This window comes from Pleurodeles waltl, chromosome 9 (genome assembly GCF_031143425.1).
Source record: "Pleurodeles waltl isolate 20211129_DDA chromosome 9, aPleWal1.hap1.20221129, whole genome shotgun sequence".
Lineage (NCBI taxonomy): Eukaryota > Metazoa > Chordata > Amphibia > Caudata > Salamandridae > Pleurodeles > Pleurodeles waltl.
In genome coordinates, this window is record NC_090448.1 from 731,040,349 (window position 1) to 731,328,706 (window position 288,358).

A 288,358-nucleotide genomic window follows, 5' to 3' on the forward strand; every position below is an offset into this window, starting at 1 on the left:
ACACTACTGGGATCCACACCTGTTCATTTCATATGAACGCCATTAGGCCTAACTGGGGCGATATTGTCTGCACATACAGATTATTTGGCAGTTTTAACACAGAAAGCATTGGCAAGACTAGTGGGTTATGATCATTCATTGAAGTCAGAATAACAAAAGGGGTACACCAAATCACTTATGGAAGAGGAGATCAGGACATGGTGAATAATAGTTCAGACATCTCTGCCAATCAAATAAGGAATCTGCTCACTATTATCTGTACATCTACTTTCTAACAAAAGAAGGCCATATTTAAAAATTAGGAAATTCAATGCATTCCCATAATCATTATGTGGAAACTGTGGTATACCTATCCCCTCTACACTGGAGATCCTGCATTTCTGCTTTTCCAGGAGGGGACATTCCTCCAACTCAACACCAAGGGCATAAACTAACATACTGCGGGAGGAATTAAATACATTATTATAAAAGTTGACTACCACTAGATCAGGGCTACCTTTAAATGACAACCAAAGAAACTGGGAAAGAGGTGAAGCAGATGCACATTTTTGGGTGATAACAGGTAACTTGATCGATATTACAATTTGTAAACCCCTTCGGACCACCCTGCTGGAGATAGCATGGTACCCAGGATATGGAAAGAGAAACCCTCAAAATGAATTGGGTCCACACACCAAGGCCCATATTTATACTTTTTGACGTAAAACTGCACCGACTCAGTTTTTCGTCAAAAATTTTACCGCCGGCTAACGCCATTTCTGTGCGCCGTGCGGGCGTCAAATTTATACTTTGATGCACGGCAGCGCAAACCACAGGTGTGAGTCATTTTCTTTGACGCACACCACAGCGTCATGTCATAAAGGGAAACAATGTTAACACGGCGGAAATGACTGTGAGCCGATTTACACCGCAAACCGGATATGCAGCGTTTTTTGACGCAATAGCGTCACAACCCGCCGCAAACACAGCCATTTGTGCAGAGGAGAGCCAAAATGGATCCCAGATGCTTGTACAGACCCCAGGAAGATGACAATAGTACAGGAACCAGCCAGGAGGACCAACGCAAGACCCAGGAAAGGGAGAAGAAGAAAATAAAGTGTTGCTTCAGTGCAGAGGAGCAGGAAATCCTGGCTAAAGAGGTGACAGAACACCAGCACCAACTGTTTGTCACCTCAAAGTTGCCAATCAGTAGGAGAGAGGCAATATGGCAACAAATTGTTGACAAGATTAACAGTGTGGCAGAAGTACGCAGAACAGTCATCGAGTGCAAGAAACGCTGGCATGACTGCAAGCGCAGGACCAAGGAAAAGATGGCCAGGAACAGGAAGGCAGCACTGCAGACTGGAGGTGGGAGTCCAGCGCCGCAGGAGGCCCTGGACCACATGGAGGAGATGGTTGCAGCCGTCATCCCTGAGGAGATCATCACAGGGATCCAAGGCCTGACAGCGCAGACTACCAGGAGACAACGCACATGCAGGGTAAGTCGCATGGGGAATTAAAATGCACTAATGTTAACTGCCAGCGGGGGGGAATACCTACTACACAATGTATGTAAGTCATCATTTACATGGAGTGGAATGGGTAAAGGGGCAGGGCACGGGGCATGGCCCGTTCAGAGGAAACCTGGGGCACACCACTACACAACACCAACAACCGTTCCATGGGGGTATGCTGCCATGCCAACGATGTTTCAAAGGTAAAGCCACGCCAGGAGGGAAAGGCACAACGTCAAACTGACATCCCGTCACACGTCAGCCACTATACTCCCTACATTAAGTAGGGCCCAATTAACAACCTCTAGCCATACCGACAACTGGAATGTAACATTGACAACAGTTGCCACTACCACCTCTGCTGTGTGTGCTGGTCAAGTAGCCAATGGCAGTAATGTCCCCATGGATCATACATACCCAAATTAGAGAGTTTAGGATGACAACATTAACAATGCCCTGAAACAAGACAAATATTCCAGTCCTGTCAAATGTGAATGTCCATAGTTGCAGCAAACATCAGCCAATGTCATCCACATTAGGAGGTACACAGCAGTAATGTCACACCCATGCTGCACATGTCAGGGTCCATCCTGTGTGCTGGGTCACAATGCAACATCCCAAATGTCACACTGCTCAGACAACAGCATTGAGGGGGAGGACACATGTAACTGGTCACTGAAATACACCTGCACAGTCAGAGGAGGAAATAGGACACTGCTACGACTGTCAGGGCAATCCAATGTACCACACATTCCCCAACATCAGCAGTACACATTACCAATGCTGACATCCATATTGTGCCATAACAATGCTATACATAGTATACGCTACATTTCAACTACATATAGGTGGATGTTACAGATCAGAGACTGGGGCAGGTCCAGATTGTTAAGTGTGCTGCTAGTGCCATCAGAGCACCCACAGCCAGTGAAAGGCCTTACCATAAGAATGGAAGTAGGGGAGGGATGAGTAGGACAAGAAGGTGGCAATTCACTATTTGGCCAGAACCAGCACCTAGAGGAGATGATGCTGACAAGTCCACAAACTGACCACAATACATGTGACATGCAGGTGGGGCATAGGCCTGGGAGAATGCCCATCTAGAAGACTGGAGCAATACACAGGAACCAAGATCACAATGTGAAAATCATCACAAGGCAGGCATGTCACATCACCAATGCCACAACACAGACACACTAATTGTACCCTATTTCATTGCAGAGGTTGATGGATCTCCTGCGGATATGCCTGTCCAGGACTACCCAGATGACATGGATGACGAGCTGACAAACATCAGCCACCAGACCCTCCAAAAGGTCCTTGGAACCCTCCAGACCCCACCTTCAGTCACAAGGAGGAGCACAGATACAGCAGCCATTGCAGAGGATCCACCCACCACCCCAATTGTACGACCTGCCAGCTCCAATACAGCTGAGGACTCTGACGACACTGGCACCAACTTTAAGAGAACTGTAGTTGGAGTACAGCGAAAACTGGCCACGGAGGTGGGGATGGGGATGCAAACTATGGCAGTCAGCCTAGAGGGGGTGCGTTCGTGCATGATGTCAACTGAAGAACAGGCAGCAGCTATGCAAGGGCAAACAACTATCTTGCAGGAAGTAGAAAAAAGGCTGAAGGAAATCAGCACAGCTGTAATACAGTTGACCCAACACCTACAACAGCAATCCTGTCAACGCGTGCACAAATGCAACACTGAACCCCTCAGGGCCGACCTGGCTGCCTACCATCGTGATGTGGCTACTATACTTAAGAACCAGCAGATACTCCTTGCAGCAGTACTGCCCTTAAGACCCCCACAGGTAGCAGCTACCGGGATGTCTGACTCCACATTTACGCACACTGAGGTACGTGTTGCCCCTTCACAACCACCACCAACAAGGGCAGAGGAGGCAACACACACATCAGAAATGAAGACCAGGAACAGATCACCTTCACACATAAAAGTACCCGGTAGCACTAGTCCCTGCCACATGGCCACCTATTACCAAGGTCCTGCGCTTTGTAACATGCCAGTCTTGCAACAACTGTACTCAAGCACTGTTCTGCAAACCACTGTTTATCTTGTCAGCCTGCCCAGTGATTGTCTCTCACTAACTCATTGGCAAGTCCTGTCCCTCTGCACTGTCTGACACTTCACCCCAGCATGTCCAATGACATGTCCTTTTGCACTTGTGTAGGATCACAATGGAAGATGTCACTATAATGGACTCACAATCATGGACAATGTACATATAGCACTACAGCACTTTTCAATAAATAGCACTTATACCAGCACTTTGTCTCTGTATAATGTGGCACATCAACTGTGCAGTAGATCAGTGAATTTTGCCTCCTGTCAATTATCATAGATTGGCAATACAACTGTCCTGAAATAATGTGGGCTGATAACTATGCACAGTGGCCTGGATTCTACCATACTCTGCCCTTCCTGAGGGTAATTTCTGAGGAAAAGAGAAACTATACACCATAATGTTGTGTTGGACAGATTAACGCTTCCTCAAGGGATGTCAAAACCAGAAAATGGTGCCTTCCAAATGTTGCTTCAATGCAAAACTAATGTATGTAACATTGCCCACAAATATAAGCTAACATACACAAAACTGCATGAATGGAGGTGTATGAGTTTACATCCAAATAAGTAATCATGCTGAACAGTGTAACAAAATATCTATGTGAGTTATGTACACTATACTACAAGAGAGCTTACTACCACTCACCTTATAAGGGTTTCCTTGGACATGAGACTGCAGTCAGACATAACACAGTGTCCCCAGTACTAAACCTGGAAGCACAGTATGTGACATTGAAAACATACATCACAAACAAAACACACTTTGGGATCCATAGTAACTGTGATTGGTGGTTGCAATGAGTGGCCGAATCTTAGCTAAGTAGCTTTGGGGTAGCTGCCAATGTTACAGCTCAGTTGGGATTTGTTTGCAGCATGGGACACAAAATTTAATACAAAAGAGACACTGTACACTCATTCCAAGGCCCTGATCTACAAGCATGTGACACATACTGTAAAGGGTTACCTATATATTTATTAAACAGTAAAAACAGAAGTGAAAACTCAGGGAAAAGCCTTATCTACCCTAATCTACTCTAACTACTCATTACCCACAACTGTCCCTAACTAACCTAAGCTAAACTTACTTGTCACATTTAACTAAACGATCTAAACATCAACCCCCACCCCCTTTATGAGACAGGACACATAGAGGATGACAGATACTAACCTAAACACATACTATCCTATCCTAAACAAATATATATATTTTTGTTTTTTTTGTTTTATTTTTTAATTTTTTGTTTTTTTTGTAAAAACACAAGAACCCCAACATTGCCCCCCACCCACACACATAAAAATAAACAGTAGAAATATTCAGGAACCCCACCCACTGACACTAACTAAACTAACAGCCTATACTAACCTCATACTAAGCCCCCTAAACCCACAAAGTATAAGAACCAGGAAAGATGAGGGAGGGGAGGGAATCATGTCCGTCTCATTGTCTACAGGTTGGCCCTCCGGAGGGTCCTGTTGATGGAACGCACCCGCCGGTTGACCTGTCGCACCTCCTGCCGCAGTCCGCTCATCTTCCTAAGGACACGGTCCAATTTCCGTTGCATTTGTGCATAAGCAGCAGGGTCAATGGCTGCAGCAGGGATGTTCTGGGTGCCAGCCGAGGAAGTATGGGCCCGTGTTGTGTCCATGGCTGTGGGCTGCCCTGCAGGTGGTGCTGTGCTTGGGCCAGGAGCAGTTGCTGTGGATAGTCTTGCAACGGTCCCAGCTGCTGGTGGTGCCACCTGGGTGGTAGTGGTGGTGGTGCTGGTGCTGGTTGTGGTAGGCAAAGAAGGCCCGCCTTGTGCAAGTGCCCTCCAGGCTCCGGAGACTCGTTCATGGCGATATCTGCGGGCCATTTTTTTGGTACCCAGACTCGACATCAAGGATGTGGCGGTATCTCATTGCCCGCCATTGAAACTCCCTGACCTGGATGGGAATCATATTAGCAGTTGTTAAGACAAATAGAAAATCTATCATTAGGTACTGCATTTTGTGAAATGGCACAAGAAGTAAATCAGACAATACATCTATTGTACTTGTAACAGCTCATGTCATCGTACAGATCATTGATTGTCCCTAAGGAAGTACATGGCAAGCCAACCTACAAAGGTCCTATCACACATAGCACATCCAAACCCTACAAGATGGGTAACAACAGGCATGATTTTGGCATCATAGTTCTGCCAGTTGTCAGCTAACAATCATGCTGCACATCCTCCACCACTGCCAGGGCTACAAATGTCATTGTACGGGATGGAAATCTAAATGGACTTGCCAGTATAGTAAGCATGTGCTAAACATGAGTGTGTATACTAGGTTCAGACAAGTTATTCACTGATTTACATGTCTGTGTACCAAACTTGTATCATCAGTCCTAGGTACACTATTCACAAACCTATGCATGTGTCTGTGGTGGGGGTGGACTATCAACTAATAATTTCTAACAACAAGGACACCCAGGAAGCTTAGGAAAGCTGTACATGGGTTTGTCCCAGCCCAAGCACCACAGGTAAAGAGGATCTCCAAATAGGAGACAGCCAACCCTTGACCAATCCCATTGACACTCATGTTTGGAAATGCAGACCTTTATCCACATCATTTACTACCAGTAAGCCATGACTTACAACAAACATAGAGATGCAAGAACAACTATGGCCATGAGTTGCATGCACACCTAGGCCATTGCACTCAAGTGCCACATACTTGTAGCATTACATGTGGAGCTACATGCTGCTAGGAAGTTTAACCTACAGTTCAATAAGTACATTAGTGAATAGGGAAGCAGAAGTCTGTGGGTAAGCATTTGGCATCCCCATTCTGGGAGAATTCTGGTCTGACTGGCTGACTATTTCACTAATATGGTCCAGTGCAAATTTTTCTGAATCAAGTTTTATCCACATGACTCATCCCTATTCACATTGTCGTGCCTACAGGACTGACCTAGGATGCCAAAATATGACAATAGGATAAGGATTGGCCAACTCAAAGATGGTGATAAAATGATATTCCACTCATGGAACAAAACAAATGATTGGCCAGCGCATCACACCTTGCTATGTGTCCAACACACTGGAGTCCATCACACATCACCAGCAAACACAACACATAACAGACATGTCAAAACTTACTGGAGTTGTCTGGGTCCTCGAATCGAGCCACCTCGCCAACAGTGCAGGGTGCCGGTCCACCTGTAAGGAATGGAAGGGAGAAATGTGCTCAGTGTCTGTGCACTGTACAACAATTCCAAAGACAAATACTATGTGTAAGATTACACCAGAAAGTAAATCCTCTCAGACATGATGATACTGCATCCTACATAGCACGGCTAACATGTACATACCCTGGGTCTCCAGTGAGTGATACACACATATCTGCACACATGCAGTGGCTCTAACTATCATGTGGTGGCAAACATGCTCCTTCATTAGTGAGCAAACATAATCATGGAGTGTATTCGTCTCATGATGTGTATCTATGAGAGACATCCAAAGCCACTTTCCGTGAGGACTGCATTACCAGTCAACCAGCCATTGTGACCATGTCAAATTTATGACACACAGGTACAATGTACAGAGGGCCAGGGACAGTTGTTAGCCCTCAATTTGTTACAGTTTCTTCATTTGATGTGGCACAGATATGATGAGTTGCACCAAACATAGAGATATGAACCCATGTGCATACCTTTGGCCAGCCATCCCTAATCGAAATGTGGCACTACGAACTCCAAATACCAGTCTAAGATGTTAGCTGAGCCCAGCTAGAACTTGTTACCTATGTGTCCAAATCCAGTTCAGACATGTATCCGAAATGAAGGAGGGGCACAATAATCCCTAAGATTTTTGGAATTTCCATGATCGGTTTCCTTACACACTCACCAGACACACATGAGACATATGTTTGGGCCACATTGCTATCATCAATTGACGTGAAGCCTGCACTCATTTTTAGCCTGATGTTGTGTTTAGAAAGTCAGTCTAGCTATTGCGTCAACAAATGAAGGTAATTAGTTGGACATTTCTATACCTCACAGGCAACTGTGGCCTATATCTGTGCATAATTGGCTCCTGATTTGTGTTGCTGTTTGACACAAAGGCGGCACTATCATACATAATGCAAATGTATTCAGTAAGTTTGCGGAGCTCTTGCTTCCTAACAGCTAGCAATTGTGGTCTTTAACAAAGTAGAAATATGACCCTGTATGTTTCAGTAGCATTCCACACACTCAACAACATTGCCGGCAGGTATTGTAAAAATCAGCTGATGTCACTACAGAGCAATTAAGCGTGCACATTCACATGATTTGTACTCACCAACAGGGCCACCAATCACAATCCCCAGGTGGTCCAGCAGATCTTGCTCCCTGGAGACAAGGTCAGCCCAGCGGTGCTTCAGCTGGTGCTCGTTTCTGGGTGTCTTATAAGTCTTTTGCAGATGATGCAACACCTTTGCCCACTGGAGCCTTCGTGCCTCAGTGTGATACCCCTGTATCACATGCCACCTGCCTCAATCATTAGGGGTAGGAAATGGCACACCAGCCAAATGAATCCACCCAGCTCCTCCTCTCCCATCCTGACAAGGCGAGGCCTACCCAACATATTTGTACCAAAAGAGAAATAGGGGATAAAGGGGAACAAAGGAGAATAGGGGGAAAGTAGGACAGGAAAAATAAAAATAAAACTACTAACACAGCCCAACTATACCCAAACTAGCACTACCCACAACAGACTCCCAACAAAACAAAGAAAATACTTTACAACACAAATGAGCACAAAAAAACACTCAGACAAGATACTACAACTAGTTTTTAATCACAAAAAGACAATAAAAAGACCACACAGGAGACAAATTCACTAAATATACAGAGACAAATTGAGGCACAGCCACAGTCAGGAAATACCACAGACTGCAAAGTGAAAGTGAAAGTACACCCACTGTACCTATTCTGTAAACAGGATATCCTATTACATCACTTCCTGCCTAAAATGGCGGGCGTTTTTATCGTCATGCGTCAAAATATTTTGACGCATACAGTCTTTGTGTCATTTTTTTCGACGCACAGGAGTAGATTTGAGCCCGCATCCATATGTTTCAAAATAGTTTTGAACTTAACCAATTTTCAGAGGTACAGTGTGGAAGATACCGCTCAGGGCCAATGATTCTTTCAGGGCATTATGCATTGTTTTTCAGCCATAAGCATCATTTTTTGACGCATGTGCGTCATTTTTTGATGCATATGTGTCAAAATATCAGGCATTGACTGGGTTTGGGTCATTTTACCATTTTAATGGAATATTACAGTTGTGACAATACTGAGATAGGCTGATTGCACCCACTTTGGGCATGACGGTGTATGGGCACATGTGACACATCGTACTACTGCGGACCGTGATCCACTACTTCATGTACAGGATTTTCACTCTTGACTGACGCAATAGCTGGCCAAACGTGTGGCCTACATATATGTATTGCACAAATTGGGCATGTTTGGCGTCAGGAGAAGATAGCAAGGTGATGCACATAAGTATAATACCTTAATGCCTATGGCTCAATGTGTGTGCATTGGCTACTAATATTGTTGTTGACCCACTGTGTGAGCATCACAAGATTCATTATTGCAAATATGCTTGTATGCATGTGGAGTCAATGTGTCCAACCCTCAGATGCAAGTCAGTGTGGAAATGAAAGAGGACATGTGTTAGTCATACATGTAGCAACAACTGCTGTGTGCACTTTCTAGTTTTTGGGTAACATAAACACCATAAATGACAAAGCATGCACCGGATAGATAGCAGACGGCTGCTCATGTCAATGGTCCAAAACTTGGCCATCACATGTCCTGGAATTTTGGATACTGTTTCCTAGGCACTTGTTGGTGAACCCACCATGAGTCAGGCACATGTACATACTAAGTGGGTACTGTGTTATTGACACGGAGAGCAAAAGATGAACCACATTTGTAATGTCACGCCACAGTTGAGGTCATTTGACAGGGCCACAACTCTCCTGTGGCAGTGGCAGACCAGCAGACCAAGCAGCACGTGGGCACATACTTCCAATGATCAATTGCCCAGAGGTGTTTGGTTCATGTGTGTGGGCTAAAGTTAATCCTGTATATTTTTAGGGGTGTATGTTGTCACAGTTACGTCCAGTTCTAGTCATGAGTCAGTGGCGGCTATTCTTGTATCTACTGAGTATCCTTCAGAGATCAATGGAAGTAAAGCCAATGAGGATTTGAGAACCCACATGGGGATGGTCCTACCCTGTCACTGCAGACGTGTTATGAGACTGTTAACAGGGCAACCTTGGTGTGCTGAGTAATATCATATCTCAGGATTCTTGTACCGGCAGTTGTCATCACAACATTTGTACACAGGTTGGCCTCTAAAGTTCCCACTGCATCTGGGAACATCATAGCCTCTGTGCTGATTAATCTCACAGCTATTCACCACGCACGGCCCATCAATATGTTGTGAGCAATGTGAATCAGCGTGTGAACTGTCAGGGTCCTAACATGTATGGACTTTTCATGCACATTATCTGACGTTGCTGGTTCTGCTGGAGGCACCATACCCAATCCCTGCATACGGCCATGGTACACTGTCACACTTTGTAGCTCATGCATACATGAGACCCAGACAAGGGATAGGCCATGATTTGGGTATTTGGAGACAAGTTCCCAATTATGGTACGATAAATAAGCAGATTATGCTATACAGTGTATTTGAGTATGCATTGAAGAACCACCTGACAAAATACCCCCAGAGGAATGTGAGGGTTGGGAAAGCAACTAGGATACATATGTAACCACAAGGAACCTTTAGGGTAACGCACAGAGAGGTGCCAGTCAGGCTAACAGGATGCAGGGTCAATCAGTATCCAGCAATTTCACAAGGTACATACTCAGTGGTCTGACTGAGACTGGTCAGAGGAAGAACAAGACAGTTGACATGGTAAACTGTGTTTGTCCTGTGTTTTGGAAGATGACACATAAACCCAAGGGTTGTGTTACACAGCTTATTTTTCTGACAATGCATAACAGTGTAATCGATAAAATGGCAGTTTCTATGCTGTTCCAAGCATCTGCAAGGGCAGTGCATGTTCAAATGGCTGGTCTGCATGGAGGTGCTCACAGGTGTGTGCTGCATCAGTTTCTCACAAGTCCTGTAGATGAGATTCGAGTTCAAATGGCCAACAGTACCTTTCACATGGGAAGCAATCTACAGGTGATAACAGGGCTTAGAGACTACAAGCCAGTGCATTATTTATCCTGACGTCCATACAGACAGATGTACAATTACTATGCCATACCATACTAAAGGGTGAAGCACACTGGATTAATATTGTTAGTCTGTGTGTGTGTAGAGGAGGGAATATCTGGGTACACATATTATCATTCCAGGGACCTCTTAAAACGGTTGGGGTGAGACCGGGAACATGGGTGTGTCAGGACTTAGGACATGGGCTGACATGTACATGGAATGTCATGTGCGCAATGCTTGCCATAGGTGTGGCACTTGTGCTCTCTATGTTCTGCTTATATGGAATTCTAGTCACACATGGTCCTTGCAAAGATAGGTGATGTAACAGTTACTGCTGTCAAGGGTGTGGCCATTCATTAATGTTACTATTGCAATTGCACATCCACTGCCTCATGTATGATGCATTTTGTTCCATCATTGACTGATGGTGTCTTAGTTGTGTGCCATATGCTGCAAAGAATCATGTTGCCAACATGTATGTGTGAAATAGGTGTGGTCCTCTGCTATTGCCCTTCAAAGGTGAAATGTACAGGATATATGTCATTTACAGTGTGTGTGTGAATGTGACTGTTGAATAATACGCATCACAATTGCTTTGGAACTTTCTGTGTCCTAATCGGTATATCAGCAATGCTCCATGAGGCTACACTCTTATAATGATAGTTAGAGATAAAGGTGAGCAAAAATGATGACCCAGACCATGATATGGTGATTATTATAGGTGTTTATTTACATATATTAATACAGTGGTGATTGTGAGTTGATTCAAAAGAAATTGTTGACAATATGTTGGTGCCTACGCAATCCTGCAGCTGTGTTTGGTTGGTCCCCCTCATGTTGGTGGCCAGCATCCTCCTCTTCCTCCTCTTCAGACATTTGTGGCTCTGGTTCTAATAGGGGAATGTTCCTTCGTACACAAATATTGTGCAGGATGGCACAGGTTAAAATGATCTTGCAGACTGTTTCTGGTGAGTATAGGAGGCTGCCACCAGTGATGTCGAGGCACCTGAATCTCGACTTCAGGATGCCAAGGGTCCTCTCGACTATGGTGCGTGACCTCCTATGTGCCTCATTGTAGGCACGCTCTGCTGCAGTGCTTGGGTTGCTAAATGGGGTCATAATCCATGGCTGGATCCCATACCACTGATCAGCTGAAAGAGAAAATGATTGAGATCATGTTGATGTAGCTTGCCCCATTAATATAACCTTGCATGGCAGTAACTCTCTTGTGTTGCCTGTGACTCATTTGTGTTTGTGTTATTGTGTTGATTCCTAGGCTTCTAGGATGTACCATCAGCATTGGGTTGTTTCCTTGGCTGAACGAGTGCTTGGCTGCTGACCGGTTGTCAGCAGTATATTTTGGAGTTGCAGTACAGTGTGTACTCCCTAGCATTGTGATTTGTGATACAGTTGTCCCTGTGTCTTAACTGGGGGTGAGATGATAGTTCCATACACAGAATCAATTCGACAGTGGTGGTAACACGTTTGCATCTATGTACCATGGACATCCCATACCTTTTGACATATGCAATGGATTAATTTAAACATCAGTGAGACGCTTACATTTTGCAAAGTGACTATTAGCCAAACTTCTCCATACATTGTGATCATTGACGTCTTAAAATTTGACTGTACACTAATTACACATGTGTGACAAGTTCACTGCAGACCTATTTCTCTGCCCTTGGCAAGTTGACTCAGGTTGTAACGTCTACCTAGACTACTGCACATGGTCTAGTTCAGCTGGCTAACTTGGTTGTGAGGTTGTGAGGTTGTCGTTTTGAGTTTCAGAAGGTCCGTATGGCAGTACATCTGTTGTGTGTGTGTTAATTTGTCACAATACGTATGTGTAGGAATGTGCACCTTCCATATAGCACCATCAAGATGTGTTCTTTGCACAGTCCACTTGCCTCTTGATAGTGGGCAATGTGAGAGCAAGAGTGATGTGAGATATTGGAAGGGCCTCAATGATTGCATGTGACCTTTATTGTAGTCATCATAATGCTATGTGAGTCACGGTGTTTGACCTGCAGCAAATTACATTCCACACCCCTTACACAGTACGTATTGGCTGGATGGGTGTTTGTTTGGGTGTTATTGATGTGTTATTTGAGTTTTATCTTCACAGATGTCATGCCAGTTGGCACCATGTGTTTGTCATTGTGTTGTTTTACATTTTCCCCTTGTGTCTGTGGAGAGGCATCAGTTTTTAACTGGAACAGTATTTTGTCCCTAGGTGTGTCTCCCATTGGGTGAGGATATCAAACATGCCTAGCGGTGTCACAACCTCAGTGTGTTCCTGTTCACATGTCACTGTCGTGGTGTATGTGTTGTTTGTCCTAGAGGGTTGCTGTGCTGTGTGTATATAAGTAGGTTTCTGTATTTACCAACAACCAACAAGTAGTCCATTTCCATATCGTCCATCCTGGAAGTGTTGATTGATGGTCCAGTGACGGAAGACGAATGAATCATGTACACTCCCAGGATACTTTGCCACAATGTTGGTGATCAATCCCTGGTGATCCACAATGGCCTGCACATTGATGGAGTGTGTGAGCTTCCTGTTGCGGTATAGATGTTCAGTTGCAGCAGGTTGCACAAGGCATACATGTGTGCAGTCAATGGCACCAAGGACGTGTGGAAATCCAAGAATGAGGTAAAACCCCTGTTTGGTCTCCTGCTGCTTCTGCTGTGTGTTGGGGAAGCAGATGTGACAGGGTGTGAGTGTGATGATGGCATCCAGTACCTTGGGCAGGAAGGCGGAGAATGATGGCTGCAAGATCCCAGCAACCAGGGCACCAGTGGTTTGAAAGGAGCCACTTGCCAACATGTGTAGTACAGCTAGCAGCTTGGTTTCTGGTGGGATGGTGCGGGGTGTCTGCAAGCTGGGTGCCAACTGTGGCTCAATGTTGCGCAGCAACTGCTGAATGGCTTGCCAGTTCAACCTGTACCTCTGGATGATGTCATGTTCCCTGAGGCCATGAAGGGTTGTCCTGGTGCGGAATATCCTCTCCTGCCTTCTGCATTGCCTTTGGGGTCCCTGCTGGTGTTGTGGAAGCTGCTGTTGTTGTTCCTGTGCTCTGCGTCTGCGTGCACGCTGGATGAGAAGCACCTCCATGTCTTCCTTTTGAAGCTCTGCTGTTGCTTCTGTGTGGTTTCATTAAATACAGGTGTGTTTGCCCCATTTTAACGCCTGCCCTGACCCAGGCATTAATTTTTGACGCAAATCTGGTTGTGTGTCATTTTCCGACTCCACCTCCCGGCCGTGCGGGATTTTTGCGTGGTATCATAAATAAGGCGCACAGGTGTTTGTGTCATTTTTTGGACGGAAGCGCCTCCCTTGCATATCATTAACGCAAGGCGGTTCCCCGCATCCCGAAAATTACTCACACAGTGGGATTTTGATGTCCGTGGGCGTCAAAGTTTAAATATGATGCACGGTTTGCGCCGAATGTGCATCAAAATTTTTGACGCACATTCGGCGCAGACGGAGTATAAATATGCCCCCAAGTTTTCTGAATGCAAATAACATCAGAGACAGAAGTAATTTGGAGCCAATGTGGGGAGTCCAACTTATTTTGAAGCCCACACACATTCCAAGTAGCAAACTGGCACTCACCTTCATAAACCTGTCAAATAGCTCTAGAAGATGACGCCGTGGGGCCACAAGTGACTGAGTTTACATACGTATTTGGCTGATGTACATTAACAAAGGCAGGACCCACAGGTTCAGTTGAACATAATGGAACAGAATGTGTTAGTCCTTTTTCCTGGTTCATCAGATTGTCCGGACAACTATCTATAGTGATGGAAAGTAAAAGTTCCTTCCTAGAGTAGAGTCAGTCATTGTCCTGTAGGGAACTCAGCACTTAAAACCTGTCGGACAACACAATCATATGGGTCTGGGGTGAATTATAAGCAGTTAATGGCTGATTGTAAGATTTGCAGAGAGGTGGCAATGGGCCACGAGGGAAATGTTGTTAAAAAAAGCCCAGTGGGAAAAGTGCAATGTGTCTGGTAAGTGGAATGTTTAACGCTGACCTTGACAGAGACTCCCTGCAAATCTCGGTTGTTTAAATTAGTGATGCCAGAACCCCCCTTGAAAACTTTCCCTAACGGTCCTATCCATCCCACCCTCCTAGTCATCAGAATTTGATCAGCCCTGTCGACGGGGATATATCTTTAGTATGAAGCCAAAGTATAACTTTATTCTCTAACTGATCTGGAGTTTCATTTGTGCCAGATGTCAAAGAGGGAACGTTGACCATTACTGTCAGATAGGGACAGCAAGATGGTGGCAGATTGATGGTCACTGGATTGGTGGAATCCTCAGTACCATTCCCATTCCCCACAAAGCTGCCAAGAGGAAGTACAGGTGGCGGGTTTGTAGAAAAAGGTAGCTGGGGCTGATGCTTATTGGCCAAAGACAGTGTCTTCCAATGGGGGAAGTAGACCTTCCACAGTACTCTGATCAGGAACATGACAGATGTGAAAAGAGTGAAGTAGCACTGAGGCACTGCTAATGATATTGCTATTGGTGGGAGGCTTAGGCTACTAATAGGAATAGTGGAAGTCAATTGCATAAACCCTGACATAGCCCCAGGGAGGTATAACTGTGCCCCCGGGCTGTCAGAGTGCAAGTCTCTTAAGCTACACAAAAGATCTTCAATCACTCCCAGATGCTTGGTAACAGGTAGGAGTAAACGTTCCATCAATTCCCTTTTGTTATTGAAGAGCCTTCCCTGGAAAGTGTTGAGATCCTCTGGTAGAAACATGTTATTGGGAACTGAGCTGGTAACAATATTCATAACAGGCTGAGAATCTGGGGGTAATAACCCTTTTCTTGCCCCTGACATATTTTCTGCTTGGCTGGTGGAGCTTTGTTATGGGGAGATGTTGATAGTAGACTACTATCTTGACTATAATCAGAAGCCATAGGAATTGAATGGGATACTACTTGAGAAAGCTTGCGGGAGGTCAATAGTAGAAGAAGTAACCACAGTTGCAATCTTTGTTGGCAGCTCCAGAGGTAGTGAAGAGTCAGGGGTTGAGAAAATGGTGGCAGATAGGTGTTGTTCTGCATTTTCTATTTCTTTGTTTAAGGTGCCTACTGCCTTCCAAATATAGCTATCCAAAGTAGTAGCACCAGTCTTTGCGGGGGCTTACATTTTACCATTGTATAATGCAAGGATCACTCAAAATGGCAAGTTAATATCTACACAGTACCAGAGTGAGGGCCTCGTGGTTTAGGACCAAGGGGGTGGATCAGCCCAGCTTCGACTGGCTAAGTACGGGCACAGACTGGCCTAATCTTGGCCTGGGCTTTGCCAAAGCATGGCCCACCACAGCAAGAGTGTCAGCACTGTAGCGTCTCTGGTGACTCCTACTCCTGCAGCAGCTGTGGCACCTTGGAGTATGTTGATCCCTGGGACAGTGAGACCCACCAGGGAGATGCCGATGCTGATACCAGTAACAACAGAGAGTAAAATACAACAAATAATTGACATATCAAATATTAAGTTGCATAATTTACAAAAAACGATTACCAATAAAATATTACAAAAACAAAATGTATAAATTTAAAAATCTCTTCACGCTGCCCCCTGCAAAACACAACACACTACTAATTATAAATCAGTAATTATGCTATAAATATAGTTTAGAAAATACAAATGATACATTCAAAATCACAAAACACACATAAATAATTTGTACATAATTAATAGCAAACTAAATATTCAGTGAACACTAAAGGTTCCAGTGGTGATGGGAAACTGAACTGTGACATACCCTCTTGGAAAACAAATTGATGTACATCTGTTGCAGAACTCGTACTTCCATGTTCAACACGGCAGGTAAAGAAGTGCCTCTAAAAACCACACTATGGACCTGATTTAGAGTTTGGTAGAGGGGTTACTCCGTCATAAACATCACGGATTTCCCATCTGCTGTATTACAATTTCCATAGGCTATAATGGAATTGTAATATGGGGGATGGGATATCTGTTTGTGACGGAGTAACCCCCTCTTCCAAACTCGAAATCAGGCCCTATATTGGTATTACACTCCTGATAGAGTGGAAGACCTCCACCTCTGGAGACTTGTCTTGACTGTGGGGTTCCTGGCACACTAACACCCCTTCTGTGGAGATGCCCCACACTCAAGAAATGATGACAAGAGGTGCTATCTGACTTAAACCAAATCTTCAACACAGACACTAACATACCACTATTTCCCCAGTTACATGCTCCTCTGACTCCCAACCAACCTATTCTACCCTACATCCACAGAGAGGCAGGGCTACTAGCATTGTCCTCTGTCCAGCCAGACAAGTCATCAAGGCCAAATGGGGGATACATACAATCCTTGCTCAAACGGCTGGGTTGCACAAAATTTGGGACCTCCTCAGCATGGAGAAGGTTACAAAGTCAGTTTGGCAAAAAGTGGAGCCCGTGCATTGACATCATTTAGTGGTCACCAGAGGTCGCAGCTGCGACCCCTGGTTTGCCCTTTGCAACCCCTGGCAATGCCTTTGTGACCCCTGGCTTCAGAGGTGGCAAATTCAGAGCCAGAAACATAGTGGCAGCTCGTCCTTATGGACGTCATTTGGTACTCCACTCTTTTTGTTTTCTGTCAATTTGTATTACACTAATAGTGAATAATATTATAGTATTCACTATTACTGTAATAAACATGGACTACAGTTAGCTGGGAATATGTCCTTCTATGGCAGCTGAGCTAAGTAAAAATGGTTTTAAATGTATGTTGTGTGCATGCCTACGGGTGAGAGTGTGTTCTTGTGAGGGAGAGTGTGTGTCAGTGTGAATCTGTGTGTATGTGAGTGAAAGTGGAAGTCCGAAGGCGTGTGATGTCACTTCTCCTAGCCCTGGCATTTTGATGAATTTATGTCCATGAGCCCATGATTAACGCGCCTGTCCCAAGATTTTATAGAACTTACATGTCATTTATGCCTGTGTGTTTTAAGTCAATGCCTCAGAACAAACTAAGGCTCTCTGATTCCCTCTGATTCCATAAATCGAATACAGGCCTGTGATTGAGTTTCTGTGTTCTTGACTGAATGGAACACTCCTATAATCTACTAAACTGAAGCCCTGGATGGTAAAGTTTTTGCTTTCTCTGTTTATCTCTCCTCTCCTTTTTTTTTCATACCACAGCATGCTTCCACATTTTGACATTTTTTCCCTTAGTACCTTTCTCCACCTCGATGAGTTTGTGCTGCACTCAGCACATTCTCTACGAGATTACAGACTGCGCATGTGCGCTTTTCGGCAGCACACCATGCGTGTACAATCAGCGCACTTGACAAGAAAGATTGAAATGGTGCTCGAAACGACACGTCGCCAAACACGATGACTTGTGTCAACGACTGTGATAAATGGTGGCATCACCTTGCTGCTAAACGTTTTGCCTGTCTTACTTTTCTTCCACTTCCCTTTCGTGAGCGTAAATGCTTTCATTGTCATGTGTGTAAAAGTTAAACCTATGGAAGGAGAGTGTATAAAAAGGTCATCTCAGTGTTCTTGCCAAGAGGCAGAATCATCGCATTATGAGGAGGATGTGGGGAGACCAGCGGGAAGACTTAGCAGTGCCTTCTACAGATGGCACAAACGCACCAGTATGTATATCAAACAATTAAGCAGAAGCCTGAGCTGTAGAGGTCATTCTGTGCACTGAAACATTGCCTGTAATTGGTTACTAGTGATGTTGTTTGCTAATGATGCATCTGCAATCTGTACTTTCAGTAAAGAGGGAATGCAATTAGTGCTTGTTATTTGGCTTTTGTTACCGATGGTTTTTAGAGACCAAGACTTATTTTTGGGGGGCAGGGCTGATTTTCCTTCATCATGGTTTGACACAGGGCAATAGAGAGAACAGCAAAAAGGAAGTATAAGGAAGTAGATGAAGGAAAACAGAGAAAAAGGTATGAAAAACATGCCACACAGCTGAGATAAGGGGGGGGGGGCTGTAGGATAAGGAAAGAACAGGCATGAGGTGGAATCAGGACTAAGCAGCCTTTGTATATGGCTAACCGGGCACGTGGCAGTGCCACAGTAGATTCATCAGAAAAACTTTGGGGGTCATTCCAACCCTGGCGGTCGGTGTTAAAGCGGCGGCCAACCCGCCAACAGGCAGGCGGTAAAAATAATGGAATTCTGACCCTGGCGGGAACCACCAACAGAGACCGCCACTTTAACACTCCGACCGCCACAGCGGGACAAACAAACAGCGCGGCGGTCACCTTCAACAGACAGGCGGGAGACAATGTACCGCCCACCCTATCACAACCCACCAATCCGCCACCTTTTCCGGGGCGGTAGCCCCGCCGATAAAAACACGGCGGAAACAGACATTACGAACGGAAAACGCTCACCTCTACACACTCCACGAGGAATCTGGACAGCATGGAACCCGAACTACACATCCTACCAGCTATTGTCTTCCTGCTCCTCTACCAGGAGCACGAACGCCGGCGCAGAGGACAACGGTGAGTACTGCACCTACGACACAGGGGAGGGGGAGGCAAAAAATTACGGGCACACACATACGCGACACACCCACCCTCACCCACAACTACATACACATCAATGCAGAGCAACAACTCAGAGTGACACCCCCCGAACCCCCCGGAAGAATGCAAAGACAAAATAAAATGTTCATGAATTTTGAAGTATATTGAACGGCGAAGTAAAAAAATATATCCAACATCTATAACTATATATACAAATGTAAATTGTCCTGTGCAAATTGGGTATCAGCCATTGTTCGTGGGCCAATGGGCCTAAACACATGGGCAAAGCCCACACACGATACCCGAATCCATTGGAGAGAACACTGCAGGGGCATCAGATAGCAAAACTACAGGCACCTCAGGGGGAAGGGAAGGGGTGGCACCTCAGCCAGATGAGTCCACGACGCCAGATCCATGAGGGGCCTCCGTACCCACTGTTCAACCCTGGGGAGTGCAAAGCCACAGTCTCACAAGTCTCTACAGTGGGTGGATTGCCCACTGTGCCATCCTGTGGAGTGCGAAGCCACAGTCTCACAAGTCTCTACAGTGGGTGGATTGCCCACTGTGCCATCCTGGGGAGTGCAAAGCCACAGTCAATCAAGTGGATTACAGACTCCACTGGTTCTGGAGGAGGCATGGTGCCCAGAGTGCTTCGTGCAGCCCTGCCCGACACAGATCCGGCCCTGCCCCTTCTGCCAATGGGCCAGTGGTGCATGAGACTGCGGTGCCCTGTCCAGCGGTGCTTGACTTGAAGGGCCCAGCGGAGCGGTGCAGAGACGGCGGTGCCCAGCGGAGTGGTGCCCAGCGGAGCAGTGCTTGACTTGAAGGGCCCAGCGGAGCGGTGCTTGACTTGAAGGGCCTAGCGGAGCGGTGCAGAGACGGCGGTGCCCAGCGGAGCGGTGCTTGACTTGAAGGGCCCAGCGGAGCGGTGCTTGACTTGAAGGGCCCAGCGGAGCGCTGCTTGACTTGACGGGCCCAGCGGAGCGGTGCAGAGACGGCGGTGCCCAGCGGAGTGGTGCTTGACTTGAAGGGCCCAGCGGAGCGGTGCAGAGACGGCGGTGCCCAGCGGAGCGCTGCTTGACTTGAAGGGCCCAGCGGAGCGCTGCTTGACTTGAAGGGCCCAGCGGAGCGGTGCAGAGACGGCGGTGCCCAGCAGAGGGGTGCTTGACTTGAAGGGCCCAGCGGAGCAGTGCTTGACTTGAAGGACCCAGCGGAGCGCTGCTTGACTTGAAGGGCCCAGCGGAGCGGTGCAGAGACGGCGGTGCCCAGCGGAGCGGTGCTTGACTTGAAGGGCCCAGCGGAGCGGTGCTTGACTTGAAAGGCCCAGCGGAGCGGTGCAGAGACGGCGGTGCCCAGCGGAGCGGTGCTTGACTTGAAGGGCCCAGCGGAGCGGTGCTTGACTTGAAGGGCCCAGCGGAGCGGTGCAGAGACGGCGGTGCCCAGCGGAGCGGTGCTTGACTTGAAGGGCCCAGTTCAGCAGTTCTTGAGACGGTGGTGCCCTGTTCAGCGGTGCTTGACTTGAAGGGCCCTGTTCAGCGGTTCCTGAGACGGCGGTGCCCTGTTCAGCGGCGCTTGACTTGAAGGGCCCTGTTCAGGGGTTCTTGAGACGGCGGTGCCCTTTTCAGCGGTGCTTGTCTTGAAGGGCCCTGTTCAGCGGTTCTTGAGGCGGCGGTGCCCTGTTCAGCGGTTCCTGAGACGGCGGTGCCCTGTTCAGCGGTGCTTGTCTTGAAGGGCCCTGTTCAGCGGTTCTTGAGACGGCAGTGCCCTGTTCAGCGGTTCCTGAGACGGCGGTGCCCTGTTCAGCGGTGCTTGTCTTGAAGGGCCCTGTTCAGCGGTTCTTGAGACGGCGGTGCCCTGGTCAGCGGTGCTTGACTTGAAGGGCCCTGTTCAGCGGTGCTTGACATATGTCTCCAGGGCATCAGATCCGGCCATGACATGGATCTCACTCGCCACCCGACATGTGGCTGCCGTGCCCTTCGTGCACATCTGTCTTCTCGCTTGCGGGGCCCTCCTGTGCTGCCGTCCCGGGCCCGTGGGTGTCCTCCTTCACCCCTGGAATGGGGCTGGTGGGGCCCTCCTGGGCAGCTCGCCTGCTGCCGGACTTGTCGTGCGTGCTGCCCTTGCCACCCTTCCCTGCTCCTCTGTGGCCCTTTCCTCCCTTTGTTGGTGTGCCAGGTGGCACCCTACTTCCTGACGGTGCCAGGGTAGTGCCCTTGGAGCCTGCTGCCTCTGGCCTCTCGCGCCGGGCACTGGCTTTTTTGCCTTTCTTTCCAGGGGGTGGGCTGGCTGTATCTTTACTGCTAGCCGAAGTAGCTGGCCTTGAAGGTGGTGGACTCCAAAATCCTTGGACTATTGTCCTTGTAGGTCCAGGTTTTGTGGTGGCTGAGGTGCTGGTTGGAGTCTTATGAGATGGAGGGGGTGGGTCAGGTGATGGAAAGAGGTTAATTTTGGACAGGAAAAACATTTTGGGAGCAGTGGGAAAGGTAGGTATGGGAGTGGAGGAAGAGGATGTGGTTGTAGGTGAGTAAAGTCTGGTGTCTTTGGGTGCAGGTGCTTGTGCTGGAGGCTGTCGTGAGGTGGATGGCTGTTGGGTGGGTGGCTGCCTGCGTTTGTGTGGTTTGGAAGAGGGGGTGACAGACACACTGGGAGAGGACACAGGGGACGTGTAAATGGTAGTGGGGGTGGTGACTGCACGTGTGCGGAGTGTTCTGGTGGGTGTGCTGGTGATGGACTTAGTGGCTGATGATGTTGTGCATGCAAGTGTGAGTGCAGACGTCACAAGGAGGGAGGAGGGAGACGAGGAGGAGGGGGACACAGAGGAGGCAGTGGCTGTTGGCATGTCTGCATGTGGCTGTTGCTTGGGTGAATGCTTGTGTGATGTGTGGTGCTTATGTCTGGATGAGCTTCCCTTGGGTGTTGAGGTGTGTGCAGGTTGGTCTGTAGGTGTGTCTGGGATAGGCAGAGGTACAGAGGAGTGGGACTGGGTTGAGGAAGTTGGAGGAGGGAGGCAGGAGACAGGGACAATGGCTGCCGTCAGTGCTGAGGCCAGAGCGTTGAACGCTCGCTGATGGGCAGCCTGACCCGAATGAATGCCCTCCAGGTATGCATTACTCCGGTGCACCTCCCTTTCTACACCCTGGATGGCATTCAAAAGGGTAGACTGCCCAACAATGAGCGTCCTCAGGAGGTCAATGACCTCTTCACTGAGGGCAGCAGGGGTAACTGGGGCAGGGCCTGAGGTGCCTGGGGCGAAGGAGATGCCCACCTTCCTGGGTGAGTGGGCACGGGGCGAAGGCTGAGGGGCTGCTGGGAGGGCGGAGCAGGTGCGCTGGGTGGCGGCTGTACCTGTTGTTGCGGTGGGCACGGATGTTGCCGCCACCACAAGGGAGCTCCCTTCCGAGGACGTGTCTGTGTCGCTGTTGTCACCACGTGTCCCCGCTGTGGAGCTCCCCTCGCCCTCCGTCTCACTGGTGAACTCCGAGTCGGTTGCATGGCCCTCCATGGCCACGTGAGATGCAGCTCCCTCATGCTCCGATGCCACTTCTCCTCCGCCTGATGATGCTAATGCACACATGAACAGGAAGACCACCAAAAAAAGGGGGGGGGAGAAATAAAGACATGTTGAGTGCATGCATTGGCGACACAGTTGGCGGAGAGGACAGACACAGAAGCCCCCTGCACTACGCCGTGCACTTGGGGTACACTACTCAATCCGTGGGACATGGCCTACAAGCCTATGGACGACAAATCCACACATAGGTGACACAGGGCCATGATTAGCTGTACTAGGCAACCTACAGAGGTGGGGGGCGGGGGCACAGGGCCATGCCTAACGGAGGGGCCTAGCCTACGGAAATCACCCCGGCCTAGGGTTAGCCCAGCCCTCCTCCCCCACCCAGACACCTCCACTGCGCGCAAAGTCAGCAGAATGTATTTGTACTCACCCCCTTGTGTCTGCTGTGATGTCCTCACGCGCCCATCCAAATCGGGGTAGGCCACCGCCAGGATCCGGAACATCAGGGGGGTCAATTGATGAGTGCCACCCCTCCTACGTTGGGAGGCCATCTCCAGCAGAGCCTCCGCTGTCTTCCTGCTCCCGCGGCGGATGTCCTCCCACCTCTTGCGGCAGTGGGTGCCCCGTCTGTTGTGTATCCCCAGGGTCCGGACGTCCTTGGCGATGGCACGCCAAATGTCGATTTTCTGATGGGCGCTGACCTATGTGACATGTACAGGGGGAGAAAAATAAACAATCATTTTCTGCATGCTCGATGTGAGTGGCCCCCCATCCCCACCCTTGCCATGTGGCACATGCTCTCATCTGTCGTTTGATGCATGCCTCATTCGCTCCCCTCCCCACCATCGTTCATTCACCCGACTCAACCCAGGCATTGGCCACAAAGCATGGTCCCAGTGTACTTACCTGTTGGTCTGGAGGACCGTAGAGTAGCACATACTGGGGGAGGACCCCATCCACGAGGTTCTCCAATTCTTCAGAAGTGAAGGCAGGGGCCCTTTCCCCAGTCGCAGCAGCCATTGTCTCTTCCAGACCGAGGTCACAGCAGCACTTGCAGTATAGGTCCTCTCCTGTGGATGATCAGGTATCGAGTGATTAAGCAGATAGAAAATGGCGGTCACGCCCGCGGCGGTGCGTACCGCAGCGGTGCGTACCGCGACCGCCGGCGCACATCGTCATTGGCTCCTGAGACCCATAGGGTTCAATGTTAACCAATGCGGCTTTGCGCCGCGGTCTTCGACCGCCTTCCGCCACGGTGTGCCACGCCAGCGCATTGACCTCACATCCCACTGTCGCACTTCACAGGTCAGGCAGCCACCATTTCAAGGGCCCACATGGCTTAAAATCTACTGCGTCACACATACCTAGGCCTTGCATCAACACTCATACAAGCCATTCAATGCATTGAGAATCGTGTACTGTGCAAGCTGTGGGAACGTACCTGTGGGTTGATTGACTCTGTGCTCCATGTTGTCCTTCCTAGGCACCGTCTGCTGGGACTTGCGAGGAGATGGAGGAATCTTCCCGTGTACAGACCGCTGGTGGACCTGTCGACAATGGAAGAAAGACATGTCATACTGACATACAGGCTTGACAGAGCCACTATACAGGAACTGTGTTCCCAACTGGAGCCAGACCTGATGTCACTTTCCGCCAACCCACAGGGATTCCCCCTCTAGTGCAGGTTCTGTCAGTACTCCATTTCTTGGCAAGTGGGTCATTCCAAACTACAGTGGCCATTTCATCAGGGATGTCACAGCCTATGTTTTCCAAGGTGTTGTCCAGAGTGTTGTCTGCCCTGTTGAAATACATGCGGAGCAACATTGTTTTCCCTGAGGTGGGCGATTTGGCTACGGTGAAGAGTGATTTCTATGCGCTTGGACATATTCCCAACATCATTGGTGCCATTGATGAGACACATGTTGCTTTGGTCCCCCCCAGCACGAGTGAACAGGTGTACAGGAACAGAAAAAGTTATCATTCCATGAATGTCCAGGTGGTCTGTTTGGCTGACCAGTACATCTCCCATGTAAATGCCAAGTTCCCTGGGTCAGTTCATGACGCATACATCATGCGAAATAGCAGCATCCCTTACGTGATGGAACTACTTCAGAGACACCGTGTGTGGCTAATTGGTGACTCTGGTTACCCTAACCTGTCATGGCTACTGACCCCAGTGAGGAATCCCAGGACAAGGGCAGAGGAACGGTTCAATGAGGCCCATGGGCGTACTAGGAGGGTGATTGAGCGGACCTTCGGCCTCCTGAAGGCCAGGTTTAGGTGCCTCCATATGACAGGTGGATCCCTAATGTACTCACCAAAGAAGGTGTGCCATATCATCGTGGCCTGCTGTATGCTTCACAACCTGGCTTTGCGCCGCCAGGTGCCTTTCCTGCAGGAGGATGGTCCAGATGGTGGTGTTGTGGCAGCTGTGGAGCCTGCGGAGAGTGAAGAGGAGAAAGACGAAGAGGACGACACAGACAACAGGGACAGAGTTATACAGCAGTATTTTCAATAACATACAGGTAAGAATCAACACCGGAATTTACATTTACTTAAAGTCTCCTGCCTCTCTACTGTCAGAGATTCCACCCAGTGTATGTTCACTGAGTTGTGTCTTTCCCTTCCAATTTCAGAGATGTGGGCCCCACTCCGTGACCTCTGCTTTGTTTCCCCATGGACTACAGCTGTGTGACAGTGGTATGTTGTCATCACAATGTAACTGGACATTTTTGGCACGGTTCTGTGTAATACATTTGTTCAAAAATACAGGCAGACTCCAGATTATTTTTGTGCAATAAGTGTGTTTATTTAAGTGCTCAATTTTGGGTAATGGTTGCAATTCGGTGATGGGTGATGGTGGAGGAATGTCCATGGCAGAGTCAAGATTTTGAGTCTCACAGGTGCATTGTCCATATGCCTGTGGAAGGTGGAGCAGGGGCAGTTTAAGGTTGGACAGGGTGACAATGTGGGACAGTGGGATGACAATCAGGGGGTATCCTTTCCTGGCGGGGGTCTTGGCATCCTTCTCTGTCTTCTTCCTAGATCTCAGGCACGGCTTGTGGGGTGGTTCTCCTTCTGCAGGGGGTGGGGTTCTGGTGGCCTGTTGTTCTTGTGTCGGGGCCTCCTGTCCACTAGCGCCGGCGGAGGTGGTAGCCTGTTCTTGGTCCATGCTAGTGACAGGGGCACTTTGTGGTGCCACATTGTCCCGCAATGTGCTGACAATCTGATTGAGAGCCACAACGATGGTGCCCATTGCGGAACTGATATTTCTGAGTTCTTCCCTGAACCCCATAAACTGTTCCTCCTGCAGTACTTGGATCTCCTGGAACCTGGCCAGGACCGTCGCCATCGTCTCCTGGGAGCAGTGGTATGCTCCCATGATGGAGGATAGGGCCTCATGGAGAGTGGGTTCCCTTGGCCTGTCCTCCCCCTGTCGCACAGTAGCCCTCCCAGTTGCCCTATTTCCCTGGGCCTCTGTCCCCTGGACCGTGTGCCCACTACCACTGCCCCCAGGTCCCTGTTGTTGTTGGGGTGGTGGGTTAACCTGGGTGCCCTGTAGTGGTGGACACACCGCTGATTGACGTGTCCTGGAGACAGAGGCATGGGCCCGCTGGGTGGGTGCTGTGCTGGTGTTCCCAGAGGGGGGTAGGTCTGCTGTGGCCTGTGGCTGTCTGAGGGGAACCGACTGTCCCGAGGTCCCTGATGGGCCGGGCTGGTCATCTGGGTCCAGGGAGACAGAGCTGCTGTCATCACTGTGGGCCTCTTCTGGGGGTGGAATGGACATTTCTGGACCCTCCTGGGCGGTGTCGTGGCTTTCGGGTCCTGCAGGGGTATAAGAGTATGGTTATTGCTTCTGTGTGTGCCATAGCGTGCAATGGGTGGGTGCCCGTGTACCCCAGTGCTAGCATTCCCTTGTGGGGGCTGTTGTGACGGTGGTTTTGGGGGGGGATGGGTATGTGCAGTGGGCATGCTTAGGTGAGGGGTGTCCATGGTTTGTGGTCGCATGCAGGGCTTGGTGTTGGGATGGGTGGGTTGTGATGGTGAGACATTAGCAAGGAGGATGTGTGATGGGGGTGGGGGGGGAGGGTGGGGGTATGATTTGGCATGCCGGTGGGTGGGGGGGATGAAGTAGTTGAGATTAAACTTACCAGAGTCCATTCCTCCTCATACTCCAGCGAGGCCCTCAGGATGCAGGATCGCCAAGACCTGTTCCTCCCATGTTGTGAATTCTGGGGGTTGAGGTGGGGGTCCGCCGCCAGTCTTCTGCACTGCGATGTTGTGTCTGGATACCATGGAACGCACCTTCCCCCGTAGGTCGTTCCACCGCTTCCTGATGTCGTCCTGATTTCGTGGATGCTGTCCCACAGCGTTGACCCTGTCCACTATTCTTTGCCATAGCTCCATCTTCCTGGCAATGGTGGTGTGCTGCACCTGTGCCCCGAAGAGCTGGGGCTCTACCTGAACTATTTCCTCCACCATGACCCTGAGTTCAGCGTCTGAAAACCTGGGGTGTCTTTGGGGTGCCATGGGGTGGTGTGGATGAGGTGTGGGGTGGCGTTTGTGGTGATGAGTGTGGTGAGTGTGGTGGTGTGTGGTGTTTTGTGCGTGGATGTTGTGTGAGTGATGGTGTTATGTGCCTGTGAATGCTCTGTACTAGCTGGTGGTGTCTCTCTCTGGCCTTAGTCAATAAATCGTGGTCGTAGGGGTTTGTGGGTGATGTGGGTGTGTGTTTTATATTGTGTTGGGTGTGTGGGAGTGGTGTTTGTATGTGTTTCAGGTGTGTGTGTTTCAAAATGACCAATGTGGCAGTGTTTTGGAGCTGTGTGTGTATTTTGACCGCAGCGGTGTGTACCGCCAATGGAATACCGCGGTTGAAAGACCGCCGCGTGGATTCGTGGGTCGGAATGGAATGGGCCTATTTCTGTTGGCGTGACGGTGGAGGTTTGGTCATCGCCAGTTTCTCACTGGCCGTTGGTGTGGCGGACTTTTGTGGATGTCAGGTTTTTGGCGGTTTGCCTGTTGCGGGTCAGAATGACCGTGGCGGTTTCCTGCGGCCGCGGCGGTGTAATGGCGGTCTTCTGACCGGCGGTAAGCGCCTTTTACCGCTGAGGTCAGAATGACCCCCTTTGCCTCCTTCACTTGGCCCCTTCAGGTGTAGGTACGGAATATCGAGTGCTAAATCTCAAGTTACCAGAATATCGAAACCAAAATAACAAGGCCCAAAATATCGACAGGTAAGAATGTGCTATGCTTAACTCCATGTGTATGTACCTTAACAATATAAATATATCTTTAAATTCAAATTCTATATCTTCAGCCCAGGAAGGCAGAAGGCTGTCCAGTGGCCAGCAACTGTAAACGACCACTGCAAAACTTTAGGCAACAGAGTGGTCATTTGGGAAAAACTAAAATTAAACTTGACTTGAGAAATTATTTTTTATAACTCACAGTATCATATTCAGAAGTTAGTACTCTGAGTTGTCAGCAGTCAACCATGTACTTGCTAATGGGGCTACTAGCCTTACCATGGTAAAAATAACAATGCAGTGTTTTCTGTCAGTAGGTGTAAAATTAGAAAACACGTCTAGCTTTTTAATATAATAGACCATGCTTTTGGGGCTTGGTAGGCCTGTCTTATAAAGATTAAAAAAAAGTTTTAGAGTTTGCCATTAATTTAAATGGCAGTGTTGAGTTAGCAGTTTAAAAACTATTCTGCCAGCCAGCAATGACAGACAGGGAGCCATGCTTTGTTTGTCACACTTGTGGTGGTACAAGAAGTGCTGCGGCCCACAAAGTAAACCTTAACATACCGGCCTTGGGAACCCCTGGCCCAAGGAACTAATAAGTTAACTTATGCCAATTGTGGGTTAACCTATCTGACATATGCCTTTTAGAGGATCAGAGCACTGGCACTAGGGCCTGTTGAGCAAGACAGTGCACTTACAGAGGTGAAAAACCAGCAGCATCAGTACAAAACTTGGGGGTGATCAAGTCCAATCAGGCATTTTCGTACAGGATGAATCTCATCCAATCAGAATTAGAACAATGAGACCAAACTGCTCTTGGGTGGCACAGACACAAGAATAGGAAGAAAAGCCACTGAACCAGGAATAGGAGTAGCAGACAAAAAAAAGGCATCCAGTCATCAGCAAGGAGCTAACCCAAGCCCACTCTATGTGCATTTGAAATAAGAGTTCTGTCCAACATTCACCCAAATCTATGTGAAGCAGAGACCTAAAAATTGATGTCACACATCAGGGATGTAACAAGAAGAGTGCAGCATGACTTTGTCTGATTTATTATTAGTACATTTTATCGTGGCAGAGTGACCATGTCAGAATTCCTCAACAACTTCCTTTGGCAAAAGATTAGCGTAGTCGCAACAAAGAGGTATGTAAGCACTGGAATCCAAAGGCAAGAAAATACACATATTTTTTGGTGGCCCACCAGGCATACTCATGTATTCATTACTTCATGGTACCTACCATAGATTCTGCCTGACTAAAGGGGTTACAAATCCTTCATAGGGGCTTACCAGATTATACCCTCATAAAATTACGCACCTGGTGTGTGCATGGCAAATGGATATTGAATGCCTGATGGCATGATAAGGTTGGACACTCAACTGGCTAGATTAAAAAGAAAAAATCGTGCAACACACTCAAACTCTTCTAAGGCATTAAGGGTCGTATGCACTAAGCATTGGTCTAAAAATACTGGTTGCAATTTGCAACCAGTTTTTTAATGTCCAGTGCATACGTGCATACTGAGTTATGTACTAATAGGTCCAGTCGCAAAATACCAAATTGCAATTGGTCGCAGTTTAACCAACCTTATTATTATTAATTAATCACAAATTGTAACACCACAATGCACATCCTTTACAGGGCTAGTGTCCTGCTAAGGTTAGCAGACTACCAGGTCTGTGATTTGTTTTAAATTAAGCAATCGTTTTTTTAAACCCATTCCATTTTCCTTAAAGGAAAACGGGATGCATTTAACAAAAAAATAAAAGGTTTACCAAATATTTTTGAAGGCTGCCTTCTCTAAAAAGTGTTTCGTCAACATTCACAAAAGGGTCTCTTGGAGACCCTTTCCAGTTTGTGAATGGTTTGCATTATCTTTGTACAGTCTGTAATATTTTAATATTTTATGACTGCATTTCAGTCGCAAAACATGAATACATTCCATTCCAGATCGGTATTTGGAAGAGACCCCCTAAACATGCCCCTTCCAAATAGGAATTCAGTGTAGTCGCAAACCAAAATTGTGTTACTGAATCATAATTTGTGTTTGCTACATCTAAAATGTCCTTTTTGCGATTGCAAGATGCCTTAACACAGTGAGATATTAGACTATATGACGGTTCCATATTTGTTGAATGAAGATCATCCACACATGGATTAGCCCGTGTCAGTAGAGAAATTATCGGATGCCCTGACAAGCATGAATAATAGGAAAACATCAGGACCCAGTGGTTAACTAGCTGAATGTTTAACACGCTTTCCACATTGATAATACTAACAGAAAGCAGTGGAAGAGGCAGATCGGTTACAATGCCTATCTGTGGACTTGCTGATGGCAAGAACAATAACTATACAAAAAGGTGACCATCTACCAGAGAGTGGTGACACGTATTGACCATTCTCCCTTATAACTACCGAAACAGTCACTAACTCCATAGCAAGCTTGCTAATTGAAGTCATCCATTCCCTGATATACCTTGACTAAAATGGCTTTAAGCCAAAAATAATATAAGACTTAATAGGAGTAATAGGAAAGACAATACCTGGGTATGTCAAAGGTATTTGCTTTGTTGGGTCAGCAGCAATTATGTCAATTGCCTTTGAAAAAGCTTTTGACACCCAATGTTGGAAATATCTATTTAAGATATTACAATGAGCCAGCCTAGGTCCGACTTTCCTAAAATATTTCTGACTATTTTGCATCAACCCAATGGTGAAGTTTTAGACAAAAGAGGTGGGGTACCCTCCTTTCCACATAGAAAAGGGAACTAGACAAGATTGTTTACTCTCGTAATTGATGTTTGCCTTGGCAATTGAAGCCCTTACAGCCTAGGTCCACATGGACAAGTGTTTGATTAGGCTTATGGATGTGATGATCATGTCTCATTATACAGGTACGCGCTATTGTTAAATTTGAGATATCCAAGGCAGGTCGCTCCCCCCATCTGCCACGGAGCCGCCTGTGGGTTGAACCTCCGTTGCCGCTTTTGCCGCCTGACTACTCGCTCCCTTTTTTCTGTACCCCTGCGCTTGGCTTCTGTGCCACTTCGTTTTTGAATTCTGTGCCCCTGTGTTTTGCTTTCTGTACCCCTGTGCTCTGTTGTCCCTCTCCCGCTGTCTTTTCCCGCCGTTTTTTCCCCGGGTTTTCCCCCGGGTTTTTCCCCAGGTTTTTCCCTTGCTGCTGAGCCCCTGCTGCCCTGCCCCCTTCACTCCCATTGGCCGCCCCACTCCCACCTCCCAGCTGCTCCTCCCTCCCTCTGCCCTAATATGGAGGCCGCGAAGCGGTGTTAGAGAGCGACCTTTGACCCTGTCACCAGGCAGGTCGCTCCCCCCATCTGCCACGCAGCCCCCTGTGGGTTGAACCTCCGTTGCCGCTTTTGCCGCCTGATTATTCGCTCCCTTTTTTCTGTACCCCTGCGCTTGGCTTCTGTGCCACTTCGTTTTTTCATTCTGTGCCCCTGTGTTTTGCTTTCTGTACCCCTGTGCTCTGTTGTCCCTCTCCCGCCGTCTTTTCCCACCGTTTTCCCCAGGTTTTCCCACGGGTTTTCCCCCGGGTTTTTCCCTGGGTTTTTCCCTTGCTGCTGAGCCCCTGCTGCCCCGCCCCCTTCACTCACTTTGGCCGCCCCGCTCCAACCTCCCAGCTGCTCCTCCCTCCCTCTGCCCTCATATGGAGGCCACGAAGCGGGCGCGCCGCCGGCGCGCCTAAGGCAAGCCCGTCTGCGCCCGTCCGCGCCTGGACCGCACCCAGCACCAGAACCCCTGGAACCCGCACCCCCGCAATGCCAGACTGCACTACGACGCAAGCACCCTCCACGCACTCAACACCAGACGAGACCACCCCTGCTACCGGGCCACCCCGAAACGCACCCAGGGGCCTTTCACCTGCCGGAACTGCAGATTCACCAGCATCCAACCCTCCACACCACCAGCCAGAGAACCCAACCACCTCGGCTGCATCCTCCTCAACACCCGCTCCGCTCGCAAGCACGCCATCGAACTTTGGGACCTCCTAGACTCCACCGCCCCCGACGTCGCCTTCCTGATGGAGACCTGTCTGAACGCCACCTCAGCACCAGACATCGCCATAGCCATCCCACAGGGCTACAAGATCTCCCGCAGAGACCGCACCAACGGAGTGGGAGGAGGAATCGCCATCATCCACAAAGACTCCATCAAAATCTCAACGAACACCGATGACACCCTCACCACCGCCAAGCACATGCACTTCCAGATCCACACCGACCCCAACACCACCCTTAGAGGAACTCTGATCTACAGACCTACCGGACCCCGCCCACAGTTCAGTGACACCATCGCCGACCTCATCAGCACCCACGCCCTCGCTTCCACGGACTACATCCTCCTCGGGGACCTGAACTTCCACCTCAAGAACAACAACGACGCCAACTCCACCGCCCTGATCGCCAACCTCGCCAACCTCGGACTCAAACAGCTCGTAACGACACCCACTCACGCCGCTGGACACACGCTCGACCCCATCTTCTCCGCAAGCCCCTACGTCTCCTTCAACCACACCACCGAACCACACTGGACCGACCACAGATGCGTCCACTTCACCTTCAGAAAACCCACCACACACCACCGCACCCAACAGCTACCACGCCGCTGCTGGGGCAAGGTCACTGAGGACCAACTGACTACCTCCCTCGCCCTGAGACCACCCACAGACCCCACCGACCCAGACACCGCCGCGACCAACCTCACACAGTGGATCAACGACTGCGCCAACACCCTCGCCCCTCTCAAGACCTTTACAACCAACCACACCAACAAGAAAGCTGCCTGGTTCACCGAGGACCTCCGGATCTCCAAGCACACCTGTCGGAAGCTGGAGAAGAAATGGCTCCACGACCGAACACCAGACAACCACACAGCCCTCAAGAGTGCCACCCGCAGACATCACCAACTCATCAGGACCGCCAAGAAGACCGCCTTCAAGGACCGCCTAGACAACAACGCACACCACACCAAAGAGCTCTTCAGCATCGTGAAAGAACTCTCCATCCCCAGCTCCATCACCAACGACATCCCGCCATCTCAAGACCTGTGCGACTCCCTGGCCAACTTCTTCCACCGCAAGATTACCGACATCCACGACAGCTTCAAGCCCGACCCCCCCGCACCCACCACCGAGTCCACCACCTCTGCGACTATCACTCGCACCAGTCGCCTGACCGTCTGGTCCAGCGTCAGCGACGAAGACACCATCAAAACCATGAACTCCATCCACTCCGGATCTCCATCAGACCCCTGCCCTCACCACGTCTTCAACAAAGCCAGCGCAGCCATCGCACCCCACCTCGGGAAAACTATCAACTGTTCCTTCGAGACAGCAACCTTCCCAGAAAGCTGGAAGCACGCCGAGATCAACGCCCTTCTGAAGAAGCCCAAGGCGGACCCCAATGACCTCAAGAACTTCTGGCCCATCTCCCTGCTCCCTTTCCCGGCAAAAGTGACCGAGAAGATTGTCAACAAACAGCTGACCCGCTACCTCGAAGTCAACAACATCCTGGACCCTTCCCAATCGGGTTTTCACAGTAACCACAGCACCAAGACCGCCCTCATCGCCGCCACTGACGACATCCGGACCCTGATGGACAAAGGAGAAACAGCCGCCCTCATCCTCCTGGACCTATCAGCAGCCTTTGACACGGTCTGCCACCGCACCCTATCAGCACGCCTCCATGACGCCGGTATCCAAGAGAAGGCCCTGGCCTGGACCACATCCTTCCTCTCCGGCAGAACCCAGAGCGTCCGCCTCCCACCCTTCCGCTCCAAAACCACCGAGATCATCTGCGGCGTCCCACAGGGATCCTCCCTCAGCCCGACACTGTTCAATATCTACATGGCCCCCCTCGCTTACGTCGCACGACACCACACCAAAGAGCTCTTCAGCATCGTGAAAGAACTCTCCATCCCCAGCTCCATCACCAACGACATCCCGCCATCTCAAGACCTGTGCGACTCCCTGGCCAACTTCTTCCACCGCAAGATTACCGACATCCACGACAGCTTCAAGCCCGACCCCCCCGCACCCACCACCGAGTCCACCACCTCTGCGACTATCACTCGCACCAGTCGCCTGACCGTCTGGTCCAGCGTCAGCGACGAAGACACCATCAAAACCATGAACTCCATCCACTCCGGATCTCCATCAGACCCCTGCCCTCACCACGTCTTCAACAAAGCCAGCGCAGCCATCGCACCCCACCTCGGGAAAACTATCAACTGTTCCTTCGAGACAGCAACCTTCCCAGAAAGCTGGAAGCACGCCGAGATCAACGCCCTTCTGAAGAAGCCCAAGGCGGACCCCAATGACCTCAAGAACTTCTGGCCCATCTCCCTGCTCCCTTTCCCGGCAAAAGTGACCGAGAAGATTGTCAACAAACAGCTGACCCGCTACCTCGAAGTCAACAACATCCTGGACCCTTCCCAATCGGGTTTTCACAGTAACCACAGCACCAAGACCGCCCTCATCGCCGCCACTGACGACATCCGGACCCTGATGGACAAAGGAGAAACAGCCGCCCTCATCCTCCTGGACCTATCAGCAGCCTTTGACACGGTCTGCCACCGCACCCTATCAGCACGCCTCCATGACGCCGGTATCCAAGAGAAGGCCCTGGCCTGGACCACATCCTTCCTCTCCGGCAGAACCCAGAGCGTCCGCCTCCCACCCTTCCGCTCCAAAACCACCGAGATCATCTGCGGCGTCCCACAGGGATCCTCCCTCAGCCCGACACTGTTCAATATCTACATGGCCCCCCTCGCTTACGTCGCACGACAACACAACCTCAACATCATCTCCTACGCCGACGACACCCAGCTGATCATATCCCTCACCGAAGATCCCCACACCGCCAAAGCTAACCTCCACCGAGGAATGAAGGCCGTAGCCGACTGGATGAAGGACAGCAGACTGAAGCTGAATTCAGACAAGATGGAGGTCCTCATTCTCGGACCCACCCCATCAGCCTGGGATGACTCTTGGTGGCCCACGTCACTAGGCACAGCCCCGGAACCCACGGACCACGCACGCCACCTGGGGGTCATCCTCAACTCCACTCTCTCCATGACCAGGCAAGTCAACGCCGTCTCCGCGTCCTGCTTCAACACCCTCCGTATGCTCCGCAGGATCTTCAAATGGATCCCCCTCGACACGAGAAAAACCGTTACCCAGGCCCTCATCACCAACAAACTCAACTACGGGAACGCCCTCTACTCAGGAATTACAAACAAGCTCCTGAGAGGACTCCAACGCATCCAGAATGCCTAGGCCCGACTCATCCTTGATGTCCCCCGCCGCAGCCACATCACACTCCACCTGAGAGGCCTGCACTGGCTCGCCATCAACAAAAGGATCACCTTCAAGCTCCTGATCCACGCACACAAAGCACTGCACAACACCGGACCCACCTACCTCAACAACCGACTCAGCTTCTACACCCCCACCCGAAGCCTCCGCTCAGCCAACCTCGCCCTCGCCACAGTCCCCCACATCCGAAAAACCACCGCCGGCGGCAGATCCTTCTCCTACCTAGCCGCCAAGACCTGGAACACTCTCCCCACCATCCTACGACAGACCCAGGACCTGCTGGCCTTCAGAAGACTCCTCAAGACCTGGCTCTTCGACCAGTAGCACCCCCCCTCCCCAGCGCCTTGAGACCCTCGCAGGTATGTAGCGAGTTTTACAAATGCAGTGATTGATTGATTGATTGAAGATGGTCAGCCTGAAACTTTTTTTAAGATTCTAGAAAATTTTGGGGAGGTGTCTGGACTATTACGTAATTGGGATAAATTGATTATCTACCGAGAGCCGGACACACCCTCAACACCATCTTCTCCTTCAGCGACAGAGTCAAATTCGCCCACACCACAGAACTCTCCTGGACCAACCACACAATTGTCTGTTTCACCATCTCTGAGACCAAGCACACCATCACTGAAGCGCCACCCACCGCAGCTGGGGAAAAGTAACTGAGAGACAATTTACACAGGCTCTAAGCACCAAATCACCCAACACATCAACCAACTTAGACCAGGCCATCCACAACTTCTCTGCCTGGATCAGCAAATGTGCAGACAAAGATGCACCTCTAAAACTGGCAAAAGCCAACAGAACATCAAGACAAGGCAGAGTTCAAAACCTCCAAGCATAACTGTCTTTGTCTCAAGAAACATTGTCACATCTCCAAGGACCCCTCATACAGAGCTGCACACAAAACAGCACTCAATGACTAACACCTGCGCACCAATGAGGCCAAAAAAACAACCATTACCAACATCATCAATGTCACAACCACCAACACCAAGGAACTATTCAAGATCATCAAGGAATTGTCCAACCCAACTGCCACAGAAAACACAATACACCCCTCCCAACAACTCTGCGACTCACTATCCAACAACTTCCACAGCGAGATCACTAATATCTACAACAACTTTAACCCTCGACCCACTTTGCCAAGACCCGACTGTAGAAAAGTACCATCTTGCCTGGCATGTTACCCCCATTTTTCACTGTATATATGTTGTTTTAGTTGTATGTGTAACTGGGACCCTGCTAGTCAGGGCCCCAGTGCTCATAAGTGTGCCTGAATGTGTTACCTGTGTTATGACTAACTGTCTCACTGAGGCTCTGCTAACCAGAACCTCAGTGGTTATGCTCTCTCATTACTTTCAAATTGTCACTAACAGGCTAGTGACCAATTTTACCAATTTACATTGGCTTACTGGAACACCCTTATAATTCCCTAGTATATGGTACTAAGGTACCCAGGGTATTGGGGTTCCAGGAGATCCCTATGGGCTGCAGCATTTCTTTTGCCACCCATAGGGAGCTCTGACAATTCTTACACAGGCCTGCCACTGCAGCCTGAGTGAAATAACGTCCATGTTATTTCACAGCCATTTTACACTGCACTTAAGTAACTTATAAGTCACCTATATGTCTAACCTTTACCTGGTAAAGGTTTGGTGCTAAGTTACTTGGTGTGAGGGCACCCTGGCACTAGCCAAGGTGCCCCCACATTGTTCAGGGCCAATTCCCCGGACTTTGTGAGTGCGGGGACACCATTACACGCGTGCACTACATATAGGTCACTACCTATATGTAGCTTCACAATGGTAACTCCGAATATGGCCATGTCATATGTCTATGATCATGGAATTGCCCCCTCTATACCATCCTGGCATAGTTGGCACAATCCCATGATCCCAGTGGTCTGTAGCACAGACCCGGGTACTGCCAAACTGCCTTTCCCGGGGTTTCACTGCAGCTGCTGCTGCTGCCAACCCCTCAGACAGGCATCTGCCCTCCTGGGGTCCAGCCAGGCCTGGCCCAGGATGGCAGAGCAAAGGACTTCCTCTGAGAGAGGGTGTTACACCCTCTCCCTTTGGAAAATGGTGTGAAGGCAGGGGAGGAGTAGCCTCCCCCAGCCTCTGGAAATGCTTTCATGGGCACATTTGGTGCCCATTTCTGCATAAGCCAGTCTACACCGGTTCAGGGACCCCTTAGCCCTGCTCTGGCGCGAAACTGGACAAAGGAAAGGGGAGTGACCACTCCCCTGACCTGTACCTCCCCTGGGAGGTGCCCAGAGCTCCTCCAGTGTGCTCCAGACCTCTGCCATCTTGGAAACAGAGGTGCTGCTGGCACACTGGACTGCTCTGAGTGGCCAGTGCCATCAGGTGACGTCAGAGACTCCTCCTGATAGGCTCCTTCAGGTGTTGCTAGCCTATCCTCTCTCCTAGGTAGCCAAACCCTCTTTTCTGGCTATTTAGGGTCTCTGTCTCTTGGGATTCCTTAGATAACGAATGCAAGAGCTCATCCGAGTTCCTCTGCATCTCTCTCTTCACCTTCTGCCAAGGAATCGACTGCTGACCGCGCTGGAAGCCTGCAAAACTGCAACATAGTAGCGAAGACGACTACTGCAACTCTGTAACGCTGATCCTGCCGCCTTCTCGACTGTTTTCCTGGTGGTGCATGCTGTGGGGGTAGTCTGCCTCCTCTCTGCACTAGAAGCTCCGAAGAAATCTCCCGTGGGTCGACGGAATCGTCCCCCTGCAACCGCAGCCACCAAAGAACTGCATCACCGGTACCTTGGGTCTCCTCTCAGCACGACGAGCGAGGTCCCTTGAATCCAGCAACTCTGTCCAAGTGACTCTTCAGTCCAAGTTTGGTGGAGGTAAGTCCTTGCCTCCCCACGCCAGACTGCATTGTTGGAAACCGCGAATTTTGCAGCTACTCCGGCCTCCGTGCACTTCCGGCAGAAATCCTTTGTGCACAGTCCAGCCTGGGTCCACGGCACTCTAACCTGCATTGCACGACCTCCTAAGTTGTTCTCCGGCGACGTGGGACTCCTTTGTGCGACTTCGGGTGAGCACCGTTTCACGCATCCTCGTAGTGCCTGTTTCTGGCAATTCTCCGGGTGCTGCCTGCTGCTGAGAGGGCTCCTTGTCTTGCTCGACGTCCCCTCTGTCCCCTGACGCAATTTGTGACATCCTGGTCCCTCCTGGGCCACAGCAGCATCCAAAAACCCTTACTGCACGATTTGCAGCTAGCAAGGCTTGTTGGCGGTCTTTTGGCGGGAAAACACTTCTTCACGACTCTCCACGGCGTGTGGGATCCGTCCTCCAAAGGAGAAGTCTCTAGCCCTTGTCGTTCTTGCAGAAACCTACGCTTCTATTGTCCAGTAGCAGCATCTTTGCACCCACAGCTGGCATTTCCTGGGCATCTGCCCATCTCCGACTTGCTTGTGACTTTTGGACTTGGTCCCCTTGTTCCACAGGTACCCTCGACTGGAAATCCATCGTTGTTGCATTGTTGGTTTGTGTCTTTCCTGCAGAATTCCCCTATCACGACTTCTATGTCCTTTGGGGTACTTTAGTGCACTTTGCACTCACTTTTCAGGGTCTTGGGGTGGGCTATTTTTCTAACCCTTACTATTTTCTAATAGTCCCAGCGACCCTCTACAAGGTCACATAGGTTTGGGGTCCATTCGTGGTTTGCATTCCACTTTTGGAGTATATGGTTTGTGTTGCCCCTATCCCTCTGTGTCTCCATTGCATCCTATTGTAAATATATATTTTTTGCACTGTTTTCTAATACTATTACTGCATATTTTGGTATTGTGTACATATATCTTGTGTATATTTGCTATCCTCATACTGAGGGTACTCACTGAGATACTTTTGGCATATTGTCATAAAAATAAAGTACCTTTATTTTTAGTATATCTGTGTATTGTGTTTTCTTATGATATTGTGCATATGACACTAAGTGGTACTGTAGGAGCTTCACTCGTCTCCTAGTTCAGCCTAGCTGCTCTGCTAAGCTACCATTATCTATCAGCCTATGCTGCTAGACACCCTATACACTAATAAGGGATAACTGGGCCTGGTGCAAGGTGCAAGTACCCCTAGGTACTCACTACAAGCCATTCCAGCCTCCTACACCGACAACCTCACCCAGCCAGCGCACCCCAGCGCAGCCTTAACCACCTGGTCTCTGTTTAGACCACCGTCACCATCATGTCCCCATCCACTGCGGGGCACCCACCGACTACTGCCCCACCATCTCTTCAGCCTTGGATCCAACATAATCAGCACTGAACTCACCAACACCCTCAACGCTTCCTACTCTGCAGCATCCTTCCCAGATGGATGGAAGCATGCAGAGATCAGACCCCTCCTAAAGAAGCCCTCAGCCAACCCCAGCAACCTCAAGAACTACTGGCCAATCTCCCTGCTCGTGTACCCAGCCAAAGTACTTGAGAAGGCCATCAACCAACAGCTCTCCAACTAGCTATAACGGTTCCACCTACTCAATGCATCACAGTCAGGTTTCCAGACCAAACATAGCACTGAGACCACGCTCATCACCTCAACAGACAACCTCTGAACCCTCCTTGATGAAAGAGCAAACATTTGCTCTGATTCTCTTCGACCTGTTGGTAGCATTCAACACCATTGCCCACCACATCCTCATCGACAGACTCCAAAACATCAGTATTCAACAAAATGCCCTCAAGTAGCTCATCTCTTTCCCTCATTAAGCACCCAGAGCTTCCATCTACCTCCGTTCACCTCCGCTCCTAACCATATCATATGCAGCTTGCCCTAAGGATCATCGCTCAGCCCCACACTGTTCAACGTCTACATGACCCCCCTCATGGACATCATCAGAGCCCATGGACTCAACATCATTTCCTACACCAAAGACACCCAGCTCGTCCTGTCGCTCACCAAAGACTTCTCTAACATCAAAACTAGCTTCTGCAATGCCTTGACGAACATAGCAGACTGAATGAGAGACAGCTGCCTCAAATTGAACTCTGACAAAACCGAGATACTGATATCTGCAAAGAACACCTCTGCTTGGAACCACAGCTGGTGGCCGGAATAACTTGGACCCACTCCCACACAGACAGACCATGCCCACAACCTCAGCATAATCCTGCACAGCCAACTGAACATGAAACAACAAGTCAATGCAGTTGCCTCCCCCTGTTTCCACACCCTCCGCATGCTCCACAAGATCTTCAAATGGATCCCAGTAAACACTAGAAAGATCGTCGCACAAGCCCTTGTCACCAGCCACCTCGACTACGGCAACGCGCTCTGCACCGGTATCCCCTCCCAGCACCTCAGAAGACTCCAGACACTACAGTACACTGCAGCCAGACTCACTCTGGACCTCCCCAGGGGCACCCATATCAACCCGCACCTCAGAAAACTCCTCTGGCTCCCTGTCCAGAAAAGATGCCAGTTCAAGACACTCACACGCCTACAAAGCCCTCCACAAACAGGGCCCCTCCTACATCAACCACTGGCTGAACTTTTATCTTCCCTCAAGACACCTGCGCTCTTCTTCACTCACCTTCGCACCAGTCCCCTGCATCCATCGCACCCGCAGCAGGGCTACACTTAGTACTTAATTGCAGCTAAAGCCTGGAATGACCTCCCCTCCCTGACAGTATTCAGAAAGCAACTCAAGACCTGGCTTTTCGACACGGAGGCAGGACCCTCAGCGTCCTGATACCCGTAGGGTTGATAGTTTGCGCTTTACAAATTATTGATTGATTGATTGACTAATTGCAAAAAGGCAAGTAGTGAACTGCAAAACCGGTTACCTGTTCAAAACAGTTAACACTTAACTAGGAAAGGCAATTGGAGATGCTTTGCTATATTACTGGGCTGCTCAGTCATTGGTTTTGAATGATTGACTTAGGAGTTAGAGGTTAGAAGGTTAGAGGTTAGAAATGATGGAGCTGTTGGACTCAGTCATGATGGGTGCGCAGTATGGAAGAGAGGTGTGCACTTGCCTGTCACCAGTCACCTGGGTAGTATTTAACTGTGGGAGCAAAACAGTTTATAATTTTACAAATGCAGCTGGTATGCAGCATCCTGCCACATAATACAAGTTGGAAGCCAAGATTACTATGCGCTACATTGAAAACGAGAAATATATTTGGCAGATACCTGACTGGAAACTAAAGTGGCATACAGAAAATTTCCAATTTCAGTGAAACTCAGACTCATCCAATTCAAATATATGCATAGGCTAGTCTCACACCAGTGAGTCTATGGAAGAGTGGCATATGCCTCTCCTCATTATGCCCAAGACATGAAACAGAAAAGGGGAATTTCTTTCATGAGACCTGATCATGCCAGTTATTACAAATATAATGGACTTCCGTCTCACAAAGTCTGTCAGACTTTGCACAGCTACTAGTGACCATATCGCTGAAAATAATGCTACTGGGAATAATAGCAGATGAAAGATGCCCCAGCTGGGGTGGCTCCTTTGCAATGGCGAAGGAGTGTAGCCTCCCTGACTAAGCAAGGAGCTGAAAGATAAAACAATATTTAATTATTGTTTTATCTTTCAGCTGCTGACTCAGCCAGCAGCATGTTCAGAGAGGGGCAGGCTAGGCCACAGGAGGTGTGAGGGAGGAGGAGGATAGAGTGTACCTAAGTGCGCATGTGTGTAATTCCAAGCCACTCAGACCAACCCTCATGCTGCTTTCATGCTAGGTTTAGCATGAAAGCAGTGTCAAGATCGCTGGGAAGCCTGTGCTGGTGTCCCACCGAATGCTGGGACAACACATCTAGGGAAGGAAGAGGAGCAATGCAGCAGGAGTCGACGGCAATGGCAAAAGGTAGGTTTTTATTTTTTTATTTTGGTAAATTCCCCCCCCTGTTCCTATCCCTCTTCCCTCCAGCCCTTCCTCTTGAGATCTGCGGCAGCCGATACTGTACCCCAGACACATGAGAAAATTGGTAGGTTTGAGATGCCTATTGCCAAGAGAGATATAGCCAAGTACTGGCCTTCATTGACATCACTTACGTTGTAACAACGACAATGGATAACTGGGCCACACTAGGGAAACCAGTATTTCTAATGAGAGGTTGCCCACACAAACGTACTAAAATCTGCGGCCCATGGATGGAGTAGTTTGCCGTTGATATCTGAACTCATTTGGTTCCGGTATTGTTGAACTGACTGTGAAATATACATGTAAAATATGAATCATGTAAAATGTGGTGATATATAACTGTGACATGTTGTAGTACTGTTTTACTGCATCTGAAAATTGCTAAAAACCTATAAAAAATATAGATTCTGGTATGTAGGTTCTGATGAATACTGTGTTTATCCTTTACGGACCACCGACTTTTAATTTTGTCTCCAGTTTTCAGCTAATATTTAGCGGGAGAGTAGTGGGAAGGGTGAGGGTGTGTTAATTCTGTACAGGGTATTGTCACTATGAGGTCCTGGTATATAATCTACTCTCATGCACCTTGACTGAGCAATAAAAATATTCTGCCTGATGTTGCAAGGTGTGTCACTGCCCCATCTGTATTATAGACATAATTTGAGCTGGAGTTACCATATGGAAACATTAGAATTAGAAACCTAGGTTATGAACATCCCAGTGAACATCCCATTTTTTCCATAAAGTCGTTGACTAAAGACACTGACTTTTGTGATCTTTTGGGAGCAATTTACTTGAAATGAATCAAAAATAGGGAGTCGCAAGAAATCATCAAACAATTCTAAAGAATATATTTTGAATTATAGCAGAGATTAGGAAGGGATTCGAGGCAGTATGGCAGAATTTCCATCTTTTATGATGAGAGCTCAAAAACTGTTATTTTTAAGTTCTGTAAGGAAAGGCCTCTTTTTGCATGTTCACCCCCACATTTTTGAACTGATGCTGCTGTTTTTTCAACTGTGAGGGTGCACTAAGGGCTGCTAACCAGACCATTTAAACCAATGGCAACGCTACTCTGTCCCTTAACATTGTATGTAAATATCCCCTAAGGACACCTATGGAGTCCTATGGAAGGGAGTTGTATTTTCTTAATGGAGCTATGTATATTTCAATATGTCTCGACAACAACACTTCAAATTGACATTTTCCTGTGGGTAAAGTCGGTAGCTCCATTAGCTGACACAGGGTTACCAGGTGACATCCCCACCCAGCTTCCTTTTGACTCGGGCTAGCAAACTGGGTTATGTGAGGTATCAAATTAATTGTTACATTAAATGCAAAATTATGCTTAGTGCTCTGTGCTCTGCTCATCCAGCAGCCTCACAAAGGCACCCACAAACGGACAGCTTTCTGAGGGGGAGATGTGTGAACCGCTCCCAGGCCCAGGGACAAAGGTAGTGCTCCAGCAGCGAGGTGTCACCTCTTCTGTCAGGTTGGCCACTCCAAGGAGTGGCCTGGACACGTGCTTCAAAGGGGAAGCTGCATTTGATGGGCTGTCCGGCCCAACATCACTGAAGAGGATGACTTTTGTCCTTGTAGATTGTGTGGACACTGAGCCAGAGAGGGGAACTCACCCCCAAACTGGTTTTACCATTGCGTAGTGTCCCCAGGTAGCAACACCTCTAGGGTGAGCTACCTTGCTCCCCACGACCAAAGAAGTGTTGTGCCGTCTTGGAGGGGGGAAGAATGTGGCATTCTAGCACACATAATCACAGGAACTTTGTTGCTAGGTTGGAGGGGACCCAGTAGGCTATTGGCTAGTAACCGTGTGTCCCGTCAGGGCACTTTCCTTGGATAAACATGGCACCCCTGGAATTGTGACCCTCAGTACTGATTGGACCTGGAAAGAGGACGAGAAGGATACCACTCTGCATCTATTGGAAGTGCACTAAGAGAGGCGATGATGCCGGAGCAACTGCATCTGCTGCACTTTGGGCTAATCGAGTTTGGACCCTGTTCTGCATGCCTAGCCAGGGGGAATGCTGATCCGCGGCCTCAGTCAAAAGCAGAGATTCCAAGGGTAAGTTGACTAGCCCCCCAGAACAGCACTTGGGAAATTAAAACTGAAGGAGCTCAAGTTGCATGCCTGGTAGACAATGCAGAATGCTACCGGACACCATGCACCCCCAAGGACAATTCAGATGTAGCCTAAAGGTGCACCTGTGTCTGCTGGACCCGTGGGTATTGGTTGTGACTGGATTCGTAAGATGGGAGGGACACCAGCCTGGACTATGGTCCATGATTTGCACCATAACCACTGTGTTGCAAAAGCGCAAGGTCTGTATTAGCAGCCCTTGGAACCCTGCAAAGAGGATTTTTTTGGGAACGTGAAATCCATGGCCAGAGTCACCCTCACTTACCTTTGTACTGATGACTCAACCAGACTTCACATCTCTGGACCGCACAGCATCAGATGAATCTTTGAGCATCTTTGAGCCTGCATCCCTCAGCATCCGAACCACCCCAATATCACCTATATTGGTCATCCTGTAAAGTTTGGATCTTGCTTGACTCGGGCTACAGTTGTCAATTAACTTTCCCAAAGTTTTCAAACATTTCTAAAGTTTTTGTTGACCAATGATTGTTAGTAGTTGATGCTAAAGTTATTTATTCATTCACAAATGTATATCTCCAGAACCCTCTAGTGGATTTTGATGATCAAGGACTCTAAATAGTCATAAAAATCTAATCTATTCTTCTAACCTGGTGTCTTGTTTCTTTTATGTTGCGTGACTTTCTTATTCTGTTGTTTGGTGTCATTAAATGCTTTACACATTGTTCCTTTGCAAAGCCTTACTGCTCTCAGCCACAGCTACCCCAGGTTGAGCTTAAGGTTGAGTATACATACCTAACTGGACCCAAAACTGTATTTGTGAGTGTACTGCATGTTAGGGCTACCTAGCCATTCCATATAGTACACCCCAAATTCTTACGAGTGCATGTTCCCAAATAGATTTTTGTTTGTCCTGATTGTCACTCATGGGACTAGCAAGTAACCCTGAAAAAAGTCAAGTAGCCCTTTGGTATTAACATTTGGATGGTTAAGAGGCTGTTGATTTAGAGATCTTTCCTTCCTGCTGTTTTTCTGAGACATAGATTTATAAAACTTTCTATCTTTGAAATCTTTGAGAAGGTTGCTAATTGTAGGGCTTGGACTGGGCTAAAACATAGCACTTACCAAACATGAATTGCTTGTCCGCAAAATCTTATTAAAGGAAGCAGTGACGACTGTCTTGTATTTACAGTGGGTTTGGGGGGTACAATAATAATAATACTTTTTTTTTTAAATAACACTTACCTGCTTACGTCCTCCTCTCTGATTGTTGTACCTCTATCCTGGAAGGTGCAACGTGGGACCCAGGAAACTGCATTAATCAATCCTGGTGCTTCTCTCATGCTGTTGAACAGCATGAAAGAAACATCAGGATTTGAGGGAGCAGCCTCTTTCAGCGCTCACAAGAGCGCTGGAGAACTGGGTTTTCTCTAACCCAGCTGTCATAAGACAAGACAAGACGACCAGCCAAAGGGACATGTGCACTTTAAACAAAAGCGCAGAGCTCCTTGCTGTCACTCAGCAGCAATTGCCCTGCCCTGTTCTGACTCTTTGTTTATACTGTAACGGTGCTGACAAATAAAATGGTAATAAATAAACTTTATTACTAATTTATTTTTTAGTTCTGGGGCATTTTGTTAGGGGCTGATGCTCCTCCACTCTTGTGGAGGGGCCGCCCCTGAAGGAAAGGTGAAAAGAGGTTTTTCCTTTCAGTGTGAAGATCAAAACATTTTCCTCAAGGTTTTGGTTTCAGAACACTCACAGCTTAGGACGTCTGGAGATTCTCGCTGCTACAGTTGTGGCATGAAATTTAATATTCATGTGTTACTGCACAGCAACCTCCTACTCCTTGCCAGCCACATAAAAAACAAACTGCCATGTAATTTCTTAGGAGAGATAATTTGTTAAAAGGGCCTTTTTCTGTAATTTGCAGCAGGACAATTTGTCATAGCAATAAACTCTTGCTCCAAAAAGAATTGTGGCTGGGAATATCAAATCCCAAATTTGGATGGGACAGAATATCGTTCCAACAATATCGAGGGACAAAATATCGAAAGGTAAGTGCACAGAGGGCGGTAAGGATTTACTATTCTTAGCACAACATGAATGTACCTTGAAGAAATATATTTCACCAAAGTATGTATATGTGGAGTTAAGTTTAGAAAATGTATAAGAACTTATATTTCGATATTTTGTCCCCCGGTTATTGTTGTAACGGTATTCTGTCCTGTTGATTTGATATTTCCACCTCACGCCCTACGAAAAGTGTTATTCCCTGGAATTCATAAACCGTATCTAATAAATATGTAGTTCGAAGGGCATGCCAGAGGAACTAGTAAATGTAGCTGGCAGGTAAATTCAAATATAAAATATCCACACCCTAGGAGTGATATATGTTGCATATGACTTTGGAGTGAGGAGCTCAGAATGGAACCTGGGCAATGGCAGTGGAAACTACTCCCCAACCCTACCGGAGTGAACTGTTGTGTGATCTTGACATAGCCTTTTCCACTGTGAACGATTCACTACCTGCAGATCGACAGGATGGACGGGCCCCCAGCCACTCCGATGATCCCACTAAAAATATCCCTTGAGACACTCTGAAGTTGTTCTCACTAACTTACATGGAACCTAACTAAAAGCTACTATATTGGAAAGCCCACTACTTTTAATATGAAACGATTGTTTCGATTATTGGAGCTATAGCACCTGACATTTTAATGTAGTAAATGCAATTCTGTTATTTTATAGAAACATTGGTAAGGAGTTTCTTTATATCGTCGCTAAATTGGTTTATTTATGTATTCATGTAAATGTTTTGAAAAACAGTGGCTTGTGATCTCGTGTGACCAACGCCACTTCACATTGGATTGTGGTTATCAATTACTGCATTCCCCAGAATAAAAACACATGGTGTAGGAAGGCAGGATTTCTGTAAGGCAGCTATTCTAATGCCATTTTAAAAGGTGTTTGGCCAACGGTAAACAGTTGAGTGATTGGTGACCCAGCTGCTGCCCTCTTACATAAAAAAAGAGGCAAATAAATCAATGGGTGAGCTATTGGGCCTCTATCACATTTTGACAAGATCCTATCACCACTCAGTTCTAAATGAGCCGCTTAACTCCTGATGCTCCTGCTAGATGCTAGCTCAATGCATTTACTACATGTTCTGTTTGTATGAATGTTCTTGTGTTTCTCCTTTGCACAACATCACCTTCCCCTGATAGGTCCACCTCTATTGTCTTCCTAGCAAGAGAAATCATCAACAAAGTCCTGGTGTCTAGCAGGTTCACTAGTGAATACAAAACCTCATATCAAACCCTTTCTAGAGGAAGAAGGGGTCAACTCAGACAATCTGATAAATTGCTCACCAATCTCCAGCAGAGCCTTCACCAGCAAAGTCATAACAAATAGAGCTTTTATTGAAATACCTGTATTCCTAAAAGAAAACTATCTGCTCTATGTCCATCAAAAAAGGACTCTGCAAATGTAAAGGCAAGGAATTTGCCATGCTCGTCATCTAAGATGACTTCTAGATTACTGTCAACATAAACTGAATCACTGGCTTCCCGCTAATGAACGTCTCTTCTATCTTTGACAAGGTTTATAACTGCACCTGAAAAGAGTGAGCAATATCGTAACTCAAGATACCATTCTACAGTGGAGCTTGTATTACCTTGCTAACAGATTCAACATTTTCTCCAACCAGCCTTTCACTTTGGCACCTTTCACCTCCTTGAATATAATCCTAGAAATTCTACATGGATTTAAACATATGTTAACATTCTAGGTACATTCTGGCTGTAGATCAGATCATGACGTCTGTAAATCACAGGATCACACAATGCTATTCATTTGTCTCAAGCTCAGTTTGTTAGAAATTGAGATTCGCATGGTTTCATCCTTCCACCATCTGGCCTAAGGAACTCAGACACCCACTAACTGCTTTGATGGAAATAAGGAAAATGAATGCGATCAAAGACGCCACCCTATATGTTTTGCTGCAGGTAACCAACAGTGCAAGCTACACCAGAAACCAGGAATCCCTCCTAGGGTTCAGGAATCCCTTCTAGGGTTCAGGACACCAATGGCTTGGTCCAGTGTTGCCTAGAATATGTTGGTGGAGTGCATCATAGAATTACCCACTCCAGCAACCCTCGGAGCACAGCCTATTTAGAAAGTCAACCAGACAACTTCTAAACCTGTTTATGCATTACTGTAAAATTCTGTCCTACTCTTCTCTGGCTGTCTGTGCAAGAAGTATTTCATTAAAGGCACTCTGCCCCACCAAATCACTGTGACATCCATGGAACAGGACCAATTTGCCTTCAACTCAAATTTTGCATCTGGTTCCAAAGAGTCAGAGAGGATTAGACCTGCGCCTGGATACCGCTTCATTTAGAAAATCCTGATTTAGCAGTTCTTAGTTATTAATCTAGAAGTTGTGGCTCCGGAATTCTTTCCCAACAAAAATAACATCACTGACTGCCCTTGAATTCTGAAGGCCTGGTTGGTGCCAAAAACATGATCCATCCAGGAACAGGTCAGAATATAGGAAGATGGTATGTACCAGCAAATCCAGCTTTATATATCTTACTCCATTCTGCTGCACTTCATGGTTAAACATAGCTTCAAGTTTCAGGAGGAGAAGGAACCATGGAGGATGCACACACCTCAATTCTTACTAGACCAGGCAGTCAAAAAATGTCCGGACCCAGGACCAGACGAGAATGGTACTCGATGATCATATGGGAGAGAGATCAAACAGAATGCAATGTAAGTCACATTAGGCAGTCATCAAGTGTAGGTGAAAATACATAGTAGAAAACAAGGGGTGTTCGCTTTGTTAAGTCATGTGAAAAGTGTGCATGAAAATGTTTCAAGATAAAATGATACTTGTGGTATTCAAATGTCTGGCAATTACTGTTCTGATGTTACTATGACAAAAACCTAATAAAGAAAATGTTTTTTAAAAAGCGTAAGTTCAAGTTTGCTATAACATGATTGGATTACACCTTTAACCTCACCCAACACTTACCATCCAGGCTATTGTGCAAGCCCACCTTTGAACAACAAATGGATGAACCTTAACGTGACTTAACGGGAATGTAATTAAAATGGTTTTATATACCATGGGCCATATTGCATTGCAGCAGCATTGAGTCGAGATAACTTGCGCTTCGGTACAACAGAATCCTATGCCATGGATGCATCATATTTACAACATGGAGCATCATGGCATGAGGATCCTGGTTACGTAAAACAAAATGACACATCCGTGTGCGCCATGTCCTAAGGAAATCTGACACTTCTACTGCAAAACTGATGCAGGGATGACTTGTGGCACGTAAAATAATGTTGATTGGCCCTGCATCACTTTTGAGTGCAGAATGCGTACAAAAAAATACAAAAAATGACGCATCTGGGGAAAAGAAATGTCACACTTCACAAAAGGCAGCCATGGAGCATGGAACAGAGAACAGAGTCAAGGACAACAACCCCAACACCAGCGAGGATGTCCGGACAGTTTCCCAAGGGAAAAGGAAGCGGAAGTGCAATTTCAGTGAGAATGACATCTTGATCATTGAGGTGACAGAGCACCAACATCAGCTCTTTGTCACCTCTAAATTGCCACTAGGGAGGAAAGAGGCCATTTGGCAGTCCATAGTGGGGAAGATCAACAGTGTGGGAAAAACGAAGAGGACTGTCACCAACTACAAAAAACGCTGGCATGACTACAAGTGCCGGATGAAGGGGAAACTGGCCAGTAACTTGAAGGCAGCAATGCAGACAGGAGGAGGGAGCCCAGTGCCCCAGGAGAAACTGAATGCCTTGGAGGAGCAGGTGGCAGCTGTCATCCCAGACGAGTTAGTGGCTGGAGTATACGACAGGACAGAGAAGCGCACAAGGAACAACCAGAGCCATAAGGTAATTATCAACTAGGGACAATGTGGACAAAAAGGTCATGTTGTGCAGTGCAGCTAGCTATGTCTTAGTGCTTCACTGCGCTGTGTGCAGTGCAAAGGGCAGTAAACTGTCTCATGTCCTGTTAAATGGATTAGAAATGTCAGTCACAGTGCCCAGTTACATGCTGCACAGCTTAGTTGTGCTCCGTCACGTTTCTCCATTCCATGTGTGAAGTGCAACACCAGTCCAAGTCCACCTTTGGATACTTGCATGTGTAGTGGAATGTAAAACATGAGTCACCAGAACTATAAGTCCTATAATGCTAAGTAAAATCCATGGACTGGAACAACACATCATGCATGGACACTTGAATCAGGCACAGCCTGATGGTGACAATGCAGGCCACCTTGCACCATGAGGCCACTGTATCTTACTTGGGCCCATGCGCACAAATCTAGAATGTAAAGCAATGGAATGGAATGGACTTGTCAGAGGAGAAACAGCTCACCTGAGAGGAGGGTCAGGTGTGTGGCATGTGAAGTGTCAACACATAGGAACATGGCAAGAGGCATCTGTATTAACTGGCATGACACTACATAGCACGCAGATGTCCAGATGTGTAGGGTGAGACCATAGAGGTGTCAGCTGCCATTGTAACGGACAATTAGAAGACATGTCATGTACGAAATCCAACTTGGTCAGGGTGAATGCAACTGATGCACAGCAGAGGACCATATGTGTTGAAACCAAAAATGGCATGTGGCACTGGTGGGACCCTAGTTGTGCAGTGCATTGTAAGTGCTGACTGAGTCAGTTGAACTGCCACTGTGTCTAAATAAGGAGACATTGCATAGCAAAGAGGTCAGAACGGATATGTTGTTATGCAAAGTAGCCTGAATAATACACGTGCACTGCTGTGTCTAACAGTGTCACACTTGTGTTGCAGCTGGGAAGAGATGACAGAGAAGAGACCATTGAGGTACAACAACATACATGTGATGCGGTCCTGGGTGAAGATGTAGGATGTGGCAGGAGGGAGTCTGAAGGGAAATTGTCTTACCGTGCCACATATGTCTCAGTTGGAGGATGATAAACAGGGAACTGACAAGGTACAGGAAAAAAATAGTCTGCCACCACAAAGGGCAGGGGTCAGCGATGGCTGGAGACTGAGGTGAATGAGCCCAGGTATGTTGCAAACCTGGGCAGGTACATGTCAAGAATTCCGGCACTACTACCATGTGGGGTACAGCTTCACCCACAGCCTTCAATAACGGCCAGCAATGTCAGTCCATTGGATATGGTCACACATATTGCTGGTGTTGTAGGTACATGAGAGTCACTGTATGATCTGGGTTCCATCACTGTGTGGCCTTAAGTAGAGTCACTGGCACAAAATGAGGAGTGGCAGAGGAGGCATGTACACGTACAAGTGAGCGGGCCTGAGTCGAAGGATGTGTGACACTATGCAGATACCCAACTCTGGCAATTATCAACTGGGGTGAGTGTGCGTTATAGCAACCTACCTAGAGTCCCCTCAGAGTTGCCACACAGTGCCCACTGCCTCCAAATATGAAGCCAAATGTGAATGCAATGCAATTACATGAGTGTACACAAATAGTAAATACATGGTAAGTACATGCCACACGCACTACTGCAGTGTAGCAAGGTTGGTAGTGGTGTAGAGAAGTGCAAGGTATGTGTTAAAAGATTAACCCATAGCCACATGAATGCACCATGTGTATGCAAGACAGCACAAAAAGGCAGAGTGCCATAGTGTACAGTACGAACGCAAGATGGCAGGATCAGAACTAATTCATGATCAGACCCACTTCACCTGCACAAGACCTGTGGGCTGAATACTGTCTACAGGAAATGCACGCACCCTGGAAACTAGGTGCAATGTGCACAATCAGAATAGGCATCATGAACAAGAATGCAAATCACCCTTGCAGATGTGGACCTAACAGCTTATCATATGTGCAGGAATGGTAGGCCCAGTGAGCTGTGCAAATATGTTGCATATGTGTCATGACACAAAATGTCAGCCTTGTCAGACAGTGGTTGTATGAACAATGCAGAGATACTGCCATCTGAAAGGCAACTATGTTGCAACTTGGACTCAATACCTCCTTGTAACAGACGTCCTATGCATCAGTCTTGTACTGAAAGTCAAATAGTAGCAAGTCAGATTGTCAATCTGAGTACTGATGTGAACATTTAACATAGTACACCATTAATAACATATCTCTATCTCTTTGCAGAGGATGTACCTACACTTCCTGACCAGCTGCCTGTCCGGTCTGACAATCTTGCTGAGGAGGATGACAGGCTGCCAAAGCTTGACCAAGACACCCTCCAGCAAATTCTGGCCTCCTTTGATAACCATCTCCGGTTGCGGGAAGCACCAACAGAGTTGCGGGGTCACTAGAGTATCCACCCACCACCCAAAAAACACCACCTGCCAGCCCAACCCCAACCCTGGCTCTCAGGACCCCCAAGTTGAATTCCAATGTTCTGAAGTGGAGTCCAGTGGGAGATAGTAGATGTGGTACAGGTAGGGATGAAGACTGTGGCGGCCACCCTAGAGGCAGTCGGGGGATGCCTCACTCCCCATAAGGACATCTCTGTACCTACCCTCTACTCTGTGGTCTTCAGCAGTCCCTGGCTGGCATTGCTGGTGTCATGAGGCAGAGGCACGTACAACTGCCCTGCCAAAGTGGCACCAGTGAGGTTGTCAAACAGCTGGGGGCAATCAGCAAAATCCTGGAGTCCATTAAGTGGAAGCAGGACACATACTTAGCAACAATGGGTGCCTACCACCGGGCGTTGGTGCTGTGCTGACAAACCAGAAGGCCCTTCTTAGTGTAGTGCTGCCTCACTTGTTGGAACAAAGAAATGCTGCTTCAGGCAGGGGATCCCTATCTTCAGCCCCCAATGTGTGTGTGCCTCTGTTGCCTCTGGCACCAACAACACCCCTGTCACAGGAAGCACCACACACAACAGAGAAGTAAGATGTGGACTTCACCTCTTTCCACAAAAAACTGCATTTATCTGTGCCAAATGTCCAGTTTTTCCTTTGCCCAGTGTTGATGACCATGCCAGTGCACTTCCTAACTGGCACTGTCCTCAATTTGCTGTCACACCTGTTGCTTTCACTCATTGTGGACAGTTGATGTGGCCTATCTTCTCTATTGGAAATTTGCTCCTCCTCTTCCTCACTAAAACACTTCTCTCTTTCACATGTCCCATGCAATGTATCCCCCATGGGCTCTGTCTGGACTTCCAATGGCTCAAAAAGCCTGTTGAGGTTGTGGCAGATATAACTATGCATGTGATCCTAAAATCTTTGCACAAGTAAAGTCATGCACTGAGTTAAAAAGAGTGTTGTATGTCTTTTGGTGTCTGGACTACGTAGACCTCGGTGGATGTGACCCAAAGACACCAAGGCCCATATTTATACTTTTTGACACAAAACTGCGCCGGCGCAGTTTTGCATAAAAAATATTACCGCCGGCTAACGCCATTTTGGTGTGCCGTGCGGGCGTCATATTTATACTTTGATGCACGGCGGCGCAAACAACAGGTGGGAGTCATTATTTTTGACGCACACCGCGGTGTCAAGTCGTAAAGGAAAACAACGTTAACGCAGCGGAAATGACTGTGGGTCGATTTATGACACTGCAAACCGGATATGCACTGTTTTTTTTGACACAATAACGTAAAAATACACAGCGAACACAGCCATTTCACCAGAGGAGAGCCAAAATGGATCCCAGATGCCACTAGAGACCCCAGGAAGATGACAGCAGACCAGGAACCAGCCAGGAGGACCCACACAAGAACCAGGACAATTTTAAGAAGAAAATAAAGTGTTGCTTTAGTGCAGAGGAACAGGAAATTCTGGTTAAAGAGGTAACAGAACACCAGCACCAACTGTTTGTCACCTCAAAGTTGCCAATCAGTAGGAGAGAGGCTATATGGCAACAAATTGTCGACAAGATTAACAGTGTGGCTGAAGTACGCGGAACAGTCATTGAGTGCAAGAAACGCTGGCATGACTGCAAACCAAGGAAAAGATGGCCAGGAACAGGAAGGCAGCACTGCAGACTGGAGGTGGGAGTCCAGCACACCAGGAGGCCCTGGACCACATGGAGGAGATGGTCGCAGCCGTCATCCCTGAGGAGATTGTCACAGGGATTCAAGGACAGGACACTACCAGGAGACAACGCACATGCAGGGTAAGTCGCATGGGGAATTAAAATGCACAAATGTTAACTGCAAGCGGAGGGATACCGACCGCAAAATGCATGGAAGCCATCATATACATGGAGTGGCATGGGTAAAGGGGCACGGCATGGGGGCATGGCCTGCACAGACAGAAGCTGGGGCACACCATTACACTACACCAACAACAGTCCCATGGGGGAATGCTGTCATGCCAACGATGGAGCAAAGGGAAAGCCACGCCAGGAGGGAAGGCCACTACGTCAAACTGACATCCTGGCACTCGTCAGCCAACATACTCCCTACATTAACTAGGGCCCTATTAGCAATCCTCTAGCCAAACCGACAACTGCAATGTAACTGCGACAACAGTTGCCAGTACCACCTCTGCTCTGTGTGCAGCTCAAGTCGCCAATGGCAGTAACCTCCCCATGGATTATACACACCTAAATTAGGGGTTTAGGATGACAACTGCAACAATCCCCAGAAACAAGACAAAGGCCCCAGTACTCTCAAATGTCAATGCCCATAGTTGTCACAAACATCAGCCAATGTAAACAACAATAGGAGCGACACAGCACTAAGGACACACCCATGCTGCATATGTCAGGGTCCATCCTGTGCCTGGGTAACAAGGCAACATCCCAAATGTCGTACTGCTCAGACAACAGCATTGAGGAGGGGACACATGTAACTGGTCACTGAAATACACCTGCACAGTCAGAGGAGGAAATAGGACACTGATACGACTATCAGGGCAATCCAATGTAACACACATTCCCCAACATCAGCAGGACACATTACCAATGTCAACATCCATATCGTGTCATAACATTGCTATGCATAGGATATGCCACATGTCAATTACATTTAAGTGGATGTGAACGATCAGGGATTGGGGCAGGTCCAGATTGTTAAGTGTGCTGCCAGGGCCATCAGTACACTGTGAGAAAGTAGCCACTTTCTAGCCTTGTTACCCCCACTTTTGGCCTGTTTGTGAGTGTATGTCAGTGTGTTTTCACTGTCTCACTGGGATCCTGCTAGCCAGGGCCCAGTGCTCATAGTGAAAACCCTATGTTTTCAGTATGTTTGTTATGTGTCACTGGGACCCTGCTAGTCAGAACCCCAGTGCTCATAAGTTTGTGGCCTATATGTATGTGTTCCCTGTGTGGTGCCTAACTGTCTCACTGAGGCTCTGCTAACCAGAACCTCAGTGGTTATGCTCTCTCATTTCTTTCCAAATTGTCACTAACAGGCTAGTGACTATTTTTACCAATTTACATTGGCTTACTAGAACACCCTTATAATTCCCTAGTATATGGTACTGAGGTACCCAGGGTATTGGGGTTCCAGGAGATCCCTATGGGCTGCAGCATTTCTTTTGCCACCCATAGGGAGCTCTGACAATTCTTACACAGGCCTGCCACTGCAGCCTGAGTGAAATAACGTCCACGTTATTGCACAGCCATTTTACACTGCACTTAAGTAACTTATAAGTCACCTATATGTCTAACCTTTACCTGGTAAAGGTTAGGTGCAAAGTTACCTAGTGTGAGGGCACCCTGGCACTAGCCAAGGTGCCCCCACATTGTTCAGAGCCAATTCTCTGAACTTTGTGAGTGCGGGGACACCATTACACGCGTGCACTACATATAGGTCACTACCTATATGTAGCTTCACAATGGTAACTCCGAATATGGCCATGTAACATGTTGATTATCATGAAATTGCCCCCTCTATGCCATCCTGGAATAGTTGGCACAATCCCATGATCCCAGTGGTCTGTAGCACAGACCCTGGTACTGCCAAACTGCCCTTCCTGGGGTTTCACTGCAGCTGCTGCCAACCCCTCAGACAGGCATCTGCCCTCCTGGGGTCCGGCCAGGCCTGGCCCAGGATGGCAGAACAAAGAACTTCCTCTGAGAGAGGGTGTGACACCCTCTCCCTTTGGAAAATGGTGTGAAGGCAGGGGAGGAGTAGCCTCCCCCAGCCTCTGGAAATGCTTTGTTGGGCACAGAGGTGCCCAATTCTGCATAAGCCAGTCTACACCGGTTCAGGGGACCCCTTAGCCCTGCTCTGGCGCGAAACTGGACAAAGGAAAGGGGAGTGACCACTCCCCTGACCTGCACCTCCCCTGGGAGGTGTCCAGAGCTCCTCCAGTGTGCTCCAGACCTCTGCCATCTTGGAAACAGAGGTGCTGCTGGCACACTGGACTGCTCTGAGTGGCCAGTGCCACCAGGTGACGTCAGAGACTCCTTGTGATAGGCTCCTTCAGGTGTTGCTAGCCTATCCTCTCTCCTAGGTAGCCAAACCCTCTTTTCTGGCTATTTAGGGTCTCTGTCTCTGGGGAAACTGTAGATAACGAATGCAAGAGCTCAGCCGAGTTCCTCTGCATCTCTCTCTTCACCTTCTGATAAGGAATCGACTGCTGACCGCGCTGGAAGCCTGCAAAACTGCAACAAAGTAGCTAAGACGACTACTGCAACTCTGTAACGCTGATCCTACCGCCTTCTCGACTGTTTTCCTGTTTGTGCATGCTGTGGGGGTAGTCTGCCTCCTCTCTGCACCAGAAGCTCCGAAGAAATCTCCCGTGGGTCGACGGAATCTTCCCCCTGCAACCGCAGGCACCAAAAAGCTGCATTACCGGTCCCTTGGGTCTCCTCTCAGCACAACGAGCGAGGTCCCTCGAATCCAGCAACTCTGTCCAAGTGGCCCCCACAGTCCAGTGACTCTTCAGTCCAAGTTTGGTGGAGGTAAGTCCTTGCCTCACCTCGCTGGGCTGCATTGCTGGGAACCGCGACTTTTGCAGCTACTCCGGCCTCCGTGCACTTCCGGCGGAAATCCTTTGTGCACAGACCAGCCTGGGTCCACGGCACTCTAACCTGCGTTGCACGACCTCCTAAGTTGTTCTCTGGTGACGTGGGACTTCTTTGTGCGACTTCGGGTGAGCACCGTTTACCGCATCCTCGTAGTGCCTGTTTCTGGCACTTCTCCGGGTGCTACCTGCTGCTGAGAGGGCTCCTTGTCTTGCTCTACATCCCCTCTCTCTCCTGGTCCAATTTGCGACCTCCTGGTCCCTCCAGGGCCACAGCAGCGTCCAAAAACGCTAACCGCACGATTTGCAGCTAGCAAGGCTTGTTAGCGTTCTTTCGGCGGGAAAACACTTCTGCACGACTCTCCATGGCAAGAGGGATCCGTCCACCAAAGGGGAAGTCTCTAGCCCTTTTCGTTTCTGCAGAAACCTCAGCTTCTTCTGTCCAGTCGAAGCTTCTTTGCACCCGCAGCTGGCATTTCCTGGGCATCTGCCCATCTCCGACTTGCTTGTGACTTTTGGACTTGGTCCCCTTGTTCCACAGGTACCCTAGATTGGAAATCCACAGTTGTTGCATTGTTGGTTTGTGTCTTTCCTGCATTATTCCTCTAACACGACTTCTTTGTCCTTAGGGGAACTTTAGTGCACTTTGCACTCACTTTTCAGGGTCTTGGGGAGGGTTATTTTTCTAACTCTCACTATTTTCTAATAGTCCCAGCGACTTACACAACAAATCTGTCTCTGGGAAATGTGACATATCAACTGTGCAGTAGATAACTGAAATGTGCCTACTGTCAAGTTACGTAGCTTGTCAATACAACTGTCCTGATAATATGTAGATAGAGAAATCTGCACAGTGCCCATGATTGCATCATACTCTGCCCATCCTGAGGGACAAATCTGATGAAGTGAGAAACCATACACCACCATGCTGTGTAGGACTGAAAAATGCTTCCTCAGGGGATAACTAAGTCATCAAATAGTGTTAGCAAAATGTTTTCACTATGCAAAAATAACACAATAAACATGCCACACAAATCTAATTAAATACTAAAAAAACTGCACAAATGAAGGTGTCTGAGTTAACATACAAATAGGTAATAATGGCGAACTGTGTCACAAATGATGTATGAGGGTCATGAAGACAAGAATACAAGATTGCCAATGAGAACTCATCTTATAAGGGTGTGCATGATCATCACACTGCAGTCAGACCTAAAACTGTTTCCCCAATATCAAGTCTGGAAGCACTGTTAGTGACTTTGAAAACACACTTATCAACAGAAACACATTGGGATCCATATTAACTGTGATTGGTGGTTGCAACAAAGGGTAGACACTTTGCAAGGTAGCTCTGGGCTAGCTGCCAATCGTACATCTCAGTTGGGATTTGTTTGTAGCATAGGAAACAGATGTTATAGTACAAAATTGATGTACACTGAATCCAAACCCACGATCAAGTACCATTCAACACATACTATTAAGGGGTAACCAAATATGTATTAAAAGATAACCATAGATGAGGAAACTGAAGGAAAAATCTTACCTACCCTAATCTACCCTGACTACTCATTACCCACAACTGTCCCTGACTAACCTAAGCTACACTTACTTATCACATGTAACAAAATGTTCTAAACATCTACCCCCCACCCCCCTTATGAGACAGGACACATTGAGGACAACACATACTAACCTAAACACATACTATACTATCCTAGACAAATATATATTTTTTTGTATTTTTAAATTATTATTATTTTTTTTTTTTTACACACAAGAACCCCAACATAGCCCAACCCACACATGTAATAAGTCAAAAAAGAAACAAGCAGGACCCCCCACCCCACACCCACTAACACTAACTAAACTAACAGCCTATACTAACCTAACACTAAGCCCCCTAAGCCCACTAACTATAAGAACAAGGAAAGAGGAGGGATGGGAGGGTTTCATGTCCATCAAATCAAGTGTCTAGAGGTTGGCCCTTCCGGAGGGTCCTCTTAATATCCTTGACCCGCCGTTTAATGTGCAGCACGTCCCGGCTCAGGTGGCTCACCTTGCGCAGCACTTTGTCCATCTTATGTTCCATTCTGTTGAAGGCTGCAGGGTCAACACATGGAGCAGTGGCAGTCTGGGTACCGGTGGAGGAGGTCTGTGTGGGCTGTCCTGCACCGGTGGCAATGCTGGGGCCAGGAAGTCCTGCAGATGTTGGATCAACAGTGGCAGCTGTGGGTGGGGCCACCTGGCTCTGATTGGTGGTTGTTTCTGTGGTGGCTGTGGTGGGCAAAGTAGGCCCACCCTGTTGGAAGGCTCGCCATGCCCCGGAGGCACGTTCATGGCGATATTGCCGGGCTATCCTCCGGAACCCCGACTACACCAACAGGATGTGCTGGTATCGCGTGGCCCGGCGCTGAAATTCACAGACCTGGTCTGGAGTCATGTTAGCTGCTGTGAAGACAAATGCAGATATGCTACATTAGTAACTGCATTGTGTGAAACGGCACAGCAAGTTAATCAGACATTACATCTACTGTACTTGTAACAGCTCATATCACGATACAGAGAATTGAATGTCCCTTAGGAAGTATATGGCAGGCCAGACAACAAAGGTCACATCACACGAAGCACATCCATAACCTACAAGATGGGTAACAACTGGCTTTGACTTGCTATCTGACTTCTGACAGTTATCATCTAAGAATCATGCTGCATATCCTCCGCCAAGAGTTGGCCTACAATTGTCAGTGTTCGGAAAGCAAAACTAAAGCCACATGGTCTGCAAGTTGTAACTGGACTTTCCAGTATCGTACCAAGTGCCAAACCTGAATGTGTATACTAGTATGCAACCAAACCGTCTCTTATTCACATGTATGTGTAACATACTGGTAGCATCAGTACTAGGTACCCCATTCACAAACCCATGGCCATGTTTGAGGGGGGGCGGTGGATACACAACTATAATTTGCCAACAACATGTACACCGAGGAGTGTATAGGCAACTCCACACATGTTTGTCTCTACAGACACACCACAGGTAAGGTCTATCTACCATTTGGAGTCAGCAAACCCTAGAGCACTCATAGGGTCAGACATGTCAGGAAATGCAGAACTTAGTACTCAACATATACTTCCAGTGAGCCCTGACTTACATCAGACACAGAGTTGTGGAACACCCATGATCATGAATTGCATGCACACCTAGGCCATTACACTCAAGTTCCACAGACTTGATGCACTACATGTGGAAGTACATGCTGCTAGGAGGTTCTACCTACTGTTTCAAACTTACGTAGGTAAATAGGGAAGCAGATGTCTATTGGAAAGCTATTAGCTCTACCAATCTTTGAGAATGTGGGTCTGACAGGCTGACTAAATAGGTTCTGACTTCCATTGCGACTCTTGGTGATACAAGTGTCATACACATGACTATCCCCTGTACTCACAATGGGGCCTACAGGGATGTCCTACAATCCCTACATGATACCATTGGATACGCATTGGCAAACTCAAAACATGTGAGAACTGCATTCCCACTCATGGAACAAGTGAAAAGCTTGCCCAACGCATCACACCTTGCTATGCGTCCAACTCACATGAGTCCATAACCAGCTAAAACAACACATAACAGACATATCAACACTTCCTGGAGTGGTCGGGGTCCTCAAATGTTGCCACCTCTCCCACAGTGTAGGGTGCCGGTCCACCTGTAAGGTATGAACGAAAGAAATGTTCTCAAAATCTGTGCACAGTGCAACAATTTCATAAACATATACAATGTGTAGGCTGAATAAGGAAATGGCAGCCATTCAGACATGATGGTACTGCATCTGATATTTCACGGCCAACTTGCACATAGCATGGGTCTCCTGTGACAGTTACACACATATCTGCACACATACATTGGCCCTAAAAATCATGTGGTTGCAAACATGCCTCATAATTGGTGAGCACTAAAAATATGGAGTGTAATCGTCTCATCATGTGCATCCAAGAGAAACATCCAACGCCTGGTTACTTGAGGACTGCATTACCAGCCAAACATGCCTTGTGGCCATGACACATTTATTGCACATAGGCCCAATGTACAGAGGGAGGGGCAGGGACTCTTGTAAGCCATCCTGTTGTCACAGTATAGTCAATTGATGTGGCCCAGCTATGGTGATTTGCACCAACCATGGAGATGTGAAGCCATGTGCATACACTTGGACTGCCATCCATATTTGGATTGTGGCTCAACTAATTCCAACAAACATCTAAAGATGTTAGCTGAGGGCACCTTACACCTTTTCACTATGTTTTCAAATCAAGAACTGACATGTATCCAAAAATATCAAGGAACACAATAATCCCACACATTCATAGTACTTCTGTGAACGCTTTCCTTTCACACTCACCAGACTAACATGAGACCAATGTCTGAGCCACTTTGCTATTATCAATTGACGTGAAGGCAGCACTCATTTTCAGCATCATGTAGTGATTCTAAAGTCAGTCTAGCAATTGCGTCAACATAGTTGGCCTAAATTTTGGTACATCCGTACTTCTCTGTCAATAGTACCCTATATAGACATGATTGGCTCCTATTTTGTTAGCTGTTCTGACAAAAAGGCCGCACCAATTTCCTTCATGGTAAAGTAACCTGTAAGTTTGCTGAGCACGTGCTACCTGACAGCTAGCAATTGTGATCCTTGCCATAGTGCATCAATGATCCCCTTATATTTCCCCAGCATTACACACAGTCATCAAGTTAGCTGGCAGACATTGCACTAATCCCCTGATGTCACTACAGATCATTTAATTGTGCACATTAACATAAGCCATACTCACCAACAGTGCCACCAATCATGATTCCCAGGTGGTCCAAGAAATCCTGCTCCCTGGTGATGAGGTCAGCCCACCGGTGCTTCAGCTGGTGGTCACTCCTCTGGAGGCATGCACACGCTGCAGGTGATGCAGCACCTTTCCCCACCGGATTCTGCATGCCTCTGTTGGATACCCCTGTATGACCCTGCCCCCTGCCTGAATCATGAGCGGCAAGAAATGGCACACAAGCCAGATGAAGCCCCCCAACTCCTCTTCCCCCATCCTGCCAAGACGTGGCCTACCAGACATACTTATAGATGACGATAAGGAATAGGGGTAAAAGAAATAGAAAAGGGAAAAGAGTGAAAGTAGGGGTAAAAAGACAGAAAAAAAGTAAACCTAAACACTAAAAGAGACCAACTATCCCCAAACTAACACTACCCACAACTGACTCCCACAAACAAGAAAAACACAAGATAAATGGAGAAATGTAGACAAAACACAATACTACAGTATACACAAACAATATTTATTTCACAAAAGGACTTTACAGATAGCACACAGGACAAAAACAGCACAAAATCTCTGGACAACACTCTTTACACTGCCACAGAGTCTAGAAGGATCATAGACTGCAAAGTGAAAGTGAAAGTACACCCACTGTACATGATCTGTAAACAGGATATCCTATTACATCACTTCCTGTATGAAAAGTCCCACCTTTTTCGCGTTATGCGTAATTTTTTGTTGCACAAAACTGTATTTGCGTCATTTTTTTTTACGTACAGACGTGAATATTAACCCGCATCCACATAATGATACATGGACTGTACAAATATCTAGATGCGGGCTAAATTTCACTCCTGTGCGTAAAAAAAAATGACGCAAATACAGTTTTGGTAAACAAAAAATTACGCACACCGCTAGGGACGTCACAATTACAGTGCATTAACTGGTTTGGGGCATTTTTACTTGTTTTTTGGTTATTTTACATTTGGAACACATCAGAGATTGGCTAATTGAAGACAGTTTGGTGTTGATGGTGTATGTTCACATGTGTGACATCATACTGCAACGGAACATCATCCACTACACCCTTCACAGTATTTTTACAGTTGGCTGACGCAATAGATGGTCATAAGTGTGGCGTACATATATGTGTGGCACAAATTGTGCATGTTTGGCATAAGGAGAGGATAGCAATGTGACGCACATATGTACAATACCTAAATGCCTTTGTCTCAAAGTGTGTGCTTTGACAACTAATGTTTTGGTTGACCAAATGTGTGTATATCACATGATGCATAATTGTACATATGGTTGTATGAATGTGACGTCCATGTGTCCAATCCTAAGATGCAAGTCAAATTGAAAATGAGCAAGGGCATGTGTTAGTCATACATGTAACAACACCCGTAAAGTATACTTCCAAGTTTTAGGGTCACGTAGACACCACATGTGACATAGCATGCACCAGATGGATGGCAGATGCATGTTCATGTCAATGGTCCACATTTTCTACATCCTATGTCCTAGAGTATTGGTAAGAGCTTCCTAGGCACTAGTTGGTGAATCCCACAGTGAGTCATACACATGCATTGAGGAAGTGGGTACCATGTTGTTTGCACAGACAGACAAGGGTGAATCTCATATGTATGATGACACCACATGTGAGGCCATAGAAGTGAGCCCCAACTATCAAGTGGCTGTGGTGGACCAGCATACAAGATAGCACGTGTCCACATATTTCCAGTGATCAATTGCACATAGGTGTCTTGTTCATGTGTGTGGTCCAATGATGGTCCTGTAGATTGTTTGGGGTGTAATTTGTCACAGTTCGGTCCAGGACTCATCATGAGTGAGTGGCAGCTATTCCTGTAACTACTGAGTATCCTTTGTTGATCAATGTGAGTAAAGTAGATGTGGACATGTGAACCAACATGTGGATGGTCCCACCCTGTCACTAAAGACGTGTAATGAGACAGTCAACAGGGCAACCTTGGTGTGCTGAGTGAGATAATGTCTCAGGTGTCATGTTCCGGCAGGTGTCATTACAACATTTGTACACAGGTTGGCCTCTGCACTTCCCACTGCATCTGGGAACATCATAGCCTCTGTGCTGTTTATTCTCGCAGCTATTCACCACACACGGCCCATCACTATATTGTGCGCACTGTGATTCTGTGTGTGAACTGTCATGGTCCTGACATTTGTGTATTATTCATGGACATTATCAGAGGTTGCTGGTTGTGCTGAAAGTCCCGTACCCAATCCCAGCCTATGACCCTGGGACACTGTCACACTTTGTCATTCATGCATAAATGCAACCCAGACAAGGGATGGGCCATGTATTTTGCTTTTCCAAGAGGATGTAACTCAAATGGTACAGTTAAAAGGCAGATGATGCTATACAATGTATTTGGGTATGCATGGAAGAAGCCCAGGCCCAATGCCCCCTGATGAATGGGAGGTTTGCTTACGCACGTGTGGCACATATGTAGACACAGGGATACTTTAGTGTGACGCACAGACAGTTGCCAGTCAGGCTGACAGAATGCAAGGTGATTCAGGATCCAGTTACTTGACAAGTTACGTAATCAGTGGTCTGACTGAGACTGTATTGAGGACAAAGTTGACAGTTGACATGTCAAACTGTGTACATCCTGTGTTTTTGAAGGTGACAAATGAACCCAAGGGCTGTGTTACATGGCTTAATTAGTATCAATGGTTGATTGTGTATTTGACATCATGGCAACTCCTATGCTGTTCCAGGCATCATCAGGGACAGTGCTTTTTGAAATGGGTGGTGTGCATGGAGGTGATCACAGGTGTGGGCTGCATCTGTTTCTCACCAGTCCTGTAGGTGAGACTGGCATTCTAAGGGCCAACAGACATTTTCACAAGGGGAAGCAATCTACATGTGCTAACAGGGCTTTGAAACTAGAAGACAGTGTATAAATTGACCTGACGTCCCTACAGTCAGATGCTATATGACAATGGCATACCTTAGGAAAGGGTGTAGCACACTGGTTTGCTAATGTTGGTCTGTGTGTGTAGAGGAGGTATTATCAGGGTACGCATCTTAGTATTCCAGGGACCTCTTCCGACAGGTGGGTTGTGACCAGGTGCATGGGTGTGTCAGGAGTTAGGAAATGGGCTGACATGTACATGGAATGTCATGTGCGCAATGCATGTCAAATGTGTGGCACTTGTGCTGTCTATGTTCTGCTTCTATAGAACTCTAGTCACAGATAGTCCTTGCAAATATTGGATGCAGTTGGACTAACTGCTGTCAAGGGTCTGGTCAGGCATTCCTGTTAGTGATGCCAAAGCACATTGACTGTCTCATGTATGAGGCTTGTTTTCCCCTTATTGAGTGATGGTGTCATAGTTGTGTGCCATATGCTGCGTTGGACCTTGCTTTCAACATGTATGGTGAAATAGTTGTGGTCCTCTGCTATTGGCCTTCAAAGGAGATATGTACATGATATATGTCATTAAGAGTGTGTGTGTATGTGACCATTGTATATTAGGCATCACATTAGCTCTGGGATGGTCCGTGTCCTACTCAGTATCTCAGCAATGCTCCATGAGGCAACACTCTTATTCTGATAAGTAGAGATGAAGGTGTGCAAAAAGGAATAGCCAGACCATGATATGGTGATTAGAATAGGTGTTTATTTAAATTTGTTAACTAAAGTGGTGAAGGTGATCATATTCAGAAGAAATTATTTACAATCTGTTGCCGCCTGCGTATACCAGCATCTGTGTTCTGTAGTTCCCCCTCCTGTTGCAGGCCAGCATCCTCCTCTTCCTCCTCTTCAGGCATATGTGGCTCTGGTTCCAGGAGGGGAATGTTTCTTTTGATACAAATGTTGTGCAATATTGCACATGTGAGGATGATCCTACAGACCATCTTGGGGGAATATAGGAGGCTACCACCAGTGATGTCGAGGCAGCGGAATCTTGACTTGAGGATGCCGAAGGTCCGCTCGACAATGCTGCGTGTCCTCCTATGGGCCTCGTTGTATGCACGCTCTGCAGCAGTACTTGGGTTGCCAAATGGTGTCATAATCTATGGCTGGATGCCATACCCCTGATCAGCTGCAAGAGAAAATGAATGGGATCATGTTGATGTAGCTGGCACTATTGAAGAGACCTTTCATGGCAGTAGTTGTCTTGTGTTGTCTGTGACTCTTTTGTGTACTAATGTGGCATCCTATGCTTGTAGGCTGTACCATCTGCATTGTGTTGTTTCCTTGGCTGAACGAGTGTTTGTCTGATAACCGTTTGTCAGCAGTATGTTTTGGGATTTGCAGTACAGTGTGCCATCCCTAGCATTGTGACTTGTGATACAGGTGTCTGTGTGTCTTCACTGGGGGTGAGATGATAGTTCCATGCACAGTTAAAATTGAAAGTGTTGTTAACACGTTCATATCAAAGTACCCTGGACATCCCATACCTTGAAACTTATGCAATGGATTAATGTAAAAGTAATTGGGACACTTACAATTTGCAAGGTGACATTTAGGCAACCACACTCATTGACGTCTTAACATTAGGCTGTACAGTAATTTCCAATGTGTGACAGGTTCAATGGTGACTTAAGAAACATGGCTAGTGATGTCACGACCTCAGTGTGTCCCTGTTGGCATGTTGCTGTTGTGGTGTATATGTTGTGTGTCCTAGAGGGTTGCTGTGCAGTGTGTGTATATAAGTAGGTTTTTGTACTTACCAACAAGTAATCCATTGCCATACCGTCCATGCTGGAAGTGTTCATTGATGGTGCAGTGACGGAAGATGTATGAGTCATGTACACTCCCAGGATATTTAGCCACGATGTTGGTGATCAATCCCTGGTGATCAACAATGGCCTGCACGTTGATGGAATGTGTGTGCTTCCTGTTGCGGTGGAGGTGTTCAGTTGCAGCAGGTTGCACAAGGCGTACATGTGTGCAGTCGATTGCACCAAGGACGTGTGGGAAGCCACTGATTGCGTAGAACCCCTGTTTTGTTTCCTGCTGCTTCTGCAGTGTGTTAGGGAAGCAGATGTGGCGGGGTGTCAGTTGAATGATGGCATCCAGTACTTTGGGCAAAAAGGCGGAGAATGATGGTTGTGATATTCCGCCAACCAGGGCACCAGTTGTTTGGAAAGAGCCACTTGCCAGCATATGAAGTACGGCAAGCAGCTTTGTTTCTGTTGGGATGGTGTGGGGTGTCACCAAAGTGGGGGCTAACTGCTGTTCAATGTTGCGCAGCAGCTGCTGAATGGCCTGCCAGTTCAACCGGTACCTCTGTATGATGTTGTGTTCCCCGAGGCCCTGAAGGCCCTGAAGGGTTGTTCTTGGGCGGAATATCCTCTCCTGCCTTCTGCGCTGCCTTTGGGGTCCCTGCTGGTGGTAATGTAACTGCTGTTGCTGCTGCTGGGCTCTGGGTCTGCGTGCACGCTGGATTAGTATCACCTCCATGGCTCCCTGTTGCTGCTCTGCTGCTCTGCTGTTTGTTCTGTGTGTTCTGATTAAATACAGGTGTGTTTGCCCCATTTTAACGCCTGCCCTGACCCAGGCGTTAATTTTTGATGCAAATCGGCTGTGCGTCATTTTCTGGCTCCGCCTCCCGGCCGTGCGTCATTTTTGCCCGAAAGCATAAATACGATGCACGGCCCTTTAAGCCATTTTTTGGACGGGAACGCTTACCTTGCATATAAATAACGCAAGGCGGGTTGCCCCATCCAAAAAATGACGCACACTGCGGAATTTTGTCGTCCGCAGGCTCGGGCGTCAAAGTTTAAATACGGGGCAACGTTTGCGCTGATTGTGCGTCAAGATTTTTGACGCACAATCGGCGCAGCCGGAGTATAAATATGCCCCCAACTATTACCAAAAGATCCACGGACAAAGCTACACGGGCCGAGGGAAATATATTTGGTGAGCCCTATGTGTATCAAAACTAGCAAGTAGTTATTCAAGGTCACAAGCATGAGGTAGAAAAAGAAGTATTCAGTCAATGGTAATGGTGAATGAAGACACTGCACTGGTGGGGAGCAAAACCATGGATATTAGCCTGCAAACAACATTGCTGTGACAAGCAAATGATGCAAGGGTGAGTGTGTAAGTGGCTAGCATCAGTGTGTGAGCCAAAACCGCACAGATTACTAACAATACTTTTATATGAGCAACCATCTTATACATGTAGCACCACCCACACACACTGCAACAGTATGGGTATATCTGTTTAGCTGAGTGTGTCCATTCACAGCAGGAGTGCCACTTACATCATCCAATCATGTGTGAGGATCTCTTACCTCAATCCATTGTAAACCTCACTGGATCGGGTTCGCAGGTATTCCACCTAATCACAAATGGAAACAAATACTGGTGGACAACTAACAACATATTTATATAACCTAACAATATATATGTCAACTTCTACGCTGTTAGTCACAAAAAAATAGCAAACACATTTTATTATGATCTAAAACAACATTTAAAATCTAAAACAAACTACTCTGGCTTTGCTTATCTATCCAAACCAAAACAATCCCAAACTAGCCTAACCTATCTAACCTACACTAACTTAGCTTAAAACTAGCTTAATATACCTGCAGTTAATTTATCTAATCCTATACATATACCCCACCAGACATGGTACACATCAAACCCCCCCAGCCCCCTTAAGACATGTATTCACACATCAACAACATAAACCACTTTTATATATAAACTTACTATACATTTAAATCTAAACATATATATATATATATATATATATATATATATATATATATATTGTTTTTTCAAATTGTATTTTTGTTTTTGTTTTTAAAAATATATAATAAACAGCACCCCCCTAACAAACTACCCACCCATATCCCACCTAACAAGATAAAAGCTATAAATCCTAAACCATCACTAACACTAAACTACCCTAAACTATCCCTATGCTAATGTCTAATACCTAACATACAGTACAAAGAGTATAAAAGACAGAAAAGAAATGAGGAAGGGCAGGATTAAAAATAATGTCTTAGATTTGGGCATCCATTCTGTGCACCGCCTGCTGTCAGTTGTTAATGCTGCCCATTATAACGGCCAATTGCTGTTCAATATCACCTACACCACGCTTCAGTTCATCTAGGTCATTCATGGTTTGCAGCTCAAAGGCAGATGGCTGTCCTGAGATTGGTGCTTGTGGCTTGGTAGAACGTACTTTTGGAGTGGTGGAGGTGCTTGGTCCTGATCCATCTGCTCCATCATAGGTAACATTAACAGCATGGCTGGATCTGGCCATTGCTGGATGTCATTGAGCCTGTGTTTTGGCATCCCAAGTGCTGGCGGACCTTTCCTCCATATAGCAGTGGCCAATCCTCCGGTGGGCCTGGACATTATGTCTGAGGTGGCAGCAGCATTCTAGGCTGATCCCATGGGCCCTGGCCTGCTCTGGGGTCATATTGTCTGCAGGAGAGGATGGAAATATGCATCAGACTAAGCTGTGCTGTATCCATTAGATTCAACATTAGTCTTTGGTCAAGAAAACATCACATGTGACAGATCCTGACCCAAATTGACACTTGGGATAGTAAAAATGACAAGGACCCTTTAAACATGTAAACTTCTTCAAATGTAATGAAGCAAAGGTACTCATGTTTCAAGATTTTAGATATATAAAATGACAGTGTATGCCCAAATATCCCTGTACACATAACATTACTTGGACTGCTTTGTAAATGTGATGTTGTGTACACAAGGAATGGCACACATGCTCACACAAGCTACTCCCTGGGGTGATTTAATCAGGATACAATAGTGTAGAGACGTAGATGGATGGTGGCTAGGTATCCTCCCCTCATGGTGGCCTATTGGACAAATCTACAATCTTGACACATGTAAATACGTGGAAACAAGGTGGCAGGCTCCAAGAACTGAAATACAAAATAAAACTTGCAGCTCTATACATACTCTAGTGTCTTGCCCTACAAGTCAGTTGTGATTTCCCCCTTGATGCATATCATCTCAGCCTATAGCCATGTGATGTTTGTGGGCTTTATGCAGTAGTTTTCATATGTATGAGTATCCTGTACTGTACCTTGCACGTCTTGGCCTACAGTTTAGGGTACAATTTTTCTAGGTGTCTGGGTATGGGTAATGCCACCAGTAGTTGGAATGCGTAATGGCCTGTATGCTGACCACACAGGGCGGACCTGCATGTGTTCTTGTACTCCTTTTCCTTACAAAAATATCACAATCGTGTGATCAGGTGTTGCTAATAGGTCATGCTTGTTTTTAGATTTACGTTCACTCATTACATGTAACTACTGCACATTATGCCACTGTACAGTCTCATTAAGTAATATTAAGGCTTTCAAAGCTGACTTGTATGGCAATTTGTCAGGGGTGTAACAAACAACCTGACCAACATTACTCAGTAATGGGCTGGCAGGCCAAGGGACAACACGCCAGACACACAGTGCTGGATGGGTCCCCAAGCATAATAGGACCTACCATTCACTGCTTGGTCTGTTTGTGCCACTGCTAGGTCACAGTGAACATTGCTCTGTGGCATGCTTTTTGCCTAATAGTATTGGCCTGTAGCATAGCATGCTAACCCGATAACATATCTGACACTTGAGTCATAACATGAAGGACAGATTTTTTTAAGGAGACACATCTACGAGCTGTTGCCATATATGTACTTCCCGGGAGGCCCACCAACTTGCATACCCAAATTATCTCTTAGATCTGCCTCCTGGCTGATGACATCCATACATCAGTGCTTGATTTGATGGATGCTCCTGTCCACTATATCTACCAGGTTTAGATGGGTCTGCCCCTTTGCCCATCACTCCTTCCTGTCACGTGCAGGGTATTCCCCGCTTGCCCTACCTTCTGTGCATACCATATGCTGGAGGTAGTGGATGATCAGCCACAGGAGGCCCCCAACCACGTCCCCAGACAGATTTCTGGACCTGCATATCCCCGACATGCCAACAATGATAAACAACAGCCTAACAAACAAACTACTAAAACTTGGAACTACCCCCTATCTCTACAACTATAAACCCCTATTTAGACAAACATCCGCCAACACATGACACAAAACAATACAAAATACAATGGCAAGACAAAAATGACAGTTTTGGGACACAACAAGGACAGCACATACACCAACAATACCAAGGAAGAACACAAAACTCTCAGGCAACTACCGGACACAACCTCCAGCCAACAAAGACAAAAAGGCCCTCATTATGAACACGGCAGGAAAAACCGCACCGCCGGCGGTGGCGGTAACTACCGACAACAGGCTGATGGTCTGGGCGGCCAAATAATGAAGCACGTGAAAAACAGGCAGCCTGAAAAACACTTGCCAGCAGAGGGGTGCTGACAATGACGGATTAGGTCGCCCACAGGCCGACAGATAGGACCAACCCTCCCAACAAATAATGAAGCACTAGACCGCCGTCAGTTCTGGGACGGGAACCACCGTCACGCAAAGCCAGGCAGAAACAAACCAAATAAAAGGAAACACTCACCGGAGGCTCACACAACACGCCGAAGCAGACATGGCGAGAGAGTTGCAAATCATGCCAGTCCTGCTTCTTGCCATATACCTCCAAGACCGCCGACGAGGACGATGGTGGTAAGTACCACAACCTACTAAACAAGGGAAGAAAGGGCACAGTTACATACCCACCCACTCCACCCACCCCGCAACGCACCCACAACCCCTCACAACAGCACAAGCCATACACCCCAGAGCCAGAGGTACTTACTCAACACAAGTCAAATTAAACCTGCCCAAAGTACACACATGTGCACAACACCCCCCCACAATGAAACGAGTAACTGCGGATCCAGAGTGTGCCAACGACAACACTGGCCACACAAACATTATTAACACTCCAGGAGCAACAGAACATCCACATTAGGCCAATGGCCAGTCCATAGCTGAAAGGCTGATGGGCCCAAATGGGCCCATCTTGACTCACACATGTGCACATGGTACTCAACCATAAAGGGGCATCAATGGGGCAGCCAAGCACCTCAGGGAACAGGGGCAGGGGGTGGTGGGGGTGGGGACTTTCGTTAGGGAATGAGGGGCTTTGGCTTACGTTTGGGATGTGGAGGGGGTTTGGTTTTTGTTTTGGAAGGTGGGGGCGTGGGCTTTGACTGGGGTGCGTCAAATGTACTTGGGCCAGCACGAGGCCTCTTGCTCACAGGGGAAGGTGCACAGGAATGTGAAGGGCGGACAGGGGTAGACTTAGACGTAGGAGGAGTGGACAGGGCAAGTCGGTGGGTACGTTTAGGGACGAGACGGAGTGGGCCGGTGGGTTCGAAAAGGTCCGCACGGGATAGAAAAAGTTTATTTGGGGTAATCGGGGTGGACCTGGAGGAAGGTTTGGAAGTGGAGGTAGAAGGAGTGGTCGTAACAGGTGTAGGTGTGCGTGACCTGGATGTGGGTGACTATACAGTATGCTCAGGTGTGGTGGATGTGTGTTGGGTGGGTGTCTGGGAACGTTTGAGTGTCTTGGGAGGAGTGTGGTGGTAAACAGTGGGACAAAACAGGCTGCCAGTATAAATGGATGTTGTTTGGGTGTCTGCAGGTCTGGTGAGTGTGCTGCATGTGTCAGTCAATGTTGTTGTGGTGAGTGCAGGTGTGGTGTCTGGAGTGCATGACTGGATGTCTGATGTTGTGGTGACTGCAAGAATGGGACCAGAAACAGTGAATGAAGGTGCTTATGAGTGTGCCTGGAGAGGTGACAGACAAGGAGGCAGGAGAGGTGGACACACTGGGGGAAGTGGATGTTGGTGTATGTGCCTTTTTATGTTGGCTGTGTGTATGTCTGTGGTAGGAAGTGTGGTGCTTTTGTTTGTCTGTGTGCTTCTTGTGTGTTGAGATGTGTGAATGGCTGTCACAATGTGTGCTTGGGACGGAAGAAGGGAGTCGAGTGCTGGAAGGGGTGGAGTTGCTGGGAGGGGGGATGAAAAGACCAGGGACACTGGCTGCTGTCAAAGAGGAGGCCAGAGCCTGAAAAGGAGAGACATTTGTAAATAGCTGAATGGATGTACATAACTGGTTCACACATACTCCCACCCAGCAAATATACCACCATCTAGCACCTACAGCTATACTAATGGCTATGCCCCTGACTAATGGCCACAACCCTCGTATACTTCCATCTCCAACATCACAGAAGGACCTGAAGAACTGCAGACTTGTCCCATATCATCCAACTGCCCATGGGGGCCACTATGCCAAATGACATCTGTCAGAGTCCCTGCCACTAGACAGCATACCTACTACAGCACCCTCAGACATCCATCAAGGAAGCATACAATGGTCTCTCTACTCACCCCCTTGTGTCTGCTGTGCAGTCTTCAAGTGCCCATCCAAGTCTGGATATGCCACCGCCAGAATGCGGCACATTAGGGGGGTCAGTACCCGACGGGTACACCTTCCTCGTTGGGAGGAATTCCCCAGCTGGTCCTCGCAGGTCTTCCTGGCCCAGAGTGCAGGCCCTCCCACCGCTTCCTGCAGTGGGTGCTCTGACGGTTGTAGACCCCCAGGGTCCGCACCTCCCTGGCGATGACCTGCCATAGTCCCCTCTTCTGATGGGCGCTGACCTATAGGGGACACACAGAAAAGTGACACAGAGGTCAGACAATGCCCATTTGATACAGCTGGCTATACGTCCCTATGGGTCGGACATTTAAAACAGTATTACAGCACCTCACACACGCAGTATGTCATGCATTCCACGGCTGTACAGTGTCATTTCGCGCACACTTGTTTACATCCATTTACCACCATTTCACACATCCATGCACCCCAATCCGCCTACTCACCTGTACCTCTGGTCAACCATAAAGCTTGGCGTACAGGGGTAGGACCCCGTCCACGAGCTTCTCCAGTTCCTCGGTGGTGAAGGCCGGGGACCTTTCCCCTGCCACTCGTGCCATTTCCAGGACCAGGGTCAGGACACAGCAGCACACTCAGTGGAGTACTTGCATGCACGTAATCCGGGAGTCAAGTGAAGTTGGGGTGACAAGATAGCATACGCTCCGCTGCGGTGTGCACCGTCACCGCCAGCGGCGATCATGATAGGCCCATATTCCCCATTGACAACCATGTTAGCCAATGAATGGGTGCACGGCGGTGAACACTGCCTTCCGCCATTACGACAACCGCTAGCGGTATGAGGTCACTTCCACTGCTACATATCTGCATTACTGGGGCAGACATTTTGCACACTACTACGCAGTTATTAATTTCTCATTGTCCCCATGCAGGCCTTACGGACCCCATCCCCCAAGTGCATGGACAAAAAAATATTTACTCACCACAACAATCCAGATGTATCAGTGAGGACATGTCACTCCAGTTTAACATCCTACAATGCATATGTGTCATTGACTTGTTTGCCAATAGTGATAAATAATAACATGTTGTGAAGATGAATATGTGTCCCTCACATGTGTTCTCTACTCCTTCTAGGTACAGACCCATGTGGCAAGGGGGGGCCCCATCAGTGTACAGACCACTTGTTGATTTGGAGACCATGGTGGAACGTCACATCATTATCAATTACAGACTCACTCGTGCTACTATTCATGAAATTTGTGCATTACTGGATCCAGCACTGAGACCGGCTAATCGTAATCAGCATGCCATCCCTACTGAAGTGCAAGTGCTTTCTGCCCTACATTTCCTGGACACAGGCTCATTTCAGGTGACAGTGGGCATGGGTGAAGGGTTCTCACAGCCAATGTTCTGCCTCATAGTGTCCAGTTTCCTGAATGCATTTGTAGGACACCTGCAGTCATGTGTGAGGTTTCCCCAAAGTGCTGAACTCCCTGCCATCAAGTCAGACTTTTATGCCTTTGCCAACATCCCTCATGTGATTGGTGCTATTGATGGCACCCACATAGCTCTCATCCCCCTAAGAGTAAGTGAACGGGTGTACAGAAACAGGAAGAACTTTCTATCTATGAACATTCAATTGGTGTGTACTGCTGACCAGTACATCTCACATGTGAATGCCATGTTCCTGGGATCAGTCCATGATTCCTTTGTGCTGAGGAACAGCAGTGTGCCACACATGATGGAACAACTACAAGGGGACAGAGGATGGATCATAGGTAAGTGTGTCTGACACATGTTCTACACATAGCTGACAGCCATCCTGTCTGCAACTGAGGGTTGTCAGTTACAGTCCTGTTTTGCCCACTTTTTGCAGGTGATTCTGGCTACCCCAACATGCATTGGCTCCTGACACCAGTGAGGAATCCTAGGACAGATGCAGAGAGGAATTACAATGAGGCCCATGGACGTACTAGGAGGGTGAAAGAACGTACTATAGGTCTCCTGAAGGCTAGGTTCCATTGCCTCCATATTTCTGGGGGATCCCTGGCCTATGGCCCTGAAAAGGTGTGTAGAATAGTGGTGGCCTGCTGCATGCTGCACAAAGTGGCTGTGAGGAAATCTATTCCCCTCTTGGAGGAGGAGAGTGCTGTATATCCAGACCAGCTTCCTCTAAGAGGGGATCAGAGTGATGGTGATGATGAAGAGGGGGAAGATGTGTACTCCAGGAACCAACTGATCCAACTATACTTCCAGTGACTATGATGTACTATTTGCTGCTGTTGTTGTCTGTGCTGCATACAGTCTGTCTGACTTATCCCCTATGTGGGTGTTGGGTCAATAGACATTTTCACTGTAACAAGGTTTGCATGTGACATGTGACATGATGAACAACTTGTTAGACATTTCTGTTGACACCACCCCATGTTGTACTTGTGGTGCCATTCCTGCAATAAAGGTATGATTATATGATTACAATGACAATTGTATGCACAGTTCGATTTTGTTAGAAATGGGGTTTTTGGTTGGCAGTCAGGTTACCCTCCGTCCAAGCAAGAATCCTCACTCTACTCAGGGTAAGTCACGCACAATCCAAATTATCCTGTGCCCACCCTCTGGTAGCTTGGCACGAGCAGTCAGGCTTAACTTAGAAGGCAATGTGTAAAGCGTTTGTGCAATAAATCATACAATAACACAATATAGCACTACAAAAATACACCACACAGTGTTTAGAAAGATATATAATATTTATCTGGGTATTTGCAGGCCAAAACGATCAAAGATGCAATATGAATTTGTAAAGATATCACTAAAAAGTGATGTAAAGTGTCTTAAGTCTTTAAAAAGCAAACAAAGTCTCTTTGAAGCACAAAGTACCTGGTTTGGAGTGGAAAATCTCCGCAGAGGGCCGCAGAAGAGGAGATGCGTGGAAAAATGGTGTGTGCGTCGGGTACGCCCCTTCACACATGGACTTGCGTCGTTATTTTTCACTCGGGGAAGACGTGCGTCGTTTTCCGGCACGCGGACCGTCTCTTTCTATGGATCGCGGGACTACCAGATGTCCTAGGGTCTGTGCGTGGATTGCTCGGCTTGTTATCTGGCTGCGCGTCGTTCCGGGAGGCTGTGCGTGGAATTTTCTTTCTCACGGCAGGCTTTGCGTCGATTTCCCCTGTTGTCCATCTGAGGCCGTGCGTCGAAGTTCCGGTCGCACCGCAGGCGTCGCGTCGAGCGGCGTCTTTCTGAATCGGCATGCAGTGAATTTTTCATTGCGGAACAAGCTGTGCGTCGAAAATTTCAGCGCACGAACAGTCCAAATGAAAAAGAGAAGTCTTTTTGGTCCTGAGACTTCAGGGAACAGGAGGCAAGCTCTATCCAAGCCCTTGGAGAGCACTTTTACAGCCAGACAAGAGTTCAGCAAGGCAGCAGGCCAACAGCAAGGCAGCAGTCCTTTTTAGAAAGCAGACAGGTGAGTCCTTTGAACAGCCAGGCAGTTCTTCTTGGCAGGATGTAGGTTCTGGTTCAGGTTTGTTATCCAGCAAGTGTCTGAGGTGGTAGGGCAGAGGCCCTGTTTTATACTAAATTGTGCCTTTGAAGTGGGGGTGACTTTAAAGAGTGGCTAAGAAGTGCACCAGGTCCCCTTTCAGTTCAATCCTGTCTGCCAGGGTCCCAGTAGGGGGTGTGGCAGTCCTTTGTGTGAGTGCAGGCCCTCCACCCTCCCAGCCCAGGAAGACCCATTCAAAATGCAGATATATGCAACTGAGGCTGAGTACCCTGTGTTTGGGATGTGTCTGAGTGAATGCACAAGGAGCTGTCAACTAAACCCAGCCAGATGTGGATTGTAAGGCACAGAAAGATTTAAGTGCAAAGAAATACTCACTTTCTAAAAGTGGCATTTCTAGAATAGTAATATTAAATCCGACTTCACCAGTCAGCAGGATTTTGTATTACCATTCTGGCCATACTAAATATGACCTTCCTGCTCCTTTCAGATCAGCAACTGCCACTTCAACCATGTATGAGGGCAGCCCCAATGTTAGCCTATGAAGGGAGCAGGCCTCACAGCAGTGTAAAAACGAATTTAGGAGTTTTACACTACCAGGACATATAAAGTACACAGGTACATGTCCTGCCTTTTACCCACACAGCACCCTGCTCTAGGGGTTACCTAGGGTACACATTAGGGGGGACTTATATGTAGAAAAAGGGGAATTTTAGGCTTGGCAAGTACTTTTAAATACTAAGTCGAAGTGGCAGTGAAACTGCACACACAGGCCTTGCAATGGCAGGCCTGAAACAAGGTGAAGGGGCTACTTAAGTGGGTGGCACAACCAGTGCTGCAGGCCCACTAGTAGCATTTAATCTACAGGCCCTAGGCACATATAGTGCACTCTACTAGGGTATTACAAGTAAATCAAATAGCCAATCATGGATAAACCCATCAACAGTACAATTTACACAGAGAGCATATGCACTTTAGCACTGGTTAGCAGTGGTAAAGTGCCCAGAGTTCAAAAGCCAACAACAACAGGTAAAAAAAAAATAGGAGGAAGGAGGAAAAAAGGTTGGGGATGACCCTGTCAAAAAGACAGGTCCAACAGATTTGATTCAACATACTGACAGGGGACATTGACATTGGTGTTCATGTGTTTATTAGGTGTCAGGGATGCAGGGTGTTCTTTACAGTGAATGGAGTGGGCTGCTGGTGGATTTACATACTGGCTACATGGTCTCAGCGATTGTTGGCAGTGGTAATATGTCTCTGTATTTTACATGTTGTTGAGTTGAAATTGCACGGTGGGGATGGCGGTCGAGTGGCACACTTGGGGGACAGTTCATGTCAGAGTCACTTCTTTGAGGGTGCCTTGGTCTTGGCAGGTGTTCCTGTCCCATATCTGGGCCTGAGGGACCATTTGGGTGCCTGGTGTTGGCCTGTACGGGTGGAGGTGCTGGTCTCATGTGTGTCCTTAGATTGTATCTCCAGTCCAGCTGCTGCTGCTGCTGTTGATGGCTGGTCTGGATCTTGGTCTGTGGTAGGGGATTCCTAGTCTGTGGGGGTCTCAGGCTGGGTTGAGAAGTGGTGCAGCAGGGCCCCTGCAATAGTGGCCATGGTGGCATTGAGCTGTTTCCACTGCTTCATGGTCTCCTGGTGGTGTGCAATCTACATCCTTTGATTCTGCTCCAGGGTGGCCACGATCTGGCCCATCCTGTCCTGGGTATGGTAGTATGCTCTCAGGACCTCAAAGATGACCTCCTGGGCTGCAGCATCCATCCTTTGGCCTCCCCCCGGCCACTGTTGCCCTCCCACTGGGCCTAGCCCTTTGTGCCTGTGTCCCCTGCACAGGTCTGGCGGTGCCACTTGTACTGGGGCCATCATCTTCTTGCCTGTTGGCAGGTGATGTCTGTGGCCTCTGTCCTTGTGTTCCACCAGTCTGTGGTCTGGATACACAGGTGTGGGGCCGGTTGCCTGGATCTGATGTTGGTGGCTGGGTGGTAGGGGTGTCAGTGGTGTCCTGCGTGGGGCTGCTGGATGGTGACAGCCCAGGAGTGTGTGAAGGGCCAGGGTATTCCTCACTGTCCAGAGTTCCCTCTCCAGTGTCCTGAGTGGTGCCTCTGTCTCCATGTGGGCCACTGCCACTCCTTGTCCTGTCCTTCAGGGTGGCATGGGTGGTGATGCCTGTTGGGGGAATGGACATGTATGTTTCAATTGCAAAATCAGATGGGAGTCCACAGGGTAGGCCTATTTTGTGCAGGGCTTCCACTGGTTGGCCATGCAGGGTGCTTTTGTGAGATTGCCATTGCATTTTGCTTGGAATCTGAAGGTGCATTGTGGGTGGTGTAGTGCCATTGTGATGCCTTCCAAGGGTAGGTGGCTGTGCATAGGGGGATGGATGTGGGCCTGGTGGTGGGTTTGTGGGCATGCAGGGTGACTGGATTTGGTGTTTGTGGCCTGGGTGGGGTAGTGGTCCTGGTGGTAGTTGGAGGGGTGGGGTGGTGCATGCATTCAAGGTGTGGTGGATATGGGGTAATTGTGGATGACTTACTCGAGTACATTCCTCCAGTGAGTCCAGTGAGGTCCTCAGGGTGCAGGATGGGCAGTACCTTTTCCTCCCAGTCAGTGTAGGATTGGTGGAGGTCCTCCCCCAGTCTTCTGTACCGCAATGTTGTGCCTGGATGCCATGGACCTCACCTTCCCCCGCAGGTCGTTCCATCTCTTGTGAATATCATCACTCGTGTGTGGATGGTTTACCACTGTGTTAACCTTGTTGACAATGGTCTGCCATAACTCCATCTTCCTGGCAATGGGTGTGTGCTGGACCTGTGCCCCGAATATTTGTGGCTCGACCTTGAGTATCTTGTTCACCATGGTCCTTAGCTACCTTTCTGTGAAGTGTGGGTGCTTGGGGGTTGCCATGGTGTGTATTGTGGGTGGTGTGTTGTGTGGATATTGGTGAGGGTGCTATTGTGTGGTTGGGTGTGTGAGTCGTGTGATGTGGCGTATAGTGTCTGCCTGTAGTGTTCGCCGTCTGGCTTCTCCTATTGGCGATGCAAAGGATTGTGGGGTGTGTCTGTGATTGTTTTATGGTGTTGTGGATGTGTATCAGGTGTGTGGGTTTCAAACTTGCCAATGTGTGCATTTCTTACTGTTGGGTCCACTTGCTGGCTGTGGTGATCTGTACCACCAATGGTCATTCGACATCCACTGACTGCTGCGGTGATTTGTGCATCATTATTTGGAGGGCGGAGGGTTTGTGTGCTCGGCGGTGGTGGGGTGGGATGTGCAGCTTTTTTGCCGACAAGGCCCTGGCAGTGACTGGTGGTAGGAATATTTTTGGCGGATTCTGTTTTTTGCATCTTTATATGGTGGGTTTTGTTCACCGCCAATGGCGCATTCTTGCCCTTTTCATTTGGCATTGGGCAGCGCAGCAAAAAGACTTGCAGCGCTGCTCTATGCCAAATCTTTGTAAATTAGGACCTAGATGCATGTATTCCTGTTAGTATCATGCTTGGGTGAACATAGCCATTTGCACAAATATAGCTGTTGAATGCAAATGTTGTACACATTGCAGTACATGATAATAGACACACTTCTGTGACTTGCTTTAGCCCATTTTTATGGGTGAGTTTTGGAGAACTGCACTTCAATTATGCTTGTAGAGCTGCATTACGCCAATATGAGTGTGGCAGGAAAGCGCCATTGTTGTGAACTATAGTACATTGCTGTTCTGCATCCCTTTGTCAGCGCAGAATGTGCTGCCTTGTGGCAACACAGGCACCCTTGCACCATGGTGCTAGGGTGCCTGTGTTGGTCACAGGATTATCTTTGGGAAGGTAGGGGCACCTTCCTGCAAAAAACACAATCACAAGATATGTGTTTATCTTTCTATGTGTGTAGCATGATACAGCACACATGGAATGAGTTTGAAATGAGGAATTACAGAACTATGATGCCACGTCATGTCTGCTCGGGGGAAGGCATAGGCTTTTGCAAAGACACCAGGTTTACATCATTAAGTAAATATAAGTCCTGCTAAATACCCTTGGGTGTTGCCTTGTAATCCCACTCGTTATGCCCATGGAACGCCTCCATGGTGCAGAGTAAACAAAAACGGCCACTTTCATGCCCTTGACTTACTCCATATCTATAAGACCATGATGAGCCACCCAAAGTGACTTACCTTGGCCTCATCGATATGGCTGAGAGGCTTGTGCCACGTGAGGTACAAAAGTAGTAAGTCCCCAGGGGCACCTGCCTTTGGTTAATAGGCCCAAATCTGACTCCATTGCTAACCTAGGATGTGTACTGGATGCATTACCCACTCAGGAATGACATACACTGGCTAGTTCAGTTATTATGCATTGTATGTTGCATCTGGGGAACAGAGTGACTGTCAAGATATCTAATGTATGCTGCTAGGCCTATATGACTCTTATGTGCAAAACTGCATTTACCATACAGAAATACACAACGACCATCCTATCATGTTGTGGTACACACACATTTGCTCTCTGGGCTTGGGTCTGGAGCAATAAGTGTGGCACATGCACAGTACCACCGCACATTAGTATTTGCCTGAATCATTAGCTCATATTTTTGCGATCTGGAGACCAGCATGGGTGGCCAAAACAAGTCTGATTACTTCCAAAGAGGTGTATTTTTACAATTGGCATTCATCACAATGGTTTGCTATACTGAGGGGTTCAGTGAACTTAGGATGTGGATAGGCAATCTTACAAGACGCTCAACTGGGCATTTAAAATGCATTTTTAAATTGTACATGTAAAGCACACATGCCCTTTTGGCATGTGTGCACCTTACATGTCCCCCCAAAAACTTTTGGGGTGCAGCAGAGGGGGCCTTAGGCCCCCAGCACCCTGGGGTTTTGCATTTCCAAAATTGCGATTTCTGGTTCAGCCGGTATCGCAATTTGTTATTCGGTAATAGCATTTGCGATTTTTAAGAAATCGCTATTACCGATTCGCAAATGTGATACATGGCACTTTGTGAGTCGGAAATAGCGATTTCTTAAAAATCTCTATTTCCGAATCGCAAAAGGCCTTGATGAAACATCTGGCCCCAACCTTTTTACTTTACGGTGAATGAATAGCCATGAAGATGTTCATTATATTATACCAAGGAGAGTTAATAGTGATGCAAAACCTTCACTTACACGATCTTACCTTCCCTGAATTTCCAGAATGCCCTATGTTATTATCTCATAAGAGTGAGACTTCTCCTTGTGGGTTAAAAGCCTGATTTTGGAATAATTAGCTGTGCATTACAGCAAAAGCTTTATCATATTGCAGCTCAGGAGTCACTGTCTTATGCTAATTTAACTACCTTTCTGCATGATGTGTACATAGGGCAATTGGTATGTTGATGATCTCACTTGAAGTTGAAAGGGTGACATCCGCACAATCAGTGTGTCATTTAATGTCACCAGATAACAGCACGTTAATTGATCCTTCAGTCTAGACATGCTTGTTCAGGGCAGGGATTGCTGCAGTGTGTGTCTGATTAATACTCATTTCAACCTGTTATGTTGGTGTCATTCTTGATTTCAGAACAGAGCTGTATGTGATACTCAATAGGCATGCAGTTGAAGGCAGGGGTTGCTCCCTGGCAGAAGAGGCAAATCCAAACATGGGCTGGAAGTGGGAATTAGGGGGGGTGATGTGATAATAATAATAAATTGCTTTTACGGGGCTCTTAATATCACACTTGTATCATTTCTAAGTACTGTAAATCAAAGCGGTTACTTTTACCAAATGCAATGGTTCACAGTTTACCGCTTATGGAGGATGAAGGCAGAGCCTGCCTTGTCAGTATATAAACTTATGACCTTCATAATACTGAGTGTGTCAACAGTGTGTGTTGAACTCACTAGACCACCCTGCTAGATAACAAGCAATGGCTTAAAGCAGGAAGAAAAGAAATGCAAGAGTAAATTGCATGGAGATAGTAAATAGGTACTCAGAAATTCCTTCAAAAACTTCCAAAGTTCTCAGTGCCAAGTGCAAAACCAGAATCGGATTCTCAAATATACACACTATGTATGACACAGGAAAGCTGGCTCAGGTAACATCTGAGATGAGGTGCTACAACATACATGTTAGAAATGGGGTCTCTGGTTGGCAGTCAGTTTGCACTCTGCCTAAGCAGGAACCCTCACTCTAGTCAGGGTATAGGAGAAACACACCTGGTCAACCCTCTCTTACCCACTTGGTAGCTTGGCGCAAGTAGAAAGTCTTAACCCAGAGGCAATGCGTAAAGTATTTGTACTAACACACACACTAATGCAGTGAAAACACTACAAAATGGGCACCACGCCAGTTTAGAAAAATAGGTAATAGTTATCTAAATCAAACAAGACCAAAACAACAAAAATCCAACATACACAAGTCAAGATATGAGTTTTCAAAATAATAAGAGTCTCACTCTATAGAAAACAATGGAAATGTTGTTGTTACACAAAGTAACTGGTTTGTGCTAAAAATAAAGCCACACAGGTAAGCCCGCATCAGAATACTCAGTGATGCGTCAATTCCTTACTCGCTATTGAGGCTCTGCATTGTTTCTTCTCCGTCGGGTCAGCCATGCGTTTTTCTCTCACGCGAGAGAGCTATGTGTCGATTTCTGAATGGGCACCTCGGATCCGGGCAGGCTTTGCGTCAATTTTTCACACCCAGCGATGCTGCATTAGAAATCCAGTCACACTGTGTCAGGAAACCACGGTGCATGCCGTTTGCATCGTTAGCAGCCGCATGCAGGTGTTGCACGCCATTTCTCCAGCCGCAATGCGTTGATCTTCCAGCCACGTTGCGGATGGTGCATCGAAAATTTCCCTGCACTGCAATCTTTGCATGGATTTCAGTCCTTTTCCACCAGCTTCACCTTTCAAAGGGCCCAGGGACTGGAGGGGGCAGCACTTGGCAGGGCAGGACTCTCACTAGAGTCCAAGTGCTGGCAGAGGAAGTCTTTGATGGCCCTGAGTCTTCAACAACAGGAGACAAGCTCAGTTCAAGCCCTTGGAGATCCTTCTCAAGCAGGAATGAACAACAACATCCAGTCTTTGTCCCCTTTCACAGGCAGAGGCAGCAACTGCAGGATGGCCCAACAAAGCACAGTCACAGGCAGGGGTAGCACTTCTCCTCAGCTCTTCAATTCTTCTCCTTGGCAGAAGTTCCTCTTGAATCCTTGAAGAAATCTAAAAGTCTGGGGTTTTGGGTCCACTACTTATACCCCTTTATGCCTTTGAAGTTGACAAACTTCAAAGGGATGTCTCTCCTGTTTGAAAGATCCTGCCTTGCCCAGGCCAGGCTCCAGACTCACACCAGGGGGTTGGAGACTGCATTATGAGAGGGCAGACACAGTCCATTCAGGTGTAAGTGACCACTCCTCTCTCCACTCTAGCTCAGATGGCCCATCAGAATATGCAGGCTACTCCCCTGTTCCCCTTGTCTCACTGTCTAGAGGGGATTCACAAACAGTTCAACTGTCAGTCTGACCCAGACAGGGAACCCACAAACAGGCAGAGTCACAGAATGGTTTAAGCAAGAAAATGCCCACTTTCTAAAAGTGACATTTTCACACTGACATGTTAAATAACAACTTTACCAAAATATTTATTTTTAATTTGTGACTTCAGATACACCAACCTCCATCTTCCCATCTGCTCCTAAAGGGAAGTGCACTTAAAATGTATTTCAAGGCAGCCCCCATGTTAACCTATGAGGGAGGTAGGGCTTGCAACAGTCAAAGCCGAGTTTAGCAGTATTTCACTGTTAGAACATGTAAACACACCATCACATGTCCCACCTTTAACATACACTGCATCCTGCCCACGGGGCTACCTAGAGCCTACCCATAGGGTGCCTTATATGCATAAGAAGGGAAGGTTTGTGCCTGGCACATGGGTGCACTTGTCAGGTCGAATTGGCAGTTCAAAACTGCACACTCATACACTGCAGTGGTAGGTCTGAGCCAAGTTTACCCAGGCTACCCATGTGGGTGGCACAACCAGTGCAGAAGGCCCACTAGTAGCATTTGATTTACAGGCCCTAGGCACCTCTAGTGCACTTTGCTAGGGACTTACTAGTGAGGCAAATATGCCAATCATGCATAAGCCAACCACAAATGTAATTTACACAGGAGCACTTGCACTTTAGCACTGGTCACCAGAGTACCAAGAACAGCAAAAATAGAGTCAATCACATAGTCAAAACATGGGAAGCAGAGGCAAAAAAGACAGGCAAGATAATGCCAAGGATGCCAGGTCTAACAATACACATCATGGGGGTTAGCGAAAGTAGATGGACTGGATCTGGCAAAATGAAAACCAGCACAGGAGAGATGGTACTGTACTCAGGAATGGACAGGAAGATGACAAACATCACGAAGGAGCAGCCATCATCCTGAGCAAGAGGACAGAGAAATACCTTATTGAGTGTAAGCCAGCAAACTCATTACAGCCAGATTAAAAGGCAGCCTCATCAACACCACCATTATCCAGTGATATATTCCAACAAATGATGCAGAGGTAACAGTCAAGGACATATTCTAGTGTTGTGGGACCATTTTAGTTAGTCGCTTGGGCACAGCGTTAGCTTAGCTTAGGCTTGGGGCCTGTGCCCTTTTACTCAGTTACCATGCTCTCTCATTTTTATTCATTTTATTTTTCTAAAACCTTTAGTGGTATTATTTTAGTTTCATTATCAGCTGCTATTCTGTGAAAGCATCATTATCAGTGCTATAGTTGACATACTTTGCATTGTGTTCTTTTTCTCGGCACACAGAATATTATTATGTATTGCTGGCCCAAGGCCTGCATAAACAGTCCACCGCTTAGGTACATACCCGCATCAGGATTCTGTGCAAGAACATAAACATGCGCCCTATAAAAACATCTTGTAAGACAAAGGGCATTTGAGGGGGTTCCAGCCAGAATTTCCAACCATGCTGTATGCCGGTTTTCATCTGGCCTCAGCCTTTGTGTCTCCATGGATCCTGTTCTGGAGACTGGCGGCCTGACCTTGTACCATGGTAACAGGAGTAGGGTGTACTTCTCATGGACACTGTACGGACAGATTTTGTTTACATCGCCATGCTCTCGCTTAGGGGTTAGAGATTAGGCTTTTAGGTAGGAATTGCATACTCATGTCATGACAATATGTGAGAGTTGTTCTTATTTACATCTCTAATTTTCACAATCCTGATATTGTTATTCCTCACTATCCTAATCATTGCAACTCATGCATTTTACCATAGATTGCAGTCTTTTCAATAAATGTATGAAAAACTGTCCTGCATCTCTTTTCTTGCCTATGTCTTTGAAAGAGACTTGTATGTGGAGAGAAAAGAGTAAAGCTTGTTTCCACTACAATTTCCCGGAATGCTTTTCACAGTTCCTTGCAAGGCTGCCACAAAGCACCTATTTATCATTTGTACATCACCAAGTAAAGTGTTTTTATTTGTTTTCATCCTATTAAAATATATTTTCATTACACTGAAGAACAAAAAATTGTATTTCATAGCTACTGACATATATTTTGAAATGTTTGTACAGTTGACTTAGGCCCTCATTCTGACCCTGGCGGTCGGTGATAAAGCGGCGGCCAACCCGCCAACAGGCCGGCGGTCCAAAATATGCAATTCTGACCCTGGCGGGAACCGCCAACACAGCCCGCCGCATTAACACTCCGCCCGCCACGGCGGAACAAACAAACAGCGCGGCGGTCCCCGCCAACAGCCAGGCGGCAGACAATGTACCGCCCACCCTATCACGACCCACCAATCCGCCACCTTTTCCGGGGCGGGAGCACCGCCGATAAAAACACGGCGGAAACAGACTACGAATGGGAAAACGCTCACCTCCACATACTCCACGCGAGATTCCGGCAGTATGGAACCCGAGTTGCAGGTCATCCCCGCACTCCTATACCTGCTCCTGTACCAGGAGCACGCCCGGCGGCGCGGAAGACATCGGTGAGTACTGCACCTACGACACAGGGGAGGGAAAAGATTACCGGCACACACCCACCCACCCACACCCACTACAACACACACATCAATGCATTCCCACAGATCACTGTCACAACCCACAAACCCCCCCCTCCGAAATAATGCAAAGACCAAAAGAAGAGATCTTAAACGGGCAGATATATTGAAAAATGGACAGCAGTAATCCAAATAAATAAATAAACTATGTACAAAATATATACAGCTACTAAATGTAGTCCAACCACTGTCCGTGGACCACAGGGGTCCTGAGCAAAGGGGCAAGGCCCAGTCCCACGACAAGAACTCCACGGAGAGAACACTGCAGGGGCATCAGAAAGAAAAAAGGACAGGCACCTCAGGGGGAAGGGAAGGGGGGGCACCTCAGCCACTTGAGTACACGACGCCAGATCCACGAGGGGACTCCATGACCACTGGGCCATCCTGGGGAGTGCAATGCCACAGTCCAAACAGTCCATACAGTGGGTGGCCTGCCCACTGGGCCATCCTGGGGAGTGCAAAGCCACAGTCCATACAGTCCGTACAGTGGGTGGCCTGCCCACTGGGCCATCCTGGGGAGAGCAAAGCCACAGTCCATACAGTCCATACAGTGGGTGGCCTGCCCACTGGGCCATCCTGGGGAGTGCAAAGCCACAGTCCAAACAGTCCATACAGTGGGTGGCCTGCCCACTGGGCCATCCTGGGGAGAGCAAAGCCACAGTCCAAACAGTCCATACAGTGGGTGGCCTGCCCACTGGGCCATCCTGGGGAGAGCAAAGCCACAGTCCATACAGTCCATACAGTGGGTGGCCTGCCCACTGGGCCATCCTGGGGAGAGCAAAGCCACAGTCCAAACAGTCCATACAGTGGGTGGCCTGCCCACTGGGCCATCCTGGGGAGAGCAAAGCCACAGTCCAAACAGTCCATACAGTGGGTGGCCTGCCCACTGGGCCAACCTGGGGAGTGCAAAGCCACAGTCCATACAGTCCATAACATACTCCACTGCCACTGGAGGAGGCATGTTGGCCAGAGGACATCCTGCAGCCCTGCCCGAGACAGATCCTGCCCTGCCACGTCTGCCAAAGGGCCAGCGGTTCCTGGCTGGAAGGGCCCAGTTCAGCGGTTCTTGCCTTGAAGGGCCCAGTTCAGCGGTTCTTGAGACGGCGGTCCCCAGCGGAGCGGTGCTGGAGATGGCGGGGCCCAGTTCAGCGGTCCTTGCCTTGAAGGGCCCAGTTCAGCGGTTCTTGCCTTGAAGGGCCCAGTTCAGCGGTTCTTGCCTTGAAGGGCCCAGTTCAGCGGTTCTTGCCTTGAAGGGCCCAGTTCAGCGGTTCTTGAGACGGCGGTCCCCAGCGGAGCGGTGCTGGAGACGGCAGGGCCCAGTTCAGCGGTCCTTGCCTTGAAGGGCCCAGTTCAGCGGTTCTTGCCTTGAAGGGCCCAGTTCAGCGGTTCTTGCCTTGAAGGGCCCAGTTCAGCGGTTCTTGAGACGGCGGTCCCCAGCGGAGCGGTGCTGGAGACGGCGGGGCCCAGTTCAGCGGTCCTTGCCTTGAAGGGCCCAGTTCAGCGGTTCTTGCCTTGAAGGGCCCAGTTCAGCGGTTCTTGCCTTGAAGGGCCCAGTTCAGCGGTTCTTGCCTTGAAGGGCCCAGTTCAGCGGTTCTTGAGACGGCGGTCCCCAGCGGAGCGGTGCTGGAGACGGCGGGGCCCAGTTCAGCGGTCCTTGCCTTGAAGGGCCCAGTTCAGCGGTTCTTGCCTTGAAGGGCCCAGTTCAGCGGTTCTTGCCTTGAAGGGCCCAGTTCAGCGGTTCTTGCCTTGAAGGGCCCAGTTCAGCGGTTCTTGAGACGGCGGTCCCCAGCGGAGCGGTGCTGGAGACGGCGGGGCCCAGTTCAGCGGTCCTTGCCTTGAAGGGCCCAGTTCAGCGGTTCTTGCCTTGAAGGGCCCAGTTCAGTGGTTCTTGAGACGGCGGTCCCCAGCGGAGCGGTGCTGGAGACGGCGGGGCCCAGTTCAGCGGTTCTTGCCTTGAAGGGCCCAGTTCAGCGGTCCTTGCCTTGAAGGGCCCAGTTCAGCGGTTCTTGAGACGGCGGTCCCCAGCGGAGCGGTGCTGGAGACGGCGGCCATTCTATGGCCAACTGCTCATTGCCTGGTGGTGCCCTCCTGGGCAGCGGGGATGGTGCTCCTTCAATGCCCACCTGGGCTGTGGGTGGTGGGGCCCTCCTGGGCAGCTGGGCTGGGTCCTCCCTGGGCAGCGGCTATGGGGGTGGTGGGCTCTCCCGGGGCAGCTGTGCCGGTTCCTCCCTGGGCAGCGGCTATGGGGGTTGCGGGCTCCTCCTGGGCAGCTGTGACGGGTCCTCCATGGGCAGCAGGCCTGCTGCCTGACTTCTCCGCCTTGCTGCCCTTGCCCTCCTTAGTCGGGAGTCTGTGGCCCTTTCCTCCCTTTGGAGCTGTGGCTGTTGACGGTGGCTGGCTAGTGTCCTGGGGGGATATAGAACCCGGGCTCCGGCGGCGGCCCTTCCGCCTTCTGCTCCTCTTCCCAGGGGGTGGGCTGGCTGTCCCCTTGCTGCTGGGCGAAGATCCAGACCTGCGGGCTGGTGGGCTCCAATACCCCTGCACCCTTGTCAAGGGGGCTGCAGGGCTGGTGGTGGCTGAGGTGCTCTTCTTACCCCGACGAGAAGGAGGGGGGGGCTCAGGGTCAGGAAAGAAGGTAGCAGTAGAGAGATAGATTTTCCTGGGACAATGGATAGTGGTAGGTACAGTGGGTATGGGAGTGGAGGGAGAGGATGTGGTTGTAGGCGAGACAAGTTTGCTGTCTTTGGGTGCAGGTGCAGGAGCGGGAGGCTGTCGTGAGGTGGATGGCTGTTGGGTGGGTGGGTGGCTGCGTTTGTGTGGTGTGGAAGAGGGGGTGACAGACACAGTGGGAGAGGACACAAGGGACGTGTAAATGGCAGTGAGGGTGGTGACTGCACGTGTGCGGACTGGACTGGAGGGTGTGCTGGTGATGGAAACACTGGCTGATGGTGAGGTGAATGAAGGTGTGAGTGTAGACGTCACAGGGAGGGAGGAGGGAGACGAGGAGGTGGGGGTCACAGAGGTGGTAGTGACTGTTGGCATGTCTGCATCGGAATGTTGCTTGTGTGAATGTCTGCGTGATCTGTGGTGCTTGTGTTTGGATGAGCTGCTCTTGGGTGTTGAGGTGTGTGCAGGCTGGTCTGATGGTGTGGGTGGGACAGGCAGAGGAACAGGAGACTGGGAGGAGGGAGTTAGTAGAGGGAGGCAGGAGACAGGGACAATGGCTGCCGTCAGTGCTGAGGCCAGAGCCTGGAACGATCGCTGATGGGCAGCCTGACCCGAATGAATGCCCTCCAGGTACGCATTGCTGCGATGAACCTCCCTCTCCACCCCCTGGATGGCATTCAAAAGGGTAGTCTGCCCAACAATGAGCGTTCGGAGGAGGTCAATGACCTCCTCACTGAGGGCAGCGGGGGTAACAGGGGCAGGGCCTGAGGTGCCTGGGGCGAAGGAGATGCCCGGCTTCCTGGCAGAGCGGGCACGGGGCGAACGCTGAGGGGCTGCTGGGAGGGCGGAGATGGTGCGCTGGGTGGCGGCTGTACCTGTAATGGCGGGGGGCACGGATGGTGCCACCCCCGCAAGGGAGCTCCCTTCCGAGGACGTGTCCGTGTCGCTGCAGGGTCCAGTCGTTCCCGTTGTGGAGCTCCCCTCGCCCTCCGTCTCACTGGTCCAGTCAGACTCTGTGGCATGGCCCTCCTGGGCCATGTGAGATGCAGCTCCCTCCTGCCCCGATGCCACTTCTCCTCCGCCTGATGATGCTGATGCACACAAGCACAGAAAGACAAACAAAAAGGGGGGGGGAGAGAGAAATAAAGAGATTTTGAGTACATGGATCACCGGTACAGTTAGCGGACATGACAGACACAGATGCCCCCTGCACTAAGTTGCGCACTTGGGGTCCGCTACGCATTCCGTGGAACATGCCCTACACGCCTAGAGTTGACAACTGCACCCATGGATGACACGGCCCAGGGATGGCTGTACTGACACACTACTGAGGGTGGTGGCTGGGGACACAGGGGCTTACGGGGGTGCCCAGCCTACAGATATCGCCCTGGCCTAGGGGGACCCACAGCCCTCCTCCCCCACCCAGACACCTCCACTGCGCGACAACAGAGTAGATAATGCTTGTACTCACCCCCTTGTGTCTGCTGTGCTGCCCTCACGCGCCCATCCAAATCAGGGTAGGCCACCGCCAGGATCCGGAACATCAGGGGGGTCAGTTGACGGCAGGCACCCCGCCTACATTGGGAGGCCATCCCCAGCAGAGACTCGGCGGTCTTCTTGGTCCCGCGGCGGATGTCCTCCCACCTCTTGCGGCAGTGGGTGCCCCGTCGATGGTGGACCCCCAGGGTCCGGACTTCCTTGGCGATGGCACGCCAAATCCCGATCTTCTCATGGGTGCGGACCTATGTGACACGTACAGGGAGGGAGAAATACCACGTTCAAGTTTGTCTGCATTTTCGTTGCCAGTGGCCCAACGCCCCCCATCCCCGCCAGGCCCCCCTCCAGGCCCCCCGCCAGGCCCAACATGCCCCCCATCCCCGCCAGGCCCCCCGCCAGGCCCAACATGCCCCCCATCCCCGCCAGGCCCCCCTCCAGGCCCCCCGCCATGCCCAACATGCCCCCCATCCCCGCCAGGCCCCCCTCCAGGCCCCCCGCCAGGCCCAACATGCCCCCCATCCCCGCCAGGCCCCCCTCCAGGCCCCCCGCCAGGCCCAACATGCCCCCCATCCCCGCCAGGCCCCCCGCCAGGCCCAACATGCCCCCCATCCCCGCCAGGCCCAACATGCCCCCCATCCCCGCCAGGCCCCCCTCCATGCCCCCCGCCAGGCCCAACATGCCCCCCATCCCTGCCAGGCCCCCCTCCAGGCCCCCCGCCAGGCCCAACATGCCCCCCATCCCCGCCAGGCCCCCCGCCAGGCCCCCAAGCCAGCCAGTGGCCCCAAATCCATATTGAATTAAACTCACTTGTTGGTCTGGAGGACCGTAGAGTAGCGCATACTGGGGGAGGACCCCATCCACAAGTTTCTCCAACTCTTCTCCAGTGAAGGCAGGGGCCCTTTCCCCAGGCGCAGCAGCCATTGTCCCTTCCAGACCGAGGTCACAGCAACACTTGCAGTATAGGTCCTCTCCTGTGAAAGTTCAAGTCGCAAGTGAATAAGTAGATAGAAAATGGCGGTCACGTCCGCGGCGGTGCGTACCGCGGCGGTGCGTACCGCCACCGCCGGCGCCCTTCGCCATTGGCTCCTGAAACCCATAGGCTTCAATGTTAACCAATGCGGCTTCGCGCCGCGGTCTTCGACCGCCGACCGCCGCGGTGTGCCATGCCAGCGCATTGACCTCACATCCCATTGTCACACTTCACTTCATGTGGCTTTGGTTCCCCCAAGAGACAGGGAGCAGGTGTACAGGAACAGAAAAAGTTACCATTCCATGAACATCCAGGTGGTGTGTTTGGCTGACCAGTACATCTCGCATGTAAATGCCAAATTCCCTGGGTCAGTGCATGACGCCTACATCCTAAGGAATAGCAGCATCCCTTACGTGATGGAACAGCTAGAGAGACACCGTGTATGGCTATTGGGGGACTCTGGGTACCCCAACCTGTCGTGGCTACTGACCCCAGTAAGGAATCCCCGGACCAGGGCAGAGGAACGGTACAATGAGGCCCATGGGCGTACTAGGAGGGTGATCGAACGCACCTTCGGCCTCCTAAAGGCCAGGTTTCGGTGCCTGCATATGACAGGTGGATCCCTAATGTACTCACCTAAGAAGGTGTGTCACATCATCGTGGCCTGCTGCATGCTTCACAACCTGGCTTTGCGCCGCCAGGTGGCTTTCCTGCAGGAGGATGGTCGAGACGGTGGTGTTGTGGCAGCTGTGGAACCTGTGGAGAGTGACGAGGAGGAAGACGACGGGGCTGAAACAGACAACAGGGACAGAATCATTGAACAGTACTTCCAATAGGACACAGGTAACAATTCAAACATAATTTAGTAAATGTGAACTACTCTCCTGCATCTCTGCTGCCTGTCTATTTGCCCCAGTGTATGATGACTGAGTTGTGGCTTTTCCCTCCCTATTTCAGATCTGGGGTCCCCACTACGAGTCCTGTGCTTCGTTTCCCCATGGACTACAGCTTTGTGGCAGCTGTTTGTTGACTTCACTATGTACAAGGACATATTTGCACTGTCATGTCAATTACAATATTTTGAAATCACAGCCAGACTCCAGATAGTTTTGTGCAAAATAGGTGTTTATTTCAGTGCTCAAAATGGGATGGGTGGTTTCAAGTGGGTGGGGGCTATGGTGAAGGAATGTCCATGGCAGAGTCCAGAGTAACAGTCACACAGGTGCATTGTCCATAGGCCTGTGGAGAGATGGAGCATGGGCAGTTCAAGGATGGACAGGGTGACAATGTGGGACAGTGGGATGACATCAGGTGGTATCCTTTGCTGGCGGGGGTCTTGACATCCTACTCTGTCTTCTTGCGAGATCTCAGGGCCCTCTTGCGGGGTGGTTCTTCTCCTGCAGGAGGTGGGGGTGTGGTGGGCTGCTGTTGTGCGGGGGCCTCCTGTCCACTAGCGCCGGCGGAGGTGGTTGGCTGTTCTTGGTCCAGGCTAGTGGCAGGGGCCCTTTGTTGTTGTTGAGTGTCCGTCCTGGTGTTGATGAGGTCCTGCAGCAGCCCTACCATGGTAACCAGGGTGGAGGTGAGGGCTCTGATGTCCTCCCTGTACCCCCGATAGTGTTCCTCCTGCAGTACCTGGATCTCCTGGAACCGGGCCAGTACCGTCGCCATCGTCTCCTGGGAGCGGTTGTATGCTCCCATGATGGTGGTGAGGGCCTCGTGGAGAGTGGGTTCCCTGGGCCCGTCCCCCCCCTGTCGCACAGCTGCCCTCCGAGTTGCCCTGTTTCCCTGGGCCTCTGCCCCCTGGCCGGTGTGCCCACTACCACTGCCCCCAGGTCCCTGTTGTTGTTGGGGTGGTGGGTTATCCTGGGAGCCCTGTAGTGGTAGACACACCGCAGATTGACGCGCCCTGGAGACAGCGGCATGGGCCCGCTGGGTGGGAGCTGTGCTGGTGTTCCCAGAGGGGTTTGGGTCTGTAGTGGCCTGTGCCTGTGTGAGGGGAACCGACTGTCCAGAGGTCCCCGATGGTCCGGGCTGGTCATCAGTGTCCAGGTCGACAGAGCTGCTGTCATCGCTGACGGCCTCTTGGGTGGGGGGTGTGGAGAATTCTGGGCCCTCCGTGGCGGTGTGTTGGCGGTCGGGTCCTGCAGGGGTATAGAGGTATGGTTATAGTTTCAATGTGTGCCATATGGGTGTATCTGTGGGTTCCCGTGTCCCCAAGTGCTGGCATTCGTGTGTGGGGGCTTTGGTGAGGGTGGCTTGTGGGGGGGATGTGTATATGCATTGGGCATGCTTTGGTGATGGGTGTCCATGCTTAGTGGACGCATGCAGGCCTAGGTTTTGGGATGTGTGGGTTGTGATGGTGAGACATTGGCAGGGAATAGGTGTGCTGGGGGTGGGTGTGAGGATGGTGGTGGGGGTGAGGGTGAGGGTGGGGGTGAGGGTTGGGGTATGATTTGGCATGCAGGTGGGGGGGAAGCAGTATTGAAGCTTCAACTTACCAGAATCCATTCCTCCGCCGACTCCTGCGAGGCCGTCAGGATGCAGGATGTTCAAGACTTCCTCCTCCCATGTTGTAAATTGTGGGGGTTGAGGTGGGGGTCCTCCGCCAGTCTTCTGCATGGCGATGTTGTGCCTGGATACCATGGAACGCACCTTCCCCCGTAGGTCGTTCCATCGCTTCCTGATGTCTTCCCGATTTCTGGGGTGCTGTCCCACAGCGTTGACCCTGTCGACAATCCTCTGCCATAGCTCCGTCCTCCGGGCAATGCTGGTGTATTGGACCTGTGTGCCGAAGAGCTGGGGCTCTACCCGAACGATTTTCTCCACCATGACCCTGAGTTCTTCGTCTGAGAAGCGGGGGTGTCTTTGGGGTGCCATGGAGTGGTGTGTATGATGTGTGGGGTGGAGTATGTGTAGTTAAGTGTGTTGAGTGTGGTGGTGTGTGTTGTTTTGTGTGTGGATATTGTGTGGGTGATGGTGTAGTGTGCCTCTGTGTGATGGTATTCTGTGATCGCTGATGTGTCTCTCAGTGCTTCTTTTTGGATTTTGGTCGAAGGGGTTTGTGGGTGATGTGGGTGTGTGTTTTATATTGTATTGTGTGTGTGGGAGTGGTGTGTGTATGTGTATCAGGTGTGTGGAATTCAAATCGTCCAATGTGGCTGAGTTTTGTTCGTTTGTGTGTATTCTGACCGCGGCGGTGTGTACCGCCAATGGAAAACCGCGTTTGAAAGACCGCCGCGTGGATTCGTGGGTCGTAATGGCATGGGCGTATTTCTGTTGGCGTGACGGTGGAGGTTTGGTCACCTCCACTTTTCCGCCGACCGCTGGTCTGGCGGTCTGTTGTGGCTGTCGGATTTTCGGAGGTTTGGCTGCTGCGGGTCAGAATGACCGTGGCGGGTTACCGCGACCGCGGCGGAATTATGGAGGATTTCTGACCGGCGGTAGGCGCTTTTTACCGCCGAGGTCAGAATGACCCCCTTAGTTATTTAAATGTGTGTTAGAAAAGAAACCCACCTAGCCTTTCATTTCACAATTTGTACAGCAGGTCAGGCAGGTCACCTTAGACAATCCTGGAACTCTGCAGTCAGAATGGTAAAAGTCAGCGTCACTTTTGCCTATTACCTCAAGGGTATAAGAACAGCCCTGGGTTGTTTTCAGCCCGAGTATTATCAATACTACATGAGATTGATCCTGAAGCGTTGTCTTACGTGGATGATATTTATCTCACAGATGACGACCTCAACATACATCTGGCAGGGTGGATAGGATCATGTTAGGATTCGCCACCCAGGGCTACAAATTCAAGTTCAGGACAACTAAAATTTCTTAAGTGTCCTATTTCTGGTATACAAACTATCAAATGAAGGCAAGAGCCTGGCCCTGCACTTTCTAGGAAACTTCACTCAACTCCGACTATTAAGGAACTACAGTCATTGCTGGGTTTCTTTAACTTTGGCAGAACATACATACCTGACTATGCACAATGCATAAAACCACTTTATGATTTAATTTGTTCAGACGCTGGATGCCATGTCATATGGACTATCGCATAGCAACAAGACTGCTGGATTTGGGGTGGCAGCACCTCTGTATTATAGGCAACTGAGTGACTCCTATACGAGTTGGCAGCTGTCAGCCCAACCCTCCTGACTCACTAGCAGCACCTCACCAAAACCCAACCGGTAGAACTGATTTACGGCAGACTTGTATGGAACTCTGAAAACCCCTCTGGGAAATCGTGGTGAAAACAAGCCTTAGTCTTTTCTCACCACATACAAGTTTCTAACACAAACATAGGCAAGAAAAGAGATGCAGGCTTGGGGCTAGCAATACAAAATATTAATCTACGTGCCTTGAATTCCATTCTTGTGATTCCGAGGAAAAGAACATGATGCAAAGTATGTAATGCATTGCATTGATAATGAGTCTTTTGCAGAATAGCAGCTGATTATGAAATTAAAACAATACCTCTAAAGGTTTTAGAAAAATAAAACGAAAAAAACCAACAGAGTATGGTGAATGGGTAAAAGGGCACAGGCTGCAATGTGAAGGTAATCCATCACTGTGCCCAAGCGACTAACTAAAATGGACCCATGACACTACCACAGATGCATCCTGATCTTAAAGCTGTGCTGAACCATGACCTGAAGATTGTAAATTGTAGACTTGACTGCTAAAGTGGACATAAAGTGCAGTAAGAAGAAGAAGTACTTGGGTACATTTAGGATAAAGGGGGACCTGTTCTAGAAAAAACTCTTAAATTCCTTCTAGCAGTAGACATGGTAGACATGGGATTTCACATGAAGCTAAGAAAAAACAATGGCTCTACTCTGTTTACCCCAGCAGATGCATTTACTCAAGCCAGGAGGTCCAGAATCTGGACCATGTAGCGCAAACATAAAGGAAATGCGTACAAGTCTGCAGTTCCTATTAATCTAGCATTGCTACAGACCTCATGTATGGCAAGAAAAAAGAAGGGATAGGGATTGCCTTCTGGGAATAACGGCTTAAAATATAAGTGGTTACAAATAAAAAATCATAACAAACGGCTCAATATAAAACAAAGACAAAAAGCATAAAAAAACTGGGGCACTAGGCCAACAAGCTGGAACTGGGTGGAGGAATAAAACTGAGCTTGTCAAAGCAAGGCACTAGGGACAAAGCAAACTGCAGCAGGTTATGTCAAAGGTAGATGTGATAAAGAAAACTATAGAAGGCTAGTTCAAAGACCTAGAAACAAGGCTTACAGAAGAAGGCACTAACAATGGTTGCAAAATAAGGAGAGTAACACTAAGAACAACAAGCACCAACACATACAGGACTAGAAACACATTTCTGAAGACAGTGACACCAAAAGTGGAATAAAGCTGAAGACAAAGTAGGAGACTGCAGTGATCTGATAAAAGAGATGAAGAACAAAGGTAAATGGAATTGGACTTAAGAATGACTGGAAGAACATCAGAGAGAGGAAGTCTTGTCAGAGCTACAAACACTCAGTGGCATATTTATGACGCCCCTAGCACCACCGTGTGCCACATTTGTGTCACAAAGCCCCTACACCATCCATCAGAAATGAAATTCGTGAAGTGACCAATAAGGATCTGCATGGTGGGTGGTTAAGCAAAATGGAATAAGACCACCTTAATCAGGATGATTTTGCCATACCAGCCTTTTAATTTTTACCCAAAATCCACAAAGATACAAAGATACCACCAGGAAGACCCATCGTGGCTGGCTGCCAGTCTGTTTTACAACCACTTGCAAAATATGTTGATGTTTTCATCAAACCGTTTGAACCCCTAACCAAGTCATACACAAGTGATAGTCTGTCTGTGATCACTCAAATAAAAGGGGATTCTTTTAATCCTGAGGTTGACAACTTGGTTACAATGGATATAGAAAACTTGTACACCATTATTCCACAAGGTGAGGGACTTGAGGTAATTACCACCATTCTTGACTCTAGACCAACACCTCATAGGGTCCCTACTGATTTTATCGCAAGTTGTGCTCAGATTGCATTGGAACACAATTACTTCCTATTCAATGATGAGTTCTTTGCATAAATAAAGGGAGTAGCCATGGGATCTATTTTTGCTCCTGATATTGCAAATCTATGTGAGGCCACTTTTAAAGAGTATACCATCTATAAGGGAGATAATCCTTATGGCAGTTACATCTCAAAATGGCTCTGGTATATAGATGACATCTTCTTTTTTGGAATGGTCCAATAAGTGACTTACTAAAGTTTCACAAATGGATTCATAATCAAAATACCAACTTAAAATGTTCCCTGGAGTATGATACCCATTCCAATAATTTTTTAGATTTAAAAATTTCAGTTGATGAGCGTGAGCTGTATGTAGGCCTATATACGAAACCCACTGCCAGAAATACTCTTCTGAGATATAATAGCCATCATTCCAGGAACTTAAGGGACAATTTACCATTTGGGCAATTCTTAAGGATTAAACGTAATTGCACCAAAAAAGATGACTATTTTTTGGAAGCCAAGACTTTAATTGTCCAAATTGATCAAAAGAGGCTATCCATATAAACTGGTTAAAAGATCCCTAAAAAGTGCTGGTATTACGAACAACAAGCCTTACTCCAGGTCAAAGAGAATGTTGTTCACTCTCATATGACTTGTTACAACGTTTGGTTCAGAGTCAAATGGAATAAAAAATAATATTTTAAAAATTGGCACTTATTAGCCTCTCTTGATATTCCACTTGAGAAACCATGATTTGCCTTCAAAAGGGGTAAAAACTTGAGAGACAGTCTAGTCAGGGCCTACATTGAACCAGGACCACGCACATTGAGTAATATCTGGGGGCTAACACTGAGGGTTGGACATTACCTGTGTGGGAATTGCAGTGCATGTGCTTCCACTACATTTGTAAAAACATGTTGTCTAAATGAGAGAACTTGGCAGCTGAAACATTTTTCTAATTGTGTCTCTAAAATGTTAATGACTGTATTCAATGCCCATGCTCTTAGTTTTACATTGGTAAAACAACTCAGGAGGTCAGAAAACAGATTACTCAACATCAATCACGAATACGGTGTAATGTTGTGAATGCTCCTACGGTTGAACATTACACTCTTATGAAACATGCCCCCAACGATATGCACTGGTTTGTTCTTGATGTTATAAAACCCTTGAAAAGACGTGTAAATGTGGACCGGCTGTTGACCATTAAAAAGAATCAATGGATTTGGCTTGCAGATACAGTTAAGAAGGGTCTGAATCAACAGGTGGAATGGCAGATACTAGCAACGTCGTAGATAAACTATCTTGAATGGAACAGTTATTGTGATGTATTCCACATAGACGTTTATGGATCTTAACCGCCTTTCATGGTTCTGTGCCTGCAATTTTGGACACTGAATCAATATCTAGCAGCTCTAATAGAGAGGGTATGGTCCCTTTCAGGGTTTCCTATTGTGTTCTTTTCTTTCTTATGGTGGGTATGAAGGCTGTGAGTCCCTTTATCTGTACCTTCATTTCTGACATCTAGTTGTGTTCGTTGTTGTGGTTGATGCCTAATAATGCCCTGAGAATAATTGGTTGGGTCTTTTCTATCTGTTCGATGGATAAGCTATACTCTGGGGCTACCTATAGCAGGGTTGTGAAAGTAGATTTAGTATTGGAGAGTATTTAGATGGGACATTATTACATTTAAAGATGGCCACCACAGTTACAGCATTGGTCATGTGGCATGTGACTACCTGAATGCTCCGTAATAGGGAGACAGACAGCGTGTGTATCTTACTAACATGGACTAAGTTGATGCCCAGATGGATATTTTATTTATTAACATACCACAACAGTATGTTTACCATAATACAACAGTTTCCAAACTCTGGGTATTAGTTAGGCATTTTTACCAATTTAAGATGGCCACCATATTCACTAGAATGGTCAAATGACCTTTCACTTCCTTATTTAAACTCACTGGGAAGGCCAGCAATCTTTGATTCTGATTCGCATGTGTTGAGCAGATGTGGTTGGAGACAGACACTAGCGGTCCCATATTTAAAAGGTATGAATATGCTGCAATGGAGGCAGAGTTTTTCTAGAGTTTATGTTGTATGACGGTTAAGCAACTCTAATATTTTAATCTTTGTAGATTAGTTTACTTGGGCTTGTAGGTTGAAGTCCCATGGTGTGTTGCTACAGAGCCTATTTTTGCAACCTGTTGTAAGTAGCAGAATATAGCTATTCTGGTTGGGAGCCTGACACAGTGTACTTTATGGTGCACGTTTGCTATGTTTTGAAAGTATTTATTTTAACTTTCCTTGTCATATAGGTGGTGGCTTATACTAGTATCCACACCTGTGTTATGGTGTTTTTTGGACTTCAACAGGCGGTACACATGGTGTGATTTAATAGAATGCACGTACTGTTTTTTAATTATTTTTTCTTACGTGTAGGTATTATTTAACAACACAGTCCTGATGATGGTCTGACGGACCTCTGACTGCTACTACAGGCCGAAACGTCAACACTACCTTCTCATTTGACATGCTGAATTGAAAGTCCATGATATTGCTTGAACTGGAACTGAAAACCAGGCAATTATTGTGCAGGACTGTGTCTTGAGGAGGGTTAAGACCCCTTTCTGGATCTACAGTTGGGTTCAATCTTATGATCTAGAGGGGTTATATACAGTGTTGTTGTCTATGAAAAGGACATTGGTTGGAATTGTTGTATATTTTTTTGAACTTCCTGAATCCTATTGAGTAATATATTGGATTTTATCAGTACGGAGTTGTCTTATTCATTAATTAAAGACTGGAACATATGTACGCATACTATATCTAAATAATTCCTTTAGGAGCATTTTTAAGTAAATACGGCACAACCATGGTGTTGTTAGGTGCCGATAGGGAGTCCTCTTTCTTGTAAATATGCCCCTGAGTGTTATCAAAATAGGTCCAGAAATGGAACCAGAAGCAAGTTCTGAGAAAAAATTCAAGCAGGACCTGGAAAATACAGAGGGTAGTCGCATAATATCAAAACATGTTTCGTACAACAAGAAGCAGAGCACTCAGGTTTCCCAGGTCCATCCTTGTGAAGCTAAAAGAATTCAGGATTTTTTCATTTGCATTCAGGGACCTGTTGTTCTTTTTTTAATGTGTCAATAGGTCTACAAATCCCAGAATGAAAACAAAAAAAACTGGACTGGATTAGCTACTTGCATGTGAAACTGGGAAACAGGAGAGCTCTGGGAATAAAGCAAACAAATAAAGAGGTATTGCCTCCTCATTTTCTTCATTGTTCCATCTCCTTTGTTTATGAAGAACGACTCCCTCCATACAGCAATACATTCTCCTATCCAAGTCCCCCAATTTTTCTTTCCATTAACCCAGACTCATGTTCACCTCTCACAAGACTTCCTCATAATGAATCAAATCCATTCAATCTAATTGCAAGACTACTGGCTCAGGTAATAGTGGTAGTCTCTATTAACAAGGAGATCCTCTTTTTTCTGATACAGATTTTGAGAGTAGTAACAGAATAATTGATTTGATCTACCTGATACTTAGCCCTCTATCCACTCCTATCTCTATGCCTTGATAGCTCAACCAAACATATCAGTTTGGATGCTAAAAGGAGAGGGCTTATGAATTTAAACTTAACTTTTCCAATACAATGCACTTCAATTCCAATATTTTTAATACAAGCTTCAGGAAATCATTCAACAAAGCAGGCTAAGTAACACTGTTGCTTGTAATTTTGTAAACGGGGCTGAAAAATAATTATTCCTAGTTCAGTTTCTTCCACACAGAATTTTTCGATTTTTGCAACAAGGGTTTTATTTTACCCTAGCAATAACTACTCATAGCTTCAATGGGTGACAATTATAGCTTTCAGATATACCTGGGAGACTCTCACATCAATAGGAAATTTGATCTCTCACCTATTTAAGGGATTTTGGTTGAGAACACCAAGAGTAAGATCTTGCCCGTTCCTGGGATTTGCAAATGGTGATGGAGTAATTACAATCTGAGACTTGAAGGCTATTTAAGAGACCTATATAAAGTGTCTAATTATAACAAACGTTCTTTTTAGTTGCCATAACAACTGCTCAAACGCAAGGAGAATTAGGTTCCATGAGTTGTCTTCTTCTATATTTGAAGATTCAGATCATATGGTATTTAAATTGGGTTCAGGTTTAATCCCTTTGCATTGAGACCATGAAATAATTATTCCCATTCTACTTACTAACATTAATTCAGACCAGGATAAACAACTGCATACATTACATGTGGTAAGAGTAGTACAAGCGTATCTGAAAAGGTGAAAGTTTTTTTTTAAATTTTGTACAGCAAAAGGAGGTTAAAAGGCCTCAATGTCACCTTTGGAGAGATAGATAAAAACAGTTATTTCTGCAGCCTGTGAATGGATCATCTGCAAACGCTTGGTGCTTTGAAGTCATATAAACCAGGGACATGCCTGAATCTTAGGCAAAGTTCAAAGAGGCCTTGATTCATGATGTATGTAGGGCTGCAACAAGGGCTACTCGTTCTACATTTGTGACACATTATTGACTAAGGCCCTCATTCTGAGTCTGGCAGTCTTAAGACCATCAGATTCGCCATGGCGGTCGGACTGCCGCCATAGTGGTGGTCCGACTGCCACTTTACGACTGTGGCGGAGCCGCCATTGTCGGATCACCAACACTGCCAGGTTGCTTCCAGCAGACAGCCTGGCAGTCTCGGTGGTCTCAGTCCGGCAGTCCTAGGGATTACAAGTCCCCTTTCTGCCAGCCTTTGCATGGCGGTAGCCTGAACTATGTGCAGTGGAAAGTGCGACAGGTGCTGATGCACCCGCTGCACCGCCACATTGCCGCTGGCTCGATTACGAGCTGGGGTCAATGTTAAGGCCATGTTCACCGCAGGGCCAGTGGGCAGACATGAAGTCTCCGCCTGCCGGCCCTGCAGTGAACTCTTAATAGTGTGGGTGGTGTTCAGAATGCAATGGCGGTCTAACGGCGGTTTGAGTTTGGCGGGCGCCCTCTGCCGCCTGCCAAACTCAGAATGAGGGCCTAAATGTAGCTTAAGAAGTAGATCTCATCTTTGATACATGTAATTTGGAAAAAAAGCTGGCCTGGTTTATTTTTTGCTTTGAAATACCTGAATATCTTTTTTATGTGGGTATAATGGCATAAAAAAAGGTTTTCACCGTTTGTTTTACTTATGAGGAGTGATATGACTTCATTCTTTGATGGATGGATAGTATGAAGCAAACAGAATCATGCTTGTGGATGTCTTCATAATATAAGGAATGGGACAAGGAACAAGAGGATGAAGTAATGGATTACTTTCTGGTAAACTTCATTACGCTGATTCTTCCTTCCTTGTCCCAGTACTTACATACCCACCCAACCACTACCTCCAAGAGAATTTATTCTTACGGACATGAAGGCTGGGTTAATACCAGGATATGATATGGATATGGATATAAGACCAGGAAGTCTTTTAAGGGAGGGAGATCTGAGCCTGGGTTCCAGGAAAGAGAACTTTTGAGGGTGAACTAGGAGTGTTACGTTCTATGGGCGGAGCTATTGTTCATATTGTTCATATGTAGAATTGTAGATGTATAACAGGAAATAACCAGGCTGCTTTCGGACCCCCAAGATGAAAAATTACACTATTATTCATTTTTTGCCCTTTTTAATTTATAATTTTAGGTTAGGTATGGTCCCTAAAATCATTTGTCCTTGCTTTCAACTGCTATGCAGGGACAGAAAAGTAAGAGGGGCATTCATAACAGGGCCTCTCCTTCCTGTATCAAATGTAATAAAATACCTGTCCCCCCACACGCCCCACCCTTTGTGACACCCTTCCACTTCCCTGCCATATTCCAGCTCTTTGCTCTCCTTTGAGGCAGAGAGTAAGCATTGCACTGACAGGCTCTCAGACAGCCGTCTCAGCACAGCCAACAACTCCTTTATGACATGGCATGAGTGCCAAACAACTTGTCTTTCCCCCAGTTTCTACCTCATTACTGTGAATAACCATTTTTAGAATCTCTTATCCATTGTAACCCAAGGAGAATGTAAGAACTGGGACGAGGAAGGAAGAATGGGAGTGATGAAGATTACTGGTACGTAATCCACCAGTTATGTAACATTTGTAAACAGAGGTTAAGTAGAAATTGCACAAAAAGGTGCAATCAGGCTATCGGCACTTATAGACAGGTCCCATGGCAATTGAACAGCCAATGTATGGTCACATGATTGAGGTGCATATTCCACTTGCTGATTACTGTAGCTTCTTTTTCGTTCACACCAAGGGAAAGAAAAGCCAAACACTAGATATTGACACGCTCAAGAAATGCTAACATTGTCAGAATGTTTGGTTTCCTTGCCATTACATTCAGGGTAATGAAAGTCTTTCAAAATTGGCTTTGAGTCTCCTGCTTGCTTTTCCATATACGTCCATGCACACATAGGCTAAAGAGGGAATCTGATTATTGTGACAACCCCCAGAGACATTGAGTCACAACACTTGTAGACTCAGTAGAGTGTTTTGATTTAATGAGTCTAATGTAGTTGCAAGAAGAATTGTAGTTGTAAGTCTAATATGAGAACTCATGTTTTTGAAGCAGGGAGATGTCACTGGCGCGGTTGCACAAAAATGAGGGACTATCCTTTTCTTATGGTTTAATAATGTAGTAATGGATTAATTATATTGTTTTCAAATGTACATATTTGTCCAAAGAAAAAGGTTATTGTTCCCCCATTCGTTATGTTTCCACCACAGTTTCTTTCTCCCTTCCCCTCTCTTAAGCATGATACCAATGGAAATTGTTGAACATTACTCCATGCAACAACTCACATGTTTTCTACGGTGAGCACTTACCCATTTGAAAACTGTTCTGTTACTGATGTCTAAAGTAAGTTCTTAACACTGTGACGTTTTTTTTAACTTATATATTTATCATATGCATAGGTGAGCATGGTCTTGAGCTGTGTAATTTGCGAACTTCAGATGGCACTCGTAGCACTGCCGTCGTAAAAGTCTCATGAAATTCACAACTGCCATTTGTGTCTGCTGCAGGGAATGCTGTGGTAATTTCTGCGAAATTCACAGTCCACCACACCATAAAACAGGCCCATATAAAGACAAAAAACTTCCCAAACACTGACCGCCGAGATGGCCCCATAGGCCAGTCCGCCCTTGCGGTGCTTTGATTCCTTCTAAGCGCGAGCCCTGGGTGGCGAGCATCCCTGTGTGAATTATCTCCTTCTGTGAGCGTCTGAAATATTACTTACCTTTAATGGCTTTTGTGTGAGCCGGGTTATTTCAGGCTGCAAAGCAGATTCTCGCTCTCTGTTGACTAATGAGTTTGGATTGTGTAATCTGCGGTGGTCGCTGGTTGTGGTTTTTATGCGAATGAGCTTGATGTGCACTGTGCGCATCGCCGTCTGCCAGTCAGGTGGTGCGATGTTAGTTTATGATAATGGGCTTCTGCCTATCTGTTAGCCCATGATAATGAGCACCAACCAGGGCCTGTTTGATAAAGTGTGATTGGCACGTTATTTTGTCTGCGCCCCCGAAAAGCATATTATAGATTTTAATTCTTTGGCAGAGGAGAAGCTGAACTTGAATGAGTAGTTCCTTGTTTTTTCAGGGACAGGAGTAGAGTCATGTATTTATTTCCCTCATACAGTTCTCTTAAAGCTGTTACGGCTTGCTTCATGGAGCTGTTGTGACATTGTATTGTTGAAGGCGGGTTATAAATTACTTAATGAACGCCTCACCAGGTGGATCATCCTCTCTTCTCAGCCTACTTCCTCCAACTGCTTCTCCAGCCTTATAGTGACACCCCGCTATTTTGTGACCCCCCCCCCCATAGCTAAGAAGAGCAGAGCAAAGAAGACATGACAAAGACATCACATTTAATCATATTTAACACTTTTTAGTGTTAAATTAGTACTCAACGAGCTGTGAGGCCGAGAAGTGTTGTTCTTTATTTAGAAGTGTCAATGCTACATCAAACACCATTTTGTATAGCTTGCCCAATGCCAGAATTAGTTAACTGATCGATCCCTCAGGGTTGAAGGCTATATTTCACAGCTTCAATCAATCTTTTCTAATAAAGTGAGTGGGTAGCTTTTTGACATATCACAAATGATTGGTTGCTTCATTGCACAAACAAAGCAGGTGTTGAACAGACATGGCCAGGTGCAACCTCAAAAGTCGCTGTGCGACAGAACATTGGAGGAATTTTATGTAAAGATCGATTGGGAGCTGGACACATCAACCCGATTTTGCAGACAGGAACCTAACTGAAATCAAATTTTCTTCGAATGCCCCTTCCCTGAGCTACACAGTGCTGGACTATGGCTGCAATGCCCAGGGTTTTCCACTGTGCCTTGCAGCACTTGATGATGGGTGTGAGGCACCTGTGCATAGCTGTGCCATAGCCGGGAGCCCTCGAGAACAAGAATCCACCGCTGGCCCGTTCGTCAATAATTTCGAAAAGTGTACAGGCTCCACTCCTCACCCACGCCATTGGTAAGGTATCAACTCTCTGTTATCACTTGTAGGTCACATTGTCTCTTCTACAAGAGGACGTTGCCATGAGTGTTAGCAAAAGTAATTGAAATGATATTGAGAGTGCCAACTCATAACGGCCAAACCTAAATCAGGCCTTAGTTTCTTTAAGAGATGAAAACATGGTGTTGTGGGAAAAGTTATAGGGCTTCACACAACCACTCATGCGTTGTAATATTGGTGCACCTACTAAATTGCCTCATCTTGGGCAAAACATGTTCTCCCTGGGTCTGTTTTCCTTTACCTACCATTAGCTCATGAGCTGACTGACCATTATCAAAATGTAAATGTTTTAGGATGGGCTCATACTTGTTTACGGCTACTTCACTCTCCGTTTTTAAATTCTTCCATTCTAGTACTTCTAAAGGTAAAAAAAAAAATCTAAGTTGGCCTGCATATGGGTCACGTCCCGTGCTACAGGTCCAACCTCCCACTTACGAAGTTAAAAAATGTTGATCCCTCGCACCACTGTACAGTAGCTTTTTCCAGTATCAGTGGTGAGCCATCCTGCTGAACTGAGGCACTGAATGCTTCCTACATGGTTTGCTTGTTTTGCATTTTCTGATGATTAACCTGCAACAGTCACTTTTAAATAAAAAAGCAGGGTATTTGGCACACCGTAATAAAATACTACAGAATGCAAAACAAACATCTAAAATGAGGGACAATCCTGCACGCTGACAATTTGCTTCTCTAGGCCTCGCAGCACTGGGGAGTTTCTGCAACGCCCACATGTGATGGAGAGGAACTTCTACTTGCCTCATATCACTGGATCACAGCTGCAAGGCTCATGTGATTGGTGCCAGAAGTGTAGTAATGGTGCTGTTGGAGTGTGACCTTTATAATCAATATTAACATGAAAAGCTTGCAATGTAATGTCTAATGAAACTGCATAAATGCAATACTAATGCACACGTTTGATATGTGCCCAAGGGGTGTGGCCATTAATGTATACGATGACTATTGAAACTGACTAATAATGAATTAATAATGTATTCATGTATGATTTTGTATAAGCATTAAGAGTAATGTATTAAGAGTTTTGCAAAATTACTCACTAGGCCTTAGTTAGCAAGGGTCTGGGCCTAGCTGTCTGGTCTCCTATTAACTGTGTTTTCTAATGTGCAATGTGCTGCTTTTCTGAAGGACACGATGCTGTACTTTTCCAGAGGCTAGAGAGATGTGTGTGTAGCTGTAGTAAATTCTTTCTCATTGAACCCGACTTGCTCAAGGAGACATTCTTGCAGAATGCAGCAGTGTGATTCGCAACAGGTGCAAGGTTGCATAAACTAGGAGAAGACAATGGAACTACTGACTCGAGCGACAAGTGTAACTTTTCTTACCTGACATTCTACCCGTTGAAGACATCAATCACAAGAGCCAATAAACTGCATGAGAACTGTCTTAGGTGACGATTCTAGTAAGGTGTGCGACGGATTATTGGACAGAGATAACGATGCACCAAATATTGCCCAATGGGAAATTAGGGACTTGTTCGACGACTTTGATATAACAACGTGACACAAGGGCAAATCAGCCATTATTACTTTGCCATTCTTATCCATTATCCTGCCATTCTTATCCTGCCATTATTGAGACATTCTTCATCACCCTTAGCCTTTCTGAGAGACTTTGGCACTCATTACAACATTGGCGGTAAATCCAGCTAACCGCCGTGCAGAAGACCGCCAACATACCGCAGCGGCCGCTGAATCCCACCACAGTTATTACGACCCACAGCTCAGAATCTGCCAAAATCTAGACACCCACACATGTCTGCCACACCAAAGGTCAGTGATAAACTGGCGATAACAAAACCTCCACGTCACGCCAACAGGAATACGGCCACACCATCACGACCCACGAATCCACACAGCGGTCTTTCAACCGCGGTATTCCATTGGTGGTACACACCGCTGCGCTTAAAATACACACACATTTACAAAACACTACCACATTGGACAATTCCAAATACACACACCTGATACACATACACACACCACTCCCACAAACCCAATACAATATAAATCACACCCCCACATTACAAACAAACCCTTACAATGAAAAATCTGGAAGAAGCAGAGAGACATCAAAGCAAAGACCACACCAGCATACAGAGGCACACAACACCATCACTCATACACATCCACGCACAAAACAACACACACCCTTAAACATCACCCCACACATCACAACACGCACCATCTCACACATCACTCACACCACCCCATGGCACCGCAAAGACACCCCAGGTTTTCTGAGGAGGAGCTCAGGGTCATGGTGGAGGAAATCATCCGGGTAGAGCCACAGCTATTCGGATCACAGGTGTGTGAGAAAGTAGCCTCTTTCTAGCCTTGTTACCCCCACTTGTGGCCTGTTTGTGAGTGTATGTCAGGGTGTTTTCACTGTCTCACTGGGATCCTGCTAGCCAGGGCCCAGTGCTCATAGTGAAAACCCTATGTTTTCAGTATGTTTGTTATGTGTCACTGGGACCCTGCTAGTCAGGACCCCAGTGCTCATAAGTTTGTGACCTATAGGTATGTGTTCCCTGTGTGATGCCTAACTGTCTCACTGAGGCTCTGCTAACCAGAACCTCAGTGGTTATGCTCTCTCATTTCTTTCAAATTGTCATTAACAGGCTAGTGACCAATTTCACCAATTCAGATTGGCATACTGGAACACCCTTATAATTCCCTAGTATATGGTACTGAGATACCCAGGGTATTGGGGTTCCAGGAGATCCCTATGGGCTGCAGCATTTCTTTTGCCACCCATAGGGAGCTCTGACAATTCTTACACAGGCCTGCCACTGCAGCCTGAGTGAAATAACGTCCACGTTATTTCACAGCCATTTTACACTGCACTTAAGTAACTTAAAAGTCACCTATATGTCTAACCTTTACCTGGTAAAGGTTGGGTGCTAAGTTACTTAGTGTGTGGGCACCCTGGCACTAGCCAAGGTGCCCCCACATGGTTCAGGGCCAATTCCCCGGACTTTGTGAGTGCGGGGACACCATTACATGCGTGCACTACATATAGGCCACTACCTATGTGTAGCTTCACAATGGTAACTCCGAATATGGCCATGTAACATGTCTAAGCTCATGGAATTGCCCCCTCCATGCCATCCTGGCATTGTTGGCACAATCCCATGTTCCCACGGGTCTGTAGCACAGACCCGGGTACTGCCAAACTGCCTTTTCAGGGGTTTCACTGCAGCTGCTGCTGCTGCCAACCCCTCAGACAGGTTTCTGCCCTCCTGGGGTCCAGCCAGGCTTGGCCCAGGATGGCAGAACAAAGGACTCCTCAGAGAGAGGGTGTTACACCCTCTCCCTTTGGAAAAAGGTGTTAAGGCAGGGGAGGAGTAGCCTCCCCCAGCCTCTGGAAATGCTTTCATGGGCACAGATGGTGCCCATTTCTGCATAAGCCAGTCTACACCGGTTCAGGGACCCCTCAGCCCTGCTCTGGCGCGAAACTGGACAAAGGAAAGGGGAGTGACCACTCCCCTGACCTGCACCTCCCCTGGGAGGTGCCCAGAGCTCATCCAGTGTGCTCCAGACCTCTGCCATCTTGGAAAAAGAGGTGCTGCTGGCACACTGGACTGCTCTGAGTGGCCAGGGCCAGCAGGTGACATCAGAGACTCCTTCTGATAGGCTCCTTCAGGTGTTGCTAGCCTATCTTCTCTCCTAAGTAGCCAAACCCTCTTTTCTGGCTATTTAGGGTCTCTGCTTTGGGGATTTCCTTAGATAACGAATGTAAGAGCTCATCAGAGTTCCTCTGCATCTCTCTCTTCACCTTCTGCCAAGGAATCGACTGCTGACCGCGCTGGAAGCCTGCAAAACTGCAACAAAGTAGCGAAGACGACTACTGCAACTCTGTAACGCTGATCCTGCCGCCTTCTCGACTGCTTTCCTGGTGGTGCATGCTGTGGGGGTAGTCTGCCTCCTCTCTGCACTAGAAGCTCCGAAGAAATCTCCCGTGGGTCGACGGAATCGTCCCCCTGCAACTGCAGGCACCAAAGAACTGCATCACCGGTCCCCTGGGTCTCCTCTCAGCACGACGAGCGAGGTCCTTTGAATCCAGCAACTCTGTCCAAGTGACTCCCACAGTCCAGTGACTCTTCAGTCCAAGTTTGGTGGAGGTAAGTCCTTGCCTCCCCACGCCAGACTGCATTGCTGGGAACCGCGTCTTTTGCAGCTACTCCGGCTCCTGTGCACTTTCCGACGGAATCCTTTGTGCACAGCCAAGCCTGTGTCCACGGCACTCTAACCTGCATTGCACGACCTCCTGAGTTGTCCTCCGGCGGCGTGGGACTCCTTTGTGCAACTTCGGGTGAGCACCGTTTCACTCCAATTTGTAGTGCCTGTTCTGGCACTTCTGCGGGTGTTGCCTGCTTCTGAGAGGACTCCTTGTCTTGCTGGGCATCCCTTCTGTACTCTGACGCAATTGGCGACATCCTGGTCCCTCCTGGGCCACAGCAGCATCCAAAAACCCTAACCTAACGACTTGCAGCTAGCAAGGCTTGTTTGCAGTCTTTCTTCAGGAAAACACTTCTGCACAACTCTCCACAGCGTGGGACATCCATCCTCCAAAGGGGAAGTTTCTAGCCCTTGTTGTTCCTGCAGAATCCTCAGCTTCTACTGCCTAGTAGCAGCTTCTTTGCACCCACAGCTGGCATTTCCTGGGCATCTGCCCACTCTCGACTTGGTCGTGACTTTTGGACTTGGTCCCCTTGTTCCACAGGTACCCTCGTCTGGAAATCCATCGTTGTTGCATTGCTGGTTTTGGTCTTTCCTGCAGAATTCCCCTATCACGACTTCTGTGCTCTTTGGGGAACTTTAGTGCACTTTGCACTCACTTTTCAGGTTCTTGGGGTGGGCTATTTTCCTAACCCTCACTGTTTTCTTACAGTCCCAGCGACCCTCTACAAGGTCACATAGGTTTGGGGTCCATTCGTGGTTCGCATTCCACTTTTGGAGTATATGGTTTGTGTTGCCCCTATCCCTATGTGTCCCCATTGCATCCTATTGTAACTATACTTTGTTTGCACTGTTTTCTAATACTATACTGCATATTTTTGGTATTGTGTACATATATCTTGTGTATATTTGCTATCCTCATACTGAGGATACTCACTGAGATACTTTTGGCATATTGTCATAAAAATAAAGTACCTTTATTTTTAGTATATCTGTGTATTGTGTTTTCTTATGATATTGTGCATATGACACTAGTGGTACTGTAGGAGCTTCCCTCGTCTCCTAGTTCAGCCTAAGCTGCTCTGCTAAGCTACCATTATCTATCAGCCTAAGCTGCTAGACACCCTATACACTAATAAGGGATAACTGGGCCTGGTGCAAGGTGTAAGTACCCCTTGGTACTCACTACAAGCCAGTCCAGCCTCCTTCAAGGTGCAGCACACCTCCATAGCTAGGAAGATGGAACTATGGCGCAGAATCATGGACAGGGTCAACGCAGTGGGACAGCACCCAAGAACACAGGATGACATCAGGAAGAGGTGGAATGACCTACGGGGGAAGGTGCGTTCTGTGGTCTCAAGACACCACGATGCGATTCAGAGAACTGGAGGCGGACCCCCACCTCCTCCCCCCACAATTAACAACATGGGAGGAGCAGGTCTTGGCTATACTGCATCCTGAGGGCCTCGCAGGAGTAGCTGGAGGAATGGACTCTGGTAAGTCACATCTTTAACTACTTCATCCCCCACCCTACCTGCATGCTATCACATACCCCCACCCTCACCCTTCCCCCATCACTTCAACTCCTCACATATGTCCCACTATCACAAACCACACATCCCAACACCAAGCCCTGCATGCAACAACAAAGCATGGACACCCATCACCAATGCATGTCCACTACAGACACCCACACAGACCCCTAAACAATTATCACACAAGGTCCTACACATGAATGTAAGCACTGAGGTACAGGGTCACCCACCCATTGCACACCATGGCACACACAGATGCAATAATCATGCCTTTACAACCCTGCAGGACCCCTACCCAACATCACCGGACAGGAGGTTCCAGACATGTCCACTCCCCCCACAGAAGAGGCCCACAGTGATGACAGTATCTCTGTCCAACTGGATCTAGATGACCAGCCCGGCCCAAATGGGACCTCGGGACAGTCGGTTCCCCTCAAACAGTCACAGGCCACTACAGAGCCTCCCCCCTCAGGAAACACCAGCACAGCACCCACCCAGCGGGCCCATACCTCTGTCCCCAGGACACGTCAAGCAGCAGTGTGTCTACCACTACAGGGAACCCAGGCTAACCCATCACCCCAAGAACAGCAGGGACCTGAGGACAGTGGCAGTGGGCACACGGTTCAGGGGACAGAGGCCCAGGAAAACCAGGGAACTGGGAGGTCTGCTGTGCGACAGCGGGAGGACAGGCCCAGAGAACCCACTCTCCACGAGGCCCTCTCCAACATCATGGGAGCGTACCATCATTCCCAGGAGACCATGGCAACGGGACTGGTCAAGTCTCAGGAGACCCAGCAGCTGCAGGAGGAACAGTATTTGGGGTTCAGGGAGGAACTCAAGTCCATCAACACCCCCCTGGGCACCATTGTAGGGGTGCTGAAGGACCTCGTGAACACCAGGAGGGACACTGTGGCACAACAAGGAGCTCCTTACACTAGCCTGGACGATGAACTGCCCACCACCTCCGCCGGCGCTAGTGGACAAGAGGCACCGCCACAGGACCACGAAACCAGCACCCCACCCCCTGCAGATGGAGAACCACCCCACAAGCGGTCCCTGAGATCCAGGACAAATACAGAGAACAATGCCAAGACCCCGCCAAGAAATGAGACCACCCTGAATGTCATCCTTCTGTCCCACTTTGTCACCCTGTCCATCCTTAAACTGCCCTAGCTCCACTTCCACTTCCTATGCCCCTTTGGACAATGCACCTGTGAGACAACTAACTGGACTCTGCAATGGACATTCCTCCACCATCACCCCTGCCCATTTTACAACCCCCTCCACTATTTAGCACTTAAATAAACACCCTTGAATCACAAAACAATCTGGAGTCAGTCTGTACTTTCACAAATGTGTATTTGCAAGAACTGAGGGAAATAGCAATGTCCATTCTATTGTCAACATACCTGTGTCACATAGCTCTTGTCCAGGAGGTAACATAGCAGAGGTCACACAGTGGGACCCACATCTGGGAAAGTGACAAATTAGGGTCCATACACTGGGTGAATGTGACAGACAGATGATAGGTCGAACAATTTTATCAGATGTAGGAGGCAGTGATGTCTTCTTACCTGTGTCTCACTGGAAGTATTGCTGGATCACGGTGTTCCTGTTGTCTATGTCCTCTTCTTCTGCCTCCTCTTCTTCACTGTCCACAGGCTCCACAGCTGCCACAAGACCTCCTTCTTGACCATCCTCCTGCAGAAAAGGCACCTGTCGTCACAAAGCCAAGTTGTGCAGCATACAGCAGGCCACGATGATCTGGCACACCTTCTTTGGTGAGTAGTATAGGGAACCACCTGTCATATGGAGGCACCGGAACCTGGCCTTCAGGAGGCCAAAGGTCCTCTCTATAACCCTCCCAGTTCTCCCATGTGCCACATTGTACCGTTCCTCTGCCCTTGTCCTGGGATTCCTCACTGGGGTCAGTAGCCATGACAGGTTGGGGTAGCCAGAGTCACCTGCAAATGTCGAGGGGCAACTGTTAGACACACACTAACCATTAGGGACAACTCCAGACCCAGATTATTATTCACACTCTATAGGGTCCTTGTCCTCAGCTAATAGCCACACCCGGTGCCTCTGGAGTTGCCCCATCACATAAGGGATGCTGCTATTCCTCAGAATGTAAGCGTCATGCACTGAGCCAGGAAATTTGGCATTCATATGGGAGATGTACTGGTCGGCCAAACACACCATCTGCACATTCATCGAATGGTAGCTCTTCCGGTTTCTGTACACCTGTTCACTCCTGCGGGGGGTACCAAGGCCACATGAGTCCCATCAATGGCACCTATGATGTTGGGGATATGTCCCAGGGCATAGAAGTCACTTTCACAGTAGGCAAATCCTCCACATGAGGGAAAACGATGTAGCTGCGCATGTGTTTCATTAGGGCAGGCAACACTCTGGACAACACATTTGAGAACATAGGCTGGGCCATCCCTGATGCTATGGCCACTGTTGTTTGAAAAGACCCGCTTGCAGGAAATGGAGTACTGACAGGACCTGCACTAGAGGGGGGATTCCTGTGGAATGGCGGATAGCTGACATCAGGTCTGGCTCCAACTGGGCACACAGTTCCTTGATTGTGGCACAATCAAGTCTGTAGGTGACAATTACATGTCGCTCTTCCATTGTCGACAGGTCCACCAGCGGTCTGTACACCGGAGGATGCCGCCATCTCATCACCTGCCCCAGCGGACGTGCTCTATGGATGAGAACAGCGAGCAGAGGGTCAGCCAACACTGAGGTACTAAAACAACAACTTTATTGCACACATTTGTCAATCCGCTATGTGCCTGTCTTAGCGTGTATGCAAGGCCTAGATATGTGTGACGCATTTAAAAATAATGCCATGTGGGCCCCTGAAATGGCAGCTGCCTGACCTGTAATGTGGGACAAGGGGATATGAGGTAACTGCGCTGGTGTTGTACACCGTTGCGGTAGGCGGTCGAAGACCGCAGCGCAATCCTGCATTGGTTAACATTGGACCCTATGGGTCCCAGGAGCCAATGACGATGTATGCCAGTGGTGTCGGTACGCACCGCCGCGGACGTGACCGCCATTTTCTCTCTGTTCACTCACTTGATACCTGATCTTCAACAGGAGAGAACCTACACTGCAAGTGCTGCTGTGACCTCATTCTGGAAGCGACGATGGCTCATGTGTCTGGGGAAAGGGCCCCTGCCTTCACATAGGAGGAGTTGGAGAAACTAGTGGATGGGGTCCTCCCCCAGTACACACTACTCTACAGTCCTCCAGACAAACAGGTGAGTACACTGTGAGCATGCTGTATGGGCAATGCCTCTTTGGAGTGATGTGGATGGGAAATGAGGGGGGAGATGAGGCGTGCATGATCCGACGGTGAGTGTATGCGCGTCTGGGCAAGGGTGGGAATGTGGGCCAATGACTGTGATGGTCAGGACGATTAATGTTGTACCTTTTTCCCTGTACTATTCCTGTAGGTCAGCGCCCACCAGAAGAAGGATATTTGGCGTGCCATCGCCAAGGACGTCTGGGCCCTGGGGGTCCACCACAGACGGAGCACCCACTGCCGTAAAAGATAGGAGGACATTCGCCGCTGGAGCAAGAAGACGGCAGAGGCCCAGCTGGGGAAGTCCTCCCAAAGTGGGAGGGTGCCCGTCACACCATGACCCCCCTGATGTTCCGGATCCTGGCAGTGGCGTATCCGGAGTGGATGGGCGCTTGAGGACATGACAGCAGCCACAAGGGGGTGAGTACAGTCACATCCATCTGACTCTGCGCCCATTGGAGGTGTCTCGGTGTGGTAGGTGGGCTGTGGGTTCCCCTAGGCTAAGGAGAGCCTTGTAGGCAAGGACCCTTTGTGAGGCAGGCTAAGTGGCACCCCAACCCCACCAGTAGTAAAAGCCATCTACAGCTAGTCAGGCTCCTGTGACTTCCAGGTGTACAGCAATCGGGCATAGGCCATGTACCCCATGTCCCTGTGAGGAATTAGGGAACTCTAAGTGCATGGTGTTATGCAGAGGGCTGCTGTGTCTGTAGTGTCCCCACCCCTTCCGTCCCCTAGGGCCCGCCTTTCCAGGTCCCAACCCAGCACCTCAGCCACCACATCACCGGGCACAGTGGTGCCAGCAGTAACCGGATTCTGGAGTGCGCCAAGCAGTAGGGCTGCCAGTGTCCCAAGCGAGGCCAAGGATATTCCCCCACCTCCAAAACAGAAGAAGTTGCCCACATCCCGGAGGGAGAAGGCCAAAACACCTGCCACCAAGGGCTCAGCCAGGACAACAGTTGGGAGTGGCAAGACAGCTGCGCCACCATCCAAGGTGGGAAAGGGCCTGAAAAAGAAATGCAAGTCAACGTCGCGGCCAACCTGCACGGCGAACAACACTGCCACCAGCAGCGCCACATGCACCGCTGCCACGGGCACCGCCGCCAGCACCCAAGATACTGAGCCAGCACCACAGACACTGTGCCCTTCAGCAGCACCAAGGTCAGTGAGCCCGCCACCAGCACCGCCGCTCATGACACCGCCGCCAGCACCAAGGTCAGTGAGCCCCCCTCCAGCACCGCCGCTCAGGACACCGCTGCCAGCACCAGGGTCAGTGAGCCCCCCACCAGCACCGCTGCCCAATGAGCGCAGCAAGCATCGCCGCTACTGAGTCCACCACCAGAACCGGCAGCGGCCACTCCATATCCTGAGCCAGTGGCACCACCGCAGACATCGCTGCCATCCCCAGTGGTCATTCGTATGAGGCTGGTGGTCAGTTCCAGGAGCCTGGCCAGCTTGCATGTTGCACCACCATCAGTGGAGTGTCACATCCACCACCTCGGTCCTTGGCAGGATGAAGCACTCTGGGCACAAAGCCCCATCCAGAACCTGTGGAGTATCACATCCACTACCTCTGTTCTTGGCAGGATGAAGCACTCTAGGCACAAAGCCCCCTCCAGAACCAGTGGAGAAAGGCATCCACTACCTCTGTCCTTGGCAGGATGAAGCACTCTGGGCACAAAGCCCCCTCCAGAACTAGTGGAGTATCACATCCACTACCTCAGTCCTTGGCAGGATGAAGCACTCTGGGCACAAAGCCCCGTCCAGAACCTGTGGAGTATCACATCCACTACCTCTGTCCTTGGCAGGATGAAGCACTCTGGGCACAAAGCCTCCTCCAGAACCAGTGGAGAAAGGCTTCCACTACCTCTGTCCTTGGCAGGATGAATCACTCTGGGCACAAAGCCCCCTCCAGAACTAGTGGAGTATCACATCCACTACCTCAGTCCTTGGCAGGATGAAGCACTCTGGGCACAGAGCCCCCTCCAGAACCAGTGGAGAAAGGCATCCACTACCTCTGTCCTTGGCAGGATGAAGCACTCTGGGCACAAAGCCCCCCTCTAGAACCAGTGGAGTATCACATCCACTACCTCTGTCCTTGTCAGGATGAAGCACTCTGGGCACAAAGCCCCCTCCAGCAACAGTGGAGAGAGGCATCCACCACCTCTGTCCTTGGCAGGATGAAGCACTCTGGGCACAAGGCCCCCTCCAGAACCAGTGGAGAAAGGCATCCACTACCTCTGTCCTTGGCAAGATGAAGCACTCTGGGCACAAAGCCCCCTCCAGAACCAGTGGAGTATCACATCCACCACCTCTGTCCTTAGCAGGATGAAGCACTCTGGGCAAAAAGCCCCCTCCAGCACCAGAGGAGAAAGGCATCCACTACCTCTGTCCTTGGCAGGGTGAAGCACTCTGAGCACAAACCCCCCTCCAGAACCAGTGGAGTATCACATCCACTACCTCAGCCCTTGGCAGGATGAAGCACTCTGGGCACAAAGCCCCCTCCAGAACCAGTGGAGAAAGGCATCCACCACCTCTGTCCTTGGCAGAATGAAGCACTCTGGGCACAAAGCCCCCTCTAGAACCAGTGGAGTATCACATCCACTACCTCTGTCCTTGGCAGGACGAGGCACTCTGGGCACAAAGCTCCCTCCAGAACCTGTGGAGTATCACATCCACTACCTCTGTCCTTGGCAGGATGAAGCACTCTGGGAACAAAGCCCCCTCCAGAACCAGTGGAGTATCACATCCACTACCTCAGTCCTTGGCAGGATGAAGCACTCTGGACACAAAGCCCCGTCCAGAACCTGTGGAGTATCACATCCACTACCTCTGTCCTTGGCAGGATGAAGCACTCTGGGCACAAACCCCCCACCAGAAAAAGTGGAGTATCACATCCACTACCTCAGTCCTTGGCAGGATGAAGCACTCTGGGCACAAAGCCCCCTTCAGAACCAGTGGAGAAAGGCATCCACTACCTCTGTCCTTGGCAGGATGAAGCACTCTGGGCACAAAGCCCCCTCTAGAACCAGTGGAGTATCACATCCACTACCTCTGTCCTTGGCAGGATGAAGCACTCTGGGCACAAAGCCCCCTCCAGCACCAGTGGAGAGAGGCATCCACCACCTCTGTCCTTGGCAGGATGAAGCACTCTGGGCGCAAGGCCCCCTCCAGAACCAGTGGAGTATCACATCCACTACCTCAGTCCTTGGCAGGATGAAGCACTCTGGGCACAAATCCCCCTCCAGAACCAGTGGAGAAAGGCATCCACTACCTCTGTCCTTGGCAGGATAAAGCACTCTGGGCACAAAGCCCCCTCCAGAACCAGTGGAGTATCACATCCACCACCTCTGTCCTTGGCAGGATGAAGCACTCTGGGCACAAAGCCCCCTCCAGCACCAGTGGAGAAAGGCATACACTACCTCTGTCCTTGGCAGGGTGAAGCACTCTGGGCACAAAGCCCCCTCCAGCACCAGTGGAGAAAGGCATCCACTACCTCTGTCCTTGGCAGGATGAAGCACTCTGGGCACAAAGCCCCCTCCAGAACTAGTGGAGAAAGGCATCCACTACCTCTGTCCTTGGCAGGATGAAGCACTCTGGGCACAAAGCCCCCTTCAGAACCAGTGGAGTATCACATCCACTACCTCAGTCCTTGGCAGGATGAAGCACTCTGGGCACAAAGCCCCCTCCAGAACCAGAGGAGAAAGGCATCCACTACCTCTGTCCTTGGCAGGATGAAGCACTCTGGGCACAAAGCCCCCTCCAGCACCAGTGGAGAAAGGCATCCACTACCTCTGTCCTTGGCAGGATGAAGCACTCTGGGCACAAAGCCCCCTCCAGAACCAGTAGAGAAAGGCATTCACTACCTCTGTCCTTGGCAGGATGAAGCACTCTGGGCACAAAGCCCCCCCTAGAACCAATGGAGAAAGGCATCCACTACCTCATTCCTTGGCAGGATGAAGCACTCTTGGAACAAAGCCCTCTCCAGAACCAGTGGAGACTGTTATCCACTTGAGAGACTGTGACTTTGCACTCCCCAGAATAAAGCAGTGGGCAACCCACCCACTGGAGAGACTTGAGAGACTGTGGCTTTGCACTCCCCAGGATGCAGCAGTGGGCAAACCACCCACTGGAAAGACTTGAGAGACTGTGGCTTTGCACTCCCCAGGATAAAGCAGTGGGCAAACCACCCACTGGAGAGACTTGAGAGACTGTGGCTTTGCACTCCCCAGGATACATCAATGGGCATGGAGCCCCCTCGTGGATCTGGCGTCGTGCACTCATCCGGCTGAGTTGCCCCCCCTTCAATTCCCCCTGAGGTGCCTGTTTTTTTTCCGATCTGATGCCCCTGCTGTGTTCTCTCCATTTCGATCAGGTATCTTGTGTGGGCCTCACCCATGCATTTTAGGCCCTGTTGTCCACGGTCTATATTGGTGCAGTACCTGGACTTTAATTCTTGGTGTACATTTATAGTGTATATACATTTTTGATTAATGGATTTTACATGATTACAATTGTTCAACTCATTTCCTTTTGTCCTTGCGTTCTTCCATTGGGGTTTGGGGGGTGTAAATGTAATGGTTCAGCATGTATTGGTGTGTGTGATGTATTGGGTGAGGGTGGGGGTGGGGGTGTTGCGTGTTGCGTGTGTGTGTCACTCACTTTTCCCTCCCCCCTCCCTGTGTCGTAGGTGCAGTACTGACCGTGGTCATTGCCTCAGTTGGTCATGCTCCTGGTAGAGGACAGGAAGACAATTGCAGGGAGTATTTGGAGTTCAGGCTCCATGGCGTCCTGGTTCCTCGTGGAATGTGTAGAGGTGAGTGTTTCCCCTTCCAAGTCCTGTTTCCTTTGTGTTTTTGTTCGCGTTGAATCCGCCCTGGAAAAGGTGGTGGATTGGTCTGTCATAATAGTGTGGGCAGTACATTGCCTTCCGCCTGTCTGTTGGCGGTGACCGCCATGCTGTTTGTTTGTACCGCGGTGGCGGTCGGAGTGTTAAAGTGGCTGTCTATGTTGGCGGTTTCCGCCACTGTCATAATTCCGCTTTACCACCGACCTCCAGGGTTGTAATGAGGGCCTTTGTCTTTTACTTAAACCATCCTAGCCTTACCCCTTCCGACATGCACTTCTCCTCCTTATGAGGGAAGAGACTTTTGCTATTCCTTGCTGAAACTTACCTGTTTCTCCTGGCTGATGGCGAATCGACTGATGTCCTGAGGATGAAGACTGACACTGTATGCCCCCCCATTTGGATGGGTAACTATCTGATGATAAATTGTATCTTTCTAGGTACCAACTGCTCTTTTGATAGAGGCCATAGTTAAATGTTTTCCAAATTCATATTGCTAAATTGTTTTGCATGAAGCCCAACATGCTGATGCTAATTAGAGGTTAGTTAAGGAGTTCACTAAAATCGGGTGCAAACAGACAAAAATACTAAATCTTTGCTTTGTTGAATAATGTACTAATGATACTCTGCTAAAGATTGATTCATGTTGACTTTGTGCTTTGTCCTAATGATCATGATCTTTGCTTTGATTAAGTCTTATTCCAGTTGCCATATTTCAGTTTTGTTGATGTGCTTATTGATATTGAGACTAATAAATATGCTAGTAGATTGTAACTAATAGGGAATAAATATCTAAAATATTACTAGATTGGTGTGGTTATTCACAGATGAAGGGTCATGGTGTGTTTCATTCCTAATAAATGTTATTGATTAGTTTGAGTGATTAGTTATTGTGGATATTGATTAGATTATTGATCTATCGATTGGGATGTTAATGAGCTATCTCGTCTTAAGGAGTCTCCAATCAGGGTCAAAAGATTCATTGGCCTAAAACGAGTCCCATTGTAAGTAAATTATCAAAGCTGGGACGCATTATCATTTCTGGTAGCAGAGGACGGTGTAGGCCCTTTGGGGGCCCTAGGACAAGGGACCATTGTTTGAAAATTGATTTTGAGATAATGCAAATTGGAGAGATGATGTGCCCCTAAGTCCCAAATGACTTTCTCGGAGCTTGCCAAAGTGAGTTGAGTATGTTCATGGCGTACTAGTGATAGAGTGCATGACGTAGAGTGTGCGCTTGCACAGCTTATGCATACTGCAGGTGAATTGTGAGGGTTGTGAGAACTTTAGGCCAGGTGATGTTTTAAGAGGCGTGGGAGTACTCCGCAGTATGAGAGTAGGGAAGTCGGCAAACTTCATGTGAGTGTGGCGCTTTGTGCTAAAAAAAATTGTCCACGTGGTTGTTGGTCAATGCGTGGACCCTGCGTGGTCTAAGACTCCGGAGTATATTGGTGGTTTATGTTGTAATTTGCGCGGTTTAATAGGTCAATCGGGCGTGGTTGACAAGTCAAGTTTGAGTCAAAGTGAGTGAATGAAAACTTTGATGGAGATTTGATAAGTTCTAAAGTGCACTAGGATGAACCATTGACAAGTCGAGAGTAGAATTTGCGGGTCAAATTTTGCTTGCGAGTGTGAGAGCTGAGAAGGAGAGAGTAGCGGCCGAGGCTTAAAGTGAAATCTCTGTAAAGTTATGAAGCGATTGTGTCACCCTTGCTCTAGTAAACCGGCAAATTTGAGTTTGTTAGTGCTTGCAATATATTGCATTAGTTTTGTGCGAATCAAGAGTGAGGAAGACAAGCAGCAATACTTTGTCAGCCGCAGTGGGTGTGATGTCATTGGAGCCGCGCTGGGATAGGTCGGTTAGTGAGAAGGGTCGCGCACGGATTGGCAGCCGTCCGTGAGAGGCAATTGGTTGAGAAGGTAGGCGAAGAGAGTTCTGGGAATTAAAGTCACTTCCTGATTCAATTGTAAACAAAATAAAAGACGCAAAAATGAAGTTTTTCAAGGCTCTAAGGAGCGCTTTGAGGGGAGATGTGTACATTACCGCGAGTGTGGGGGAGCCTACACCGCCAGAGGATACTCCGGCTTTTGCCATAATGGAGGGGAGGGGAGTTGCGCCAAGTCTTCGGCTAAAGCAATGGTGCAAATTAACAGAAAAAGATGGGTGTTTGGCGTTTCCAGAACATGGATCATTCAATATAATGATCTTAGAGAATTTGCGGAAGGCATTAAGGGCCAGATGTAGCAAAGGGTTTTACCCATTCTGTGTCTATGGGAAAATTCGTTGGTACATAAGGCCCTAAATGAGCAAAAGCCGCCTCCGAGACCAGCACAGTTTGAGGCATTAGCAATTTGGGAGCTGATGGCCATATGTCAAGGGCAATAAAAGTTTGAGAGAATGAGGAAAGCAGAAAAGACACTAGCGGAGGCTTGGTGGGATAGTGAATACAGGATGTGGAGAAGGGAGATAATAGATGGAGTTATGATGTTTCCGGCAATAACTCAAAAAGCCGGAACGCAAGGAAGAAAGGCCACTTGTAAAACAGATAAGGGGTCTAGCATAGAAAAGGAGACTAAAAAGTCCTGGGCAGAGGCAGATGACTCAGATGATGATGAGTTCCTTAATCAGTTACTACATGATAGACCACCCCCATATGCCATAGATGATAATAGACCAAGTACAAGTGCAGGTCCTGTAAATTCAACACAGAACTAGGGAACCACAAACACAGCACAGGTAAATACAGTTGTGACACCAGCTCCGGTACAGAATAGTGTCAGTGTGTCTACTGCTCCAGAGATGCAGACACAGTTGCAGCTACCACCAGTTCAGAGGCTCTACCCTGATGTTCCAATATTAGAGACAACTACGAGCTTGATGGTGCTGTCTGATCCGGCATCTATGAGACCAAAATTAGTGCAGATTGAGCCAACTCCACTTTTACTGCCTCAGGCACAGCAACAGATGGTTCCGGGTTATACCTCAGTCACGGGACCACAGTTAGCTACAGCACCGATAATGAATCAGAATATGGGAGCTAATGCGCCACATGTTTTGGGAAGCAGGCAGTCGCCAGCCGCCATATCCTTACCCATTACAGTTGGTCCACCAGTACCATTGTATGCACAGGCGATGTTCGGCGTATGTGGAGTAATGACCCAAGAGGTGACAAGAGAAGGGTTCGTAGTGAGCTCTCAAGGAATAACTCCAGTGGAACAGACAATAGACAGATCTAGAATACTGTTAGACTTCAGTCCGATAGGGGCTCCTCCAGATGTCATGAGACAATCAGGTTTGGGTCTGCTGACTCCGCAGATCTCAAGTGCGAATGTACCACAGACACCGATGATGCAAGCTGGTAACATCTCATTGCAGGGATTAACTGCGCAACAACTGAATGAATGGTTAGACAAGTTAAATTCACCACAGACTACTCTTGCAACAGCAGAGCGGTCGGAAAGAGAAGAGTACCTGAATTTTGGGAGGTTGGGTATGGAAGCAACCGAACTAGTTGAAGGAAGCATGGGAGTGAACAGACTAGAATCATACACTGAAGCAGAGTTGAGGTATCTGTGCCCAAAGATAACCAAAGAAGTGAGCAAAGTGCACCAGATGTTGGCGAACTTAGCAGATAAACACGATATAGACCTAGACAATACTAAACATTTGAAGAGGAGTTATAGGTTAGACTTCGAGCCTAAAGATTTTGATCACATGAGGTCTACTGGAATGAAGGCACACCTTAAAGAAATACTGCGGCGCGCACAGGTTTGGGGAGCCTTAGAGAAGTGGGAAGGCAGATGGGCAAAAAAAAGAGATAAAAGGAAAAGTGACTGCTCGGAGCAGCAGCAAGCGAAACCAGCGCCTGATACCGGTACAATAAAAATGTTACCAATGCGAGAGACAGCTGGAGGGGTTCTTGTTCATGTACCATGGTCCAGAGTGACATTCTGTCATTCACAAATGACTTTCCCAGGCTGAGGGAAAAGCCAATAGAGTGGGATCAGCAGACGGACAGGTTTGTGAAGTTTGTGAAATGTCTTTGGGAAGACCTGAATACCCTGTTTGAAATTATAGTTCCAGCTGATTTGTGGATTGAATGCAAGAGAAGTGTTGATTGGCCGACCTCGGAACCAGCAAGGGACAGGGCTACAGGGGCACCATCTCCTGATGTAATGAGGTACTTCTATAAGGTGATTGAGTTTTTGAAGCAGAAAGTGTTGCCGCAAAATATTGATTGGCAAAAGATTGATCGAACGGCACAGGAAGCCAAAGAGTCGATACATGCCTACTATGAGAGGTTGTTGAAAGCGTTCAAACACTACAGTGGTACAGAGGTCATAGAGGCGAACGACATGAATCAACTTGTGTTCAGGTTTGTTGAGGGATTGAGACCGATGATTAAGAATCATTTGATCTGCTGGCAAGCGAAGCCGATTGATAAGGGTGTTGCAGTATGCGAAATACTGTAGTGATGAGATTGAGTTGAAGCAGAGGAAGTTGAAGGAGAAAGTGATGGTGATGCAAATTAGGCAGCACAAGCAGGGATGCAGGGAAATTGTTTACAGCAGGTGCAACAGCCGAAAGGAAACGGGGAGTTTCAGATGCAAGTGAGAGGTAGAGGTCGAGGAGGTTTTGTAAATCGCGGTCCAGATTTGAATACTGTAGTGGTTCAAAATAATGTACAGGGGATGAAAAAGGTGTTACCATGTCATGCTTGCGGGGGCATCGGATACTGGTAGAAGGAGTGCCCGATGATGGTGCAGGAGGGTGTTGTTCAACAAAGCAATGATGTCAATGCATTCCAAAATGTTAAAGGACCAAGAATGAGGGGTCCAAATCCGAACTTCCAGAATAACATGGTTCAGATGCAGGCCCATGCAACAAGTGCAGATGCCACGTGTATGACCAGTGCAGATGCAGCAAGTGCAACAGCAGATTGCCGTGCTACCTAGACAGCAAATGCAATTGCCCTTAGCACCAATGGGACAGCAACAGGTGATGCTTCCTCAAAAGGTCACAGGTCAAGGAATGAGTCAAAATAATGCAGTACAACAGTTCCCATTGCGTGGTGAGAATGGAATAAATGATGAATGGCTGGATGACAGTTCAGATGGTGAGGAGTGTAGACTTGCAGCGTCCCTAGAAGTAGATCCTATAGGGCCTTATGTGCAAGGGAAAGTGATGGGTCACAAGGTATCTTTTTTGGTTGACGCAGGAGCTACATGCTCTACAGTCAGAAGTGCAGAGGTTCCGAAATTGCCCCTTTCGGGACATACAGTAAAGAATGACGGACAGATCTCAGAGCCTGAGACGGAGACCACAGATGAGGAGTACCCACTGATAAGCTTCTTCCCAATGTTCACAGTGACTGATCTGCCAGCAGATTTGCAGGGGACAGTAAAAGAAAAGGTGAGGGATTTGACAGGAAAAGAAGTGGGACTGATTAAAGGAGTAGAACCAATTAAGGTTAGTGTGAAGCCAAACGCTGTGTTTCCCCAGGTGCTGCAGTACCACATGGCGCAAGATATCCTAACACAGATAATTGCATATTTTGTGAAGCAAGGGGTCCTGGAGGAAGTGATGAGCAGTCCATGTAATTCTCCTATAATGGGACTGAGAAAGCCTTGTAGGAAAGTTCGAATTGTACATGACTTGAGAAAAAGCAATGACATAGTGGTGAAATGTTGCCCAGTGGTGCCAAATCCAGCTGGAATCATGTTCCAGGTTCCATGTGATGCTGAATAGTTCTCAGTCGTTGATTTGTCCCAAGCATTCTTTTCCGTGCCTCTTCATGAGGACAGCCATGAGGACAGCCAATTTCTCTTCAGTTTCAATTTCTTGGACAAGATCTACAGTTGGTGTTGAATTCCCCAATGGTTTTCAGAATCACCTTCAATCTTCAATCAGATACTGCAGAGAGATTTTGAGTCATTGGAATTGCCTTTTCAATCGACTCTAGTGCAGTGCATTGATGACTTTTTGATTGCATCCAAAACAAGAGATGATTGCACGTACGATACCTTTGCCTTACTGAACCACTTGGGGAAGAATGGGCATAAGGTGTCCCCAAAGAAGCTGCAATATTGTCAAAAAGAGGTGAAATACTTGGGTCATCTAATTGAGAAGGGGTGGAGGAAAATATCTAAGGAAAGAGTGACCGTCATATTGCAGATGAGTCCCCCAATGACACGGAGAGACGTTAGGATGTTTCTGGGAATGGTGGGCTACTGTCTTCAGTGGATCCCGAACTTTTCAATAATCTCCAAGCCATTGGTAAGACTGACAGTTAAGGAGGTTAAGAATGGCCCAGATACCATAACTTTGTCAGAGAAAGATATGAGGGCGTTCATTGAGCTAAGGGAGTGTATGTGCAGGGCTCCAGCTTTACGTATGCCTGATTACACAAAGCCTTTTGTTCTGTTTTGTCATGAACGAGATGCATGTTCTTTGTCTGTCCTGGCACAGGTCCATGGAGGTGCAAACCGACCGGTAGCATATTTTTCAGCTACTTTGGACCCAGTCGCAGCAGCCTTACCAGGTTGTCTGCGTGAAGTAGCAGCAGTTGGTCAAAGCCTCACACAGTGTGAAGGCATAGTGATGGGACATCCTTTAACAGTTATGGTGCCACACTCAGTTGAGATTTTGTTGACCCGTGCCAAAACGGAGCACATGACAAATGCAAGACTGACGAAATATGAAACGATTATATTGGGGTCACCAAAAGTAACTCTGAAAAGATGTACAGTGCTGAACCCGGCAACTTTGCTTCCAAATGAAAATACAGAAGTTGAGGATGCTGATGATGTAGAACATGATTGTCTTGAGGTAACATGTGCACCAAACCGAGACCTGGCATTAAAGATACCCAATTGGAAGAAAATGACCACATTATCTTTGTTGATGGCTGATGTTTGAGAGACTCATTAGGAGTGCTGAGAGCCGGATACGCAGTATGTACAATAACTGGTATCCTGGAAGCTTCCTGGCTTGAAAGAGTGTATTCTGCTCAAGTGACTGAGTTGGTTGCTCTTACTAGAGCTTGCCATATTGCTGCCCAATTGAAAGTAACAATCTATACTGGTAGCAGATACGGATTTGGAATTGTTTATGATTTTGGCCACCTATGGTCACAGAGAGGTTTCATGACCTCTTCTGGCTCTCCAGTGAAAAATGGTGAAAGAATTAAGGAGTTGTTGCACGCGATTCAGTTACCTCATGAAATTGCCGTGGTAAAATGCAGCGCTCATGTGAAGTCACAAGACTTTGTTTCAATGGGAAATGGATATGCAGATCAAGTCACAAGGTTTTGCGCATTGAACTGTATATCATTCAAGGATCAATGGGAATTGTCAACTGAAACAGAAAATGAGACATGTACAGGATACGCCTTAAGGATGGTTGACACATTTGAGGAATTGAAATTGTTGCAGGGACGTGCCAGCAGAGATGAGAAATGCACTTGGCTAAAGATGCAATGTGTACAAAGACCAGATGATTTGTGGGTTTCAGATGAAGGGAAAATTGTTTTGCCAAATAGTCTTTTGTCACAGTTTGCAAGGTTTTACCATGGGCAAGCACATATTGGGAGAGATGCCATGACCAGGTTGTTCAAAATTGATTGGTTTAACCCAAAATTCAGACACGCTGCAGAAGTGATTTGTCATAGGTGCATCATCTGTCAACAGATGAATGCGGGGAAAGGGACAGTGGTGAATTTGAGCCACATTGGGAGAGCAGGAGGTCCATTTAGCAGAATGCAATTGGACTTTATTGAAATGCCTGTGTTTGGAGGTCTGAGATACATGTTGGTGATTGTGTGTATCTTTAGTCACTGGATTGAAGCTTACCCCACACGCAGAAATCACAGTAGCGAAGCTGCTGCTTAAGGAATTGATTCTATGTTTCGGGTTTCCGATCTCTTTAAAGTCAGGGGAAGTCACTTCAACATCGAGGTGGTTAAGCTCTTGTGTGCATTAGTATATGTCCTACCTTAAACATACACTGCACCCTGCCCATGGGGCTACCCAGGGCCTACCTTAGGGGTGTCTTATATGTAAGAAAGGGGAAGGTTTAGGCCTGGCAAGTGGGTACACTTGCCAAGTCAAATTGGCATTTTAAAACTGCACTCACAGACCCTGCAGTGGCAGGTCTGAGCCATGTTTACAGGGCTACTAAGGTGGGTGGCACAACCAGTGCTACAAGCCCACTAGAACCATTTGATTTACAGGCCCTGGGCATTTCTAGTGCACTTTACTAGGGACTTACTAGTAAATCAAATATGCCAATCATGGATAAGATAATGTACACATTTAATTTATCCATGGTACACTTACACTTTAGTACTGGTCAGAAGTGGTAAAGTGTCTAGAGCAAACAAAACAGCAAAAACAGAGTCCAGCACACAGAAACAACCTGGGAAGTAGAGGCAAAAAGTTAGGGGAGACCATGACAATGATGGCAAGTCCAACAGTCTGGCTTTGAGAAGTCGACAATGGAGTTCCAACAGGATGGGGGGCAATGTGATTATATTTCTTCCATCCCTGGATGCGATATGCTGCATTTTAGAGGATGTCTCTAAGGGGTACCAGTGTAGAGTCACGCCCATTTGGAGCTTGGAAGGCCATAGACTAGGGGATTACCATCATCCAGATGTGTAAGAGAGCTTTAAGAGCAATTTTGAAATCACCTTTTTGCAAGAATTAGTTTGACCTTCTTTAGAAGAGAGGTGGCTACCAGGTCATCTTAGTTTTTTGGCATTAAGGAACACATGGGCCTAACTGCCTACGGATTGCATTCAGATCAAAGCAGCTAATGCGATTGACAACCTACAATGACCTGGTATGCTTTTGATTTCTTGTGTAGTTATCAAGTTAAGATGTCTTATTTAAATACTATCTCCCTACCAAGAAATATAATTGAAATCAATGATTTAATCTTATGAATGACCTGGATTTGTTTTTACTGTCAGCAACTTGGCTACCTGAGGCACTTCCAAAAGAACACAAAACTTTATTCTGAAATAGAAGTCTAATAAACACAGAGGAAGTGTGGCAGCTATTTTTATAGAGCATACTGCGGTATCAGTTGAAAATGAGATTAACATTACAGACTCAGCAATTTATTATTCTTTATAAAGATGCCTAACTTTAATCTAGCCATGTCACTCACATACCACCTGGCTACTTGAGTACCTTTCTAGCTGAATAGGTTGAGTTACTTAGGGCCAGATGTATGAAGAATCCATTTTGCGATTCTCTAATAGCGATTTTTAAGAAATCGTTATTTCTGAATCACAAAATGGTAAGTATCATATTTGTGATTCGGTAATAGCGATTTCTTAAAAATTGCAAAAGCTATTACCTAATCGCAAATAGCGATTCTGAGCCCATTCGCACCCATGGGCCTGTAGGCCCATATTTGCTATTTTTTTGCATTTCCCAAATTGCAAATTCCTAACTGGAATTCGCAGTTTATAAAATGCAAAACCCCAGGGTGCTGGGGGCCTAAGGCCCCCTCTGCTGCACCCCAAATAAATATTTCAGGACATGTAAGGCGCACACATACCAAAGGGGCATGTGTGCATTACATGTAAATTTTAAAAATGCATTTTTAAAATTTGCACGTTTACCACCAAGTTGAACTTGACGGTAATTGTGATTCCTTAATGTCCAATTCGCATTAAGGAAAAGCTTAATACATGTGCTTGAGGAATCGCAAATAAGGATTCCTTATTTGCGATTTCTTATTTATAGAATTGCAGTTTGCGATTCTCTAAATGGGCTCGCAATTTTAAGGAATCGCTATTTGAGTGATTCCTTAAAATAGCATAACGAATGCCTTTCATGCATGCTGAATGGCATTTTTGCATTCGCAAATGGCCATTCGCACCGTTTGTGAATGTAAAAACGCTTGATACATGTTGCCCTTAGTTCTTAGCTCATGACTTGTAAAAGATAACTTGTTATTAGAGACTATAATTATGGGTTCAAGGATTTGGCTACTAGTACTGAAAGCGGCCAAATTATGATTTTGTTTTAGCTGTACTAGACCTCACTCAACATACACACATCCCGCTCACGTAAATGGTCACACACTAGACCAGCTATGGTAATCTAATGTGAACTTATCTGACCTTCAGTCACAACCATGTATTTGGTCTACAGCATGGAAAGTACAGTTCTCCTGTGATATTATCAGACCTGTAAAGTATCGGTCTTCTACCTGGCAATAGAATAAATTCAATTTAGAGCAGTTAGTAGAAGATCTAAAAAATCAGTGTTCTTTCCCTTGCACCAGATTGATGAGCATTGTGACTGTTTTAACAACTGGTTAAACACAGCTTGTGAGGAGCATGCACCGATGAGTAATACGTTTGCTACTTTCCATCCCAATGCAGCTCTTTATTATTCTTCCCAACTCAAAGATGCCAAAACCAAACATAGAGTATGAAATGCAAATTGCATTTTCACCAATTTATGGAATCTGAAAGTGCTTATAGAACACGACTGAACTTTTATAAGAAATTAATATTTCAGACCAAAGAAACATTTTATTTCAATAAAATTGCCTCATCATCCAGTGAGCAGGAATTTATTTTTCAGAGGATAGATGATCTAAGCAATCTAGTAAAAAATGTCCAAACCAGAGTTTTTTTGGGGTAATAACGGCTCTTCTGGACTCAAGCTGGTGGGTTGACAAACCCCTCGAAAAATAAACCAGTGCTGAAATGAAGACATTTCTGCACACTTTTGTCGTTGCGATATGCAGCAAAAAATTTGGAGACCCATGTCATACAATGCTTGAGCAATCATTTACATGTTATTAACTGCTTACATTTGATGCAGATAGATCAACTCCATCACAGAATTATTTGTTTACTCAATTTTTGATGACCTTAGGACTGATCTAGGTGATGGACTTGATAATGCATTGGTCCTTTTGGACATCTTGGTAGCCTTCCACATAGTTAATCATGTCATCCCATTAGACCGTGTGTTAAAAATGGAGTCTCTAGTTGGCAGTCAGTTTACACTCTGTCCAAGTAGGGACCCTCTCTTCAGTCTGGGTAAGGGGGTCACACTCCTAAGATAACCCCTGTTCACCCCCTTGGTAGCTTGGCATGAGCAGTCAGGCTTATCACAGAGGTAATGTGTTAAGTATTTTTACCCACACAGAGTAACACAGTGAAAACACTACAAATGGCCACCACATTAGACAAATAGCCAATATTTATCTACCGCTGCCTCACTATCTACATACCCAACAGACAACTCAGTTCTTCCCAGCTCACCCTCGCAGCCGTTCCCAAGATCCAAAAAAGCACAGGAGGAGGAAGATCCTTCTCCTACCTCACAGCCCGGACATTGAACATGCTACCTCTCAAATTCAGACAGACCGCCTCACTGAAGTAGTTCAGGAAAGACCCTATGAGTGATTAGCTGCGCTTTAGAAATTTTGATTGATTGATTAAGTAAAACAAGACCAAATTAACAAAAATCGAATATACACAAGCAAAGATATGAATTATTAAAGATTAAGGGGGTCATTCTGACCTCGGTAGTAAAAGGCGCTTACCGCCGGTCAGAAGACCGCTATAACACCGCCGCGGCCGCGGTAAACCGCCACGGACATTCTGACCCACAACTGGCAAACCGCCAAAAACCCGACATCCACAAAAGTCCGCCACACCAAAGGTCAGCGAAAAAATGTCGATGAACAAACCTCCACCGTCACGCCAACAGAAATACGCCCATACCATTCCGACCCACAAATCCACGCGGCGGTCTTTCAAATGCGGTATTCCATTGGCGGTACACACCGCCGCGGTCAAAATACACACACACATAGAAAACTCAGCCACATTGGTTAGTTTGAAATACACACACCTGATACACATACTAACACCACTCCCACACACCCAACACAATATAAAACACACACCCACATCACCCACAAGCCCCTATGACCCGAAATTATTGACGAAGGCTAGAGAGAGAGCACAGAATAGACAATCCCACAACACAGAGGCACACAACACCATCACCCCCACAGAATCCACGCACCAAACACCACACACCACCACACGCACCACACTCATCACCACAAACACAACCCCACACCTCAACCACACCACCCCATGGCACCCCAAAGACAACCCAGGTTCAGTGACGCCGAACTCAGGGTCATGGTGGAGGAAATAGTCCGTGTAGAGCCCCAGCTCTTCGGGGCACAGGTGCAGCACACCACAATTGCCAGGAAGATGGAGCTATGGCAAAGGATAGTGGACAGGGTTAACGCGGTGGGACAGCATCCACGCAATCGGGAGGACATCAGGAAGAGATGGAACGACCTACGGGGGAAGGTGCGTTCCATGGTATCAAGGCACAACATTGCGGTGCAGAAGACTGGCAGCGGACCCCCGCCTACTCCCCCCGAATTTACCGCATGGGAGGAGGAAGTCTTGCACATCCTGCATCCTGAGGGCCTCGCAGGAGTAGGCGGAGGAATGGACTCTGGTAAGTCAAATCTTCACTACTGCTTCCCACCCCCACCCCACCTGCATGCCAAATCATACCCCCACCCTCACCCCCACCCCCGTCACACCAACACCTAGCAAAAGGCTCACCATCACAACCCACCCATCCCAACACCAAGCCCTGCATGCGACCACAAAGCATGGACACCCATCACCAAAGCATGCCCACTGCACACACACATCACCCCCAAAAGCCACCCTCACAAAAGCCCCCACAAGGAAATGCCTGCACTTGGGTACACGGACACCCACCCATCACACGAAATGCCACACACAGAAGCAATAACCATACCTTTATACCCCTGCAGGACCCGAACGCCACCACACCGCCCCGGAGGGTCCAGAGATGTCCATCCCACCCCCAGAAGAGGCCCCCAGCGATGACAGCAGCTCTGTCTCCCTGGAGCCAGATGACCAGCCCGGCCCATCGGGGACCTCTGGACAGTCGGTTCCCCACAGACAGCCACAGGCTACACCAGACCCAACCCCCTCTGGGAACACCAGCACAGCTCCCACCCAGCGGGCCCATGCCTCTGTCTCCAGGACACGTAAATCAGCGGTGTGTCCACTACTACAGGGCACCCAGGTTGACCCACCACCCCAACAACAACAGGGACCTGGGGGCAGTGGTAGTGGGCACACCGTCCAGGGGACAGAGGCCCAGGAACACAGGGGAACTGGGAGGGCTGCTGTGCGACAGGGGGGGACAGGCCCGGGGAACCGACTCTCCAAGAGGCCCTCTCCTCCATCATGGGAGCATACCACCGCTCCCAGGAGACGATGGCGACGGTACTGGCCCGGTTCCAGGAGATCCAGGAACTGCAGGAGGAACGGTACATGGGGTTCAGGGAGGAACTGAGGAACATCGGTTCCGCAATGGGGACCATCGTCGTGGCCCTTACCCAGATCGTCACCACATTGCGGGACCATGTGGCACCCCAAAGGGTCCCTGTCACTAGCCCAGGCCAGGAACAGCCTACCACCTCCGCCGGCGCTAGTGGACAGGAGGCCCCCACACAACGACAGGCCACCAGAACCCCACCTCCTGCAGAAGAAGAACCACCCGCAAGCGGAACCTGAGATCTCACAAGAAGACAGAGTAGGATTGCAAGACCCCCGCCAGCCTAAGATACCCCCTGATGTCATCCCACTGTCCCACATTGTCACCCTGTCCAACCTTGAACTGCCCCTGCTCCATCCTTCCCCAGGCATATGGACAATGCACCTGTGCGACTGAGAACTGGACTCTGCCATGGACATTACTCCACCCCCACCCATCACCGTTTCCCAATCATGTACCTATATGTAGCACTTAAAATAAATCACTTATTGCACTTAAAAAAACAGGAGTCTGCTTGTATTCTTAACAAATGTATTACACATAACGGTGCAATAATGTCCAGTTACTTTGTGATGACAACATACCAATTTCAATAAGCTTTAGTCCATGGGCAAACAAAGCTGAAGTCAGGCAGTGGGTCATACAGCTCTGAAAAGGGAAGGGAAAGTCACAAATCAGTTAACAGGAACTGGGGGGAAACACAGACAGTCGAGACGCATGAGGCCTTAAGTAAATGTAAAATGGCGTGGCTGATTCTTACCTGTGTGCTACTGAAAATATTGTTGTATGACTGTATCCCTGTTGTCCGTGTCATCCCCGTCGTCTTCCTCCTCTTCACTCTCCACAGGCTCCACAGCTGCTACAACACCACCATCTGGACCATCCTCCTGCAGAAAAGGTACCTGGCGTCGCAAAGCAAGATTGTGAAGCATACAGCAGGCCACGATGATCTGGCACACCTTCTTTGGTGAGTACATTAGGGATCCCCCTGTCATATGCAGGCACCTAAACCTGGCCTTCAGGACCCCGAAGGTCCTTTCTATGATCCTCCTAGTTCGCCCATGGGCCTCATTGTACCGTTCCTCTGCCCTGGTCCGGGGATTCCTCACTGGGGTCAGTAGCCACGACAGGTTGGGGTAACCAGAGTCACCAATTAGCCACACACGGTGTCTCTGTAGCTGTTCCATCACATAAGGGATGCTGCTATTTCGCATGACATACGCGTCATGCACTGACCCAGGGAACTTGGCATTTACATGTGAGATGTACTGGTCAGCCAAACAGACCACCTGGACATTCATCGAATGATAACTTTTTCTGTTTCTGTACACCTGCTCACTTTCTTTGGGGGGAACCAAAGCCACATGGGTCCCATCAATGGCACCAATGATGTTGGGGATATGTCCAAGGGCATAGAAATCACCCTTCACTGTAGCCAATTCGCCCACCTCAGGGAAAATAATGTAGCTCCGCATGTATTTCATCAGGGCAGACAACACTCTGGACAAAACCTTAGAAAACATAGGCTGAGACATCCCAGATGATATGGCCACTGTTGTCTGAAAAGACCCACTTGCCAAAAAATGGAGTACTGACAGAACCTGCACCAGAAGGGGAATCCCTGTGGGTTGGCGGATGGGGGACATCAGGTCTGGCTCCAGCTGGGCACATAGTTCATGTATAGTTGCTCTGTCAAGCCTGTATGTAAGTATGATATGTCGTTCTTCCATTGTCGACAGGTCCACCAGCGGTCGGTACACGGGAGGATTCATCCTTCTCCTCGCAAGTCCCAGTGGACGGTGCCTAGGAAGGACAACATGGAGCCCAGAGTCAAGCAACCCACAGGTTCGTTCACACAGCTTGCACAGTACACGAATCGCTATGCATTGAAAGGCTTGTATGAGTGGCAATGCAAGGTCTAGGCCTGTGTGACGCAGGAGAAATCATGCCATGTGGGCCCTTGAAATGGCGGCTGCCTGACCTGTGAAGTGTGACAGTGGGATGTGAGGTCACTGCGCTGGCGTGGCACACCGTGGCGGTAGGCGGTCGAAGACCGAGGCGCAAAGCAGCATTGGTTAACATTGAACCCTATGGGTCTCAGGAGCCAATGACGATGTGCGCCCGTGGTCGCGGTACGCACCGCTGCGGTACGCACCGCCGCGGGCGTGACCGCCATTTTCTATCTGATTAATCACTCGAGACCTGATCATCCACAGGAGAGGACCTATACTGCAAGTGCTGCTGTGACCTCGGTCTGGGAGATACAATGGCTGCTGCGACTGGGGAAAGGGCCCCTGCCTTCACTTCCGAAGAATTGGAGAGACTTGTTGATGGGGTCCTCCCCCAGTATGCGCTACTCTACGGTCCTCCAGACCAACAGGTTAGTATACAGGGTGCACGTTGAATGGGCTATGCCTGTGTTGAGTGGGGTGTATGTAAGATGGAGGGGAAGGGGAGCGAATGAGGAGTGCAACGCACGAAAGATGAGAGCATGTGCCACATGGCAAGGTTGGGGAGGGGGGGGGCACTCACATTGACCAGGCAGAAAACTGATGCGATTTCCTTTACCACCCTGTACATGTCACATAGGTCAGCGCCCATCAGAAGATCGACATTTGGCGTGCCATCGCCAAGGACGTCCGGGCCCTGGGGGTCCACAACAGATGGGGCACCCACTGCCGAAAGAGGTGGGAGGACATCCGCCGCGGGACCAGAAAGACCGCTGAGTCTCTGCTGGGGATGGCCTCCCAACGTAGGAGGGGTGCCAGCCGCCAATTGACCCCCCTGATGTCCCGGATCCTGGCGGTGGCCTACCCCGATTTGGATGGGCGTGTGAGGACATCACAGCAGACACAAGGGGGTGAGTATCAGCACATTCTGCTATCTTTGCGCGCAGTGAAGGTGTCTGGGTGGGGGAGGAGGGCTGTGGCTATCTCCAGGCCAGGGCGCATTCTGTAGGCTAGGCCCCTCCGTTAGACACTGCCCTGTGCCCCCGCCCCCCACCTCTGTAGGGTACCTCTGTAGGGTACCCATGTGTGCATTTGTCTTCCATAGACCTGTAGGCCTAGTCACAATAACTGAGTAGTGTACCCCGATTGCGCGGCCTAGTTCAGGGGGCTTCTGTGTCTGTCCTCTCCGACAACGGTGTTGCCAATGCATGCACTCAACCTGTCTTCATTTCCCCCCCCCCTCTATTTTCTTTGTCTTCCTGTTCATGTGTGCATTAGCATCATCAGGCGGAGGAGAAGTGGCATCGGCGCACGAGGGAGCTGCATCTCACATGGCCCCGGAGGGCCATACAACAGACTCCGAGTACACCAGTGAGACGGAGGGCGAGTGGAGCTCCACAACGGGGACCCGTGGAGACGTCAGCGACACCGACACGTCCTCGGAAGGGAGCTCCCTAGCGGTGGCGGCAACATCCGTGTCCACCGCCACAACAGGTACAGCCGCCACCCAGCGCACCAGCCCCGCCCTCCCAGCAGCCCCTCAGCCTTCGCTCCGTGCCCGCTCGCCCAGGAAGGCGGGCATCTCCTTCGCCCCAGGCACCTCAGGCCCTGCCCCAGTTACCCCTGCTGCTCTCAGTGAGGAGGTCATTGACCTCCTCAGGACACTCATTGTTGGGCAGTCTACCCTTTTGTATGCCATCCAGGGTGTAGAAAGGGAGGTGCATCGGAGCAATGCATACCTGGAGGGCATTCATTCGGGTCAGGCTGCCCATCAGCGATCGTTCAACGCTCTGGCCTCAGCACTGACGGCAGCCATTGTCCCTGTCTCCAGCCTCCCTCTTCTGACTCCCTCCACCCAGTCCTAGTCTCCTGTTCCTCTGCCTATCCCATCCACATCATCAGACCAGCCTGCACACACCTCTACACCCAAGGGCAGCTCATCCAGACATAAGCACCACAGATCCCAAAAGCATTCACCCAAGCAACATCCAGATGCAGACATGCCAACAGTCACTACCACCTCTGTGTCCCCCACCTCCTCATCTCCCTCCTCCCTCCCTGTGACGTCTCCACTCACACCTGCATGCACACCACCATCAGCCAGTACTTCCATCACCAGCACACCCTCCATTACAGTCCGCACACGTGCAGTCACCACCCCCACTGCCATTTACACGTCCCCTGTGTCCTCTCCCAGTGTGTCTGTCACCCCCTCTTCCAAAGCACACAAACGCAGGCAGCCACCCACCCAACAGCCATCCACCTCACGACAGCCTCCGTCACAAGCACCTGCACCTGCACCCAAAGACAGCACACTTGACTCTCCTACAACCACATCCTCTTCTTCCACTCCCATACCCACTACACCTACCCGTCCCTGTCCTTCCCAAGTCGTTTTCCTTTCCAACTTTGAGCTCGTTCCAATCACTGACCCACCTCCTCCATCTGGTAAGAGTAAAAAAAGCACCTCAGCCACCACCAGCCCTGCATCTACTGTGACCAAAGTGCAGGGCTATTGGAGTCCACCAGCTCCTAGGGCAGGAACATCGGCCAGCAGCAAGGGGACAGCCAGCCCACCCCCTGGGAAGAGGACAAAAAAAAAAAGGCCCGGCGCGACAAGACTGAGACGGCTGCCACCAAGGACAGTAGCCTTGCCCCGTCACCTGCCACATCATCCAAGGGAGGCAAGGGCCACAGAGCTTCAGCGAAGGAGGGCAAGGGCAGCAGGGCGGAGAAGTCAGGCAGCAGGCGAGCTGCCCAGGAGGCCCCCACCAGCCCCATTCCGGTTGTGACGGACGACACCCACGGGCCCAGGACTCCATCACAGGAGGGCCCCGCGACCGCAAGTTCGGATGGCGAATGAGCGGGAAGTCTTGCCCAGGTCTGGCTCCCTAGACACACAGGACAAGCACCGCTGAACAGGGGCCCGCCTGGAGGAGCAACGCTGAACAGGGCCCCGCCGGCACAAGGACCGCTGAACAGGGGCCCGCCGGGAGGAGCACCGCTGAACAGGGGCCTGCCGGGACAAGAACCGCTGAACAGGGGCCCGCCGGGACAAGAACCGCTGAACAGGGGCCCGCCGTGAGGAGCACCGCTGAACAGGGGCCCGCCGGGAGGAGCACCGCTGAACAGGGCCCCGCCGGGACAAGAACTGCTGAACAGGGGCCCGCCGGGACAAGAATCGCTGAACAGGGGCCCACCGGGACAAGATTCGCTGAACAGGGGCCCGCCGGGAGAAGAACCGCTGAACAGGGGCCCGCCGGGACAAGAATCGCTGAACAGGGGTCCGCCGGAACAAGAACCGCTCCGCTGGGCCCTTCATCTCAAGCACCGCTCCGCTGGGCCCTGTGGTACTGAAAATTCTGGACCCGTGTTATAAACATCGTCGTATCACAACGATTTTGGTATCAGCAGACCGAGAATGATTAGAATAGTATGCACAAGCATTGTATTCATATTCGGGTAACGAAATCACCCGAATATCAGAGTTTCCGTCCTGAACCCTCATTTTCCATTTAAACGACAGCCATTTTGTGATTGCCCTCACATAGGCCAATGTCTAATGCTGAAAACGAGTCTGAAGGACACGTACATCTTTGCTGACTCCTCTGTGACCTGGGCAAGCTGACTCCACTGCCTGAAGCCAAACCTGTTCGGCCAGTTTCTGTCCCAGTGGCCGAATGAGATTAGTATCAAGGCACAACACATCATAAAACCTTTCATCACACACAAACCATGCCTAATCTTACACACACCTGTCCCTGTTTCTTTCTTTATGACTTGCTTTACAAGGAGGAGGTGCCCGTTTATATTGGGGGTCCGTCGATATCTGATGAAAGTACTAAGCCTTGCCGGGTAATTGATTGAGGGCTGGACAAACTGGAATATGGGCTTGTCATCATAAACCTGCTATTTCTTTGTAGTGAAAATATGTGAATGATCAACTGTAAAATAAGGAATGTTTGCCTAAAGCATAATATTTTGTATAAAAGAGAAGGTTAGCTTTGCAAAGGGAGCAGTCTCCTGAGAATATACACTGTGTTGTACTTCTAGGATACCTGTTGCTGGCTGCAGCCAATAAACAAGATCTTTGACTTCACCAAGAAGACTCTGTGTTTCTGTAGTCTGAAACAGGAAGGACTCGAAGTCCTAGGGTGTGTTCCCTGGCACCACTGGGTTCTGAAAAACCCAGTACTTCAGTTGGCACCCAACGTGGGGCGATTTCAGCGGTACCAGTCCAAGCCAGAGGTTCGTGAGGAGCTTCGTGTGAAAATTCTGGAGGGAGGCCGCCACTTCATCGACCCCTGTATGTCGACGTGGTCCGAAAGTCTTTGCTGCGAGGTTCCCCGCTTCCCGACGGCTACGAAGGACTGCTGCCCTGACTATCGCCCTGTTTTGGACCCTTGATGATTTGGTAGAGCGAAACGATAAACGAGTCTTCTGGTGACATCATCGATACCTCAGTTAAGTATAAGTGGAGCGTCTCCCAGTCCTTAGTTTGGTTCTTAGTTTGGTATCCCCTTGGGATCTTTGATTTGGAACTTGCAAGTTCCAAAGCCAAGGGATTTGTGTATTCACGAGACTATCGTATTCGATAATCCTTTGAAGTTTGAAGCTAGACTAAAGAGCGAAGATGCCTGGTCTTAGCAGATATGGAAATTTGTTTTGTCTTGGTTATAATAGGGATTCCCGATTGGAGGACTCGTGTCCGGTTCCTCCGATTGGAACTCCAACCTATGAACTATATGTGAAACATGGCATAGGCCCCCTCACTTATAATGAAGTATGGATCCGATACACCAGGAAAGATGGTGTTTTAAAATGGCCCCAATATGGTAGTTTTGACACAGAGATTCTGAATAATCTGGAGGTTAAACTTTTCAAGAAGAAAGCCCGGCCGGCGATGTTTGACTCTTTCCGCCTATGGCGTAAGGAAGCCAAACAGAAGGAAATTAAATTAGCAAAGAGAAATAAGAGGGAAGAGGGTATCTCGATAATGCAAGCTGCCATGCAGTTTAAAGATGATGAAGAAGAACAGATGAATGAGCAGTTGCACAGGCAACGTAAATTGGTGACCGATAAATGTTATCCAGTTTTTCTGCTTCTTCAGCAAGATGCAGCAAAAGAACTTGAGAAAGATCCTTTAATGTCACACTTGTTGAGTTCGCCACCCCCTTATGCGCAGAATGCTACAGCACCCCCGCAACCTTTAGCTGTGCAACCTCCGGTTATTGTGCCTCAGGTTCTTCCACAGCCGCCAGCTCCTTTTCAGTTGGCTCCTACTACTATGGCGCAGCCTCTTCAAAGGCCTCCGACTTCACTACCTGCTTCATCTGTACCTTCTGCGACTTTATGTACTACATCGACTGCCTCTTCTGGTGTTCTTCCTGATACTGCCTCTGCGTCTGCTTCTGCGTCTGCCTTGCCTCTGTCTGTTTTTTCTCCTGTTCTTTCATCAACTTCTTCTTCTGTCCGACAGAGAATGACAGATACTGTTGCCAGCCTTATATTTCCTCTCTTTGGGTCGTCTGGTGTGACCCCAGATTCGGAGCGTAAACAGTCGCGTAGTCAACTGCCTAATTCTCAAGAGAGAGAAATGTTGGACCGTATGGCGCGTAAATGGGTTGTTTACCCTTTAAGATACGATGTAGAGTCTGTTATGGATGTCTTCCGTCAATGGGGAGCACCGAAACAAAGATAAGTTTTTGAGAAAATGTGTGTTTTCCTTTGTGAGGAATTGGAGGATAATGATTTGGAAACAAATCCGCCTGATTTGTGCCGTGTACGATTTGAGTTTGCAAAGGGCACGATTGTGGGTCCCGATGTCAAGACAGCAGTTGCGACGTTGTTGTCCTTTAGGAATAAAGATCCTTCTCAGTCATTGTTCCAACATGACTCCTCTGTTAAAAAAAAGGTGCGACAGTACCCAATGAGAGAAGTCCCTCCGGTATGGAAGGACGCCGTTGCGGCTGATGTTGCTAATCAAATTGATGCTGTCCCAGCTCATTTTCAGCGTGTTTGGGTACATGTTCCGTGGAAGCGAGCTGAAGTTTTAGCCCTTAAGCAGACTTTGCCTGATCCCCGTAAAAACCCTGCAGGGTATTATGAGGAATTATCACAGACTGCAGACTCATGCATTATGAATTTAGCCGACATAGACATGTTATTTGGGAATGTTGTTCCACAGCCTTTGTGGGGATTGATTCGCCATACAGATCATGCACAAGAGTTAGGTGACTCATGGGCTAATATTAGTGCTGCAAATGATAGACAAGTTGGCGGTGCCAAACCTGAGCCTTTGGTAGCAGAACTGCCTGCTAGGATCATTTCTTACATGAAGACTTTAATGCCTGCGATGCGTGTGAATTGGGATAAATTGTCTGCGTGTAAGCAGAAGAAAGATGAAACAGTGTCTGATTTCTTTACCAGGTTTGAGGAAACGTTTATCGACCACAGTGGTCAAGATATGAGTACAGAAGGTGGTCAACGGTTGTTCGTCGACAAATTTGGGCAAAATTTGCTTGCAGAGCTGTGTAAGAAATTGAAGGATTCAGAGAGTTCTTGGGCCGTTTCCTCTTTAGCACAAATATTGGCTACTGCACAGTACTACGAAAATAGGGATAAAGATGAGAAGGATAGAGCAGACAAGAAAACTAAAGAATTAAAGACGAAGGTTCTTTTACAACAGGCGTATCCGCCACGTGGTGGTCAGAGTAACTATCAGCAACCTCAACAGTTCCAGAGAAACTCGCAAAGGTTCGAGTTTTCTCAACCACGTGTTCCTGTAGGTCCCAATCAGTGTTCATATTGTAAAGAAGAGGGTCATTTCAAGTATAGTTGTCCTATTTTGTTACAGCGTACGAATGGTGTTTCTGGCGCAAGAGGTCGAGGTGTTCAACAAGCTCCTAGAGGTAGAGGACGTGGAAGTTTCCCCCAGAACACGCGTTCCTTTCCATCTCAAAACTCAATGAATAGTTTTGACCAGCAACATAACGCGTCTGGTAGGACGGCTCAGTACTATGCTGACGACTACTATGCAGAAGATGAGAATCTGGAAGGTAATAATTGCTAGGACAGCCATAGACGAAGAGAGGGAGTTTTTTTAGTTCCAGTGGATCAGAATGGACCTTATGTTAAGGTGATTACATCAGGTGTGTCGGAGCCTTTTCTGTTGGATACTGGTGCTACAAAGAGTTCTATTATGCACTCAAAACTCCCTGGTGCACCTTTGTCTGGCGAGATGAATGTTTCAGTAGGTTTTTCTGGCGCCCCGGTTAGGAACCCGATTTCTAGTCCTATGTCCCTTTCTGTTGGACCTTGTGAATTGGAAGCACCCCTTATTCTGACGACAGGTTGTGGTGAAAACTTGTTAGGATTGGATTTGTTGAAAAGATTGTATGCAACATTATATTGTTCTCCTTCGGGATTACAACTTACAGTGGGTAGGAAATTGGTCTCTCCAATGTATTTTTCGAAGGATAAACTTCCGACCAAATTGTCGTTTCTTCCTGATACCATTTGGGCTACTGGTCCTAATGACGTGGGTCTGTTGGAAATACCACCTTATGTTGTGACATTGAAAGCCAATGTTAAATTACCACGCATTCAACAATACAAGATCTCCAGTGAAGGTGAAAAGGCGTTGCTAGCGATCATTTATGATTTAATTGAAAAAGATGTAATTGAAGAGACAAGAGGCAACGTTTGTAATAGTCCTGTTTTGCCTGTTTTGAAACGTACTGACCCCTCTAAGCCACCTGTTTACAGGCTCGTGATTGATCTTAGAGAGGTAAATAAAATAGTTATGCCACAGTTTCCAGTTGTTCCTAATATCACTGCCCTATTGACTATGATTCCAGCTTCCGCCACCTGGTTCTCGGTGATTGACTTAAAGAATGCTTTCTTCAGCATCCCGATTGCAGAGGAGAGCAGGGATATTTTTGGCTTCAGCTTAGGAGGCCGAAGTTTCTGCTTTAAACGCGCTCCACAAGGCTACTGTGAAAGTCCATCAATATATAGTCAGGCTTTAAAAACACAGCTTGATGCAATTGTTTTACCTGACGTCGCTACCCTTATTCAGTACATTGATGATTTGTTAGTCGCTACAGATACTGAAGAGATTTGTAAAGAAGCCACCTTGTTGTTGTTGCGTCATTTATCTGATTTACATCACAAAGTGTCCCTTTCAAAACTGCAATATTGTCGACAAGAAGTGACCTACTTAGGTCATCTCTTATCGAAGGAGGGAAGGAAACTGACCTCAGAAAGAATTCAGGCAATTGCAAAATTGAGTGTGCCAAGGACACAGAGAGAAGTACGTGCTTTCTTGGGCATTACATCATACTGCAGACAATGGATACCGAATTTTTCTTTGCTGGCCAAACCTTTGGTAGCATTGACCTATAAAGATACACCAAACCCCGTTCCGTGGTCTGAAGATTGTCAGAAAAGTTTTTCCGAATTGCGTAATGCATTGTGTTCGGCTCCTGTGTTGGGTACCCCCGACTACAGTAAGCCCTTTACACTGTATGTCCATGAGAAAGAGGGTTGTGCATTGTCAGTGCTGACACAGTCTTTTGGAGACAAGCAGCGCCCATGCGCATATTTTTCGTCAACTTTGGATCCGGTAGCTAAAGTATTGCCGAGTTGCTTGAGAGCCACAGCGGCAGCAGCTGTTTCTATTTGACAGTCTGCTGGGTTAGTGATGAATAATATGTTGATTGTGATGATTCCACATGCAGTGGACACGTTGTTAAACAGGACCAAGACACAGCATTTAACTAGTGCTCGATTGTCAGGTTACGAGTTGACACTGTTAGCGAGTCATGTGCACATAAAGAGGTGCAATACATTGAATCCAGCCACGTTATTGCCAATTTCAGTAGAAACAGATGATGTAGAACAACATGATTGTTTTCTTAGGACAGAAGAAGAAACGAAAGGGAGAGTAGATCTTAAAGATACTCCTCTTGTAAAGTGTGATGGTACCTTATGGGTGGATGGTTCATGCTTCAAGCTTCCGAATGGTGATACGACTGCAGCATATGCTGTCACAACTTTGCAAACGATTGTTGAAGCTGCACGTATACCACATAATTCAGCTCAAGCAGCAGAGCTGATTGCACTTACGAGAGCATGTGCGTTATCGAAAGGAATGAAAGTGACCATATATACCGACAGCCAGTATGCGTTTGGTGTGGCCCATAGTTTTGGACGATTGTGGAAAGAACGTGGGTTCCTGACTTCGCATGGAACTAAAATTCAGCATGGTCAGTTGGTGAATGAGCTTCTTGAGTCACTGACCTTGCCATTACAAGTTGCGATTGTGAAATGCAGTGCACACAAGAAGGTTACTGATGATGTCGGTCGTGGCAATGCATTTGCTGACGAAATCGCAAAAGAAACAGCAAAAGATGTGATGAATTGAATGTATGTTGCAGGCCCCGCAAGATGGGTTGGTGACGTTGGAATATGTGAAGATACGATAGAGGGTGTGAAGTCTATTCAAGCTGAAGCTTCAGAGAAAGAGTTGAGTGTGTGGAAAGAAAGTATGGGTAAATTGGATGAAAATGGTTGTTGGGTTGACTTGTCAGAACATCAGCGATGGTTGTTACCCGATGCGTATGTGCTTGCAGTGGTGACAATGGCTCATGGAATGGCCCATATCAGTGTGAAAGGGATTTGTAAGTTGTTGGCTCCAGTATGGCAAAATGCTGGAATTCCTAAATGTACAGAGAATGTGGTCAAGAATTTCATGGTGTGTCTGAAGTACAATCCTGGTAGGGGAACCCCAACTCCAGCTGGTCATTTTGCACCTCCAACGTATCCGTTCGAGGTTTTGCAGCTAGATTTCATCCACATGGAAAGGTGCAACAATCTGAAATACGTACTCGTTGTTATTTGTGCTTTTTCAAGATGGGTAGAAGCATATCCCTTAAAAGACAACACTGCCTTATCCACAGCTAAAGCCCTTGCCAAAGAATTCTTCCCTAGGTTTGGAATGCCGAGAATGGTCTGGAGTGATAATGGGAGTGAATATGTGAAGGGCTAGGTATCCAGCAAACATTCTACGCTGCAAATCACCCCCAATCAGCTGGACTAGTAGAGTGCTATAATGGCATGCTAAAACTGAAGTTGGCAAAGATACAAGCGAGCTCTGGTCTTAAATGGCCTGACGCTCTGCCTTTAGCACTCCTATCAACAAGAATGACTGTGCATTCGCGGGTGGGACTTAGTCCCTATGAAATTGTGTTCGGCCGCCCGGCCAACATATGGGGAGTGCCAAGACCAACAAAATTCAGTGAGATCGAACACCCTGTACTGCTTGATTATTTGTATGAATTGACGGCTAAATTGCGTGTTCTACACCAACAGGTTCACGATACTCTGCCCCAGGTCTCTGAAGCTCCAGGACATCTTATCGATCCTGGATCATGGGTGCTGGTCAAGAACTTCCAGCGGACAAAGAATGACCAGCCCCGTTGGACCGGCCCCTACCTCGTCCTTCTCTCAACAAGATCAGCTGTTCGAGTGGAAGGGAAAAAGAACTGGATCCACGGCGTACACTGCAAGAGGGTCCCTTTTCCTCTACCGTACGACCGGTGGGACCAGGAGGGGATCGCTGACTCTGAGACTGAGATTGTGCCTCGTTTTTTGCCATTTAGCGATGCACGTGTAAAAGGAACAATTTCTGAACAAGAAAGTGACAATAATTTGCAAGAAGCTGTGCCACCGTCAATTCGATTGAACACTACAGAGCCTGAACTCTTGTTCCAGAACGAGACAGTACCTGGAAAAAGCCGTTATAATTTGAGACCAAGAACTAAGGACAAATAATTATTTTCCCGTTCCTTTGCTATTTTTTTTAAAGTGCGCTCTCTCATCTGAGAAACTTTCTTATTTTAGTTTTTCTTCTTTTCGAACCGCCATCCGGGTTCAGCTGTAGGGTCGTGGTTGCTCAAGTCTTTGGAGTGCAGCTGAAGACGTTAGGTCGACAGTTCTGGTCGGTCTAAGGGAATTGCCCTGGACTGACAGAAGCATTCCCTAGCATAGAACACCCTACCACCACGAGCAGCATTTAGAGAGGATGGAGTTTTTCAAGAATGAGAGACCTGCCAGACAGATGGACTTTAAAGCCAGAATGGGTATAATAATGACAAAGAAACGATTTTTGATATTATGTATTTTCATGTTGCTTAGTGTAATGACGTTTTTAATAGGATATGTTTTATTCTCTTTTCAAGTGACATTTGCACCCATTACACAGCCCATACCTCCTTCTACTGTTTTCTCGCATTCTTTTCACCCCCTGCCTGAACACGAGTCTGCCAGAAGATTAGAATTTGTCAACAATTCATTCATTCAGCTTCTACACCAACACCAATTAGTAGTGAACACAACTAACTGTTGGGTGTGTGGTCTTATGCCTCATACTACTGATAAAGGTATCCCTTAACTGGTCCTGCCTTTCAGCCATAATGGTTCTGTATGGGCATATAGAACGGTGTTCATATACGCGTATGAAGCCAACCCCCTACGTTCTGTGAAAGATAATCCTAAGAATAGTGCTCTAGCTAAGGGTATAGTGGATATGATTAGGGAAGATATTTCCTATGAGACTATCCCGAGAGATGAGACACTAGCATATATTGGATGGAACATAACAGGATATGGAGTTACTCTGAGTGGGAACCAGCGAGCAAAGAGATCCTCCCCGATTTGGATTGTACCCCATCAGGGTCACCTATGTCTGCAAGGTAATGGCAAGAATCCCAGAGCTTAGTTAGGGAAAAGTATCTGCACTGAAACATATGTTTTTGCGTCTCAGACTTCTCCTTCGTTCTTAGCAGCTAAGGGTACCTATTTCATCTGCCATAATAGAGCCTATACATGGTTGCCCCCTGACTTCTCAGGCACATGTTTTGTTTCATTCCTGTTACCTCCCACCTACACGGCCGAGGCAGGTTACCATAAGACAAGGATAGTTTGAGGTGTCATAAGTAAAGAAGACACTATAGGACAAGAATTTGGAGATTTCGTAAAGGGTTTTCTGCCGTTTTGGGGCCCTATGGTTAACAGCTTGAACATAAGGCAATTGACAAAGGTGGTTGAATCCGCGGTAGTTGAAACCGCCGGTGCCCTTGGTAATTTGACTGCTGAGCTCCATTCGGATCGCCTTATGACTCTTCAGAACAGGGTTGCATTAGATGTCATACTTGCAGACCGAGGTGGGGTATGTAAAGTGATCGAATCAAGTTGCTGTGTTTTCATCCCAGCTAACGCTCCGACAGTCTACCAGGCCATTTCCAAACTGCATAAGATCTCCGAGTCCATTCACGTGGATAAAGGAGATTGGTCATTGATGGGGTGGTTCTGGGAGCTGATATCCGCCTGGGGATGGAAGACTCTGATAGTCATTGGGATGATCTTAGCCATTCTTTTCCTGTCCTGTCTGTGTGTACAGTGTGCTCCTGCAATATGTGGCCTCTGTGCTACATCGTGTGTAAGGAAACCTGTATCAAGGGACGTGCTAAGTAATAGGATGATGCTACAGCAACATCTCAACGACTTTATGAACATAGACCTGGACTCAGATTAGCGTGAGTATAGGTTATTGCCTATGTAAGGGCAAAAGGAGGGTCTGTGGTACTGAAAATTCTGGACCCGTGTTATAAACATCGTCGTATCACAACGATTTTGGTATCAGCAGACCGAGAATGATTAGAATAGTATGCACAAGCATTGTATTCATATTCGGGTAACGAAATCACCCGAATATCAGAGTTTCCGTCCTGAACCCTCATTTTCCATTTAAACGACAGCCATTTTGTGATTGCCCTCACATAGGCCAATGTCTAATGCTGAAAACGAGTCTGAAGGACACGTACATCTTTGCTGACTCCTCTGTGACCTGGGCAAGCTGACTCCACTGCCTGAAGCCAAACCTGTTCGGCCAGTTTCTGTCCCAGTGGCCGAATGAGATTAGTATCAAGGCACAACACATCATAAAACCTTTCATCACACACAAACCATGCCTAATCTTACACACACCTGTCCCTGTTTCTTTCTTTATGACTTGCTTTACAAGGAGGAGGTGCCCGTTTATATTGGGGGTCCGTCGATATCTGATGAAAGTACTAAGCCTTGCCGGGTAATTGATTGAGGGCTGGACAAACTGGAATATGGGCTTGTCATCATAAACCTGCTATTTCTTTGTAGTGAAAATATGTGAATGATCAACTGTAAAATAAGGAATGTTTGCCTAAAGCATAATATTTTGTATAAACGAGAAGGTTAGCTTTGCAAAGGGAGCAGTCTCCTGAGAATATACACCGTGTTGTACTTCTAGGATACCTGTTGCTGGCTGCAGCCAATAAACAAGATCTTTGACTTCACCAAGAAGACTTTGTGTTTCTGTAGTCTGAAACAGGAAGGACTCGAAGTCTTAGAGTGTGTTCCCTTGCACCACTGGGTTCTGAAAAACCCAGTACTTCAGCCCTTCCTGTCAAGCACCGCTCCCCTGGGCCCCGCCGTCTCAAGCACCGCTCCGATGGGCTCTTCATCTCAAGCACCGCTCCGCTGGGCCCCGCCGTCTCTGCACCGCTCTGCTGGGCCCTTCATCTCAAGCACTGCTCCGATGGGCCCCGCCATCTCTGCACCGCTCCGCTGGGCCCTTCATCTCAAGCACCGCTCCGCTGGGCCCTTCCTGTCAAGCACCGCTCCGCTGGGCCCCGCCGTCTCTGAACCGCTCCGCTGGGCCCTTCATCTCAAGCACCGCTCCGCTGGGCCCCGCCGTCTCTGCACCGCTCCACTGGGCCCTTCATCTCAAGCACCGCTCCGCTGGGCCCTTCCTGTCAAGCACCGCTCCGCTGGGCCCCGCCGTCTCAGGCACCGCTCCGCTGGGCCCTTCCTGTCAAGCACCGCTCTGCTGGGCCCTGCCGTCTCTGCACCGCTCCGCTGGGCCCTTCATCTCAAGCACCGCTCCGCTGGGCCCTTCCTGTCAAGCACCGCTGCGCTGGGCCACGCCATCTCAGGCACCGCTCCGCTGGGCGCTTCCTGTCAAGCACCGCTCCGCTGGGCCCCGCCGGACCCCGCCGTCTCTGCACCGCTCCGCTGGGCCTTTCCTGTCAAGCACCGCTCCGCTGGGCCCCGCCGTCTCTGCACCGCTCCGCTGGGCCCTTCCTGTCAAGCACCGCTCCGCTGGGCCCCGCCGTCTCTGCACCTCTCCGCTGGGCTCTTCATCTCAAGCACCGCTCCGCTGGGCCCCGCCGTCTCTGCACCGCTCCGCTGGGCCCTTCATCTCAAGCACCGCTCCGCTGGGCCCCGCCGTCTCTGCACCGCTCCGCTGGGCCCTTCATCTCAAGCACCGCTCCGCTGGGGCCTTCATCTCAAGCACCGCTGGCCCATTGACAGTGCCGGTTCTGTGTCGAGCAGGGCTTCAGGAAGCACTCTGGGCACCATGCCTCCTCCATTAACAGTGGAGTCGGTAATCCATCTGATGGACTATGGCTTGGCACTTCCCAGGATGGAACAGTGGGCAACCACCCACTGTAGAGACTTGAGAGACTGTGGCTTTGCACTCCCCAGGATGGAACAGTGGGCAAGCCACCCACTGTAGAGACTTGTGAGACTGTGGCTTTGCACTCCCCAGGATGGGACAGTGGGCAAGCCACCCACTGTAGGGACTTGAGAGACTGTGGCTTTGCACTCCCCAGGATGGGACAGTGGGCAAGCCACCCACTGTAGGGACTTGAGAGACTGTGGCTTTGCTCTCCCCAGGATGGTACAGTGGGCAACCCACCCACTGTAGAGACTTGTGAGACTGTGGCTTTGCACTCCCCAGGATGGGACAGTGGGCATGGAGGCCCCTCGTGGATCTGGCGTCAAGGACTCATGTGGCTGAGGTGCCCCCCCTTCCCTTCCCCCTGAGGTGCCTGTGGTTTTATCATCTGATGCCCCAGCAGTGTTCTCTCCAATGGTATCTGGTCTCCTGTGTGGGCTTTGCCCATGTGTTTGTGCACATTGGCCCACGGACTATGGAACTTTGACGGAATGTGCAGGACTTATTTCCTATGTATATATTGTTGACTATGTTCATTCCTTATTTTTGTATCTTTTATATAGCATATTTCCCATACCTTTAATGGAGCTATTTATACATATATTTTATAGATCATTTTAATTGTGTCTTTGTATTATTCTGGTGGGTTTGGGTGGTGTCACTCTGACTTGTTGCTCGGCATTGGGGTGTAGGTATTTGTGGTGGGGGGGTGGGTGTATGGCGCATGTGTGTGCCCGTAAGCTTTCCTCCTCCCCCCTCCCCTGTGACGTAGGTGCAGTACTCACCGTTGTCGTCTGCGCTGGCGTTCGTACTCCTGGTAGATGAGCAGGTAGACAATAGCTGGTAGGATGTTTAATTCGGGTTCCATGCTGTCCTCCTTCCTCGTGGAGTGTGTATAGGTGAGCGTTTTCCCGTTCGTAGTCTGTTTCCGCCGTGTTTTTATCGGCGGGGCTCCCGCCCCGGAAAAGGTGGCGGATTGGTGAGTTGTGATAGGGTGGGTGGTACATTGTCTGCCGCCTGCCTGTTGGCGGTGACAGCCGCGCTGTTTGTCTGTCCCGCCGTGGCGGTCGGAGTGTTAAAGTAGTGGGCTGTGTTGGCGGTTCCCGCCAGGGTCAGAATTCCTTTTTTTTTACCGCCTGCCTGTTGGCGGGTTGGCCGCCGCTTTATCACCGCCCGCCAGGGTCAGAATGACCCCCTAAGTCCCAATACAGCGCTTAGAAACTCAATAGCTCCAACTGGTGCTATCACGGTGTCATGATGGAGTCATTTCATTGATGATAGCTCATCACCATGTGCTTAAATCCAATCGAATGGAATCTCAGTTTGATGGGACCTGATCCCATCAAGAGTACATAGGTATTCTTATCAGATGGGAGAGTTACCCTGATTTCCTTTAAACGTCTTTGTTGTTTGAAGCTAGAGAGAGAGAGAGATCTGGGAGAACTATGAGGATAAATGGATGCTTCTTGGAATAATTCCAAAGAGAATGGAGAAGCTTGTATATGTCACATGCACATCTTTTTCCTAATTTGAGTGGAGTATTTTGACCCAAGGGCCTAGAGAAATTAAGTATATCTTAAAATATCAGACAAGCTTTCCTCATAACATATGCCTGAAGAGTCTGGCACAACTGATTTCCGACAATCATATCTTTATACCTGCAATTTTCATAATATATGAAGGTGTGTATGTGTATTAGTCACATAGGGGCATTTTTACAAGCCTCGTGGGTCAAATCTTTGTGACGCACCGGTGGCGCATAATGCAGACCCATATCTACAAGGCTACGCAAAGCCACTTTGGTGGCTTTTCATGGCCTTGTAAATACTGTGTAAGGCAATGCAGTGCAAGTAGCTGCTTTGCCTTACACTGCACCAGAGAGACGTATGGTGGGCGTTGAGGTGGGTGTTCCCACGCAACACCCATGAGTTTTGATGCATTCCTAGATTTACAAGAAGCTGTAAACCTCTTGGAAAATGCCTCTCTAGATTATTTTTGTTCAGGAAGATGCCCCTTCCTGCATAAAGAAACAACCCTGCTGACAATGCAGAAACCCCTGCACCTTGATGCAAGGGTGGCTTCATTGGTGCTAGGCAGCAATTTGCGCGTCAGCGCGGGGAATGATAGAAATGCACCATATCTTGAAAATACTGTGCTTTTCAGCCCTTTCACAGTGGCACAGGGCGGCAAGATCAAAGGCTGCACCGCCCTGCACTACGGGGCTTGTAAATAAAATGTCATCATTCAAATTTTTCATTTTGTTTTATTTGTTAATGGGTATAATCTGTTAGATGGTATCAGAATTAATTTCTAGAACTTCCATGAGTCTTTGGCTGTAAATGAATATATTTAAAAACAACATTGTTGTGTGTCTATTTCAGTAGTATAGTGTCCATGGCTCCTCGCATAATAACATGTGAGTCTCCGGCAGGTAAAGTGTATCGATCAAAAATACAGCGATTGTTTTCCTCGTGGGCTAGAATACATGCCAATTACTTATTGTCTTCCTGGGTTTAGAAACCTCGCTGTAGTTTGCTTTTTACCCTAAATAATGTTACTTGAGTTCAGAAAAAGTCATGACACATTCATGATTTAGCCATAAGTGTATATATGCTTGCAACCCGTAATAAATGCCAAAATATGGTAATATTACGACAAAAAGGTGGCCAGCCTTAACACTGAATTTGAACTGAAGTCTTTCCATGAGAATCTCCACTAGACTCAGAGACAAACCAGCAGCAGTGAAGTGTCCCCATGTCTGGCATTAATGCTATTTACAGGTATTATAGAGGTCCAATATGCAATGTTAGAAGTAAAACTGCAAACCCCAAAGCGCAATGTGGGGTGGCTGGCTGAAGAGTGGACACTCAACATAAGGTCCGTAGGCAGCTATTCAAACCCCAATAACTCCCAGGTGAAGGAGTATGGGAACATGATTCATTTTCTTAAACTAGGCTCCGTAAAAACAATTGTCGAATGACCCATTGATTATGCTTGTATTCATTGTCTCAGTGTGTACGAAGGAAGTTGAAATGTGACACGTGGCATGTACAAAACATACAAATTGAAAAAAGAAGACCCCACCATATTGTACTTTTTGTTTTGGTGACCTTTGTTTGTACAAATTTGCACAAATGCTGTTTTGTTCATGCAAAAGTTCAGTATTGAGCAAAACTCTGCAAACCTTATGGCTATCTGCAAAACAGCTTCACCTCGGCCCGTTTTACAGGTGCTACAAACTCAAAAGTGCCTCTCAGCTGGTGCTGCTGTTTAAGCCAACACTAACATTTTGTTATATCTTATGGCAAAACAAGCATACATTGGCATACACAGCGGCTCAGCTTTTTATAGCTGTGACCTATTGGCTTTGCCAATTCTTGCTTCCTGAAGCACTTTAACTAATGCATTTCAATACCTTTGCAATGTGTTAAGCACTTTAGTCGGCACCCATTGCATGCTGAAGAACCTGAGACACCTTTGTAGTAAGGGAATAAACGTGAATGTGTAAATAGAGCTGTGCAGTACAGAGTACGAACTGACTATGTATTCTTTCCATATCTGGTTAGTGGGGCGAATGCACATGCAACAAATAAAGCTTCTATCACAGTCCATGCGCTTCAAACATGTTTATTTGAATTTTGTAAATTTGATAGTGTTAGGATATATACTGGAAGAAAACTCCCAGTGTGTTGGGTGGTCATTATTTTTTGTTTTTCAACAAAGCTCCAGCTTTGGAAGTTAGTTTTAGAAATTCCAAAAAAAGCTAAAAGTAAAAAATTATGATGGTCGTCCATCAAACTTTTAGTACATTGAAAGGAACCACCATGACTGTGTGTTCTTTCAAAGTACAGAGATGACAGCTATTCCAGCAGCCACCTCCAAATCTGGCAGGTGGTAGTTAATCAGGGTGGCTCAAGTAATGTTCTTTACCGCCGTCACCGACTGTACTTCTCTGCCAAACTCTAAATCAAGCCCATACTGTCAGCTTTCTTATATGAAGTCCATTTCATTTTAGTTGAAAGGTAACTAAACTTGAAGACCTTCGTTTGATATGGCTTTCTGGAGGACCTCATGTCTCATGTTTTTTTGGGTTCTCACTGACCATGACGTACTTTCTTCTTGGCCTCTCAAACTACAGGTAAGTAAGTCTTCAATACATGTAAACTATTTTTCTCACATGTCTGTCAGTTTTCACAATGTTGTAATCAAAACGTAGACTATGCAGGTGATATGCACATTTCAAGTTTGTTCAAATTGTATGAAAATGAGTTTTGAGAAATCTGAGATTTCTGATTACAACCATGATTCAATAGTGCTTTAAATGTATAGAAAATCATCTTTAAAATATGAAACGCTCAGTAAATGTTCATTCAACTTCCAGTGTGTAAGCACATGCATGCCTCGTGAGGCAACTAACTCTAAATTTGGAGAAATTTATACAAAGACTTCAAAAAAGATCAATTACATTCTTTAAGGAAAGTGTACCTAGAGTTAAATACAAAAGCTTAATTGGTACCTCTGTTGGGGATAATTGTTTTTTCCTAACTGTTTTGGTTTTGTCACTTGCAACACACCTAACAAAACCTCACATTCTACTAAGGAATCAATTCTCGAAAATCCATTTGGACCCTAAATTTACTTTTTATGAGGTTCTTTCCTAAGTGGCCTTCCTGAGCCAAGTCAGAATTCTATCCCAATATCTAGTGGGGTGAACTAATTTGTTGTGTCTGTTTTAAGACCTAATTATCAACCACACTCCCCAAAAACATATGACTTCATTACGCAGTTCATTGCGCTTTTGTGGCCAACCATGCAGGATTTCTGTTGCACTTCTTTAAAAGCACAATCATCCATCACTTCCACTTCCGAATCATTCTTGATATGCCCATGCAAGTCTATAGACAAAATCAGTTCTTCACAACAATTTTCCTGTACAGTTTTACATACCGGAATGCAGGATAGGCAACCCACAGCTGAGTTGCGTATGCCTGGTGAGTTTCCACAATAAAATTAACTTTCCAGTCCTAAAACCCGTCACCCAATTCTGGTAGTTACACGTTTAGGCTTCTCTAGATGTAAACACAAGAGTCAGAGGATTTTGCCCTGTTCTAAGTATAAATGTTATTCCCCATAGGAAAAAACGAAAATGCCCATGTGCCCAAAAGCATGCTAGGGGGCTTTAGGATCCGAGATGCAAAGACCAGAATATGCTCTTTCCCTCGACCACGTGTGGTAGGGTAGCCCCAAGTCCTTGGTGCTAGCATCAGTGGTTTACATTGAACCTTCGCAGTGAATAGACATAAATGATGGATGTTATCCACTTAGAGGCAGCTTGAAAATAGTGGTCTCAAGCAAATGAAACCTTTTTTAAGCAGAGGTTTCAATTTGTTGCCAAAGCTCTTTAGAAATTTAGAATAATAGCTAGGCCAGGGAATGATTGTAGTTCTTCTAAATGGTCAGAGCAAACGCTTTTTATACCGCTCCAACTTGATAACGCAAGGCATAATTCCAACCTTAGATACCGCATATCCCTGGTAACTAAAGGACACTAAGTAACACAGATTTAACAATTCTCCTTCCTTATTAATAGCGAAGCATCTTTTAACCTTGTCAGTACCATTCTCAAGTTAGCGTGGATAAACCATAAAATATGATCCTTCAAACACAGGACATCCCGAAGACCCTCTAAGACATGCTGCATTTTCCTTTGCTAGAGATGCCAGAACAAACAGCATTCTACAGTATTTGCTCCCTCTAAATATGTGAAAAAAGGACACGGCCTGTGCACCTGCCGGTCTGGTGAGGTAGCCTTGGGGAATTATCCTGCCTTGTCATTTGTGAGGGGCCTGCCTGTGGCGATCCTGGTGACTGGTAGGAGATGCGGACGACCCGAGCCCTGCACTGATCCCTGGGCGGTGAGTGCTGCTGTATTGTCCCACTGGAGCTCTCACCCGGTCTGCTCCTTTATAGTCCTGGACCCATCTGACCGTCGCTGCATAGCTGCCCCCATCCAAAACCTCCATTATTGGCACGGGAGAGAGTCATGGAACGCTCGGGCCCTCCACTCCTCCATCACCTCCCCCGCATGCCGAGACTTGAGCCTCGAACATTGATAGGGGCCACACAGCTCAACAGTATCTGCAACACCTGGATGCCTGTGGTGCCTCCTTATAAATGCTACAGCCTTGTGTACGAGAGCTATCAGCCCCCTAATTGTACTGTTATTGTGTCTATCTTTGCCACCATTGCTGCTGGGCTGCCTACTCACCAGTGGCTTTGTGTTTGTCTCTTAAACATCTCTCACACAAGTTATTTGGCAGCTATTTCTGAGTCTACCCAGTTCCTCTGCGCTCTCCTTGTAGGCACACATAATGGGGCGAGGCAGCCCAAAACAACGGAAACTTACCTTCAACACAACGAAGGGTCCATCACAGCAGTGCTGCCCCTCGGACTCTGAAGACGCTCCCCCCAATGATGCTCCTGACTTACCTGTTGATGGCACAGCCGCCATTATGGCAGAATTGCATGAAAGCTTCCAGGCCATTCATTTGCACTTCAAGGCTATCGGAAATCATCTTGACTGCATGAGGCAATAAATAGATCGACTTGCAACTCGTCTGGACAGAGCTGCATTCTACCTTTTGGAGGTAGAGGTTGTCACCTCCAACATCACTAAGGGCCAGATGTAGGTAGGCATTTGCGCCTCACAAACGGCGAAAAACGCCACTTGCGAGGCGCAAAAGCCCTCACGCGATGCAGAAACGCATTTTGGGAGTCGGAACCGACTTGCAAAATGCGTTTCCGACTCGCAAATAGGAAGGGATGATCCCTTCCTATTTGCGACTCGCACCGCAATGTAAGTTGATTTGCGACTGCGAAAGCGGTCGCAAATCAACTCGCAGTTACCATCCACTTGAAGTGGATGGTAACTCATTCGCAAACGGGAAGGGGTCCCCATGGGACCCCTTCCCCTTTGTGAATGATCACAAAAATATTTTTTCAGAGCAGGCAGTGGTCCTATGGACCACTGTCTGCTCTGAAAAAAATCGAAACAAAAGGTTTCAGCATTTTTTTCAAAGTGCAGCTCGTTTTCCTTTAAGGAAAATGGGCTGCAGATAGAAAAAAAAAACTGCTTTATTTAAAAGCAGTCACGGACATGGTGGTCTGCTGTCTCCAGCAGGCCACCATCCCTGTGAGTGCCCAGACTCGCTATGGGGTCGCAAACTGCGACCCACCTCATTAATATTAATGAGGTGGGTCTTTGCGACCCCATAGCGAGTCGCAGAAGGTGTCTGAGACACCTTTCTGCATTGCAAATTGCGAGTTGCAATTTGCGAGTCGCTCGGACTCGCAACTTGCAACTCGCAATTTGCCACCTACCTACATCTGGCCCTAAGTGCTTAGAGAAAGTGGAACACCTGCTCAAAACGGTTGTGGACAGGAATGAAGACCTTGAGGCCAGATCGCAACAAAACATATCATGGACCACCCCAATATTTTTGTTGAAACATTGTTCACTACACTTTTCACTCGCCGGGCTGTTATGGACACATTTGTGGTAGAGCGTGGGCATAGTTCCCTGGGCCCCTTCTGGGAGCCTGACATTCCCCTCCCCGTTCCCACTTATAGCACACCTCCTCAGCTTCGGGGACACAGTACTCCGCTTGGCCAGGGAGAGAGTCCCCCATCAATATGAAGGCTCCACACTTTACATATTCTCTGATTTTACTATTGCAGTACAGGAAGCAAAGCAAACATTCACAGATGTGCAAGCCTATCTCTGCAAACAGGGGCTGAAATATGCCATGCTGTACCCGGCCCGGCTCAGGGTGGAGGCGGATGGAGGCCACCAGATCTTTACTAACCCTGCAGAGGTAATCCAATTCTGCTAGCTCCGTCCCTGTTACCTCTGAGATATTCCCCCCACGTCTTCCCTGACTGACATTCATCAGATGTTGGGGCCTCTTGATGGCCTGATGCCAGCAACCATTCCACTTTTAGCACACCGGTTATTATGAACGCTTCAATGATGGTCACTTATAAGTGTACTGCTTGGCTCCGGACCACGGAAACGAATGCTACGTAACTCCACATTAAAGGGTGCCATTCCTCGAGACTTTGCCACCCCTTAAAGGTGTACTTCTGAATGTGCTTTGTTTTGCTTAGTTTGATGATGGATGGATATTCACCGGTTAAGCTGAAACGGATGTGGGTGAGGATGGGTTGTTTTGTTATTCAATTGTGTTTCATGTTCCTTTTAGTATTGTTTGTTGCTACCTTATTGTTGCTCCACTACATCCCATTTACAGTGGTTTATTTTTCCACATGTTGAACTTTAACACAGCATTATTGTAATTGTCATTACACTTATTTAGCGCTTACTTCCCCTGATGAGGCATCAAAAGCGCTTTTCGGTGAGTAGCACGTTACTCCAGAACCCAAAAGGTTTAGTGGTGGATTAGTATAGAGGAATATGAGTACAGTATTAGTATAGGGAGGTATGATTTAATCTGAGTACGGAGGATGTGAGTCTGTTAGTTGGATTGAATAGAAAAATGGAGATATAGAGGAAGGAAGAATCCAGAAGTGTTAATTGGACGATCATAGTAGCAAGAAGAGGTTTGAGATGAGTAAAAGAGAGATAGAGGAAAGAGATTGGGGAGATCATAGTAATAAAATGGGGTTTGGGATAAGTTATAGGGAAAATTTAGTAGGGCTGTTTGGGAGATCATAGTAGTAAACTGAGGTTTGCGCTGAGCTAGTAGGGGTAGAGGAGGGAAGAGTCTAGGAAGGTTTATTTTAGAGTTCATAGTAGTAGAATGGGTTTGGGATAAGTCAGAGAGCGGAGATAGAGGATAAATTGCTAGAGGAATAAGCTGATTGTGAGACAGAGTAAATGTGTTTGGGAGAGCCATTTTTTGCCCCTCTTGTACAGTATGACTAAAGTGATAAATATATAGATGCATGATACATAATAAGGGACCATGGCCCTCATTAGAACATTGGTGGTATATATCGCCTACCGCCGTGGCAACGGCTGCCAAAAGACAGTCGCTGCAGCTACCAGCTGTCAGCCGTATTATGACCACAGCCTGATTTCCACCAGAAGGTAAGGTGGTGCTGCTGCCAGCAGCAGCGCCATGCCAGTAGACTACCGCAGACCGTATCATGACACATGATACGGTCTGGCGTTGTTCTGCTGGCGGACGCTGCTGCTGGCAGCAGTGCCCCGTCCCGTCTCCTGCCAGAGGACCCCCTCACAAAAGGTAAGTCGGACCAACAGGGGAGAGAGTGGTGGGTGTTGTGTGTGTGTGTGTGGGGGGTGTGTGTATGTCTGTGCATGCGTGAATGCGGGTGTGTGTTGCGTATTGTGTGTGCATGCATGTATTGATGTGTGAGTGCGTATACGTTGTGTTGTGTGAATGCATGTGTGCTTGTATGTATGTAAGTGTGTGTGGATGTGTGTGTGAATGGATGTCTGCATCCGTGTCTGAATGTGGGTATGAGTGTGTGAATGCATGTGTGTGTGTGCATGAAGATGCATGAATGAAGGGGGGTCTGGAGAGGGGGGTGGTGGGGAAATCTTGGGAAGGGGAGGGGGAGGGGGGCGGGTTAAGACCTCTATCAGTGACAGGGAAGGGATTCCCTGTCACTGATAGTGCCTACTGCCATGGTTTTCACGAAAACCATGGCGGTAGGCGGGGTCATAATCCCACAGGCGGGCGAGTGACAGCCGCCGGGCTGGAGACTGAAGTCTCCAGCCCGGCAGTCGTTACCGCCGTGGCGGACGGTGTGGTACATTGGCGGTTTGGCTTGAGCCAAACCGCCAATGTCTTCATATGGAGAAAAGTACCGCCAGTCTGTTGGCATTACTTTCCTCCATATTAATGCTGTCCGCCGGGGTCATAATGACTCCCTCTATGTCTAAGGAAGATAACATATTGAGATTTAAATTGTATCGTATAAACACAGGCTTTTAAGAGATGCAGTATTTTAAGTTACTTTATTTGTGTACTTTTAGAACATTATTTTATCTTTCCTCAATAGTTCAATAGTGAAATGCTTGTAGATTAATAGTTAAGATAATATTTAGCTATTGCAAGATAAAATAAAATAATGTCTAACCGACAATCTATGCTCCTACAGGAACTAGATATAACAAGTATCACCTCAAATAATTATGGCCTCAATAATCCTAGGAAACGCAAACAAGTATTGGCATATCTTCATGGGCACCACATTGCATTAGCATTCCTACAGGAAACTCACTTATAACCAAGAGACAGTTGTCAATATGCACACATGTGAGGTACACATGTGGGGTACCCACTGCTATTTCTCTAATTACAGCTCATATTCTAACGTAGTATGCATTTTAATACACAAATTCCTCACTCTTACCTGTCAGAACCATATTGTTGATAATGAAGTAATATTGGGTGTCTTATCTGACACGCCAGTTCTCTTAGTAAACGTGTCTGCGCCTAACACTGACACACCAGAATTTTTCCATCACGTCTCTACTCTTATAAACCGCATGCATACTGATCTGATAATAATCGGTGAAGACTTCAATAATACCTATCAACTTACTATGGATACTACTGGTGGCACCAACAATGAGAAACCTTAATCATTGCGAATACTCCAGGAACTTACTGAGACACATTATTCATCTGATGCATGGTGAACCCATCACCCGTACACTAAATGATATACTTCTTATTCCACTCCCCATGACACATGGAAGCATATAGATTTCTGTTTTCTTTCTCATAGCTTTCTCATCTGACTGAAAGATATGATTCACATGCCCGCACCCTATCAGGCCATGCTCAAGTTAAACTTACACTCCGGAGTACACGCTTTACAATGCTGTCTTTAAGTCTGAGCTTGTCACAGCTATTAATGAATATTTTACATTAAATTCAGGCTCGGTCCCTAAATATACTGCCCCATGGGAGGGGTACAAAGCTTATTTTAGAGGGGTTTCCATATCCACTCACTCAGGAGTCCTGAAGAGCATATGGGGCAATTTGACTAGCATTGAGCGACAGCTCAGAACTCTTGACTCAGATACCACAGCAACCAGCTCATTTACATAAGAGATCACTTTGTTACAAGAATTCCATGAATTGGCAGACTGAGAAGAAGCCTATCTTGGTAAATACGCCAGAGCTCGCAGATATAGGGAGGGTAACCGCCCTGGTCGCATACTGACCTCTATATGAGACCTGGCTACCAAAGAAGCATATACTATTCATTTATTAAACAACAAAGATGAGTCGATTACCAACAAAGTCAAAATCACTCAGACACTGCTAGACTACTATCAAACACTTTACGCTCATTTGATAATGCAGATGAAATTGGCTCTTACCTCTTAGAGATTGCCATGGTTTTGCTCAAAGACGGGCAACAGCAGTTCTTGGCAGCCCTCATTACACGAGAAGAGATTATACAAGCTATCAACAACTTAGGCAAATTCAAAGCCTCAAGTCTTGATGGACTGACAGGACATTTTTATTAAGATTTGAAACATGTGTTAGTTCCTCACCAATCTGAGGTTTATGCTGAGGCACTCTTCCCACTACTATGCGAGAGGCAGTCATTACCCTCCTTCTTAAACCAGACCGCCCGGTAGACCTCTGCACTTCTTACAGAGCCATATCTCTGCTTAATTATCACAATAAAATACTTGCTAAGATTATATTGACCCACTTCTCTCTCCTTATGGATCAGATTATTTCTCCACTCCAGTCAAGCTTTGTACCCCATCGCTCCACTGCTATCAATCTGTGCACCATATTTGCTGTTCTGAATCCAATTTCTCCAAATATCCTGGCTGCCATTTTACTACTCAATGCAGAAAAAGCATTTGATTCCCTAGAATGGCCATTCTTAAAGGCAACCCTTTACAAACTTGGTACATCTTGTGGATTTTGTGATCTCATTATGTTACTGTATGCCAACCCAATAGACTGTTTGTGGGTGAATAATCACCTTACGGGCACTTTGCCCATTTCCAGAGGTACTCATGAGGCATGCCCCCTTTCCCCTCTACTTTTCATTATAGGCCTTGATCCACTGGTTCGTCATCTCAAGGAACATATCACATGCACAGGGTATTACTATTCCAGAAGGTCCGATTCTAACATCTGTCTATACAGACAATATGCTAGTGCTCATACGAGACCCCGCAATTCATCTCCCCCTGGTTATTAGAGAGATAATTAGCTAAGAAGCCCTTTTGGGCCCATCAATTAACTGGCATAAATCATAACTGTCCCCACTAACTGAAGCCACGTCTCCCTGCTCTGTGGAGTATCCATTGCAGTGGTGTGATCATTCTCCTAATTACCTTGGGATCTTTCTCCAAAGACAGAAAGATGAGGCGATCTGCTGTAATTATTGTCCTGCAATAGATATACTTACTACCCAGATTGACAGGTGGATCTGACTGCCTTTGTCCCCGGCATGATGCATAGCTATCATAAACATGGTAGTGCTTGCGAAATTCCTCTATCATTCATTAGTATTCTGATTGCACTGAAGAACTATTTTTTTCTCTGTGGTGCGTAGCTTTCTAATACGACTGTTATGGTCGGGCCGCCATCCGAGGATCAACTGGTAGACTCATGCTTCCCTTCACAAAGGGGGTTTTCGTTGTACCAGACTTCTGCTTATACTATCTGGCCGCTTAGTGTCACTTCTCATACAACTGGTAACATTGGGATGCCTGACTCCTTTATCTGAAACCGGAGCAAGATCAGGTTGAACAGCTTCCCTTGTCTTCGATCCTACACAAGGAACTACCTTGTGAGCCCCTTAAAATACACACTATTCCCAACACCTGATGGGATTTGGTCCAAACTCCGTCGATACCTAGGAGCACCCCTCCTATACTCTTCAGCTATTCCCATTATTGACAACGGATGCCTTCCCATGACACCAGAAAAACTAGTACAACATGCACTTACAAATCACTAATTGGCACTATGGGCGGCCTCTTTGTGAATGGCAAGGTTGACCTTCACACTGCATTCGGGGTGTAGGATAGTACCTCCCTCATGGGGGGTAATACATTGTGCGAAATACTGCCCACATATCCTGAGAAGCCCTCAGAATTTCCCCTACTCACAATGGTAATTACGAGGTCTGAAAACACTAGACAGATCTCACGCCCATACCCGACATGCTTAGAGTTAAGACCTGTGCAAACTTCTGCATCATGGGTGGCATGGGAACTGGATCTGGGCCACACTATTCCAGAGAAGACATGGTGCTATTTCTGTATTCAGACCAAATTAGTGTCTATAAATGACCAACAAAAGCTATTACATTATAAGTTTCTTTATAGACCACACCAAGCCTCAGGCCCCCGCTAAATTTGATCCTTCATTTTCCCATCACTGCCCTAAGTGTACAACCTCCCCCACTGACTTTGCCCACTTAACCTTGACTTGCAATGTCATACAGTTATATTGGTAGGCCATTTTTGCCCTAATATCCACCGTGTTGGGACACACCTTTGCCCCTGACACTCTCCTGGCACTTCTGGGATGGGTTAAACCCCTAGAACAGGAGCAGAGAAGGTTCACGGCTATGGCATTACTCTTAGCCAAGAAACACATAGCTATCCTATGGGGTAGCAGTAGACCACCCACCACCAATGAGTGGTTGAGCGACATGGTATACTGTGGCACTACCAGTAAACTTTACACATAGCTGCAGCCCCCTACAACCAGACCTAAGGACATCTGGTACCCCATCCGTACCTATCTGGGGGCAACGGAACCAGAAGCAGTAGCTGATATTTCAGTGTGACTGCTATGATTTTTGTATACTATGCATATTATTATGTTCCACATGTAATTATGGGGGTTATTCTAACTTTGGAGGAGTGTTAATCCGTCCCAAAAATGACGGTAAAGTGACGGATATACCACCAGCCGTATTACGAGTTCCATAGGATATAATGGACTCGTAATACGGCTGGTGGTAAATCCGTCACTTTTCCGTCACTTTTGGGACGGATTAACACCTCCTCCAAAGTTAGAATAACCCCCTATGTCTCTGTCTGGTATGAGGATGTGCGATATCTTGTTCTATTATGTTGCTGTACTCTACGGTAACACTCTTGTTTGTTGGAAAAGCAATAAATTTTTTTTAAATATTTTTTTTTAAGTTATGTCAGTGCAGCCATTTAGTCCATCTTTGATTCTTTGTGGCTCTCCCAGATCCATATTCCTGGGTCCAGGCCCAGGCTAAGGAATGCGCTTGTTTTCACTCCAAATAAATTTCTCATTAGCCAATTCAAAGCAATGCTCAACTGGCGTGGGTACCAGTCAAAGTCTCAGACCTCTGCAGTCATCTGATGATCATCCTGCTCTATTGATGGCCGAACTATACGAGGATCGATCCTAGCTGAGCTAAATGTGTGACTCTAGCTGATCTTATAGACTCGTGACCCACAACTAAACCAAATCCAACAATTACTTACTGACATGAGGTGTTCCACCTCTACCCAGGCCCACGTGCCCTAGCCAGAATCAATCAAAAGGCTCAATGCAAATACCCTTCACCCCTCTTCCTAACCTCCAATCACCTTTCACCAACCTAGTGATAAAAAGGTAAGGAGGCCAGAAAACGCCCTATTCTTCCCCAAGCTGGAGAATCAAGGGGGTCAGGTTTTGATCTTGGGAGGAACGGGGAGGGTGGGACGTAAGTATCGGTACGAGAAATATGTTTTTGGGAATAATGAGAATTACTGGTAAGTAATGAATTAATTACCTCCTCAACCCCATTTCTCACTGCAATACTTACTGACATGAGGATATAGTAAAGTAAATCCAGAGCAACCTGAATTCCCCAATGAATAATGCCACAAGACCCTGGTTACTGCAGACATAAATGTATTGCAAATCAGAAAGGCATCAGACAGGATCAAACAGTTCACTTACTAACAGGAGCCAAAACACTAGACCCGAAGGCCAAGGAATGATTCATATCCAACCTGCAATGCATTACAAATATAGAAGGAGAAGACCAAGTGGCTGCCAAACAACTGTCCAGAATGAAAACACTTTGAGCTTCTGCTCTTGAATCACCAGTAAGTAATGAATTCAAATGCAGATTCAAACTAATCCGAAGACTGCTGAAAGAATGTTGGTTTGTTTGAATACTATCCACAGATGTTGGAGTTTAACAGACAGAACGTGCTGCATTTGGAGTCTAGCAGTACTTCTCGAGTGACCTATTAAAGGCTTGTACAAGACAGAAAATGTTATGGGACTTTCCTGTTCTGTTTGCCGTGCTAATCTGTTTAACGTCCTGAAAAGTTGATAGGTCTCTCCTGGAATAGTTTACTTATTAAGTTAGGGGAGTCAATGATAAGAACTAAAGTGTTTTGTTATCACGCACACTTAACTGTGCACTAGGGAGACGACAGCTCAGCTGCATTTGTAATCAATGTAGTTTGCTGGATTCAATTTTATGTTCTAAACGTTAATTGTTTTTGGGACTTTGGCCCTTATAGAAATCTTTTTCTATTGTTTGCAGATTGATCGCTTATAGTGTATATCAGCTTTATTGAACAGAGTATCAAATGAAAGACAAATAACACAGAACAGTGTTTCTTGGGGTTAAAATGAAGAGAAAACGCAAACCTCTAGAGCTGGATTGCGTAGTATGTCACCAAGAGCCCAGAGCTTAACTTTTGGCTTACCCAATAGTCCATATTCTCCTTTAGTTTAGCTGCCATCAAATTTGAGAGCAGCTTTAATTAATTCATTTCAGCAAGTGTTATTAAAAGATCCTCATATGTGCACACTTGAAAACCTTGAGACTATTTTCACTGGTGGCAGAGGTGGACCGGTGGAAGGGTGGGGTCCAGAGCCATCACTATTCATCCACCAGGAAGAGGCTTTGAAGGGGGCAGAGGTTTGTGCTACACTGCCAAAACAGCCACACCTACCATTTCTAAAACACAAAAAGATTCTAAAACAGCCTCTCATGTACTGGGGAGGATCAAAATCCCATAATCGAATTCAGCTCAGCAAAGTCTCCACAAGGGAGCTGGAAACCCACTCTGGGGGTCATTCTGACCTTGGCGGACGGCGGAGGCCGTCCGCCAAGGTACCGCCGTCAGAACACCGCACCGCGGTCGAAAGACCGCGGCGGTGATTCTGACATTTGCCCTGTGCTGGCGGGCGGCTGCCAAAAGACCTCCCGCCAGCCCAGGGCAAATCAACCTTCCCACTAGGATTCCGGCTCAGAATTGAGCCGGCGGAGTGGGAAGGTGCGACGGGTGCAGTTGCACCCGTCGCGTATTTCAGTGTCTGCTGGGCAGACACTGAATTACTTTTTGGGGCCCTCTTACGGGGGCCCCTGCCGTGCCCATGCCATTGGCATGGGCACGACAGGGGCCCCCAGGGGCCCCGCGGCACCCCCTACCGCCATCCTGTTCATGGCGGGAGAGCCGCCATGAACAGGATGGCGGTAGGGGGTGTCAGAATCCCCATGGCGGCGGAGCGCGCTCCGCCGCCATGGAGGATTCAGACGGGCAGTGGAAAGTCGGCGGTACACCGCCGACTTTCCGTTTCTGGCCGCGGCTGAACCGCCGCGGTCAGAATGCCCAGCGGTGCACCGCCAGCCTGTTGGCGGTGCTACCGCCGACCTCCGCCATGGCGGTAATTACCGCCATGGTCAGAATGACCCCCTCTGTGTATTACCTTGCCCACAATGTGATAGTGACTTTGGTCCACATGTAGCAAAATCTGATTTTGCGACTTGCAAATTGTGAGTCTGAGTGACTCGCAATTTGCAAGTCGCAAAATCGGATGCAGAATGGTGTCTCAGACACCTTCTGCGATCGCTATGGAGTCGCAAAGACCCACCTCATTAATATTAATGAGGTGGGTTGCATTTTGCGACCCCATAGCGATTCCCTGCACTCACAGGGATGGTGGCCTGCTGAAGTCAGCAGACCTCCATGTCTGTGACTGCTTTTTAAATAAAGCAGTTTTTTTTTCATTTTGCAGCCCGTTTTCCTTAAAGGAAAACGAGTTGCAAAATGAAAAAAATACCGAAACCATTTGGTTTCGTTTTTTTCAGAGTAGGCAGTGGTCCATAGGACCACTGCCTGCTCTGGAAAAATATTTTTGTCGACATTCACAAAGGGGAAGGGGTCCCATGGGGACTCCTTCCCTTTTGCGAATAAGTTACCACCAGTGTGACACTGGTGGTAACTGCGAGTTGCTTTGCGACCGCATTCGCTGTCACAAAGCAATTCTGAATTGCGATGCGAGTCGCAAATAGGAAGGCAACACCCCTTCCTATTTGCGAGTCGCATTCCCAAATTGCGAGTCGGTACCGACTCGCAATTTGGGAATTAGCATCGCGTTAGGCTGTTTGCATGGCGCAAACTGCGATTTTCGCAGTTTGCACCATGCAAACGGCTACCTACATCTGGCCCTTTGTGTCAGCTCTATATATGATTTAATCTACTATAATGGTGCTTCATATATATAAATAACGTTTGCCACAAACATATAGGACATAACTAATTATTTGTTTCTTCATCCTTCGATGGCGACATTAGCAAGACAGCAGGAGCTTAGGGTGGTTTGTAAATGTTTCTACATTTATTTTTGAAGATTATGGAAAGTACAAAATGACACTAAATGACACTGACCTAACACACTAAATTGAAAGATAAATGTTACAGGAGTACACATCGTTTTCTGTAACCAACGTACACATTATTTTTTGAAAATCTATTTGGCAAAAAGCTACTCAAACGTAATGAGTGAAATAAGCATAGTATCTCTGGTCTCACTACTCTATTGGTCAAGGAAGCATGAATGGAGAAGGTTATGGTGGTGGATCACTGATAATCTGAAAGGAGGAACTAACCTTGGGGCTACGCATAAGGGCCCCTTCACCCCTGCCAGTATATGGGAAATGGACTTGTAGAGTCCACAAACCAAAGGCTGTTCATGCTTTTGAGCCACCCCTAGCCTAATCACAGCAAAACTGTTTTTACGGTCCAGTGAGTGCCGGGCATGAGTAACTTCATTTGTTTCATGGTGCATAGTATTGACATCAGGTATAAGCAACTCCTTTTTTACATTCTGAAGTTTGGCCCACCTTTCCTGGGTGGTGCAGCTTATATTAAGAAAGACTAGAGTCCTATCCCCTTGAAAGAATGACCATTCCTCCTAGACGCCACCTTTATTGCTAGTTCCCTTGTGAAGAGCTCCCTAGTTTTATCAAAACAGTACCACCTCCTAAGGTCCTTCCCCTGAGACCCTCCCCAGAGTCTAAAACTCTGCAAGTTTCTAAGGGAATAAACATAACAGTCATTTTCTATAACATCTGCACTTTGGAAATAGCGCTTTTATCCCTTGACATCCTCTTCCTCTAGAACAGGTGGGAACTCTAATAAATGTGTCTCCGATCACGTTCTCCAAACACTCCATCTCTGGCACCACATAGAAAATAAAGGTCCTAACACAATCATTAAAATAACTGTAATACAGCGTATCGCCCTCTTTCTATGACTGAGTATCCAAGAGTACCAGCCTTGCCCTCAAGCACAAAGCTGCATTTTCTTAGTCTATTTTGCTTTTGCCCTCATTTCTTCTACGAGGAATTAGATCTATGTTATGTGGTTGCTCACATGTTCTTCATAAGGTCGAGCAGCAGTGACTTTCCCTTGCATCAAGGTTGGTATCCAGGGACCATCCACCTTCTCTGTCAGATTTGCATGCTGGAAACTCAATCCTATCTTGTCTGCCCTTCTTTCCCTCAGTAGGTGGGATAGTGTAGCCTCAGACCCACAGATTGCCCTTCTAGAATGCCACTGTGTTCTGAAGAAGTCTAAAAATATAGCTGTGGTCATTTAGAAGGGATAAAAGCATCAGCCTTTCTGACCTGGCCCCTTCCCTGCTCCGCTCACTGAGTCCGTTTTTCCAGGTCTTTCCTACACAATATTGAATCTGCAGATATGTGGGCTGCGGCCAACAATACGTGTTCCACCACTGAGGACCTTTGAGTACTTCAGTGGGTGACACTTTCATCGAGCCTCAGACCAACATGGGAATATTCATTCTGGCATTTGTCCCTCAAATTCCAGCTCTGTTATGTCGAGAAGTCCCCTACTAAATAATGCCACACCTCTCCATGGGTGCTACCTTGTCCTCGACTTCACCAGAGGGGTTGGGGCGGGGGCAGTGGTGAGTCAGGGTTCTAGTGTTAAAATGTCCGCCATAGCATGAAACTCACTTGGCACCTCCGTACTATTACTTCCCACACAGAGACAAGCGAACCACTATTCCCGATCAGGTCCCCAACCAAAGTCTCCAGCCCGGAAATGGTGCCATGCGAGAGCTCTCCAAATGCACGACCACACTGTTGCCAAGCAAGCCATACAGCTTTCAGAATTAAACATTTCCTAGTGCCGAATTCTATTTTTTATGACATCTATCCAGCGTGGTACATGCCAAATCTTTTAACAGCTTGCTTCTTGATTTGCTGTGTAGGGCAAATGAGAACCACTGTTTTTGTTCCCCATCTTTGCTTGCTTCCCCATATCTAGAGTTCTCAACCAATCCAAAGACACCCTTCAAGACCCTCATATACTGTGTTAGTAGCATATGAGAGTATACACATATTCTTTATTATAATGCTTAGCAGACATCCAAACCAGAACTACATTTTTTGTGCAATTTAGAAAAACTAACCAAACTTTAGTAATAATTTCCACTACCGTGATGTTATTTAGTATAAAACTTTCTTAGAAAACTTCGTAGTAGAAAATAGCTAAAATACCTGCTGAGAACCACCACCCCGAGAAGAAAAGACAAACACGATTACAAGTAATAATTAAATCACATATTTCAAGTGCATGTTGTTCAGCTGATCTGCCAATTGATCAGAATGCCACCGGGCTGTTTATTGTTCTCTTATTGTTAACGTGCTTACTGATCTGACATGGCTGCCTTACTTCTCGGAAAGGAGGGGTATTCTTTCAAGAGCTCCGACAGCCGACAATAGATGTGGGTTCGTGTCAAGCACCAAAAGTACTCAGTGTAAATCTTTTTTCTTGGCATACAATTATCTGGAAAGGTATCAGATTGCTGCATGTAAGCCTGTCATGCTACACAACAAGTAAAGAGGGAAGTGACTGGGGCTGCAGGTTACCACACGCTCCTGCCTCAGGCAGCAACATTTGATTTGAGAGACAGCGCATTAGCAGCAAGAGGCAACGCTCCAACTCAGGCAAGCAGTTTCCTGGGAATGCATGGCCTTGTCATTACTAGAAACCCAGGATAGAGGCAAGCCCTTCCAGCACCACAACAAATAAAATAAAAGAGGACAACCATGGAAGACTTCCCAATCCTGGCTATGATGGATCAAGTACTCTTGAGGATCCATCCACCCAAGTGGGATTTTGTTCCCTCTTTGGGCTTGATTACAGGTTTCGCTGTACTGAGGTAAAGGTAAACTTGTATGCAATTTTGTCATTAACATATGCTAAATCCACACCAGTCATGTGTAATTATGAGAAAACCCTATGGAATGAGGAATTACCAAGTGGGGATGATTTTTTTCCAGTCGTTAATACACACGGAATTACCAGTTCCATGGGTTTTAACACATATTGACAGCCGACTCGGCGGAGATTGTAAATGTAATCATGGGACTTTGGGTGGACTGGTGGGTAATAGTTGGGCTGTGGAAAGTAGGGAAGGTAAGGGGGAGGTAATTTCTAGCAAGGTATGGATCCCAGTCATGAAACGGCTTTGCAGCTTGGCTGCTGCTAAAACCAAAACCTCATGCAATTTTACTGGTCTGGCCAGAAAAATCGGATATGGTTCTCATACAACCAGAAAAAAATACCCACACTGAATCTAGTGGACTGAAATTCCATGCAGTGATTTCACTTGGTTTGACTCAAGATCAGGGGTGTACTTGTTTAATTTTTTCCCAGTATTACTTGGCCCTGCTGTCAGGTAAAGCTCCTCAGCAGAGAAGGGAAGCACTACTGAAAAGGTAACCAGAACAAATATGGCCCTGTATTGTATGTTGCAGCGTTCCCGCATGTTCTCCCTAAATATATATCCACACTGGTGTCCTAGTTTGGAAGAAGTGCAAATGAAAATTCAAAACCTTATTAGAGTAAGGGCTCCAGGTACTGAGACAATTAGCACCAGTCAGGGCCCTGATATCATTCAACCTGTGGTCAAATGCCAGACATGTGGAGACAAGTGTTCCTCCAAAATGTTATCCCAAGAATATCGTGAGATACAAATACAGTGACTAAAATATTATGTTATCAAAATATTTTGGATCATATTATTACATAAAAAGTCCTTAGCAACGCAGACGTTTCCCAAGCAAGTGTAACCACGCTTGTCGGAACAACAACTACCTTTTCCTGTGCCTGAACCATGCATTTGCTGAACTACGCATGTGCGTGCTTAGGGCACAGAAAAAGGCAGAGTGGATCGGGAGAGGATGTGATGAGGTAATTCGGGCTATTACAGGGGCGGGGGTAGTTTTTTAGGTGTGGGTGTGGATTAAGGGTTTGAAGTGGGTGAGAGGGTTGGGCTGTTTTTTTAAGGGGCGGGGGTGTGGCGTTTGGGTATTTGTTTTAGGGCTAGGGCTTAGGGTGAGGGATCGTGCTTCTGTTTTGTAGGGGCAGGGGTGGGAGGTTTTAATTATTTTTTTAGGCCTTAGGGTTGGGGCTGGGTAATTTATTTTTTAGGGGTGTGGAAGGTTTAAGGAAGGGCAGGAGGAGGGAGAGAAGAGGAAGAAGGGTTGGGAGAGGATGCAGTCAGGTAAGTGGGGTTGGGGCTGGGTTGGTGGGTAGTTCTTAGTGGTGGGGAGGATTTAGGGCTTAGGGTGTGTGGGGTGTTCAGGGTTTACTTACTAGGGTGGAAGGTTTTAGGGCTCAGGGCGGGTAAGGGGTGTCAGTGTAGTTCAGTTTGCAGAGGTGGGGGTTTCAGGATAGTTTTTTTTAGGGTTCAGGGTGGGTGGGGGTTGGGGTAGTTTGGTTTTTAGGGGTGGGCTAGACAGGTCGGGCAAGTTTTTATTTTATGGCTCAGGGTGGGGGAGTCAGGTTAGTTCAGTTATTAGTGGGTGGGTTTTGGAGCTCAGGGTGGGGGGATCAGGGTAGCTGTGAGGGCTGGGGAAGGGCTTTAGGGCTTTGGGCTGGGTGGGTTGGGGTAGTTGTAGGGTTTGGGTAGGATTTTAGGGTTCTGGGCTGGGGGAAGCGTCAGAGTTCAGGTCTGTGGACAGTATCAGGGCTCAGGGTGAGGGGGCTAGGTTCGGGGTAGTTTTAAATAGGGGGCAAGGTTTTATGTGTTAGAAGGGAAGTTGGGGTAGTTTCAGGGGCAGAGTGGGATCCATTTTAGGGCTCAGGGCTGTGGGTGTTTAGGGCCCAGGCCGGGGGTGGGGAAGGGGCAGTTTTAAGGGCTGGGGTGCTATGGCGAGGGGCAGGGGGGAATTTACCTCGCATCTTCCTTTGCCATCCATGCTTTTACAACAGAATTAGTTGTAAAGGCATGCGTGGTAAAGGCATGTGTGGTAAAGATGCAGTCGTTCTTAAGAGTGCGTTGTTCTGGCATGCGTGATTTAGTCATTCATGCTTCCATCATACAATAGATTATCATAGGTAGGAGTATCTTTTTCTTTACTATTTTCAATACCATTGGTAAAATATTGTTGTTTGTAATATTGCTGAAATGTTTGGCATTTTTAACTGTATGTAATTTTTTAATTTATATGCTGTATTTGTTTTTAAACTACTTGACTTTTAGTGTGTTAATTTTAGGAATAGGATGTTGGATTTATAGGGAAATAGTGGGGGGAGTAAATTAGAATGTTTATTTTAAAAGTTCCGTATTTTTATTTGTTTCTGCAATTGTTTTTACAATTTAAAATGTTTTCAAAATATATTGTATATGTAAATTGTATTTTTTGTATTTTTAATTATTTAAATTGTCATTTTTTACATGCATTTAAAAAAAATACTGGGCTACTTCTATGTTTTATAAATTTTGTAATAGGTATGTTTTATATTAATCTATTTTGTAAAAATGTTTTTTTCCTTATCCAAATTGTTTATTTTTATTTTTAATAAATGTATTTAATTAACTTTCTTACACATTTTTTCATTAAAGTTTTTTGTAATTTGTGGTTTTGCTTATTGAGAATTTAAAATTTATGTAATTCGATTTTAAAATGTAGAATAGTGCTAGATTTGTATTTGTTTTAACAATGTTGTTAAATTGTAAATATATTGTTAGTTTAAATTCATTATAGTTATTAGGTTATAGTAAATGTTTTTTTTTGTTTTTTTTAATTGGTACTACTCTCAATTGACCTTATTTAGGTTGTGTGTTTACTTCCTTGGGACAATTGCAACAGTTTCCTGCAAAGTGTTATTTTTAGTGTAATGTCTGTTGTAAGTTTGAATAGTAGTTAATTATGAACCCTAAAAGTCCAACACCTTCACCAATATTGTACGATTGGCGATGGAATTGTAACTTTGTACCACACTCCTTCACCTCAAAAGCCCAACACTTTCCCCAATTGAGTTAAATTTGGGGGTAGAACTAGTAAATGTTGCCCACCCAAAATCCAACACTTTCATAAATGTGGTAAAGTTTGAAGTGGGGATAGTAAATGTGAACCCCAGAAAGTCCAACACTTTCCACAATGTGGTTAAGTTCGGAGTGGGAGAAGTAAATCTGATCCATCCAAATGCAACACTTTCTCAAATGTGGTTATATTTGATGTGGGAAAAGTAACTTAGACCTTCCCTGAAGTGTAACACTTTCTCCAAGTGTTTATTGGGTGGATTAAATGTGATATCCATAAACTCGTAGCACTTTTTTACATTTTTAACATTAAAAAGTTATGAAGATTTACAATATAAATTGTTTGTTTATTAATTTAATTTTTATAAGGTATCATTCTTTAGATTTTATTGTTATATACATATTTTCTAAGCATCTGTTTTAACATATGCCTATTTTACAGTGCATTATTTTACAATAATTACAAGTTTTGTGAATTGTTTTTTATTTATAATGCATCACTTCAAAATAATGTCAGTTGCACATATAATACAGTTTGAATGTACATGCAATTTTGTTTCTAATTATAAACACATTTTTAATTGATCATGTGTTTGCTAAACATTATACTATACTAAAAGGTGTTGAGATATGGATTCATTGTATTATCAGTATTTGTAACATATATTTGTGTAAAAATAATTTTGTACGTGTTTTAAAACAATTTTTAACCAGCTTTAACATGTTGTTTGTCCTTTTATAAACATGAATAAATAACATACATTTATTATATTAATTTGTATGAGATGGCTAGTCTTTCTTTGTCATTTTGGGCTGTGCATGAAGTGTGGGGCATTGGATTCCCGTTGCAGGTCTCCAGGTTAGGTAAGACTATTTTGAACATATTTGATAAGAGATTAGTGGTGGGCGTGGTCAGGGACTCTGGGTGGAACACCCCTCACGAGTTCAGAAATATCTGCCTATGAAGGTAGTGTGCTGATGCAGAGGAGCAAACAAAGACATACACCATGAAATAACAGACACAAACAGGGTAAAGCACAAGCAATTGTTAGAGAAGCCAAAGCAAACCAAATGTGAACAAAAATGGAATGGAATTAATAATGGACAAACACACTGGGTCACCACTAGAGGGCGGAGTAGTAATTATTCATGGAAACCTTTTAGTTTGTGATGTGATAGATTCGTCTGGGACAGACTTATGGGAAAATATGTTATTTCAGGTCCTGTTAGACTCCAGCACTGAGACAGGTGGTGCATTAATTTAGCAACCTCCTGGTCCCAATTCTCAGCTCAGTTCTGAACTATCAGCTGTGCAGACCCCTTTTGATATATCATCACTTTCTCCTTATTTGTGATTTTAATCATCACTTTGAGTATCAATTTGGTACAGTTAACATCACACTTTAGAACAAGCTAGAGATTGTACAGTTAACACAAAAAACAATCGGTGGAACTCATACTTTAAATTGTTGTTTTCCAATATAGACTTTCTCGGAATACACTTGGTTGACCCCCATTACTAGGTCAGACCACTTTCTTATAACGTTCTCTGAAACTCTGACTAGAACTTTGGTAATAACTCTGGCCTGCCAGACCTGGAAGAGGCCTAATCTGTTAGTGATGGGGCTATCACTTTTTCTCTTGCTGTGTCCGATGCCATCAACGTCTGTGCCTTGTTGAAGTTGGGCAAATTATCAAGGTGTTTGGCCTCAGCTAAAGGGTATGCCTCACAGTTGAGAGACTGTAAAAAAAGAAGTGCAAGCGGCTGGGGTCGACGTTGGCCCACCACTAGAACCAAGGAGGATAGAGATATCCTTAAAGGAACTCTGAAGGAGTATCGTAAACAACTTAGGCTGGCTAGAAGGCAATATTTTGCAAGGAGAATTAAGGAAAACTGTTAATCCTGAAGGGAACTGTTTAAAATTGTTAAAGAACCGATGCACCTTGCTGTGGTTGATTAGTCGATTCCAGCTTCTGTATCAATCTGTGAGGATCGGGCATCATTTTTAGCAATAAATGTTCCAAAATGAATTCAAGGATTGCAGCTCTGCCATCTACTGAATTATTCATTGAAATGACAAAGGCTAAAATGAGTTCACCATTAGACCCCTGTCTACTTTTTAAATATTTATGTCTTTCCTCCGTTCTTAGAACATATTTAACTGAGTTTTCAATAGACCTCCTAGGGATGCTTAGTATCCATCGGACTGCAAACATGTCTTGGTATTGCCTTTGCAAAAAAAAAAGTGCTAACTAGGCAAATATGGTGAACTACCATCCTATTTTCCTCCTTCCCGACTCTGCTAGTCCTGGATAAAAAAAAAAAAATCCCAGTTCAGTCACTACTTGGAAGACAACTGGACTTCTCCAAAATGGGTTTTAGCGCAAACAAAAGTACGGAGTCAACATTGTTAGCAGCAACCAACAATATCAGGATCCTAGTCGATGAGGACAAATTTCCTGGCATAAGCCTCTTGGACCTATCCACTGCTTTTGATATGATTCTTCATTATTTACCTTTACAAAGACTACATGAGATTGGACTACAGACTACTATTCACAAGTAGTTCTACTCTTTTTTTGAGTAATCAGTTGCATTCTGTTCAGCTACGTCCCATCAAGTTTAAACCTATGATGGTTAGCTGTGGTGTCCTCCAAGGTTTGTCACTGAGTCCTACACTCTTTAATGTCTATATGAATCCTCTGGCTGACATTGTCAGAGCGTGGAAATTTGATATTACTTCTGTTGGACCTGGCACTTTCTGCAGGGTCATTTCCAGACATCATGCCTTTTCCATCCACTTTTTGCTGAATTCATTTTTGTTGGTTTTAAGAATGTGGGCATTTTCTGACTGCTAACCAGTGCTAAAGTGCATGTGCTCTCTACTTAAAACATGTTACCATTGGCTTATCCACAATTGGCATATTTAATGTAATTATAAGTCCCTAGTAAAGTACATTCATGTGCCCAGAGCCTGGAAATTAAATGCTACTGGTGGACCTGCAGCACTGATTGTGCCACCCACTTCAGTAGCCCTTTCAACATGACTCAGGCCTGTAATTACAGAGCCTGTGTGTGCATATTTAGTTAACTCCCTTGCCAGGCCCAAACCTTACTTTTTAATACTTATGCAATCCCCAAGGTTGACCCTGGACAGGGTGCAGTGTATTTAAAAAGTTGAACACATAGGTTTAAGTTTTACATGTCCAGGTAGTGAAAAACTCTTAAATTCGTTTTTCACTACTGGAAGGCTTATCTCCCCAATAGGTTAACATTGGGCATTGTCTTATTATTACATTTTATAAGTGTAATTCCCAATTGGGAACACATAGGTATTTTGAGTTTGGTGCCTCTGGACTGACAATTTAAAATCACAGCTTATAGTAAAGTTGAATTTTAAGTTGCAAGTCTGAAAATGCCACTTTTAGAAAGTTGGCATTTTCTTACTTTAACAATTCTGGTGCTTTGCCTGTCTCTGAATACACATCTGGGTGTGTGACAGCTGGGCTCTTGTGCATTCCCTCTAGACAGCCACACACAAAGGGAGCATAGGTTTGCCTAATGGGCTATCTACATCCTTTAACACCTTGATGGGTCATCCTGGGCAGAATGGGAGAGAGGAACTACAATTACACCTGAATAGGCTGGGTCCTAAGCCCTCACAAAAGGCTACATAACACCCTGTAGTGTGTCTGGAGCGAGGGAAGGAAGGACGGGAACTTTGTGCACTTCAAAGGCCTCTGTTTGAAATCTTAACCCAGTTCAGAGGCACAATTGAATATAAGTACTGGACCCCAAACCCCACCAATTCAGTAGACTTCTGGACCTGATGACATTCTGTCAGGAGGAAGGACCGCTGTGCTGCTAATGGGGTTGTCTCTCAGCTGAATTTTGCTGGACTCCTGCTTTGCTGTGCCTGCCCTACTCCCTTGCCTGGGAGGGAGAAGGACTGCACCTGAATCTCTACATCCTCAGAACCAAAGTAGCTCCAAGGACTTACTTACTTGCCACCTGTTCTGAAGTTGTGCAGACATCAAAGACCCCACTCACCTCTGCTATAGTTTCTGGACTCTGCCACCATGAGTCCTACCCTGCTAAGTGGTGCAATCCAATCCTGGAGCCCTGGAAGTAGGTTCTGCAGCTTCCAAGAAAATCTTACCATTGCTGTCACCGTGCCGATCGGAACCAGTGTATCTCTCCTCAACACTGACACAACACTGCTGCCGCAGAGAACAAGGACTTTGCATTGCCAATTGCATGGCTCAGGATCAATGCATCACCATCAGCCCTGAAGCATCACCTTTGCATCACCAGCTGCATGGCATGACAATGCTGCATCACCTTCATCGTAAAGGGTTCAATGCCACATCACCACTCGAAAATCGGTGACTGTGCTGTTCTACAATGATGCATTCCTTGACTGCATGGATGAGAAACGATGCATCAGCTTCACATTGTCTCTTATGCTGCTCATATTGGATTCATTGCGGCCAGCCTGAACTTTGTATTTACCCTGGTCTAGCGTGACCAGATAGCCCCGGTTGGCACTTTAAGCTTTCAAGCACTACAATTGCAGATATTCTTCAACATTTCATGTTTTGACTTCTACTTATTGGATGTTTGTCATTTTGGTCTTGTTTTGTTCTTTAGATCAAGCTCTATTTTTCCATGGATTATTTTTGTGTGGTGTTTTCACTGTTTTACTGTTTCCAAGTGTTACACAAATACTTTACACATTGCCTCTCAACTTAGGCCTGCCTGCTGTATGCCAAGCTACCAGAGGGTGAGCACAGGTTAATTTATGGTATGTATCTGGCTTACCCTGAGTAGGATTGTGGTCCCTTCTTGGACAGGGTGCACAACTTACCCAACTAGATACACAATTTCTAACTTCATATGCAGATAACACCCAGTTAATAATTTCCATTGATGAGAAATGTGAAGCAACAAGAGGGAACTCATGGGATATCTCACAAATTAAGCTGATTGGATGCAGTCTCACTGGAGAGAAAACCAAGATCCTATTGTTTGGGAAGGCTAACAGTATTTGAAACAAGTCTTTGTGGCAGGATTCTTTTGGCCGTGGTGCAAAGTCCAAAAAAGCAGCTAAGAACTTGGGCTTTGTGACTGATGTTTCCCTTTCCATGAAAGCCCAGGTGTGTGAGAGCTATTTTAGCAATATGTATTACTTCACAGAATGTTTGATTGCTTCCCAAATCACTGATGCAAAACTATAGTACAGGAAGTTATCACTAGTCGGCTTGATTCTGGGAAAGCCTTATATGTAGGAGTGGCCAACCATGTTTTTACTCAGCATCAAAGCATCCAAAATATGGCTGAGCGCAGGATCTGCAACCTTCCAGCTAGGACCACTGTATCAGCTAGTCTGAATGCCTTTAATTGGCTGTTCATGCGCAAGACAGTTATTGTTAATTTGCTCTGTCACATGCATCAGGCAGTCTACTCTAATGGTCCTGTGGCTCTGACAAATAAAACTAATATCTATAAAGAGCATTTAGGTCAGCTACCCAGGCCATCATCTTCTGTAGACACATTAATAGGACTCATATGGGTGGACGCTCCTCTACTTATTTGATGGCCACCCACTGGAATGCTCTCCACCTCAAGCTGTGCCTAAACTCTGGCCAAATTGCATCTAGGAAACATCTGAAAACCTGGCTGTTTATTTTATAGACGTTGCTCCTTTTCAATGGTGTTGTGCCTTTTTTCTGATTACATCATTGCCTTCTTAGTCAGTCTAATGCGGGGATATCCCTTGTGGGCTGAGTCTGCGCTGTATGAATATTACAAATTACCTGGACATATGATAAAGCTATTAGCTTTGATATTTTTGGGGCAAATTCTTAATTAGTTGCATATTCTAAACTGAGGCTGGATTTCTGTAAGCGCTTCTATGTGCTCTGGTTGAAGTTATAGTTGAACTCCAGATGTGTGTAGATAGATTTCAAGTAGGCCCAGGTGCAGAACTCTGTTCAGTTGGTGGAGTTTTTGGAATTCGGGCACTTCACGCTATGAGGAGTAGTGCAGAGCTCCTGAATTCCACCATCCAGCGTGGAGTTCATTGGCACTCAGGAGAGTGAGTGCCATAATACTCTTGGGCGCTAGTGAGCTCATGCAAGCCTTCATGTTTCAGTGCGCTCCTTCCTGCCCTACGTGCAAGACTTTGCGTTCTCTTGCACTGCTTCCAGACGCGACGGCGGCCAAAACAGTGCCTTGACCATGAACTCACCTGGAGTAGATTTTCTCCTTGAGATACATAAAAATCTAGTCAAAAAGAGGTTTTTTGTAGATTCTCTTCTATGTACCCTTCAAGTTGTTTAGTGAGAGAAGCCTAGAAGCCTTTTGTGTGAAACAGAAAGGAAGTGCCCCCCGAGACTCCAACTTCATGTTCCTGTCCAGCAGGCTCCGCCTAGTGCTTTGGCCATCCTCTGGTCACTTTTCACTTGGATTTCGAGGTGGAAGGATCACACTCTTTATCTCCTGGATATACCTTTGGATTTAAGTACTTTGTTTTTGTGAAATCACACAAGTAATTTTAAACACTATTGTGTACGGATGTTATTTGTTTGCTTGGGCATGCACCAGTATTTATTTGTACTTTAATTTGATTTTTACATTTTATAGCAGTGGGTAGCCTGGAGTTTAAGTACGGGCTTAGTTAATATTTATGTTGAATTTCATTGATTTTTCATCTTTTGTAAAGGTAAATTGTTGCACAGCTCAGTACCTTTTCTACATGTTTGTGACACTTGCAATATTATTTTAATATGTGGCCTAGATTTCCAAAGGGCCATCTAGGCAGTAGGCCCAGTAATCGTAGTAATCAGTGCATGAAATATATGTTTCAGTGGTATGTTTTTAAAAAGTCATTTAGTCATGGATGGTTTGGGATTACATTAAAAATGTCGGTTATTGTTTGCATTTCATTTGTTTGCAAAAAGTGTATATGTTGTGCGGAAATATTTTATGGCATAGGAGGATGTGTGTTGTTGTGAAATTTTTATAGCTCAGTTACTTTTCATGTTTTGCATTACTGAGCTATTGCTAGTGTTTTCTTCAGTAGTACCACCATACCTCCTTATGGCCAGCGTGTGTTTGTCTTTGTCCACCATTTGTCTTTGTTCTCCGTACTGTGTGGCCAGGCACCATTTTGTGTAGTCTATGTCCATAGGCTTGCATGTGTTCTTTGTTCTCCATGCTTTCTTGTTCACAATTGTTGTTTGACCATGTGGCTATTTTGTGCATCCAGCCGGTGTGCCTTTTCCATAGGCTAGCATGTGTTCTTCGTTCTCCTTGCTCCTTGTTGTTGTTTGACAATGTGGCTTGCAACCTTTTTGAGCATGCAGCCAGGGTGCCTTTGTCAAAGGCTTGCATGTGTCCTTTGTTCCCCATGCTTTCTTGCTCCTTGTCGTTGTTGTTTGACAATGTGGCTGACAGCCATTTTGTGAATACAGCCAGTGTCTTTGTGCCATAGGCTTGAATGTGTTTTTGTTCACCATGCCACCTTGTTCCTTGTTGCTGTTGTTTTATCTTGTGGATGGTGGCCATTTTGTGCATCCAGCAAGTGTGCCTTTGCCATAGGCTTGCATGTGTTCTTTATGCATTCCCCATGCCTCCTTGCTCCTTGTTGTGGTTTGTCCACGTGCCTGACAGCCATTTTCTGCATCCAGACAATGTATTTTTACCATAGGCTTGGATTATGTTCTTTGTTCCCCATGCATCCCTGCTCCTTGCTGTTACTGCTTGACCATGTGTCTTGCAACCATTTTAAGCAGCCAGCAAGTGTGCACTTTCCCCAGGCTTGCATGTGTTCTTTGCTCACCATGCCTTCTTGCTGTTGTTGTTTGACCATGTGGCTGGGGGCCATTTTGTGCATTAAGCCAGTCATTCATTCATTCAAACAAATTTATTAAGCGCACTACTCACCCGGTAGGGTCTCAAGGCACTGGGGGAGGGGGGGGGGTTCTGCTCGAAAAGCCATGTTTTGAGGTGCTTTCTGAAGGCTAGGAGGTCCTGGGTTTTGAGTAGGTTGGTGGGGAGGGAGTTCCAGGTTTTGGCAGCGAGGTGGGAGAAGGATCTGCTGCCGAAGGTGGTGCGTTGGATGCGGGGGACTGTAACGAGGGCGAGGTAGGTGGGGCGGAGCTGTCGAGTTGGTTTGTGGAAATTGATTTGTTCGTTGAGGTAGGCCGGTCCCGTGTCGTGGAGGGCTTTGTGAGCGTGGACAAGGATTTTGAAAATGATCCTTTTGTAGATGGGCAGCCAGTGTAGGAATCTCAGGTGGGTGGAGATGAGTTTGTAGCGCAGGAGGTTGAGGATGAGATGTGCAGCTGCGTTCTGGATGCGCTGGAGTTTTCTCAGAAGTTTCTCTGTAGAGGGTGTTGCTGTAGTCCAGTCTGCTGCTTATGAGGGCGTGGGTGACTGTTCTTCTTGTTTCTAAAGGAATCCATTTGAAAGTCTTGTGTAGCATGCGAAGGTGTTGAAGCAGGAGGATGATATGGCGTTGATTTGCTGAGTCATGGAAAGAGGTGAGTCCAGTATGATGCCGAGATTGCGTGCGTGGGTGGTGGGTGTTGGGGGTGGTCCAAGGGTGGTGGGCCACCAAGAGTCGCTCCATGCTGTCTTGTTGGGACCGAAGATGATGATCTCGGTTTTTTCTGAGTTAAATTTGAGGTGGCTTGCTGTCATCCAGTTAGTGATGGCGAGGAGTCCGGCATGTAGGTTATTCTTGGCAGTAGATGAGTTCCTCGTGAGGGAGATGATGAGCTGGGTGTAGTCAGTGTATGAAATGATGGTGAGGCCGTGGGCACGAATGATGTTGGCAAGTGGAGCCATGTAGATATTGAAAAGGGTGGGGCTGGGGGAGGATCCTTGCGGGACCCCACAGATGGTCTTGGTGGCTGTAGATCAGAAAGGAGGGAGGCAAACTCTTTGGGTTCTTTCGGAGAGGAAGGAGGTGAGCCAGTCCAGGGCTTTGTGGTGAATTCCGGAGTCGAAGAGGCATGTGGGAAGGGTTTGGTGGCATACGGTGTTGAAAGCTGCGGAGAGGTCTAGGAGGATGAGGGCGACGGTTTCGCCCTTGTCGAATCTGGTCCTGATGTCGTCTGTACAGGCGATGAGGGCGGTCTCGGTGCTGTGGTTTTTGTGGAATCCAGAATGGGAGATGTTGAGTATACTGATGTCTTCTAGGAAGCGAGACAGTTGTGTGTTTACTATCTTCTCTATGACCTTTGTGGGGAAGGGAAGTAGAGAGATGGGTTGGTAGTTTGTGAGGTCTTCAGGGTCTGCTTTGGGTTTTTTGAGAAGAGTGTTGACTTCGGCGTGTTTCCAAATATGTCGGAAGGTTGCGGTCTCGAAGGAACTGTTGATGACGGCCTGGAGCTGAGGAGCGATGATTTGGCTCCCCAGCTCCAGTGTGTCTTTGCCATAGCTTACAAGTGTTATTTGTTCTCCTTGCTCCTTGTTGTTCGGCCATGTGTCTGGCGGCCATTTTGTGCATCCAACTTGTTGTTTGGCCATGTGGGTGGTGGCCATTTTGTGCATCCAGCCAGTATCTATTTTGCACAGGCTTGCAAGTGTTCTTTGTTCCGTAGTTATCCGTGCTCTTTGTTGTTGTTATTTGACCATATGGCTGGGAGCCATTTTGTGCATCCAATTAGCGTCTTTTTGCCACATGCTTGCATGTGTTCATTGTTCTCCATGCCTCCTTGCTCGTTATTTTTTTGACCATGTGGATGGCGGCCACTTAGTGCATTCAGTCAGTGTTTTTTGCGATAGGTTTGCATGTGTTCTTTGTTCACCATGCCTCCTTGCTCTTTGTTGTTGTTGTTTGACCATGTGGCTGGCAGTCATTCTATGCATCCAGCCAGTGTCTTTGTGACATAGGCCTGCATGTGTGTTTTGTTCACCATGCCACCTTGCTCCTTGTTGTTGATGTTTGACGTTGCGGCTGGCGGCGATTTTGTGTATCCAGCCAGTGTGCCATTGCCATAGGCTTGCATGTGTTCTTTATTTATTCCCATGCCTCCTTGCTCCTTGTTGTTGTTGCTTGACCATGTGGCTGACAGGCATTTTGTGCATTCACCCAGTATCTTTTTGCTATAAGTGTGTTATATTATTTGTTCCCCATGCATCCCTGTTCCTTGCTGTTACTGCTTGACCATGTGATTGGGAACCATTTTGAGCAGCAAACCAGTGTGCCTTTGCCACAGGCTTGCTTGTGTTCTTTGTTCCCCATGCCTCCTTGCTGTTGTTTGACTATGTGGCTGGTGACCATTTTGTGCATCCAGCCAGTTTATCTTTGCCATGGGCTTCCAAGTGTTATTTGTTCTCCTTGCTCTTTGTTGTTTGGCCATGTGGCTGGCGGCCATCTTGGGCATCGTGCCAGTATCTTTTTTCCACAGGCTTGCATGTGTTCTTTATTCCGTATGCCTCCGTGCTCTTTGTTTTTGTTTGACCATGTGACTGGGGGGCATTTTGTGCACCCAATTAGTGTATTGTATTTTTGCCTTAGGCTTGCATGTGTTCATTATTCCCCATGCCTCCTTCTCCTTGTTATTTGACCATGTGGCTGACGGCCACTTTGTGCATTTAGCCAGTGTCTTTTTGCCATAGGTTTGCATGTGTTCTTTGCTCCCCATGCTTCCTTGTTGCTTATTGTTGTTGTTTGACTACGTTGCTGGGAGCTATTTTGTGCACCCAGCCAGTGTGACTTTGCGATGGGCTTCCATGGATTGGTGTGATACCAGTGTTATATTGATGTGCTTGGGGATCATTATAGTATATGTATACAAAAAGAATATGATTCTGATGAACATTGCTTATATTATTTCCTTCCTTTTTTGCATTTTTTATTTAGTGCCTCCTTTGTCCTTTCCTCACAATAGGTTTTTTGTTCTTGTCCTCCCATACAAACATTGGCAATGATTGATCATTTCTTTAATTAAAGTTTTTAATTTCATTTTTTTTTTTATTGTTTATTTCAATTTTGTATTTTGTTTTATTTTTTTATTGTCATTTTTTATTGTAATATATTTTTAATTTCATTTTTTGTTCTTTATTTTAATTTTAATTTTTATAAATTTTGTTTTTGATCTTTTAATTTCTTTATTCTTTCCATTTGTTTAATTCTGCTTTTTGCCTTGATCCATCCATCCTTCCACCATACGTGCCAGCTACGCTACAGCATTCATTTTGTTTAGGTGTATAATAATTCCCTTTCCTCCTGAACACTCTGGCTGAGGTGCATTACAGACACATCAGCAGCATGATTTTTTTTTTTAAAATGATTATTCTATTTCCCCATGGACCACTAGGCCGCCATAGGTTTTTTAAGGATTATTCAATGCACCTATGCACCTCTTTCTGACTACCACAGGTGTCTCCTTTAAAACAGATGGAGATGAAGCAAAGAGCTACATTTGAAAGTTGTGTTGCCTGATTTGAAATCATATTTCATGGTGGTGTGGTATGGTTTGACTTTACAATGTTTGATTAAATTGGTATTTATTACATAAGTAACCAACCACACTAATATTGCATTTTATGGACTATTTAAACCTGCAGCAATGCTATGTTTCACTAGGTACATGTATTTCTTGCTTGGTTGCTTTTAGGTGCACAAGAGAAGAGACAACACATCACTTGCAGTACTGCCAAAGAGAAGGGCTGTACAGTGATTTCAGTTCTTCAATCTCTTCCACTTGTGCAGCTTATTGCCACTGCCAACTGAGAGCTTTAAGATGGCCCCAAAGAAAGTTTCTCCCAAGAAAGTGGTCGGTGAGAAGCAGCAGCTTTCCACCAGTGGCGTACTGACTGCAACCTTTTTTGGGAGAAGTGTGCGTGCCAAACCGGCCTCCAGAGAGGAACCTGGGAGCAGCACTCCCATATCAGCTGCACCACCCTAACCTAAGCCCAAGACCATGTTTGTCAGTGAGGTAGCCACTGTAGTCATGGCGATGCTGACAACCAGTGACGTTGAAATGTCCCTTTCGCAAAGTAGTACCCAATTGTTTCAGGAAAAAGAGCAAAGTGGACAGCAGCCGCAGCCAGCAATAGTCGATCTTCCCGAAGTTTGAACAGAACAGACGGTCAAGCTTTCTGCTGAGAAAGAACCTCCTCTTATAGAACCAATGGCTCCCAAATCTCCGGTAAGAAAATGGAAGTGTACTACTCCACAATCTTCTCCAAACACCATTTCTGATGACGATGATAGGCACATGGAGTGTACCCCAGCAGAGTCCGGGAGATGCCGAAAGAGGCAAGGGAAAAGAAAAGTTCCAGAAAGCCTAAGAATCATGGAAGGGGATAATGATGATGATGATGAGCCAGGCAGTGTGGAAGCTGGCACAAAGGAGTTTGGCATTACTATACAACCTGCCCTAGGGACATGGCAGGGGCAGCACCTCCAGCTCCCATATGTGTAAGGCCCCAGCTGAGACCTGCACCAACCCCTACCTCAGTAGAAGTATGCACTGCAGAGAGGCAATCAACACACCCACCCACCTCCAGTTCTTCTTCAGGTACTGGCAGTGGCCCAGTAAGAAAATACTTCTCCCAATTTGGGATTTTCTTACAACTAGCAAACATGAGGAGAACATTACAATGTGCTTCATTTGCCACATGAGTGTTCATTGAGGTAAGCCTGGTTCGCATTATGTTACTGGAGGCCAGATGACCCATATAAAAAAAATCACGCAATCCGGAGGGAGGATCACCTTAAGACAAGTGCTGAATGTGGTTGTGGTGATGAAGGTAAGAAGAGCCAGGAAACATCAGCTACAACTTGTCAAATCACGGAGGAAGGTCAGGAAGAAGAGGGTGACATCCTTGTGCAAAGAAGCCCTTTCCCCAGGAGTGCACCAGAATCACCTACCTCAGTGTCCTCAGTGGCACAGGAAGACTCAGACGGAGACACCACGGCATACGGTGATGGCGCCACAACACACATTAAGTCTACCACTACCTATTTCTTGAAAGTCACCTGCGCCAGTGGCCACAGAAAAGAAGAAAATCCAGGCTTCTATTACGGGCATGTTTAGGCAGCAGGGGCGTTATGACAACAACCCCCTCAATGGCACATTTGTAAAATGGGAAGCTGGCACAAATGTTAGCACTGGACCTCCTCCTGTTTTCTTTTATGGAGGGAATGGGATTCTTAGAATTTGTGGCAGCCATCTGCCCGAAATGGAAGGATCCAAGTCAGACCTATTTTGCCAGAGTTGCGGTTACAGTGCTGCATCATGATGTGCTGCAATTGGTTGGAAACGCTTTGTAGCAAAGTGTTCTCTACACTATCTACCTGACAACAGATATGTGGACCAGCGTCATGCTACTGATTACATGTGCATCACAGCACAGTGGATCTTTTTTGCAGAAGCAAAGCAAAAGCTATCTACAGGGCGTGGTCCAGAAGAAATCTTTCAAAGTGTTTCTAGGCATACAACAGTAGCCTTGTTCGCCATAGAGAAATCACATACAGCTGCAAACACCTTGGATGAATTAAATAGAAAGGTGGCTGAATGGCTGTGACCCAAAGGACTCCAAATTGGATTTGTTGCCACTGACAATGGCAGTACAATAGTCAAGGCCATGGCAGATAGTGGCTATTTCAGGGTCCTATATTTGGTGAACTGCATCAACCTGGTTGTGCAAGACTTTCCCAAAAAAGAAGATGTAGTCAGGATCATACTGACCACCTGCAAATGAATCTGCACTCAATTCAGGTATTCATTTAAATAGTGGCAGCAGTGGTGGATGATTCAGCATGTTGATAAAGTACCAGTTAAAGCATTGACACCGGAGATGTCAACACATTGAAACTCAACCTGTGTTGCAACGTCTGTTTGAGCAATACAGACAGATCAACGACTCTGCCATTCAAAGAGGAGGGGGCACAATTGCAAAAACAGCTATGACCATGAATGTGGACAAATAAGGCCTAGTCAAATGCCTGTCACAGATGCTGTTCCCTTTTGAGGTTTTCACCTGGGAAGTTAGCAAGGAGGACAGTATGATTGGCCAAGCAAACCTCATAGTTGCATCTGCTACAGGAGTAACTAGAGAAGCTGTCTGAAAGGTTTTCACTCAGAGGTGTGATCGAAAACCCAGAAGTGCATGCCTTGGTTGAGAGCCTAAGCTATTGCTTGACTTGTTATGCAAGGCTGCAAAATGACATTATCACATCTGAAAAGTACATCTGTGCCACCCTACTTGATCCACACTACAAAAAAATTATTTCCACTTTCATTCCTTTTTCCTGAAGGGGATGTTTAAAAATACAAGTGGTGGATTGTTAAGCAAGCCAAAGAACTGGAAAAAGAATGGCTGGAACTTAGAGTCACACTCTGCAGTTCTGTGGAGCCATCTTCAACTTCCAGAGAGGGCAGTCTTGTCTCACAGCAGCGAACACCGGCAACAACAGCATCAGAAGAATCATGCCCAATCTCTGCATTGGCTTGGTTTCAAGTGGCAGGTCTTAAGTCCTGTGCAGCGGCAAAAGCAAAATAGGTCGAGCAAGTGGCAGCAGCAATGATACTTCAGAAAATGTTCCAGGAGTATCTTGATGACCCAAAAGAGGTGTATATGAACACCCACTGGTGTACTGGTATGGGAAGATGTTTAATGGCCAAAGCTCAGCAGGCTGGCAATAAAGTATCTGGCTTGTCCTGTAGCCATCAAGTCTGCTGAACATGTGTTCAGTGAAGTTGGTGCAGTTTTTACAGTGAGAAGGACCAGTGTCTCAGCTCAAAATGTAGAGAGATTAACTATGATAAAAATGAACCAGCATTTTCTACCATCTGTTTACATTGTTCCCAAAACACCACAGAAGGAGAAAGAGGATGATTGGGCAGAACCAAGTGTATTTACAGACCAATTTATGGGTGAATCACCTGAGTTTGAGCACGAACTCTACTTTCCAGACTGAGTATGCCAGTGCCCTCACAGAACTTTTTAATTATTTCTCGCTGATCTTTTATGTCTCTTCCTTTGCAAAAAGAAAATAGCTAGTGGAACATTATATTTGGGTCCGATTTATGCTGCCCCACTGTAGGAAAGTCCTAATTTTTGCCCTGGTCACCCCCAAACCTTTTGGACAGGTACTGGTGCGTACTGCTTACCAGTCCCAGGGGCAGTGCTCTGTGTAAAGTGGATATGCAAATTATGCTAATTATAATTGGCAAAGTTTACCTACCTATAAGGAATATGACACTAAACCACTACTACCTAAACAACTACTACTTAAACAACGACTTCCCAACACCGAAAAAACCTATAAAACGAATTATTTTACAACAAAGTCTAAACAACTAAAAAAAACATTAACTAAATTATTCCTGAACAACGAACACCTATTTAACGACTACGAAAACCACTAAATCACGAATATTCCACTAAACCACTACTATGTAAACCACGAATACCTAAACAACGACTCCCCAAATACCTACTACCTAAACAACGACTACCCAAAAAAAATATTACCTAAATAACGACTCCCCAAATAACGAATACCCAAACAAACTACTACCCAAACAACGAATACTTAAACAACGAATCCTAAAATAACTACTACCCAAACAAACGACTAGCCAAACAACGAATACCCAAACAAATACTACCCAACACCGAAAACGCCTAAACACCTAGGCCCGTATTTATACTTGTTGACGCTAAACTGCGCTAACGCAGTTTAGCGTCAAAAATTTTTGCGCCGGCTAACGCCATTCTGAAGCGCCATGCGGGCGCCGTATTTATTGAATGGCGTTAGCCGGCGCAAGCAGACCGGCGCTGCCTGGTGTGCGTGGAAAAAAACCACGTACATCAGGCAGCGCCGGCGTAGGGAAAAATGGCGTTAGGGCGTCTTAAAAATGGCGCAAGTCAGGTTGACGCTAAAAAATCGTCTTAACCCGATTTGCGCCATTTTAAACGACGCCCAGACGCCATTTACATGACTCCTGTCTTAGTAAAGACAGGAGTCATGCCCCCTTGCCCAATGGCCATGCCCAGGGGACTTCTGTCCCCTGGGCATGGTCATTGGGCATTGTGGCATGTAGGGGGGCACAAATCAGGCCCCCCTATGCCAAAAAAAAAATATTTAAAAAAAAAAATGTATACTTACCTGAACTTACCTGAATGTCCCTGGGGTGGGTCCCTCCATCCTTGGGTGTCCTCCTGGGGTGGGCAAGGGTGGCAGGGGGTGTCCCTGGGGGCATGGGATGGCAGCTGTGGGCTCATTTTGAGCCCACAGGTCCCTTAACGCCTACCCTGACCCAGGCGTTAAAAAGTGGCGCAAATGCGGGGTTTTTTGACCCGACCACTCCCGGGCGTGATTTTTGCCCGGGAGTATAAATACGACGCATTTGCGTCGCCGTCATTTTTTTAGACGGGAACGCCTTCCTTGCATCTCATTAACGCAAGGAAGGCGTTCACGCTAAAAAATGACGCTATTTGCCCATACTTTGGCGCTAGACGCGTCTAACGCCAAAGTATAAATATGGCGTTAGTTTTGCGCCGAATTTGCGTCGAAAAAAACGACGCACATTCGGCGCAAACGGAGTATAAATATGCCCCCTAATATATTTAAAACGAACTCCAAACAATGAAAAATATTAATAATTAATATCACAACTAAACAATAACGATTAATAAATAAAATATTAAAACCACTACAGTACTACGTAAAAAATAAACGAAATCAAAAATAACAATATATTTCCTACATACAAAAAACAAAACATCACAAAAATCCAAAACATATAAACACCGTTTTAAATCAAAATAAATAATACTTAAATAATTATAAAACAAACACAACACTAAAAAAAAAAACCTACATAAAATGATAGTCCTACAACACTTTCTACATGACCCATGAAGTACTTCCTCTACTAAACAAACGAGAACGAACATAAAAAAAAATACAAACTACAAAACAAATACACTCCACAATTATATATATCTAACATCACAAACGAATTCATAATAAAAAACACATCGAAAACACATTCAATTTACAAATAAAACAATACTTACAAAAACACATATAAATACCAACGACCTCCATTTTCTACTCATTACTACACCGAACAACTTACAGAGAAGACGAGCATATCACTACGGAAAAGAATTAAAATATAATTTATCCAACACCGCCATCTACTGAGATAACAAGGTAAAATATCCATAAATAAATATAAAGAAATTTACTAACCTATACCAGAGCTAAAATAATATATAATTAATGTACCTTTCGTACTATTTTGTTACAGGCATAAATATCAAGAATCTGACCAAAAAGATAAACACCACACCTTCACCATCAAAGGTAAACCATTACCATTATTCAAAAACAATTTCACTAAACCATAAACAATTGCATTAAAAAAAATGTTAAATAACGAATACCATAATATAATTAAAATATATATATAAAATATTAAATCTACAAATTAGTTAAAAAAATAATTCATTCACCTAATAAATTTAACCAAAAACCAAATATTATTCCCCAAATTTCAAACCTACTAAAAAAATTACTTCTAAATCAAAAAAACGAAATAATTAATAAAACAAAAGAATAAACTAAATAATACACTCTTTCTTATTTCTTACAGACTCCAAGAACCCCAAAAAACACCAGAAGACATAAAAAAGTGAAATAAATCAATTTAAAAAAAAATAACATCTGAAATAAGAAAATAAACTCAAAGTAAGTATAATATTTTCATTATAACATACAACCAGATTTTCTAGTTAAATAAAACTAAACAAACATTCTTATTCAAATACCCCTTAACTTAACACCAAACACATAAATTCAATAAAATTCAAAACACTTCACAAACACAGAACATATATTATATAAAAAAATAACTATTACACCTCCACCAAACACTTACCTCTAAACAGCTGCTGGACTATGAACATAAATAAATTTCACAACAAAACACCAACTTCCAAAACAACTAGGGCCATATTTATACTTTTTGACGCAAAACTGCGCTAACGCAGTTTTGCGTCAAAAGAATTAGCGCCGGCTAACGCCATTCTGAAGCGCCACACGGGCGCCGTATTTCTTCAATAACGTTAGCCGGCGTTAGCCGCCGGCGCTGCCTGGTGTGCGTGAAAAAAAATGACGTACACCAGGCAGCGCCGGCGTAGGGGGATATGGACCTTGGGCGCCAAAAAATGGGGCAAGTCAGGCTGAGGCAAATTTTTCGCCTCAACCCGATTTGCGCCATTTTTTTCTACTTCCAACCCCCATTGAAATGACTCCTGTCTTAGCAAAGACAGGAGTCATGCCCCCTTGCCCAATGGCCATGCCCAGGGGACTTATATCCCCTGGGCATGGTCATTGGGCATAGTGGCATGTAGGGGGGCACAAATCAGGCCCCCCTATGCCACAAGAAATAAAAAACAAATACTTACCTGAACTTACCTTAATGTCCTTGGGATGGGTCCCTCCAGCCTTGGGTGTCCTCCTGGGGTGGGCAAGGGTGACAGGGGGGGTCCCTGGGGGCATGGGAGGGCACCTCTGGGCTCCTTCCGAGCCCACAGGTCCCTTAACGCCTGCCCTGACCAGGCACTAAAAAACGGCGCAAAAGCGGCTGGACGTCATTTTTTTTGACCCGCCCACTCCCGGGCGTGAATTTTGCCTGGGAGTGTAAATACGGCGCACATGCCTCGGAGTCAATTTTTTAGACGGGAACGCCTACCTTGCATCTCATTAACGCAAAGTAGGTGTCCACGCTAAAAAATGACGCAAACTCCATGGACTTTGGCGCTAGACGCGTCTAACGCCAAAGTATAAATATGGAGTTAGTTTTGCGTCGGAATTGCGTCAAAAAAAACGACGCAATTCCGGCGCAAACGGAGTATAAATATGCCCCCTAGTACCTTAACAACAAGGACAGAACACCAACCTTGTTCTTACTACTAATAATTTTACCACAAATGCCTTAACAACAATATTTCATTGTAAAAGCATTCTTAATAAAAGCATTACTAATAATCATCATTCACCCTACATCCCTCACCTCACCCCCCCAACCACACCCCAAAACCTAAAACCCCCTGACCCCCCACCCCCTCCCCAAAACCAAAAACGCCCCACCCCCCCAACCCCACCCCAAAACCTAAAACCCCCTAACCCCTACCTCCTCCCCAAAACCAAAAACGCCCCACCCCCCAACCCACCCAAAAACCTAAAACCCCCTAACCCCTCACCCCCTCCCCAAAACCAAAAACACCCCACCCCCCACCCCAAAACCTAAAACCCCCTGACCCCCCACCCCCTCCCCAACACCAAAAACGCCCCAACCCCCAACCCCACGCCAAAACGGAAAACCCCCTGACCCCACACCCACTCCACAAAACCAAAAACACCCCACCCCCCAACCCCACCCCAAAACCTAAAACCCCCTCACCCTCCACCACTTCCCCAAAACCAAAAACGCCCCACCCCCCAACCCCACCCCAAAACCAAAAACCCCCTACCCCCCACCCCTCCCCAAAACCAAAAACGCCCCACCCCCAAACCCCACGCCAAAACCTAAAACCCCTGACCCCACACCCACTCCCCAAAACCAAAAACGCCCCACCCCCCCAACCCCACCCCAAAACCTAAAACCCCCTCACCCTCCACCACTTCCCCAAAACCAAAAACGCCCCACCCCAAAACCTAAAACCCCTCACCCTCCACCACTTCCCCAAAACCAAAAACACCCCACCCCCCCAACCCCATCCCAAAACCTAAAACCCCCTGACCCTCCACCCCCTCCCGAAAACCAAAAACACCCCACCCCCCCAAACCCACAGCAAAACCTAAAACCCCCTCACCCCAACCCCCTCCCCAAAACCAAAAACGCCCCAACCCCCCAACCCCACCCCAAAACCTAAAACCCCCTCACCCCAACCCCCTCCCCAAAACCAAAAACGCCCCACCCCCCCAACCCCACCCCAAAACCTAAAACCCCCTAACCCCCACCCCCTCCCCAAAACCTAAAACCCCCCACTAACCTAATTACCTCAATAAATAACACACAATCACCAAATATAAAAGATAACAAACCACCTATACCAAACACTTACAAATAGAACACATTATATATTAATTAACTTACTAAGTAGTAAACTAAATCCACCACAAATTTAATAATAAAAACTGCAAACTTCTTTTAACCTATTTCTTTTATATTATTTACAGATATTTCACAAATGGCATCGCAAGGAGAAGCAAGTTACATAACCTCAAGAACCGGAAACCAGCTACTAAAGTATGAAGGTTATCTTTATTGCAGAGACAAGGTTGTCAACCTCAGGAGCCATTGGAGGTGTGTACAATTCTACTCTTCACATTGTAGAGGCAGAGCTGTAACTCTAGAAAACACAATTGTTAAGACATCAGATCACAACCACTCTGCCTCTGCAATAGAAATTGAGATAAGAGAAAACATACAAAAAATTAAAAACATTGCACACACCTCCAATGACTCCTTCGGACAAGTTATAAGGGAGGTAGTACAAAATATTCCAGTACAGATTTCTGGTAGCATGCCTTCTGTACCAAACCTTAGGAGAATATTTCAACGAGAAAGACTGGCAAGTAATCCCCAACATATAACACCACAAACCTATGAAGACATTAACATCCCCCCAGAACTAACAATTACCTTCTCCAAAGAAACCTTCCTCATTCACGACAACGAAAACCCTCAAAAAAGAATTTTAATATTCAGCACAACATCCAACTTACTAATCCTACAAAATAGTGAAATTTGGATGATGGATGGAACTTTTAAATCTACACCCCATCCATTCACTCAAATTTACACCATACATGCCACAAAAAATAACACTACAATCCCCCTAGTTTATGAATTACTACCTGATAAACATTCCTCTACATACAATGAATTTTTATCAACAATCAAAAACAAAACATTAAATAAAACACCTAGAAAAGTAATACTAGATTTCGAATTATCAATGATAAATACAATACTAAAAATATATCCACAAACCCAAATTCAAGGATGATTTTTCCACTTTTCACAAGCATATTGGCGTAGAATACAAAAATCATCCCTAAGTAGAGAATATTTCTCAGATTGCATACTACAATTTGAATTAAAAAAACTCACAGCATTATGCTTTGTACCACCTACAAAAGTAGATGAGTACTACACCGCAATAACAGAGTCTAACTATTATACACAAAATGAAGACAAATTAGAACCCTTACTAAATTACTCCGAAGAAACCTGGATTGGACACCTAAACAGATCTGGTCGCAGACGAAAGCCAAGATTTCCAATAGAATGGTGGAACTGCTACCAAACCTGTTTAGAAGGTGGTGCAAAGACTAATAATGCCATTGAAGGATGGCACAACGCCTTCAATAAAGTAATAGGTAAACCCCACCCAAACTTGTATCATTTAATGGAAATTTTGAAAAAGGAACAAAGTTTCCAAGAAATGAGACTTGCTCAATCACTGTCAGGTAGCCTGAACCCACGCACAAGTAAAAAAAGCAAAGAAATGACCGAAAGAATGTTGGCAAAAATACAACAATTTGATACAATAACACCATCAGAGTACCTCAACAGTCTAGCATATATTCTACATTACTAACAATCACTAACCTACTGAAAAATTACTTGCCAGTTCTAAAAAACACCAAACAGCATCAATTAAATTGGCATTTTTCAATTTTTTTTTACACTAAATTTACACAACAAAAATTGTTTTTACCTTTCAAGTTTTCATGTCTTTATCCAAACATGTGATGCTGAATAAATCTTCTTCATTAATATAGAAAGAAGCATCTCATACTTAGAAAAGTCATCCAAAAACAAATAAAAAATATTCATATTGCATGGATGGTAAAAAAAACAAATCTATATACTATAAAAACAATGAAAGAAATAATATATAATACTTTACCAAACCAGAAATTCGAGAAATATCTTAAAAACGTAAAATAGCAAATATACTTTTTTTTTACCAAAAAAAAGTAAAAAAATTAATCACCTACTAACCAAAGCCACATCAATAATTAAAACATTAACTATCAAGAAAAAGACATGAAAACAATATAAAGGATACTACTAACACAAAAGAAAAAATTAATCACAAAACCTATTACAATGAAGTAAAAAATGTTTTCATAACCGAACAACTAACTCCCTCAAAAATCCCAAAACTAAATTTATCAAAAAAATATACAATTCTTTCCAACTACTACAAAAGCAGTATAATCATTTTAAAGATAAAACACTGCTAAACAAATTTGTTTACTTTTACGAAACCACTATCGTATTCAAAAATATACGATAACAAATAATTAAACATAAGAAACATAACAAACACCGAAAATCTACTACCTACCTTATAACTACCTCTGACAACTATTTCTGTAATAAAAATACCCTACTGCATACTGTAAAAAAAATTATAATCCCACTTACCTGAACGAGGTCTCTGCTTCCGTCCTATCTTGACTGCGACGCTCCACTGACTGAATACAGAAGACGTCAAACAACGTAAACATGGAAGAGCACTAAAAATAGAAAACGGACTATTTCACTCATAGACTATAATAGGGAAAATAAGAATATACCACAGAAAATAGATAAAGAAATATTTAAAAAAAAAAAAACATTTCTATAAATCTGTAAATATCAAACAATAATTTAAAACATTTTTTTTGCATTTTTTAAACTTGATTATGTTCAAAATTAAAAAAAAATTAAAAAAAATGAATGGTATTTTTATTGTAAAAAAATTAAATGTACATGAAAAAAAATGCAAACATTTCTAACACCAAAAAAAAAAAAATCTATATATAATCTACAAATAATTATTTAATTAATTAATTTTTAGAAATAATATTAACACAAATTAGTATATGTATAAAATTATACATCCAAAAAAAAATTAAAAAATATGAATAATATTAATTATATCAGATCAAAAATAAATAATACAAATAAAAAATACAAAACATTTTAACAAATTTTAAAAATCACAATTTCTTTTTTAAATCTAATAAATATTTAAAATAAAAAAATGTAACATTATTATATTCCAAAACCTACTATACCAACTACTATACTATTAAAAAATCAAATATAAATTTTTAAACATAACTATTTTTAAACACAATTATTTTTACACCTTCAATAACAACAACAAAAAAATACAAAACCTAAAATTATAACACAAAAAAATAATTCACCCATAATAAAAAATTATAAACTATCAATACATGTCCAAATCATGATCCACCAATAAACCAAATTGCATCCCCCCAAAAAAAATATAACAAATAACATTAAAAAAAAAAACTCAAACATAGAAAAAAAACCTAATCATAAGAACAATACCCCAACCATAAACCCTACATGCCCTATATCCCACCCCTAATTCTAAATATACTTTCAATAAAAAAAAATAAAAAAAATAAACAAATACAATAAATAATACCAGACTACTAATATACTTCCCACCCATAACTCCTAGATCCCATATGTCCCACCCCTAAACCCACAACATAAATTCCAAATTTTAATAAAATACAATAACTTAAATTAATACCCAAGTATTAATATAATTCCCCACCCATAACCCCTACATCCCATATATCCCACACCAAAACCCACAACATAAATTGCAAAATTTAATAAAATACAATTACTTAAATGAATACCCAAGTATTAACACACTTCCCCACCCATAACAACCACAACCCATACAGTCCAAAAATTAATCCACAATCTACCCTTAATAAAAGGTAAAAAAATACTTAAAGTCATGATAAAATACTCAAATATGAATATACTACCCCACACCAATTACACAAACCAAAAAAAAAATACCCAACTATGTAAATTAACACCCAATTACTAATACACTTCACCACCCATAAGCCCTACATCCCATACATCCTGCACCTAAAACCACAACATAAACTACAATATTAAAAAAATTCAAGTACTTAAATTAATACCTCAGTATGAATACACTTCCCCACCCATAACCCCAACATCTCATATATCCCACCCCTAAACCCACAACATAAATTACAACATATAAAAAAACACAAGTACTTAAATTAATACTCGAGTATTAATACAATACCCCACCCATAACCCCTACATCCCACATATCCTGCCCCTAAACCCACAACATAAATTACAACATATAAAAAAACACAAGTACTGAAATTAATACCTGAGTATTAATACACTTCCCCACCCATAACCCCTACATCCCACATATCCCGCCCCTAAACCCACAACATAAATCACAACATATAAAAAACACAAGTACTTAAATTAATACCTGAGTATTAATACACTTCCCCACCCATAACCCCAACATCCCATATATCCCGCCCCTAAACCCACAACATAAATTACAACACATAAAAAATACAAAAGTACTTAAAATAATACCTGAGTATTAATACAATACCCCACCCATAACACCCACAACCCATAGAATCCATTACTTAATCCACACAATATACTTTAAAAAACTAAACATATAATAATTAAACCAAAAAAAAAATACCCAACTATGTAAATTAACACCCAATTACTAATACACTTCACCACCCATAAGCCCTACATCCCATACATCCTGCACCTAAAACCACAACATAAACTACAATATTAAAAAAATACAAGTACTTAAATTAATACCTCAGTATGAATACACTTCCCCACCCATAACCCCAACATCTCATATATCCCACCCCTAAACCCACAACATAAATTACAACATATAAAAAAACAAAAGTACTTAAATTAATACCTGAGTATTAATACACTTGCCCACCCATAACCCCTACATCCCACATATCCCGCCCCTAAACCCACAACATAAATTACAACATATAAAAAAACACAAGTACTGAAATTAATACCTGAGTATTAATACACTTCCCCACCCATAACCCGTACATCCCACATATCCCGCCCCTAAACCCACAACATAAATTACAACATATAAAAAAACACAAGTACTTAAATTAATACCTGAGTATGAATACACTTCCCCACCCATAACCCCTACATCCCACATATCCCGCCCCTAAACCCACAACATAAATTACAACATATAAAAAAACACAAGTACTGAAATGAATACCTGAGTATTAATACACTTCCCCACCCATAACCCCTACATCCCACATATCCCGCCCCTAAACCCACAACATAAATTACAACATATAAAAAAACACAAGTACTTAAATTAATACCTGAGTATGAATACACTTCCCCACCCATAACCCCTACATCCCACATATCCCGCCCCTAAACCCACAACATAAATTACAACATATAAAAAAACACAAGTACTTAAATTAATACCTGAGTATGAATACACTTCCCCACCCATAACCCCTACATCCCACATATCCCGCCCCTAAACCCACAACATAAATCACAACATATACAAAACACAAGTACTTAAATTAATACCTGAGTATTAATACACTTCCCCACCCATAACCCCAACATCCCATATATCCCGCCCCTAAACCCACAACATAAATTACAACACATAAAAAATACAAAAGTACTTAAAATAATACGAGAGTATTAATACAATACCCCACCCATAACACCCACAACCCATAGAATCCATTACTTAATCCACACAATATACTTTAAAAAACTAAACATATAATAATTAAACCCTAAACAAATAAAAAACAAATACAAAACTCACCTTAAAATTCATCAAAAAATAATTCACTTACCTTAAAATTCGTTGTTCTGGCATTAGTTGTTAAGCTAAAATCGTTGTTAAACCAGTAGTTATTCAAAACTTCGTTGTTAAGACCCAGTAGTTCTTCAAGATTCGTTGTTAAAGCAAGTAGTAATTCAAACGTAGTTGTTAAAGTTGTTTCCCACCTGTAAGTCCCTAGTATATGGTGGGGCATGGAGGTTTAGGGACCCCAGCATAGGTGGTGCCCCCATAGGTGCACTGCTGAGGTGCCCAGTGTCATTTTAAAAGCAGGCCTGCCTTGCTGGCTGCTTTTAAATTAAAGATACATGCAAATTCGATTTTGGAATTAAAAGTAGTTCCAAAGTCTTAAACTACCTTATTTTTACATATAACTCACCCCTAAGGTGTGCCCTATGTGCTTCTAGGGCGGGGTGCCATGTAACTATGAGCAGGGACCTTATAAAAATAGTTTTATGAGCCCTGGTGAGGTAAACAGCCAAATTTGTTTTTCCCTCATTGTAGTGAATGGCCGCCATAGGCTAGAATGGGGAGACTTTATTTTAAATTTAAAAAGTCCCTTAAGCAACAGATACCAGAAGTGTGGTATCAAATTAATTGTTATAATAAATCCCACAACTTCCAGTTGTTGGATTTAATATAACTTGTTCAGGTAAAGAGTTTTAAACTTTACCTGAAAAGTTGCCAACTTTAGCCCTGCCTTGTTTTTGCTGCTGTGCTCTGATTGGCCAGCCTCTGGCAGCCCGGCCAGGCTACCTCGATGAGGTGTGAAGTGGCCTGACTCCACACAAAGAGATGTGCCCGGGGAGGAGATCTCACCTCAGCATATGGTGAGGCAGGAAGGGGGAGGGCTGCCAAACTGGTCTTCAAAGGCAGAGAAGGACATTTGGAGCAACCCAGCAACACCCTCACATCCTGCAAACCCAGACAATTAGGTGCCCCGTTGATTAGATTAGGAGAGGGCAGGAGAGGGGTGTGTTTAGGATTTTAGTCACACCAGTGGGTGGGCTCAGCCAGATGTAACCTCCAAAAATCACTTTCAGTCATGATGGGTTTTTGAGGAATGTTGCTCCCTGGAACTGATTTTTGCCACACTTCGCAGGAAGTGCTTATCACAGGGGGAAGGACCCTGCACCAGATTGGAGAACCAGGACCCCCCTGCTTTTTCACCCAGGAGCAGGGATAAAACTGGCAGACCTGTACCCACACCTCAGATCCACATCAGATTACAACAAGGAAGAACTACAGGAGAAGAAGGACTGCCCTGCTGGACCCCTGGCCTGCACCTGGACCCTGCACTCTGAAGAACTGCACCAGCTGTACACTTGGGCTTCACCACAAGAAGTACTTTTCCTGGCTTCAACTGGTTCAAGGAGGGACTCCCTGTTTGCTACAGGTGAAAACTTGCTAACCAGAGTCCCCTGCACCAACTTCTGAAACCAACCAGCTGACCACTGTCCAGTGGCCAAAAAGGGGTTTGCACCAGGTGCATTCTGGGAGTTGTAGTCCACACCCCCAAGGAGCATCTCAGAGCTTCAGGAACCTTGGGGTGAGCTGTGGACCCCAAAAGAACCCTAAAAGAACATCTGTAAGAAGATCCAGAAGTTTGGACAACTTTGGAGAACTTTTGAAAAAAAGCTCCATAGAGGGACCAACCCGCCACGGCAACTCTAGCCGGCTTGCCTCAACCACGACTCGGCCTGACTTGCAGGTTCTTCCCGGTGAATAAAATCTCCAAAAAAGAGACTTGGGTGGTCTTTACAACCCTAGCGGACAGTGTTAAAGCGGCTTTAAGACCGCCAACAGGCCGGCGGTAAAAAATTTGGAATTACGACCGTGGCGGAAACCGCCAACAAAGACAGCCACTTTAACACTCAGACCGCCAATGCGGTACAAACAAACAGCGCAGCGGTCACCACTAACAGACAGGTGGAGGACAAAGTACCACCCATAGTATCACAACCTACCAATCCGCCATCTTTTCCGGGGAGGATTCACCGCGGACAAAAACCTGGCGGAAACTGGACTTCGAAGGGAAAACGCTCACCTCTACACACCCCACGAGGAATCCGGCCACCATGGAACCAGAGCTGCAGATCTTGCCAGCCCTTATCTTCTTGCTCCTCTACCAGGAGCACGAACGCCGGCGGCAAAGACAACGGTGAGTACTGCACCTACGACACAGGGGAGGGAAAAAACTGTGACACACACATGCAACATGCAACACCCCCACCCCCACCCTCACCCACTACAACACACACACTAATACATCATTATACATGACAGTTACACCCCTCAACCCCCCTTGAAGAATGCAAGGACAAAAGGAAATTATTAGAACGTTTGTAATCTATTAAAATCCAGTACGCAAAAATATCTATACACTATAAACAAATATATACACCAAGAATAGTAGTCCAGGTATGCTCCAATGAAGTCAGTGGAACACTGGGCCCACATGGTATGGGCGAGGCCCACACAAGATCCCCGACCATGACGGAGAGAACACTGCAGGGGCATCATAGAGCAAGAAAACAGGCACATCAGGGGGAGGGAAAGGGGGGGCACCTCAGCCGGTTGAGTGCACAACGCCAAATCCACGAGAGGGCCACATGCCCACTGTTCCATCCTGGGGAGTGCAAAGCCACAGTCTCTCAAGTCTCTACAGTGGGTGGGTTGCCCACTGTTCCATTCTGGGGAGTGCAAAGCCACAGTCTCTCAAGTCTCTACAGTGGGTGGGTTGCCCACTGTTCCATTCTGGGGAGTGCAAAGCCACAGTCTCTCAAGTCTCTACAGTGGGTGGGTTGCCCACTGCTTTATCCTGGGGAGTGCAAAGCCACAGTCTCCCAAGTCCCTACAGTGGGTGGGTTGCCCACTGCTTTATCCTGGGGAGTGCAATGCCACAGTCTCACAAGTCCCTACAATGGATGGGTTGCCCACTGCCTTATCCTGGGAGTGCAAAGCCACAGTCCCATAAGTCTTTTCAGTGGGTGGGTTGCCCACTGCCTTATCATGGGAAGTGCAAAGCCACAGTCTCACAAGTCTTTTCAGTGGGTGGGTTGCCCACTGCTTTATCCTGGGGAGTGCAAAGCCACAGTCTCTCAAGTGGATGACTCCACTGGTTCTGGAGGGGACATGGTGCCCAGAGTGCTTCATCCTGCTAAGGACAGAGGTAGTGGATGTCTTTCTCCACTGGTTCTGGAGGGGGCTTTGTGCCCAGAGTGCTTCATCCTGCTAAGGACAGAGGTAGTGGATGTCTTTCTCCACTGGTTCTGGAGGGGGCTTTGTGCCCAGAGTTCTTCATCCTGCTAAGGACAGAGGTAGTGGATGTCTTCCTCCACTGGTTCTGGAGGGGGCATGGTGCCCAGAGTGCTTCATCCTGCTAAGGACAGAGGTAGTGGATGTATTTCTCCACTGGTTCTGGAGGGGGCTTTGTGCCCAGAGTGTTTCATCCTGCTAAGGACAGAGGTGGTGGATGTCTTTCTATACTGGTCCTGGAGGGGGCATAGTGCCCAGAGTGCTTCATCCTGCTAAGGACAGAGGTAGTGGATGTCTTTCTCCACTGGTTCTGGAGGCAACATGGTGCCCAGAGTGCTTCATCCTGCTCGTGGCGGCCTCAGTAGTGTCAGAGCCCTTGGTGCTCATGTGCCAGCGGAGCTTGTGGCGGCGGTGCCGTGTTCAGCTGTGCTTGTAGCGGCGGTGCCCTGTTCAGCAGTGCTTGTGGCGGCGGTGCCCTGTTCAGTGGTGCTTGTGGCGGCGGTGCCCTGTTCAGCGGTGCTTGTGGCGGCAGCGCTGGTGGCGGCGGTGCCCTGTTCAGCGGTGCTTGTGGCTGTGGCGGCGGTGCCCTGTTCAACGGTGCTTGTGGCTGTGGCGGCGGTGCCCTGTTCAGCGGTGCTTGTGGCGGTGGTCCTCTCTGGCCCAGCGGGGCTGGTGGTCCTCTCTGGCCCAGCGGGGCTGGTGCTGGCGGTTCTCTCTGGCCCAGCTGGGCTGGTGCTGGCGGTCCTTTCTGGCCCAGCAGGGCTGGTGCTGGCAGTGGCCTCATGGGCAGCAGGGCAGGTGCTGGTCTCTTGGGCAGCAAGGCAGGTGATGGCGGTGGGATCCTGTGCAGCAGGAATGATGGCGGTGGGCACCTGGGCAGCGGGGATGATGGCAGTGTTCACCTGGGCAGCAGGGATGATGGCGGTGGGCTCCTGGGCAGCGGGGATTATGGCGGTCTTCTCCGCCGTGCTGCTCTTCCCAGACCTGCTGACTTTTTTGTGGCTCTTCCCCACCTTGGAAGGTGTTACAGCTGACTCCACACTCCCACATGTACCTCTGGGAGCGGCTTTGGTGGCTGGAGTCTTCCCCCTCTCCCGCCGGGCACTGGCCAACTTTAGATGCTTCACAGGTGGGGGACTGTCCGTGCTGTGGCTCCGTGCAACACTGGCTGCCCTGGTGGCCGGTGCACTCCAGATTCCGGTGACTACAGGCATCACTGGTCCCGGAGATGTTGTGGCTGAGGTGCTAGGTTGGGACCTGGAGAGTCGGGCCCTAGGAGGCGGGCAGGGTGGGGGAGGTGTGAGAAAGAGGTGAAAGTTGGACAGGAAAAGTTTTTGGGAAACACTGGGACGGGTAGCAGGAGGGGGTTTGGGAGTGGAGGAAGAGGTTGTGGTTGTAGGAGGTGTTGGTTTGGTGACTTTGGGTGAAGGTGCATGCGCTGGAGGCTGTCGTGAGGTGGATGGCTGTTGGGTGGGTGTGTGCCTGCGTTTGTGAATCTTGGGAGGTGGCATCACAGACACACTGGGAGCGGACACAGGGGACGTGTGAATTGTAGTGGGGGTGGTGACTGCACGTGAGCGGGGTGTGGTGGTGTGTGTGCTGGTGATGGAAGTAGTGGCTTTTGATGTAGTGCATGCAGTTGTGAGTGTAGATGAGACTGGGGGGAGGAGGGAGACACATTGGAGGCAGTGGATGTTGGTGTGTCTGCATGTGTGTGATGCTTGCGTGAGTGCCTGTGGGATGTGTGGTACTTATGTTTGCCAGAGCTTCCCTTGTGTGTTGACGTGTGTGCATGCTGGTCTGAAGGTGTGCTTGGGACAGGCTGAGGTACAGGGGTGTGGGTCTGGGTGGAGGAAGTTGGAGAGGGGAGGCTAGAGACAGGGACAATGGCTGCCATCAATGCTGAGGTCAGAGTCTGAAAAGCTCGCTGAAGGGCCGCCTGACCAGAATGAATGCCCTCCAGGAATGCATTGGTTTGTTGCAACTGCCTTTATACACCCTCAATGGCATTCAAAACGGTAGACTGCCCGACAGTGAAGGACCTGAGGAGGTCAATGGCCTCCTCACTGAGGGCAGCGGGGGTGACTGGGGCGAAGGTGATGGCCACCCTCCTGGGTGAGGAGGCACGGACCAAAGGCTGAGGGGCTGCCGGGAGGGCGGTGCTGGTAGGGGGGGTGGCGGCTGTACCTGTAGATGTGGAGGGCACAGATGTTGCCGCCACCACAAGGGAGCTCCCATCCGAGGACGAGTCTGTGTCATTGGTGTCAGCTCCTGTCCCTGCCGTGGAGCTCCCCTCGCCCTCCGTCCCACTGGTGAAATCCAACTCCGTTGTCTCGCCCTCCAGGGCCATGTGGGATGCAGCTCCCTCCTGCTCCATTGCCACTGCTCCTGCGCCTGATGATGCTAATGCACACAAGAACAGGGAGAACACAAAAAGGGGGGGGACAGAAGAAAGACATGTTGGGTGTATGCAATACCGCTACCGTTGGCGGACACGACAGACACAGAAGCCCCCTGCACTACGCCGCGCACTTGGCCTCCACTGTTCAATCCCTGGGAGATGGCCTACAAGGCTATGGACGACATCTGCGCACATCGATTTCACAGGAGCCTGACTAGGTGTACTTGACACTGTACACAGGTGGGGTGGGGTGCCACAGGCTCTGCCAGCACAAGGGGACCTTGCCTCCTAAACTCGCCCTGGCCTAGGGAAACCCACAGTCCACCTCTCCCACCCAGACACCTCCACTGCATGCAAAATCCACAAAATAAGAGTGTACTCACCCCCTTGTGGCTGCTGTGATGCCCCCAAGAGCCCATCCAACTCTGGACGTCCTTGGCGATGGCACGCCAAATATCTTTTTTCTGGTGGGCGCTGACCTACAAGAATTGTACAGGGGGAAAAGAAAAGTTATTACCAACTGTACCGTCACAGTCATTGGCCCCCATCCCTACTCTTGCCATGATGCACATGCAACCACCGTCGTTTCCTGCACGCCTCAAACTCCCCCCCTATCTTTCATCCACCCCACTCCACATCGGCATAGCCCATACAGCATGCTCCCAGTGTATTTACCTGTGTGTCTGGAGGACCGTAGAGTAGCGTGTACTGGGGGAGGACCCCATCCACGAGTTTCTCCAACTCCTCCAATATGAAGGCAGGGGCCCTTTCCCCAGTCGCACGAGCCATTGTCTCTTCCAGACCGAGGTCACAGCAGCACTTGCAGTGTAGGTCCTCTCCTGTCGAAGATCAGGTATCGAGTGATTGAACAGATAGAAAATGGCGGTCACGTCCGCGGCGGTGCGTACCGTTACCGCCGGCGTACATCGTCATTGGCTCCTGGGACCCATAGGGTCCAATGTTAACCAATGCAGGATTGCGCCGCAGTCTTCGACCGCCTACCGCGACGGTGTACAATGCCAGCGCAGTTAACTCACATCCCATTGTCCCACTTTACAGATCAGGCAGCCGCTATTTCAGGGGCCAACATGGCTTAATTTTTAATTGCGTCACACATACCTAGGCCTAGCCTCAACACACATACAGGCCAAATATCGGATTATGATTCGTGTTCGGTGTAAGCTGTTTCTACGTACCTCTGAGTTGTTTGACTCTGTGCTCGCTGTTGTCCTTCATAGGCACCGTCCGCTGGGACATGTGAGGAGATGGCGGCATCCTCTGGTGTACAGACCGCTGGTGGACTTGTCGACAATGGAGGAAAGACATGTGATCATCACCTACAGGCTTGACTGTGCCACATTCCAGGAACTGTGTGCCCAGTTGGAGCCAGACCCGATGTCAGCCATCCGCCATCCCACAGAAATCCCCCCTCAAGTGCAGGTGCTGTCAGTTCTCCATTTCAGTGGGTCATTTCAAACAACAGTGGCCATAGCATCAGGGATGTCCCAGCCTATGTTTTCCAAGGTGTTGTCCAGAGTGTTGTCTGCCCTGCTGAAACACATGCGGAGCTACATCGTTTTCCCTCAGGTGGAGGATTTGCCTTCAGTGAAAGGAGACTTCTATGCCCTGGGACATATCCCCAACATCATAGGTGCTATTGATGGGACACATGTGGCTTTGGTACCACCCGCAGGAGTGAACAGGTGTACAGAAACCGGAAGAGTTATCATTTCATGAATGTGCAGATGGTGTTTTTGGCCGACCAGTACATCTCCCATGTGAATGCCAAATTCCCTGGCTCAGTGCATGACGCTTACATCCTGCGGAATAGCAGCATCCCTTATGTGATGGGGCAACTCCAGAGGCTCCTTGTGTGGCTATAAGGTGAGCACCTGGAAGCAAGTCAGTGAGAATGGTTGTCTGGGTCTGGGGATATTACTCCAGGTTAGTGTGTGTCTAACAGTTGTTCCTCGCCATTTGCAGGTGACTCTGGTTACTCCAACCTGTCATGGCTACTGACCCCAGTGAGGAATCCCAGGACAAGGGCAGAGGAACGCTACAATGAGGCCCATGGGCGAACACGGCGGATAATAGAGTGGACCTTTGGCCTCCTGAAGGCCAGGTTCAGGTACCTACATATGACAGGTGGATCCCTATTCTACTCACCAAAGAAGGTGTGCCAGATCATCGTGGCCTGCTGTATGCTTCACAACTTAGCTTTGCGATGACAGGTGCCTTTTCTGCAGGAGGATGGACAGATGGCAGTGTTGTTGCAGCTGTGGAGCCTGTGGACAGTGAAGACGAGGAAGCAGACGAAGAGGACATGTACAACAGGAACTCGGTGATCCTGCAATATTTCCAGTGCGACACAGGTAAGAGTACAAACCTGCCTACTACATGTACTTTAACACTACTACCTCTCTACTGTCTGTCGTTTTCACCCAGTGTATGGTCACTGAGTTGTCACTTTCCCTTACGATTTCACAAATGTGGGTCCCAATGTGTGACATCTGCTTTGATTCCTCATGGACTAGAGCTGTGTGACATAGGTATGTTGACATTACAATTTTAAGAGCATTTTGCCGCAGAAATTGCTAATACACTATTCCGAAATCACAGACTGACTCCAGATTGTTTTGTGCTTCAAGGGTGTTTATTTAAGTGCTCAATATTGGAGGGGGTTGCAAAATGGTGAGGGTTGATGGTGGAGGACTGTCCATGGCAGAGTCCAGTCTATTAGCCTCACAGGTGCATTGCCCAAATGGGCATAGGAAGTGGAGCTGGGGCAGTTTTAGGATGGACAAGGTGACAAAGTAGGACTTAGGGATGAAATTCATGGTGGTCTCATTTCTTGGCGGGGGTCTTGGCATTGTTCTTTGTCTTTGTCCTGGATCTCAGGGACCGTTTGCTGGGTGGTTCTCCCTCCGCAGCGGGTGGGGTGCCCACTACCACTGCTCCCAGGTCCCTGTTGTTGTTGGGGTGGTGGGTTAGCCTGGGTTCCCTGTAGTGGTGGACACACTGCTGCATGACGTGTCCTTAGGACAGAGGTATGGGCCCGCCGGGTGGGCACTGTGCTAGTGTTTTCAGAGGGGGGAAGGTCTGTGGTGGCCTGTGACTGTGTCAGGGGAACCGACTGTCCAGAGGTCCCCGATTGGCCGGGATGGTCATCTAGATCCAGTTGGACAGAGCTACTGTCATCACTGTGGGCCTCTTCTCTTGGTGGTGTGGACATGTGTGGACCCTCCTGTCCGGTGACGTTGGGTAGGGGTCCTGCAGGGGTATAAAAGGATGTTTATTACATCTGTGTGTGCCATGGTGTGCAATGGGTGGGGTCCGTGTACTGCAGGGGGTGTATGGGTATGTGCAGTGGGCATGCTTTGGTGATGGGTGTCCATGCTTGGTTGTTGCATGCAGGGCTTGGTTTTGGGATGTGTGGGTTGTGATAGTGGAACATTTGTGAGGAGTAGGAGTGATGGGGGTGAGGGTGAGGGTGGGGGCATGTGATGGCATGCAGGTAGGGTGAGGGATGTAATAAAGATTACCAGAGTCCATTCCTTCATCTACTCCTGCGAGACCCTCAGGATGCAGAATTGCCAAGACCTGCTCCTCCCATGTTGTTAGTTGTTGGGGAGGAGGTGGGGGTCCGCCGCCAGTCCGCTGAACCACAAGGTGGTGTCTTGAGACCGTAGGTCGTTCCACCTCTTCCTGATTTCATCCTGATTTCTTGGGTGCTATCCCACTGCGTTTACTCTGTCCACGATTCTTCGCGATAGCTCCATCTTCCTTACAATGGAGGTGTGCTGCACCTGTGATCTGAATAGCTGTGGCTCTACCCGGACGATTTCCTCCACCATGACCCTGAGCTCCTCCTCCGAGAACCTGGGGTGTCTTTGCCGTGCCATGGGGTGGTGTGGGTGATGTGTGGGGTGGTGTGTGTTGGTAATAGGTGGGCTGATATTTAGTGGTGTGTTGTGTGAGGTGCGTGGAAGTTCTGTGGGGGATGGTATTGTGTGCCTGTGGATGTTTGTTAGTTGTTTGCAGTGTCTCTCTCTGGCCTTCGTTCGTGATTTTTGGTCGTAGGGGTTTGTGGGTGATGTGGGTGTATGTTTTATATTGTATTGAGTGTGTGGGAGTGGTGTGTGTATGTGTATCAGGTGTGTGGCTGTGTTTTGTAAATGTGTGTGTATTTTGAGCGCGGCGGTGTGTACCGCCAATGGAATACCGCAGTTGAAAGACCGCCGCGGTGTGTACCGCCAATGGAACACCGCAGTTGAAAGACCGCCGCGTGGATTTGTGTGTCATGATAGTGTGGGTGTATTTCGGTTGGCGTGACGGTGGAGGATTTGTTTACGCCAGTTTATCACTGACCTTTGGTGTGGTGGACTTGTGTGGGTGTCTGAATTTTGGCGGATTCCGAGCAGTGGGTCATAATGTCTGTGGCGGGATTCTGGGGCTCGGTGGTGTGTTGGCGGTCTTCTGCATGACGGTAAGCAGCTTTTACCGCCAATGTTGTAATGACCCCCTAAGTCAGAACGTAGGAAGTTGACCGGGACCTCCCAGCCAGCGTATCCGAGGAGGGCTTCAAGGACGTCGGATCAAGATCCAGGTTTGCCCCGGTCGAAAGATTTTCACCTCGAAAAAACGACTAAGTCCGAAGGTAAAAATCTCCACTGAGGGCTCCCGCGACACATATCCGTGGAAGAGTTCCAGGAGGTCGGATTGGCCTGGGAGGTTCGTCCCACTGAAGAAAATCTTCAGAAAAACGACTAAGTCCTAAGGTAAACTTTTGACCGAGGCCTCCCGCGGGCTGTAGCCGAGCCAGGCCCTATCGCGATCGGCCTTAAACTTTGACTTTGCCCAGGTCGAGGTGCGACCAGATGTCCAGATTGAGGCTGTTTGTTTCTAGGCGCTAGAAAACAATAATTCTTTAAAAATTCATATCTCCGGTTCACCTCAGCTGATTTTATTCGTTTTTGTGTCATTTTAAAGATAAAAATATACTCTATTTTTATGAATTGATTTTGGATTTTTAAACTGTTTCCTGTGTTTTATTTAATTACTGTTTTGTGACATTTGAATGCTTTACACTCTTTCTCCTAAGTTAAGCCTTGTTGCTCATTGCCAAGCTACCAAGGGTTGAGCTGTGTTCAATTTACTGAGACCTAACTGGACCTAAGTGAAGGTTGGTGGCCTATTGCTAAGTGTAGGTACTACCCTGCCCTTACCAATAATCCATTTTCCAACACCCACCATTTTATAGTCACATATATGGTGGATTTGAGTTGAACCAGTGTGCAGTGAAGAAGTCCCCACATTCCCTTCAGGACTTTGGAGACAATGCCTGCCTCTCTCACATGCCATTGCCAATGTTTATGTTAACATCACCGAGCAGGGCTGCCCCAGAAGATCATTGGTTAAAAGACTGCCAGTGCCAATGTCAAATTCCAATGTGTTGCTACCATCAAACAGGAGATAATATTTTGTATCAACCACAGAGCTTGGATTGGAAGAGGTAACTACTAACTATTGCACCGATGAGTGGTGATATATCGAGTGAATATGAGTGATGATTGATAATGTATGTGGTAGATAACAGTGAGGAATGGAGTTCAACAATTTTGTACACTTGATTTCAATAATTTGCAATGTTTGGGGGCTGATGAGTAATATTTTTTTCCTGAAAGTAATTGGCCTTTCAAATTTAGCACAATTTGCCTGCAGGATCCACTCAGAGATGAGACCAGTCACTTTGGTTACCAAACACAAATCTACACAAAATACTCCAGTTCTGCTTCTCTATTTGCTCTTCAACAGCAGTGCACTACACAGGTTATCCTTGCTCAGTTTAGGACTGGGACAGAGGAGGTTGGAAGGACTCAGTGCAGGACTACCTCAACAGCTAAAAGGAGAAAGTTATCAACTACATAGAGAAACCGTGATGACAGTGAAGACTCTGAGGCCTAGTACACACTCAGCTCTATGGACTTGAGAGAGATTTGGGAAATGCTGCTGAGTGTGTGTTTGCTGCATTGCTGGCTCAAACATAAAACTCCTCTTTATGTTCTTGCTCTGTCTCTGGGTCTTCCTGGTACATTCCTGACTCCTCATGAAGCTTACCTTGCTTTCTTTTGTCCTTCTCCTTTACTCTACAATACAGTTACTGTTTTTCAATATGGAGACCTTTTATTAGTCCTCAACCACATGAACAAAACTTGGTGAAACTTCAACACTCCATCTCACCTAATAGGTTCAATCAGGCACCCTAGAGTGACGGACACTCCAAGAATGGAGATGCATCACCCAATTTGTCAATACGGTATCATTTTCCTTTTAACAGTCATACTTTTTAAAAGTGGCTGGGTTAACCTAAATCCTCCATAATTGGCATTTTTCAAACCTAGAAAACATAACATTTAGAGATATACTATCTTGGTTTTCTCTGGGGCAGAAGGACTATTTGCAAATCATTTAACTGAACTGTGTCATACTTATCCCTTTATAGTTTCCTTCCTTAACAGATTGAAGATAGTGTGCTGCTCAGCGTCTCAATGAATATTATCAGAGTTTCTCTTGTGTAGTGTTTGTCTTTATTTGTCACATGTTTCCCCAAAACCCCTTTCCCATCCATTCATCAAGCCACTAATCCTCTTTCCCTAGGCTGTGTGATTTATTGAGGTGTGACTTCATTTTACACCATAAATGGATCATTCACTTGCTGGGGTAGATGTGGTGAAAGCGACGACCAAGTCACTGCATGACCTTCTATTATCTGAACAATATTCTACACCGACCCCATCAACATCATCATTAAGGCCTTGTGTTTAGTAAATGCTTAGCCTTTTCCACCCACTCCTGACTCTAAGCCCACTTCTCCTGACTCGAGGATTTCATTTCCCAAGTTTAGTTTTCATCACATACTAGCTCCCCATTGCTCAGAAGAAGTTGATATTGCTAGTTTTGTTTTATCATATCAGGTCTTCTTTGTTGTCTCAAATATTGTCATTGTGGTAGTCTGGTCTCAGTCTTCCTAAAGTTATGATATAATATGACCCACTAACTCTCTGTTTTCGTTCAATCTAATTGGCAGTGATAGATAACCATTTGATTTAACCTGAAGTTGGAGTTTGCATAAGTGGGAGTGGCACCTTGTGTCCTCCCTGTTAGCATGCTAATCTACTACTACTACTTCCACCCCCTTAAGGTAAGATGCCACCTTGGAAAATCCCTGCAGTAACAAAACTGAAGTATCAGCCCTCCCTTGATATATTCAGGTAATAGAAGAACTATGGATATAAATGGACTTGTTCAGTTAGTAATTAACTTCTACTGAAGAAGATGTTGTTTGTGTGTATCTAGTTTTTTGTAGGCAACATAGTCAATGGCAATCATCCCTTAGTGGTCAATATAGTTACAAAGGGCAGTAGAGCAAGGGTATAAGTAAATTACATACACTTTTTTTTAGCAGATTTGAAAAACCAACTACACTAAAAGACAGTTTTGCAAACTAAAACGCCAAAATAAACTTTTGAGCATAAATGAAGTAAAATAAATGATCCACTTTTAGTTTTTTACAAATAAAAAAACGATCCTTTCCACCCACAACAGGCCCATCTCTCTCCCCAAACAAATGGACCCATCCCCAAAAGTCCAATAGAAGTCCACAACAAAAGAAACAAAAGTCCACAACAAAAGCCCAAAGTGTAAAACACCTGATCCCAACTCCCTTCCCACCCTCTCCATCCACAACAAGTCCCTCGAAACAAAAAATTAAAAAAGTGCTCAGAAAAGAGCATTGTCGATTTGGATCCAGAGCTGGTCTATGCTCTACTCGATCCTCTCTAGCTGGCTCTCCGCTAGGCTCTCCAGGCTGTCTAGCTGATGCAGGCTGGGCACAGCAATGTCCTCTGAAAGTCATACAGGGTGGCAGCAGTGATCGTCAGGGCCCCTGACATCTGGTGGTGGTGTCGGCAATTGTATGGTTGGGAGCCTGGAACTGGCTTGCTGAACTGGGGCCTGGATCAGAGGCAGCTACCTCTGCCTTTTCATCCTCCAGGGTCACGAGTTGCCAGTATTGTGACTGGTTGCTCTGAAGCCTCTAGCTTCTACTGGGCTGCTATCTCCTGCCTGGTGGGGGGTGCTGGTGGACCAGCACCACAGGAGTAGCTATATCAAGAAAAACAAAAAGACAGATTGAAAACAGTGATCTGTGCAAACACTTGTTTACAATTAAGTAGTGGGTGGCCATTGGTGTAGTGAATCCTAGTTTGTTTTAATGAGATAACAGGAGTTAGCTTAGCCTCTGGCTTGTAGACTCGTGCCCCCGTCACCTAGTGACTTTTAACCTACTTAGCTTGCTCCGTTTTAGCCCATTTAATTATTTATTTCTTCTAAGATGGCTGCCTTGTTTATAGTTAGGCCACTTGTTATGGGCAACATTATCAATGTCACCGCGCCAAGGCGTCAAGATCAAGCACCAAAGACAAACAAACAGTAGGTGTTCACACTTAGGGATTTTCCCTCTCTATACTTTCGAGGGATTGTTGATATTAATTGCCGTCCCAAGCATGTCTGTTATCTATTGTTTAAGAATACACCTACGTCAGAGGACCTTGTAGATCTGTATAAATACATCACACTTTAGACAGATAATCAGAGGGATTCCGACCAGAGGGCATCGCCACCATCGCTGATACCGATGCTGCGGTCGTCTTGACGCTGACCCAGTCTTCGTGTCCCTGCTGAGTCTGAGATAGAGACCTCATTCCAAATTAACGAGGATTGGGGGCTCCTCTCATGGACACGGCATTGGCAGATTAGGTTTAACAAACTCAGCTCTCCTTTAGGTAGGAGGTTAGGCCTTTTCAAATTAGGGTATTAGGGCATATTCCATCTCAAATATCTTTTCTATGTATTTCAAAATGGTGGGGGTCTTCGTAACAATGACTCTCGTCTTCAGAATACTGTTACTTGCTTTGTTCATTATCCTAATCATTGCAGTCCATGCAACTTATCGCAAATTGCAGTTATGTTAAATAAAAACTTTTGTAACTTTACTGCATCTGTGTCATTGCCTGTGTTTGTATGAGACATAATATACCTGTGAGAAAAGGGTAATCTCCGTTTAACCACGAAACTCCCTAAGATATCTTATTTTTGAGTCCATGCGTAAACGGCTGCCATAAATCACCTTTTACCATTTTGTTTCTGGTGAGGTGCTGCTAGTGAGCCGGTAAGGTTGGGATAACAGTTGCGACTTGTTGTAGGAAAGACGCAGTTGCCTACAAACAAAAGTACTGTCATCCTTAAACCAGCAGTCTTGCTCAGAGCAAGAGTCCAAACTACGGCATGGCGCCACCAACAATGGTGTTTCGGCACTAATTTACGGATACCCTGACTATCACTGTCTCACAGACAACAGGAACCCTAAGTACCATTATACGGAGACGTCCGTGGTCTTTGGGAGAATCCTCCTCAGCTGAACAGGTAACACCTAATTAAGCTGTAGGTTGTTCGAGCTCGAACTCATAAAAGGACTATACTTCCCATTTCTGGTGTTCCATTTCTCTAAAGAATTATGGCTGAGGCCATAGATATTCCTGAAAATGCTAGACATGCACTAACGCAACATTTATTAACGCATGGCCTTACAGATGAGGGCGGGGATGTTACTTTGATAACAGAAGCTACTGAAGCATACCAAACAGAAACATTTTACTGTTGGGTCACCTTTCCTGAGGTTGACCAAAGAACGCACACATTTCACACATATGAAGTTGCAAACGTACCTTTACGGTACCAAGCATACCAGTATCATGAAATATCGCTCACCTACCAGGAGCATCAGAACTGGTTCGAAGGCGCCCTACCACATGTTCTACGAAGAGTGAGGTTAGGTCCCTTAAGTAATGATGGACCTACGTGGCCTATGTTTGCCACATACACATCTCACCCAGGCATACAGAATATGCCAATAGCAGATTTACGAGTGTTATATAATGAATTAGTGGCATTATATAGACGATTAGTTCAGTTCGTAATGCGGACATTGAACACAACACCAGCGCCAGTAGCTGGTGGTTATCAATTGGCTACTGGGATTAATCCACAAACAGTACATACTATTATGGGTAAAGTGCCCACGGAACTGGAAAAAATACCGTTCTGGATTGCCCAGAAAACGAATCAGCCGGAAGCTGTGTTTTCCTATACGGGACCACAGGAAAAACATAGATTACTCACTATGTGCTTGCCTTTTGGGATGGTTCCCTCTGTGGATGACTGTGCCACATGGGGTACAGTCTTCGCTGCCATATATACTACTACACATGGTACCCAGAAACTTGCCAACTTACCGGAAGTGTTAAAACAAATACAAAATGAGCATGGGGCTGCACCAGCCCAGGATTTGGGGATGAAATGAATGCGTAACTTTGACGCGTCTCCGGGAAACTCCAAATCAGGAACAAGAGAGACAGCTACCGAAAATAATTTCCGATACCTTTACTAGTATAGGATGGGATAGTTTGGGAGCCAAACCTAAAAAATTGGAGCTACAAGGTACCGCCCATAAGGAGGGTACAAAGCAAGCACAAGAGGGTTCCAAGAAGCGCTGGGACAAACAGAGGGATTTCAAGGAAATAAGAAGAAATAAGAGAGCAGATTATCCACAGCCAGAGAACTCCGAAAGGAGATATAGGTGGTCATTCCAACCTTGGCGGTAAAAGCCGCTTACCGCTGTCAGAAGACCGCCAACATACCGCCGCGGCTGCGGTAAACCGCCACGGTCATTCTGACCCACAACAGGCAAGCCGCCAAAATACAGACATCCACAAAAGTCCGCAACACCAAAGGGCAGCAAGAAACTGGCGATGACCAAACCTCCACCGTCACGCCAACAGAAATACGCCCACACTATCACGACACACGAATTCACGCGGCGGTCCTTCAACCGCGGTATACCATTGGCAGTACACACCGACGCGCTCAAAATACACACACACTTACAAAACACAGCCACATTGGACAATTACAAATACACACACCTGATACACATACACACACCACTCCCACACACCCAACACAATATAAAACACACACCCACATCACCCTCAAACCCCCACTGCTACAGAATCGGGACCACGCACTGAGAAAAAGAGAACTGAGCACCCAGAAGCGCATTTTACTTTCACCCAGCAATAGTTCCACGCACTTCACACAACACACCAATACACATCACCACACAATCCACCCCACACATCACCCACACCACCCCATGGCACCACAAAGACACCCCAGGTTCTCGGAGGATGAACTCAGGGTCATGGTGGAGGAAATTGTACGGGTAGAGCCACAGCTCTTCGGAACATAGGTGCAGCACACCACCATTGCCAGGAAGATGGAGCTATGGAGCAGAATAGTCGATAGGGTCAACGCTGTGGGACAGCACCCAAGAAATAGGGACGACATCAGGAAGCGGTGGAACGACCTACGGCGGAAGGTGCGTTCAATGGTATCCAGGCACAACATCGCGGAGCAGCGGACTGGCGGTGGACCCCCACCTCCTCCCCCAGAATTTACAACATGGGAGGAGCAGGTCTTGGCAATCCTGCATCCTGAGGGCCTCGCAGGAGTATCTGGAGGAATGGACTCTGGTAAGTCTCATCTTCACTACTTCATCCCCCCCACCCCACCAGCATGCCAACTCATACACCCACCCTCACCCTCACCCCCATCACATCCTGCTCCTTGCAAATGTCTCCCCATCACAGCCCACCCATCCCAACCCCAAACCCTGCATGCGACCACAAAGCATGGACACCCATCAACAAAGCATGCCCACTGCACAAACCCATCCCCCCCAAACCACTGTCACAAAAGCCCCCACACGGGAATGCCAGCACTGGGGTACACGGGCACTCACCCATTACACGCTATGGCACACACAAATGCAATAACCATACTTTTATACCCCTGCAGGACCCGAACGCCACGTCACCGCGCAGGAGGGTCCACAAATGTCCACTCCACCCCCAGAAGAGGCCCACAGTGAGGACAGCAGCTCTGTCGACCTGGATCTAGATGACCAGCCCGGCCCATCGGGGACCTCTGGACAGTCGGTTCCCCTCAGACAGCCACAGCCCATAGCAGACCTTCCCCCCTCTGGGAACACCAGCACAGCACCCACCCAGCGGGCCCATACCTCTGTCCCCAGGACACGTCAATCAGCGGTGTGTCCACCACTACAGGGCACCCAGGTTAACCCACCACCCCAACAACAACAGGGACCTGGGGGCAGTGGTAGTGGGCACACGGTCCAGGGGACAGAGGCCTAGGGAAACAGGGGAACTGGGAGGGCTGCTGTGCGACAGGGGGGGACAGGCCCAGGGAACCCACTCTCCACGAGGCCCTCTCCTCCATCATGGGAGCCTACCACAACTCCCAGGAGACGATGGCGACGGTCCTGGCCAGGTTTCAGGAGATCCAGCTTATGCAGGAGGAACAGTATTTGGGGTTCAGGGAGGAACTACAAAACATCAGTTCCGCCCTGGCCACCATTGTAGGGGCTCTGAATCAGGAATCACCACATTGCGGAACACTGTGGCACCACAAATGACCCCTGACACTAGCATGGACCAAGAACTGCCTACCACCTCTGCCGGCGCTAGTGGACAGAAGGCCCCGCCACAGGACCAACAGGCCACCAGCACCCCACCCCCTGCAGAAGGAGAACCACCCCGCAAGCGGGCCCTGAGATCCAGGAAGAAGACAAAGTAAGATGCCAAGACCCCCGCCAGCAAAGGATACCTCCCTGATTGTCATCCCACTGTCCCACATTGACACCCTGTCCATCCTTATACTGCCCATGCTCCACTTTCCACAGGCATTTGGACAATGCACCTGTGATACTAATAGTCTGGACTCTGCCATGGACAATCCTCCACCATCACCCCTCACCGATTTGCAATCACCCACCAATATAGAGCACGGAAATAAACACAGTTATTGCACAAAACAATCAGGAGTCTGGCTGTGAGTTTGTACAAATGTATTAGACATTACCGTGCCAAAAATGCATATTTACATTATGATGCCAACATACCACTGTCACACAGCTGTAGTCCATGGGGAAACAAAGCAGATGTCACGCAGTGGGGCCCACATCTCTGAAATTGGAAGGGAAAGTCACAACTCAGTTACCATTCACTGGTGGAAAAGGTCAGACAGTAGAGAGGTAGTAGGGGTTAAGTATATGTAATATGCCGGGTTGGAATCTTACCTGTGTGTCATTGAAAATACTGCTGTATTACTGCGTTCCTGTTGTCTATGTCGTCCTCTTCGGCTTCCTCGTCTTCACTCTCCACAGGCTCCACAGCTGCTACAACACCACCATCTGGACCATCCTCCTGCAGAAAAGGCACCTGGCGTCAAAAAACAAGGTTGTGAAGCATACAGCAGGCCACGATGATCTGGCACACCTTCTTTGGTGAGTACAATAGGGATCCACCTGTCATATGGAGGCACCTGAACCTGGTCTTCAGGAGGCCGAAGGTCCGCTCGATCACCCTCCTAGTTCTCCCATGGGTCTCATTGTACCGTTCCTCTGCCCTTGTCCTGGGATTCCTCACTGGGGTCAGTAGCCATGACAGGTTGGGGTAACCCGAGTCACCAATTAGCCACAGACGTTGCCTCTGGAGTTGACCCATCACGTAAGGGATGCTGCTATTCCGCATGATGTACGCGTCATGCACTGAGCCAGGGAACTTAGCATTAACATGGGAGATGTACTGGTCTGCCAAACACACCATCTGTACATTCATAGAATGATAACTCTTCCTGTTTCTGTACACTTGTTCACTCCTGCTGGGGGGTACTAAAGCCACATGGGTCCCATCAATGGCACCTATGATGTTGGGGATATGTCCAAGGGCATAGAAATCACCCTTCACTGTAGGCAAATCCCCCACCTCAGGGCATTCATTCTGGTCAGGCTGCCCTTCAGCGATCGTTCAACACTCTGGCCTCAGCACTGATGGCAGCCATTGTCCCTGTCTCTAGCCTCCCCCCTCCAACTTCCTCCACCCAGACCCTATCACCTGTACCTCTGCCTATCCCAGACACACCATCAGACCAGCCTGCACACACCTCAACACCCAAGAGAAGCTCAGCCAGACATAAGCACCACACATCACACAGGCATTCACACAAGCAACATCCACATACAGACATACCAACACCCACTGCCTCCACTGTGTCCCCCTCCTCCTCGTCTCCCTCCTCCCTCCCTGTCACGTCTCCACTCACACCTGCATGCACTACATCTTCAGCCACTACATCCATCACCAGCACACACACCAGAACCCCCCGCTCACGTGCAGTCACCACCCCCACTGCCATTTACACGTCCCCTGTGTCCTCTCCCAGTGTGTCTGTGAGCCCCTCTTCCAAGATACACAAACGCAGGCAGGCAGCCACCCACCCAACAGCCATCCACCTCACGACAGCCTCCAGCCCAAGCACCTGCACCCAAAGACACCAGACTTCAAACTCCTACAACCACATCCTCTTCCTCCACTCCCATACCCACTACACCTACCCCTCCCATTGCTCCTAAAAAGCTTTTCCTGTCCAAACTTAACCTCTTTCCACCAACTCCCCCACCCCGTCCATGTCATAGGACTCCAGTCAGCACCTCAGCCACCACAAAACCGGGCCCTGTCATGACAGTCTGCCATGGACTATGGAGTCCCCCACCCTCCAGGGCAGCCAGTTCAGTACGGAGCCAAGGCACGGGCAGCCCACCCCCGGAGAAACAATCAAAGATAGGCAGTGGCCGGTGCGAGAGGGTGAAGACACCAGGCACAAAAAACCCTACCATGGCTCCGGCAGGAGGTGTGGAGACAGCTGTCACACCGCCCAAGGTGGGGAAGGGCCACAGGCGATCAGGGAAGGCTGGGAAGGGCAGCACGCCCGACAAGACCGCCATCAGCCCAGCTGGCCAGGAGGGCCCCGCCAGCCCCATCCCAGGTGGGCAGGAGGCCACCAACATGCCCAGCACTGCAGCCCAGGAGGGCCCCGCCAGCCACAGGACAGATGGGCAGGAAGGCACCGCCAGCCACAGGACAGGTGGCAAATGAGCTCCACGACATGGCCAGATCCGCTGAACTGGACTCTTCATCTCAAGCACCGCTGAACTGGGCCCTTCATCTCAAGCACCGCTGAACTGGGCCCTTCATCTCAAGCACCGCTGAACTGGGCACCGCCGTCTCAAGCACTGCTGAACTGGGCCCTTCATCTCAATCACCGCTGAACTGGGCCCTTCATCTCAAGCACCGCTGAACTGGGCCCTTCATCTCAGGCACCGCTGAACTGGGTCCTTCATCTCAAGAACCGCTGAACTGGGCACCGCCGTCTCAAGCACCGCTGAACTGGGCCCTTCATCTCAAGCACCGCTGAACTGGGCACCGCCGTCTCAAGCACCGCTGAACTGGGCACCGCCGTCTCAAGCACCGCTGAACTGGGCCCTTCATCTCAAGCACCGCTGAACTGGGCACCGCCATCTCAAGCACCGCTGAACTGGGCCCTTCATCTCAAGCACCGCTGAACTGGGCCCTTCATCTCAAGCACCGCTGAACTGGGCCCTTCTTCTCAAGCACCGCTGAACTGGGCCCTTCATCTCAAGCACCGCTGAACTGGGCACCGCCGTCTCAAGCACCGCTGAACTGGGCCCTTCATCTCAAGCACCGCTGAACTGGGCCCTTCATCTCAAGCACCGCTGAACTGGGCCCTTCATCTCAAGCACCGCTGAATTGGGCACCGCCGTCTCAAGCACCGCTGAACTGGGCACCGCCGTCTCAAGCACCGCTGAACTGGGCCCTTCATCTCAAGAACCGCTGAACTGGGCACCGCCGTCTCAAGCACCGCTGAACTGGGCACCGCCGTCTCAAGCACCGCTGAACTGGGCCCTTCATCTCAAGCACCGCTGAACTGGGCACCGCCATCTCAAGCACCGCTGAACTGGGCCCTTCATCTCAAGCACCGCTGAACTGGGCCCTTCATCTCAAGCACCGCTGAACTGGGCCCTTCATCTCAAGCACCGCTGAACTGGGCACCGCCGTCTCAAGCACCGCTGAACTGGGCCCTTCATATCAAGCACCGCTGAACTGGGCCCTTCATCTCAAGCACCGCTGAACTGGGCCCTTCATCTCAAGCACCGCTGAATTGGGCACCGCCGTCTCAAGCACCGCTGAACTGGGCACCGCCGTCTCAAGCACCGCTGAACTGGGCCCTTCATCTCAAGCACCGCTGAACTGGGCCCTTCATCTCAAGCACCACTGAACTGGGCCCTTCATCTCAAGCACCGCTGAACTGGGCCCTTCATCTCAAACACCGCTGAACTGGGTCCTTCATCTCAAGAACCGCTGAACTGGGCACCTCTGTCTCAAGCACCGCTGAACTGGGCCCTTCATCTCAAGCACCGCTGAACTGGGCACCGCCGTCTCAAGCACCGCTGAACTGGGCATCGCCGTCTCAAGCACCGCTGAACTGGGCACTTCATCTCAAGCACCGCTGAACTGTGCACCGCCATCTCAAGCACCGCTGAACTGGGCCCTTCATCTCAAGCACTGCTGAACTGGGCCCTTCATCTCAAGCACCGCTGAACTGGGCCCTTCATCTCAAGCACCGCTGAACTGGGCACTTCATCTCAAGCACCGCTGAACTGTGCACCGCCATCTCAAGCACCGCTGAACTGGGCCCTTCATCTCAAGCACTGCTGAACTGGGCCCTTCATCTCAAGCACCGCTGAACTGGGCCCTTCATCTCAAGCACCACTGAACTGGGCCCTTCATCTCAAGCACCGCTGAACTGGGCCCTTCATCTCAAGCACCGCTGAACTGGGTCCTTCATCTCAAGAACCGCTGAACTGGGCACCTCTGTCTCAAGCACCGCTGAACTGGGCCCTTCATCTCAAGCACCGCTGAACTGGGCATCGCCGTCTCAAGCACCGCTGAACTGGGCACTTCATCTCAAGCACCGCTGAACTGTGCACCGCCATCTCAAGCACCGCTGAACTGGGCCCTTCATCTCAAGCACTGCTGAACTGGGCCCTTCATCTCAAGCACCGCTGAACTGGGCCCTTCATCTCAAGCACCGCTGAAGTGGGCACCGCCGTCTCAAGCACCGCTGAACTGGGCCCTTCGTCTCAAGCACCGCTGAACTGGGCACCGCCGTCTCAAGCACCGCTGAACTGGGCATCGCCGTCTCAAGCACCGCTGAACTGGGCACTTCATCTCAAGCACCGCTGAACTGTGCACCGCCATCTCAAGCACCGCTGAACTGGGCCCTTCATCTCAAGCACTGCTGAACTGGGCCCTTCATCTCAAGCACCGCTGAACTGGGCCCTTCATCTCAAGCACCGCTGAAGTGGGCACCGCCGTCTCAAGCACCGCTGAACTGGGCCCTTCATCTCAAGTACCGCTGAACTGGGCCCTTCATCTCAAGCACCGCTGAATTGGGCACCGCCGTCTCAAGCACCGCTGAACTGGGCACCGCCGTCTCAAGCACCGCTGAACTGGGCCCTTCATCTCAAGCACCGCTGAACTGGGCCCTTCATCTCAAGCACCGCTGAACTGGACACCGCCGTCTCAAGCACCGCTGAACTGGGCCCTTCATCTCAAGCACCGCTGAACTGGGCCCTTCATCTCAAGCACCGCTGAACTGGGCACTTCATCTCAAGCACCGCTGAACTGGGCCCTTCATCTCAAGCACCGCTGAACTGGGCCCTTCATCTCAAGCACCGCTGAACTGGGCACCGCCGTCTCAAGCACCGCTGAACTGGGCACCCCCGTTTCAAGCACCACTGAACCATGAGCGCCAGGGGCTGGCCCGCATCTTAGTCGGGCAGGGCTGCATGAAGCAGTCTGGGCACCAGGCCCCACCCAGAACCAGTGGAGACTGTTATCCACTTGTGAGACTGTGGCTTTGCACTCGCCAGGATTGAACAGTGGGCAACCCACCCACTTGTGACACTTGAGAGACTGTGGCTTTGTACTCCCCAGGATGGAACAGTGGGCAACCCACCCACTGTAGAGACTTGAGAGACTGTGGCTTTGCACTCCCCAGGATGGAACAGTGGGCAACCCACCCACTGTAGAGACTTGAGAGACTGTGGCTTTGCACTCCCCAGGATGTAACAGTGGGCAACCCACCCACTGTAGAGACTTGAGAGACTGTGGCTTTGCACTCCCCAGGATTGAACAGTGGGCAACCCACCCACTGTCCGGACTTGAGAGACTGTGGCTTTGCACTCCCCAGGATTGAACAGTGGCCAAGGAGGCCCCTCGTGGATCTGGCGTCATGGACTCATCTGGCTGAGGTGCCCCCCCTTCCCTTCCCCCTGAGGTGCCTGTAGTTTTGCTATCTGATGTCCCTGCAGTGTTCTCTCCATTGGAGTCAGGTATCTTGTGTGGGCTTTGCCCATGTGATTTGGGCCCAGTGGTCCACGGACAATACATGCTACAATGCTCGGACTTGTACATTTATGTATATAACAGTTTTTGATGTAGAATTATATTTTTAAGCCAGTAATACAATATATTCCTATGTTTAGAATCATTTCCTTTTGTGTTTGCATTCTTCCGGGGGGTTTGGGGGGTGTCACTCTGATGTGTTGATACGCATTGATGTGTGTGTTGTAGTGGGTGAGGGTGGGTGTGTCGCGTATGTGTGTACCCGTAATATTTTCTCCACCCCCCTCCCCTGTGTCGTAGGTGCAGTACTCACCGTTGTCTTCTGCGCCGGCGTTCGTGCTCCTGGTAGAGGAGTAGGAACACAATCGCTGGGAGTATGTGGAGTTCGGGTTCCATGCTGTCCTTATTCCTCGTGGGCTGTATGGAGGTGAGCGTTTTCCCTTCGAAATGGCTGTTTCCGCCCCGGAAAAGGTGGCGGATTGGTAGGTTGTGATACAGTGGGCGGTACATTGTCTCCCGCCTGTCTGTTGGCGGTGACTGCCGCGCTGTTTGTTTGTGCCGCCGTGGCGGGCGGTGTGGTAATGTGGCGGTCTCTGTTGGCGGTTTCCGCCAGGGTCGGAATTCCATTTTTTTTCCCGCCAGCCTGTTTGCGGTTTGGCCGCTGGTTTAACACCGACCGCCAGGGATGGAATGACCCCCACAATCTCAGAAATAGGGAGAACATCAAAACTCCAAGCAGATATACTGATTCACGTCCCTCTCGTTCCTTTCAGGATGCACCGGATAGACGTAGCAAGAGAGGGGGCCGTCAAGATCGATGTCCGGACTACGTGAAAGAAAAGAAAGACTCACAACAGTCTACCATTAAAAAAGAAGAAAAAAAATGCTCAGCAATAGCCACAGTTTAAAAAGAAAAAGGTGGCAGCTTTGACAGTTAAAAATGCCAGTAAAATTGAGAATGCTGTTGAGGAACAAGATTTGGGCAGTGACTCTGTTAGACAGTGCGGCAGAAGTCACGATATGTCGCCTGAGTCTGAAATATCATCTGGATGTGACAGCAACTAGCGATTACATCGTGGTTGAAACAGCGGATGGCCGCGTTCTTCCCCCCGATAGGGTTGATGATTTAAAAATTCAGATAGAGGGAGACGTGGAGCGCACTATTAGTGTAATATTTTGGGATGAACTTACTAGTGATATCCTATTGGCCGAAAGAGACTGGCCACCTGAAAAACGTCCGCAAGCTCCCGAATGGGGAAGATGTCATTTTGCCTTCTTTCTCCGATCTTGTTCCGGAAGCAGCAAAAGAAGCCTATGCTGCTGAATGGGCTTTAGCGCAGGCACCTGCACTATACCACAATCATGTAGGTTGGGACAAGGAGTCTCCTTGTCATATTATTCCCGGTATGTCTACACCCCAACCGCAGCCACAATACCCTGTTAAACATGAAGCGAAAGCTCCAGTAATGGAGATCCTATCACAACCAGTACCAGGGAGTAATTGAGCCCTGTACATCTGCAATGAATAATCCGTTATTCCCCGTTGCAAAGCCAGACCATTCATATAGGATAGTGGTTGATTATAGACATTTAAATAGTCATAAACGCACAAATGCTATACAAAATTCGCACAGCACAGCACTGATAAACAATATAGTGTGTAAAAAATATAAAACAACATTAGACATATCTAATGGATTCTTCTGCCAGAATTTAGCACATGAAAGTCAGGACCTAAGTGCATTTTCCTTTGCCTCTCAGAAACGCTTTTGTCGTCTATCTCAAGGCTATAAAAATAGCCCAGGCCTGTTTTCAGCCTGTGTAACATCAATATTACATGATATTGATTCCGAAGCATTGTCCTATGTGGATGACATATATCTCACAGACGACGTCCTCGACATTCATCTTGCGAGGGACGATCGGATGGTTTTGGGGTTTGCAGACCTCAGTTATAAATTCAATTTTGAGAAAAGCAAGATAGCCTTTCTTAGCGTATTATTTCTGGGATATGAGCTATCAAACAAAGGGAAGAGCCTGGTCCCGCACTTTCTGGAGAAATGTGCTCAACTACAGTCTCCAAACACACTTAAGAAATTGCAGTCATTACTGGGTTTCTTTAATTTTGGCAGAACATACATTCCAGATTATGCTGAACGCATCAAACCACTTTATGACTTAGTTCAGCCCAATTTTTCTAGCAGACGCTGGACGATTGAACACACACATATTTAGGGACATGCAACAGGACATGCTAGAAGCTAAACACTTAAACACATGTGACAATAAAACAAACTTGGTCATCAGAATAATTGCTGGTGCCCTTAGATTTACTTATGTCACCTTTAATGAGGATGACACGATACCGATAGCATATAAATCATATTTATATTCAAATGCTGAACAACGTTTTGCACCTACAGAAAAGATTCTGACGGCAGTTCAGATGGCCGTCATAAAAGAGAGGCCACTTGCCCAGGGGAAATGCATTATTGTTGTCTCCCCGGTGCCGGCCTTAGAGGCGGTCACTAAAGCGAGCGTTCCGAACGCTAAAGCATTACATCCATGTTGGATTCAATGGGCAACGTCTCTGACCGCCACTGATGTCGATTATATATTCGATCCAAGACTTCAAACACAAGAATTTCTCCAGTGTGAACAAGAGTACCCCGCTCCTCTAAACATCTTGCCAGTAGACATCTACCATACTATCATATACTCTGACGTTTCAGCACAACCGGCTGTAGGTACTTAACATCAATACTCTGCAGCTTGCGCAGCCGTGAGCGGAGTGATGGAAAATGGAGTTTTCTACCCTCACAATACCTACACGCAGACCTTAGGGGACTGTACGCCACAGTTGGCTGAGCTTAAAGCTCTTATTCTAGCGCTCAAACATACTGAGACAGGAAGCCAGACTTTGATAGTCTGTGACTCATATTACTGCGTCCATTCATACAATGAATATCTCAATCATTGGAAAATGAACGGGTTTAGAGATCCTAAAGGGAGCACCATTAAACACAAAACATTGTGGGGGAGGGTAGCTGATCTTAAAGATAAGCTGCCATGTGTCCATGTAGTCCACACATTAGGACACCAACGTGTAGGAGTACACGTTGCCGGTAATACATTGGCTGATGAAGCGGCCAAAGCATCAGTAGCTATGGCTTCTGTGTCTGCAGTGACTCGTTCTCAGACGAGACTGGATAATGAAATATTGATTGCTGTTAAAGCTTCGGCTGTAGGCAAGCCCCTTCCGAAAGGATACCCTACAAACTATACTTACCATATCAGTGCACGGAATGTTGCTTGTAGAACGATTCCTGGGGTTGGAGATCGAGTGATCCCCAATAAAGAACAGAGATTAGCTCTGATTACAGCAGCGCATGAGGGTGTCGCTTCTGCACATGCTGGTATACAGGCCACGAAAACAATTCTACAGCAACGCTACTGGTGGCCTGGTCTATGCAGACGAACTAAGCAGTATGTCCTTTGCTGTGACATTTGCCAGCAGATTAAGGGCTCTAATATCAAACGCCCTCCGCAGACATCCCTCTTAGTGTGTGACGAGCCACTTCAGTGTGTGTACCTAGACCATTGTGGTCCCTTACAGCCTGATGGTGCATACAAATACATTTTAGTGGCTGTAGACTCCTGTTCTAGATTCCTGTGGGTATGGCCACAGCGGTCGGCTGACGCCCGGACTGTTATAAAAGATTTGCTGATCTTTATCGCTACATATGCGGTTGCAGCATTACATTCGGACCAGGGCCCTGCATTTGCCTCTAAGGCATTCAGGGACACCATGGGGATGATGGGTGTTGAACTCCATTAGTCCTCACCCTACCACCCCGAGGGAAATTCGGTCGTGGAGAGGCGGAATCATGATCTAAAGCAGTCCTTAACAGCTCGAGTATTAGATTCAGGCCGCAGTTGGTTGCATCACCTATATGGGGTCCAGAGAGCACTGAATAATCTGCCAAGACGGTCCTTGGGGGGACGGTCTCCATATGAGGTTCTCTTTGGGATACCTATGTATGTCCCAGATCTTGATGCCCCTGGTATGGTGGCAACAGAAACACCGTTTGACATAAAAGAACATCCCACTGTTTTACAGGAGTTTCAACAATTTTGTGATGATAAATCATCTGCAATTGCTGCCACTTTAGGAATAAGGGAATTGGCGATAACTTCAACTGGCTGGATTCCTAAAGTTGGGGATCTGGTTCGTGAGAAGATCGCTGTGAAAAAGGAGTTCGGTCCATCATACAGAGCACCTGTACCAGTCTTGGGAATACAAGGCACCAGGACTGTCATCTTACCACCACTGTCTGGTTCTAAGACGAACAGATTCATCTCAATTAATGACATCTAATTACACCCATATGGCCGATCCTTCACAGTAGACCAGGAGGTCCCTTGGGTGGTTCCCGATCCCCTCTCACTACCCAACAGGACATCCATCTACATAGTAGGATGAACATCAATACTACAGACTATGCAACTATGTCAACTGCTGTTCCAGACAACTCCTCGACCATCGGGAGGGCGCAAAATGAACTTTTGTTGGTTCCAGTCACATCTTCAGTGCCCACCACGCTTCAAGATTTGGCTGTATTTTGCACGAACACTTCCACGACTAATGACGTTGTCTACCAAGAGCCTCCACGTACGGTTGATCAGAATACACCGGCTCCTGTGTTTGCAGAGACTACCTCTGGCTATTTCATTGACATTGATGATTTTTCTTCGGATTCATCCTCTACAGTGATTGACGATATTTCAAAAAGTAGTAAGCTGTATCAATGGCTTAAAAAGAACTATTTGATATACCCATGGAACTACTTGTGGTTCTGTTTGACATTTATTGCATTATTTTTATGAATTGGATTTGTGACTGTTTTCTTTTTGCTCATAAATGGTCACTATATTCCTGATCGCTCCTCAGTGGAGCCTGTTGATGAAGTTTTAACACCACATCATTCTTCACATAAGGTCCGAAGAGATTTGTCCCCTGTAAATATTACAGCAATACCAATTACTGATGGGATTGTGTGGGACAAAGTTTCATTCGAAATATACGGGCCTACAGAAATTTTTCAAATACCATACGTGTTCAAAATTTCAATGACTGATGTTATTACACCTGATGTTGTCTCTGATGATCGGGATGTCCAAACAGTTGATTCCATGCTAACTGAAATGAAGGACTATTCCGCTTTTGAAAGTGATGATGTATATGATTATACAATGAATTATGGGGAAATGTTCTGCTATAACAATTGGGGACATCACTACCTACACCGTGCCACTAGATATAGGCTTCTCTTGAACTACACACAGTGGGAACACTGTTCGACACCACAGGTGGGGAGTCCAAAGTATTATAGTGATAAATTGACATACTTTTCTGGGCATGATACAAAAAAAAGCAGAGTCGTATTATTTTAAAATACCTCCGGCAAAAAATTAGGAAAATTTTGCTAACAGATACAAAACTGATTTATTCAGATCCCTTTGTTTCCCGGCTCTCGATTGAGGGTTACGAATATTGGAAGAGCACTATTGACTTGAAAAGTGTATGGGGAACACAAGATTGGCAGATACAGGGTAGGGAGGCTTTGTTTCGAGCATGCCTGATTCCTGTGTAAATGATTTTCTTAAATGACACTATTGAGCAGACATCCTGTCTTGGGTTAGCAAAAATTAAAGATCTGAACACACCCAGTATCCCTACTCCGGCAAAATGTAAAGATTGGCAACTCTTCCTTAATATCACAGAGGACAAGCTAGATGCAATGGTTAAGGCTGGTACCTATAATTCTTCACTTTCCAGTCCTGGCGGGTGGTTGGTATGGCCCACAGACACTAATGAGTGTCAAAGGCGTTTCTTGAACTCTTCTGGGTTTTTTTCAATTAACAGGCCAGACCCTCGCTTTACATCGGGTCAACATACAGGTATAGTTACAACATACAGTGTGGGTAAGCTGTGCCAGCAATGGGTGCAATCGAACACGTTAGCCGCAGTTAAGAAACACCTAAACACTCTTTCTGAAAGTATAGACTTGCAGGATTTTCTGCTGGGTCCTAGAAAACAGCGCTTAAAAAGGTTTTTATATGCTATGTACAATGAAATTTGGAAACTTTCACAAATTGAGGCTGCTGCGCGTTTAAGGCAACTAGATAAGGAAAATTTTGAAAAAACATTAGCTGTTGTCGACAATGGCATGAATACACTGTCCAACAGGATTTATTCACTATCAAATATAGTGTTGTCTGCTACTGATATCACTCAGACAGACTTGTCCCGGTTATATCATGGGAAAACACAGCTACATTCCATCATGCAGCTAGGTTGGACGTTGCAGACGCTGAAAATTGGCCACATTCCATGGAAGTATATTAATGGGAGTGAATTCTTCACTGCTTTTAATTTTTCCAGGGAACAAGAGACAATGGCTCAAAGGGAGGCTAGTTTCACCCTGCTTCAAGTAGAGAAATTAGATAAGTTGCCCTTCACGGTAGCAGAGAGTCCTTCAACTATCTGGCTCTTACACGGTATTATTAATTTACCGTTTTCGACCTTTCGTTTCTCGAGCTGCCTGAAACATCTTGCAGTAGGACGATATGAGCAACTAGGAGATAGCTTTATTAAGGAAGAGTGGGAGTTGCCCTTTGACTATAGATGTCTCAACGGCGAAAGGGAGGTCTTTCTCATTGGAAGCGAATGTGAGACTGTGATGTGATGTAATTATGATTAGGAGAGTCACTGGGCCAATTTTATTTTTTACCCACACATGCCTCACATGAAAGCACTGACTGCCTGTCAGAAACAAATTAAGGCAGTATACCTCCAGATGAAAAAGCAGTGATTTTTCAATGCTAACAGCTTTTTTAGTAACTAAACAGACACTTAGAGTGGAGAAATGCAAATAAATTACCTCTATTTAATGAGGGATGCACTATGGAGTACAAGTTGTTGTGTTAAATGATGAAGGCATGCTAGCCAGAGCTTTGGGTACTTTGCTACTGTCTCCATCTGGGGCAGCTGTAGTTGACACTTATCTGTCTTTAATTTTAATGGCCCTGCTTTTCTCCATATGCCTTTCACTTTCTACCCTGACTCCAATAAGGCAGATGAAAAATAAATAAGATACTACGTCACACACGTCACGTATAACATGTGAAACTATTATACTGTCTGCCGTAAGTAGATGATGGTGAAAACAATGCATGTACTACAGGGAAAGGAACAGCTATATAGATTCTATTTGGCACATTCATCACAGAGTGTCCCTTATGCCAAACCTAAAATCAAATCAGGCACTTAGTCCCACTTTACTCACTGGCCTCGCTTACCACCACAAACTCTTTCCAACAAATTCATTCTCTGGGCAGAAACTTGACTTTCTCTGCTGCTGTCAACACCAGGGCAGGGCGCGCTCTACGGGCGACTAGAATGCAAAAACTAAGCATTCTCAAGATAACGTAATTTACGCATTTTGCTGATATGTTGTTGTTTAACCTTTTGCATTGCAGAGTTCAATCCTGAATGCGTATTTTTAAGGTGCTTATAAATACTGTTCATTTGCAATGTTTTGCTGCAGGCTTTCAGAGTGTGTCAGGGTGTGGTCCCTTTCAAAGGCCTTTTAGAAGCTTTCCCTGGAGCATGCCTGGGTGGGGTTGTGGGCTGGGCCAAGACTCTATATAAGGGAGCTTTTTTGTTCTGAAGGCGAATGGAGAACTTCGAACTTGTATTGACTATAGGGTATTGAACAAAACCACCAACAAGAATAAATATCCTTTGCCCCTAATTCCGGTCTTACTGGAACAAGTAAAGAAAGCAAAAATCTACATGAAGCTTGACATTCGAGGTGCTTATCATTTGGTCAGAAGGAAAGAGGGTGACGAGTGGAAAACAGCAGCGTTCAAGACAAGATATGGCATTTTTTAATACACCGTCATGCCTTTTGGTCTGTGTAATGCTCCAGCAGCATTTCAATTTTTTTTTAATGACGTTCTTAGGGAGTACCTCGGCATATTTGCCATAGTCTACATCAATGACATTTTGATCTACTCAGACAATGAAAATGAACATGTCCAACATGTCAAGAAAATTCTTTCAGCCCTTCCAAAGCACCATTTATATTGCAAACTAACCAAGTGTGAGTTTCATGTTACCACAGTTGAGTTTTTAGGGGTTATCCTTACCCCTCAAGGTATGGTGATGGCAGAAAAGAAAGTAAAAGCCGTATCTGATTGGCCCATCCCAAAGACTGTTCATGATGTACAATGTTTCCTGGGGTTTGCAAATTTTTACCGGAGGTTCATAAATCATTTCTCCCAGACAGTGGTTCCAATCACTAAGCTATTAAGAAAGAAAGAAAATGTTGTATGGTCCCCAGAAGCTGACCAAGCCTTTTCAACTTTGAAGGAAGCTTTCTCCACTGCCCCAGTCTTGACTCATCCTGATGCGGATCGACCTTTCATAGTGGAAGCTGATGCTTCAGATGTGGCGATATGAGCAGTCTTGTTGCAACGAAACAAAGACACTGGTCAATTCCATCCTGTAGCTTACATGTCTCAGAAGTTGAACGAAGCCGAACAGAACTATGTCATTGCTGAAAAAGAGCTTCTGGCGATTTGTGACGCCTTTAAAGAATGGAGACATCATTTGTTGGGTGCCAAATATACTGTCACAGTATATACTGATCATCGCAATCTTCAGTTCATGAGTTCCGCCTGACTTTTGACTCCTCAGCAATTACGCTGGATGCTGTTTTTTGCTCAATTTGATTTTGTGGTAACCTTCCAGCCTGGTAAAGATAATCGCAAAGCTGACGCCTTGTCCAACCAAGAGTCTACCACGTTGCCTGCAGTTCAAACCTCCAGAGCTATCATTGCTCCTGACAAGGTCCTATGTATCTTAAAAACTGAAGATTTCTTTGAAGACATCCGCAATTCTTTCACTGTTGAGAAATGGCAGACGTGGACCTAAGCAGATCCCAAAAGGTCAATCAAGCAAGGACCACCCTTTCATGATGCTCGTTTGTTCGTGCCCACTACCAAACTTCGCAAGATAGTGTTTCATTGGTTGCATGTTATACCTACGGCAGGTCACCCAGGTACTCCTAAAACTCTTGAATTAATCCAACGCTATTTTTGGTGACCTACTCTAACAAAAGATGTAAAAGCAATGGTAAACAACTGCAAAGTCTGTGCTCGCACTAAAACAAGTCATTCAAAACCGAAAGGGTTGTTACACCCACTCCCAACCCCAAGTCGTCTGTGGGAGCACATTTCTTTAGACTTTATTACTGGTCTGCCAGTGGTTCAACAGCATTCAGTAATTCTGGTGGTAGTAGATAGGCTCACGAAATATGGACATGTCATTGCCTGTAAGAAATTGCCCACCTCTAGTGAATTGGCAACTATTTTACTGAATAGAGTGGTTCGTTATCATGGACTGCCAATAGTGATCCTCTCCGATCGGGGGTCGCAATTTACCTTCAACTTCTGGAAGACATTGTGTAAAACACTCCAAGTGACATCTACACTATCTACTAGCCACCATCCTCAAACAGATGGTCAAACGGAGAGACTAAATCAGACTTTGAAGCAATACCTACGTGCTTACGCTGAAAAAGTACTTCATTCTTGGACATCAATGCTCTGGTTAGCTGAGTTAGCCTACAATTACTCATTCCACAATTCTACTGGTGTTACACCCTTTTTTGGTTTGTTTGGCTATCATCCTGACACCTTGCCCATCACAATCCCTCAAGAAAGATCTCCTACTCCAGCTGTGTCAGAAACCATGCAACATTTGCATCAAACCCAGAAACTGATTCAACAGCATTTAGAAAAAGCCAAACAAAAATACAAAAAGCATTATGACAAGAAACATTGTGAGGGACCGCAGTATCACCCAGGTGACAAAGTGTGGCTTTCTACAAAACATATAGATTTCAAGATGAAGCACATATTCAACCCCAAATTCATAGATATTTGCACTGTCCTTCAGCAAATCAATCCTGTGACCTATAAACTGCAGTTGCCAAGATCATTACGGATTCATCCAGTGTTCCACACTTCCCTTTTGAAAAAGGCAGTCCAGAAGGTCCGCCCTCATCCAGCTCCTGTTCTAGTACAGGGGGAAGAAGAATACGGAGTCAAGAAAGTGTTGGATTCTAAACTGAAAGGGCGTTACCTATGGTACTTAATCTCATGGAAAGGTTATGGCCCTGAAAGTAACTCATGGGTTTCCGCATCTGATATTCATGCTCCAGTACTTGTGAGACGCTTTCATCATCTCAATCCAGACAAACCAGGCCCTATAGCGCGTCTGGGAGAGGGGAGTCCTGTCAACACCAGGGCAGTGCGCCCTCTATGGGCGACCAGAATGCAAAAACCCAGCACTCTCAAGATAACGTAATTTATGCATTGGGCTGATATGTTGTTGTTTACCCTTTTGCATTGCAGAGTTCAATCCTGAAGGCTTATTTTTAAGGTGCTTATAAATACTGTTCATTTGCAATGTTTTGCTGCAGGCTTTCAGAGTGTGTCAGGGTGTGGTCCCTTTCCAGGGCCTTCTAGAAGCTTTCCCTGCAGCATGCCTGGGTGTGGTTGTGGGCTGGGCCAATACTCTATATAAGGGAGACAGCCCAGCTCCATGTGCTCATTATTCAGAGGTCACGGTGCAGAGCAGCAGCAACTTCCTGAGTTCTTGTTCCGGTGGCCTACTTTGATCTTACAGGCCTCTGCCCTTCATTTTTCATTGGTGATCCTTAATCAGGGCGGTAAGACGGAGGTTGGGCTGGGCCCCGACCCCATTATCGAGGACGCTCGAATTCTTGGGCCTAATTCTGGCATGATTAACAAATTACTCTTGTGCGTGTGAATGTGCGCCTGGGCGATTATGGCATTTGCATGCTGTTACTAGAATCGGCAAGACGCGCAATTCTTTCTCCGTGTTTAATTCATGTTAATCATTGTGCGCTACCATTTCTTGACAATTACATGGTGGCCTTCGAATCAGCAAGATTCGCGATTAGTTTTTCTTGTGATTTAACCCTTGATATTCATTGTACCCTACCATTCCTTGACAGTTAAATGCTGGCCTTCGAATCGGCAAGACGTGCAATTCATTTTTTTGTGCTTAACCCTTGAAATTCATTGTGCGCTACCATTTCTTGGCAGGCACATGGTAGCCTTCGAATCGGCAAGACGCGCGATTCATTTTCTAGTGATTTAACTCTTGGTATTCATTGCACGCTACCATTTCTTGGCATTTACATGGTGGCATTCGAATCAGTGGGACGCGCAATTCTTTCCTCGTGCTTAATTCATGTAATTCATTGTTCGCTACCATTCCTTGGCCGTTACATGGTGGCATTCGAATCGGCAAGACGCGCGATTCTTTCCTACTGCTTAATTCATGTTATTCATTGTGCGCTACTATTCCTTGGCAGTTACATGGTGGCATTCGCATCGGCAAGATGCGCGACTCTTTCCTAGTGCTTAATTCATGTTATTCATTGTGCGCTACCATTCCTTGGCAGTTACACAGTGGCATTCGAATCGGTAAGACGCGCGATTCTCTCCTCGTGCCTAATTCATGTTATTTATTGTACGCAACCATTCTAAGGCATTTACTTGGTAGTACTCGAGTTGACAAGTCGCGTGATTTTATTCCTTGAATCTACGTGGTGTTATTCATGGTGTACAATCCTTCTATGGTATTTACTACCTACGTGAAAATCTGCAATGTGCGCAATTAATGTTCCAACCTTTTGAGAGAACAAAAGGCCAGAGTTTTGGATGTAATGTTGTGTGTTCCTAATATGAGTTTGCAAAAAAGGATTCATATGATGGTTCAGAACTTATTCAGATTGTTTTCCTGATTCTCATGCAAAGGAAAGTACTTGAATTTGAAAGTGTCATTTAACCTCTCTTGATTCCCTCACAGGTATCCAGTCATCTTGAAGCCTAGTCATTTTAAGTCTATTCTTAGGTTGTTCATGTTTTCAGAATGACAATGCTTAGAGTCATAACCTAGTATTGATTTCATGAGATGTAATTTTGATGTTGTGTGTTTTAACCTTTTGCTTCCTACAGGTCTCCTTCCCAGCTGTTCCCTTCCTAATCCCCATTTCCCCACTTGGACTCTCTTAGACTCTGTGACAAATCTAATCAGAGCATTAGAGCTGTCTTGTGGTGGAAGTGTTGGGAACGTGCACAGACCCCGAGGATCTGGTGACTCTGACAACTGCAGGGTAGGATAGAGGGCTTAGGCGGGTGGATAGATCTTTTGCTATAAAATAGAGGGGTGTCACTAATAATCAATATGTCATGTGCCTTCCACAGCAGTGCACTACACAGGTCATGTGCCTACGTTTTGGCTTATTCAGTCACTGTAATAAACAAAAGCCTAAAGGGAAAAATTTGAACAGGCCTAAAATAAATCTGTTGTGGGAAACCATGAAATATAATTTGGAATCACTTCACATGTCCATAAAAATGTAGCACATGCCAAGGATGGAATTTTAAATATTTTTGGTAGGCTGGGACAGAAGAACTTAGGAAATAATAAAGGAGTGAAGTACTAAGAGGTGACTGGGTGGGTGAAGGAAAACACACCTTGTGCGTTCAGTTTGCAAAGCATTGGAAACTTTGTCAATGATGCATTAACTAAAGCAGACACACATTGCACAGCCAACACTGCAGTCACAAATTGAACCATACTACACCTTGGTGATGGGTGGCGAAATGCCATGAGCAGGGAGGTGGTTGATGAATGATGATGGTGGGATACATATCTACCTCACTTAACAGATACAATGAGTCAAGGGATTGTAACAAAAATTAAAACACCCCCCACCTTGAACCACAGCTTTGATAACCATAAAACAAAGGAAGCAAAGTGGGTGAGCTGCATGTCCCTCGCCAGAAGAGTTCCTTTGTTTATTCATCCAAGCAATTATTCAATCATCCTTTCATTCTTCCTACTATATTCACCCATAACCACCATGGTCTAAGCTTTACTTTCTCTCATTGAGTCTTTCACCAACATTTCCAATCCATTATCTGTTCATTCATTATCCACCTTTTCTTTCAATCATCCTTTCACCCATCTATCGATTTACTCAACACTCACCTCCGCATCCTTTCACCCACTCATGCATACTTTTCTTTCATTCATTTCATCCATCCTTTCTTTTAACCTTCCATTCCTTTCCCATTTCCATCAAGCTATCATTTTTAGTATATCTTAAGTGACCTTTTGCTTAGCTGCAGATAAAAGAGGCTATAACCACAGATGTAGCTGGTACAGCGGGGGGTTCATGACCACGAATCACAACACCCTTGTATCTAATGATTATAACACTAATTGTCAATAAGCAAGCAATGTGGCTTAAAACTGCCCATCCCTTCCGCTGCATCTCCTCCTGCAGTGGCACTTGAGCTGGAAGCACAGGTGGTCAGTGTGGCTAGAAAAAAATTATACATTTTTTAGATGCCAGATACGCATCCACTTAATTTTTTAATTAAAAAAGCACAACCATAATATATAACTACAGTTCGATTAGCACTGCAGTATCTATCGAAAGTGTCACTCTTGGCATTTGGTTGATTCACAGTGTTAGAAAAGTCAGGTAGTCAAGCCAATCAAAAACGTTTCGTAATAGAAGGGCAGAGCTATAGCCTATCATGGTTATTACTCAGAATCATTGAAGCGCAAGGAAGGGGTGGAATAATAATGGTCAATGAAAGACATATGGTGTTGGTTGGCAAATACAATGGGAGCTCATTCTTTCCAGCCATGCTGTACTGTTATGAGAACTGCTGGTATACTGTATAAATTAATTGCATAGCACAACATTGAGGATTGGGGGTATCCATGACCCTGGCCTCTGTCTTGTTAACTGTTAGGGCATGAGCAAGAAAAAGAAAGCCTTCTCAACAAACATAGATGGTGAATATTATTTAGAACAATACTAGCTTACTTGAGCATGCAATCTTCACAGTAGAAAGTAGAGTACCAAAAACATGTTCTTAGTCTTACAGTACTACAAGACATATAGGGGAGAGGGAAAGATTACCAACAAAGCAGAAGAAATCTACAGACTAGTACAGGACGGAAAAAGTCAGCTAATGCAGGGATTACAGGAATTAAACAAAAATTGGATGGGGAGTTGGAAAAAAAGGAGACAGTATAAAAGAAAATAAACAAGGCAAAATTAAAAGTAATATTTAATAGTGGGCAGACGTAAGAGTAAGGGAAATAATAATAATAATTAATAGAACTTACTAGGATGAGCAGAGCCCTCAGCAGTGGTGTTGGTGGTTGGTACTTCCTCCCCAGCTCTTCTTGGACCCACCTCTGTGCTGTCCCTCTTCGTGCCTTTGGGTGCTGATGTAAGAAATAAAGAAGATTAAAAAATAGATTAGTGATACAGTTAATCTTCACAATGTTATTATAACAGGCAAGCACAGTAACATTGTACTTATCTAGATCAGATCACCTACGGTATTAGTAATGACTCTCATTGAGTTGGCGATGCTAATCCTAAAATCCGTATTCAAAGTTTCCTCAACAAAAACTACATTTGGAACTAACACATTGCAATGAATGATCTTTGATTCTATTCTCATTTCTCAACCCCCTCGATGGACCAACTTAATTTCCCTTTTTTGCAGTGCATAGGTGCATACTAGTACTAGACATCACTGTGAAATTGCTTAGAACTGTGCAAGCTACATAAAGAAAGGTCACAGAGAACGCTAACTCACTTATATCACTAATTCACTATGGTGACAGGACAGAGTAGACTGCAATGAATTATTAAATAATTGTCCAAAGCGATCGCCGACGAGTATGATCAGGTAGAGTCGAACACCTGCCTAGCTCAAACTGGATCAAATAATAATATTCTTAACGTAAACTAAATGTAACTTACCTCTGAGTGTGAGCAACATGCTATTCGCTAAAAAGGGTTTGCATTGTTAAACACAAACACAAACACAACTAATAATAAATACTCACCAAGCCCCAGAATCTAGAAAACAAGCAGGTTGAGCAGGTCTTGTTCCAGGTCTAGGATATCCAACCAGCGGAAGTCAGTTGCTGGGTAGTGCACTGGACTTGGCTGGTGCGTCGCACACACCTCTACACCCTCCCCAATGCTATAGACACTTCTGCAGGGAGTATGTACTGCCAGGCCTGCTGCCTTCAGCCAGCATGGAGAGGCAGCAGTGCTCCTTGAAAAAAACAAGTGCTGCCACCTCCACCTCACTAAAGGTTGCCCAGGGCTGCACCCAATGGCAGTGCCGCTGTCCACAAGGTAGACAGCTGCTGCTGCTTTTGGTTGTTCAGGAGTGTCTGGCGCTGCCCCTCCCCTGGTCACCCTGCTATGCCATGGCACTCGGTGGGGTAAAGAAAAGAAAAAGGAACAGTAAGGAAGGAAGGGGAAAAATAAACAAAATTACAAAAAGTCATGACAAATATGAAAAAATAAAAAATGTAAAATACACGGACACAAAATCACACACAAATACAATAAATAGAAATGAGGGGATAGATTAATTAGGAGGGTGGAGGATTGAAAAGATTGAGAAAGGATAAAAAAACAGGCCCAGCACCATAAAAAGAGTAAGAAAACAAGCTGGCTGCACCCATGCGAACCCCGTGATGAATTTGAATCCAAGGATCTACTCCATGTTGCATTAGACATAAAATGCAATGCAAATGGATTCACAGGGAAACTCTGCCAGCTCGTAAAACTCTGCATAATGCAGTAGAGTTTCTTTACCACTCCGTGGAGTGCTGCATATCGCGACTATTCGAACTCCATCCAGGTCTAATTTTAAGTATGGTTTAAATCATGGCTTGTTCAATATCTATGGTCACTTTTTGTGGGTTATTGTTGTTAGTTTGCTGTTTTATATGTGTTTGCATTTCATTGTAAGTTGCATTCTGTTTGTTAGGTAAGAGTGCATACACAATTGGGATGTTTGTATTTTGATACTGACCATATAATGTGTACATATGACTCAATGGTGGAAGGCACGATGTAAAAGTAGCATCCATCATACATGCTTGAAATTTCTTTTGCAAATAGAATAATGTTTGTTAAAAGTATTTATGTAGATGATCGATATTAATGAAAAGGGTGGAGGTAGACCGCGAGCCCTAGTACTCTTAGTTGCATGATACGATAGAACGAGGTATATATCAAGATGACGCCAATACAAAAGAATAGAGCATATATTGCCAATTATCCCGATATCGCTTTTACTGAGGTATGAACTGTGAAATGTTGATGATTTCATTATGAATGTTTACATTTTTATGCTTGAAATTTGTTTTGCAAATAGAATAATGTTTGTTTAAAGTATCTATGTGGGCGATCGATATTAATGAAAAGGGTGGAGGTAGACTGTGAGCCCTAGTACTCTTAGTTGCATGTTATGATACAAGGAGGTATATAGCAAGATGGCGCCCATACAAAAGTAAAGTGCAATTTGATTTTTGAGTCCGTCATCACTGTTTATGTATTAGATGGGTGTATTTCACAGGATGTTCACGGCAAAGTGATTGTGTGAGTAAAGCCGCCGGAATGGCCAAAACGCGTCATGAAGGAAAATAAAACCTTTCCTTAAGTATCGTATCCTTGCCTGAGTGGGTGTTATATATAATAAATTGTGGACTAATGATATATGTATATATATATATATATATATATAAAATTATTTTGATTTATTTGTGTATATGTGCATCCATTTAACGTAGTATTGCTTGTTTTATTTAGTATTGTGTTGACTTCAAAGTCTTCATTCATTTTGTATTCTTGATTTTTGCTATGTTTCCTTAGATTTGATGTGTGGCCGATGCTTCCATTTTTTTGTTTTTAATATTGTTATATTTAAAATATTTTTGCATTATTTTTGCTATCAATATTTGTGTCTCTGCTGTGTAAATATAGGGTCACAATATTTAGGTTTTTGATATTTTGTTTGTAATATTTATGTAGTTTAAGATTATTGTTCTCATTACAGATTCATACAACCCTGGAGACATATCACCAGGAATTTGAAGGGTCAGAACGATGAATTGCACTGCACATGTCCTTGAAAGCCATACCTAACCTCATACAGTTCGGGACTAATCTGAAAACAGCATAATTTCTGCAATTTTCCTCAAGCATTTGGATAAAACTGCATATCATAACAAAGGTCAGGTGCTTTCCATCTCACACCTGCTGACACCCCAGATCAAACACAATCAGCCTAGTTTAGTTTGTCCATTCTAGCAGTTTTTGGGTTGTTCACCAGAAGTGGGATAACATGCTTAGAAGAGGGCAGCATGATATTCTACATACTAGCCAACTGCAAATTGAAAAGAGTCATGCCTTGCTCTAGGTGACCAAAGGGATTGTAGAAGATCAAAGAGAGACCCATATCATCTTCTGATTGTACTCTAACTGCTCTCTAATTGCAGGGTCTTCCACAGCACAGTACTTTTCCTGATTCTATCAGCTTAAGAATTCTAACCCCACTCCCACCCGTGCAAAAATGGATTGTAACAATAAATTAACTAGGCTATTTAAATTGTACCTTTGCGCCACTCGCACACCAGCATCAACCTTCTGTCCTTTTCATGATGAGCAGTTTTCGATCGTTGCTGTCTGATTTGGATGTAAGAAGACTAGCTTTACTAAAAACTCTATATATAAATTGCAAATAAACAAGAAACAATGGCCATTTTACAGTCACTCCACACCCTTCTCCATCTGCCATCCCGCACAACACCAAAATAGCCCACTGATGAAGAGGCTACTAGTATTGAGGGCTTCAGGGCTATGTCTCAAACTCTCACCAAACTGCTGCATTATTAATTCACCACTACTGGTCTTCAGCTTGCTGGCACAGGTCAGTCTTCAATTTTAGGGCTCAGGTTCCACAGAACATCCATGCAGTCTTTTTCACTTCTGAAGGCCCCCTCACCATCATGCATCCCAATTACAGACATGGGTGGTCATTACAACCCTGGCGGTCAGTGTTAAAGCGGCGATAAGACCGCCAACAGGCCAGCGGTAAAAAATTTGGAATTACGACCGTGGCGGAAACCGTCAACAAAGACAGTCACTTTAACACTCCGACCGCCACGGCGGTACAAACAAACAGCTTGGCGGTCACCGCCAACAGACAGGCGGGAGACAATGTACAGCCCACACTATTATGACAGGTCAATCCGCCACGTTTTCCGGGGTGGATTCACCGTGGATAAAAACACAGCGGAAATAGGAATCCCGAAGGGAAAACGCTAACCTCTACACACTCCACGAGGAACGAGGACGCCATGGACCCGGAACTCCAAATTCTCCCTGCAATAGTCTTCCTGCTCCTTTACCAGGAGTACGAACGCCGGCGGCGAAGACCACGGTGAGTACTGCACCTACGACACAGGGGAGGGGGGAGGGAAAAAACTGTGACACACATGCAACACCCCTACCCCCACCCTCACCCACTACAACACACACACTAATACATCTCAATACATCACAGTTACACCACCCAAACCCCCCGGAAGAATGCAAAGTCAATAGAAAATAAGTGTAACCATTGTAATATATTAAAAGCAAGTAGGCATAAATATATATATACACCATGTAAATAATATATACCAAGCATAGTAGTCCAGGTAGTGCTCTAAGAAAGTCCGTGGAACACTGGGACCACACGGTATGGGCGAGGCCCACACACGATCCCCGACCATGATGGAGAGAACACTGCAGGGGCATCAGACAGCAACTAAACAGGCACCTCAGGGGGAGGGAAGGGGGGGCACCTCAGCCGCTTGAGTGCACGACTTCAAATCCACGAGGGGGCCAAATCCCCACAGTTCAATCCTGGGGAGTGCAAAGCCACAGTCTCACAAGTCTTAACAATGGGTGGTTTGCCCACTGTTCAACCCTGGGAGTGCAAAGCCACAGTCTCACAAGTCTTAACAGTGGGTGGTTTACCCACTGTTCAATCCTGGGGAGTGCAAAGCCACAGTCTCTCAAGTCTATACAGTGGGTGGGTTGCCCACTGTTCAATCCTGGGGAGTGCAAAGCCACAGTCTCACAAGTGGATAACAGTCTCCACTGGTTCTGGAGGGGGCTTTGTGCCCAGAGTTCTTCATCCTGCCAAGGACAGAGGGAGTGGACGCCTTTCTCCACTGGTTCTGGAGGGGTCTTTGTGCCCAGAGTGCTTCATCCTGCTAAGGACTGAGGTAGTGGATGTATCTCTCCACTGGTTCTGGAGGGGGCTTTGTGCCCAGAGTGCTTCATCCTGTCAAGGACTGAGGTAGTGGATGTATCTCTCCACTGGTTCTGGAGGGGGCATGGTGCCCAGAGTGCATCATTCACCCGTGATGGACTCAGTTGCGTCAGTGCTCTTGCCGCTCATGGGCCAGCGGTGCTTGAAATGGCAGTGCCCTGTTCAGCGGTGCTTGAGATGCCGGTGCCCTGTTCAGCGGTGCTTGAGATGGCGATGCCCTGTTCAGCAGTGCTTGAAGAGGCAGTGCCCTGTTCTCCGGTGCTTGAGATGGCGGTGCCCTGTGCAGCGGTGCTTGAGATGGCGGTGCCCTGTTCAGCGGTGCTTGAGGCGGCAGTGCCCTGTTCAGCGGTGCTTGAGATGGCGGTGCCCTATTCAGCGGTGCTTGAGATGGCGGTGCCTGTTCAGCGGTGCTTGAGGCGGCGGTGCCCTGTTCAGCGGTGCTTGAGATGCCGGTGCCCTGTTCAGCGGTGCTTGAGATGGCGGTCTCCATTGCAGGGTCTCAGCTGCTGGTGGTCCTTCATTGCCCAGTGGGGCTTTTGCTGGCGGTCCTTCATGGCCCAACGGGGCTAGTGCTGGCGGTCCTTCATAGCCCAGCGGGGCTAGTGCTGGCGGTGGCCTCCTGGGCAGCTGGGCTGCTGCTGGCGGTGGGCTCCTGGGCATCTGGGCTGGTGCTGGCGGTGGCCTCATGGGCAGCTGGGATGGTGCTGGCGGTGGCCTCCTGGGCAGATGGGATGGTGGTGGCCTCCTGGGCAGCTGGGATGGTGCTGGCAGCGGCCTCCTGGGCAGCTGGAATGGTGCTGGCGGTGGCCTCCTGGGCATCGGGGATGATGGCGATCTTCTCCGCTGTGCTGCTCTTCCCAGACTTGCCGGGTTTCTTGTGGCCCTTCCCCACCTTGGAAGGTGTCACAGCTGACTCCACACTCCAACCTGTACCCTTGGGAGCGGCTTTGGTTACTGGAGTCTTCCCCCTCTCCTGCCGGGCACTGGCCAACTTCTGATGCTTCACAGGTGGGGGACTGTCTGTGCTGTGGCTCCGTGCCACACTGGCTGCCCTGGTGGCCGGTGCACTCCAGATTCCGGTGACTACAGGCACCACTGGTCCCGGAGATGTTGTGGCTGAGGTGCTAGTTCGGGACCTATGAGATAGAAGGGGTGGGGGAGGTGTGGGAAAGAGGTCAAGGGTGGACAGGAAAAGTTTTTGGACACACTGGGACATATAGCTGGAGAGGGTTTGGGAGTGGAGGAAGAGGTGGTGGTTGTAGGAGGTGTACATTTGGTGACTTTGGGTGAGGGTGCATGTGCTGGACGCTGTCGTGAGGTGGATGGCTGTTGGGTGGGTGTGTGCCTGCGTTTGTGTATCTTGGGAGGGGGCGTCACAGACACACTGGGAGAGGACACAGGGGACGTGTGAATGGTAGTGGGGGAGGGGACTGCACGTGAGCGGGGTATGGTGGTGGGTGTGCTGGAGAGGGTCGTTGTGGCTGTAGATGTAGTGCATGCAGGTGTGAGTGTAGACGAGACTGGGAGGGAGGAGGGAGACGAGGAGGAGGGGGACACAGTGGAGGCAGTGGATGTTGCCGTGTCTGCATGTGTGTGATGCTTGAGTGAATGCCTGTGGGATGTGTGGTGCTTATGTTTGCCTGAGCTACCCTTGGGTGTTGACGTGTGTGCATGTTGGTCTGTAGGTGTGCTTGGGATAGGTACAGGGGATTGGGTCGGGGTGGAGGAAGTTGGAGGGGGGAGGCTAGAGACGGGGACAGTGGCTGCCATCAAAGGGCCGCCTGACCAGAATGAATGCCCTCTAGGAATGCATTTGTTTGTTGCAACTGCCTCTCCACACCCTGGATGGCATTCAAAATAGTAGACTGCCCAACAGTGAGGGACCTGAGGAGGTCAATGGCCTCCTCACTGAGGGCAGCAGGGGTGAATGGGGCAGGGCCTGAGGTGCCTGGGGCGAAGGTGATGCCCACCCTTCTGGGTGAGCGGGCACGGGGCAAAGGCTGAGGGGCTGCAGGGAGGGCGGTGCTGGTAGGGGGGTGGCGGTTGTACCCGTAGATGCGGGGGGCACAGATGTTGCCGCCACCACAGGGGAGCTCCCATCAGAGGACGAGTCCGTGTCGCTGGTCTCAGCTCCTGTCCCCGCCGTGGAGTTCCCCTCGCCCTCCGTCCCACTGGTGATTTCAGACTCCATAGTGTCGCCCTCCAGGGCCATGTGGGATACAGCTCCCTCGTGCTCCGGTGCCACTGCTCCTCCGCCTGATGATGCTAATGCACACAAGAACAGGGAGACCACAAAAAGGGGAGGGGGACAGAAGAGTGACATGTTGAGTGCATGCATTACCGCTACCGTGGGCGGACACAACAGACACAGAAGCCCCCTGCACTACACCACGCTCTTGGGCTCCACTGTTCAATTCCTGGGAAATGGCCTACAAGGCTATAGACGACACCTGCACACATAGATGACACAAGGGCATGACTAGGTGTACTTGGCCCTCTACAGAGGTGGACTGGGGTGCCACATGGCCTGCCTTATGGAGAGGCCTTGCCTACGGAACTCGCCCTTGCCTAGGGAAACCCACAGGCCACCTCCCCCACCCAGACCCCTCCACTGCGCGCAAAGTCAGCAGAATGAGAGTGTACTCACCCCCTTGTGGCTGCTGTGATGCCCTCAAGCGCCCATCCAACTCCGGGTAGGCCACCGCCGGGATCTGGAACATCAAGGGGGTCATGGTGCGACGGGCACCCCTCCCACATTGGGAGGCCATCCCCAGCTGAGCCTCCGCCGTCTTCTTGCTCCAGCGGCGAGTGTCCTCCCATCTTTTACGGCAGTAGGTGCTCCTTCTGTGGTAGACCCCCAGGGTCCGGACGTCCTTGGCGATGGCACGCCAAATATCTTTTTTCTGGTGGGTGCTGACCTACATGAAATGTACAGGGGAAAAAGAGAAGTTATTACCAACTGCACCGTCAAAGTGATTGGCCCCCATCCCTACCCTTGCCATGTGGCACATGCATTCACCGTCTTTCATGCATGAAGCACCCTCCCCCCTTCTTTCTTACATTAAGCCCTCTCCACTCAGGCATAGCCCGTACAACATGCTCCCTGTGTACATACCTGTTTGTCTGGAGGACCATAGAGTAGCGTGTACTGGGGGAGGACCCCATCCGCAAGCTTCTCCAACTCCTCCGATGTGAAGGCAGGGGCCCTTTCCCCAGACACTCGAGCCATTGTCTCTTCCAGACCCAGATCACAGCAGCACTTGCAGTGTAGGTCCTCTCCTGTCGAAGATCAGGTATCGAGTGATTGAACAGATAGAAAATGGGGGTCACGTCCGCGGCTGTGCATACCGTCACCGCCGGCGTACATCATCATTGGCTCCTGGGACCCATAGGGTCCAATGTTAACCAATGCAGCATTGCGCTGCGGTCTTCGACCGCCTACCGCAACGGTGTACAACGCCAGCGCAGTTACCTCACATCCCATTGTCCCACGTTAGAGGTCAGGCAGCTGCCATTTCAGGGGCCAACATGGCTTCATTTCCAACTGCGTCACACATACCTAGGTCCTAGACTCAACAGACATACAGGCCACCTTTTGTGTATGATTGGTGTTAACAACACTCATATCATTCAAACATGCATGCACGCACCAAACCTTCATTTAAAAAGATCGCACACACTCATTCTTTCACACACGCACGCACACACGCTCATCCATTAACAACACTCATAACACTCAAACATGCACGCGCGCACCAAACATTCAATTTAAAACATCACACACACACACACACACACTTACCTTCAGCCTCCAGGTCCCAGAAGGGTTGGGACTGCTGCCTTCCCTCAGTGGCTGACCTTAGGTCCCACCCTCGTCACAGAGTGGGATGGCGTCAGTGAGACTGCTGACCCCACCCCACTCAGTGAGGAAGTGTCACTGATTGACAATAGCCCTGAGCACTTCAGGGCTTAAACCAGAAGCGCGCAGGGAGAGTGTCAATTGGTGACGCTTTCCTCATCACCCAGGGGAGGGCCTCGAGGCACCTTTGCTGAGCCGAGGTCACGCCCATAGGAGCTGTGACCTCCTCAGCCCAGCAAAGTTCAGCTCAGGCAGCCAGGAGTGTGCGCAAATCGCACATGTCTGCTCCTGGCTGCCTGAGCTGAACATGGAGAGTGTCTGTCAGGCTGACCTTTGTTCAGCCTAACAGACACTCTTCATGAGGGGCAAAAGGTGGGGGGGCGTGGCCCCTCCGCCATAAAGGACGGGCTGCCACTGACAACAGGAGTCCTTGACAAGATTTTTCTTTAAACTGAAACACCAGCAGCCTTGTATGCTTGGATAGTGGCCCTCCATTTTTATAGCCATCAATTCACAAACTGTGCAGCACCTTAGCTTCAACCCCTAAAAAGTCACACCTTCATGATTCCAAATCGGAGGACAGTGGATTAAAGAGGCATGAGGTGAATTCAAGACTATGAAGCCTTGGCATATGGTGCACCGACATTTATCAGTGCAGGCGGTGGACATCTAAGCAGAGCTTTGAGCACCGGCACTCACTTACAAATGAAGCACTGGCGCCTGAATTGTTTTAGAGACATGCTCTGTGCACTCTCTATCTCTGCCGTTTAAAGTATCTATTCTACGTTTTCTTTTCTCTTCTATCGCCTTATACTCCCCACGCCTTATACCCATGCATGAACCCGCATAAACCCAAGGCCTTTCTTGCCTGTTGCTTGGGCAAGATGTGTTCTACAGGCCGACCTCAAGCCCGGGAGGAGTTAAAAAACCGGAAGCCTCTGCCATGTTATATCAGTCGACTACTGCCCGTATGTGGGACCTGCCATAGGTCGGCGCCAGAACAGATATCAGAAAAGACACAAACATGGTACACTTTTACTTTATATGCAGAGGTTTTGAAGTTTTTATACATGGATCAGAGGTCTGTTTCAACAAAACCAGAATGTAAAGTGTTTTTACCTATTACCTTTACTGTGAGCATGCAGAGAAGTACCCTTAGAACCCTTGAACAGAAATGTGATCATAACCAAAGATTAAGACAGAAATCTCACCAGGCCCATGCATTATTTCATATCTCTTAAGAAAAGGTTATTCAGCTTTATTTTATGATGTGGCAGAAATGAGCTAACCAGTCAGCCCTTCAGCCTAATTACAAGAACGTCCGTGATGTTAAAAAAACCTGTAAATGTGAAGAACTGGGTGGGTATTTTCAAGCATGATCGAAGCACTTAAAATGCCAGATACTTAAGCTGTTCAGAACACTGTTATAAATTATTCCCTATGGTGTGTCAGAACAGACAAAACTCTTCAACTTAGACAATTGCTTCTCATAGGAGACAGAACAATTTTATGGAAAAGAGGATCTGTGGCAGGCTTGACACATGGAGGCGCAAGCAAGGTAAGTGATGGAATAACCCGACCGCATCAGCATTTTTTATGGCATGACCCAGTATTTTTTTTTTTAAAGATTTAATTAGCCTCTATTGGCTTTGTGATACAATGCAGCTTCACATTATAATATGTACCTCCCTCATCATAGTCTTACTTGTGATGTTTAATTGGTGACAGCTTCTAGCTTCATTCTGAGTGCCTTCGGCAATCATAAAGCGTTTGATAATGGGAGTTACTGACCCCACTGGTATTAAAATTGTGGTGTTTCATCAGGAGACTTTGACTACAAGCTGCCTGGTGAAATAATGCCAAACACATACAGGAATCGTGGCAGAAACACCAAATATTGCATGCTATTCTCCAAAATCTCCTAATCGAGCGTATTTCCCCCCTTGAGGTTCTGATCCCCTCTAGCATGGTTAACTTGTGGGGGAAAGGAATAACGGGCAAATTGACATCCTACTCATAATAATGCCCCTGGTTGGATCCCTTGCCTGCTTTTGCCCGAGCTCTCATAGTTTCCAGGTCAAATTAGTCTTCCTGAGTCTAGCTGTTCTGCTACCAGCCTTGGCAACATTGTCCGAGAGAGTAACTATCACAGGTTGAGCTTATTCTTATTGCACCCCTTGTCCATCTTGGCATCAGCTCTTTAACTATCACTGTAGACATCACCTTTAGACATAATTTGTTTAGTTCTCTTTCTTCCGTCTATGATTTCAGCAATCTAACTCTGGTCCATTCTCAAAGAACCATATTTACTTCAAGACCTATGGAATTATTCATTTGCCTGCTGTGCTTCATTTGTGACGTGACTGGAGGTAGTTGGCACCTACTCTCACTTTTGAGGACCAGGGCATTGACCCCAAGCAAGAGTGATATAGGTACAAAAGGAGAAATATAGAAAAAGAGTGACATAGAAAGGGGGATGAAAAAGAACCTGTGAGCATGAAATAAAAATATGGGAAGTGAAGGATGGTGGATGAAAGAGATAAAAGATTAAATCAAGACTAGGCAGCTTTGATATTAAGCAACTCTGGAAATTGGCAACATTGGTAACAGGCTCCTAAGAAAAATCTTGGGCTTCTGCACTTAGTTGTTTTTCAAGTCAAGCAATGATTGGTTGACATTATGCACGCTTGGATTCTGGGGCAGATTTACAAACATTTTGCACTTGGTTTGCATCACAATTGACACAAACCTGTGAACACTGTTTTATTGTTAATTTATTTTCCATTGCAAAAATTGACTTGCACTGGAAAATTGTCTGAACGTTACTCTGTATCAAGGTGGGGTGGAGCTCCATGGGTGGTCATGGGTGTTCCCATGGAACCACTCATATTTATTGACGCAAAACCTATGTACTAACAATAGTAGACAGGGTTTTGTGCCAAAAAAACACTTTGAAGCAGGTGTTAAAAAGAAAGAATGCTTTTATTTCTCCTACCACTTCTCACTTTGCATGTGTGCTATACAGTACAGCAGATATCCAATATGGGAAACTTTTTAAAGTTAGTCTAAGCATGGTATTATGTACTGGAAAGTCATCCTTCCAGTACAAAGCCTATGATAGGCTCACACACACACTCTTGCACTACGGCGCAAAGGTGTGTACAGGGCGCCCATCAACCCGAGTGTGCGCCAGTGCTAGAGAGAAGGGAGGAGAGTGTCATATCTCTGTAGATATGGCGCTGTCCTTTTCTCTCCCTCCCACACAATGCAATGCAGCACAGCAACTTTGGTGCTGCGCTGCACTGGGTGAGAGCTTTGTAAATGTGAGCCTTTGTGTTTTAATTTGCCACTTGCTTTGATTGAGATCTAAATTACTAGATTTACATTTGTTTCTAAGAAGCGTGCTTCCTGCCACTTCAGGGTCTTTACCAATAGATAGTCCTAAGTGTGGGTCTGTCCTTTCCTGCAATAACTTTGTCTTGCCTGCAGGTTGCATCTTCCATCAGGGTGGAAATGCTCTGTTTTGTTGCAGTCTGCTACAATTGTTCAGTTGGGTTCCTTCAATACTTTTTGCGCTGTTTTCTAATTCTGAACCTCTTACCTGGGTTCTTGTCACTTGTACTATGTTTTTGAAGTAACCCTTACTCTAAATGTCCTCCGCATCTTCCTATCCAGGCATTTTCTTAATTTCCTGTCCTATTTTTAACCAACTGCTACTTATTTTTTATAAAACCTCTTCCTTTTAATCTTTTTCACTATTGACTTTGGGCCTCATTATGTGTTTGGCAGTCTGACGGTAAAACTGCAGCGGTGGCGGCTGCCAAAAGACCGCATTCTTGGCAGTCATCCGACTGCTGTATCAAGAGTTACACAGCTCAGTCCACCAAAAAACAGCCAATTTCCCAAAACCGCCAGGACACTGGAGGACGGAAAGAGGTGGTTCGACCACCAGCATCGCAATGCCGCCAAAAAGCCGCCGATCAAATTACAATCCACAGATCACAAGAGTGGTTCTTCTGTGGCAGAAAACCATTAGCTATGCAAACCACAGCGATCTGAAGTCACATCAGTCGGAACACAACACCACATTGGATAGCTTGAATATCCCACACCTGACACAGATCCACACACCCGACACACCTACACACTGCACTATAAAACACACCCCTAGACAACCCACAATCCTTTGCAACCAGAATGCCACTCACAGCCAAAGACTATAAAAAGATAACAAGAACTAGTAAAACAAACAATAGCCACCCCTAAACATTTCACTCAGCACTCATTCTTCACTTGAACAGCATACATAACACGCAATTTTGTATCTGACACCCTAAACAACAACCGTCACCTACTCATATAACAGCACCCACACCTCATCACTAAAAATTTTCCAGCACATTTTTAACTACCTCACCGTGTCTTCCACCACTACCATGTCCCCACAAAAACATCCACGTTTCACTGATGATGAGTTGAGGGTCATGGTGAATGAAATTGTCAGAGTAGAGCCTAACCTTTTTGGAGCACAGATCCAGCAAGCATCAATAGCCAGGAAAATGGAGTTGTGGCAAAGGATAGTTGACAGGGTGAATTCTGTAGACAGTTATCCATACACATGGGAGGACCTCAGAAAGAGGTGGAACAACCTTTAGGGGAAGGTACGTTCCATGCCCACAAGGCACCAGCTGGCGGTCCACAAGACTGGCAGTGGATCTCCACCTCCTCCCCCTATTTTCACATCACAGGAGGAGTGGGTCTTGTACATCCTGCATTCTGAGGGCCTGACAGGAATAGCTGGGGAGTGGAATCTAGTAAGTCACTACAACATTCATATCACCCAAAAAGTTTTTTTGCATGCTCAAGGATCAACTTTCGCCACCTCAATGCTCAAACCACCCACCACCCCTGTTCAAAAGTCTAAATATCCCTCTCTGCCGTACCACATGTCAACTGAACTCACCTGGGGGCACAGTGTTTGTGTGTGGCATGCAAAGTACAGGGACTAACAGCACTACAACACCCAGAAGGTACTGTTCCACCTGTAAGAAAACTAGAACAGTGTACTACATTTTAAAATGTCTTGCATGTGAAACTGGCAATCAGTGTAAGCCCTCCTGAATGCACCACTGTCTCATAGTCCATGGGAATGACAGCAGTTCTCTGGCCCACTACCAGTATTATTACAAGCAAAACACAGCTACAGCTGTGTCCCCTACCAGTCTGGTCTGTGAGACACCCTTCCTAACAATGTCATAAACTCACCAGGGGGAAAACTCTATGGGAAACTGGATGTACTTGCAGTACATCCATCCAGAGGTGCAGGTGAAATGGTAACTCCCATACTGTATGCCAGCTCTGTCACCATTGTGCATTGTCCAGCTGTCAGTTGAATGAATTATGCCATACACCTTACTAGGAGAGAAATGTACATTGTCATTGTCTTCACTCAGACAAAATATGAGGGTATCAGCAGTCATCTAAACCCCAACATACACCAGGAGTTTGGAGCATGGTGTATGTAATTGCAAATCTCTGGGTCACACATTGCTCTAACCCAGATTTGGAAGAAGCTGTCATTGTCATATCAAAGGATCATGTAAAGGCAGTGTGAGCATGTCACATAGCATGTTCAGTTGTCAAAGTTAAACATCACTTGCTGCATCACTTACAGCAACTGTGTGTTCCACTTCTCCTACAGGTAATCTTGCCATTGTCAACGTGGAGAGGACACCAGAGATTGACAATACCCCTGTGGATGAAGGCCCCAGTGAGGAAAACACCCCTGGATGTTTGGACACTGAAGCTGGCCCATCAGGGACACCTGGTCAGTCAACAATTGTGAGCCTCGCCCTGCCCACATGGACTCCTTCCAGTCATGTGACATCCAAATCACAGGCAACCATTTGCCCCAACCTGGGTCCCTAAGACAGAGTCTTCCATCATGTGCCCCCCAGTACAGGTACCTGAGTCGCCTATTGTCACCACTGAAAATAATGGTCCTGCCACCAGTGGAAGTTGGCACCCTGTGCCAGGGGCACAGGTTTGTGGGGGTAAGGTGCATGGGAGGGATGGTGTGCCCTGGGGATGGGGTCTTTAAGGGACACAAATGACCAGGACACTATCTACCAAGTCTTGGGAGCCCACCAACATTCCGAAGGCCTGATAGGCCAAGTACTGACCATGATGGGAGAGATCAGACAGCTGCAGAAAGACAACCACCAGGAAGCCATGCAGCAGTGGCAGGCCAAAAATGCCACCCTGGCTTTCATTGTGGAGTGCTGAGGGATATAAATCCCAACCTGAGTAGGTTTTGTACTCAACATCAGGCCTCTTCCACTAGCAATGAAACATCAGTCATGGAATGGAGGTCCTGCCAGGGGAAGGGAATAGCTCAGACACCTCTGTAGGAGGAGAACTCCCCCCGCAAACGTGGGCGTCCACCCAGACATCCAGGAGGAGCAAATGCCAAGACCAAACCCACTGCCAGGAAGTGAACCTCTAGTGATTGATTCCCCTTGTGTGGCACAGACATACCCTGTTGACTGTCCTGAAGCCTATCTCCATTTTCCTATGGTACAAGGACATTGGACTTGTGTTTCCAAATGATGTAGCAGTTAAGCAGTACCCTGATGAATTAATCCACCATGAATAAACTCTTCTCTGTTTTGTTTGCGTTATTTTGGCTTCTTATCACTAATTTTGCTGTGCACTCCCCAATAAATACCACTTAACCACAGATCTTGTGTTAGTGTGATTTATCAACCATACACAACTGCCATGTATGAAAAGATTGTATCAACATGTTCCTCTCTAATGTAAAACATTTGTCATGGTCATTACACATGTACTGTATAACCAGGATACATATTGCAATGACAATGTATTAGATACATGACACAAATCACTTGTATTGTACATTCCTACATCTTTATTTGGAGAATGCCAATTACCACATAGTGAAGTGCTGCTGCTAGCTTCAGTGTTGCAGCATAGGTGTCAAACACTACCAACCCACAGACCTCTGAAGTTAGAGACAAGTCAGTCTTTTAGTATCCCAGGAGGCAAACAGATTGGTTTAATGTATCTTCAGCTAAAGCCTTATCACATACCCATACCACAGTTCACAAATGACCATACCCCATGAGACTGACAGTGGTCGGTACTAATGTCCCCAGTCATGGAACCTCCCACTTGCCATTCTCAGGGATCTGTAGACTTGAAACTCACTTATGTTAGTCTTCAGACACCTGCTCATTGGTCTGTAAAGTGGAAACACACTGACAGCTATGTACATGTTAGTTCACATACAACACAAAACATTATGATGTTAGAGGGTTTCTGACATGTGTCAGATACCAATGAACACACACATAGCACCATTGGCTCCACCTCCAATACCAAACATGTCTTTAGTGTGGAAAAGGACACTATCATCCCACTGTCCTGACAGTATGGGACGAAAACATACACACCACAAATCTCATGTCAGGCAGTACCTGTTTTGATCCATGCTCACTTCACATATCAGTCTGCAAATCCCATCTGCCTGTGACACTGTCTGATATTGTCAAATGAAGATGAGCCAAACAGTCAATCCACAATCTGGAATTGACAAGCATAAGGTATAGGTCACATTGATACATGTACATTACACTGCAAAATCATATTTATATATGTCACTTAGGTGGTCATTCCAACTTCGGCGGTAAAAGGCGCTTACTGCCGTTCAGAAGACCGCCATAACACCGCCGCGGTCGCGGTACACCGCCACGGTCATTCTGACCCACAACAGGCAAACCGCCAAAATACAGACATCCACAAAAGTCCGCCACACCAAAGGCCAGCGATAAACTGGCGATGACCAAACCTCCACCGTCACGGCAACAGAAAAACGCCCATGCCATTACGACCCACGAATCCACGCGGCGGTCTTTCAACCGCGGTATTCCATTGGCGGTACACACCACCGTGCTCAAAATACACACACACTTACAAAACACAGCCACATTGGACAAATCGAAATACACACACCTGATACACATACACATACCACTCCCACACACCCAATACAACATAAAACACACACCCACATCACCCACAAATTCCCACTCCTCGAGATTCGTGAACACGCACTGAGAAAAGAGAACCGAGCACACAGACGCGCAATTCACTGTCACCCTGCAATATTACCACGCACTTCAAACAACACACCAATACACAGCACCACACTTAGCACCACACAATCCACCCCACACATCACCCACACCACCCCATGGCACCGCAAAGACACCCCAGGTTTACTGACGATGAACTCAGGGTCATGGTGGAGGAAATTGTACGGGTAGAGCCACAGCTCTTCGGACACAGGTGCAGCACACCACCATTGCCAGGAAGATGGAGCTATGGAGCAGAATAGTCGACAGGGTCAACGCTGTGGGACAGCACCCAAGAAATAGGGACGACATCAGGAAGCGGTGGAACGACCTACGGGGGAAGGTGCATTCCATGGTATCCAGGCACAACATCGCGGTGCAGAAGACTGGCGGTGGACCCCCACCTCCTCCCCCAGAATTTACAACATGGGAGGAGCAGGTCTTGGCGATCCTGCATCCTGACGGCCTCGCAGGAGTAGGCGGAGGAATGGACTCTGGTAAGTCTAATCTTAACTACTTCATCCCCCCACCCCACCAGCATGCCAACTCATACCCCCACCCTCACCCTCACCCCCATCACACCTACTCCTTGCAAATGTCTCACCATCACAACCCACCGATCCCAACACCAAGCCCTGCATGTGACCACAAAGCAGGGACACCCATCACCTAAGCATGCCCACTGCACCCCCCCCCCAAACCACCGTCACAAAAGCCCCCACAAGGGAATGCCAGCACTGGGGTACACGGGCACCCCCCATTGCACGCTATGGCACACACAGAAGCAATAACCATACCTTTATACCCCTGCAGGACCCGAACGCCACGTCACCGCGCAGGAGGGTCCACAAATGTCCACTCCACCCCCAGAAGAGGCCCACAGTGATGACAGCAGCTCTGTCTCCCTGGATCTAGATGACCAGCCCGGCCCATCGGGGACCTCTGGACAGTCGGTTCCCCTCAGACAGCCACAGCCCACAGCAGACCTTCCCCCCACTGGGAACACCAGCACAGCACCCACCCAGCGGGCCCATACCTCTGTCCCCAGGACACGTCAATCAGCGGTGTGTCCACCACTACAGGGAACCCAGGTTAACCCACCACCCCAACAACAACAGGGACCTGGGGGCAGTGGTAGTGGGCACACGGTCCAGGGGACAGAGGCCCAGGGAAACAGGGGAACTGGGAGGGCTGCTGTGCGACAGGGGGGGACAGGCCAAGGGAACCCACTCTCCACGAGGCCCTCTCCTCCATCATGGGAGCATACCACCACTCCCAGGAGACGATGTCCACGGTCCTGGCCAGGTTTCAGGAGATCCAGCTTCTGCAGGAGCAACAGTATATGGGGTTCAGGGAGGAACTAACAAACATCTGTTCCGCCATGGGCACCATCGTAGTGGCACTGAATCAGGTAGTCACCACATTGCGTGACACTCTGGCACCACAAAGGGCTCCTGTCACTAGCATGGTCCAAGAACTGCCTACCACCTCCGCCGGCGCTAGTGGACAGGAGGCCCCGACACAAGACCAACAGGCCACCAGAACCCCACCTCCTGCAGAAGGAGAACCACCCCGCAAGCGGGCCCTGAGATCCAGGAAGAAGACAGAGTAAGATGCCAAGACCCCCGCCACGAAAGGATACCTCCCTGATTGTCATCCCACTGTCCCACATTGACACCCTGTCCAACCTTAAACTGCCCCTGCTCCACTTTCCACAGGCATTTGGACATTGCACCTGTGATACTGATAGTCTAGTCTCTGCCATGGACAATCCTCCACCATCACCACTCACCGATTTTCAGTCACCCACCAATTTAGAGCACTGTAATAGACACACTTATTGCACAAAACAATCAGGAGTCTGGCTGTTATTTGGAACAAATGTATTAGATATGACCGTGCCAAAATGCTTATTTTCATTATGAGGCCAACATACCAATGTCACACAGCTGTAGTCCTTGGGGAAACAAAGCAGATGTCACGCAGTGGGGCCCACAGCTCTGAAATCTGAAGGGAAAGTCACAACTCAGTTACCATACACTGGGGGAAAAGGACAGACAGTAGAGAGGTAGTAGGGGTTAAGTCAATGTTATATGCCGGGGGGGATTCTTACCTGTGTGTCATTGGAAATACTGCAGTATTACTGTGTTCCTGTTGTCTATGTCGTCCTCTTCGCCTTCCTCCTCTTCACTCTCCACAGGCTCCACAGCTGCTACAACACCACCATCTGGACCATCCTCCTGCAGAAAAGGCATCTGGCGTCACAAAGCCAGGTTGTGAAGCATACAGCAGGCCACGATGATCTGGCACACCTTCTTTGGTGAGTACATTAGGGATCCACCTGTCATATGGAGGCACCTAAACCTGGCCTTTAGGAGGCCGAAGGTCCGCTCTATCACCCTCCTAGTACGTCCATGGGCCTCATTGTACCGTTCCTCTGCCCTTGTCCGGGGATTCCTCACTGGAGTCAGTAGCCATGACAGGTTGGGGTAACCAGAGTCACCAATTAGCCACACATGGTGCCTCTGGAGTTGATCCATCACGTAAGGGATGCTGCTATTCCGCATGATGTACGCATCATGCACTGAGCCAGGGAACTTGGCATTAACATGGGAGATGTACTGGTCAGCCAAACAGACCATCTGGACATTCATGGAATGATAACTCTTCCGGTTCCTGTACACCTGTTCACTCCTGCTTGGGGGGACCAAAGCAACATGGGTCCCATCAATGGCACCAATGATGTTGGGAATATGTCCAAGGGCATAGAAATCACCTTTCACTGTAGCCAAATCCCCCACCTCAGGGAAGACGATGTAGCTCCGCATGTGTTTGAGCAGGGCAGACAACACTCTGGACAACACCTTGCAAAACATGGGCTGGGACATCCCTGATGCAATGGCCACAGTTGTTTCAAATGACCCACATGCTAAGAAATGAAGTACTGACAGAACCTGCACTAGAGGGGGGATCCCTGTGGGTTGGCGGATAGGTGACATCAGGTCTGGCTCCAGCTGGGCACACAGTTCCTGTATAGTGGCTCGGTCAAGCCTGTATGTCAGTATGACATGTCTTTCCTCCATTGTCGACAGGTCCACCAGTGGTCTGTACACGGGAAGATTCCTCCATCTCCTTGCATGTCCCAGTGGACGGTGCCTATGAAGGACAACAGCGAGCACAGAGTCAATTAAACCACAGGTACGTTCCCACAGCTTGCACATAACACGAATCCCTATGCATTGTATGGCTTGTATGAGTGTCGATGCAAGGCCTAGGTATGTGTGTCGCAGTACAAATTCAGCCATGTGGGCCCTTGAAATGGCGGCTGCCTGACCTGTGAAGTGCGACAATGGGATGTGAGGTCAATGCGCTGGCGTGGGACACCGTGGCGGTAGGCGGTCGAAGACCGCGGCGCAAAGCAGCATTAGTTAACATTGAACCCTATGGGTTTCAGGAGCCAATGACGATGTGCGCCGGCGGTCGCGGTACGCACCGCCACGGTACGCACCGCCGCGGGCGTAACCGCCATTTTCTATCAGCTTAATCACTCGATACCTGATCTTCCACAGGAGAGGCCCTACACTGCAAGTGCTGCTGTGACCTCGGTCTGGAAGAGACAATGGCTCATGCGACTGGGGGAAGGGCCCCTGCCTTCACTGCAGAGGAGTTGGAGAAACTTGTGGATGGGGTCCTCCCCCAGTATGCGCTACTCTACAGTCCTCCAGACCAACAGGTAAGTACACTGGGACCATGCTTTGTGGGCTATGCCTGTGTTGAGTGGGGTAGATGAAAGATGGTGGGGAGGGGAGCGATAGAGGCATGCATCAAATGACAGATGGGAGCATGTGCCACATGGCAAGGGTGGGGATGGGGGGCCACACACATGGATCATGCAGAAGGTGATGATTATACTTCTCTCCCTGTACATGTCACATAGGTCAGCGCCCACCAGAAAATCGACATTTGGCGTGCCATCGCCAAGGACGTCCGGACCCTGGGGCTCCACAACAGACGAGGCACCCACTGCCAGAAGAGATGGGAGGACATCTGCCGCTGTAGCAGGAAGACAGCGGAGGCTCAGCTGGGGATGGCCTCCCAACGTGGTAGGGGTGCCAGTCGGATTTTGACCCCCCTGATGTCCCGGATCCTGGCGCTGGCCTACCCCGATATGGATGGGCGCGTGAGGACATCACAGCAGACACAAGGGTGTGAGTACACTCTCACTCTGGTGACTTTGCGCGCAGTGGAGGTGTCTGGGTGGGGGAGGAGGGCTGTGGGTATCCCTAGGCCAGGGCGATATCTGTAGGCTAGGCCCCTCCGTAAGGCATGGCCCTGTTCCCCCGCCCCCCACCTCTGTAGGGTGCCAAGTACAGGTATCCATGGCCCTGTGTCATCTATGTGTGCAGTTGTCATCCATAGGCTTGTAGGCCATGTCCCACGGATTGCGTAGTGGACCCCAAGTGCGCGGCATAGTGCAGGGGGCTTCTGTGTCTGTCCTCTCCGCCAACGGTGTCGCCAATGCATGCACTCAAAATGTCTTTATTTCTCCCCCCCTTTTTTGTGGTCTTCCTGTTCATGTGTGCATTAGCATCATCAGGCGGAGGAGAAGTGGCATCGGAGCACGAGGGAGCTGCATCCCACATGGCCCTGGAGGGCCATGCAACGGAGTCCGAATACACCAGTGGGACGGAGGGCGAGGGGAGCTCCACAGCGGGGACTCGTGCTGATGTCAGTGACAGCGACTCGTCCTCTGAAGGGAGCTCCCTTGTGGTGGCGGCAACATCCGTGCCCCCCGCAACAACAGGTACAGCGGCCACCCAGCGCACCAGCACCGCCCTCCCAGCAGCCCCTCAGCGTTTGCCCCGTGCCCGCTCACCCAGGAAGGTGGGCATCTCCTTCGCCCCAGGCACCTCAGGTCCTGCCCCTGTCACCCCTGCTGCCCTCAGTGAGGAGGTCATTGACCTCCTGAGGACCAACATTGTTGGGCAGTCTACCCTTTTGAATGCCATCCAGGGTGTAGAAAGGGAGGTGCACCAGAGTAATGCATACCTGGAGGGCATTCATTCTGGTCAGGCTGCCCATCAGCGATCGTTCAACGCTCTGGCCTCAGCACTGACGGCAGACATTGTCCCTGTCTCTAGCCTCCCCCTCCAACTTCCTCCACCCAGACCCAATCCCCTGTACCTCTGCCTATCCCAGACACACCATCAGACCAGCCCGCACACACCTCAACACCCAAGGGGAGCTCAGCCAAACATAAGCACCACACATCACACAAGCATTCACACAAGCAACATCCACATTCAGACATAACAACACCCACTGCCTCCACTGTGTCCCCCTCCTCCTCGTCTCCCTCCTCCCTCCCTGTCACGTCTCCACTCACACTTGCATGCACAACATCTTCAGCCACTACGTCCATCACCAGCACACCCACCAGAACACTCCGCATACGTGCAGTCACCACCCCCACTACCATTTACACGTCCCCTGTATCCTCTCCCAGTGTGTCTGTCACCCCCTCTTCCAAACTACACAAACGCAGGCAGCCACCCACCCAACAGCCATCCACCTCACGACAGCCTCCAGCCCAAGCACCTGCACCCAAAAACACCAGACTTCACACTCCTACAACCACATCCTCTTCCTCCACTCCCATACCCACTACACCTACCCGTCCCTCTCTTTCAAAATTGCTTTTCCTTGCCAACCTTAACCTCTTTCCAACAACTCCCCCACCCCGTCCATCTCATAAGACTCCAATCAGCACCTCAGCCACCACAAAACCGGGACCTATAAAGACTGTTTGCCATGGCCTGTTGAGTCCCCCACCCTCAAGGGCAGGCAGTTCAGCTAGGAGCCAAGGCACGGCCAGCCCACCCCCGGAAAAGCACCCGAAGATTGCCAGTGCCCGGCACGAGAGGCCAAAGACACCAGGGACCAAAATCCCTACCATGGCTCCGGCAGGAAGTGGGGTGCCACCTGGCACACCGCCAAAGGTGGGAAAGGGCCACAGGCGAACAAGGAAGGGTGGGAAGGGCAGCACGCCCGACAAGTCCGGCAGCAGGCCAGCTGCCCAGGAGGGCCCCACCAGCCCCATCCCAGATGTGCAGGAGGACACCTACAGGCCCGGTACAGCAGCCCAGGAGGGCCCCGCAAGCCATGTCCCAGGTGTGCAGGAGGACACCCACAGGCCCGGTACTGCAGCCCAGTAGGGCCCCGCAAGCCAACAGACAGATGGGCAGGAAGGCCCCGCCAGCCACATGTCAGGTGGCGAGTGACAACCATGCCATGGCCGGATCCGCTGACCTGGACACTCATCTCAAGCACCGCTGAACAGGGCCCTTCATCTCAAGCACCGCTGAACTGGGCACCGCCGTCTCAAGCACCGCTGAACAGGGCACCGCCGTCTGAAGCACCGCTGAACAGGGCCCTTCATCTCAAGCACCGCTGAACAGGGCACCGCCTTCTCAAGCACCGCTGAACAGGGCCCTTCATCTCAAGCACCGCTGAACAGGGCCCTTCATCTCAAGCACCGCTGAACAGGGCCCTTCATCTCAAGCACCGCTGAACAGGGCACCGCCGTCTCAAGCACCGCTGAACAGGGCCCTTTATCTCAAGCACCGCTGAACTGGGCCATTCATCTCAAGCACCGCTGAACAGGGCACCGCCGTCTCAAGCACCGCTGAACAGGGCCCTTCATCTCAAGCACCGCTGAACTGGGCCATTCATCTCAAGCACCGCTGAACAGGGCACCGCCGTCTCAAGCACCGCTGAACAGGGCCCTTCATCTCAAGCACCGCTGAACTGGGCCCTTCATCTCAAGCACCGCTGCACTGGGCACCGCCGTCTCAAGCACCGCTGAACAAGGCACCGCCGTCTCAAGCACCGCTGAACTGGGCCCTTCATCTCAAGCACCGCTGCACTGGGCACCGCCGTCTCAAGCACCGCTGAACAGGGCACCGCGGTCTCAAGCACCGCTGAACTGGGCAACGCCGTCTCAAGCACCGCTGGCCCATTGGCAGAAGGGGCAGGCCCTCATCTGTGTCGGGCAGGGCTGCACGAAGCACTCTGGGCACCAGTCCCCCTCCAGAACCAGTGGAGACTGTCATCCACTTGTGAGACTGTGGCTTTGCACTCCCCAGGATGGCACAGTGGGCAACCCACCCACTGCAGAGACTTGAGAGACTGTGGCTTTGCACTCCCAAGGATGGCACAGTGGGCAACCCACCCACTGCAGAGACTTGAGAGACTGTGGCTTTGCACTCCCCAGGATGGAACAGTGGGCATGGAGGCCCATTGTGGATCTGGCGTCGTGGACTCATCTGGCTGAGGTGCCCCCCATTCCCTTCCCCCTGAGGTGCCTGTAGTTTTGCTATCTGATGCACCTGCAGTGTTCTCTCCGTTGGTGTCAGGTATCCTGTGTGGGCTTTGCCCATGTGATTTGGGCCCAGTGGTCCACGGACAATGCCTGCAAAAATTATCAGACTTTTAATATTTATGTATATAATAGTTTTAGATGTGTGATATATTTATAAGACAGTGATACAATATATTCAACAGTTGATGATCATTTCCTTTTGTCTTTGCATTCTTCCGGGGGGTTTGGGGGTGTAACTGTGATGTATTGCTATGCATTGATGTGTGTGTTGTAGTGGGTGAGGGTGGGGGTGGGTGTGTTGTGTGTGTGTGTCCCCGTAATTTTTTCCCTCCCCCTCCCCTGTGTCGTAGGTGCAGTACTCACCGTTGTCTTCTGCGCCGGCGTTCGTGCTCCTGGTAGAGGAGCAGGAAGACAATAGCTGGGAGGATGTTGAGTTCGGGTTCCATGCTGGCCAGATTCCTCGTGGGGTGTATGGAGGTGAGCGTTTTCCGTTCGAAATGGCTGTTTCTGCCGTGTTTTTATCAGCGGGGCTACCGCCCCGGAAAAGGTGGCGGATTGGTGGGTTGTGATAGGGTGGGCGGTACTTTGTCTCCCGCCTGTCTGTTTGCGGTGACCGCCGCGCTGTTTGTTTGTCCCGCCGTGGCGGTCGGAGTGTTGAAGTGGCGGTCTCTGTTGGCGGTTTCCGCCAGGGTCGGAATTCCATTTTTTTTACCGCCAGCCTGTTGGCGGGTTGGCCGCCGCTTTAACACCGACCGCCAGGGTTGGAATGACCCCCTTAGTGCATTGTGAAAACATTAGACTATGTACATAACAGTTCTGTACACAGCTCCAAGTAACATTTTGCATGCATATCTGAGTCATGGGCTTTGGAGCCACTTATGACCTATCTGAGGGTCATAATAAGAACATCATCTGGCATTGCTAACCTCACCAATACACCACTTAATCACTTTTATTAAATCACATCACATACCTTGATTCAGATGAAGTGCTGATTGATGAGATCAGTCCCGATGTCTCCAGCTTTATTATCATCATGCTCATCCTTTCAAAGCAAATCTGCATTTCCACCCACAGGATCTGCTGGCTCCCCCTCATCTGGTATGAATGGTACCTGACGTCTCAGGGCGAGGTTGTGGAGCATGCAGCAGGCAACAACAATTTTACAGACCTTGTTGGGTGAGTAGAGAAGGGCTCCTCCAGACTTATCAATGCTGCAAAATCTTGCCTTCAGGAGCCCAAAAGTCCACTCCACAACACGCGTAGTCCTTCCATGGGCCTCATTGAAGCAGACTCTACCTGCCATGGTTAACTACCTCACTGCTGTCAACAATTAAGGACGGTTTGGGTAGTCAGAGCCCCCTGTAAGGTATGGTTACAATATTCCAAATATTAATCTTGGACATTCAATTATATGGTAGCAGATGAAAGGTACACACACACATTACGTATGTGACTTACCAGCAAGCCAAGCCCTCTCTGTGTATAGTAAACTTACATAAAGACCCAGCCCAGAGAAGAAACTTCCACAGAGAGAAAAAAATTCCTTTTGTTTGAAAAAGCCTCACCCACCAGTGTTACCCCTTGGGTAACCATGTGGGTGGCATGCTTTATCATTGGGTTTCTTCCCGTTCTGCTGCAGAATGAGGCGTGCTGTGACCGACGGAATACGTGGGAGCACTGTTGGCTTCAACAATGTGCATACTAGTAAGGGATAGGAGTGGTGGGGTCTTGATTAGTTAAAAATACTACCTTCTGGATTATATTACCAATTTAATATGTCTCACAGGGGTGGTATGATTAAAAAGGGGTATGTGGAGGGTGGGTATAGATTCTCTTAGATTCTCTTTCTAAGGAGGGGTGTCCAAAAGGGCCTCTCTATTATTATTAAATGCTCTTTTCATGGCACGGTTGATGATTCTGGGGGGGTAATTTCTAGCCTCCAGTTTTAATGCAAGGTTCTGGGCATGCTGTTTATAGTCGGATACCTCAGAACATTTTCTCCTGAGTCTGATGAACTGGTCAAAGGGAAGGTTCTCTTGCAAATGGCAAGGGTGTGCACTGTCAAATAACAACAAACAGTTCTTAGCTGTTGGTTTCTCATGGGTGGTAGTTTTAAGGGTGCCGTTAGTTGCTGTAATGTTAAGGCCAAGGAAAACTAGTTGTTCTTTACTCTTCGTTAGAGTGAATTTGAGAAACTGATCATGCATGTTGTGCCATGCCAAAAAAGGGGCTATTTGTGTTTCCTCCCCTTTCCAAATGACTAGGATATCATCAATGTATCTTTTCCATAAAGTGATGTTTTCCCTATATGGGTTGGTGGTTTTAAGAATGATTTCCTTCTCCAGGTGGTGAACGTAAAGACCTGCTAGACTTGGAGCAAAGGTGCTTCCTGTGCTTGTACCATGTTTCTGAAGGTACAGAGTGTCTTGAAAACTGAAAAAGTTCTTGGTTAATGCCCAGAAGCAGCACTCCAGAACTAAGTTGCATGGTGTCTGGTATTGCCAGTCCTTATAAAAAATGACCTCCGCTATAATGCATAAAGTAATAGAGTGAGGTATATTGGTGTACAGGCTCTCCACATCCAAACCCAACAGAGTTTCATTGGTAGGGTCGAAAGGTCTGCCTTTAAGGAGACACTGTACATCCTTCGTGTCCTTCAAATACATGTCTGTGTTTTGGACTATAGGTCTGAGGAAAGCATCAGCTAAACGGGACAGGGGTTCCAAAACTGAGTTTATGCCAGACACAATGGGTCACCCTGGTGGTGCTTCCAAATTTTTAGGGATTTTGGGAACCGTGTAAAAGTATGGGGTCACTACGTTCCTGTTCATCAGGAACTCTCTGGGAAATCCAGTTGTGTGCCAATGCTTGCTCAACCATACTTCTGATCTTGTTTTGCAGGAAACCAGTTGGATCTTCCTGTAGTTTCTCATAATTCCGTGTATCGCCCAGTAGTCTTAAGCACTCATTTTTATAGTTGTCTATGGGTTTGCACCCCATACTTTTACGTTTAGGGATGGTGCATGTGGACATGACTTTCTCCTCTTTTCTGTTTCATCTATGCAGGTCAACGCCCACCAGAAAAAGGGGATCTGGCGTGCCATCGCCAAGAAAGTTCAGACCCTGGGGGTCCACATCGGTGGGAGGACCTGAGATGCTGGGCCTGGAAGACTGCAGAGGCCCAGCTCTGGATGTCGTCCCAAGAAGGAAGGGATGCCTGTCGGACCTTGACCCCCTAATGGCCGGCATATTGGTGGTGGCATGCCTTGAATTAGATGGGTGTTTGAGTGCAGCACAGCAAGCACAAGAGGGTAGGTACTAGCTTAACCCATTTTCATCCTTATGCCAGGTCAGTGTATGAAGTGATATAATCTAAGCTGGGACAATATGGTTAGTGCAAAGGGTCAAAGATCTCTAAGGAACACATAGATATAAAGTCCTCAACATTACTTCACAGGTGTGCACATACTATAGTGTATAGGGACATATTACTCTCCTATTTTATCCCTTCTGTACAAAAGCATATGATGATGCACATGTGACTGTGCCATATGTGTACCACTATACTGCTATATATACTCTGCTGGTTGTTACTTGCAACCTACAGATCCATACTCCCAATATCATGATGGTAAGTTGTTCAGGTTTTTGCCCTCTGTCCATTCTAATGCCCCTTGATCCATGTCTATGTGCAACGGTTTTGCCCATCTGCCGAACTTCTGACGGTAGGGAGGTTGCCGCCATAGTTGCTACCTCCCACTAGGGCTCATTATGAGTTTCCTGCTAGGTCGGAGGGCGGAAACTTGAGCTTCCACCCACTGGCCTAGTGGGAAAGACCCTACAGTATTGTCTCCAGCTCGTAATCGAGCCGGCGGCAATGTTGTAGGATGCAGGGTGCACCAGTACCCTCTGCAAAGCAGACAGTGAACAATTCGACAGTGCTGGCCAGGGGGGCCCTGCACCGCAAATGCCAAGTGCATGGACAGTGCGGGGGGCCCCCATGGGGTCCCCTGCACCTGTTCTCTGCCAGCCTTTTCATGGCAGTGTTACTGCCATGAAATCGCTGGTGGAGAACAGAGTTGTAATCCCCAGAGCAGCGCTACCCTGGTGGATTAGGACTACCACATCCGCTAGACCACCGGGACAACTAATCCTGGCGGTGCTGGCAGTCCAACCATGGTACAACCGCCGTGGTCATAATGTGGCTTTTGGACCGCCACATTGGTGGCGGTCTGAATGCCACTGCGAGTCTGGTGGTCAAGAGACTGCCAGATTCGTTATGACCACCATACTGTCTGACATGTTTTAGTCATACCTAATTTTCATGAGTTTTCTGATGAGTGACAACTTCATGTGAGGCTTTGATGTCCATCTGATATTTCACATGCCATACTTGCTAAACTTACTCAGAGTTGTTAGGATATGAATCCATTTGGTAAGTGAGGGCTGTATATTGGCCCCTGTAATGTCTCATTTGAGTGGACATCGTCCATGTTGGAAACATGGACGTATTGCTAGATTACAATTGAAACACATAAATGTTATCAGAGCTCTGAATGTTAGTACCATGTACATAATTAGAATAGTAAGTGGCTACACAGCTATTTCCTTATTCAATGTGTTGTAGGCATGTTAAATTGGCCAAGACATCTTATGAACAGTTACATTATTCACTGTTTTTGCCAACATCATGTGTACAATGGAAGGTTCTGTCATAAATAAACATTGTAATGTATCATAGACATACTTTCTTTTGCTATATTAGATACATTTTGATTGCTTTTAGTATTAAACCTATTGTTTGCACTGCCTACATTGTGGTGTAGGTGTTGTAATTCACATTCACATGTAGGTGGAATGGTATGTGTAGACAGTCATTTGGCTAGCCTCAAGGTGTATGTCTCCATCATGGTATCCTCAAATGTGGTTTTATGTCATTGACAAATTCCGACACAGATGTATGACTACTGATGACTGAAGTGTGGATAATGAGGTTGCCACTCAAAAATTGGGCGATTTTATTTACCACTCATCTTGATACGTTGTACTGTATGTGGCCTTCATACACACGACTGGTGTCCATTATATTTAAGGAGTAGTTATGGTACCTGTGGATGTCTGTGGGTAAATGCTATGGGCTAAATAGGACTCTCTGAGTACAAAACTTTGTTTACAGGTGGAGAAGGATTAAAATGAGTAGGTCACTAAAGTATTATCATCCTTTCCTATATCACTATTGGTACATGTGTTTGTGACATGTGTTTAGACTCTATCATGCTCCAAATTAGGAAAAGCCAAATATAGTGGTTGCATGTTTGCAAGTTTCAATTGTGAAGGTTGAGGACTCTGTGACATGAAATGTTTTTGGCTTGTTTGCAACATGCTGTCTTTTGTTTGGCATATGATACGGCTCCTTTCCTGGTACATGACAACAGCTAATATTGAAGATATATGTGGATTTTGTGTATGTGATATGTGGAAATGAATGTTACCACTATTTCCCATTGCTTGGTTGTTCGTTGGCTATGTTGCTGTTGAGTGGGACTCAGAATCATGTTGCCAAGTCATTGTCATGCAATAGTTAGGGCCTGATTACAACTTTGGAGGAGGTATTAATCCGTCCCAAATGTGACGGATATACCACCAGCCGTATTACGAGTTCCATAGGATATAATAGACTCATAATACGGCTGGTGGTATATCCGTCACTTTTGGGAGGGATTAACACCTTCCTCCAAAGTTGTAATCAGGCCCTTAGTGTGTTAGATCTACTGATATGATGGTAAAGTAGGTGTGTGATAGGTGGCTTAGCTGGTGTGTGACATTGTTATAATGTAGGGGAGTAGATAGTATCTTGTGGTGACATGATGTTGGCACTACCCTGGTTCTACGAGGTGGTGTAGTACAACTGGATATAATGTGAATGATGAGTACAGTGTGATGTTAGTGTATGAAAAGAATGCGATGACCCCCACTCTCTTCTGGTTTTCGAGCATCAGCATCGGCAGGGGAAGGAAACGGGGCACAGCCGAGAGGGGGGAAGCTGCTAGTCACGGGACTTGAAGTCATGATACCACAGAGAGACCCAGTGGCCCGGAGGGTGAGGAGAGTGCCACGAGGAGACAGGATACCCCTCATCATCTTCAGAATCCTCCTCCAGTGGACACTCCCTGGCGGTGGTGGACCCATCTGGGACCACCCCAGCACCATCTCTGTCCAATATCCCCCTTTCTACCACCGCCCTCCCTGTAGCTCCCCACCAAGTTGGCCGTGCCCACTCACCCAAGAGGGTGGGCGTCTCCCTTGTTGCAGGCACCTCTGCCCCAACTTCTGTTAGCCCTTCTGCCCTCAGTGAGGAGGCTATAGACCTCCTAAGGTCCATCTCTGTGGGTCAGTCGGGTCAGTGGGTCAGTCGTGCCAGGGACTGGCAACTAAATCCAACAGAGTAATGCGTTCCTGGAGGGCATTCACAGAACACTGACTGACCTACAGAGATCTGTTCAGGCTCTGGCCTCTACACTGATGGCAGCCAGTCACCCTTTGACTACCATCTCCCCTCCACCTTCCTCTTCTCAATCCAAAACCCCTCTTCCCAGACCCAGCCAAAGCACACAAACAGACAGGCATGCATCCACCTAAACATCCAAGGTTAGCTCAGACAAACATAAGCACCACAGGACACACCATCGGCATACAAACAAGCAACATTCAGATGCATACACAGCAACAGTCACGACCTTCCCTGACACCCCCTACCACCCCCTGCATCACAGATAGCACACCAGACACATGCATTCACCACACCAACATTCACAGTTCTAGCCACTACACCAATCCTACGCACAGACAGCCCCACAGCAGACCCTCAGACATCTACCCCAGTCACCACACCTGCAGCACCCACAATCACTGACACTCCTACATGCAGCACATCCACCATACCTGCAGTCACCACCCCAACAGACAGCCATGCACCCACCATGGCATCTCCCAGCACCTCACCTCCCCTTAGCCCAAAACACATAAACGCCCTCACTCACCCACCCAACAGTCACCCACCACCCACAAGCATACCTCCTACAAACACGCACCCAAGACATCCACACCAACACCTCATACAACCACTCCCTCTCCCTCCACACCCAAATCCTTTTGCTATAACCACCGCCGTTAGTCTAAAAAAGCTTTCCTTTCTGAGTTTGCCCATTTCCCTCTCCTCTCCCCCTGTGAAACCCCTAAATGTGCTGTTACCCTCCCCACGTTCATCCTTTCCACCTCCAAGGCCTCTCCTACCCCTCTGCAAGTACCCTCCCCGCGTGAAGGCAAAACTCTGCTCATACACTACAGGTAGATTCAACTTCCTCCACAATAATCAAACTATTATTCACTATAACTAAAATATTTGATTAGCTCAAAGGAAAACAAAAGGATTGTAAGTGGATGTTTTGACCTACTCAACTTTGGGTGTTGTTTTTTCCTCCGTTAGTGGGATTTTTGCTGTTTTATGTTTATGTTTTGGATTTGGCGCATGTAGCAGGAGCCTCAGGCCTGAGGATAGCCACAGTTTAACATAACTTGAATAATAGATTTCAGTCATTTTAGGTATGGCTGCAGAGAACGTTAGTTTCTGGATTCTCTCAGGTAATCAGTTCTTCAATTAAGTGCAATAAGAAGTATGGAGAAAGAGGGATCTTTTATCATCCTGCCTACCCCAATCCCCTCCAGCCATTTGCGTTTATGGGTTTCTCATGGGTTGCTATTGCTTGGCTGAGCTTTTCACTGAGGCCATAGCCTGTTGTCTACAGCAACATTGTCCCATGTGTGTTCACATTAGGTTTTGATGGGCCTCAAGTAGTTATTATATTAGTAAAGAGGCAGTGGACACAGTGGCTTTTAATTGCAGGTTAACAGGTTTTTTTTTAATTTAGGAAGTGCTTGCCGTTTGGATTCCTTAACCCATTTTAAAGACACAGGGCCTGATTACAACATTGGAGGACGGTGTTAATCCGTCCCAAATGGGACGGATATCCTGCCCACCGTATTACGAGTTCCATAGGATATAATGGACTTGTAATACGGGAGGTGGTATATCCGTCACATTTGGGACGGATTAACACCGTCCTCCAAAGTTGTAATCAGGCCCACAGTGCTTTTCACTATTCTCGCTTGCACATCCATTTGTTTTATTTTTCTGCCATGATAACATGTTGTTGGTTTGCATCCTTTCTTTTAATCACAAAGTAAACATGCACACACAGACATTTTTAAAGAGGCAATATTTTGCTGTAGGTTTTTAAGTCCACCACTGGTGATTATGGTGTGCAGTTTGAAAAACCGCTGCGTCCCGATCCAGGACACTGAGCCCTATTAGTACACATGTGTCTCCACCAGCAACCTGTAGTTCACACAGGGCTATTATCCTTCCATTTGTGCTCAGGTACCACACTGTTACTAAAGACAATTCTGCCAATGACAAAAAATAAACAAACTCCTATCAAGGTATTGTCCACCAAGGAAAGAAACTTCAACCAACACCATCCGCTCGCCCATTTACATAATGGAAACCTGTCTAAAGTCTTGATATTTAACATTCTTCTATTTTATATTGTGGAGGTAGGAAGCCTTTAGTACTTATAGAGAACATTGTTCTGAAATGTAAGGCTATGATCTGGACCTACATCTCCACTATTGCTGTGCCTGAGTGGCATAGATAATGCTAGGCTTCCTTGCAAGTACACTGTGCACTCATTGAGATAGTGGGGAGCACCATCCACCTGACAAAAGGAACAGATAGAGCTACAGACTTCTTATACATAACTGCCATTGGAGCAGTTTCAAGGATCCTATCTCATTGCAACCATCACCTGTAGGCATTCATCAGTATTCAACCCAGGGTTAGTTTATTATATAGAAAGCACACACCCCTGCCATCATCCTAGAAGAATTAATGACAATGTTTTTGAATGGCCTCAACCAAAAAGCTTGAGTGTTTGGTTAATTGACACTGCTAATAGCCGTAAAAGGGTCCATGCCATTGCAGAAGACAATTATGGAGATTATTATGAACATGGCGATAAACACCGCACCGCCGGCGGTGGTGGTAACTACCCCCAATAGGGTGGCGGTCCAGATCACCAAATAATGAAGCACATGAGAAACAGGCAGCAGGCCATCCACCCAACGCCATTTCGGGAGTCCCACCGAAGATGGCAGAGGCCATCTTCAACCCGGCAGAAAGGCCCTAGCCACCCATCATATAATGAAACACCACACCGCCATCAGGTCCGGGGTGGGAACCACCGCCACGCAAAGCTTGGCGGAAACAACCCGTATAAAGAGAAACACTCACCGGAGGCACACAGAACACGCCGACTCTGACATGGAGCGATTTTTGGAAATAATTCCAGTGCTTCTCCTAGCAATATTCCTCCAGGACCCTGACCAACGACGAAGACAACAATGGCAAGTACCTCAGCCTAGCACACATGGGAGGAAAGTGCACAATTACACACCCACCCCACCCACACTGCAATGCACACCCAACCTCTCCCAACACCCCAAGCCATACATACCCAAACAAAATGTACTTACCAGACACAAGCCAACAAATATCTGCACCAATGCACACCCCTGTGCACACCACACCCCCACAGTGAAATGCTGCACAATGGCTCTACATTGCACCAACATGTCTGCTGGGCACTAAAATTGAATCTGAATAAATAATCAACAACGTCCAACAAGGCCATAGGCTACTTCATATAGAATGCCTGGAAGGGCAAACATAGCCCACACTTGACCCCTACAATGGAAAAGGAAACTCCACTAAGAAGGGGCATCTATGGGGCAGCCAGGCACCTCAGGGAGCAGGGGCAGGGGGTGGCAGGGGTGGGGACTCAGGTTTGGAAGGAGGGGTCTTGGGCTTAGGTTTAGGAGGTGGAGGTGGCAAGGGTCCCGGCTTGCCCTTGGAAGGAGGAGGAGTGGGCCTGGACTGGAGGGGTGGCAGAGGGATCAGGGGCAACACAGGACTTCTTCCTCCCTGGGGAAGGGGCACAGGAATGGGAAGGGTGGACTGGGGAGGACTTTGAAGAGGAAGGAGTGGACTTGGTGAGGGCAAGGGAACATTTAGGGACAAGACGGGGTGGGCCAGTGGGTTCAAAGAGGTCAACATGGGAGAGGAAAAGCCTTTTAGGTGCAGTTGGAGGGGTTTTGGAGACAGGGTTGTGTGTTTTGGGAGGAGGGGGTGGACACAGTGGGAGAAGATAGGCTGCCAGTGTATATGGATGTATACACAAATGCCATGCCAGTTTAACCTGACATAGCCCATGGAGACATACAGATAGACAATAGCCAAGCCACAAAAAGCGACAGCCACACTACGGGGGAGCATTCACACAGCCAGCAAAAATGCCTACAGGAATCCGCCACATTCACACACATTTAAGGAGGACAAATAGCAACTCACCTGCTCCTCTGGTCACCCATAGAGATTTGCATACAGGGGTAGAACCTCGTCCACCAGCTTCTCCAGGTCCTCCGTGACGAAGGCCGGGGCACGTTACCCTATAGCACGTGCCTTCTCAGGGACTAGAGTCAGGACACAGCAGCACACTCAGTAGAGTTCTTCCATACTTGAGGAGCAGGAATCAGGTGCCAAGGGCATGGCAAAATGGCGGAAAATACTGCGGCGTGTGCACCGTCACCATGTTATCCAATGATCAGGTGCACGGTGGTGAACACCGCCTAAGGCCATGACGACTTACGCCAGCGGAATGAAGTCACTTCCACACTACTCTACTTGTATGGCAGGGGGCTGCTATTTTGCATCCACCACGCCTTCATAGCCTGGCCGGGGGCCTAATCCATGGCTCCATTCCCTCTCCCCTTCGTCGAGTACTGTCATGATTAGTGGTCCTCCTAATGTAATCATGGTGGGAAGTGTGTCTACACTGTGATGCAATAACAACTAAGATACCTCACCACACATTAGCCTGACAGGATTACCTTGTTCTATGAGTCTGTGTGAGGTATAATTGTGTCGCATGTAAAACATGAATTGTGTTACCATGTTATGCAAGTGTATGGCCCAACTCAATGTGTCTCTCTTCCTCCACACCCATGTGGCGAGGGAGGGCCACATATGTTTACAGACCCCTGGTAGATCTGGCCACCATGGAGGAACTTCACATCATCATAAATTACCGCCTGAATCGAGCAACAATCCTTGAACTCTGTACAGAAGTGGAGCCTGTTCTGAGGCCAGCTAATAGGAATCCCCATGTCATACCTAAACTGTGCAGGTACTATCTGTGCTACATTTTTTGGCCACAGGCTCATTCCAAGTGACAGTGGGCATGGCAGCCAGGGTATCTCAGCCAATGTTCAGCCACATCCTATCTAATTTCCTGAATGCATTTGTGCAACACCTGCAAAGTTATGTCCAGTTTCCGCAAAGGACTGATCTCACCGCCATCAAATCTGGATTCTATGCTTTTGCACATATCCCCCATGTGATAGGTGCCATTGATGGTACCCACATAGCCCTCATACCCCCAAGAGTAAATGAACAGGTGTTCAGGAATCGTAAAAACTTTTACTCTATGAACATCCAATTGGTGTTCCTGGCGGTGGGCTTGGTCTTGGCTGGTGTTTCAGTGGGATGTCTGGGTCTGACGCCACATTTGTGAGGGGGAAGCTGGGCTCCAGGGGAAGGGGTGCTGGTGTCCTGTGAGTCCTCTGGAAGTGCCACCTGTCCAGTAGCTGCTACAGATGTAGATGACAAGGCAGTGTCCTGGCTAGTGGAAGGGGCTTGCAGGTGGCTGGAGGACCCAGGCTGGATGTTTGTGTGGTGTAGCAGCACCCCTGCAATGGAGATCACGGTGGCATTGAGGTGTTTCCATTGCTTCATGGCCTCCTGGTAGTGTGTGACCTGCAGGCTCTGATTCTGCTCCATCGTGGCCAGGTTCTGGCCCATCCTGTCCTGGGAATGGTGGTATGCTCCCAGGACCTCAACAGTGACCTCCTGGGTGGCAGCATGCCTTCTTTGGCCACCCATACGGGCCACTGATACCCTCCCACTGTCCCTAGCTCTCTGTGCCTGTGTCCCCTGCCCAGGTCTGGCAGTCCCACTTAGACTGGCCCTTCATCATCCTCCCTGGTGGTGGGTGGAGACTCGGGCCTCTGTACATGTGGGCAGCCAGTCTGTGGTCTGGAGACACTGGTGTGGGGGTGCTGGGCCACAGCTGATGGTGATGGCTGAGTGGTAGGGGTGTCAGTGGTGTCCTGGGTTGGGCTTCTGGAGGGTTACTGTCCAGGGGTGTGGGATGGGCCAGGGATTTCCTCTGTGTCCAGACATCCCTCTGCAGTCTCCTGAGTGGGGCCTTCATCTTCAGGTGGTACTCCTTGACATCTCCGTCCAGGTGGCATGGGTGGTGGTGCCTGTGTGTGAGAGAATAGAGATGTGGTTGTCCTGCACTTTCTTGTCAATTGCAGTACTAGTCAGCAGTAATTGGTGGGTGAATTCCCATGTAGTGGCATGTAGGGTCCCTTTGTGTTGTAGTGCTCCTGACATTACATGCATCGGTTGGTGACTGTGAACAGGGGGCTGGATGGTGATTTGTATGGGGGATAGTGGGCATGCACGTGACATGGATATGAGTGTGTGGGTATTGTGGGCTGGGTAGGGGATGGAGGCATGGTGGTAGTGAGAGGGATACATGCATTACAGGTGTGATGACTGTTAAGGTATTGTAGTTGACTTACCCGAGTCCAGTTCTCCAGAGAGTCCAGTGAGGCCCTCCGGATGCAGCATAGCCAAGACATTCTCCTCCCAGTCATTGTATTCAGGGGGAGGAGGCGGGGGACCACTACCAGTCTTCTGTATGGCCATGTTGTGCCTGGATGCCATGGAATGCACCTTCCCGAGCAGGTCGTTCCATCTATTCCTGATGGCATCCCTTTGTGCGTGGATGGTTTCCCACAGCGGTGCCATGGTGTCTGTTGTAGGTGTGTTGGTGAGTGTGCTTTTGTGTGGTTGTGTGTGTGACTTGTGTGATGGTTAGTTCAGTGTATGCGTATTGTGGTGTCAATATCTGTCGTCCTATTGGCGTTGCAAAGGATTGTGGGGTGGGTATGTGTGTATTTTATAGTGTTGTGGTTGTGTGCTTTTCAGACTTTTTAATGTGTAATTTGTTGTTGCCGGGTCCCATTGCTGGCCGTGGTGGTCGGTACCGCCAATGGTCGTTCGATATTCACTGTCCGCCAAGTTGATTTGTGCATCATTATTTGGTGGGCGGAGGATTTGTCTGCATGGTGGTGGAGTGGTGAGGTGTACTGCTTTTCTGCCGTCGTTGGCCCTGGCAGTGGGTGGAGGATGCAAAATTTTGGAAAATGTGTTCTTTTGGCTTTGTTATATGGCAGTTTTCATTCCACCGCCACTGGGAGTCTTTTGTTGGCTGTTGGCACGGCGGTCGGCGGTGTTTACCGCCAGGTACATAATGAGGGCCTATGTGTCCTGTTCTTTGTCCATTCCATGAACTTCATTGTGCAGGACATACTCAAGATTGAATTGAAAAAATTGGGAAAATTCAGACTGGACGCTGACCTATTAACCTCTGAGGAATGTATCTGTGGTACTATTTTCCATCCCTCCTAGAGATCTGCTCTATTCAGTTTCTGCTGTTGCATCTGAGGGGGTCTTAAAGTTTAGGGGACTGATTGTGAAGGGAGTATCTGCAGATGAGAATTTTCAGCCGCAAAATTAAGGGCATAGTGGAACCCTAGAACTACCATCAACACTGGCCTGTGCATAGTACAGTGGTGACAAAGCTGTGCCACACTGCCATCATAGCTTGCCCTCAGATTTTATGACTTCTCACTTCATGACCCAGTTCATCACCTGCATCATCCAAAGACCAGCGACATTTTAGAGAACGTTTAAATTTATGAAACTGCTGACGGTCTCATAAAATCAGCAAAACCTACAGCAGAGCTTGTAAAAAATGATGACTGAGAAGATGGCACCATTGAGATACTGGCACTGGAAAATGGAGCAGTGGGCAGGACTAAGCAGACTGGCACTGAAATATCTGTTGTGCAGCCAGGGAGACCGATCATCCCGAAAATAAACATTAATTTGTCTCCAACGGAGTATGCGGTGCCACAAGGAGCATCAGAGGTTGTGGAAGGGCTCTCAGGTTGAAGCAGTAATGCCAAACCTAGAGTTACTGCCTCAGACTAAGGGGGTGATTCTAACCCTGGCGGTCGGTGATAAAGCGGCGGCCAACCCGCCAACAGGCCGGCGGTCGAAAAAATGGAATTCTGACCCTGGCGGGAACCGCCAACACAGCCCGCCACATTAACACTCCGACCGCCGTGGCGGTGCAGACAAACAGCGTGGCGGTCACCGCCAACAGGCAGGCGGCAAACAATGTACCGCCCACACTATCACAACTCACCAATCCGCCACCTTTTCCGGGGCGGTAGCCCCGCCGATAAAAACACAGCGGAAACAGACTACGAACGGGAAAACGCGCACCAAAACACACTCCACGAGGAAGGAGGACAGCATGGAACCCGAATTAAACATCCTACCTGCTCTCGTCTACCTTCTCATCTACCACGAGTACGAACTCCGGCGCAGACGACAACGGTGAGTACTGCACCTACGACACACGGGAGGGGGGAGGAGCGAAGCTTACAGCACACACATATGCGACCCCCCCCCAAACTATGTACACACTAATGCAGAGCAACAATGCACAGTGACACCACCCACACCCCCCTTAAGAATGCAAAGACAGAAATAAATTGGGACGAAAAATTTATATAAAAAATAGACTCTGATATGGAGCGGTCAACTACGCAAAATATCCATAACAAAATGATACTATATACACTGCCATGGAGAACCGAGGCAATTAGTCCTGTACATGAAAGTTAAATGGAACAGTCCGTGGGCTACAGTGTAGCGACACAAGGGCAAAGCCCACACAGGAGACCTGAGTCCTTTGGAGAGAACACTGCAGGGGCATCTGATGAAAAAAAGGCACCACGGCCACATGAGTCCACGACGCCAGATCCACGAAGGGGCCACCATGCCCATTGATGTATCCTGGGGAGTGCAAAGCCACAGTCTCTCAAGTCTCTACAGTGGGTGGGTTGCCCACTTCACCATCCTGGGGAGTGCAAAGCCACAGTCCATCTGGTGGATGACAGTGTCCACTGCTCAAGGAGGAGGCATGGTGGGCACAGTGAACCATAAACAGTGCTTGACAGGAAGGGCCCAGCGGAGCGGTGCTTGACAGGAAGGGCCCAGCGGAGCGGTGCTTGAGACGGCGGGGCCCAGCGGAGCGGTGCTTGAGACGGCAGGGCCCAGCGGAGCGGTGCTTGAGAGGAAGGGCCCAGCGGAGCGGTGCTTGAGACGGCGGGGTCCAGCGGAGCGGTGCTTGAGACGGCGGGGCCCAGGGGAGCGGTGCTTGAGACGGCGGGGCCCAGCGGAGCGGTGCTTGAGAGGAAGGGCCCTGCGGAGCGGTGCTTGAGACGACGGGGCCCAGCGGAGCGGTGCTTGAGACGGCGGGGCCCAGCGGAGCGGTGCTTGAGAGGAAGGGCCCAGCGGAGCGGTGCTCTTCTGCACGGCGGGGCCCTGTTCAGCGGTGCTCTTCTGCACGGCGGGGCCCTGTTCAGCGGTGCCTATCTTCACGGCGGGCCCTGTTCAGCGGTGCTCTTCTCCACGGCGGGGCCCTGTTCAGCGGTGCTCTTCTCCACGCGGGCCCTGTTCAGCGGTGCTCTTCTGCACGGCGGGGGCCTGTTCAGCGGTGCTCTTCTGCACGGCGGGGCCCTGTTCAGCGGTGCCTATCTTCACGGCGGGCCCTGTTCAGCGGTGCTCTTCTGCACGGCGGGGCCCTGTTCAGCGGTGCTCTTCTCCACGGCGGGCCCTGTTCAGCGGTGCTCTTCTCCACGGCGGGGCCCTGTTCAGCGGTGCTCTTCTCCACGGCGGGCCCTGTTCAGCGGTGCCTATCTTCACGGCAGGCCCTGTTCAGCGGTGCCTATCTTCACGGCGGGCCCTGTTCAGCGGTGCTCTTCTGCACGGTGGGGCCCTGTTCAGCGGTGCTCTTCTCCACGGCGGGCCCTGTTCAGCGGTGCTCTTCCCCACGGCGGGCCCTGTTCAGCGGTGCTCTTCTCCACGGCGGGCCCTGTTCAGCGGTGCTCTTCTCCACGGCGGGCCCTGTTCAGCGGTGCCTATCTTCACGGCGGGCCCTGTTCAGCGGTGCTCTTCTCCACGGCGGGGCCCTGTTCAGCGGTGCTCTTCTCCACGGTGGGCCCTGTTCAGCGGTGCTCTTCTCCACGGCGGCACCTGTTCAGCGGTGCTCTTCTCCACGGCGGGCCCTGTTCAGCGGTGCTCATCTCCACGGCGGGCCCTGTTCAGCGGTGCTCTTCTCCACGGTGGGCCCTGTTCAGCGGTGCACATCCAGTAGGTCAAGGGAGCCAGACCTGGCCTGGACTCCCTGCTCAGTCGCCCTCCGACCGTGATGCTTCTGGACCCTTCGGGGACGGAGTCCTGGGCCCTTTGGTGTCCTCCTTTCCAGCTGGGATGTGGCATGTGGGGCCCACCTGCTCCGCGCTCCTGCTGCCTGACTTCTCCGCCCTGCTGCCCTTACGCTCCTTAGATGGGGCTCTCGGGCCCTTGCCTCCCCTAGATGATGTGGCTGGTGAAGTGGGCGAAGTTTGCTCTTTGGGGGCAGCCGTGTCAGTCCTCGCACGGCGGCCCTTGTGTTTCCTGGTCCTCTTGCCGGGGGGGGGGGCTGGATGTGTCCTTGCTGCTGATTGAGGTGTCACTGCTGGCAAAGGGTGGACTCCAGAACCCATGCACAACAGTGACACCCGAAGCTGGGCTGGTGGTGGCTGTGGTGCTCTTGGGACTCTTTGCAGATGGAGGGGGTAGGTCATCGGAGGGAAAGAGGTCAAGATTAGCCAGGAAAAGTTTTTTAGGGCCAAGGTAAAGGGTAGGAGAAGTGGTGATGGGAGTGGAGGAAGAGGATGTGGTTGTAGGAGAGTCAGGTGTGCTGTCATTGGGTGAAGGTGCTGGTGCTGTAGGCTGTCGTGAGGTGGATGGCTGTTGGGTGGGTGGCTGCCTGCGTTTGTGTGTCTTGGAAGAGGGGGTGACAGACACAGTGGGAGAGGACACAAGGGACGTGTAAATGGCAGTGGGGGTGGTGACTGCACGCGTGCGGACTGTACAGGAGGGTGTGGTGGTGATGGAAGCACTGGCTGATGTTGGTGTGCATGCAGGTGTGAGTGTAGACGTCACAGGGAGGGAGGAGGGAGACGAGGAGGAGGGGGACACAGGGGTGGCAGTGACTGTTGGAATGTCTGCATCTGGGTGTTGCTTAGGTGAGTGTTTGTGGGATCTGTGGTGCTTGTGTCTGGATGAGCTGCCCTTGGGTGTTGAGGTGTGTGCAGGCTGGTCAGATGGTGTGGATGGGATAGGCTGAGGAACAGGAGACAGAGACAGGCTGGAGGCAGTCAGAAGAGGGAGGCTGGAAACAGGGACAATGGCTGCCGTCAGTGCTGAGGCCAGAGCAGTGAACGATCGTTGATGGGCAGCCTGACCCGAATGAATGCCCTCCAGGTAGGCATTGCTCCGATGCACCTCCCTTTCTACCCCCTGGATGGCATTCAAAATGGTAGTCTGCCCAACAATGAGCGTCCTCACAAGGTCAATGAGCTCCGCACTGAGGGCAGCAGGGGTGACAGGGGCAGGGGCTGAGGTGCCTGGGGCGAAGGAGACGCCCGCCTTCATGGGCGAGCGGGCACGGAGCGTAGGCTGAGGGGCTGCAGGGAGGGCGGGGCTGGTGCGCTGGGTGGCGGCTGTACCTGTAGAGGCGGGGGTCCCGGATGTTTCCGCCACCGCTAGGGAGCACCCATCCGAGGACGTGTCTGTGTCGCTGCTCTCACCACCGGTCCCCGTTGTGGTGCTCCCCTCGCCCTCCGGATCACTGGTGCCCTCGGTGTCTGTTCCTGGGCCCACCGGGGCCTTGTGACTTGCAGCTCCCTCGTGCTCCGATGCCAAATCTCCTCCGCCTGATGATGCTAATGCACACATGCACAAGAAGATGAAGAAGAAGGGGGGGGAGAAAAAAGAAGACCAGGTTGAGTGCATGCAATGTCAACACCGTTGGCGGAGAGGACAGACACAGGAGCCTCATGCACTAAGCCGCACATTCGGGGTACACTACTCAGTACTTCTGACTAAGACAACAGGTCAAGAGAGGACAAACGCGCAGATGTGTGAGGCTGGACCATCAATAGCTGTACTTGTCACCCTACAGAGGTGGGGACCGGGAGCACAGGGCCATGCCTAAGGGAGAGGACTACACTACAGAAAGCGCCCTGGCCTAATGTCACCCACAACCCTCCTCCCCCACCCAGACGCCTCCACTGCACAGAAAGATAGCAGAATGTGCTGATACTCACCCCCTTGTGTCTGCTGTGATGCTCTCAAGCGCCCATCCAAATCAGGGTAGGCCACCGCCAGGATCCGGGACATCAGGGGGGTCAGGGTACGACTGGCACCCCTCCTAGGTTGGGAGGCCATCCCCAGCAGTGACTCGGCGGTCTTCCTGGTTCCGCGGCGGATGTCCTCCCACCTCTTGCGGCAGTGGGTGCCCCGTCTGACGTGGACCCCCAGGGCCCGGACTTCCTTGGCGATGGCACGCCAAATCTCGACTTTCTGATGGGCGTTGACCTATGTGACATGTACAGGGTGGGAAGGAAACATTCATCAACTTACTGCATGTTAGATGTGATTGGCCCCCCCTCCCCAACCTTGCCATATGGCACATGCTCTCATCTGTCGTGCGTTGCACTCCTCATTCGCCCCCCACCAACTTACATCCACCCCACTCCACACAGGCATCGCCCATTACATGTGCACCCGGTGTACTTACCTGTTGGTCTGGAGGACCGTAGAGTAACGCATACTGGGGGAGGACCCCATCCACAAGCTTCTCCAACTCTTCAGACGTGAAGGCAGGGGCCCTTTCCCCAGTCGCAGCAGCCATTGTCACTTCCAGACCGAGGTCACAGCAGCACTTGCAGTATAGGTCCTCTCCTGTGGATGATCAGGTCTCGAGTGATTAGGCAGATAGAAAATGGCGGTCACGCCCGCGGCGGTGCGTACCGCGGCGGTGCGTACCGCTACCGCCGGCGCACATCGTCATTGGCTCCTGAAACCCATAGCATTCAATGTTAACCAATGCGGCTCCGTGTAGCGGTCTTCGACCGCCTACCGCCACGGTGTGCTCCGCCAGCGCATTGACCTCACATCCCATTGTCCCACTTCACAGGTCAGGCAGCCGCCATTTCAAGGGCCCACATGGCATAATTTCTACTGCGACACACAGGCCTAGGCCTTGCATTGCCACACATACACGCCTTTCAAAACATAGATAACCGTGTGCTATGCAAGCTGTGGTGAACGTACCAGTGATTGGCTTGACTCTGTGCTCCATGTTGTCATTCCTAGGCACCGTCCGCTGGGACTTGCGAGGAGAAGGATGAATCCTCGCGTGTACCGACCGCTGGTGGACCTGTCGACAATGGAAGAACGCCACATCATACTACGATACCGACTTGACCGTGCCACTATCCATGAACTGTGTGCCCAGCTGGAGCCAGCCCTGATGTCTCCCATCCGCCAACCCACAGGAATTCCCCCTCTGGTGCAGGTTCTGTCAGTCCTCCATTTTCTTGCAAGTGGCTCATTCCAGACAACAGTGGCCATGTCATCTGGAATGTCTCAGCCTATGTTTTCCAAAGTTTTGTCTAGAGTGTTGTCTGCCCTGACGAAACACATGCGGAGTTACATTATATTCCCTGAGGAGGTTGATTTGGCCACTGTGAAGGGTGATTTTTATGCCCTTGGACATATTCCCAACATCATTGGTGCCATTGATGGGACCCATGTAGCCTTAGTCCCCCCAAAAGACGATGAGCAGGTGTACAGAAACAGGAAAAGTTACCATTCTATGAACGTCCAGGTGGTCTGTTTGGCTGACCAGTACATCTCCCATGTGAATGCCATGTTCCCTGGGTCAGTGCATGACGCGTATGTGATGCGTAATAGCAGCATCCCTTATGTGATGGAACAGCTACAGAGACAACGTGTGTGGCTAATAGGTGACTCTGGTTACCCCAACCTGCCTTGGCTATTGACCCCAGTGAGGAATCCCCGGACCAGGGCTGAGGAACGGTACAATGAGGCCCATGGGCGAACTAGGAGGATCATAGAAAGGACCTTTGGGCTCCTGAAGGCCAGATTTAGGTGCCTGCATATGACAGGGGGATCCCTGATGTACTCACCAAAGAAGGTGTGCCAGATCATCGTGGCCTGCTGTATGCTTCACAATCTGGCATTGCGACGTCAGGTGCCTTTCCTGCAGGAGGATGGTCCAGATGGTGGTGTTGAAGCAGCTGTGGAGCCTGCGGAGAGTGAAGAGGAGGAAGACTCAGAGGACGACACAGACAACAGGGACAGAGTTATCCAACAGTATTTTCAGTAGCACACAGGTAAGAATCAACCACGCCATTTTACTTTTCCTGCAAGCCTCCTGCTTCTCAACTTTGTCTATGACCCCCCAGTTCTTTTAAACTGATGTTTGATTTTCCCTTCCCTTTTCAGTGCTGTATGACCCACTCCGTGACTACTGCTTGGTTAGCCCATGGACTAATGCTTATTGATCTCGGTATGTGTTCAGCACAAAGTTAACAGAACATAATTGATCGGTAATGTGTTATACATTTGTAAATAATACAGCCTGACTCCTGTTTGATTTCAGTGCATTGAGTGATTTATTTTTTGTGCTAGATAATGGTACATGATATAAACACGGTGATGGGTGGGGGTGGAGTAATGGCCATGGCAGAGTCCAGTTCTCAGTCTCACAGGTGCATTGTCCATATGCCTGTGGAAGGATGGAGCAGGGGCAGTTCAAGGTTGGACAGGGTGGCAATGTGGGACAGTGGGATGACTTCAGGGGGTGTCTCATGCTGGCGGTGGTCTTGACATCCTACTCTGTCGATTTTTTTGATCTCAGGCTCCTCTTGCGGGGTGGTTGTTCTTCAGCAGGAGGTGGGGTTCTGGTGGCCTGTCGTTGTGGTGGGGCCTCCTGTCCACTAGCGCCGGCGGAGGTGGTAGGCTGTTCCTGGCTAGTGACAGGGGCCCTGTGTGGTGCCACATGGTCCCGCAACGTGTCTTCTATCCGGTTGAGGGCCTGGACTATGCTCCCCATAGCGGTAGAGATGTTGGTGAGTTGATTGGTGAACCCCATGTAGCATTCCTCCTGCTGTGCCTGGATCTCCTGGAACCTGGCCAGTACCGTCGCCATCGTCTCTTGGGAGTGGTGGTAGGCTGCCATGATGGTGGTGAGGGCCTCTTGGAGAGTGGGTTCCCTGGGCCTCTCCTCCCCCCCCTGTCGCACAGCAGCCCTCCGAGTTGCCCTGTTTCCCCCGGCCTCTGTCCCCTGTACGGTGTGCCCACTACCACTGCCCCAGGTCCCTGTTGTTGTTGGGGTGGTGGGTTAGCCTGGGTGCCCTGTAGTGGCAGACACACCGCTGATTGACCTGTCCTAGAGACAGAGGCATGGGCCCGCTGGGTGGGAGCTGTTCTGTTGGTCCCAGAGGGGGTTGGGTCTGCTGTGGCCTGTGTGTGGGGAACCGACTGTCCAGAGGTCCCCGATGGTCCGGGCTGGTCATCAGGTTCCAGGTCGACAGAGCTGCTGTCATCACTGGGGGCCTCTTCCGGGGGGGGGGGGATGGACATTTCTGGACCCTCCTGGCCGGTGTGTTGGCGTTCGGGTCCTGCATGGGGTAAGAGAGTATGGTTATTGTTTCTGTGTGTGCTATTGCGTGCCATTGATTGGTGCCCTTGTCCCCCAGTGCTGCCATTCCCTTGGGGGAGGTGTTGTGGGGGTGTTTTGGGGGGGGGGGTATGTGCAGTGGTCATGCTTGGGTGATGGGTGTCCATAGTTTGTGGGGGCATGCAGGGGTTGGTGTGGGGTGGGTTGTGCTGGAGAGACATTCTCAGGGAGGATGTGTGATGGGGGGTTGGGGGTGAGGGTGGTGGTGGGGGTTAGCATGCTGGGGGGGGGTGAAGTAGTTGAGATTGTACTTACCAGAGTCCATTCCTCCGTGTACTCCAGCGAGGCCATCAGGATGCAGGATGTTTAGTACCTCTTGCTACCATGCTGTGAATTCGGGTGGCGTGGGTGGGGGTCCCCCGCCAGTCTTCTGCACTGCGATGTTGTGTCGCGAGACCATCGAGCGCACCTTTCCCCTTAAGTCGTTCCAGCGTTTGCGGATGTCGTCTCGATTTCTGGGATGCTGTCCCACCGCGTTGACCCTGTCCACGATCCGCTGCCATAGCTCCGCCTTCCTGGCTATAGTGGTGTGCTGCACCTGTGAGCCGAAGAGCTGCGGTTCAACTCTTATGATTTCCTCCACCATGACCCGGAGTTCTTGGTCCAAAAAGCGTGGGTGCCTTTGGGGTGCCATGGGGTGGTGTGGATGAGGTGTGGGGTGGTGTATATGGTGATGAGTGTGTTGGTGTGTGGTGCTTTGTGCTTCTATGTGGTGTGTGTGATGGTGTAGTGTGCCTCTGTGTGATGTAGCTCTCTATTCTGTGATGTGTCTCTCTCTCCTTCGTCTCTGATCTTCGGTCGTAGGGGTTTGTGGGTGATGTGGGTGTGTGTTTTATAGTTGTATGTATGTGTGGGAGTGTTGTTGGTATGTGTGTCAGGTGTGTGTATTTCAAATTGCCCAATGTGGCAGTGTTTTGGAGCTGTGTGTGTATTTTGAGCGCGGCGGTGTGTACCGCCAATGGAATACCGCGGTTGAAAGACCGCCGCGTGGATTGGTGGGTCAGAATGGCATGGGCGTGTTTGTGTTGGCGTGGCGGTGGAGGTTTGGTCATCTCCAGTTTTCCGCGGCCCGCTGATGAGGCGGCCTTCCTTGGATATCGGGTTTTTGGCGGATTCACAGTTGGTGGTCAGAATGACCGTGGCGGTTTACCGCGGCCGCGGCGGTAGTATGTCGAAGTTCTGACCGGCGGTATGGCCCTTTTACCGCCAAGGTCAGAATGACCCCCTAAATCTGAAAGGGGTATTATTCATTGAAAGTTTAATTTATTTACCCGCACCGTGTCAGTCTAACTGCTTTAAAAGAATAAGAGATATGAATGAGTTTGGGCAGTTTCCACCTATGAAAACGGGGAGGTGTACTGTCCTTTACTAATTATGAAATTAGTTTCCAGGAGGCCTTTAAAGCAGACTTTCATCCTGGGAACAGGGTGCATTGCTTTCACCTACTGCTTTCAACACAGACTCTATATTGAAAATGGTGGTGGTCGTCTGAGAAAAATAAACGTACAATTTTGCCTGTCAGTGGATAAACTGATACTTTACCGACACAAAGGAAGTGTTTCACAGCAGGTTAAGAAGGGAAAAAAATGTCACCCAAGGTCAATGCACAATTGCTTCAATTGTAATTCCGGCCTTATCATGAGGAATTTTCAAAATGAAGAAAGCCAGCCTGACGAAAGCATGGTATTGCAATCTCATTTTGGAGAAATGCCCAAAACGACGAAATACTTGCCTCCGAAAACTGAGGGCCGTATTTATACTTTTTGGCGCACAACTGCGCCAACGCAGTTGTACGTCAAAAAATTTTACGCCGGCTAACGCCATTCCAAAGCGCCATGCGGGCGGCTTATTTATGGAATGATGTTAGCCGGTGGAGCTGACTGGTGTGCGTCAAAAAAAATGACCCACACCAGGCAGCGCCGGCGTAGGGGAAAATGGAGCTTCGGCGTCAAAGAATGGGGCAAGTCGGTCTGAGGCAAAAAATCTGCCTCAACCCGATTTGCGCCATTTTTTTTTACTCCCACCCTCCATTGACATGACTCCTGTCTTAGCAAAGACAGGAGTCATGCCCCCTTGCCCAATGGCCATGCCCAGGGGACTTCTGTCCCCTGGGCATGGTCATTGGGCATAGTGGCATGTAGGGGGGCACAAATCAGGCCCACCTATGCCACAAAAAAAAAAATTAAAAAAAATACTTACCTGAACTTAGTTAAAGTTCCCTGGGATGGGTCCCTCCATCCTTGGGCGTCCTCCTGGGGTGGGCAAGGGTGGCAGGGGGTGTCCCTGGGGGCATGGGAGGGCACCTCTGGGCTCCTTCCGAACCCACAGGTCCCTTAACGCCTGCCCTGACCAGGCGCTAAAAAATGACGCTAAAGAGGCTGGACGTCATTTTTTTTGACCCGCCCACTCCCGGGCGTCATTTTTGCCCGGGAGTATAAATACGGCGCACATGCCTCGGAGTCATTTTTTAGACGGGAACGCCTACCTTGCATATCATTAACGCAAGGAAGGTGTCCACACTAAAAAATGACACAAACTCCAAAATCTTTGGCGCTAGACGGGTCTAACGCCAAAGTATAAATATGGAGTTAGTTTTGCGTCGGATTTGCGTCAAAAAAACAACGCAAATCCGGCGCAAACAGAGTATAAATATGCCCCTGAATGTTTTAATGAAAAAGGTGCACCAGGCCAGATTGAATCCCGGGTCCAGATTTTTTTTTTAACGATTTCTATTGTTGTAACAAAGGTAAGATTAAATATTCATTTTTAGTATTAAAAAAGGGTTGCAGTAGTCTTTTTTATGCCAACCGCAACTCGGAAGTCAAGAAAAGGACGAAGGGATAAAGGAAGGGAAAGTGAGACTAAGCTGAGAAGGGAAAAGTGCGTATGAATAGAGGATGGAGGATGGTGTGAATAGAGTTTGAGCTTGCTAGAAGGGCTTTGTGAAAATATATCTCGGTGGGAGGGAAGGAAAGTGGAGTGTTTATTGGCAGGGGAAGGATGAAAGAGTATTGTTGGAGTAACCCCACTGACCTAGTCAGTGAACTGCTCTGCCGCCGTGCAGCTCCCCCATCAAGTGCAGTCCATGTCTGACTGAACTCTGACCCCGGTCAGGAGTTCGAGGCCCTCCACCACCCACAGGCTTCTGCCAGCGCCTCATCCCTGGTGCCTAGTGGAAGAGCTTTGCTCGACTTCTAGGCTGCTCACCGGCCCTCGGCCTCTCTTTCTCTGTCCTTCCCTTTCGTGCTCTTCTGATCTTTGTATTGTGCCTTTGTGCTTTCTGCACTTTTTTCGGCCTGTTTACCCTTTCTATTCACTTTTACTCTCATTCTCTCCCTCTCTCTTGTTTTTCTCCAACTCTATCTCTCCCTCCTCCCCGCCGCTGCTGCTCCCGCTGCCCCGCCCCTTGTTTAGCACCATTTTTCCCACTCCCTCCTCCCAGCTGTCCTCTCCTCCCCCCTCTTCCTACTTAATGGCGCCCCCTGCATGGTAGGAAGAGCAACCAAACTGACCTGGTCAGTGAACTGCTCTGCCGCTGTGCAGCTCCCCCATCAAGTGCAGCCCG